Source organism: Leucopleurus acutus (assembly GCF_964270905.1).
Source record: "Leucopleurus acutus genome assembly, chromosome: 1".
Lineage (NCBI taxonomy): Eukaryota > Metazoa > Chordata > Mammalia > Artiodactyla > Delphinidae > Leucopleurus > Leucopleurus acutus.
Genome location: NC_139142.1, coordinates 186,882,871 through 187,126,663, shown reverse-complemented (window position 1 = coordinate 187,126,663; position 243,793 = coordinate 186,882,871). Strand labels below are relative to the sequence as shown.

The 243,793-nt window shown below is 42.4% G+C and overlaps 1 protein-coding gene across 4 annotated transcripts; it reads right to left on the bottom strand.

The window, feature by feature from the left end:
* Positions 1 to 218: 218 nt before the first annotated feature.
* On the bottom strand, positions 219 to 138,266 carry NRP1 (neuropilin 1). 4 transcript variants are annotated; one of them, XM_082847578.1, is made up of 17 exons: positions 137,676 to 138,266; positions 134,133 to 134,307; positions 83,437 to 83,618; positions 77,105 to 77,332; positions 71,039 to 71,194; positions 68,854 to 69,020; positions 43,539 to 43,694; positions 40,308 to 40,452; positions 31,242 to 31,573; positions 26,586 to 26,730; positions 22,316 to 22,420; positions 18,197 to 18,256; positions 11,923 to 12,060; positions 7,878 to 8,152; positions 7,290 to 7,386; positions 5,121 to 5,171; positions 219 to 3,007 (listed from the first exon to the last, which is right to left on the bottom strand). In XM_082847578.1, exons 1-17 carry the CDS (start codon positions 137,746 to 137,748, stop codon positions 2,718 to 2,720), a joined length of 2,775 nt encoding a protein of 924 aa, XP_082703704.1. In that variant the 5' UTR covers positions 137,749 to 138,266; the 3' UTR covers positions 219 to 2,717. The 4 variants fall into 4 exon arrangements, with proteins under 4 accessions (XP_082703704.1, XP_082703706.1, XP_082703707.1 ...); XM_082847580.1 differs by having other exon boundaries at positions 22,337 to 22,420; XM_082847581.1 differs by having other exon boundaries at positions 7,878 to 8,149; positions 22,337 to 22,420.
* Positions 138,267 to 243,793: the final 105,527 nt, after the last annotated feature.

The following is a 243,793-nucleotide window of genomic DNA, read 5'->3' as shown; positions in this document are numbered from 1 at the left end:
TCCAGTTTGGGTTGATATTCTTTCAGGAAATGTCTTCTTAATCTTCTCTCCTTATTAGGATATTATTTTTAAAAGAGAACTTTAAAAAATCTTGAAAGTTATTTGATGCTGGAATAATACCAATTTCTTTAACAATAACAAAGCTAATATAATAAAAGCCATCAGGTTTGGGATATTTTAGGAAAATGTTTAATTCAACTGTTTCTTTGGAATGTAGTAGTCATAGTTTGGAATTTAAGTTACAGTTCAGTTCTGTGTGGTTTTTTATGCAACTCAGTGTCTGAGAATACAAATGTCATTTAAAGTTAAGGCTTCGCTGTTCATTTTGAATCAACAATTCACAAGTGTCATATTGTCATAGAAAATAAAAATTTCTGTAAAAAAAATTTGCACAAAATTTTATGATGGTACAAAACATGAAGCAATAATATACCAGTAAAATGAAAACATTTTACGACAGAAAGTTTTATAGATCTCAATAAAGAAAAAAATACGTTATTTTACACCTTTTAAAATTACGAAACAATCTAAAACAATATAAACTGAACATTTTGTAACACTGCCTTTACAAATTAATAACTTTATAAACATATAATTTTTAAATATATTTATCAGTGCAAGATACTTTCAAATTTAAAGTTGCAGTATCATTTTTCCTTGGCTGAAGGCAACTGTAAGTCTGTTGCCTTAAAGGTAAATCAAGTCTTAATGCTTTCATCCTGGTACGATTATAACGGCTGAATGGATGCCTCTGGGGATAAGAATCTATTCTTCTTTCATAGTGATCAATACTTTCCTGGAAACAAAAGGCATTCTCAATTCAGTTAGACCAGGATGAATGGACTTTCCCCTCCATGATGCCATGTGACTCCCACAAATGTATTCGAGTGAGACCTACAGCAGTGCCGGAAGGGAGGAAGTTCTTACCTACAACACGGCATGGCACAAATACACGGAAAACAACCAAAGCTTCTTTGGGTTAATTCAGTGCTGCCGGATAAGATATTTACTTCTCTGTGCCGTTGGAGGCTTAGGTCTTAACAGCCCCAAGGCAGGCTTTTTGTTTGTGAGGCCCTGGAAGTTTCTAGAAGCATTCATTCAAGTCTCTGTTATTTCAGGGTTGCTGCAGACTGAATTTTTAAAAACATTTGTTTTGACTTTACTCATTTTCTTCCCCTCTGTCATCTTAAAATACTTCATCCCCAGGCACCATGATTTATTGTCGCTTTCTTAAATTAACTGTTCTTTCTTCCACTTCCCTTATCTGACTCAATACCAAAACAAGAAGGCTCTCACGGGCCATTTTTGTGTATTTGGATGTAAAAATCTCCTGTTTTTGGATACGGGGAGAACTCTATTCCTTTGGGTCTCACTTGAAAGCCAATTAGTGTTATTTCTTCTCTCAACTTATCACTATTTTTATTAAATGCAAACATTTCCATTGAAGATCATTTCGATTGGAATAGACAGACAAATGGCTTAGGAAAAGAGATACTGTCACTTTAACCAGTTAACAAGGAAACCAAAGTTAGACTTTGGAGGGCAAAGTTAGGAATTTCCCTTATTTATTTATTTTCCAACATAAAGTCTAGTAAAAGTGTTCGCCATCACCAGCAGGTTAAAGCTGCAAGTTTCTTTTCTGGATAATGGCAAATGCTTAAATCCTAAGAGAGGAAAAAGACAGAGAGATAGGAGAGAAAGAGTTTACATTTGAAAATACATTCCATATGAAAGAACAGTAAGAGAGAATATTGCAGCTTTATACAAAAGGGTCAAGAGACATGAAACTGAACTACGGAAAAAGCAGAACAATTAAGCCACGTTGCCAAATCTTCGGAGCCCTTGCCTACCCGGAGGCTGACATCTCACACTAAAATATACTTTCTTCTTAGTCAGTGGGCCACCAGGGTTTGATTCAAGAGGAGGGCTTTCACCAGCGAGAAACAGGGCGGGTTAATGTAACACGATGAGAACCAGTACAAACAAAAAGGCACTTGAGAGGACGTAGACCAGCCAGTGCCAAGGATTCTTCGTTGTGGTTGTCGGCATCACACCCAGTTGCCAGCAGTGTCTGGTGATCGCACAGTTTTCTGTATGGAGTTCACAGCACAAGGCTGAGTACAACAGTGGAAAACATCGAGGAAATACGACGGTATTGCTTCGTAAACAGAGCTGACACGCTAGACTGGTACTGAGGCTACGGGACTTGAACAGAAAGCATCCTACTCCTTCTTTGCCTATGCACAACGCGGGCGATGATACCCAAGGCCAGCTTCAGGAGTCCACTGAAATGTGGTTACGCGAATATATTCTGGGCACTGGGCTGCAGGTAGCATGTCCGTCGAAAGGGCCCCACTGAATACACTTGGTACCAGCATCTTGGATTTTGCAGTTTCCGAAGAGGATCCAGAAGAGGGAGAGAGAGAAGGGAAAGGGGAGTCCAAATGAATTATTAAGTCAATCATACTTGGTCTCAACACCAGCATTTGATTATTCAAAAGAAACCAACAGAAGGAAGCTGACTGTACAGCATTTCGATTGTTAACACAGCTAAGTCGTTCATGTCTGTCGGCCGAACTCATCGAAGCTCCTGAGAAAACCTGGCTTGGCATCATTAACGCACTTCCCAGCCTGAACAGTGAAAGATCGGCCGGTCCCCAGCTCAAGCTCTGTCCTCCGCTCCACTCTCCTGCTCACCTGGTCACCTCTGTCTGCCTTCATGCCTCCGAGTAAGTACTCTGTGGATTCAGTTTGTCTTTTTTCAACTTCACGCCATCCACAAGTTCGAAGTTATAGTTCTCCAGGGCAGATAAGTTTCTTTCCGACATCCCGTTGTGCCAGCAGGCACAGTACAGCACGACCCCGCAGACGGCGCCCAGGAGGACGCCCAGGGCGCTCATGGCGATGATGGTGATGAGGATAGGGTCCAGGGTCTTCAACACGTTGCCCGGCTTCCTGGAGATGTTCTCATCACCGTCTCCCGTGCCTTGGTATCCTGGGGTGCTCCCTGGGGAGAAAAACGAAATTGGCTCCATGAGCCGCCAACGTACCAGATGACAGCAGACAGAGAAATGGAGAAGAAGGAAAGAGAAAGGAGTGAAGCACACATCCGGACTGGGCTGTCCTCCCCAGGAGCCTGCGGGGGATTTCTGCAGCGGGGGTTTGGCTCCCCCATCGCCAAGAAACACCAACGTTTAGGTTTGACTCATGGCTGGGAATTGAAGGTGGGAGGGAAGGGTATTGGGTGTTGGTGCTGTGATTCTGACAGGAAGCTTAGCGCATGGAAACCACTGACTCTGGGTAAACAATGAGGGTTCGGTTCTAATCTAATTCCGATTTCGTGCAGCCATCTGTGAGATTGTAATCTGTATTTATCGTCCTTGGCCAGATAAGAGGTCTGTAAACTTTGCAAAATGCTTCCTCACACATTTGTCTAGAGGGGGATTTAACCATTCCTGGCACCTCTGCCTGATCCCAAAACCCAGCACGAGGAACCCGCCCAAGCTGTCCTTCTGTGTGGTAGTGCTACCACATATCAAATCTTCAAGTTTCCTCCTTGAGTCAATGGTGGTTTCACTCAGGAAGGAGAGGGCTTTCAGAAAGAAGGAGGGCATGCCTGCTGCTGACATTTAAAGTGGCTTATGGCTCCAGTCTAGAAGCTGGGTCAGTGCTGTGCTGAACAGAACACATTTAATAATCAGCGTCTTTGCTGCCCTGGTGGTTTCGCTGCAGATGGTCACACAGCTCTGCACTCAGGCACTGGGGAAATGTTTTCTTTAGAGTGGAACATGAGAAATTACTAACATGGGAGCTTTGAGTCTCATTACCTGGGACTAGAAATGAGACTAAAATGTCAACTAAAATGTGCAACAGGCCTGGTGTTTACTTAATGGTGTTCTGATCAACAAGGATTCCAATCAAAGAAAACTAAAAATATGAGACGCAAGTCCCTAAATAGGGGGAAACAAGCCATGGGGACATATTCCCTCCCTTGATGCAACATTGTTTCGAAACAACCTCTAATAAAGTTTACAACCCAGCGTGGACTACATAACTAAGCTAAACGAGTCACGTGTTAATATGACCAACGGCAGACATGGGGCCATCTTTATTTGTCTCCATCAAGTCCAAGTCTGGCTATAGTAGGTCCACATTTCTAATGGCAACAGGTGCTGCTGTTGATGGGTAGGGCACAGAACTGCCGGCAGCGCTGTGAGTGACGCTGGGGCAAGTGTCCAACACCACCACTGCTGGCAGGAGGCGCAGAGACTTCTGGGAATAAAATAATATCAGGCAAGGCCTAACTCCGACCACATGTCTTGCGTTGGATCACAAAGCAGTGTGCAACGAAAACACGCATTTTCGAGTTAATCAGTCTGAAGTCCGAGGCTACCATGTAATTTGCTGTGTTACTTAAGGCCAAGCCACTGCTCTGAGCTTCAATCTCCTCATCTGTAAAATGGGGATAAATACACTCAGAGAGCGGCTGTGAGGATTAAATAACTTATGTAAAGCGATTGGAACATACTAGCTACTCAATAAACCCCCATCAGCATCGTCAGCATCATTGTCATCAATACTATGATCATTATCGCAAAACGAGGGTTTCAGTAGAGGAGGCTGGGAACAGACGGCCCAAACAAAACAGATTATCACAGAAATTGGGCTCCCGGTCTCTAAAGATTATAGCTGGATATAAACCAGGAACAAGAATTTGGGCTGGTTTCAAGTTATTATATGAAAATTATTGCAGGTCTTTGGGTAAGAAACAATCTTCACTAGTTTCCTGTGCCCATAGTTACAAAATGAGAGTGTTTCACATCATTGCCCTCTGGGTCCCCTCTTGCAGCTCAGGCAGGGAATGGCCAGGGTAGCACACGTCCCCAGGGCTCACCCCCTACACAGGCTGCGCCTCTTACGGCGTGAGGCTCCCAAGTCTGCAGAGCAGGTAGGAGAGGGCACTCTGACGACAGCCCAGGCACAGTACCACGGATGCGGGTGTTCATTTCATGTGAGCTGCTTTGATACACCAGTGCACCAAAGTTCCAGAAAGCTTCTTCATAAATATACTGAAAGCCACAGTAAAATATTTTAAAAATCGGTCAGCAAGACAAATTTACCTGTTTCGTCGACTTTACTTTCTGGGTTCTTTTTATCCAGGTCTGCTGGTTCTGACAAGTCAAACAAAATTGAAAGAGATATTTGAACTGCCAACCAAATACAGTACACATAAACCTTTACACACACACACACGCACGCGCACACACACACACACACGCACACACACACACACACCCCACTAATGGCTCTGCTGGGTTTCCTTTGGAGTTTTTAGTACAATCTGACCCCACCAAGTAACTGGAGAGCTATAGAGAGGCAGTGTTAAATGACTAGGGAATTGGTGTCAGATCTAAATCCGGGAAGCACTGCTGGAGCAGAGTGTGTTGTCTTAGGAGAAGAGCAGGGAGGAGGGAAATGGTTTTGGCATTTGGAGTGTGGGGAAATCTGGTGAAAATAGAAAACAGAAGTGGAGTTGCACATATGGCCACCATCCTGTGCTTTTGTAGATACCTGCTTCGTAAGTGTTAGTCAGTTTCTCATATGGTATGTCAGCTCATTAAGGCCAGAGATTGTGTCCTGTGTCTTACCAAAAAAAAGAAAGCATCTGGAGGGAGTGGAGTTCTGGTACCCCTTATGGTTCTGAGTAGAACACAGGGACCTGGTTCACTTCTACGTCCCCAGCATTTAGAACAGTGTTCGGAACATACGCGGTGCCTCAATAAATATTTATTAATGCATGAATAATTAACAAAGAGCTGATAATCTCCCAGCATCCATGGCTAAATATTCAAGGAAATATATTTGTCGAATAACTGTAGAATTATCTTAGACGCCTTTTCATTGTGACAGCAACACAAAGTTTTAATGGTGCTTTAGCTGTGACTTTAGCTGTGAGTATAATGCCCAGCAGTAAGCACAGCTACGTAGATGAGTCACATGAAAACAGAAAGGCTCACGGACTTGTCTTAGCTTCTATACATTCACTGTAGCACCGGGACGCTGCTTTGCACATAGAAGGTGGTCAGTGAAAACCTGTTGAACCAGATTGAATGTATTTCTTGGTTTCAGCTGGTAGAGCTTACTCTCCCATTCCAAAAACATCACCATCAACCTTCTCATCTTGGAACAGGAAAGCAAGCAGTACGTGCCCTGCGTAACTGCATGAAACATACATTTTAACAACTGTGTAGATCTGGATGTGGGGAATTTGTAAAGTAGCTGCAACTTAAATATTAAGCCTTATTTTCTGTGAAGATCTGCAAAGTACTGTGGCAGGAAGCAGTCTTTGGGTGAGACTGTCCTCTTTTTCCCCCAATTTCTTCAATCAACCCTATCAAATTATTGCCACTTTAGGGATTACGTATATCCAATACATTGTATAATAAAAGCTTTGTAAATTGCCGAAATGACCAAAAACCCATTATAGCCAACAGGCCTCCTTTGTCTTAAATTTGCCCAATAGGATTATTCCATTTTGTTATAATTAACATCCTATTATATAATGATATATAACAAAAGTTTAAGTGTAGCAAATGGAGCTTAAGACTAATTACTGTGCTATTACATTGCCATTAGTGGTGCTATTTATAATTATATATCAAGAACTGGGAGAATGAATTGGTTTCCTACGTCAGACTCTTACCCATATACACCAGACCGATGAAATCCATAAACTCTGAAATACTAGGCAAAGTCTCTAAATTTCCTTTATTCTTTTGAGTCAACTCAACTGTTTTTAGAGTCAGAAACATCTACTTATTTGTAATAAAGCGAAGAATGATGGTGTCTATGATTCATTCACATTGTAATCTTCATTAAATCCACTGTGCTAAAAAATTTCAAAGGCCTGCTGCTTGTGGACACACTCAGATATTTGGAATTATCCAGCTGTCTGAGTTTTCCGCTTCTCATCACAATGTTTAGGCATGGCGTACACAGCCTGGAAACCGTGAGTTTCTTCTTTGCTATGATCTTTGGACTGCATATTATTTGTGTAGTTTTGTGGGTACCAACCAGACATTCTAAGGGAACCAGGTTAGATAATGGGGCAGCTAAAGGTAGACTGACCTGGCCTTATGCCCTGTTGCACCAGACCATGCGTTCTATAGGATGTGCTTATAGCCCACATTAAAATTCGAGGTCCAAATGAACACGACAAAGACCATTCAGTGGAAAGACACGTGCCCTGAGCAAGCAATGCTTTGGTTTCTACAGCAACCCATACTTACTAGTGCAGTCCTCTTGAGGGATGTGGTTATTGATACTGATGTCATCCACTGCAATCCCGCCAAGGTTGCCTTTTCCGATTTCACCCTCGAAAATCACCTAAGAAAATGAGATCGTTTTCACAGTAGTTAAATGTTGGGTCCCAGATAACAGTGCTTACAAACGCTTGTTCAGCTCAAGTCACAGAACGTAAATGAAATTCATGAGGTTTCGAATGATCACACGATTTGCTCTTCAATCCATATTAACTGCTTGGGGATGGCATAAAACTTCTCACTGTATCTTTGTATGATACAGAATTTAAAACTGGAAAAAAGCAGCAAATTAAAGGAATGTTCATTGTGATAGCCCCAAATAATTATTGAGTAGCATTTTCCCTTCTTTCTCAGCAGTCGGTCCTACGTCTGTAATCTAGGAGACTGTGAAATATGCTACTGAGATTATCATCATTGCATTGCAGCAGTATCTCAGGTTCACGAAACACCTGAAATAAAATTTGGAATTTTTTCTGCATCTCATTTGCATAACTTTCAAATACTACCCCAGAGACCCCAAAACAGCTATCCGCCCCATCCTAGAGAAGGGCCCACCTGGTAAAGTTTCAGAGATTTGTGCAGCAGGACACGCCCCTCTTTCCAGTGGTCCCCTTGGTGTCCGATGGCCATCCAGACCAACTGGTCATATTCCTCTGGCTTCTGGTAGTGCAGTTTGACCCTCAGCGTGCCCACGTGTGAACCAGACATGTGATACCAGAAGGTCATGCAGTGGGCAGAGTTCTGGGAATAAACCACAGGGCTCACCAGGCGAGCCACTTTGCCTTTCTGGTTTTCATCAGCTTGGGAGTAGATGAAGTTGCCATCTCCTGCTGTGACAAAAAGCTGTGTTAAAGAGAGTGGCCAATGGATGAACCTTTGTCTCTTTTCTGTCAAGTTCTGCTACTCAAACCTTCTCTCCTGGGCTGAGCACCAGAACCCAATTGTGCAGGAGAAGGGAAAGTGGGCAATAGATGGAAACCTCATTGACACTGGAGGCTCTGCTCTCAGCTTCTGTGAAAGCACGTTTGTGACAGAGGCTGTAAACAGCGCTCGTCTGATACCACGTATCTGGAACGCACTGTCACACGGACACGGGCTATGACTTGTGTTGGTCTCTGCACCATTGCAAGCAGATCGGATGTACAGGAAGACCTATTTTCATGCAACTTTAAGATTGCTTCAGCAGCACACACGTGAACACAGACACTAAATGGAAACATTTAGATGTGTTCTTATCTATTTACCATTGGAACAGGTAGACTTCTGGTTGATGATGCTTTGGTCACTGTAACTGTTTGATAATAGAGCTGCAGTTTGTCCAAATAATCTGGCAATCTTTTTTTTTTCCGCCAAACTTCGATGCTTTTCCCCTAGTTCGTTTTAATGGCTTATAAATTCCTTAAATACACCTGAGAGCCTGAAACTCAGCTGTGAGCCCTGCTTCTGTTTGATGTGGGCTTCTGGTTCCAGGAGAGGTGAGGCTGCATTTCTGAGGCTTATTAGAACCTGCCATTTTGGCAACCGAGATGCTTGCCGAGCTTGGAGGACTAACTCCTGGCTCTACTGTTAATGACCCCCTGTGGGAGCACTGCCTTCTGCCACCACCTGGTCTGAACACACAACTCGCGTTTCACTGTTTGCTCTGCAAATAGCAATGCTACTATAACGCCGCACCTGCTGAAAATATGCATCTGATGCTGAGCCTCAGCGGGCAGCGGGATGTTCGGTGTGCTGCCCCAGAGGCTGGCGTGCTTGGGAGATACTCTTTCCCTGCGTGTACGTGGGCGCATCCTGAGTCAGCAGCGTCCAGGTGAAGTGGATGTGTCCTCAGGCGCTTTCCTTCCTCACCTGGCTGCTTGTCTGAGATGGCTCTCAAGCACGCTTAATACAACCGGTGGGCGGGGAAAATGAAAGGAGGGTGGAAATAAAAACCATGGCCCCGGGCTTCCCTGGTGGCGCAGTGGTTGAGAGTCCGCCTGCCGATGCAGGGGACACGGGTTCGTGCCCCGGTCCGGGAAGATCCCACATGCCGCGGAGCGGCTGGGCCCGTGAGCCATGGCCGCTGAGCCTGCGCGTCCGGAGCCTGTGCTCCGCAACGGGAGAGGCCACAACAGTGAGAGGCCCGCGTACCGCAAAAAAAAAAAAAAAAAAAAAACCACGGCCCCGGCAGTCACGTGTGATGCTCTGGACCACGCAGACTCAAGTCACCCCTGGGGTCTGTTTCCTCCCGCTGATTTACCAAATGATGCTCGCCTGTCTGTGAGCTCACCTGTCTATGGTGCCCCTTCACTCAGCCCACCAAGACGGGCTGGCAAGACACGCCCCCATCTTGCTGCTGCCCACCCCCCACCCCCCGCCCCCGTCCCCGATCTTATGGAGAAGAATGACGTTGAGGAAGCTTAGCTTAGATGGTCCCCGAGTCAGGCCGCTTCTCTGCCCCCTCCTGTGCTGTCTCCTGCCACTGTTGCTCCCCCGGCCATTGGACACCCTCATCCCACTGCGCTGGAGCCGTTTCCCACCCAGAACCAGACTGTGAGCACCTCCAGGGTTGGGTTCCCTCCCTTACACCTGAATCTCCAGCGCCCCTCACTGCATCTGCCATGTATGTGGGCGGCTCGATAGCATATGTGCAATGAAGCAGAGGAAGATGCGGGTTTCGGAAATCCTCTGAAAGGAGGAACGTAGCTTCATTGTTAGAGGTCAAATGCAGAAAAGCATGTGGGATTCCTTTGGTAAATCCAAAATTGGGCCGCAGGCTATTGTACCTAGATAGTGTTCATTTTCCGAAATCTCCACGTTAGATTTGCAAAGTGCCGCACGTGATCTGTGGCAGGCTGTGTGCGTGTGTCCTGTGGGGGGGGGGGCTCTTTTCATTCAGACTTTTTCATGTTAACAAGTTCCTGCCTTTCAGATGTCAGGCTCACCCATCTCTCTTGCCAAATGATTGTGTGTCTAGGGCTGCGGGGGTTCCTCCTGGTTTGGGCAGACGTGGCACCACTGCCAAGTAAATTGGGGCGTCTGGGAGGATAAAAGAGACCAATCCTTCTGAAGGAATCGCACTTCTCAGCCGCTAATCTAAGACAAGCCCGCCTTTTCTGACACTCCAACACATAAAGTGCTGATGTTTCTCCTTTCAGGGATTTTATCACAGCTCTGGGTCGGGAACTCTCTCTCCGTTTTCTCAATTAGCACTGTACTTCTGCAAGCCTTTTAGCTTTTCTCTCTGGCTAACATAGCTTTTAACCTCCTTTGAATGTCAGATCCTACTGAGCCATTTTGCTTCACTTTGCATCAATTTTTCCACCATTACTGCCTTCATTTCAGCTAATTGCATTTGGTTAATTTGATGCCATTTCTATGTACAGTGCCATTTACAGTCAAAGTATTTTAAGTTTTCTAAAACTGCTTGTCTTAAGATTCAATTGAAAGTGTCTCAGAATTGAAGGAGTCCAATTTTATCCAATTTCCTTGTCATTCTTATTAGGAAAGGAAGTAGCTGTGATGGAAGGAGGCCTATTCAACCTACTTAATGGTTGTATTCACAGGGGAAAAAGTGAACAACAAAGTGGGAAAGGCATGAAGTACCCTGTGCCTGTCCATCGGCCCACTGGCCCACTCACCCCAAGCACAGGCATGGGGAGACTCGGCTTAATGAGATTTCTCAGCATCAGCAAATGCCCCTCTGGGGTCTCTTTTGGGAAACATGACTTGAGGAAGCAGTCCTGTCGGTATCACTGATTAGGGCAGAAGTTCGTGGGTTGGGTGTTTGTGTGTGTGTGTGTGTGTGTGTGTGTGTGTGTGCGTGCGTGTGCGTGTGTGCATGTGCATTTTTCTGCAGGACACGGATGGTTCTTTATTCCATATTTCAAGTTGGGTGATAAAATGACTAGGAGGAAAGTGGCTGACGGCTCCCTATGTACCCCAACCCTAATTAATCTTAGAAGGAAAGTAAGACAGGAGGTGAGGTGGGTTGAGGTGTGGCGAGGTTTCTATCTGCTCGGAGGGAATGGGCTACATTTACAATCTTCCTCAAAAGAACAAGATTTCTACCCTTACCCCAATCCATTTCCACTTCATGGGTCAAGAGAGTAAGCGTTAAGCTCACTTATGGTTTCTGCAGCTGCGAAATAACTGAGATGACACCATCTATGGTGGTGTTTGGACTTGCTTCCAGCCAATCCAGAGTCAGGATGCTAGAGATAAAATAAGACTCGTAGGATCTGACGGTGGTTGAAGTTGGGTTATGTACAGAGAGGGTTCATTTTGCTATTTCTTTTCTACTTTTGAATACATTTGAAATTTCCCATGAAAAATGTTCAGAAAAAGTAGAAAACAGGTATTAATTCACACACACTGGTTTGCCAAGTTTGCTATTTTTTCAGAGGGGTCAATGAGTTGCCACATTTAATCAGTATTCTCTACAAAGTGGCCTAAGGGACTCTCTACTAGGGAAGGACATGATGTTAATTCCAGAAAAGAAAAGCAAAAGTGAATGCTCTGTAGTATTTTCTAAACTCCCTAAACTCAGAGACCCATCAACCCTCCGCAGTAACACTTTCTCTAATTCAAAGAAATGAGGCCACAGTGAACCCTCCGTTACCTGTGTGATCCTGAATCGGTCCCGTCTTGCTGGTCAGCACACTCCATCTGAGCTGCACGTGATTGTCATGCTCCCAGTGACAGAACGTCTTATGAGAACCCCAGCCAAACTCACAGTTAAAACCATATGTTGGAAACTCTTCAGTGGGTGGAAAGGAAAAAAACAGAGACAAGCAGAGAAAGACACATTTAATCATTTAGGTCAGAGAGGTCCTTAATTCGTTCATGGAAAGCATGATTTGCATAACTTCATGTCTGTTTGAAAATTCCAGGAAAGCCACAAAATCCAGGATTACCACGAAACTCAAAAGATGCATGGAGAAGTCCAAATGTTTACAACATCATATTTAGTAACATTTAAAAATAACTTTTTTTTTAAATCCAGCTCAAAAAGATTATGGACTGCCTGTCAAATTGCTACATAAAATTTCCAGGAAGGTTACTTTCCAAAGCATGTATATTACATGTATATTATGTTAGCGTTCTCCCTATTTCCGCAACACTTAATATGAAAGATACTCTGCTCTTGAGGATGAGTCATATAAATTGATATCCACCAATGAAAAGAATCTTAATTAGAGATTGACCCATGAACCTCAAAAGTCTAGCAACGTGACTTGGCTGAATATCTCACCCTGGAGGTTATTTGTATTCTCACCACACCAGCTTATGCTTCAGGTTTTTACCGGCAGATCTCTGAAGCATTGCATAAGATTATTTTTTACTTCTGTGCTTTATATCAGGTCAGGTATTTTAACTGGAAGCCTCTGCTGTTTTAGTGAATTTTCAGATTTGCCTATAAATTGTTTGCCCCACTTAAAACCTCAATGTAAAGTCAAGTAAAGACAAAGCATGCTGGAATAGGTACCCACTTGTATATTTTGTAACGTTCAAAATGCTTCCTTTGGAATCTAAAAGGAAAGTATGAAGGGAGTCTCAGGAATGATGTGTGTGTTCTCCAAGGTGCTCTTTGGCTATGGGGTTTTTTAAACCTCCATAGCTTTATTTTTTTACTCAATCCTTTTTTTTGGGAAATTGGTTAACTTTTTAAGAATGGGGAAAATGAAGTCTTTGATGCTTGGAATTTTGGGGGGGTAAACTTGAGCTAACAATAAAAAATAATCCTAAAGATAAAATTCTCTTGGCTTCTGCCAGTCCACTCATCCCCCGAATATACAATAAAATTAAGCACACAATAGGGGCTGGTTTCTCTAATGAGGGTTATTGCTTCTCACTGAGTTCAGGTGTCCACAAGATGGCAGTATTGAGACGAGGAGGAAGGTGCCTAGGGCAGCTAGCCAACTGATCTAAAAAATAAAGCCTCAAAACAACTTCTCTGTACAATAAGGGAAGTATGGTATTATATGCTGTGTTAGGGTCAGGCTGAGAGCCTATCTCATTTGGATCTTTTCTTTAACTTGGTCTAAGCATTTAACACAAATATCTTGCTTTCTTCTCCGAGTCTGGGCTCCCTTGCCCCTCCCCCACTTCAACAATGGCAGGAGGGACTGTAATGGAAAGGTTTATTGAACAGATAAGAATGAGTTACTTTGCATTTTCAGTTTCCAAGGAACTCTTTTCAAATGCTAATGTGAAATTTGGAAGGAAGGCACCACACGCATTGTCAAAACTGAGCAGGATGGATTCTCCCATCCGATGACAGTGTGACCTGCCAAAGGATTCACAGGGAGAGCTGGGAAAGTAAACCTAGTAAGTCACGTGATGTGTATAACGTGAGCGCTTTCAGTTCGGGCAAAGGGCTGTATTTCACAGCGGTAGTGTCATTGGAGAGAGAGATTTCATGCCTAGTCCATCATAACCATGAAATAGGGCTTCTTAAAGCATGAGAGCCCCTCTCCAAAATCTGCCCCGCTTCTGTACAGCAAGATTGAATTTTGCAGAAGTAGTGGTCAGCTGAACAGTGACAGAATGGTTGAACAACCTTGGATGTCAACGCCCACAGCCCCGAAAGGTACTGTTGTGTAATCTCGTGTTAGAAAATGTTAATATGGGAAAATGTTAATATGTGTGTGGTTCTGGGGGTCTCTACTTAAATGTTATTTATAAGACACGCACAAAGAGAAGGGCAGTAAGCCATTACAGCATACACATTTCTGGTTATATTTGCCTTGTAAATACATTAAATTTATTGTATAATTTACAGAAAACCATACTATCCGTAATTTGGCTATTACTATTCTGGTGATGTCATAAAATATAAGAAAAACTCGGGTATTTTTGTCATGGCCAGGACAGAGGATGGCTTTGCCTGAAGGAGTAATTCAGGCACTTCTGCTCCAGTGAATGGAAGTCAGCCTTTATCTTCCACTGTTCTTCCCAATCTACGAATTTAACATGGCGATCTGCTCTAACTACTCTTTTATCTGCTTGTCCCGATCATATAATTTATGGCAATCTTATTAAATTAAAATAAATGTTTTTTTTTTTAATCAGTACCTTTTGTGGGGGATGGGTATGGAGTCAGAACAGTTCGATGTTGAAGATTCAAGCCTGGCTAGAAAGGCTATTAAACACACGCAACACACAAAAACATTTCCAGAAAGGAAAAAAAAAAAAAAAGAGAGAGAAAGAAAGAGGAAGAGAGAAGGACAGGAGCAGAGGAGAAAAGGGCAGAGAAAGAAAGAGGAAAAAAAGCAAATGGACGAATGAAATGTGTATATAGGACTAAGTACGTGTGACCTTTCAATCTTCAAAATATTACCCAGGCCCTGTGGCTGCACAATTCTCATTAAATTCATTGGGAATAATCTGGCTAAATCCCTCCTTGACTCTTCAAAATAGCAGGAAACAATATTCTGCACTTAAATTTATAGCCCCTGTGAGCCAGCACCAGCTGCGCCTGGTGAACCCAGTTTGCCCAGAGTTAGATTGTCGTTAGCACCATATACGTACAAGGATTTAATTTTTAAATCTGGTCTTCAAAACTTCTATTGGGTATGCAAGCTCGCTTACTCATAGGCTGGTCTTGCAGTGGAAATAAGTGGAGGTGCCTGGGTCAACGCAACCAGGGGTCATGAACATACTCTGAACTGCTCTAGTAGATGTTTGGGGATCCCTGGAGGGTAAGAGGCTTCACCAGGGGGAGCTGGATTTAAAATGCAGGGTTTCTCATCAGTTCCTGGCAGAGCATTTAAACAGGCTTTTATGCATCCGATTACAACCCAGACAGTATATGAATATTATATGCCCAATGAATGTATTTTATTGAGAAGAATCCTCAACATGAAGACTTCAGACTCTGCTTGAATCTCTAGTGGCTTCAGCAAAATCAGATGATGATGCAAGTTTAGGGTCTGACTTGCTGCTGCTTGTCAAGGTGCCTGCAGGACAGTGGGGATCCAGGTATCAGTGGGTTCATCTGACCATGGGGTGAACACCACAGTTAGACCTGATCTCTGAGCATTGGCTTAGCCAGGAGGTGACAATGAACGGAACTCCTCAAAGAAGCTCAGACAGTTCACTATCCATAAACGAAGATCTAGAGAGCCAGATTCATGACTCAGACAATGGAAAAACAGGAAACCAAGGCAAGTTGTAAAGGACTCTGCGCTGACTGTAGAACAGACAACCCCATCAATAAGCCCTGTGGTCCTGTAACAGAAAAGAACAAACCTTGGGGACTTCCCTGGTGGCGCAGTGGTTAAGGATCCGCCTGCCAATGCAGGGGACATGGGTTCGAGCCCTGGTCTGGGAAGATCCCACATGCCGTGGAGCAACTAAGCCTGTGCGCCACAACTACTGGGCCTGCGAGCCACAACTACTGAGCCCACGTGGCAAAACTACTGAAGCCCGAGTGCCTAGATCCTGTGCTCTGCAACAGAAGCCACCGCAATGAGAAGCCTGCACACTGCAATGAAGTGAAGCCCCCGCTCACCGCAACTAGAGAAAGCCTGTGCGCAACAACGAAGACCCAACACAGCCAAAAATAAAGAAACAAACAAACAAATAAATACATTAAAAAAAAAAGAACACAACCATACTATAAAAAAAAAAAAGAAGAACAAACCTGACTGCATATTGGATCTATTCCTTTAGCTCTAACCCTGTGCTCTCTTGCAGGTGCTTAGTCTTGTTGGCTCTGCACTTTTGTAAAAGAATGTTGCCTATAGCCTGAAATATACAGGAAAGCCCATTCTCAAGGCTGACCTTTAAAGGTATTACACTTTTCCATTCATATAGAAATAAAAAGTTGCAGAATATAAAATAACAATTGTCTTGTTGGAGGTTTATAGGAACATTGTGACCACACGTCCACGAACAGCTGCAAGAACAAAGGATTCCAGCACTAAGAAGTTTACAACAACTAGCCACATCCCCTCCCCTTTTAGTCTAAAAGAAGCTTGAATCCTAACTCGGGTAAGATGGTTCTTTGGGACACTAGTCCACCATCTTCTCGGCCTGCTGGCTTTCTGAATCAAGTTGCTATTCCTTGTCCCAATACTTCGTCTCTCGATTTATTGACCTGCCGTGGGGTGAGCAGTATGAGCTTGAACTCGGTAACAGTTTGACGTGAACTTGTTCAGGTGGTGGTAGCAAGGGGTCTTACTGGTTCACGATTTGTACCTCTGCCCTCTGACCACAGGAGACCCTATGAGATGACTGTCTGCTCTGGATCTCCTCTGTGAAGCTATCAAGACAAAGGCCTTGAGTTCATGCACAAATCAAAAGTTCACAGAGCCATCCCTGGTCTGATAACAAAGACTTCCAGCACTGAGGGAGAGTCAGCCCATTTTGGGATCTGATGTACCTTTCCCTTTTCTCCAAGGCTGCTGTTCATGTTTGGTTTTTTGATGACCCCTAGTTCTTTGGACAGGCAGGAAAAGAGATGAGATCTAACAAGCTAGCTGGCAACTTCCTAGTGATTGTAATTAACTCTCTGGCAAGAGGAAAAACTAGAGAGACAGTTAAAATGTTTGTTACATTATTAGAACGTCACTTGTTCACCTCACCCCTCTTCCCTGTGACAGAGGGTCATAAAGAACCTGCAAGGAAGTTACCCCATAAAAACCGCCCTGATGGGGCTGAGTGGGAAACCAGGAATTTCCTATCAGGGAAGATGGGAGGAGAGCAAGAGCCCCATCCAGGAGGCAGGGGCAGCCAGCCAATCCCCCAAGGCTACGTTTTATAACCTGAAAAGGTGTGGATGGGACTCCCAGCTGGCTGTTGGAATTTAGCTGAACACTATTCTTCAGTTTCATCTTCGGTATTTGGGGGTGTCTGAGCTGAGTGGTAGCAGGGAGTCTGTCACCCTGAGCCCACCATGGGGAAACCTGGGGTTAAGATCAGCTAAAGGGAAGTTTGTTTTGCTGGTTAATTGGGTCAAGAGTGACAGCACCCTTTAAGGAAGCATGCTAATCAGAGCAGTCCTTTCTGTTTTCTGCTGGCTGCGGAGGGTCTGCTGTTGAGGAAACAGTGATGCACACCACATGCCCCATTAAGAAGTGACCGTGGAGGCCAAGGCTGCGGGCTTCAGTAGAGGAAATGGGAGAAGCTGGTGAGCTGACCTGTTCACCTCACTCTAATGATTAACTTTAAAGTATGTAAAACTTCTGATTGCTTAGACGGACAGTTTCCCCTGGTGTGTGTCTGTGGGGAAGATTTTCAAAAAATACTAACAGAATACAAAAGAGAGTGAGGGGGAGACCACCTTATCCCTGTGGCTGGGCCCTGATCAACAGCAAACCAGAGACTCTAAAAGTCATCACAGGGCCTCTATTAATAAAAGGATGCAGAGGTGCCCTTCCCGAGGGCGCTCCTCTCCGGGCGCACTGCTAGCCCTGGTTTCCTGCACCCCATCTCGCGGCGCACCCACTGGAAATGCGGCTGTAAACCTGCCAACTCTGTGGCAGACAAAACTGACAAACTTCGCCTGTCTCCGATTTGCTGAGTGGCGATGAAAATAAATAGTCAGGCTGCTGCCTGGGAGACTTCCTTCTCCTGAGTTTGCAAACACAGTCCGTGTCCTAGATGTGCTGCGTTTAAACAAAGTATGTTCCTCGGTTCCTTCCGCTGAGAGCGGGGATTGTCACCATTTGGCAATGACTGATGGGGAAGGAAATGTTGCTCCCTGCTGCATATACATGTGGATGAAAGGAAAGCAGTGTTTATGGCTCATGCTTGGGGACCAGATGCTGGTGGCATCTCTGCTAGGACTTTGAGGGAAACGGAAACTGAGAACCGTAGCGATGTGCTATTTTGTGGGAAAGAACAGGCATATGTGAAATCTACCACATTTTCTCTTTGGTATTTGATACCTGATTGTATAGTGCTGTCTATCACGGTTGGCTTTTCTGTGGTCAGCACAGTGGTACCACCTGAAACACAGAAACAGTAACATATGAGATGAGAAAAAGGCAGCATTGTAGGTAATATTTAGTAGAGAATGCTGTATGCTTACATACATCTGTTAGAGGCTAGCAGTTCCCTCAGATAATTCTTCCTTTAATTCCAGCTATAGCAAATGTCTTAAATTTTGTTCACCACAATACATTTATTCATACAGCATCTAGGCAGTATGGAGAGTTCCAGACTTCCTTCCAAGGGCATTCCCTGACTCCCAGACTAATCGACGACGCTCACAATTGCAAGAGTGAAAAGCAAAGGCCGCCCAAGGTCCTTAGTGACTTAAGTATTAAACTTGACCTAGACCTCTAAGCTTCAAATAGTTTCCCAAGGTTTCAGATGTGTGTCTTGGGGGGAGTTGCAAGGCTGGTCCCCACAATCTATTTTAAAAACTGAAGTTTTAAAGCAGATGGCAGTAATTCCTCCTTTCTTTTGCGGCTGCGGTTGTTTGTTTTTCCCAAGGACAAATAATTCCGCCCAGTATGCAGTTCGGAGAAGCTGCAGGAAAAGGGGAAGGGGCGGAGGGACACATTTCTTCACAGTCCCGAGGAGCTGGAAGGCTGCACAAACAACACCCTGAATGCCATCAACTTCAGTCAGCCCGGGTCGACTTGGAATTCGTGGTCTGGGGACCAGTGGAAACTTAGATTTACCCTCTTAGCTTGGGTATCTTAGCTCAGCCATTTTCCGCCCTTCGTCATGAGACTTCTGTTTTAAAGTCCCGTTCTTCAAGTTGCCCAACCACAAGCATCACCTGAACGCTTCTTGAAAAACTGGTTTGCTGTTTATTACTTTGGTGCTTTCGAAAGCCATTTCTCCATATGTGTGCCTGCCTTGCAGATCATGGTCGAGAGCATCTATTTGCTTTCCCGAGAGATAAAGTCCTGGGTAGACTCAGGGTAAGGGCATGGGGGGCTCATGCCCATCGTGGAAAGTTTGGAGGTGGCTCTGAGGTGCCATTGTACACCTCCCAGTAGTGTCATTCAATAGAGACTGTAGTCATCTCTATTCTGGCCGAGGCCTAGTCCTATCCTGCAGCTCCCATGGGTGAGAAATCACCCGGATCATGAATCAGAGAGCCGTAAAACTGAGCTCTTGAAATGGCCTGAAGATTTCTGAGCTAGTCCACTGTAGCACCAAGTCGTGGTACCCCTGCTGGCCCAGTAAATATGCTGGATAAGTGGTCTCACGTGTGCACGGCCTCAATGAGGCAGGCGCTAGGAGAAGCCATTACATATATTATGGGTTAAGAAGGTGAATCTATAATGGCAGAATTGGAGGGAGGCCAGACGCATTAGCATTCCGTTCCCAGTGGTCTTAAAGGAGAAAGACTCAAGGTGAAACTTCACTTTTAAAAACAGATATGCACTGTCAGTTGTGTTAGAGGTTGGGAGCCAAATTCCGCTGTTGGGGACACACAGATCCAATGTGAAATTTGGCCTCCTGGTGCCTTTGAAGCCAACTGTATTATCTAATGACATCAAAGGCATTTGCAAATGTGTAACTTCAAGGGTAAATTTTCACCCTGACAAGGAAGCAAGGGAGAGCAAAACCTCTCCTCATTTCCATGCATTTGGTACAGTTCACCTGGAATTCAGTGTTCTTTATAGGTAATGAGCATTTTGCTAAATACTTATTTCCCCCTATATTCAAATAGGCCCCCCCCCCCCCAGGAGAAGACATTAAAGTGACATCATCTCTGTTAAGGAACCGAACCTTAAGAGAGCATTGATCCCAATTTCCATGCTGCCAACCATCAGGGTGAAAGGGAGAATACTTTTCATTTGGTTTTGGACACTGAACGTTCAAAGTTTGCAGCTGTGACAGAAAGAGCAAGGAGGGTACAGACTTGTGTGTGAGCCCAGGAGGTGAGATGCTCACCTGTGAAAAGATAGTGGGTTAGGTAGGGGCAGGCTGGGCTGCTTGCAAACGCCGGCAAATGTCAGCCCGCCCTTCTTCAGAAAAGACTAACACAGAGCTTCATAGAGCAAAATAAGCTTTTAAAAAAGGACAAATGGGCCGTCATGCAGTAAATGAATACAAAGCATGAGGATGTCTTCTTAGATCACCTCTTCTTGTTGGGGCAACAGAGTGAGCCTTCGCAGCACCCCCGCAAGTTCTTAATATATGCACGTATAGATCAAATTATTGAAACAAACGTGCTGGCCTGAGAAAACGACTTTTTTCGCCAGGGTAATATGTAAAAAAAAAAAAAACCAAAAAACTAGAATGGATTTTTTTCTATCTACCCAATAAATGATTTTAAATGCTGTAGATAAACTATCGCCTTGTACTTATAAAGGACTGTCAGTGTTTCCAGTCAAAATGACCCATTTTCTGTGGTTTGCAACTCGGGGCCATACACAATTTGCTCCAGGCTAACAGACTCACCCTATTTCATTCAAAGGCTTAGGTTTCAATTGATTCAGTCATGAGCCGATGCACAAATGAGAAGGTTGGTTGTTCTGACACAAGGAATAAATCTGAGGCTTTGTCTCTAATCAATATTAACTGACCACTTTAGGGTTTATAAAGGAAAGAACCTCTCCTCAAGAGGGTAATTGAACAGGGGAGTCTCTGATGACGGCAGACGTTCCTTTATATGAGGATTTTCACTACGGATGGGACGTGTGACCGGGTTTGCAAAAAGCCTGAGGTTTGCAGAGTGTTCACAGGCGACCTTGGGAAGGTTCTGCAGGACCTGTTTCACCAGACTGGTACTCTGTTTTAACATCAGCCGTATAAGCTTTTTAGCTGGAGCTTGACATCTTACAAAGAAAAGCCCTCTGCATTAATTAGAGTAATTTTTGTGGCTTGCAACTACTTATATACAAGATTTGTTTTCAAAAGCCCATAGCCACGTGACATTTATTGGCCATTCGACTGTAAGCAATTATCCTGGAAATTTGGAGGCAGAGAACCTTAGGAGGTAGGATTTAAATGTAAACTCAGTTCATGGTACTAAACTTCTGAGCTAGATTTTACCCCTTATTCCATCTCAGGGTGCAGAGCAGTCTTCCTCCTTCAGAAGAGAGCTTTTGAAGTAATTGGAAATCTGGGACATTTCCTTCCACATTTTACATTAATGCGTTAGCTAATAACGTGGCACTATTGTGAAGTTACATGGTAACGCCTTCAGTTTCGCCCATGAAAATGAATTACGTGGGCTCTCCTGAATCCCTTTTGGGTAAAAATACAGACCTGCATCCACGGGCTCGTGTTTAATGTAAAATGAGAGTCAGATGCTGTAAGAAACTGTGTTTTGATCTGGGTAGCAGTAAAGGCCCCATGGTACCTTTGGCAGCAATAGGGTGATAATTCTAGTGCTTTGGCCAGTTTCCAAATGGTGGCCTCCCATTTCCCCACTTGCTTAATGTTTCCTCTGCCAGTCCAAGTAGAAGAGAAGGTCACTTTCTAGCTTTTAGAGTTTTAGAATATCATGGAGTAATCCTCTAAATAAGTTGGTGAGGCACGTGGCACACACCATCCCTGATCTATCTGCTAGTGGTGATGTCAAATAACAACAAATTCTGCCCTTGTAAATTCTAATGTAACATGATTCGCAAAATCCTAGCTTCAAAGCTGCCTTTCAAATATAAGCTTGATTTCATTAATTAGTTGGTTAAAGGATCCACTCAAAAAATTTGATCCCGGTTAGAAACTGAAAAGAAACGTTCTCCAGCGTGTGGTTATGTACGGGTGGTGCACATGTCATCTCGGAAGGGGGTGGAGGTCAAAGATGAGAATCAGTTTATGTTCCATTTAGCCATGGAGGAATTCTTATCCAATGAAGACAATCCTAGCCTTTGGCTCTGAAAATGGCTAACATTATCGCTCGAATGGCTGTGGCTGTGAAGGACAATTTGTTTACACGACAACATGAGGAAATGAAGATGCACGTGTTTTGGCAAGGCTCCCTCCCGCCTGCCGCCGTGAGGATTTCCGCAAACACAAACAGACGTTAATTAGCGGGTCTCGACTACAACATGAACTGAGATGGTACAGCAATGGGATGAAGATGGTTTCTGCACCTGTGAGCTGGAAGTCATCACCTGTTCCGCTGTGGCAGTTGGCCTGGTCGTCATCACATTCATCCACCAGGTTCCCATTGGGAGTGGTCGGTCCAGCTGTAGGTGCTGAAACAAGATCCAAAGATTATTTTCTCACACCTCTGAAATGTATTCTCCAGCCCCCGGCTGTTGATCCTGCTAATGCTTTTGCAGAAAACTCTAATCTGTGGTTAGAAGACTGGGAGCGTGGTTTGCCTCTCTTTCAGGAGCGAAACATACTCAGAGTTTGCAGAATGCATTGGGGACTGCTTTGTTTTGGTATTTGATCCATATCTCCTTCGTAGAATTGGCTGCCTTAGCATTTTATACATTGTTATCTACATACACATCCTTTTTCTGAAAAGTTCTTGTATTCTCACTGGTTATTTATTCATGACCCTGAAGTTGGGAACTTTGATGATAGAGATTTGGCTTGAACTGTTTTTCCTTTCATTTTCAAGGTGCTAGAGGACTCACTTGTCAAGAATTCTTTTATATTCTTGGTATTTACTAAGTTTATCTTGTAAAATTTTCCCCAAAAGGGAGTCTCAGCATTCATTTTTAGTACAATATTGTTCTTTACTTCTTTATTTTTTTAAAGAGCAACTCCATTTCCCTCTAAGTAAGCTTCTCAGATTGTGAGCCCAGGCAGGTGTCTGGGAGTTCCCTGGGGTCATTTTACCTTAACTCCCAGAGGACTACATTCCACTGCTGGCAGGTATTCCCATAGCTTTGAGTTTGTAGTTGAAAAGTAGCCAACATTAATCAAAGACTGCTTTTGAAGTTCTTTAAATTTAGTTCCATCTATTTTTCTTTTCCAGCCTGTTACTCATTTTTGCAATCTGTTTAATATCTTACAGTTTTCGGCATTACATTTCACTTTACATGACTTGAGATAATGGACAGTTCTCTTGATGTCTGAAAACCAGACAAGATGCTGGGAGTGGGGGCCTGTTCTCTAACAGCTTCTGGCCAATTGGAATGTGCTGGTAACTGCTGCTTTCTCAATAAAAATTTGACCCTGTTATTGTGCTAAAGGCCTGAGCAGAGTTATAATAAATGTAGAAACATAGCTAGTTTCAACTTCCTTAACTGCCCCAAACACACACCAATAATAATTAGGAAATCGCCACGTACAGGTAATGTTCACACCGTTTAGGGGTACAAACTAGACTCTGTAAAATGCATACACACGTATTCTGGGTTCTGCTTATTGCTAACACTGAATCAATAGAATCCTCTTTGGCAATCCAGATGCTTGCCTTTGCTAAGCTGCCTTTGCTCTTGGTAACGTGCCACTTTCAAACTCTCTATTCATCTTGCTGGTTTTTCCACATTCCTTATGGTATTTAAAAAGGAGGAGTTTTGCACTGGAAGTGGACCAGGGTAGTACGGGGATTAAATTGAAAAAAGTAAAAAGTGATGTCCCAATTTTACTACTTGAAAATCTTTTATCTTCTGTGGTTCTCTAACTGTTTCTTAAACATAAGTGCTAGCCCCAAATAAGATGGAGACTCCGAGGTGGCTGGGCTGCACATCACCCTCTTTCTCTATCTTTGGGTATCTCCTGTAGCACAAGGTACAAAGTCAGTATTTAATAAGGGCCTGTTAATCGTTTTAAGGGAGAAGAAAAACACTCCCTTTCACCAACTGTGTTAAACAGCTTTGACAACACTTTCCCTGGGTGCTGGCTCCTCGTGTGGCTCAGGGCAACTTCCCCACCTCGGTGAGTGCCTGCAAACATCTGCAGCAACCCCCTTCACCACCATTGCTACCTCACCACAGCGTTGACACTGGCAAACTGCCACCAGGCTCAGTCTTTTCAACCATCCATTCATTCCACCTTCTAAATCAATGTTGCTTCCCAGAATCGGGGCTAAAGTCCTGCATCGGAGCAGCAGACGCCCTTTTCCAGGCAACCACATTGCTCAGCACACTGAACGAATGTGTCTGCAGGTGGTTCAGTCTGCCCATCCCTTCTTTTTCTTGGCATCTTTGCCAAAGTCCTGGCACGTGGTCATTCTTGGTCTGTGTTGACAGTGACTAGATGATTCAGAGGTCCTGGGACATAACTACAGATATGGAAACAACTACCTAATAAAGAATCAGAGATAATGGCCTGCTTTTCAATAAACACATAGGAAAGCAGCTATGAATTATTCACTAGGATGATGATTTACAGCTTAAGATTCTTTAGTGTGTAAGAAATGTTTTATGATATTTAATGTGCTCAGGAATGTAATTATATTTGGGTAGCTCAAAACACAAATAATTATGAAATCCCAAGAAGGTGATATTTAAGAGGCATCCTTCCAAACAACTCTGAGCATATGCTCAACGGATTAACATCTGGGTACCAACAATAGCCATTCTTTGCACTAACCTAGAGAAAGACCTTTATGGGGATGAAAAAGTTGGTATAAGGTTACTCGTTTATGCCCAAATTGAAGGCAGATGGGAATTCCAACGCACAAAAGCATTAAATAGTACACTACACAACCATCATATTTTTTCAAACATTCATCTCATTCATTATGTGAAAAAATGCAGAGGAGAGTGCAGTTCTGAAGTCAGTGTGAGAAGTGAATTTGTCCTTGATATGACCTTCCTATGATAACCTAAGTCTATCTTTAAACAGACCTCGCTGTACATTATATATATTATCTCATGTAAAGTTTTGTTTCTCTGCAGCAGCCTAAGAAATTCATGCAGGGGACTTCCCTGGTGGTTTAATGGTTAGGGCTCTGTGCTTCCACTGCAGGGGGTGCGGCAGATTCAATCCCTGGTTGGGGAACTAAGATCCCTAAAGCCTCGCAGCGTGGCCAAAAAAACCCCAAAACCAAGCCAAAACAAAACAAAACAAAACAAAAAAACCAACAAAAATTCATCCAAGATAATGTCTTGATGTTTCAGCCTGTCAAATGCTGCTTCCTGCTAGTATGTACTTCCTGTAGTATGATGGTAGTCAACACTGCAGATGCCAACTTGGACCAGACACGGACCTCTGAACAACACTAAGAAGGTCATGGAATCTGTGGGCGCCGGGGTTGAGGGAGGGAGAGGGAGGGGGACTGCTTAATGGGTAGGGGGTTTCACTTCGGAGCGATGGAAACGTTTTGGAACTAGATAGAGGTGTTGGTTGCATAAATAATTGTCAACGTACTAAATGCCACTGAATTGTTTACTTTAAAGTGGTGGATTTTAGGGAATTCCCTGGTGGCCTAGTGGTTAGGATTCGGAGCTTTCACTGCGGGGGCCTGGGTTTGATCCCTGGTCAGGGACCATCCTACATGCCACGAGGTGCGGCCAAAATACAACAACGACAACAAAATAAAATAAAATAATTAAGGGCTTCCCTGGTGGCGCAGTGGTTGAGAGTCTGCCTGCCGATGCAGGGGATGTGGGTTCGTGCCCCGTTCCAGGAGGATCCCACATGCCGCGGAGCGGCTGGGCCTGTGAGCCATGGCTGCTGAGCCTGCGCGTCCGGAGCCTGTGCTCCACAGTGGGAGAGGCCACAACAGTGAGAGGCCCTTGTACCGCAAAAAAATAAATAAATAAATAAAATAAAAATAAAATAATTTTAAAAAAATGGAGGATTTTATGTTATGTGAATTTCACAATACATCATTTAAAAAAAAAAGTCAAAGAAGACAACCCCACAGAATCTGAGGAGCGTTATGGAAACAACCTACAAAAAATTAGGATGTGAAGGCACTGTTATGGAAGACAGGGCACGGGGCCAAGTCCTGAAGGATGGGCACGGTTTCTAGGGGCAAAGCCCAGGGGCAGCAAGTGCTGGTGTGTTGGTCTACCACCTCCATCCATGCTGAACTACTTGAGTGTAAGGTCCACGTCCTATAGACCTTTGTATTCCCGGTGCCTCCTTTGTGTCTGGGGAAGAACTTGTACTCAGTAAACATTGTCAAATGAGAAGATAAACTAATCCCAAGGGGGTAGACAAAGGACTAGGGGAAGATCTGGGAATGATGCAGTGTGCACTTAGGGACAGGAGAAGGCTGCTTGTCTACAAGTCTTCCTGTTGAAACAGGGAGAAATGAGGGTCAGTAGCGTATTTGCTGAATAAGTCGTGCAGGGCGTCAGGTGATGAGCCTTACGGACCAGCAGGCACAAGAGACACAGGATTGCCCAGGAGAAATGGGGCAATTTGCAGCAGCACCGTCAGGGGCATAAGTGCATGATGAAGGAAATAAAACATCTGGGGAACCAGGGGGGCTCAGGAAATCGTGCTTACCTTCCACCTCACAGCCCAGCAGCTCCATCCGTAGCCCTAGTCCACCGTGAGTGGCTCTCTCGGGGTAGATCCTGATGAATCGCGTGGAAAGGGGTGGAAATGTCCGTAGCTCAGGTGTGTCATAGTTGTTGTTGCCTTCAAAAGACTGTGAAGTATGAAGAACACCAGGTATTAACAAAACCTCCCTTTCAGCAGAAAAGTCCTTCCTTTAGGACTCTTAGCAGGGCAGAGAAATGGGCCTCATTCTACTACTTCGTAAACGGCTGACATTCCTTTCCTAAATGAGAAGGGAAAAAACAATCAAACCTTCTCTAAGAAGTGACAGATGTCGTTTCTTAGAAACTCTGGAGGATACACTGAGGCTAGACCAGAAGCTGAGGATTTAATGAGACGCATTTTGAAATGACTGATGTGCCTGGGAGAAGTGACACTTCTACCACTGCCTTGAAACAGTGGAGGAAGAAAACTCAGGAAGGGAGCCTGCCATTTTTCAGAGCTTGTAACAGACACCCCATTTCCAATAACGACTCCTGTCACATTCTCTTAAATGAATGGGTCCTGGTTTTGCTAAAACCCCGTCCTCTAGAAGAGCGAGGAATTCCATTCCTGGAGGAGGAGATAGTAAATTTCACGTACTTCAAGCTCTCTGTAACCAAGAACTTGGGTTATTCCAATCCATTGGAACTGCTGTTGGCCTAAGCAGTACCACCAGCTGGAGGCATTTGTAGATAAAAGACTTTCTCATCTCAGGAAAGTGACAGGGTCCTGACCGCTAAGCGATGTTCTGATGCCTGGTTGCACTGCAGTGAGTTGGCACCTCTTGGTGAAGAGCATTCCTAACTCGACATCACTGTGACACGTTCAGGAGCCCGGCCGTTATTGCCCTGCTGCCACTGGATTATTCTGTTTTCCTTTTTACGGTGACAGGAAGGTCAAAATCCTTGAGTGGAATCATAAGAAAATAGAGCAATGGCTAGGTTTGTTTTCTTTTTTAAGAAATGGATAAGCTTCTCTGTATCCTCTTCTCCCAACATCATTCCTAACTCTGTCCAGAATGGGAAGAGGGGAGGGGATTAGAAAAATCAAACTGCCTTACCACTGGGAGTACCCTTTCATATATCAAGCACCATGTGATGTTTACTCGTGCAAGGCATTGTTCCATGTGCTTAAAATGTATTCACTCAGTTAATCCTCAAGACAACTCTAAGAGGTAGGTTCTATTATTGACCTTCTTTTACAGGCAAGGCACAGAGAGGTCAAGTAATTTGCCCATGACCTTGGGATTCAGACCTACCAGTCTTATCTAGCGCCCTTCACCACACTGCCCTTAGAAACAATCTAGTCTGATTTCCGCATTTTAATAGATGACAACACTGAAGTCTAGGACACTGAGGTCTATTCCCATGGCCACACATTCAGTTTCATTGCTTTTTCTTTAAACGGATTGTGATTTGGGCTTCCAAATCTGGTAGATCATATTGAGTGGGTGGCCATATCCAACAGGAGTGGGAACCCTGCCCAATACCTGGGTCAAAACATCACAAACCAGCCAAAGATGCCATCATTCGGTGGTGGAAATATCTAGGCCAAATGGGTGACACAAGTAAGAGAAGCTAGATTGGGAAGGTTGTGACATAACTAGAGGTTTTTTCTGAGTTCTAGAAGTAAATTAATTGACCTTTTCCAACTCAGAAAATCTTCCAGGAATCTAGAAGTACAGGGCTAATACAGACCCACCTCTCTCAATTAAAGTCTCCTTTTATCATTTCCAAGAGTAAATTCACTACCGGGGGCCTCTGCATTCTTGATAGAACTGCAGTTGCTGCCATTAATGGAGAATCTGACGTATAACGTCAGGCCCAATGAAGTGTTCTCAGTAAGATACTAATTATAGTAAAAATAGTATTACTACACATGCAAGTTCTGTGTACCTTAACATAGCTCCAACATTCTCAGGAGAAAAGCACTTATATCTACGGGGTCCCAGGCTTTTCTCCTACTTTTACCTTGAGCAAAGAATTAGCACAATGTAAATACATTATAAACGTTGTCAGTGATGAACTGGGCAGAATATTAGCAAGGAAGGGCCGTATGGAATTGGGCTAAGTTTGCTAACATAGGATTGTTTACAAAATGTCTTTGTGTCCTTTCACTAATCATGCTTTAGAAGAAGAGGGCTTGGAGTATTTAGATCTATTTGCCCCTGAAAAGTCTAGTTGATTCAAAGACTCTGGGGTCCCTTGTCCATCATGCACTATTTAAGGGTAGGAAGTAAGGTGAGGGCGTAGAGGATTTTAAATCCATCAAAGTGCTGTTTTAGAACACAAAACAGTGTGCTCCCTTTACCGTATGTAAAAGGTACTTGGCATCCTAAGCAGGTAATCTTCATTTGCAAGTTAAAATATAGTATGTTTTAACTATCTTTGTGCAATTTAGAAATAAATACTGCTCCTAAATGGAAGGTTTAACCAGTTTCCTTTTTCATCTTGAAGATTTTATTCCAGGGGAAGGACATGTTAGGAATCAGAGACCAGATGCCATGTAAACAATTTAGAAACTTTTATGGTTTAAATACATAAGAACATGATAATGATGGATGAAATGTTTTAGGAAAAAGTCTAACACATTCAACCAATCTTGAATGGAGTTTTTTGTTAAAATTGAAAGCTGTGTGCCGGCTTCTTGTGAATGCTATATGCGATGTCCTACAAAGGGAGTGATAGCTTTAGACTTGATCGCAGACGAGTGGATTGGATACTAAAGGCCAGGAAGCATAAGACGCATCCCATCCAGAGCCTATGGCAATTTGTCTCCTTTCCCTCTTAGAAACCGAATGTTGAAGAAAGTGTCACAACAGCTCACACTGCCGTGCGACAGTGGCTCCGGGAAGTTGTTGATCTGCAGCATATTCACACTTGGTGCTAAAGCCACAGGGCTCACAACTCCTCAGAAAAGATCGCCTCTTAGGGGAACTCCAGTTTCTGATGTTTATTTTACTTTTTCTTCTACCAAAACAAGAGGGGTAGACATAAAAGGGGAAAATGAAATGGACACAAGCAAGAGAGTAGCTGCACATAGATTAAAAAAAAACCACGACACTGGAAATGTTTTAGAAACCACACGTTAACTGGGGATGAGATGGGAGAGGAATTCTTACATTTCCGACAGCATCATCCCTCTTGGTGGCCCGCCCACTGGTGCGGAGTGCAGCCGTAGGGACAGTCTCTGCAGAGCCTCCACATCTGGGCCGAGTGGGAGCTGGCTGCGTGGCCCGGCTTTGTTTATTGTCTGCAAAGCCTTTGGCCCCAGTGACTGTATGAAGCCATATTCCCACACTCCCATTCCCTCTAATGAGCTAAAATCTTTTCATAAAAGGAGTAGGTCCTTGGCAAAGCAGGGACGGAAAGACTGGGACCGAAAGGCCAATTGTGCTAGGCGTGAGAAGTATCATCAGTTGAATACAGAACCCACATATAGTTCTGCATGCAGAACTGAACTTCTGGGGGCTCTTCCTTATTTGAACCTGAAATCAGTTTCTAGGCCATGCAGCATACTCAGGGTGTCCTTTCCTAGTTGGTGTTCTGTGCTCAGGAAATGCACATATATTTAACCAAGAGCCTCAGAAAAACATAATCACTAAAGAATACCTGTTGCGTTAAAAAAAAAAAAATCATGCCACGTGTTCTGGTGAAGGTTGGAATATTTCTTTTTCACTAGATCCTCAAGGGCCAACTGCTTTTTGAAAGTTTCCAATGTATAAGAAATAGACATAAGCATTATTCATGATGGCCAAGAGTTAGAAGCAATGAAAGTGTCCGTCAGTGGATGGATAGATACCCAACATGTGGTCTGTACATACGATAGAATATTATTCAGCTTTAAAAAGGAATGAAATTCGGACCCAGGTTACGACATGGATGACCCTTGAGGACATCATCCCAGGTAAAATAAGGCTAAATATTGTCTGATTCCACTTACATGAGGCTCCCGGAGTAGTCAAATGCATAGAAACAGAGAGTGGAATGGTGGTTGTCAGGGGCTGGGGGAGAGGGGGTGAAAATATTGTTTAATGGGGGCGGAGTTTGTTTTGCAAGATGAGGAAGTTCTGGAGGTGGGCTTGCACACCAGCGTGAATGTACTTAACCCTACTGAACTGTACACTTAAAAAGGTTAAGACGGCAAATTTTCTGTTATGTGTATTTCAGCACAATTATGAAACTTTTGAAAATTGTAAAGCACTACAGAATTTAAAGACTCTTTCATTCAATAAAAAATTTTTTTTTTAATTTAAAAATACACTTAAGGGATGCGTGACAGAAGGGGCCTGGGGGCGGGTGCTCACGGAAAGATTAGAGTCTGCAGAGAGATTCTGAATTCCTACCGCAGTGGCACCCTGGACCCACCTTCACGACCTCCCGGTCCCCTGAGCCACCTGCTGTTCCTTACGGGAGAGAAAGGTGACCGGCGACGCGATTCTCAGCCGTGGAATTCCTGTCTCCCCTAGAATCTTACTGTCTCCATCACTCGCCCCCGCAGATCCCACGGCTTTCAGGAAATGAGAAGCAGCGCTCCCACAGGAAGAAGCCGGGGTCCTTGATTCAAGTCAAGGCCGTGAGGCAGGGCCCCCTCCCGGCGCCGCCCCCGCCCGGGCCTCACCTTGGCCTTGCGCTTGCTGTCGTCCATGACCATCTTCCAGTCCGAGCCGTTGTTGCTGTACCCGATCTTGAATTTCCTCATGAACACCTTGTTCTCCCGGTGTTTGCCCCCCTGAATGATGACGCCCCGCACGATCTTCTCCTCCGCCAGGTCCACCTGAAGCCACTCGTTCACGTACGGGTGCGGGGCGGGCGGCAGTGCCCAGCCCGAGCGGCTGGTCACCAGGCGGATATTTTCAGGCATCCAGTTCCTGTCCCCTTGGTTGGATGCTGTGATCTGGGAGTCGGAAATAAGTCCGGACACCATACCCAACATTCCAGAGCAAGGATAATCTAGAAAGGGGAACGGAATAGGCGATGTAAAATGATTTTCTAGAAGTCTCCATGCTTAGAAAGAGAATCCAACATATTGAATAAAAACATGGTCTGTACGCATTCATGTAGATCTGCAAATGTCTGGATCATCTGACATTAAACCAGAGCTTCCCCGTTCCTCTTTCTACACTCCCTGCCCTACACTCACAGTCCGGTAAAGAAAATCTTTGATAAGAACATTCATTTCCTCCCTTTTTTTTTTTTTTTCCTTGGGATTTTTTTTTTTTTCATTTCTTCCCTTTTTGAGTTCTTCTAAGTTTAAGGTCAAAGTATTGACGTTCGGTCCCTTTGGTATCCGGAAGTTATCTCTAGATCAAGTACAGGCCCTGCCCAATGGAGGTTCAGTTTATGCGGGGCTGGAGATGTGTAAACCAGTAATTCCAACAGCAGGAAAGTTGCCAAGACAAAAGCAAAAAGAAGATGATGAGGTGGTGAAGAGAAAGAAAGTGCTCGGCTCAGCCTGAAGAGGTAGGAGGGCCCCCTCCCGGGGGTGGGGGAAACCTTTGGATTGAGCGTTGAAGAAGGGGCCCATCCTCCCCCCAGGTGTCCTCCCCACCCCCGTTTCTAAACTGCACGAGAACTTTGCACGATCCCACTGTCAACTCAGATGTCCCAAGTCCAAACAGAAACAGTCCTTTCCCCTCGACACCAAATCCCTTTATCCAACTCCGCACTTTAATGGGTGGAATCACCACCAATCAGCTAGCTCCTGCCTAGTCATCTTGTCTTTCTGTTTTCCGTTTTCCATTCCTGTTCTGCTACCAAATCCTGTCATATTTTTGTTAAAAAAAAAAAGTCTTGTGATCTTCATTTCTTTTGGCATCGTCTTGATGCCATGGCTACATGCCAAATGGTCTCCTGACTACCCTCTCAAACCCCAGTTTTGAATCAGCAACACCCACGTCGCTTTTCATAATTTTTTTTTTGTGATGTCACTCTTATGTTCAAAAATCTTCCATTGCTAAGGAAAATAAGCCAGACACAAAAGGACAAATACTGCATGATTCCACTGATATGAGGTACCTAGAAGAGTCAAATTCAAAAGGACATAAAGTAGAATGGTGGGTTCCAGAAGCTGGGGGGAGGGGAGTGGAGCGTTAGTGTTTCATGGGTGTAGAGTTTCAGTTTGGGATAATGAAAAGTTCTGAAGATGGATTGTGGTGATGGTTACACAATAATGTGATTACTGAAGCAACTAAGTTGTATCCTTAAAAATGGTTAGAATGGTAAACTATGTTATGTACATTTGACCACAATAAAAAAAAGAGAGATCTTTGAAAAATTTCCATGGCTCTCCATTATTTATGAGACACTATAAAAAGTCTCGATCTGGTTTTTCAACACCCTCATTTTGGCTTCCTCCTAGGTATCTAATTTTATTTCCTATTACTGACAGTAATCCATTTTCTTCCCACATACCATAGAGAGAATTCTCATCATTGCCTTTGTTCACAATGTTCCTGCTGCCCCCTCATCCTCCTGTTGACAGAGGTGAGTTCTGCCCAGACTTTCAAACCCAGCTTAAGGCTCTTCCTGAAAACTTCTCAAATGACTCTATCCTTTATCCTGAACCCTCCCTTCTCAGAAATATGACTACCATACAGGAAGCAGCACAGAGTTTAGCATTAAGCCGTTCTCTCCATGTTTTAAGATTGGGAGTCCTGTGTTCAGAACCAGATTAGAAATTCCTCAAAGGCAATGAATGGCATCATAGATCTTTCTATATCTTCTATAGCAGCCCAAGGAGCTTCTGAGCAGGAGAGTACCCATCACTGATTAATTGATTGGTGGGTTAATAACAAAATGTTCAACACTTCAGTTATTCTCTTTTCAAAATTGTACATCTCTGTTGAGGACATGCCAGGAAGGAGAATCTGTTTTTCTTCGAAACAACTCCATTCTGCATAAATCAAAATTCAGCCTAAAATGTAACCATCGTGAGAGGCATGTTTCTCATACTATTAGGCTGTGTCCGTGTTACCAGCTGACCCTTAAGAATGAATTACTCAGATACTTTCCACCTGAGTTGTGCAGTTCAGATCATGCCATTTCTTTACTCAAAAATTCGGTGCAGGGTTTCCCTGGTGGCACAGTGGTTGAGAGTCCGCCTGCCGATGCAGGGGACACGGGTTTGTGCCCCGGTCCGGGAAGATCCGACATGCCGCGGAGCGGCTGGGCCCGTGAGCCATGGCCGCTGAGCCTGCGCGTCCGGAGCCTGTGCTCCGCGACGGGAGAGGCCACGACAGTGAGAGGCCCGCGTACCGCAAAAAAAAAAAAAAAAAAAAAAAAAAAAATTCGGTGCCTGCTCACCTACAAATTATGCACGTACTTTCAGCCCAGTGTGCCAGGTCTTCCATACCATGGCCTTGCAAGGCCCCTCCTCCATGAAGGCTCCCTCACCTCGGTGGTGGTAGTAGTTGGGGGCTTTCTCTCATTCTGTTCCCTCCACTAAAGAATTTCCCATCATTTTGTCCTTCCTACTACCTTAAAATCTTGACCTGTTTTCAAATTTTACCTTATATATTCAATTTTTCTGATCTCTCCAACTAGACATGGTTTTCCTTTTCTGGGACTCCTCCTAGCTCTCCACCTGCATGTCTCATATATACTGGCCATATTCAGTTCTTTGGGTTGCTACTTGCCTCCCCAGGTTTTAAGTTCTCTGAGGGAGTGAACCAAGTCATATTAAAAACTTTTCTATGACTCCTTGTGCCCTTTATTCTTGGTATTTACTCTGCAAATATTTGTTGAATGAATCAGCTTATTAACACAATAAAAGGCAGTTGTCATTTTCCCCAAGCACCCTTTCCTGTAATTCAGCCGCAGTGTTTGCTCCAGGCTGGGATCTGGAAACCAAGAATAAATTCAATGGGGATTATAAAAAGATTGACAAAAAAGATTTTACTGAGGGTCTCTGGAAGTTATAGTGTTAAAAATAGAAGTCACATTTTCGGTCACTGTGGTCACACCTGTCCGGTTCAAAACCAGCTTTAGCAAAGAAAATGTTTAGCTGGTAATATATACCAGATGTTACCACCTGGAGAAAAACACAATTAACTTGAATATTGTAAGGAGGGCAGAACCTTTACCGGAAGAATGTCCCTTCTCTAGTGCAGAGCTGGCTGGGGCACAGTCCTCGCATCCACAAGCCTTGTGATACCAGCCCACATCCTGCCAACATGGCCCTCGTGCAGTCAGAAGGGCATTCCTTCTGCAAGTCGGCCTCATCCAAGATCAAGGAAGAGGCACCTTGATTTGCCTTTGACTGAAAACCAGTGACTCACTTTTAGCCACGATTAGGAGAAAGGTTCCACTAACAATTCAAGGTTTGCATAAGCTGCCAGGATCTAGCTCTGTTCGTCCACGGTAGGCTAGCTCAGATGTGCCCTGATTAGCCTGGCTCCATCTCAGATCCTCTGGAAATAGTGTTGCTAGATTTAACGAACAAATAATCTAACTAAAACAACAACACAAGAAACAGGCTGCCAAACTAAATCAGAATTTCAAATAAACAGCAAATAATTTTTTAGTATAAGTTTGTCCCCAATATTGCATGGGACCTAACTTATACTAAAAAGTTATGCATTTATCTGCATCAAATTGAACTAGACATTCTGTATTTCACTTGGCAACCCTGTTTAGAAACCTTAAAACCAATCCTAGATGGGAGGGAGAAATGAGTTCTGTGATGGGGAATTAGGTGGTTCTTTTCTTTTTTTATTGAAATATAGCTGATGTACAACATTACATTAATTTCAGGTAGACTACATAGTGATCTGACATCTGCATATATTATGAAACGATCACCATAAGTCCAGTAACCATCTGTCCCCGTACAAAGTTTTTACCATATTATTAGCCATATTCCTTACACTGTACATTACATCGCTGTGGCTTATTCATTTTACACCTGGAGGTTTGTACCTCTTAATTTCCTTCACCCTTTTCAACCACCCACCCCCGCAACTCCTTTCCCCTCTGGCAGTGGTTATTTTCATTGATGTTATTTTCCAGTAGAATCTCTGAACTGAGCTTTAATGTGAAAACAGATATACCGGTAAACCAAATAGTTAACCAGTTTTCAAGGAATGAAGAGGTAATAACTGCATTTGATGGGTGAAGCTGAATGAGCATAATTTAATCTTCCCTCGATGACTCAGAAGGTACCTCTGGATGTTGTAGGGCCTGAGATCATCCCTGCAAACTCTGATCAACACAGGAACACGCTGACCTGTGCAGAAGCCGCAGTTAATTAACTTCTGGTTAACGAAAAAGTCAACAGCGTTTGTGGTGTGTTCTCAGACAGCAAGGGCATTTTCACCAGTTTCCAGCTTTGCCAAAATGATGAAGCCTACCTTGTCAAAATAATGAAAATGCTCCTTTGTCAATTACCTACAAAGTAGAACGGTTTGCTCCAATTTTGTTTTCCTTATCTCTCTATATGGTGACCCACCATTGTATCCTCTGGTTATTCCAGGATTGCTGTATTTCTAAAAAATAATTTCTGAATGGAAAAATTGGTTTAAAACTTGTGGGCTCTGGAGACTTTGGATTCAAGTGATGTGTTCTCATGGTAACTTTTAATTCAACAGTTTCTTTTAAAAAAATCCAGATTGAGTTGGGGCTTGCCCACTCAAGCGGAAAGGGTAAAATTTTGCAATCCAGTCACTCGTTTATCGTAAGAAATGGATAAAACTGCAGTTCATTCATTCATTAAAAAAATAAGTGTATTGGGCACGTATTTTGTTCCAGGCACACAGGACGCAAGGAAAAGAAGATAAACATGGCTCCTGCTTTCATGCATCTTCCAGACCCCCAGTGAACCTGCAGTCTTGTATTTCTTTCACTGGTCTCCACGGAGGGGACCATGGCCTCTAAAAGATGAAAATTATCTACTCTGGTAATTAAGAAGAAAACACGGAGGGCTTCCCTGGTGGCGCAGTGGTTGAGAGTCCGCCTGCCGATGCAGGGGACACGGGTTCATGTCCCAGTCCGGGAAGATCCCACATGCCGCGGAGCGGCTAGGTCCGTGAGCCATGGCCGCTGAGCCTGCGTGTCCGGAGCCTGTGCTCCACAACGTGAGAGGCCACAACAGTGAGAGGCCCGCGTACCGCAAACAAACAAACAAACAAACAAAAGCCCCAAAAAACAAAAAAAAAAAAGAAGAAAACACTGATACCATTGTCTCATTAGGGGCTCTGTTCGCTGGGGCCTATTCTAGGTTCAATTTATTGAGTACCATGTACTGTTTAATTTACTGGGTACCATTTAGTGAGCATTTACTCTAAGCCAAGCGTTATAAAATCCTTTCACTTAAATCTTCATTACAGCTGAATCAAGGAGATGGAGATCTACTAACTGACAAGGAGATGGAGATAAGAGGGACTGAGGGTCTTGTCCATGGTCACTCATTCACAAAATGGACAGCCCAGAGCAAAGCCTGGATATGTCTGCACACCTTCTTTCTGTGTGACCATCGTTATGACACACTGGCCTCTCCCAAAACCTGCTTTGATCAGTTATTTGGCAGTTGTAGCGATCTTACTAGAAAGATCTTACTAGGAAGTGTCTAAAATATATTAGGGGTCGTGATTAAGACAGCAGCAGTATGCAATTTGAAAAAAATTAGCTACTTAAAGTAACTGTAAAATAGAATATGTGTGAAAATATCAAAACATGGTATTTTAGACCTCTGTTTAGATAACTAGGTCATTTAACTATTTTTAAAAATCCAGTAAATTATTTGCCTTGTTTACCTGTAAAGACTCATACGCCTAGAATTACCTTTCAGGAAAATCCTTGTGAAAATGAGAAATGGCAGTTCAGGCTTAAACAAGGATTTTGTTTAATTAAAAGGAGAGCCAGAAATTCAGAATTCACACTAACGCATTTGGAGTCTTTATGAAGTTTACTTCTTTTTTTCTGGTACAGTGACGTGAAATTAGGTGGGAGGAATGGACCAGAAATTTCCACCCTGCCCTCAGATGGCCTTGTCTCTATGAATTTATGGGTAGTCTCTCACATTTGTAATGCTCTGAAAATGACCTAGAACTTTCATGCAACTGCTGATCAAGAATAAAGCCAAGGTGGGACTCCCCTGGTGGCGCAGTGGTTAAGAATCTGCCTGCCAACGCAGGGGACACCTGGTCCAGGAAGATCCCACATGCCACGGAGCAGCTAAGCCCGTGTGCTACAACTACTGAGACTGCGCTCTAGAGCCTGCGAGCCACAACTACTGAGCCTGCGTGCCGCAACTACTGAAGCCCGTGTGCCTAGAGCCTGTGCTCCGTAACAAGAGAAGCCACTGCAATGAGAATTCTGTGCACCACAATGAAGAGCAGCCCCCGCTCGCCACAGCTAGAGAAAGCCAGCGCACAGCAACGAACACCCAACGCAGCCAAAAATAAATAAATAAAAAATACATTAAAAAAAAAAGGAATAAAGCCCTTTTGTCCCTCCAAGCCCTTCTCCACCCAATTCCTGCCTCTAAGGACTTGAACTTTCTAAATGCTTAGATCCTAAAACAATAAACAAGTCTGTCTCTAGGATGGAAATAAATAAAATTTGGGGAAGAAATCAAAAGTCAGTTTTCACTTTCCAAAACGAACTGTACTGTAAACAAATGTTTTTTTTTTTCCTCCTTCATTAGCTCTTTTTCAAATTGCTTGTAATTTCATGGAAAACTGCCCAGGTGATCTTTTTTTTTCCTTCAAAAGTCAATAGTTTCCTTCTCTAAAAATAATTATACTTAAGAGGATAAAAATAAAAACAATAGTGTTGGCATTCATGCAATGAGAAGTTAAACGCCCTTAATATGTATACTAACGTTATATGAAAGATAGTTCGCAGATTTTTTAAAAAATAAATTTATTTATTTATTTTTGGCTGCGTTGGGTCTTCGTTGCTGTGCTCGGGCTTTCTCTAGCTGCTAGATATGGGATCTTCCCAGACCAGGGCTCGAACCCCTGTCCCCTGCATTGGCAGGCGGATTCTTAACCACTGCACCACCAGGGAAGTCCCAGTTCTCAGATCTTTAAACATTGTTCACTTTTAATTACTTTTTGGTGAATCAGTTACCGATTCTGTCTTTGAAGTTTTAGGCTTACTATGGAGGTTACACTGTACTTTTTTTTTTTAATGAAAAATTTGCAGTGTATTTACTTAAATGGAAAGGAATTCTAATGTGACTGCTACTTACTTCAGAATACAGAGTGGTTGTACAAGAAGATCAATGGACAAGTAAGAGCAGTACTGGTCGCCACAGAAACACAGTGAGAATAACAGGACCTTCTTTTACTCCCTGCTCGGTACCTGCCTATCTTTTTCGCCACTTAATCGCCCAGTACCTCATCTTCGCCTCTCAAGTGGATATAATCCACCTACTTGTTCCAAATTTAACAGAGACTTTTAAAGTTCTTTTAATGTCAGAAGAAACAAACTCAAAAACGAGAAATACTGACAAATTGATTTCTAATGTTAGCATATTCATTCAACAAAAGATAGACATATGTTGAGCCAAAACCTAGGAGAAAGTTGTCAGGGCAGTTAAGTGAGCAAAAGGAGAAATTCTGGTAAATTAAACTCCTCCTGAACAGCTACAGCTGAGGAGGCCGCCTCTAGACCTCAAAATTACGAAGACAGGTAAGCCAGACAGAGAAAGGGAAATATTGTATGATATTGCTTATAGGTAGGATCTAAAAAGAAATGATACAAATGAACGTATTTACAAAACAGAAACGGACTCACAGACTTAGAGAATGAACTTATGGTTACCGGCGGGGAAGGGTGGAGGGAAGAGAAAGTTAGGGAGTTTGGGATTGACACGTACACGCTGCTATATTTAAAAAGGATAAGCAACAAGGACCTACTGTATAGCACAGGGAACTCGCCTCACTGTTAAGTGGCAGGCTGGATGGGAGGGGAGTCTGGGGGAGAATGGATGCATGTATATGTATGGTTGAGTTGCTCTGGCTGAAACTATCACAACATTGTTAACTGGATATACTCCAGTGTAAAATAAAAACTTAAAAAACAAAACAAAAACAAGTAAGATGCAGGGATATAATATATAGCACAGGAATATAACCAATCTTTTGTAATAACTTTAAATGGAGTATAATCTACAAAAATATCAAATCACTATGATGTACACCTCAAACTAATATAACATTGTAAATCAACTATGTTTCAATTAAAAAATATACATGTAAATTAGAAGAAAAAGTAAAAAGACAAAGCAGGTGAAGAACATTTCACGCAACAGTTATTTATTGTAAATCTACTAAGTAGCAGTCAGTGTGCCGAGTACCGAGGAGACAGAGGATGACGGGGAAGGTACCTGCCTTCTTGGAGCTTTACCTGCCTTCCTGGAGCTTGCCGTCTAGCGGAAAAGCACCACTTAGTAAATACCCACCACACGTCAGGCTGTGTAAATGCTTCGTATCCACTAGCTGATCCGTTATCACAACAACCCTGTTTTCCAGGTGAGATAACTAAGGCTTTGAAAGGTCATAAACTGCCCAAAGAAATAAGCCAGCGCGTAGTACAAGGAGGCTTTGAACTCACTTTTGTCTAAATCCAAAGCGTATGCTCTTAACTATCAAATGAAAATGACCAACCCCATTTACACCAAATGACTCTCCCAATATTTAAAAGCTTACATAAATCAAACCCAGGTGATCTTCAATCTTACCTGTTATCTTGCAGCCATAGACTTCAAATCTCATAGATATACCAGTTTCCCAAGTCATAGGTTTCATTCGGACAAATCGAGTTATCAGGGGTTTGGGGAAAACTCCAATCACAACATCTGTGGGGTTGGTGTTTCCCTGAAAGATCTAGATGGAAAAAGGAAGGGCCCTTTAATAGCAGACATTTTGGATTGTCTGAAAACAAATCCAGAAATATGTTTTCACCAGTGCTTGTCAAATTATTTACAATTTCCTCACTGTTTACCGTGGTTGAGGTAGTGTTAATAATTTGTCATGTTATTTTTCCAAATAATGGCAATCAGAAAGAATTGTGTCTAATATAGAATGTTGTCCTAATCATCTATTCAATTTTCTGAAAGGACAGAGCCTCCAAAGGTACTATTATAAGGATAGCATTTGTTATAGAATACTATGCTATTATCTAAAAAAGGGGGAAAATTATTAACATTATCAGAAGGACTTACAGAATACTGTAGACAATTCTTGGGAACTCTCACTATTGTACTTTCCCAGGAACCCCTCAAAGGAGTGCTTTTTGAGTTCAATGTAGGGTCTGACTTTTTGAAAATTCTAGGTTATGTCCAGCAGGAGGTCAGGGAGCTTCCTCCCTTTTAACTTCATTTCTTGATGGAAGATCTTATCCCTGACGTTTATGAAAGACTTTAATCTTTTTCAGTTATTGGTAAAATTACGTGTTAGTGGTCAAAATCAAAACTGAGTTATAAATGATATGTAATGGAGAATCCGTTTTCCCAGGGCTTCTGTTTCTAGTTTCAAAAATGAGTCATTTTATTCTAAGAAAGATGAGGCATGTAACTGCAGATGTAATGACTGCTAGTCACGAAACGGTTTCCCACAAGTGTCTGTCGGAGGCACTCAGCCTGGGCACGGCGCCACGGCAGTGTCCTCCAGTGAGATCTCTGAGGAACGGGGACTGTCTGCCACGTGGAACCCTCTGGCACTCGACCAGTCTCAGATGGGACTGAAAGCCTCCACTCCCCTGGATTTTACTCCAGCTCTGGGTGGGGACAGCTGTGTGAAAGCACCATGTCTCAGTCACAGGCCTTGTGTAGCTAGAGCATCCCTGGGCCATCAGAGGTGCAGAGACTCCCACTCACCTTCCCAGATGAGTCCTAGGAGGAGGAGGAGGAGGAGGAGGAGGACCACCGTTCCCCTGGGAGAAGGGGCTTAGGAGAGTCAGCCTGGAGTTCTTACTCCATTTAGCCCATGAGGCCTGCTCCATGGGAGGTGGTCAAATGCTTTACTACGTCGGCTGTTAGCCGGATCCCTCTCCTGAGATGATTTAATATCGAATTTATCCCAGCCTGTGGCAGCCTTTAGATTTCTGTCTTACTTCAGCAAATCTCTCTCGGAAACAATCTGTGTGGAAGCATTTTTGTGTGACGATGAATAATGGGGACATGCCTGAAGGAGCAGAACTTCCCAAACCAGTGTTTCAAGGGCCAGTGGATCCACCTCAGGGAGGGACCACAGTCTGGTTCACCCTGAAGGCATTTTATATTTGCTGAAAACCAGGTAAGGACACACATGCCACCAACAGAAAGAGGGCTGCTGGAATGCTGGTGGTCGAAGGCCACTGTTGCTGAGGTACATAAGCCAACTCTCTCTGAGGAAAGCAGGGCAGGGGGTGTGCCTGAAAGGCCCCAAAGTAGTGAAAGGCAGGTGGGCAACGAGAGCTGGACTCCGGGTGGATGTGGGGATTTCATTCGGGTTCAGTGAAAGGGTGCAGACACGTGCCAGGTCTTTGCTGACCCTTTATTCTTTCTGCCTCCTACTCTGGAAGGCCCTCTGTGTGCCAAGGTGACCCAGATCATGGACCAGGAGTGAGCTGTGTGCATGTTGGATGCCCCTATGGCCCTTGTGTGCTCCCCACACCCATATCCGGGCCACATGGACAACTGCGGACCATGGCTGAGAAGCCGTGTCTTGGAGAGACAGTGCTCATTGATTAAAGAGATGGCCTGAAAGCTGGGGTCAGCCCTCCCTACTCTCTCCGGGTTCTTCTGTATGTTGGTGTGTCCTTGGCATTAGTGTTTTTTCGTTTGTTTGAAACTAAAGCATGCCTTCAAAAAACGACTCCAAAACAAGAATAAGTCATTACACTCAGGGTCAAAATTTACTCACTAGATCTCCACCAATGATGACTATGAGGGTTTTTCTATTCCACATCCGCTAGGGCTAGACAGCGGCCTTGCGCTGGTCTGTTCACAGAGCAGCTGCATCCCTCTGTCTTCGGCCTTCCCGCCTGCCCTAAGGGACAGCGAGGGCTTTGCAGCTAATCAAAGCGTATGTATAGGCCTCTCACTTCACACCCAGGAGGCTTTTCTCAGTTTCAGACCCAGAAGGAGAAAATCAAGGCCAGGGATGCCCCAGATGGAGACAAGGACATGGTAATTGGTCTCTTCCCAAACCCAGGATTCCAGGTTACCTGGATCTCTGCTACTATCCTCACCAATTCTGTGCATTTCACTCGGCCTCCAGGGCAAGCTTTTAATTTTGGGGAGACAGCAAGCATGAGTTCTCCAAAATCTTTTGATTAGTAAATCAGAGCAAGCACAACTTCAAATAAACAGCAGGCTGAGAAAAACATCTCAGTTCCAAATAATTCAGAGCAGAGTGCCCGGGGCGCAGGGCATGGTGCGGCCTCCTCGACAGCAAAGTAGTGAGGAGGTGGCGTGTGGCTCGTGGGATCTGAGGGAACACCTGTAGTTCTGCTCATGCGCACAGAAGCAGCCAAACACACTTGTAAATTAGTTTGTGAGCCACAGAGGGTAGATAAAAAGGAGTCTTCCAAAACCAGCCCATTACAGAGAGGAAGAAAGGATCAATCTATGAAAGAAAATGAGGAAACGCAGGCAGAAAGACAAAACAAAACAACTCCAGAGGTTCTAAGACGACGGTGTTTATCCTGTGCATATCTGTGTCCCCGAGGGAGGTTTAAAGTGATTCTTGAGTTTGACTTAATTTGGCCGGTATTGACTTTTCTTGGAAACATCCATATAATTTCCTTTTGGCTTCTAGATCTGGGAACATGAGACCCCTTGGTCAGATTTAAACCTCTAATTGCACTTTTCATTTTAAATCAATTCGAAAATAAACCAGGCAAGACAGCAAGCTCCCAAACAAACAAGCGAAAATTGATCATCCACTTCAAAGACCCGATTGCTGGGGGAGGTGGAAGGGAAACTTACAACAGGTTTATTTCCTTCTTTTATGGTGATCCAGTCTTCCCCGTTGGAGCTAATGTCTATTCTGTATGTCTTGACGTAGTATTTCTTCTTGGTTTCCTTTGAAATAGCTCCCTGTGTCCCGACAGCAGTGACAAAGCGCAGAAGGCCCAGGTCTACCTACAAGACAATACCAGCCTTGTCAGTTGCCCATCCTTGTACGTCCGGAATGTGGAGCATCTTTTCCTGTGGGTACCATGGTGTAGTTTTCATCCACCTGGGATCAACAAACCCTAATTCCATCGGCATCAACAACCCCAAGAAAGCCTCCAATATGATAAGACGGCAGCTGCCCTAGGTTTGCAATGGCCAAAAAAGAGACCTTTCTCATCGTTGCCACCAAGATTGCTTGATCCTTGGTACAAAAGAGAAAACTGGGTTCAATATCGTGTTACTGTATTTTCTAAGAGAGTCACAATACTTTCTAAACAGCACGTTAATAGATGTCATTTTACAAACAGAAAATCAAGACAAACAAGATAAGCTCACATGCTGGATACGGAGAGGCCTGGACTAGAACTTGAGTCTAACATGATCCCACTTCCCATCCCTCTGCAGCATCCTACCTCTTTCCAAACAGAATGTGGATCAGAACGATCCTGACTCTGAAAGCACTTGTGTGTACTGCGGGTTGAGAAATGGGCCATAGATTTATAATCTGGAATGGAGTCGAGGGAAGGAGGGCAAAGTTAGGATTTTTGATCCATCTAAATTTCTTCCTTTTCCGTATCTCTCCCTGTAGTTCAGCTTGAGAGGCAGAAGGATTCCCAGGCATCAATCTGGGAAGGAACGATGCCTCTGTGGGACAACAGCTAGGACTTGACAAGCTTCCACTGGTGAGTTTCCAGGGGAGATGTTCCTCAGCGCAATGGCCTTACCTTCATCCCTCACTAGACTTTCTCACACCCCTGACGGCTGGGCCACCTGGAGGGCACCACAGTAGTGATGACCAGAGGGTGACCAAAGCCCGAGGTCCCTGATTGCATCCCAGAGGTCTGCAGTGGCTTGAGTTGTTCCCATGGCCCTGTGATGTGAATGGGAAGGACAGAGATCAGGCCCTCAAGGTTCCAGTACCGGCTCTGCCTTGAGTTTGCTCTATAGGGCCTCTGACAAGTCACTTCATCTTTAGGCTTCTAGTTCTTCATTTGTAAAATGAACGAGTTGGACCAGATAACCCGGAAGACCCCTTCCCTCTCCGACTTCCTAGGACTCCATGCTCTCAGAAAAGTGAAATAGGTATTTTTTCTTTAACTTTCCTTATTCCCATTGTTAATAACCAAGATCATCTTAAAACAAAAATCATTACCAGTTTCTCTATATTAGAAATATTTTCCTTTTATGAATACATTTGATTATTCCTATAAAATTGTTTTTCTCTGCTATGTCCTCTATTTATTGGATTTCTGTATAATACAGAGATTTTCAAGAAATGAAGCACAAATATTTGGCAAATTTTGTAAAGGACACAAAAAGTAATTGCACGTTACAACTGATTAAGAGTAACAAGGTATTTCAACCGTATATTATATTCACTAGTAAGAGGCTGTTTTCCCTGAAAACGGTGACAAAAGCCAAAAAACAAAACCCCCCAAAAGCCCTAAGCACACCACCACCACCCCCAACCACAACTTCTGAATCCTGCTTTCCAGTTGCTAGATGACAACCCAATTTTCTGAAAACAATATTTCAATTAACCCTCTAGTGCCCATGGGTCATGAACAGCTAAAGAATTTCCATTTTATGTACAGCCTGCCTTGTGAAGAACGGCTATTGTCTTCCACGAATTGCTTTTTCCTGAAGGCCCTTGGAGTAGTTAAATCAACAGGTTGCCAATTCCTTCAAAACTGAACCAAGACTTACATCCAGGAAAAACAGCAATGTCCCTGCCACAGAGAAGCCAACTTGAACTTAACACAATTCAACAATAGGAGATTTCATCTAGAAAGGAAGGGGATACCATTCAATGTAAAACAATCTTTATTTCATTTTCCTGAATTTTAAGATGTAAAGTCTAGGCTATAAACGCTTTCACCAGATTTAAAAGAAAAAAGAGCAAGCCTTTAATAGCAATACATATTTTAAGATAATAATGGTGGATGTTCTAAATCTTAATTTAACAAGTAAGTATTTGTCCAACGTATTTTATCAAGTGCCTATACTTGTTAACTGGAATTTGCATTTATTCCAAAAGTGAATACTAGTACTTTGTATGAATTTGTGTACAAATTTCAAAAAACGGAGGCAGTCCACATTTCCCAGATTTCGCCAACAAAAATGCAAGCTATTCAGTTAAATTTGAATTTCAGATAAACAACAAATGTTTTTAGTATAAGTATGTCCCATGCAATATTTGGGACATACTAACAACAGGTTCATTGCTTACTTGAAATTCAAATTTAACTGGGTGTTCTTTTCTCGATGTTATCTGGCAAGCCCAAACCTAACTCTATTCTGGACAAATAACCAGATGATTTCAGGTTGCTGCAAAAATTCTGATTTCCTAATGCTACAACTTGAAAGTTAATGGGTACTCTAGACATGGCTGCACGGAACTTTTTCAACTGTTTTCAGATGCTCTCAGACACTTAGTGCTTTGCTGACTGTCCACTGAGTCATGCCCTCATGCCTAATACCGAATCCACTTTCAACCTGAAGGGTCCTTAAAACCTTGACATCCAAGGGGGCATGAAGTAGAGCTGTGCAAATAAACTCTTGCTGTCAAACCTACAAATGGCTCTTCAGTTTGGAAATGCTTAAATTCCCATGAGTGTGTATGCAGCTTAGGCTGACTGGAAATAACTCTAGAACTTCATTCCCTGGCTGTACTTCTCCTATTTTTAAAATTTTGTTCTCAGGGTAAGATTTAGTTACTAGGTAAGAAAGAAGTTAACTGGTGGTCAACTAGAAGAATCCTAGGCACTAGAAACAACTGACTTGAAAGGAAGGAGCCATTGACTGAAATTAACCGGGTGCCAACACATGAAACGACATGAAAACACATGAAAGTCCCAGACTGAAAGGCCCCAAAGCATACGTATGAATCACTCGTAAAGAAGAAAAGGTATTTTCCTTTCTCAACAGCAATGAAATGCATTCACAACCTCCCCTTGTAATTGCATAAGGTTTCCTGTTGTGCTTTTAAAACTCTGCAGACTCTCTTGCTCACTGTGCTGGGATACCTGAAATTTCATTTCATTTTTCTTCCTAACATTACTACCACTGGGTTTAGAAAGGATGAATGACAACCTCACCAAATGATTAGGACTGGGACTTGAACGACTGCAATTAAAAGTGAATGGCGGGCTTCCCTGGTGGCACAGTGGTTGAGAGTCCGCCTGCTGATGCAGGGGACGAGGGTTCGTATCCCGGTCCGGGAAGATCCCACATGCCGCGGAGCGGCTGGGCCCATGAGCCATGGCCGCTGAGCCTGCGCGTCTGGAGCCTGTGCTCCGCAACAGGAGAGGCCACAACAGTGAGAGGCCCATGTACCGCAAAGAAAAACAATACAGAAAACTGAATGGTACCCAGAACTCTACCAAGACACAGACCAGCACCGTGGAGACGCTCACTGGCAACACCGCAGAGGTTCTTTTAAGTCCTTCCTCCCTGGGGACATTTGTGGAATGCCCTAACAGAGACCCTCAGCGCCTGAGAGAGTTTGGGAGGAGATAGATAACTCTCAGCCTCAGAAGCACAACTGCTCACACCACAGGTATCTGTCAGGAGACCCAGAGGGACTTGACACCTGGGTGTTTATACCTTTCCCAGGGCTGAAGCCATCTCTGCTAATCATGACATTGGCCTCGATCTACCTGCTGTTTTAGTCTCACCTGCTGCATCTACCTCCCTCCAACTGTATCTTCCAGCCGCATAAAGTATTTATTCTTCCTAACACAAGATATGCCTTTTCTGTCTTTGTGCCTTCACATGTAAAGTTTTGTCAACTTAAAAGAACATTTTCCTCTTTGTTTTGACTGCAAATGACTATTTCCTCTTTTTGGTCTGATGGGCAGAATAAGGCACTTCTGACTCCAAGATGTTTAGTGCAAAGCTCAGGTCTCCATCTGTCAATTCATCATATTGTGTTTTTCCTCTACTTCCATCCAGACTTTTACGATTTCTTTTAAGGAATATCTGCTTTTCTATATAGAAAAGTGATAGATGTCTATTGAAAATTCGTAAGATGCAGAAAAGATTAAAGGAGAAATTAAAATCTTCATAAGACCACCAATAGGAAATAAAGGCTGATAATAGCCTTCCAGAGTTCTATTTCCTTATGCAAAATATATGTAACCATCATGTGTATGTTTTGTTATTGTAAAAATGAGGTCGTATTACCTCTATGTTCGATATCCTGCTTTTCGTTTAGTTTTATGGATATATTTCCATGCCAAAAGTATTTTTCTACATCATCAATTTCAATGGCTGCATGGTATTCTATGGCCTGACCGTAGCGTCATCTATTTAATCAGTCGGCCGCCTGTGAACACTTCTACTCACCTTGACTGACATTCATCCAGTGGACACTTAGTACTGCCTTTCCACTAAGTTCTGTATTAAGTGGTGAGGATACAAAGAGCAGCAAGAATGGGAGACACAAACACAAGATTACAGGATGGGGCAATGCACGGGGGAAGGAGAGGTAGGGGGATTGGACACATCTCACAGCTGACTTTGATGTCTAAGACACCCACTGAAAGATGCACAGAAGGAGCTCACAAGTGGATAAAAAGGGAAAGGCTGTTCTAGGGAGAAGGGGGAACAGGAAGGGCAGAGGCAATGGGGAGGAAATGAATGAATGAAATAACATCACTAGACAACCTACCATGTTTCCCTCACCGCTAGAGACACTATTTGTCAAGAAATGGATTGATCTCTAAAGACTACTGTGCTCTGCTCATTCGGAGGCCAAAAGAATCAGTTGTCACGACCACCATTCAAAATCCGGCCATCCTCTCAGTGGGTTAGCTTTCTGAATCTGATGAGCTCTCACCAACCTCACATCCAGTAGACAAGATTGGCGACCCAAGACAGGCAGCTGGAGAGACAAAGACACAACCCCGAGCAGTTCTACATAATGGCAGCCCTCTGTGTTTTGGAGGGTTCATCATCCTAAACAATATTTCCCTTCTTCTCCTAAAAACTCAGACACACATGGGGCTTCGCTGGTGGTGCAGTGGTTGAGAGTCTGCCTGCCGATGCAGGGGACGCGGGTTCGTGCCCCGGTTCGGGAAGATCCCACATGCCGCGGAGCGGCTGGGCCCGTGAGCCATGGCCGCTGAGCCTGCGCGTCCGGAGCCTGTGCTCTGCAGCGGTAGAGGCCACATGCTTTCCCTAAATCCAATCAGCTCTGCTCCCATCACTATTTTCTTATTTTGAAAGAATGTCATTCGTTATTTCACAGCTGCTTTATTTTTAATTGGAAGATGGGTGTGATTTCACATCTGAGTTTGATGTACTTTCTGTTTAACATTAAGGGTGATGGCGATGGGGTGGGAGGATGCGGTGGGGGGTGGGGGTGGGCGGGTAGCACAGAGCTGAACGTCAACTGCATTCACTGAAACTGTGGAACGTTTCACTCCGTGTGTGTGACAAACATAAACATCTGGTACTTATCTGATGGTCTGTAGGCAATTTGACGGAAGTTTACCAAACTCCTTTTGAGTTCAAGTGGCCACTCTGAGTTAGCTTATCACTGTTAGCAGAAGTGACCCCATACGACATCCTGTTTCCAATATAAATATAAAAGCCTAACACTGCTGGTAGAACGTCTACCTACATCTTTTCTTCACTGTGCTCCCCACACAAAGAGAAGACATAGCTGGACATCAGGCACAGAGGAGGAAAGCGCAACTTTCATCCCGGGTGGGGAGAGGCACACCAGTAGAAGAAAACAGCTGTCTTCATCCCCTTCTGGGGGGCAGGGGATGGTGTCCTACAGCTCCTGTGGGGTGAACTGTCCACCTCCAACTCCCTCTTCGTTGTAAGATGTCTACAGGTATTAACCTACATGCACTTTATGGCCATGGCATTGTCTTAGTAATGACAGGAAACACAATCCCCAGATAAACAGAAGCCAGGAGAGATACACATTTTACTGGGAATCACTTGAGGACAAAGGGCACGTTTTAGCATCGTGCAGTACATCATGAAGCAAACCTCTGCAAACTGCTGGTTAAACACCAGCATGCAGCCTCCCAGCCATGAAACAGACATCATCGCTTCCTATAATAATACACAACTAGCTATTGGTAACCTCGTAATGTGCAAAGTCTCCTTTCTAAAATGAAAAATCTGTCTTGCTCAATAAAACACTGCCCATGGAGCGAGCATTGACAAGGGAGTGTTTCCAGGCTTTTAACATTCCCAAGACAGGTCAGTACAAGAGCCTGAAAAAATAAAGGACAAAGAACTGGAGTCTGATTAAAAACAGGAAAAATACTTTCTTGGTGGGGGGAGGTGGAGTGTGTCCGATTCTTTTTAGAGCATCTCTGATGACTCAAAGAGCTGTTTAATTCATCACTAGACACTACAAGCTAAAGAAAATATTTTTAAGCAATTGTCTCATTTCCTTAGATAACACACGTGCTTTCTGATAACGCCTAAGCATCTGAACATCGGTGCTGTTCCAGGATCTGGGGGCTTAATTCACAGCACCTGATCATCATGTTCCTTGACTTAGGATCTTGGACTTTTTATAGTTGCCAGTAGGAATACCACCATTTTATAGTTGGTGACATAATTCTCTCTTTATGTATTTTTCATGATTACTGTATTACATAGAAAAAAACACGGATGGCTAAAATTACTGTTATATATAGAAAATTCATAAGGCAACCCCTATGTGTCAGACATTTTATTAAGGGCTAAATTTATATACATTATCTTTTCAACTCTTAACAATCATACAAGGAACTGAGGAACAAAGTGATGTGTGAACCTTGCTCAGAGTCACGTAACTTGTCAGTGATTAAGCCAGGACTTACCCCAGATCAGACTGGTGGCCCATGTATATGCCACTACACCCATGCTCTTCCTCAATTCCTATCTTAAAAAGCACAATTATCAAAAGGTAATTTAGAATTTCTTAGTGAACAAAAAATTAAATCTTAGAGTTATTCTTTCTGGAAATTACATATTTGTATAATTATCAAGAATATGAAACCATTTATGATTACTTTGACTCCGTTTAACGTTTACATTGACTACTGGAAAGCCAAATTTTGCAAATGAGTCACTCATGCTGTTGAAAAACAAGACAATGGTGACAGATCATTTTTAGCAAAAGATAATGAGACAAGATTTAAAAATTCTGGTAAATACAAATATCCAAGAGCAAGAAAAGTGCAGTGCAGGGAGAACCTCACCAATTTTCTCTTCTCGTCTTAATTGCTTGAATTAATTTTTTTTTTTCCATAAAGGAAAGCATTTTCCTGGGTGGAAGCAAACTACTGGTTGCAACAAAGCCTGTGCTGATAGTAAAACAATCCCAAGTGAATGAACTGATGAATTTTCCTTTCCGAAGACTTGAGTCAACCAGCTAGAATAACACTAGATAAGGCTGTGCAGCCCAGATGCAGCGCAAAGCCTGGCTTCCCTGATGCCACTGTACTTCGCGCAAAAGAACAACAAGGAAAGCACAAGACAAATGAAGTCCTCAAACAAGGGCTGACCTCTGTCTCCTTTGGCTGATAAAGGAGATTATGCTGTGGGGCTCCGCTGCCTTTGGATGTTGGCATATACTTTCATTCTCACATTAATATTTTTTGGCATAAACCAGGAGCAACAAATTAAAGAAGAAATATTTAATTCTGATATGTTCTTGGAACTGGAGTGCCATGTGGTTCTTTCTGAAGAGTAAGATCTCTTGAAGTTGTTAGAACGGGCAAGTGGCATCGGCAGGAGGAAAGGAAAGGGACTCCGTACTGCAGGTTAATACCAGCATCTCAACTAGAGACATTTCCAGAACCCAGCTACCCAAATCACTCCCACGTGGAAACCACGAAGATGCAACTTGAAGAGGAGGACACTGTTCTGGGAGGAGAGCACGGCGGGTCCACATCTCCTCAGGGTGTCTGATGCAGCATTTCAAAGACCTTTGAGGGCAGGGCAACAGGACTGTGACACCCACCGGAAAACGCTCAGCTTCACTGATGACATCAATTTAAGAGAAATATGGGAGGGGTCTTCACACATTCCATGCAAAATCTGAGGGCCTCTTTTTCCCTTCTATATTTTCTAGAACAGATATAATTGTGTTCAGAGAAAACAAATATTCCATTTGAGTTCCTCTCTTACTCAATAAACCTGTAAAATCTGGACACCAGGACACAATGTATTCTGATAACAAAGGAGGAGAAAATGAGATCGTATGAGGGGGGTTCCTATAGACTCTGCGATACAAGTAATCAGCATCAAAGACAATTGGAAAGTTCTATGTAGAGTTAAAGAGAAAGGCTGACCGAATGCCTAGGCTTTGGCAAAGATTGTTGTACATTTTTAAGACATACGCCAACCTGAAAACTCTGTTTTTCTTTAAAATGAAGAAGTTTCATTACTTCAACACCATGTTCACTTGCAGATGGGGACCTCAGAAACTTTAACAGCTCAGTCAGGAGGATGACACTTAGATGGTCCCCTCTTCCAACTTAGATACTTAGGAGTTCTTACTGGGCGGTAGAAGATTCAGGGACTTAATATTTTTATTAACATTTTTTGAATACTTATTTGTAAGTTACACTAAATTGAAAACCTGAGCCTAATACTTTGATCTGGAAAGAGGATAAGTACTCAGAACAGAACAAAGGTAATCCCTAGAAACCTGGTTAAGAATTTAACCTACAAACTCTGTAGTAAAAATCGCATAGTGGAAATGTCTTAAGAAAGAAAAATAAATATGCTACAGTTTTAAAAAAAATTGTAACCAGCCTCAGATATGCATAAACATGATGTAGAGCTAGTCAAATGCCTATAGGACCCTTGTACCATGGGCTCTTGCTAGAAGATTCAGTCAGCAAAGATTTAGCAAGCATCTCCTGCATGGAGGACACAGGCTGGCTTAGGCTCTTCTGCTGTAACTCTTGGTTCCATCCATTAACTGTTTATTGTAATACTCATGATTCTCCTAGTTAGAAGGCTTAATGGGTAGGAATTGCTCCGCATTGATCAACATCCTGTGAGATCAAGCAGACTGTGTGAACGGATCTCTGCTTCTGATGTCTGTCTCTGCTAAAACAAAGGGGGCGCAGTAATGGAAGAATGACTAAAGGGTGGTCTGGATGACAACCATTTTAAAACGTAACAGAAGAATTTATGACCCCCACACATAATTTCAGTAGGACTGTATCATGCAGATAAAGCATTTATTATTCTTGCTTTTATGGTTACAAACATTTCGGGCAAACTATAAGCTGATACACGGAGCCGGGGTGCATGCCCACACGGATGTGTCTTAAAGCCCAATAATGGTGCTTCACGCATTGTAGACGCTTAAACAAAGTGTGAAATTAAAGTAAACCGAAGGATGCCAAGGGTTCAGATAAAACCATTTAATCCATTAAATTCAATAGATATATATGGTATGCCAGGCTCGGGAAGGAAGCAGGCCTATGCAGAGAAAAATGATAATACCAGACTGAAAAGAAGAAGGGCCACCGTGCCCACAGATGAGGCGCTGTGAGGTCCAGAAGACGATTACATGCACAAGGGGAAAGTTCAGGCTTTATGGAAAAGAGGTCATTTGAATCATTCAAACTGGACCTCATAGGATAGGATAAGATTTTGGCTGTGGAAGGGGTCAGGGTTGATGAGTTAAAGGCAGAAGGAACAGGAAAAAAAATCCCAGCCAATTTCCTGCATTTCAAAATATCTGATACGATGAACATTCTCCTTCTGTCTAGTATCTCTTGGCAAAAGTCCTTTAGAGAGCAGGGAAAAGTGTCCTCCCCACCCCTAGCCCCCAACACACATCCTCCTTTGCAGAGGCCTTCGTGGGATCCATGGGTCCAGGCCAGGAAGTGCTGGGCTGGTGACAGAGAGACCATGCAATCTTATTTGTAATTAAACTTTCAGCTCATGACCATGCACTGCACTGCTGAGCTAATTCTGCTAAAATGTGTGCTTTCACTGCCTCTGGGAATCCAAGCATTCCTGGGAATAAGACCTAACCCTCAGTCTGCATGAGCCAGATATCTCTCTCCTGAGTCTCAGGGCACACTGTCCAGCCCTACCCTCCATTTACATCTACGTTTGAAAGAAAACATCTCAATGAAATGGCATCAAAACTGTGTGTTTTCTTGAGGAGTACACACTGCTGTCGAAATCACACTGTTTGCTCCTCAAACAATTAAAGAGAGGGCCATGAGTTGAGATCATGAGCTTCCGGTGGTGGGTATTTCCGTGTCTAATATCCCTTGCACTGTGGAGGGAAGCTGGTGGCTGGAGAGTCTTCTTTTATCACACAAATAAGTGCTAGATACTTGGGTGCAAGAGAGGGAAGGTTACCAGATTCCTGCCCTCTCGTCAGTGAGGGAAAAAGTCGAGTAAACGATAAATCTCAATATAGAGGGAACTGGCTGCATTAAATATCCTCAATGAACTCTAGGGCTACAGGGAAAAATACTTGGGTGATGCAGGCAGCACACGGTGGCAGAAAAGCACAGGCCCCAGGAGCACCTCTGTGGCTTTGATATTAAAGAACGACCTGGAGTATGTTTAGCAAACTAATTAGCCATTCCAAGCCGTGGTCTCCTCTTCTCTCCAACAAAAATACCAATGCATAGCCCATTTAGTTATTTTTCCTGGTTTTATGAGAGTCATAATGATGCATTGGTACACACATTAAACATAAGAATGTGATCCTAATATTTTTTCCCTTAGTCATTTGGGTAATTGGAGTGTGTGTGTGTGTGTGTGTGTGTGTGTGTGTGTGTGTGGTTTTGCCTGTAGTAGCTAGATTGTTGTAACTTGTTTGAAAGAGGGACAGAGGCCTCTTTAACTTTGAATTCACCTAGCCCGACCTGCAGCATCTCATCCTTAGCAAACGCTCAATACACATTTGCCGAGTTTAAATTCAACACTCTGTCAGTTCAGCGTTGCTGGCAAGACCTGAAACTCCTTTTTTCCAGATAGAGCCAGCTACCCATTGTTAAGCCAATGTTAGCATTTGAGCAACAAACTTGTACCCTTTTTTTTATTTTTATTTTTTTGCGGTACGCGGGCCTCTCACTGCTGTGGCCTCTCCCGTTGCGGAGCACAGGCTCCGGACGTGCAAGCTCGGCGGCCATGGCTCACGGCCCAGCCGCTCCGCGGCATGTGGGATCCTCCCGGACCGGGGCACGAACCCGTGTCCCCTGCATCGGCAGGCGGACTCTCAACCACTGCGCCACCAGGGAAGCCCCAAACTTGTACTCTTAATTGAGGAAGATGACTATTCTTATCTTGGTGTTTAAACTGCAAATATTAAAACTACTCAAAATTTCCAGTCCTTCGAAAAGTTCCCCACTTACAGGGAAGGTCTGCTGGATGATGAGTTTTGTTGGCCAGGTCCACGCCACGTGAAGGATTCTTTTTTATTTATTTCTCAAAAGACCTCTCACTAACTTACGAAGCGTCCCTCCTCCCAGAAGTTACCTCAAAGGGCAGCAAGTCTTAAATCACTTTTTCGCCGTATCTATCATGCTCTCCAACCTCTTCTCAATCTTTTTGTTTTAGCGTCAACTTATTTGGGATCCTGACGTCCACAGGATATTTATGGACTGGCTGTATCTGGTATCTTAGACTTTTCTCAGACCACTTCTGTATTTTTGAAAAATTAGCAACATCAATATTTCACCGTCTGACTATAGGTCTCCAAGTTTTCACCTAATTAACATATGATCCTCATACGATGTTGGAATTGTAGCTTTGTGTGGCTGGGAATTGAGTGCAGTTTCAGGCCTTTTGTGATCTTTGTGTTTGTCTCGTGGTCTCTGAGAAGCAGCCCAGTAGGAGAAGCAGTAATACTAATTCTGCATTGAGGCCAGGCAACATAACACCTTTCCAAGGTGCAAGAACCTCAGTTATGGACACATACATCTTTCCATCTATCAGCAGTTTAAAGAGATTTTTAAACCTGAAAGACCAAGAAAATATTAAACAGGTACAGGTGAGGTCTATTTCTGTTTCAAAAGCTGTTGTTCTATGCTCCCCATAAAGTTTTATTATCTGCAGTACTGGGGAGATTTCTAAATGACTCAAGATCAACACACATCTGTACTCAGACAGCATCTGTCTATTTCAGCACCAACAAAATGGCTTGTTTATTATTAGTTTTGCAGTAAGTCACGCCTTTAATTTTTCTCCCTCCTTCTAAAAGCTTGGTTTCAAAAACAAACAGAAGGATGAGTTTCTAGAAACTAAAGACTTGCAGATGGGGGCAATGGTCTAAATCAGGCTCTTGGCCTATAAACTTTGACAGCATCCTTTTACACTGACTTTCCATGTATTTCTCAGGGATCTACACGGGCCTCTCAGGTTAATGAGAGTTTCATGTGTTGATGGGGAATCTGGACGTGCAGGTGTCCAAGAAAACCCCTCTACTTGGCGTTAAAAATCCTGCAAGGAGCTGACGGGATTACTGAGATTAAAGTCGGTCACCCACCAGAAATTATAACAAACACTGCCCCGGAGACAAGGGAGAAGACAAAGAACAGGCTGCCTAGGTACAGTTGGTTGTCAGAAATTGTGTGTAAACAGTGGGTCTCTGAAGGGATGCCAATCATTCCTGAGAACAGATGAGATGAACTTCATGATTTAATATATTTGGTCAAGTACATTTTCCCTGTTTGGAAGCTTACCATTCAGTCAGGAAGTGTATACTGATTTTTTTGTTTTTTGAAGATGACTTATAAAGGAGGTGGAAAAGCGCTTGAAATAATGCATTTTCAAAGAATTACTCTCTAAAAGAATCATCTGTAATTACCATTCACAATGGATGTTCTATAGTTTCGGACTGAGCAGAGGCCAGCCCGTGGCAGGAAAAGGGCTGGAAACTTGGAAACTGCATGGATGGAGGTGGGTAACCAAGGTGAGGAAGGGGGAAATGTTTTGTGCTCTGAAGACACACTGTTTTGCCATCCAAATGTTGTCAGGGAACAGAACTGCAAATTCTTTTAATGCTCTGAAAGAAAAAATCTGTCTATAGTAATTTCATGCATTTCAGTCCCGGTCACACAATGGGAAAAATGCATCTGCACGTCTACTTTCAAAGCACAGGAGAACAAGCACAGATGTTCCACGAAACATATCATGCTCTTCCTCCCCTATCCCTGCCCGGAGTCCTTAACATAATGGAAGAAGCTGTGATTCGCATTTATCCACTGGAACCATTCTTAACACATGGACAGACACGTCTATTTCACCACATCCTTGGAGGTAACACAAGGTGAAATGTTTTCTTGGTGAACATGGCCATACTGTGGTGTGTGTGGTGTTGGGGGTAGCGGGGTGGGCTTCTTGGCAGAAAAAATAGAGCTAAGGCCCGTATTTGGAAATGTGGAAAAAAGCATTTCTTTATGCTACCTTGCAGGTTTCCAGGACAGTAAGAATCCTATCATTTTGTCACTACACTTTAAGATGCAAAGTCAGGCCTGAGAACACATTACTCTGCGTGGTTTTAATAAAGCTGCTGGTATATAAGAAGAAATGGAATAAATAAATTTTACATGGAATTAAAATCTTTTGATAAAAAGATTTTAATTGAGATGAATTTTATATGAGACACATGAATATTCTAAATCTAGACACTTTAAAAAAAGATAGGTAGGGCTTCCCTGGTGGCGCAGTGGTTGAGAGTCCGCCTGCCGATGCAGGGGACACGGGTTCGTGCCCCGGTCCGGGAGGATCCCACATGCCGCGGAGCGGCTGGACCTGTGAGCCATGGCCGCTGAGCCTGCGCGTCCGGAGCCTGTGCTCCGCAATGGGAGAGGCCACAACAGTGAGAGGCCCGCGTACCGCAAAAAAAAAAAAAAAAAAAAAAAAAAAAAGATAGGTAGATAAACAGATGTTCCCATAAACTCTTCTGGAAAACAGCAAAGTTCTTAGACTAATGGAACTAAATTATTATATTACAGAAGTTGATAAGAGTTCAGTTTCAGCATATTACAGATTGAACCCCAAATTACCTATTCCTGTCTGCTTTTACTTTTTGTCCTACTCTCCAGAAGAGACAGGAATGCCCAGATGTAGATCATGTAAGATGCCTTCTACATTTGTCTTAGTAAATGAGATTCTTTTATTTACGAGTGGTTGATTGAGAGGAAATATGTTAAATGAACAAATGTATTGACTGATTTTTCTTCACGTGGTACATGATTGTTAAATAAATGAATTCTTACCATCTTGGTATTAGAGCTTTGTAAATAAAGGTATCCTTATAAACGAATGCAGTATTTGGAAACATAAGTTAAAACTACAGAAATAGGATAAGTGTGTGCTACAAAATATTGCTGGTTGACAAGAGCAGTGACTAGTCTGGATTTTCAGAATAATGTTTAAAAAACTAGGCCAGGAAAACTCTGCATACTCTGTCTTCATTTTTTAAGACTGGGAACTTAAAAAAAAAAAAAGTTCTTTTCTCTTTTCCCCATGAACTCTGTGTGCCTCCTGAAATATCAAAAACAATTTGTTCAGTGTTTCATATTTCATTTAATTTGCTAACTTCGTTTATTATCATGAGTATTTCCCACTGGAAATTTTATCTTTAATTTCCGGATCTTCAAACTTAAGGCTCTGTCAAAGTTCTTGCACCTGTAGCCATCAGCCTGTGCATCTACCTGGGTCTCGGTCTTTCTCTTTGGAGATGGGGTCTGTCTTTGTCAGCTTTAGCCCTAGGTAAACACAGCGAGTCATACACACATGAAGATCACCGTGATGACTTTCTTCTTAAGCTGTATCCCTGGTGCTGCTTTTTTCCCCTCCGCTTTTCTGCATTAGTATGATGGCCTATAACATGCTCCGAATTGCATGTGGTATTTGTCTTCTTAAGGAAAGAAAAAAGACGGAGTATTGGCCAGACTTTAAGGTGTGAACAGCCTGGAATGGTGGGTAAGTCTTTGCCTTTCAGATACTTCCGTCAAAGATTAGAGAGACATGAAAGATGAACTGCCCAGACTTCATCTTATCTCCCCTAGTGAGCTGCACTTCCCCCTGAACTAGCACAAAAGAATCAAGCAAAACAGCCCCACTAGTGAGGTTTCTATGTGAAATCCTCAGATAAGCTTCAGGGTGAAGCCGACCTAAACAATTACTTGATCTAAGGAAAGAAAATCTTTTTAATTAAAAAAAATTTTTTTTTTTTGCTATGTGTTGCCTGATATGATTATCAGTACTATTTAAAACGAATTCGAGCTATGCTTCGCATATTTATATTTTCTTTTAAGCAAGCCCATGGTACCAGCTGATAGAGTAAATTTATTTTTAATAGAATCACAGAATCTTAAATGCTTGAAAGGATTTCAGAAGCTGTCAGGTCCAATCACCCATCCCCTGAAGAATTCTATCTATTGCCGTCTCAGGCTTGCTAGAAGAATAAAGAAGCTTATTTATTTTTCTGCTAAATCCAGAAAATGTAGTTAGAAGTTTAAAGCACTGGGATTGTAAGAAAAATAAAACCTTGGTAAAATTAAGACTTCATTCTTCTGAAGGAAGGCAATTAAAGGAAGGCCATGAATGTGTTTTTAACCCGTGGAGGCAAAAAGAGCTGGAAAAAAAAATGTACAAGTCACTTGTACAAGTTCATATGTGATTATTCTAATTGCACATTAGTCATAACATGTGCAATTAGTCTCAACTGCTTACTCTGTTCGATAGTTGGAAATATAAAAGCGTAATGCAGTTTATTACTATTGGGATTTATAGAGCATTTTTAATTTAATCTACTTTCCTCTCGTTATTTGAACGTAGAATTGAATGAAATGTGAAGGCTGGGGGCTTGCAGTGGAGAAAGGAAATACGTATGCGTGTTTGTGCGTGTCTCTGTTTCAGGTCAGCATCCAAAACTGCGATTTTGATGTGGATCAAAATTGCCATTTGGATGTGGACCTTTCAAATGGTGCATTAAATGAGAAATATATGAGGGCACAGAATATCCATTTGCATCCCGGCTTTGGAATTTCCAGGGTGGGCCTTTCTTTTGGAGAAGTTTGCTGTGGAGGTGCTTGAAAAGTTTCCAACTGTGGGTTCTGCCACTTCTGAAGAACACACATTGTTTCGCTCTGGGCCTTTCAAATTCTGATATGAAAGTTATTTAGAGCTTAGGAGTTTGTGTGCTACATTACATGCTGCATAAACGTAGCCATCGCTCCTAGACGTGAACATTAACGCACTCTGTAAAACATAGTTATTACCGCCAGGGCAGAAATCAACAAACCCCACCAAAGGAATTTCTTAAAACTGCTATCATAAAGTCTGTGCCCGTTATGGATTTCATTAACATTTTACTCCCCAAGGATTCCCAATTGTATAATAACAGAAGTTCTTTAAATTTTAAATACCACAGACAGGAACAGCCTTTCACCTAAAACAGATGTGAAACCATCAACCTTGCCTTCCTATTGGTCCACAGATATGAAACTGGATGGTAATTGATGGCTTCTAATGTGTTGTTGTTTAGGTTACAGAATTGGAAACTTAATAGTATGTTTCCCATGAAAAGATAAGTTAATAAAGCAATAGACAGGTTTTCAAACACAGTTCCTTACTCTTGATTACATCTGAAGTTAAAAAAAAAAAAGAACTGTTTATTTACATACTGCAGAAAAACTAAAACAGGTAAGTCAAGGTCAGGGACACACAACATACAGTTGTGGAAGAGCTCATTTCAGTCTTATTTTTCCTAAATCTTGTCAGTGATGACTGGTGATTTTATCCTTGTGTTTCCTTTTCTTAATCCCATTCTTATCAGTGCATTTTGAGACCCAATCCTGCAGTACTCTAAAATAACATCTGTATTTATTTAGCTAAAAACAGTCCACTTTTTTTTGTGTGTGTGGCCTCTCCCGTTGCGGAGCACAGGCTCCGGACGCGCAGGCTCAGCGGCCATGGCTCACGGGCCCAGCCGCTCCGCGGCATGTGGGACCTTCCAGGACCGGGGCACGAACCCGCATCCCCTGCATCGGCAGGCGGACTCTCAACCACTGCGCCACCAGGGAAGCCCCCGTCCACTTTTAACAGCTAAAAGTAGTGAAGCTTAAGATAAATAAGCAGGCAGGTTTATGATGCTGTTTTCCTGCATCAGGTAAACAGATGCATCTGTATTTTTGGAAAACAAAAGAACGACGACTCTGTTCAAATATCTACAGTAAACGGTGGAAAAGTGACAGAAACCAGCCAAGCAACCAGCTACTTTTTCTTTCAAAATTCTGATCAGTCTGATTATTTTGAAAATGACTTGATTAGGATTTTGCGCATCTTCTATACCAGTGGTTTACAACTGGGGATGATTTTGCCCCCAAACAGGACATTTGGCAACTCCTGGGGACGTCGTTTTTGGTTGTCGTTTTGATTGAGGGTGCATGCGTGTGTGTGTGTGTGTGTGTGTGTGTGTGTGTGTGTGTGTGTATGTTACTGGCTTCTAGTAGCTGGAGGTCAAGAATGCTGCTAAACATCCTACAACACACAAGACAGCCCCACAACAAAGAATTATCCAATCTAAAATGTCAGGAGTGTCCAGACGCAGAGCCCCTGCTCCAGACAAAGTCCAATCATTTGTTTAAATTAAAGCTTCTGCAGCGACTGTTCAATTTACTAGACATCATTTACCAATCAGCAGCTAAGCAGGATATACTGGGATTTAAACGTGCCTGCTTGGTCTTCAGACACAATCTTCTGAGAGGATCCAAATTCACGTCCTCATACGGTTACAACTGAGTGGGAGCAAAGACGTGGTGGCCCGGACACTGAGATTCCAGCCCGGGTCTGTCAGTAACTGGCCCTGTGGTCTTGCAAATAACTTAATCCCTCTGAACACATGAACAATAAGGAATTTAGACAAAAGGATGTTTGTACCTATGTTTAATCTTACTCTTAAAGTCAAGATATTCTGGAAAGAAATATAAAAACCTCTCCTCTAGAATTTAACTATGAATGTTGGTTCCAAATAGACACTGCCATAAAACAATAAGAAACCACAACAGCAAAAGCAAAAAGAAATGTTTACGCTCTGGGGCTTCCCTGGTGGCGCAGTGGTTGAGAGTCTGCCTGCCGATGCAGGGGACGCGGGTTCGTGCCCCAGTCCGGGAAGATCCCACATGCCGCGGAGCGGCTGGGCCCATGAGCCATGGCCGCCGAGCCTGTGTGTCTGGAGCCTGTGCTCCGCAACGGAAGAGGCCACAGCAGGGAGAGGCCCGCGTACCACAAAAAAAAAAAAAAGGAAATGTTCATGCTCTACAAACTAACTTATTTTAAGTGTAATTCTACCCAAACACCTGTCGTTCTTTCAACACTCTCTTCCCAGTGACGCTTCATCATAAAAATCAGAGGCTTCTTTAAATGTCATACATTTTCTTTAAAGTGTGTTGACATGAAATACTAACTAGTAAAATCCTTTGACTGATTTTTAAAATTGAATTAAGTGTTCAACTTGACCAAAATGGTTAAAATTATCTTGCTATGTTCTAGATTCCCACATGCCACGGAGCAACTAAGCCCGTGTGCCACGACTACTGAGCCCGTGTGCCACAACTACTGAAGCCTGCGCGTCTAGAGCCCGTGCTCCGCAACAAGAGAAGCCACCTCAATGAGAAGCCTGCGCACCACAACCAAGAGTAGCCCCTGCTCGCAGCAACTAGAGAAAGCCCGCGTGCAGCAACGAAGACCCAACACAGCCAAAAATAAATAAATAATAGAATTTTTAAAAAGGAAAAAAAAAGCAAATTATCTCCCTTCCAGATCAATGTTTCAGCTAAAGTAGCAAGTTAATGTTAATTGCAAAACACACACAGAGCACACCTGGGGAATAAACATTCATTTGAACAGCTACATTTTCCCTAAATTTGCCAACATTATATTTTACATGCATCATTCCACATTTGGGTAACCCAGTGAGCTATTTTCGTCCGTTCTCTAGTCACACATTTATAAAGCATTTTATTGCAATTTCAGCAATCTGCTAATGATCTGAATGAGAAAATGCCCCCCGATCCTCGAAGTGTCTGGTCTGTAAGCACAGAGTGTTTACAGTCAGGACAACTTGCCTCCATACATGTTCTGGATTACTTCAATTCAGCAGATAGAACCGATTTTGAACACAGATTATAAACCTACTAGAAACTAGAAACTGTATGAAAAATCACAAACTATTTCATAGGAGATCCCTGTTCCACACTCAACACATTCATATAAGAGAATGAAAGATCTGTCCAAGAGAGTTGAGAAGGAAAGAAAATGAGATACGAAATTTGTGAAAATAAATGACATTTAAAAGTTTTAAGGTAAATTACATCAGCTTCTACTTTCAATTTGGGGAAACCCTCACTTTGAAGAAAAAAAGAAGGGTTTCAGATAACAAATTCTTCTAATCGAGTAAGAAACACTCACTTCTCCCACCTAAAATGCGATAAAAATGTGTAACAATACTGTGTGTCAGAGGGAACATTCCCAAGAATTCATGAGTTATTTCATCCCATTTGGCACGTAAAGGATGTCCAGCTAGCCCCTTCTTAGCTCTTTTTTTTTTCGGTACGTGGGACTCTCACTGTCGTGGTCCCTCCCATTGCGGAGCACAGGCTCCGGACGCGCAGGCTCAGCGGCCATAGCTCACGGGCCCAGCTGCTCCGCGGCATGTGGGATCTTCCTGGACCGGGGCACGAACCCGTATCCCCTGCATCGGCAGGCGGACTCTCAACAACTGCGCCACCAGGGAAGCCCCCTTCTTAGCTCTTGAAATCAGGTCCATGCCTTTAAATGATCTTTTGTCTCCATTCTCCGCAAGCTGCAAGTGAGATTCGGAGGTTGCTGGTAGCAACAGCTCACACCCCTGGGTGGATGTGCAGGCACCTGTGGGTAGTAAACCTTGAAGGACTCCCTGGACTACAGGGCAGACCTTGGGGCTTGGGGGCTGGGAACCTGGCGAGAGGAAGGACCGTTTCCTCTGTGACTCATGAGGTCTTAAGACCTCGCCAGGATTTTCGCTTTGCCCAGTTTAGCTGGCGTGAGAGTATCTGCCCGGCTTACTGCATTTGACAGAGCGGGAGGTGAAAAACTCACAATTCCAATGGCCAAAGAGCTCTGCAAAGGCCAGCTGCTCGGGCCTGGTTCAGATCTGACCCCGAGCTGTGACTCGCCTCCCGCCCTCCGGTTCTCCCAGTGCCCAGTGACTCAGGTCCCAAGTCTGAGGAAAGAAGTCCCCTTTGGCCCTGTGAGGCTGACTTTCCCCACAAGTTGCAGCTTTTCCCCAAATCAGGACTTGCTGAACTATTTAACCTCTCTTGGCTTTAGCCTTCTCATAGGAAGATGCAGATAAAGAACCTCTGGTCCACTTAACCTACACTCTAAGACTAAAATGGGATGTGTATGAAAAGGGGCTTTTATAAAGGGAAAATGCTATAGAAACATAAGGTTTTGTTGTTAGAACATGTCTTACAATGAATTTTAAAATCCTCAAATCAACCCAGGGCCACTTGGATTTGAGCAGTTTGAATGAGGGCACCTACTTTCTTCAACCCTGCAGCTGTGGCTATGAGTAAGTGAACCCTGAGAGAGAGAGAGAGAGAGAGAGAGAGAGAGTGGGGGGGGGGGCTGTGTTTTGACTCAGTTCAGCCCAACTCCTTACACCAAGGCCTTTGGTTACTGGTGTCTGCTTTCAAAGTTCCTTCAGTTAGGAAATGTGCAATATTATCAAAGGGAAGTGCATGTAAAGCAAAAGGAAAACACTGAAACAAGCCTCCGCAGAAGGTTAGCGTGAGCTCCTCTCTTCTGGAACTTTCCTTCTCCTCATCCCTCAGAATGAATATTTCTACCAGAAAATGTAGTGAACAGAGAAGGGGCTTGCTGATGTATTCTTACAGCTACAGAGGGTCTTCTTGGAGATTACTCTCTTCTGTGGGATTAATCCATCATAGGGCTGATGGACCGGACCAAACAGGATGTGGTTTAGAAGCCAACTGCTTTCTGCTCCTCTGGAATAAGAGAAGGCATGAATAATCTAGCACCAATTTTTAATTTTTCCCACAAAAGACAATATTACCAAATTTGCAGATGAGCAGAGTTTCAACCTGAGTTGGTTTGTCAAGTAATTCTATTTCTAAAGTCACTGGAGGGTGTAGTAATCGATTAGTCCCTAGTGCCATTTTTATTTCTTTGGATCAACAAAGTTCATATCCCATCCAGGCATTATGTCTCTTGACTTTTTTTTTTTTTTCTCTTGTCTCCTGGCATTCTAATCAGGGCAAAGTCACAGTTGTTTTGAGGAAAGCACTCCCAAGAGCTTTAATTAAAGCTAGAAGGATAAATCTGTTTACAGTGCAGTGAACACTATCATTAATAAAACATTGAAATAATTAACGAATTAAATTCTGCTTTGTGTGTGAATGGCTACACCAGGATTTAGGAGAACACGTTTTCTGATCAGACACATTCTACACACTTAGTTTGCAGATCTGAAAAGAAAAATCCGAGCCTGCTTTTTTCTGAGATCCACAGTCTCGTAGACTGCCAGAGCTTGAATGGAGAAGGCTACGTCACCTTTATTTTATAGGAAAAGAAATTCAGTGTCAATGAGGTTAATGGCTTGGGATCTAATAATGTGCTTGAAAATTAAGAATTTTTATAGCGCCACTGAGTCTTTCCTTAGAATCCTTGATTATTTAACCAGAAACAAAAAGAAGATAAAGATGAAATGAGTAATAAGATCAGCAGTTCTAGGACACGGAACAGAATGGAATACTCTGAAGAATGTGGGCAAATCTCACAGGGTGACTAACTCTGCAATTGACAAGTAGGAGGTTTTCGCTTGTCAGGATATGAAGTGGCCTTTAGAACAGGATGTGACCACGTGGAAATGTCCAAGCCGGGACTTCCCTTCATGCTTCTCCTCACTAAAGGGCTTCTTGCCCTGGTTCTTAAGCTTTTTGCCAGACAACAGATCCCACAGGAAGCACCATGGAGGACATCCACACCGGCGGTTAACGATGCATTGTTTTTTTATGTCACTGGGTAATTTCCTAGAGAAAACAATTGAACCAAAGACTGTTCCTGTCTTGAGGGAGAGTCAGTTTCCAGGGCTGCCTTATTAATTTAACACATGCAAGTGTTTGTCCTTGTTGCTACAGCACCATGTTTGGTGGGGTATATTTCATGCAAAATGTGACAAAGCCGAAAAAGAAAACAAATGCCATCCTCATTCTGATGTGCATACAAATAGGACTGTCAAGTACAAATAAATGGTCCTGTCATGGGAGGTATGTACCTCCCGCCCTCAGCCTCCCTTATGCTGTGCTTATGGGTTAACTTATAAAACATCTATCCAATGAAAACAAGCCCACCACTTCCAAGGAGTTTCAGAAAAGCTGGAAGCACATGAAATTATTCATAATTAGGTGATGGGTGGATGTTAAGACCTCCCACCAAGTACACAGACGCAACTAGCGTGGAAATGAGCCCGCTGAGATCCCACAGAAGAAAAAGATCATTTTCCCTCAAGGTGAACTGACGCTGAGCTCCTCTGACATCCACCTCCCGGAGGGGCCGAGGAGTAAGGGCTCCCCATTCTTGGTTTAGAAGCAGGAAGCCCCCGCTCATCCTGGTGTGAGGCTTCTCAGCACGAGGAAAAGCATAAAGGGTTGCGGACGGATGCTTCACAAGATACACCTGACTATATAGGAATTAGTGATAAAGATAAAGCACATCGAAGAGTAAAGAAGCAGGTGTTGGAGTCCAACAGACCTTGCTTCCAAGCCTGTGACCTTGGGCATTTACTCACATCTCCAAACCTCAGGGTCCTCATTTTAAAAATAAGGATAGGGCTTCCCTGGTGGTGCAGTGGTTGAGAGTCCGCCTGGCGATGCAGGGGACACGGGTTCGTGCCCCGGTCCGGGAAGATCCCATATGCCGCGGAGCGGCTGGGCCCGTGAGCCATGGCTGCTGAGTCTGCGCGTCCGGAGCCTGTGCTCCGCAACGGGAGAGGCCGCAACAGTGAGAGGCCCGCATACCGCAAAAAAAACAAAACAAAAAAGGACAACTGAACCTCTGTCACAGGACTGCTCTGAGGATTGAATAAACATGAGTCAAGTACTCAGCAGAGTTGGGACACACAGGAAATACTCGATACATGGCGACTATCCCATGAATGGCACAAGTGTCATTTGTGCTGTCCTCCCTCCAGCACGTGTGGAATTGCTGCCCCTTGGAAGTTAAGCGTGGACAGCCGTGGGATGTGCTTTGGCAATGAACTTGGTGTCATGCTCCTCAACGGAGCCTCATGGGTCAGCATGCTTGGCCACACTCCCTTCCTCCCTCTGCCTTGGTGACAGGTTTCGGATGACGGCCGCTCCCTCCAACTAGGTCCTGGTGTGAGAAAATGTGGGGCAGACCCCCTGCCGGCCAGAGATAGGGGGTGGCATGAGCAAAAAGGAAACCTTCTTGTCTGGGGGGTTTGGGTTACTTAGCTTATTCCGACCATACTTTGATAGAAAGAGTTGGACTATTTGAGATTTTTCTTCTGGGGCCATCTCAAATGGTGCCCAACTCCTGAGAGTGATGTAAACCCTGTCCCGCTGACAAATGCTTTGTGAGAGCCTGTTGTCTCCACGCATCTACTGACACAGAATTCCTTGCCCAGAAGAATTGCTACCGTTGCATTTTCTGAACTCTTGCAAGACTAACATCCCTAAATTATTGAGTGTTCTCCACCCTGCCGAGAATACAACTACATTACCATGCAAACATGCTTAGCACTGCAAAACGTAAGCTTCTCTCTAGAGGCACGTCTGTCAATCACATGGAACTGCTGGTTGGTGTGGGGATGTGGAAACACAAGTCTCCAAGAGCTATTTTGACGCAGACAAGTTCATTTCATTTCTGACTTAATCTAGAGCTGGATTCAGCAATCCCACCCAAGGTAAAAGCCTCTTCTTTTCTCACCCTCTGCACATTTCTCAGTGTTATCATTTCGAGGTTAGTGTGAGTTCAGCCTTCTGAAATAGGCCATTTCACTTTAAGTGTATGTTAAACTAATATTGACCTTTCCAAAGTAAAACAAAATCTGGTATTTGTGCTCAACAGACTGAAACAGGCATAGATGTAGAAAGTAGGGGATTAATCATCCTGGTATATTTTCTTGCTTAGAAACTCTCCCTGGGAATTAGTCATTTTTATATATCTCGCAATTAGTGCAGGACAGGCTCTGCCTACTCTCCTGAAGAGGAAATCTGGATCCTTCAGCAAATAACATTGGATAATTTGCCCACAGTTTAACCCACACAGCCAGATATGATGTTTCATTTGACAGTGGGTGAAAAAGTCAAGAACATGAACATCAGGCCTTGGGTGGGAGTATCCAGACATCAAGGCTGGGCAAGTTTAGGCTTTGGGAGTGGTGCCAGGGATGAGCTGGAGATGAGTCCGGGTGGAGGTGCAGAGGAGGGGAGCCTGCGGGGAGCGGAAGGGTGAAGGCAGGGAGGGGAATATTAGAGCAAAGTGGGGAGAGCAGAACCGACATCACTATTAAGGACAGAGACGTGTACATTTCATACGTCTGTGCCTGTACGTAATCCACAGAGACCAATACCTTCAACTAAACCACTTCTTGGGCACGTGCTACTTGGACCAGCGTGGGAAAGGAAACCTCAACCCCGTTCTGCTCTTCTCCTACCCTGAGCAAACAAACCAACAAAACACCTTACAAACACCTTACAAAACAATGACTTCAGGCACACCTCGAAGTACAGGTAATATATTTCATTAAGGAAATTAAAATCTGTTAAAGTAGGACGCACATCCATGGAAAATGTATGGCTGCTGTGGAAAAAAAACCCTCAGATCTTTTAGTTGTTACCCAAGTGAGACATCTGTGCTCAGATTCTGTAAGAGTCATATGTAAGTATCTGAGAAGATAAGGGGTTTTCAGGGATGTCATCTAGGCCTGCTTTTCTCTGATCCTGTGAATTCTGCAAAGTGATTACACTCGGTGGTGGTCCCTGTCCTTCTCGTTGGAACGCATTAGTCACGGCATTGCTTTTTTTCAACAACCGTTTTAGATGACCCAAATCTTCCACCCTGAGTGTGCCAAGTATAAGCCACATACCTGGATCCACTCTTTGTAGGAATCCTCTCCAGGGGTCCACCCATTCTCAGGATAGTGGAGGCGGGAACGTTCGGCAGACCAGTTGGTGCTGTACTGGGAAGAAGCTGTGATCTGGTCAGAGTGAATCTCTCCGGATTCCATGCCCAGAGCTTCCATACACTTGAAGTCTGAAGGGGAAAAAAAAAAAAAAAAATGACCCTAAGTCATCAAAACAAAGGGGACCTAGGATGCATATTTCCTTTTTTGATCTGGAAAACTAAAACGGTCTTTTCGATGTTCACACAGTCTTACAAAAGATGACAACGAGGGACTTATTGGATTGTAGCACCGATACGTGCATTTTCATGGCAAGAATTCTGAAAAGCAAGGCTATGAAGATCTCACAGTTGATTATTTTTCCAACAGGGCTTAGGTTGATATAAATACTATAAATACTATTAGAAAGTTTTTAGGAAATGATGGAAATTCGGATTTATTTTCAAAGTTGAATGTATGCAGACATGTCATATGCATACACATCAAGAGTTACATTTAAATAAAATTGTATTATTTCCTCTAAGATCTAATAAAAGTGAAAAAGACTCTTTGTCCATTTATAGCCCATATTTGGTGGGCTAAGTAGACCTTAACTCTCCATCTTTCAGAGTCCTTGCAATTGGCACCCAGGCCTCCACCTTTGTTATGCCCCTGCCCTGGACTGGCCATAGTTGTTAACACCGTTGGTTTATTTTATTAAAACACAACAGTATCCATCAGGGTAAAGTGCAGTATCATAGGGTCCCAAAGAGCACCACAGTTTTACAGCATAAATAGTAATATTCACAACGATGACCATGAATCGTGAAAACATATATTCCATTGGGCCTCATATATTCAGCAAACAATGAAATATGAACTATGATACTGGGAAGTGAATAATCCATTTTAGGAAAATGTAAAGTACCAAAGTGCAAAAAAAACTTTAGAGATTAAAAAGAAGATTCTCAACCATCCAGAAAAACTTCAACTAACCCAATTTCCACATTTTCTGAATTTTCTATCATAATTAATAAGGTTTTGTGGCATAAAAGGTTTTCTTTCACTGGTTTTCTACTTTTAAGCTTAGGTTTGTTATTTGGAATATAAAATGGCACAAAAATACATGAATGGATTAACCAAATAAATTAAGTAAAGATAAGATTTTGAAGTTTAATTGGCCTTTTTGTTTTCCAGTAAGATCTGGTAGAAAAGATACAAGCATATCTGTAGAACAGGTCTCCTAACCCCCCTGCCTTTTCCCTGTGCTATGTTACAACCTGGCAGCTAAAACTGATGAAACACAAATTATTCACTGTTTTTTCAGGTTTTTTTCCCTCGGGCTCTTAAAAGAGCTGGAGACCACATCAACTTAGTCGTGTATTTTTTTTCTTTTTTTGCGGTACGCGGGCCTCTCACTGTTGGGGCCTCTCCCGTTGCAAAGCCCAGGCTCCGGACGCGCAGGCTCAGTGGCCATGGCTCACGGGCCCAGCCGCTCCGCGGCATGTGGGATCTTCCCGGACCGGGGCACAAACCCGCGTCCCCTGCATCGGCAGGCGGACTCTCAACCACTGCGCCACCAGGGAAGCCCTAGTAGTGTATTTTAAGAAGATACAAAAAACATATTACTTTTTTTTCTTTTATGGAAAGTTATAGCAGAAGTTAAAACGTGCTTCTTTTACGTGAATATACGCTTTCATTCACATAAGAAAAACAAAAGCAGCTTCCACCAGGGTCTCCCCAAATCAAACCACCACGCACCATCCATTCCACCTGCCTGCCTGTCGATGAACTCCACTGATGCTGACTGGTTCTTCTCATCCAGGATCGATGCCTGTCCTTCCCTGGCTCTCAGCCCAATACACACTGGAGGGTACCAGGTAGGCGGTCTGGCCATATTTCATTGTTTCAAGGCACAGTTTTGCCGTTTCCCACTTTTTCTCCCATAATTTCAGAGGCTTACATGCAGCCTTCTCGCACATAGTTTTAAGAAAGCACCCCAAAGAGTTCTTCCCATTGATATTCATATAAACCATTTAAAAGAGAAAAAGAAACCCTGGGCACTCCAACTCACGAAACACATCTGTAGTGTTCACAGGGCCACAGGTGTGTGAGGAGGAATAATAGCGACTATTTACCGCAGGGCTTTGCAAGAGGCGTAAATACTGACCTTCTGAAACACTGCTTTGCGAGACGGTGTAGTTTGCCGAGAAGCCTTCTTTGGCTATGGCGCTGTCTGTGTAGAAAACCATGGACAGGATGCCGGATGAGGAGTGGATTCGACCTGGTGTTTTCTGCCCACAGTAACGCCCAATGTGGGGACCAACTGCAGAGGAAGAAACGCAGAGACCGTGAAAATGCCTTTTCTTCTGCAGCAGATGCCAGCAGAACCATTTGTGAACATGGGTCCCAGTGGAACCCGGAAGTGTTTTCTTACCCCAAGCAAGTCTTCACTAGCTAATTGTTTTGCAGTGAACATATTGGATCGGGTTTGCGGAGAGGGTTTTCAAGTGTGCTCTGAAGGGCAATTACAGGCATAACCACGTTCCCCAGTGAGCAGGACTGTTTTCAGGAACAAAATCGAAAATCTTGCTTTGATTGCAAAGGAGATTTGGGCTGTCAAGTGCACCCTGGCATTCATCTCCAGGACTGCACGGTGCACACGGTCCGGCGCCTAGGAACTCTAGCCAGCTTGTGATCACCCACAGGGGGCTCTTGGAGTCATCTGTCCTCAATAACCCCGCCCTAGGAGGGGATCCTGGGGAATGTTCTGGAAACCAGGCCTGGCACCAGAGCAGTACCAAGGTCCGACCCAGCCCTGGGTGACCCCCACCCCCTTCCTCTTTCCATCTTTCAGTCCTGGAGCCTCGTTATGACGAACACCACAGAATTAGACAAAGGACAGTAGATTATGTCCTAATCAGGGCTGTATCTGAAGACTAATTCATAATTGTAACAATTAAAAAATTTAGAAAGTATAGATACCAATAACTTACACATAATAGCAAATTGTAATCAAAACAAAAGAAAATGAGTCTTTCTGACTTCTCAGTTTTTTATCTCCCAAAACCTTAGAGAGGTGACTGCATTGCACTTGTGTCCAGGGACGAAGAGATGACGCAAAGCAGCCACTGGACTGCACACCAGGAAACAGGTAGTAACTGAGGCAGAAAAAGGTTGGGAACACTGACTGATTGGCGATCAAGTCAAGTCGTTATTTGGCTTATACTGGCCGTCCCTTTGTTGAAGTGCTTTTAGACCAACCGTGGCAATTAGCAACTGTAAGTTGCCTTAGAGACAGTGTGGAAGCCCCCTGGGCTTGGAAAATCTTTCCATTTCCCTGTCCAGATCAGCAGCAAGACAAAAAAAAAAAAAAAAATCCCCTTTTCTCTAGATTTTTTTTTATTGCACATATGGTAAAAACATACCAGATGGTTTGGGCTTTGAAGGACAATCTGGTGTGGACCATTTTCCCCTCCAAGAAATCCGTGGTTCTGTGACTTTCAACTAAGAGTTATTGCTGTGTTCAAGGAGGCACAGTAGGTGGACCTTTCTCTGGAGGGATGGGCCTTCGGCAGGGAGGTGGGGTTCCCAGGCCGGTGTGTGCTGCTTGGATGCAGAAGGCGAAGGCAGCTGGTGAGAGCTGGGTGAAGCTTCAGGTGTGATCGAGAAAGTGAACCCCACGCGAACTGGCCTCCCTGGAGCCCCACATGCTAGCTGAGTTCCTGGCAGGTGGCTATCTGAGCGCCCTGCTTTTTAGAGTGCTTGGATCCTGGGCTAACAGGTTTTCAGTTCTTGGCCAACCCTCTTTAAAAAATAAAAGGAAAGAAAAGAAAGAAACTAAGCTAAAGTGGTTTACTATTTGAGTTAGCGTAAAATGATGAGTTTGAATAGCTGATAACTTCTCCACGTGCTCAAAGTAATGGATGTGACCGATTTCTCTCTCTACTGTCACCCCTCACTCTCTAGCACCCAAATGTTTGTGTGTGTCAACTGCTTTATTACAAAGAGGACAAGGTGTCTGCCCATTTAGAGGACGGATACATAGGTACCACGTGGTCGTGGACAGTGGCTCTGCAGAATGAGGGGAAAGGTCATGATATCAGGCTTCCCAGTTGGCAGAAGACAGCATCTCAGATGAAACTCTCACTGCTTTTTGTTTCTCTCTGGCTTTAATCCTGGCCACAGATTCTCCCACAACAAGTACTAGCTCTTCGCCAAGTTTTCTTCATTCTGAATGTGGCCCTATCACCAATTCAACACTTTCCCCTTCCCCGAAGAGCGCAAAGTTGCCAGCAACATATGCATGAAAATATCTTGCTGGAGTCATAAACTCAGGTCTTTCCTTTCCTCAAAAAGAACCCCATTTCTGGTCTGTAATCTTAATGGGAGGCTTAGAGTCTATTCATCCTCCCTCAGTCTTTTCCCTCATTTAAATTCCATTATTGTGGTTTCATAACTTTCTTTTTCTTGAGTTTGTGGGCAAACTTTTACAGCCTTACTCCTGGAGGTCTTTCTCAGATCGCCACAGCCACTGACCTTACCAAGAATACAAGCACACAAGGAAAGCTGCAGTCACCCCCTCACCACCCCGCGCTCCTCCGGCTGCCTTCCCTCCCCTTCCCTCTGCTGTCACCAGTTCCTCTGGGGAGGGCGGGAGGTGGAGTCTCTTTGAAAGAGCAAACAGAAGAGAACTTGTCTAGTGCAGACTCAGAATTTAGAGAGTCTCCATGACTCACTGGTTTATAATGTTGAAGACATGCCGGGTAAATCTGCCTTCTGTCCTTTTGAATATTGCCCCGGGACAGCAAGCAGCATGCAACTCTCTTTAGGAGCCCTCAAGATAGGAGAGTGAAAGGCTTTTTCGACTATAATACAAAGAAGTATTGAATTTTCCTGAACAACAGCGAGACCTTAGCCTAGCAAGCTAATGCAATATTGATCTGAGCCAGAGCGGCTGCAAGACCCTCATCTGTCTTGTGTATGCGCTCATTTGTGGATTTACATGACCACAGCTCTTGGGTTCCCTACTTCTGGTTATTGTGGAGCCAAAGGCCTAGGAGATGAATTCAAACTGTCACAAAAACAGAAGTATGATTCAAAAAAAGAACGACTGGAGAATTTAAGCAACAGGTACTAAGCTCTCTCTTGGGGGAGAGCAGGCCTGCGATGATCATAGCTTCTCAGGTGTGAAGGCAACACAGGATTTGTGCTGTTTGAAAGATACACCTGCAACAGGAAATGGCAAAAGCCCATTCTTTGTATTTTCCCACTAATCCCTCCATTAATTATAACCCTACCTCAGAATCAGACAATTTGGCTTTCTGCCACTTTTTTATGAGAAAAAAAGGCAACAGTCTACTATAAGGAGGTACTCTTAAAACGAGGTATTTTGAATAAATAAACAAGAAAGGGGATCATTTTGAGAAGGTACGAGATAGGCTACATCTACTTTTCTTAGCATAAACCTTCTGGCGGAGAATATCTGGATTTTGCAACTTTTCCCCAGAGAAAAGAATTTGCAACATTTATGTCATTTATATTTTGGAAGGTTGATATCATTGATATTTTATATTTATATCATTGATATTTTATATTTTAGAAGGTTAATTTTAATATGAAAGTAAATAAAAACCAAACAGAACTCAATACAGCTTTCATGATGCTTATTCCTAAAATCATTGATAATTTGGGGAGCGTAGGTCACAGCCTCAGTTCCAACTCTTTGCCCAGCCTGGATGGACAGCTGGCTTCATCTGCGCCCAGGTTTTGTGAGCTAGGCGTTCATGGTTGGTTCCATGATTCAGCACAAGCATTTGCAGGCATGCTTAGCTCATGGCTCTCAAACCATACGTAAACTTCCACCAATGACTCCAGAGCCGCTACTTGGGAATCTATGTTGCTTCAAAGAGAGTGCTAGCTGGAGGAGTGGGGTTTGCCACGTGCATGCCTGGGATCTCAAGTTTTGGAGTAAACTGCTTCTCTTCAAAGTCAATCTGAATCAATGGGTCACTTTCAATTACTCAGTCGTCTAATTCACTGCTTATGATAAAATGCAACATAAAATCACTTGATGGTTACAAGCCTTCAGCACCTTCTGGTTGTTGTTTTTGGAAAGGCTATCAAAGACTAAAAGCGATTTTGCTGGCAAGGAACTCTATGTGTTGAACTACATGACAAAAATGTTCCTAGTGCCACTGATAAAAAACCCAAGAGGACACAGTCTTTCATTCTGCCTAAAAAAGAGTGAGCTGTGATGCTGTTGTACACTGGACGAGACCAGATAGATACTAACAAATACACGATCACATTTTTCATATTCCAAAGCCAGTTTTCTCTGGGAATAAGTCAAACACAGCATAGTTTAAAACATGGGTGAACTGCAAGGCTGACAACCTGTATTGTTAATTGTTCTTCGCTTCAACTCCGTGATTTTCTAGAGCCAGAAAATTACTACTTTGGAAAACCCTTGACACTAATAACAATGTGCTTCTTTCTACATAAGTTGGTTGATTGGACCTTCTTTTCAGATGTCAATTTAAATATAAGTTCTAGAAAAGAAGGCTGCAAATTTGGATTGTGAACAAATAAACCCATTATTAAATGTTCCAACTATTATTACAATACTATTATAATACTGTTTTCCTAATTATCTGATTGAATACTTGGAAATCAATCAGTGCTCTGTTTGGGCAAATCTCACTACTTAATGAAGGAGTTCCGATAAGATCATCATAACCCTATTTATATGGTAAAAAAGCAAAGAAGAGGCTAAAGTAATGATAACTCAGCCATGTGCTCCAATGACAACATAAGCTTTCTCTAAACCCAGATTTTCTCCAGTGTTTTTTACTATTGAGGAACATACCTAAACTGAATTACACTGATCATTTTCATCTCATTTCAAAGACAAAGGCAATTTCTTTCACATTATACTAGCTCTTCATTTACAGTTTACTTAAATATTCTTTCCTCCATCTTGATAATAATATCTGACTATCTCATAGATGGCTCCAAAGTTCTCATTGCATGATTTGTAAGAACTTCCAAGCCACCCTTTCTGATCTGTGCAGAGTGTGTTCTCCAGAGAAATCTTACTATTAAACCAGACTAAACACAAGACAAGCAATGCAGCTGCAACAAATTATTTGATATTATCTCCCTCTGTTCAGAACTTGGGTGTGTATTTTTGCCATTCACCTTCTAGTTCACAGGGGTTGAAATGGAGAACTTTCATTTAGCTGGCCACATGGCTACCTCCCCCGCCTGCTTCAAATCTCTCCCACTTTCTTAATAAGGTCTGACCTGACTGCCCTATTTAAAAATTCCCCCCATCCCTCTCCCCTAACCTTAGTTCTTCTCATGCCTTTACTCTACTTTTTCTTCTTTTTTTTTTCCTTTGTTTATAGCACTTCTCATCTTCTAACATTCCATACACATACTTCATTTGTCTGTAATGTGCCCTGTTTATTACCTCATTCCCCCTGGTAGAATCTAAACAGGGCAGCCATCTTTGCTTTGTTTGCCAAGAGGCTAGAACAGTGCCTGGTCCATGGCAGGTGCTCAATAAATATATTTTTTGAATGGATGATGAATTCAGATGATAGGAACAAGGTGTACCAAGGATGTACTGAGGCAATTTGAATCCCCAAAGATAAAAATTCCCTAGAGAACAGACAAGGAATCCATCTAAATGAAGAATGTCCAAATGTTCTCCTCCTTCCTTTCCTAAATTTCTAAATGTTTTGGTAGCATAATAGACACATATTTCACTGTTAAAATTTTAGCAGGTACTTAACCTCTCTGGCCCTTAGTCTCTGCATTTACAAAATGAATGGTTTGATTTAACTGATGTCTTAAGAGCTCACCCTCTGATGAGTTTATGAATTAATGACCTACAGGCAAGTCATTGAAATGAGCAAAATACTTAAGTCAGGAAAACCATGGATTGGTCCCAATTTTGTCAGCAAAATAGTTATGAGACCTTGCATAGACTTTTATGGCTCCGTTTCCTCATCTATAAAATGAAGGCATTAGATTAGAAAGTTACCAAGTCTTTTTGGGCTCAAATATTTCGTCATGGCTCTGCATAAAGAAAGTTACTGTTTTGCTTTGCTTTGCCTCCTCCTTTTGAGCTACTTTTTAAAGCGACGCATGTGTCATGATGCTTGTAAAAGGATCCCAGGACCCTTCCCCCAGATCCTTCCCTTTTGGGGGTGCTTCCTGCCATTCTTACCGTCAGGGAATCCATCCCAGATTTCTAGCCGGTCATAGCGGCAAAACATCCCCCCCGGAGGATTTGAGTCAGCCTCCAGGTCAAAGCTTTCAAATTCCAGGATAATCTCCGACATCTTTGGTGCAAAGATAATATAGGTGCATTCTAGGCTGTTGGGATATTTTTCAGGGAATCCTGGGGATTTTATCACCCCACTAGGTGTAGTGTAGTTCTGGGAACATTCAGGACCTATAAGTAAAAGAAAAAAGGAGCAAAGTGAAAATTCCACTTAAACGACCTTCCCAAGAAATAACCTGGGCAAAGACGGTTAATCTTTCTAATAAAAGCCCACCATTATAATCACGGCCCTAATCACCCCTTACTCAGCCTTTTCGCAGTGGTGATAGGTATGGAAAGTCAAGTTCAGATTTATTGTGTTCACCTTAGTTTTCCATTTGTGTGGAGCAATTTTAAAACTTCTGCTCTTGCAGAGAAAAAAAAATGACAAATACAAAATCATGTGGGAACATTGAATGAGTAAGCTACAGAAATCTCGACAGAGCCCTAGAGAAATAATTACAGCCCCTTCAAGCTTAAATCTTTAAATCTTGAGGCTGACAGCCCTTTACTGGTGAAATAGAACATTTACAAAGGCGAGGGAGAGAATTCAGTGGAGGGAGTTTGGGTTTCAGATTCCTACACCAGTGACTCAGTAACTCTACCAGATGTGACCTCTGCCTCTTTGACAAACCAAATGTGAAAGGTAATTCGTACATGTACGCAGGGTGAGTGACTCATTTGGAACGGTGTTGACACAGGTGTGCCAGTAAACTGTGGGTGTTGGTGGGGGCATGGTAAACTGGGATGCAGGTCCTGTGGCTACAAGTCACCTGATACCAATGTTGACATCCTAACCTTCTCCAAAGTATCAGATACAGTACAGGAGGTCATTCTAAAATGTTAATGTATATGTTTATAACGTGTAATTTAAATGACGGTTCAGTGTTATCACGACAACAAATTACAGTGATCTGTAATTTAAATTACATATATTGCAAGTCATCCTTATGACTACATGAATTACCACAATTTCAGTTCATGGAATCAGCACTGAACAGGGTGCTATTCACCACACAATTGAAAACCGCCCATCTACATGGACAGGGACATCAGCCTGTCAGCTTCTGCCCCTTATCACCACCACTGCTGCCCTGATTGTCAAAGAGCTCTTAGGGCTCCCTGGGAAACAGAGATGACCCGACCCTTTTGAATCTCAGGATCCAATGCAGGGATGTTCAGTTCAACAATTCTTTTCCCGGACTGTTGCCTCACTGATGGGGACCCTGCGAGGAAGTGTAAGGATTCAACTCTAAATAAGGAGGCTTGTTGGGCTTGTTCTTAACTAAATATTCTTCCAAAGTGCCAAGTACTAAAGGCAACATATTAGGCATTAATACACATTAAATTTAACTAGCAGATCTCTATTTTTAGTGGCGAGGGCTAGTAAGCTGAATCTCCTCCTCAGCGCATCTGGCAGCCTGTTGAAAAAACAAACCAATCGCTTTCTCCCCACGCACGTATTAGACAGCCATGGCCCTGGAGACGAAGACTACTTAGTAGACGGCACAATAAACCTGGTCGGTAGAGTTCTGACTTGAATACCTTCCCAAGCCTTCTACGATGGGGCTCACCCTTTAGCATGATGGCCTCCAATGCTTATCTATTTGATTCTGGTTAAAAAGTTATTATCATGTGGCATTTTGCCGTGTCAGTTTCAGGTAAGGAGATTGTGAAATGTGCGTCTAATTTATAATATGCTTCTAAGCTGTTTGGTGGCTTCTGAGATGACTAGGCCAATTTGTCATTAATTGACAAAGTCATTTATATGTAGGTAATTGGGAACCCTTTAGAATTTGATTTCCAAGATGTAGGAACAGTGACTCTGGAGACCTCCAACCTCCTCCCTGGGGATTTGGCTGGCAAAGCAAACAGGAGAGTTTAATGCAGGTTCCAATATTTTCTCCTTCTTAAAAAAAATAAAATTACCCAGGTTAGGTTAAGATTTAATGAGAGGAAAAAAAATGACAGGAATTAAGGGCACAATTTCAAAATCAAATAAATTCCCATGCTTTCACTGTATATCCTTGTCATGTCAGATCCCTTTATTTTATTTTATTTTATTTATTTATCTTTTTTTGGTACGCGGGCCTCTCACTGTTGCGGCCTTTCCCGTTGCGGACCACAGGCTCCGGACGCGCAGGCTCAGCAGCCACGGCTCACGGGCCCAGCCGCTCCGTGGCATGTGGGATCTTCCTGGACCGGGGCACGAACCCATGTCCCCTGCATCGGCAGGTGGACTCTCAACCACTGCGCCACCAGGGAAGCCCCAGATCCCTTTAGAAGCTAGCCCAGGTTTTCTAACGTATTCTGACAAAGGCTGGGGACATTCCATGGGGAAGCGGAAGACGGCTGGATGGATCACCAGGAACTCTGAGCTCTAGTCCTGCCTTTATCACTGACCTGCTGTGTAGCCTCCGTGGCCTCTTAACCTTCCTGGTCCTCAGATTCTGTGCATCACAAATGGGAGGTGGGCTTCAGGATTTGAAAAAAATTCCTTTCAAACTCAAAGCTTCTGTGATTTCCTACTTCCTCCATTATACATCAAAATTTGTCTTACTCAGTTCCTTAATCCCTGTTGTGTAAGTTTGCCACAGTTGAGTGAGCACTTCCCCAAAAACGATGATGGCGGGAGCGGGTTGAGGTATCCCATGGTGAATACACAAGCCGTAAACAAGACTAAGGGCGAGCAGCTGGTGTGCCCAGGAGTGAGTGAGCTACTGGGGTGAGGGGGGCACACACAGCATTGGCAGCCAGTGACACCATGCTTTCCCCGCTACTTGTAAGACTGAGAGCATCCTGTGTAGCCATAGGCACCCCACGTTTCGTTGTTAAGGACCATAAGGATGGATAATGATAAGAGCTAAAATATTCTCTTTGGAATTATTATTAAATGTACAGACTTTTAGTCAAATAATGTATGAAGTGACCAATCCCGCTCTCAATAAATGCTGCCCCCGCCCCCACCACTGAGACCCACAGGAAATGGATATGGCTTCTTCCAGCATCTGGGCCTGGATGACCCAGACCCAGGGAAGGACAGGGGCAGAGTGGGAGGTGTGCAGGCTGGGGTTTCCTAGAGAAATTTCTTCCAGTGAATGGAAATCATCTTAGGGCTGGTAGCCCAAGGTTTTAGCATCTGGGAAGAGACCTGCAGAAGGGGAATGTGGTACCTGAGGAGAGGACTAGGGTGTCCAGGGGGCTCCAGGAGGCATGGGGAAGAGGTAAGGACTGGCCACCACTGTCAGGCAAAGGTGGTCCTCTAGAAATGCAGTCCCGGGAATGCAGAAATGGCCCTGTGATCTACTGTCAGAAAACCTCAAGGTCAACAAGTGAAAATTTAATGTATTGGTTCAACTATGATTAGTCTAATTTATGTGTTTTGAGGAAACCTGAAATTGCTGCAGCCTGGAAGAAGTGCTATGTTTTCAAAAGAATGGAGATTCTGTAACATCATTAAATGGCTTTAGAGGAAAGAACGCCCGTGAACCTGTCTATGTGTTCGTGAATGTATTCTCCTAGTTCATGATTTTATGGAGTATCTATAAGGACTACAATATGTGCAATGAGTGAGAGAGAAAGATGTTTTCTTTGCATTTTTTAGGTGGTACCAATTTAGTTGGGAAATGATACATACACACATGAAGAAATTTGGGATTACTTAGGAAAAACATTTAGTTAGTGAAACACAGTTGTGTGTGTGTGTGTGTGTGTGTGTGTGTGTGTATATATATATATATGTACAGTTTGTATAGGTGTATATTTATGTGTGTGTCTATAAGGGACAAGCTGGGTACAAGTGTAGGAAAATAAAAAGTACATTAATGAAGAGGAATAAGCTTAAAGCCTGGTTTCCATGGAGGTTAAAAGGCTTAAACCAGAAGAGAGGGAGGGCTGTGAAATCTGGATAAAGCACCCCCTTTATCTATAATCACTGTAACAGCTAGTGTGCATGGGATGCATCTTCTGGGACAGGCACTGGCTACATGTTTTCATTTCATCTGATCTTCACAAAGAGCCTGTGCTAGATACTGGTATCCATTTTTCAGATGAGGAATCCAAAGCTCTGAACCTCCACACAGACGGTCAGTAGCCAAATCAAAATTCACATGCAGGTCTGCTGCACCTCACTCAGCACACCAACCTGGGGCACGAAGCCAGGTTGTGGGTTTGTAAGAGTGAAGCTGGGAAGGTTGGGAGCATCTGATGTCAAGGCTTGAGCTTGACCTTGGAGGACTTGACCCGACAGGTGACAGACACCCGCCATAGGTGTCTTGGGGACAGTAGTTTGATGACTATTTGAGAAGCTGTGCTAGGATATGATAACGTGGGGATTAACCACAAGGCAGGCTTGTCTGGCCAATGGCAGTGGACGTGGAAAGGAAGCTGTGACTCTCTCTCTTTTTAATTGAGGTATAGTTGATTTACAAGATTATAACAGGTTCAGGTGTACAGCAAGGTGATTCAAGATTTCTGAAGCCATGACTCTTTGAGACTTTGGGACGAAAATCCAAAAGAACTGGCAGCCATATTGGATGTAGGGAGGCAAGAAGAGAAAGAAGAAAATAAGGCTTCGAGTCTCAAGGACGGCATTGAGGGGAAAAAAGGGCGGAAATCACGGTGCATCTGAGACTAACAGAAGTGTGGGGATGAGTTCATCTGGAAGGAAGCTGAAGAACTATTAATGACTTAGGAAGGATCTCGCTCTTTCTCCATCCACCGTCTTCAGATCTTTGAGAAACACTGACAATGAAAAGTTATTCTTGCCTCCTTTTCTGACACTTTCTTTGATGCTGTCACATGCGGGTCAGCAAGCAAATGCATGTGTTTGTGCATGTGTGTACATACACATACATGGATTTAGATAGGTCAAACAGCTCTCAACACAAGGAAATATGTCCATATGTAATCACGTGAACACACTGAGGTCCTACGTCTGCTGTTATTTCTACTAAAGGTTTTCTGAGCACGTGCCCAGATGAATTTCTGAAGAAAGTTCTCTCCATCTATCCATATTTATATGGGACAGTACCAGATTTCTTTGACATTTAAAGAAGTTGTGCCAATGCTCCCAGAAACACTTAAAACTTTCTTTTTGGTTATTCTCGGTGGCCACCGACCCAGAGAATCTTAGGCTTTTGTATCTGGTGTGGCTGGATTTCTTTTCTATTAAATAAAGCCCTTTCTCCTATATTCCAGGACAATACATTTAAATCTTGAGCCTCTGTCCCTGGAAGGTCTCCCGCACATTAATGTCCACTTAAAAGGGGAGGCTGGATTGAGCACACAGCAGGAACCTACAGGCTGTTGTGAAAAACAGTGACATCCAGGTAAAGCTACAATTCGTATCAATTGATATGTGTGTTGAATTCCTCAAAGCTGGGAGACCGTGCATTCTCAGATTCTATCCCATCCCAATATATACCATTGTGACTGAAGATCAGTAAGTGATTATTCTGCAGAGGGCAAGTGATAATTAATTTGGAAGAGGAATGCCATTTAAATGCATGACGGTTTTGCTTCCTCCAGGAAGTTCTTTCCCCAACCATGCCTCCCATCAATAGAAAGCCTCTTCTTCTTCCAATAGCTTTAGAAACTCTAAGGCTAGTGGACTAGCGCTTTGCTTTTCCTAGGAAATACCTGTTTTGAATTTTGCAATAAAATAAAGCGAAGAGGCAAGAGGGAGGGGATATGGGGATATATGTATACGTATAACTGATTCACTTTGGTATACAGCAGAAACTAACACACCATTGTAAAGCAATTATACCCCAATAAAGATGTTTAAAAAAAGAATAAACTTAAATGAGGTGTTAAAAAAAAAAAGGGAAGAAGATGTATATGACTTTAAGGTAAGAGGGACTCATGCATTTTTAACTAAAGAAATGAAACTTCAAGAGTAGATCAAACTTATTTTTGAATAGGAAAGATAGGAATAAATGTTCTTCAAGGAGTTTTACAGAGTATATACCTTATAAACACCGGTCAGCATATTAGAATGATGAAATTGTGATGCTTAAAATACATTTTAAAAGTTTTTTTAAACATGCTTCCTCCATACACTGGGTAATTTTCCTTTGTTTAAAGTATTTTCCAATTTTTGTAATGGGAATATATGACTTTTTACCAAAAGTTTAAAAACGTTACTCCTTGTCTCTCTTTTCACTTTGTCTCTCGCGAGCTCAAGCAATGTTAATGACCACTTAGTCACGCTTGTTCTCCTGTAAGTTACTCACCTCTCTTGAAAATTTCATAACGTATGGAAAATCCTGCCCCGTGTGTCTCATAATCAGAGACAAACTTGATAAACAGAAATGGCCCTGAAGACACGACAGGAGAAGGGGCAATCTTTCCACAGAACTTTCCCCATAAACGCCCATTTTCATTCTCTCCATCGATGACTTCCACGTAGTCATACCTAAGACACAAAGATGGAAGAAAACATCAGGTTAACGAGAAAAGTCCTTTTGATTTCAGTAATTTAGAAACCAGCATTCTCCACCACCATCTGTCAGGAGCAAAACTGCTATCTGCATTCACTGCTGGATTTCATGGAGAGGGAAAGAAGTCTAGCAAAATGAAATAATTAAAATGGACTACATCGTGTCCATATACATCATCTGGCAACACAGAACTATTAAGAATAATGGTGTCCATTATACTTGCAGACAATGTCAGTTAAAGTAACCAATTAACAAGAAAAAGGAAAATCTCATGAGCACAATTCTCTTTTATTAAATTGTGTTCCTTTGTCTGGGGTTGGGGGGTTGTCAATACATAATGCTATGCATTCTTTTCAAACTGTGAAGTTCTTTTAGGAATTCAAAATGTCTCCTTGGCTGGAGCTCTCCATAAATAATACTTTGATTTCTGTGAGTGACCCTCTAAACATATGGCCACAGAATAATAAACAGATTCTTTACCATTTAACTCAATTCCACTAAGCTCCAGGCTTCTTAGAAGAAAAAAAAAACTCTCTCAGTATCCACTGTGGTCAAAACACAGATCATCTTTTCCCCAAACTACAACTTGAATTGCAGAACATAATCTCTTCAAAGAAAAAAGTTTATTTAAAAATGGAAAGTAACTTTATTTACTACCAGCCTTATTACCTTTAAAGGAATATTGTCATTTGAAATGGAAATATGACACACTTGAAATCATCAAAGTGATATGATTTTTAAAAATTCAGGCTTAATGATACACTAAGCAGACAAATGATGAAGGAAGTAGCAATAAAATATTACCCTAAAGATTGCACTGAGATAATGCATGTGTCTGGACCATTTTTTTCACTAAAAGGTGGAAATCCATCTCCAATAAACTAGCATTCCCCCAGGAAAACAGGAAGACTTTTTTTGTTCGGCATTATCTATTTCTTAGCGTCTTGCTCTTTCTTTTCGTTTTATTTGCCAAGTCACCTAGGAGCCAGATAATCTGATTTGTCTTCCATACTTCTTCTAGAACTGACGTGAAGACATTACAATCCATTCATTGCAAAACATTATTTCTGTGTTTAACTTGGTTCAAAAGTCCTGGGATATATTAATTTCAGGAACGGCTAAAATATGGCAGTAACGTAAACTGTATCTGGCGATTTAAAAGAGATCAAAGTGTGGGAAATCTTCATGATGACCAATGTCATCCTTAGCAATCCTTTGCAAACTGTCCAGGACACATGACTTATGTTTATGTAAAGTCTCACGAGACAACTGCAAAGATGCTATCAAGAGTTAAAGTGGATAGCTTAAGGCTCTCTAAATTAAAAATGACATTACCTCATCAGTCAAAATTGTGCCGGCTTTGTGTATATCAAGAAGAAAATAAAGCTGACACTGAATGAATGAAGCACTAGTGTATGTGAATTATTGTAGTAACTGAATTTCCTCTGCTGCATCTGCTGATTCCAGGAGTAAAATCACTGGCCGGCTAGCATCGCTGTCCCTTTGCAAAACTAGGGAGCTACACAGAGGCATTGTTTGTTTCTCTAGACACTGGGAGATGCTTTGCATGTTAAGACAAGACAAAGGAGGAGGATGAAGACAGCGGTACCTTCAAAATCCTCAGGGACTTTTTATAGTCAACTGAGGGCAGCTGGAAAGAACCCCATCTCTGTACTCATGAAAGCCTCACAAGTTGGCATTTATGCAGTAATTCCTTTTATCTCTGCTGCTTCATTGACCAGACAGGTCTGCATGGTTTGCCCCACGCTTGCTTATAATTTAACTGTGATTTGAGCCGTTGACTGCGTTTGGCCTGGTGACTGTGCGTCCGGCTCTGCTCTATAGGCTTTTTACTTGCATCTCGACATGGTCTGAATACTAAGTGGCCGCATCCTAGTGCATTTTGCCTTCCAGACACAAATAAGAGAGGTGGGTCAGGCATTCTGAAGAAGTAAGGGCATTTCTGTGAGGAGACCTTTCTCCCAGGTATGACAGAACTCAGCTATTACACTGCTGGGGAATTACAACAGTGGATGAAGCCAGTCTTTTAATTCACATTATCTTCTAGTAGTAAATACTAGACTCTCCCCTTGGCAACAGTAAAAGCTATTTTGAAAAGGGGCAGAGGGACTGGATGCTCTACCCAGCAAGAGATAAATCGTCGCATCTTAAGTGCCAATTTTAGGCAATGGGATTATTCGGGGATACAATAGTTACATTTATAAACTGGGATGCTGCTATCATTTTAGCACTTTCTACCATCCACCAGGGCCCCCAAATGTATCACAGATAGCAGTTCATGTAAATATTCAAGAGGGTGTATGCGTAAAAATTGCAAAGGGTGATACTGCCAAGGAAGTTAAGAAAGCAGCTTGCTTCTCCCTCTGGAGTTGAGACCAGTTCCACCCCATAAGTTTCTCGCTGGCAAACATGGTGCCAGGAATGCAGCTGGTGTGCCAGCATCCCTCCCCGGAGACTAAATGTGTCGCCACAGCGACGCACCCCGCCCGCACTGGCCTGAGGCCCAGGATCCTGAGTTTGCAAATTTCGATCCCCCAGACGGCTGCACTGCTCTGTTACTGCTGCCGGCGCGGCAAGCACCACGTTCCTTGGGATGTTAAGATCCTCAGTCCTGGAACCAAAGACCTGAGCAGGTGAGCCTGGAGGTACCTATCCGACTCGCATCCCGAACCGACAAGCACAGGCTGCGGGAGGAGATCTGGGGAATCTTGGGAATCTAATTCATAAAAGCCAGAGGAGGGATCACGAAGTTAACCCGTCTGTCCCTTTGGAGCCCGGCTCTGGAAAAAGAATGTTTCCAGGTGACCAAGAGGCTGCGTCTGGGTCCAAAGTGCACCACCCACCTGTGCAGGAAAGCCTTCCTCAGACCTCACCTCCCCACGTTTCATCACAGGAACACCAACATCAAGTGGATTTAGCCATCTTCTCATCCCTCTCTTTTTTATCATTAAAAAAAATTTTTATTTTTGGCCGTGCCGCGCAGCCTGTGAGATCTTAGTTCCCGAGATCAAACCCGGGCCCACTGCATTGGAAGCATGGAGTCCTACCCACTGGACCGCCAGGGAATTCCCCCTCACTCCCCATCTCTCTTTATCAATCTTCTACCTTAAACCTTTCCCTTTCTGCACCAATAATGGGAAAGCAGCCCACCTTTACTGGGAATAAGGCATAGATCTCTCTACCTAAGCTTCTTACATTTAAAGACACTTTCTCAAGGTTGCAGTTTTCAGGTGTGCGGCCCTGGGTGGCTCTTCCATGAGTATCCCTGGCTTTAAGCTCATGCTTCTCAGGCCCCACGCCTTCCTGCTTCCATAACCCCCGCTCTCACACTACCCAGGTATATGTGGGTGGTGAAAACATTTTGAATCCTAATACTAATCACGAGTTTAGTTTCCCATAAGAGTGATAAAAGAATAAAGATTTCCTTCTAAGAATTCTTGAAAGGATTACTCAGAGATTTTTTTTCTTCTTCTTCTGGAAAGTTTGAATTATGGTTTTAGGAAAATGGCCAAGGAAAGGGAAAAGTGATGGGAAAATGAGAAATGTCTTCAGTCACTAAAGAGTGCTTTGGGAGGCTTTCTAGGTATGCGGTGCTGAATAGACGAATAGCACACTTATACTTAAGTCGGGTTTTCTCCTGTGAGTACAAATGACCCCCGACTCTATGGTGGGGTCTGTTAATGGCAAAAAAACCCCGAATCCTCTACAGGGTGTTGTCTGTACGGGGAGCTACCGTACCAACCCCCTCACAGCTTCTGGACATTCTCGAGTTGTTAGGAAGGGGGATTTTAGGTAATGGTGTCTTTCTAATCTCCTTCCAAGAGGCTCTCCCCTCACATGCATACGTACGTTAATAATGGAGAAATTCGATACCTGACATCATAAACCAGAGTGAGAAATGATGTTGGCTAACATAATTTGCACCTACAAAAATGTGTTTCTTTGGACCTTTGGTTTATTTTACACAAGGCATTAATAGCTATCCCAACTGAACAAGCTGTAAACGATTACTGTACTGTTGTTCAAGAATTACCTTCCTTCTTCCCCAGAAGAAAACAGATTTTTTTTTTCCTCAGAGTATTAGAAAGAGGAGTTGGATATAAAAATATACGATGATGGAGTATGGAGGGGCCAATTAGCTCGCATCGGTGTTTCTGAGCAGTTTGATATGACCCACCCCCTAACCATTCTGGCTTCCTTGCAAGGTTCTAATCAAGATAAATATATGAAAAGCCTTTTATAAGGTTCATAGACTCATGTAGTAAAAGCATTTTTAGAAATCTATTCAAAAGAAATAATCTGGAATAATGTCAAATATGTATGCAAAGAGTATTGCCTGAAGCTTTATAATAATGGGGAAAAATGGAAATAAGGCCTACAGGAAGAAGAAGGAATTTACGTACATTCATATTGAGGAATATTATTCAGCCATTAAAAAGCATGTTCAACAAAAGATTTTTTATAACAAAGGAAAAATGCTTATGATAAGTGAAAAAAACTTTACACAGTATATCCTCAATTTTCATTCATATGAAGTAAAAGAACAGGAGGGAAATATGCAAGCTATTAACAAGTGTTTATCTCTGGGTAGGGAGATTATTTCTGTATTATTATTTCTGTATTTTTCAAAATTTTTACAATGGACAAGTACTCTTTCTTAATCAAATTTATTTTGAAAGCATTAACTACTTATATATGAAGTAGCAAATCAATACCTTATTGCCCAGCTAACAATTTTATATTTCTTGCTCAGAAAACACTATCTTTTTTGATGTTTTATTTGGAAATAAATCAAAGGCTTTGCCTTTTGTTTTTAAAACAATGGGATCAATGAGGCTCCTTGTGTGATACATTTTTGGGGAGTACTAGAAAGTTAAAGTGAATCTGATTTGATCTCATACTTTCTGAAATGCTGGCAGTAATACCTGCCATTTGTACAGTAACTTCCCTGTTACAATATACTCTCAGATCATTGTCTAACACGGTCTTTACAGTAATCCCAGGAGGGAGATTATTAGGTGGTACCATCTCAGAAGGAGCCCAGAGCAGTGGAAGCACCGGGTAAGAGACACATGAATGAAATAATTAGTATCTTTTCCACATTGCCCAGTCTGGGACAAGTTTGATTCTAGTATCTGCTCTTGTTACTCCCTTTCATACGTATTTTTTGAGGGTGGGAGATGGGTATGGCTTATTATTTTAGAATTAGTCATGAACAACTGGTCAACTGGTCAATGTTGCTAGAAAATGCCACATCGATGAACATTTCATTGGTGGTCTTCTTAACAGTGTGCTTAGAGCTGTACAAACAAGAATCCTGGTGTTTGCAAAGGTATATGTGCAGGTGTGCATGTGAGAGATAGAGACAGAGACAGCGGGAGCCCTGGCCTTTCAGGAGTCACATGAGTTGAAAGTTTCAGTGGAATTGATGGTGGCCACTGCGTGGGACTCCTCCTGGAGCTGTCCTGGCCCTCCAGCTCAGGCTAATGTTCAGGGACCACGTGGCTAGAACCCAAACCCAGTCTGGACAACAGAAATGGGAGTGGGGCTGAAAGGTAGCTGTGATTTCGTTCTCTCCCTGGTGCCAGCACCTGGGCCTGGACACAGATGGCTCCACTAAAGACGGGGCGGAGGTAGAGCCTGCATCCCCAGGGTGGGTAGGTGGGAAGGGCAGGACCTTCTGACGACCCCCAAGTCTGGAGCCAGCCTGGTGCAGCACCCCCAGGATGGAGCTGGCAAAGCCGAGATTCAGAGCTGGGGAGAGGGCCTGAGTTGGCGGAACGGCGGAGAATCCTGCAGCACTTTCAGAGGAACAGAGAGGCTGGGCTGTGACCTGGCTGCTGTCCCTCCAGCCCCCGGGCCTAGGGTCAAATACCAATTTCTATGAAAGTCATTCTAAATCCCTACAAAATTTTAAAATTTGTACCGTGAACTGATATTTCTTTGTTTATTACATTGCTATGGTCCCCTTTCAAGTTTGCTTCTAGGTTTATAAAGTAATTGTTGCTTCATTAAAATAATGGCATATATTTTTCCTAGATATATATTTGTTCATATATATATTATCTTTTTCTTCCTATATGCACACTCTGAGGATTATGAGCAGGGCTGTAGGACATTAGCCTCGACCTGGGGCTCATCTGCATTTGTTAGAACACTTTCTAAAATTCAGTTTTTCTTACTTCTATTCTAGTAGTACTTTCCATACACCCCGTGAGTCTAACTTCTAATCCACAGCATTATCACTTCTCTACCTGTCGTGTGTTTATGCGTATTTGCACGAAGTAAAACGCTCTTGACACTGTCTGCACTTTTTTCCAGTTGAGGGTGGCTGCCCGTGAGACATTGGGGTAGTAGGTTAGCATCTGAGTGGCATTTCCACTGCCCCACCATCCAGTTCCTTCACTGATCTTATCACCCAAACTCAGGCTCCAGCTATGAGGAGACCGAGGAGGGTCTAGCGTCTATTGAACTTCAAGATGAGCACAAGTGCCAGGGTGCAGGTACAACCGCTGGCTGGCCTGGGCCACGCCACAGAGCCCAGGGGAGCCTGGTGCTAGACGACCAGGCAGCTTTGCTCAGTGGCTGCTGGATGTACTTCAGCCAAACCATCTCTCCAGCAACCTACTCCACTGATGGGAAATGGGATGTCAAACATCTCACCTTTCTTGGAACAAAAAGTTGCTGCAAACACTGTCTTTCGTTTAATGCCACTGGCCTCCTCAGAGGCCCACATGGTGTTACTCTTGTTACTCGTGCACAGGCTTCCAGATCGTTCTCCTCCAGGAAGTTCCAATGCCATAGAGTCCACCTGACACCTCTGCTGTGTGGCTCCTCTGATTAAAGCTCAAGAAAGATTTCTATATGTATGATGGTCAGATAACCCCTTCTCAAATAATCAGAGTACAGTAAAACTCATAAAGCTGATCTCACACATTAAAATTTTCATTTTTAAGCTTGTGTAATGCCTCAGGGCCATAATAATGTATATCAATAATTTTACTGCAGCCATAGAAAAATGGATCATGAATAGGTTAGATAATAACATAATATGTACAAGAGCAAACAGTCCCAGGAAATGAGGTATTACAAAAGTAAAGAAAGAAATATTTAAGGAAAAACTTTTACTGGAGTAAAAAGAAATATTAAATGGTTTTCACTGTAGTAATACAAAGGGATAATCAAAGGCAGTGGGTCACAGCTGGTCAAGACCAACTGGAAAGAAAGAAACTGAGATAATAAACATTCAGCAGGTAGTGGACAGCTTCCAGCTGCTGCATAACAAGTCACCCCAAACGTAGGGGCTTAAAACAGCACACACTTATTAGCTCATAGTCTGTAGGTCAGAAGTCTGGTCTGGCCTGGCTGGGGTCCCTGCTCAACGTATCACAAGATGGAAATCGAGTGTCTGCAGGGCCGTGTTCTCATCTGAGTTCTGTGTCTTTGTCACAGCTCACACTGCTGTGCCGGAATGCAGTTTCCTGCAGCTGTGGGACTGCAGTCCTCATTTCCTTGCTGGCTACCAACTGGGGGCTGCTCTCAGATCCCCGGGGCCACCCACCTTCCTTGCCACAAAAGGGAGCTGGCCCTCTCCAGCTTCAAAGCCAGCAACAGAGACTTTCCCTCCCATTGGATTCTTCCTCTGCTTCAAAACTCCTCAGGAAAAGCTGAGTCCCTAGTGAGGGTTCACCTGATTAGGCCAGGCTCACCCAGGATAACCTCCCTTTCTCGAGGCCAACTGATTTGGCAACTTAATTAAATCTGCAAAATCCCTGTACAGCAGCACCTAGATTAATAATAGGTGATTGAGTAACTGGGAGAAGATGTGTGTAACCAGGGGCCGAGGATCTTGGGATTCTGCCTATCGCTCAGACCCAGCTCTGGATGGACGCATGGAGCTTGGAAGCTGCAGTACAGACCCAAGCAGCAGGGATTGTCCACTTACATCCCCTGGCAGGGCAAAGCCTAGAAGGATCCAGGGTAAGATGAAGGGCAGGGGTGGGAAACTGCACAAGGCTGGAAGCTATTTCAATGTTCTCAGCTCCCATCATCAGCTGTTGGTTTGAAAGCCCTCAGCCAACCATGGTCCTCGCCTGCAGAAAGGAAAGCAGGGTTCTGGAGAGAGTCACGCTCTCCTGATTGAAGCAAAACAGACACTCCGAGATTGTCCAACACATATGTCTAGAGACAGAAGAGTGATAATAGCTTAATTCAAAAATAAATATATAAAAGAACTCAAGACATGTGGTGTAAAATAATGGTCAAAATATATATAATTTTCACGGAAAGTGCTTCGAGTTTGAATTTCTCATTTCTGAGGAATCTCACTTTATAATTAAGATTTACTGGCATGGAAGATTAAAAATCCTTCACATGGGGAAATATCTTTAGGGTTTAACTCCGATTATGAAATCCAAAGATGCATTTCAAACGGAAGACCAGGGACGCCTCCTTTAAAACAACTACACTCCGAGGTAATGGAGTCTTCCAGTGTCAAACTTGCAAAGTTCAGTATTTATAGAAAAATTCACATGCCTTTAATTACCATAAATTTGGTTCCCAAGTAAAATGGTGCCGTCTGGAAGATATTAACATCATTTACAACTTGTTCGCCTCCCTATTTCATAGAAAAGTTTTACTTCTTGCCAACTTTCCACTGTTCTCAGGGAAAAAAAAAAGAATTACTTTCATGGATTGTCTCAAGATGAGTTTATATAGCTAGTCAAACCATCAAAAAGTGACAGAGGGGAAGTCTTGGACACGTTTACTTCCTTCTTATTTACTTTAAATACTTATATCTTTTTTTTTTTTTTTTTTTTTTTGCGGTACACGGGCCTCTCACCGTTGTGGCCTCTCCCGTTGCGGAGCACAGGCTCCGGACGCGCAGGCTCAGCGGCCATGGCTCACGGGCCCAGCCGCTCCGTGGCATGTGGGATCCTCCCGGACCGGGGCACGAACCCGCGTCCCCTGCATCGGCAGGCGGACTCTCAACCACTGCACCACCAGGGAAGCCCTAAATACTTATATCTTTAAGTTTTTGGTTTTTGTTTTAAATAAAGGCTGTTCTCTCCTCTCTGTTCCTCTTCTCTCAGGCTTCTCAGGGGGATAAAGTGGAGAGAGAGCTCAGGTGTTAAAAACTGGGTTCTGATGTGGGCTCTGAGCTTCAGGACTCACTCCTGCACCTTTTATCTATCAAGAAGCCCCACCATTTTTGACCTCCCACAAAGTCTCAAAGGGAACAGTGGGGCAGGAGGTGCCACCTGCCTGGCCAACCATCAAATTAGCCAAACTGGGACACAGCTGCGGTTAAGTCCTCACACTCAGTCACTGACTAGCTGAGTGTCACTAACGAACGTCTGTGGGCCTCAGTTGCTCACCTGCAAAATGGACAAAATGATAATTAAACTTACAAGATAACAGGGAGGACTCAGTGAAATACTACACGGTGATGTCCCCTTCCAAGTGAGGCTGGAATGCAGGAGAAGCAAAGAGACAAATGCACAGAGAACCCAATGGAGCACAGCTTTACTTTCCCAAAGGTATATGTTACACAGTTCAAGACAGACTGTAGTTTAGGTAGTACAGGAAGTTTGGCTATTGTTATCTCCCTGGGGGATCTATCAGTCAGAAGATGACTAACTCTCAGAAGATGACATAACCTGATACTCTGAAAAATACTACTTGGAATGACAGTACGTCTTGTCCTAGTACTACCACTAAAAACCAGTCAATTAAAGCCATAGTCAGAAATGGAGTTAAAGAAAATATATATACTACGAGACTTTTTTTTTTTTTTTTAAAGAAATCACTAAATCCGTTAAGTGTTTCCACTGATGTACCCAACTGATTTAATGATCTGCGACTGGATTAGTGCTATCAGCATGCAGTGCTGAATTTGCTCAGAAAGCCCCCTCAGTTGGTATGGTGGACGCACCAGGGGACAACTTCCAGTTCTGGAAAAGCAGTGACTCTGCCTTAAGGCATAGCAGGATCATAATCTGCAAGTTTCCTTTTCAATTATTTGGAAAAAGAAATAAAGGCATAATTCCATTTTAGACTATAGGACCTAATGTGCTAATTTTAAGAGTTAAAAAAAAATCCTCCTGATTAATTAGTGATTATTCAGTGGGGATCTAGGTAGTTTGCTAATCAGAGCTGCAGGAACTAACGTTGGCAAATACTCATTTTTTAAAAGGCTGTTTTTTGCTTTCTTTGCAGTAATTACAGTAGAGCCTTTTCAGCATCAGGTAGGTGAGATTATTCATCCTAGAGTGGGGAAGTTCCTTAGTCTGTAATGACAACCCATTTTTTTTCTGAAAAAGTGGTAAGCAAAAAATGCTGAAGAAAAATGGGTCTAGTGACAGACAGATGTCTCTTCCTTTTAGTGACACCGATGGTGAGAGAAAGGTTGAGCTGACTTTTATGATGGCCAGTTGGCACCAATCCAAGTCAAAATGGTGCTATTCTGTTCAGTAGACCCTTAAGGTTTACTTAAGAGTACAAACCCCTGAGCTAACCACAGCCAAGAAATATGAAGCTTTTAGATACGGGCCTGATTCATGTATGGTGCTAGAAAGAAATGCACAAGACAAAAATAGATCATGGCGTAGAGAGAGTTTCTTAATCCCTCGTGTTTATTGAAAGCAGCGTTCTGTTTGCCGTAAGTCATGTTTAGAGTCCGAAGCATTCATGCTTAGGGTATTTGTTCTTTTTTGAATTTTTCACTATTTAAAATTCTATTAAGTCATAAAGCAGGTGTTTCAACTGCAGATGACTGGGTTACTAGTAGTCTTACTAACTAACCTAGGATATATTCTGTAACCCCAAGTCAACTTGTGATACAGGGAATAATTTAAATAATGAGAAATATATCATGGACATAAAATACTTCAAGTGTCAACCAGGGCTTTTTTTTATGTTACAACATGGAAATTAGTTAAAAAACAAAATATGCAGAGAATCATTGGTTATTGGCCTAAACATTAGTTTGCATGATTTTTTTCTTATTGCTGACTTGCTTTACAGACTAATTAATTGGTATAAAGCAAGCCTTTAATTATCTCTGTTAGGAACAAGCTCATGGAGACAAGAAAGGATTTTAATGACCTAGGTGGCCTCATGATTTATATGGGTCTTGAGGAGTAATTGTGTGTTTAGAAGAAAGGAAAGCAGTGGCCATAAACTTTACCGGTAGCCTAAGACCAGAAGTACCCTCTTGCCACATAAAGGGTCAGCTTGCAGAGATGGCTCTGTGCTTGGAGCATGGATTTAACCCAACCAGGAGATCATATAGCCCTCATCCTACCATCTAAAGCACTCCCCAGCCCCAAAACATCTTTATGGTAAGCTTAACAGAAAGGAAAAGGGAATAGGGTCAAGTTAGCTAAAATAAAACATTGCATAAAGGGAGCATTTTCAAACACATGCTTCTCCTAAGCACAGCACAAGCTAGAGAAAGGTATAAAAAGTTCCCCTTGATAATACTAAAGACTCAGCTGTAAAAACAAGACAGGTAGGCATAGGAGAGAGAAAGCTGTACTCCACCTTCCTACTTTGACTAATTATTTCATAAGGAAAGGAGATGGTTTTTTTCACCGAAAACCAGAATACATAAAACAATTTAACATTTCACAGCCTAAGTTCTTTGAACGGTCTTAACGTAGAGGGCTAAAGTTCACTGCGCTTTATATCTATAAAGTTTATTAAGAGAACTGACAGTGTACAGTCACAGGGAGAGATAGGAATAAGGCAGTTTTCCGCATTTTGGTTCTTGATTTGAGGGCAAATAAGTGCTCATTTACAAATACGTGATAAAACAGATCCTTTGAGAATCTTTTTAGGGGAAACATTTAAAACATTGCAGCTCTTGAAGTTGTATTACTTTAAAAATAACCCATATTTCAGATATTTCATTAATTCTGATTGCATTTCCCTCTTATAATGGCAAATTACCTAGATCACATTATTATTGTTTTCATCACTTTCCGATCTCTTGTTTGCTGTTTTGTTTTGTTTTTTTTAAAGTAGGAAGCAGAAATCGTAGGAAACTGGCCCTAAAATGTGTCCCTCAGAATACCAGTCTTATGAAATGCTTCTGAAAAGAATGTTTTTTTCCCAAAATCATTTGGGAACGCTGCACATCATAATGTTCCTTCTGTGAATATCCATAATTTGTGTCAGTATAAGGCTCTGAGAAGTCCCATGGGTATGAAACCTTGATTTAACTTGGTTTAACCCAACATATACCAATTCCATTGATCATAAGATCCTTTTATTACACAATAGAGGTGGAACTCATGTTGGCCAGAAAGTATTTTCTACGTGCTATTTTGAAAAGTCACTTACTTTGCACTAGCCACAGGTCAGAAATAATAAAAAATCCAGGGAGGAAGGGAATCAACTTCGTAAATGATGACATAAATTTTGGAAGATGGAGATAAATTTGGCAACCTAATTCCTTCTCCTATTCTGCCTTACATGTTAGAAATTTAATTTGAATCAGTGCTTTGAAAAACTGTTTTAGCGACTGTTTCTGACAGTCGGTGTCGATACGTAAGATACGTAAATACGGTGCCGATATGTAAGACTGTGCCTATACTCAGTAAAAGGGACTCAACTGACGCTGACAAATGCACTGGGCATGGCTGAATCCGGAGTCTCTCTGAGCACAGGAATCAGGAACACACTGGATTTACTACCTAGTTAATGTTAAGGTGAACATGATGAATAGAACTAGCAAAAGTTTACCGTGGGAAGAGATCTAAGGGATACATTTTATAGATGAGAAAACTGAAGCCCAGAACACTGAAGGAACTGCATATTTCAAATCCAGTTAACACAAGAATCAGAACTTTCTACAGTATTATGATGAAAGATGAACCATTGCATCTCATTTTTAGGAGATGATGAAAAGGGTCTCTATGATCATCAGGGTCTACTTCTAATTTGAGATTTCCACCAAGGGATTTCTCAGCCTTCTTCAAAAACCTCCAGGAAGAGGAAACACACTGAGTCCAGGCAGGGAGTTTGGCCCATCTTCATTGCCTGGCAATGATCCCAAGCCTTCCTGACTTTGCCTCAGATCTGTTCCCTCCATAAATGTTTCTTCATTATTTAATGCAGTTTCCACCCATTGATCCTAAGACCACATTTAGTTCCTCTTGCACACGAGAGCCTTGCAGCTCTTTAAGCATAGCCATCACGCCCCTCATCCCTCACTTTGTTAGTACTGTAAGAAGAGAAAAATTCCAAGAATTCATTTATTAGATCGACACACAAAAAAACCAGGCAAAACACAGATAAGTATAGAAACTTCTCTAATTTTGAAGGCTGATGTGACATCATTATTTTAGCAACCCAGGGATGCTGAGAACTTTGAAAGCATGTATCCATTTCAAAGGCTCTATAACTGAGTTTTGGGGACTTGGGGTGGTATCTGTGCCACCAAGGGCAGGGTGGAGGGCCAGACTTCTATTCTCCTCTCTTTCCAGAACCTTCTCTGCCTTCCTTCTCCTCCATTCCACATGCTCCAGACTCTGCCCTTCTTACTGATTTGGGACTAGGTGATCTAGAGTTAGGGTCTTGTCCTGGGAACGAAAAACCAGCTCTGGGGAGCAAGGATCCAGGAAGGTGTGGAGCAGAAGGAAGGGCTGATCCAGGACCCCCCGTGGATGGAGCCAGAGGTCAGAAGATGCCTGGGTGACAATTTAACACAATTTCCACATCGACTTTGAGTGTTGGCTTTCTGATACTGAAGAAAAAATTTAATTTATCCTGATGACTTTTCTTTTACAAACTAAGTATGCCAGCCCAAATCTCCAAATTCTGGACAGAGAACATTCCTCTTTTTGTAACTGTTAACTTTTGATGTTGAATTTTCTCTTACTGCTTTCCTCTTCACACTACTATGTAATTCCATACCAACCGATAGTCCCTTTAACACCTTTCTGTGTGTGTAATATAGTAAGATTACTGCTGCACTGCAAAAATGTCACTGATCTAGGACACTTCCCTGAATGACTCAGATTGTAATTATTCTCTTTCCCAGACAGAGACAAAATACCCATTTTCACTAGTTAAACACACACACAGCCTCCATAATCTTTTAAACCTTAAAATAGGCTTTTGTAAATTTGGAAGTCAAATGGGCTTTCTATCAATGACTTACTACTGAATTCCTCCCTAATTATTCACTGATGAATGTACACTCAGAAACACAGGTTAACAACAGTTCAAATACTACCGAAGCAGAAGTAATGCTGGGTTTGGCAGTCTTTACATATAATAACTTCAACTGGAGGTTTCTCTAATTTTTCTTCGTTAAAATCCAATGTCTTCAAACATACTTTCCCCTTAATGTGTGTCAGACATGTCAAACACTGGCTGGGTAAATGTTTGAACAGTAATAATATTGATCTCTTCAATGGAAATCTTCCATACAAATGGTAGAAGACCATTAGCAAAAGCTTTTATTTTTTACTCCCATTATGCTTTGCAATTAACGAAGAAAGTATTCTTAGCATGTGTGAAATACATACACACACACATATGTATATAATTTGTGGTAAAAAAGTAGTAATAGCTTATATTTATATACAAGCTTATAATTGCTTATAATTATATATACAGAATTTTTGGTGAAAAATAGCAATAGCTTATAATTATATATATAAAATTTTCGGTGAAAATAGTAATAGCTTATATATATGTAGCACTCTTTTCTGAATAGCTGAGAAGGCTTTTATGCTTGTCCTTGGGGTACAGGCTTGAAAAGAGAGAGTGAACCGGTAGCATCCTATGACATGTGAGGATGTCTTTTCTGCAGTTGTGGCCACATCATTCCTACACCAGCCGGTCAATTTTGTCAAACCACTGGCTTCACAGGCAACTCATTACTGAATTCACTAGTGAATCAACTGAATTAACTCCTGAATGGTTTGCCCAGAGTCACCCAGAGTACCTGGAATGGAGTCCAGGGTCTAAGTGGTGGTCCAGACAGAGAGCTGACTCCTCGCCCCTGGGTCTGGACCTCGCTGTCAGGGACTAGAGGTAGCACTGGTGCTGGGGGCTGGGGGGAGGTAAAAGAAACGGAAGCTGTGCCAGGGGAAGGTAATCCGAGGACACTTCTATAGCAGCGCATCTTCCACGGCCTCCAGACCGTGCTCTCCTATTTCACAGCTGCAGGGCTGTCTCAGGAAGGCTGTAAGCCCAGGCTTTGCTAGGGCCGCAAACAAAACGCAGCATTTCCTTCTTGCTCTAAACTGAACTTTTAAAAACAGTGTTTAAACCTGGTTAATAGGACTTTTGATAATGGCCCTAAAAAAAAGTCAAAAGATAAAACATGAATCCTAGAAGATAAATGGCAGAGTCAAAAGGAAATTAGAAAGGGTGATTTGGAGGTCAAATGCCATGTCCAGGTACTAGTTGCAGGGTTTTCATTTTAAAGCACAAACTGAAGGAGCCATGCCCTGGCTAGTCCTGGGGACTCCGTGACGTCTCTGACCGGTTACCACCCTGGGATAGTGTTAACTCTTCTGAAGGTCAGGGACAACTGCCCTGATGTCCCCCATCTAAGGATAACTGCACAGAATTATTCTGGCATCTCTTCCCTAGGAGTTTCTCTTTCCCTTTTTCTGCCGATCCAAATTCCATACTTTCAAAGCCCAACCCAAGGTTCACTTGTTCTGTGAAGATTTTCTTAGACTCAATCGCCTGTAAATGTTTCCTCCACTTGAATTTATGGAGCCCTGAGCCAGTATGGACTGAGTAATCATACATTTGCCCAATGCCGACCTGGAATTATTTTCTTAGGTGTTACCATGACTTATTTATTTCCCTGATAAGATTGTACTTCTTGTGGATAGAAAATATGCCTCTCTATTTATCTTGGATTTTTCTGAGAGTCAGAAACAAAAACAGTTTCCTGGGAAACGAGTTCATGCTTGTTGAGAAAATAAATAAACAAGAAAAATGAGAACAAACATGGCGTAACTATGTATTCATATGTTAACATCATTTAATCGGGCTCTTGGAAACTGTTTAGTAAATAGTTCTGAAAGAAAACATCTTACACTTTCAAAATTTTTTTCTACAAATCACGTAAATTGCTTTTGGGAAAACTCAAGGAACTGTGTTCTGCTTTTGTTCCAATTACATTAAACCCTATGAAAACAGCCATCATGACAACAACGTCTCTTTGGAAGAGAACACCAAATACTTAGGGGCATAGCCTCATCTAGATGTTCTTGGATTCAAGAGCCCAATTCCTATTAGTGATAATAAGCTCTATGTCTATAAATCCCTAGACACTTATGTCAAGCCTACCTGTTTCAGTTTCCACAGGTGGAATGATGGTTCTAATGAGGTCCATGTCCTCAAGATTTCTATTTAGAAAAATACCATGTTTAGACTTCAACTTTTCAGCCATCCCTGGTCGTGTTACGGATAAGGGTGGCATTTATGCATTTTGAATCGTATGTTAAGAAGCTGTAATTCATGACCTTTTAAAGTAATTTGCTCCACATAAAGTCTCAATCCAATGGACATTAGTATGTGTTCGAAACACATATAAACGGTGAGTTTTGCCTAATGAAGCTGTTCATTATTTTCTCCCTGTTAGGTTCCTGCCTCTGCATTATCACTGTCCGCTGCTTCCTTCAGTCAGCGGACAAGCATCATAAGGTTTCACAGGCTTTATTTTTATACTGATCTTCTGAGTGCACTACACACAATTCATTCTCCTTTTTATTTATTTATTTATTTTTTGCGGTACGCGGGCCTCTCACTGTTGTGGCCCCTCCCGTTGCGGAGCACAGGCTCCGGACGCGCAGGCTCAGCGGCCATGGCTCACGGGCCCAGCCGCTCCGCGGCACGAACCCACGTCCCCTGCATCGGCAGGCGGACTCTCAGCCACTGCGCCACCAGGGAAGCCCCCATTCTCCTTTCTTTAGTGCCTGAACGCATAAATGCACCACCGTTTGTATTCAAGGTCAGTATCTGTAGAAGCCAACATTTTCGACTATTTTTTTTCATCATCTGGATTTCAAATTCTTATCCTCAAATGCTTTTCACCCCTCTTGAAATCCAGAGTCTAAGGAGAATTGCGCGCCCTGCTCTAATAATCTGTCTGTTGTGTGGCTTTTAGAGATGTGAATTACAGGTTTTGTTCTTTCATTTCTCCTTTTTAGTACTGAACTTACATTAAAATGAATATAAGTCCAGCAGGCGCTTCGTAAGTGAGGATATAGGTGATGCCTACATGGGATATGCCTGTATGCACATATATTGGTGTATGCGTGAGCATAAATACAGAAGATTACAATCTTATCTAAGGAAGATGAATCTATAAATAAAAAGATTCCAAATCTATGCTAGTCTACACAAAACACTGCCATTTGGAGTTAATTTTGTGGGCTTCCCTTACCAAGAGATTTTCTTAGCCATGGGAGCCACTGAGGCAGGTGGAGATGACAGATGACGGACAGGTTAACCCAAAGCCCAGGACTGAGAAACGATGAACTCTAGTCGTCAGGTGATTAGCCCAAGTCCTAGGGTCACAACCTTGCCTGTCAGTACGTTGCAGCACCCAAACTCCTTCAGGAAAGGTAAGGAAATCGGAACATGCCATTTTTAAAGCCAAACTTGGTGCATTTGCAACGGACTCTGTATTCTGTGCACACCTTCTCGGTGGAGTCTGATTTCCAGTTTTTGTTAAATTAGTTTCATATCAGTCAATACTTGTTTAAAAACATGTCATAAGTCTGTGGCTTGTGCATGCTTCAATTACCTCTGATTATTACATCAAGATTCACAAACGAGATACCACAGGCACTCCTATTTACTGCAAAATGCTATCGAAACAAACTGAAATTCAATTTCGGAGCAGATTGCAATAACCCATCAAAACAGAGCCAGTGGGGAGGTCAGGCCCCGAGGTGTTCCTGGCCATCGTTAAACCAAGACGGTGTCTCACCTAATCATTTAAACATGGTCTTGTGGCCTGACATTTTTAATGCTTTCTTGATCTCTTTCTTCTGGCTCTGTGTGTGCTTTGCCACTGTGGGGTGCAGTGCATAGCAGGTTATGGATTAAACACCAAGTCTTTTTCTGCCAATAGCACTTTGAGGAGGCGACAAATGACTGGGTACTTTTTACAGATAGTCACACCATAGGTGTCCGCAGAAAGCAACCTTTATTCAGGGTTCTTAAAAGCTGCCTGCTTTTTAGATACAAACCAATTCATAAAAGTGCCAAGTTCAAATTTTCAGCTACTATCTGGGCAGTAAGTCTCGGGTACCTTGGTAGGCTGATGGGACATTGTTGTTAGCACACATTAAGATCCCAGGCTTAACTGATGCAATCTGGTTTTAAAAATTAATTTCACTTACATAATCCCTCTGGGATATGCAGGCCTTGGTTTGCATTTACTTTGTGATTCATTGCATTTGGATTAAACTGGAGGGTTAAGAATTTTACGTGCCAGCCAGCTCTGACCCTGAAGAACAGAAACATACACATATCTCTCCCATCATCTGTTGCTTCAGGGCAAGAGAAAAGAAAGCCACTGTAATTTGGAGACAAGACTTTTCCAGACAGCTGCGAACGACAGCAACCATAGCGAGTCACTGAACAGAAGTGTGTTGTGGAGACCTGGGGCGCGGTGAGAAATTAATGGGAGCACAGAAAGGGGACCAAATATGCAGTTTTCCAAAGAGAAAGTGTTGGCAAGAATTCTAGAAAAAAACTCAAAGAGGCTGCAGATTTGTTGACCATAACCATTCAAAACATGGGTTACAAAGTTTTTCCTGGAAGCAGAGAATTAATGAAATGGGGATACAATTTAGAAGAGGTAAATATTATAATTATATACACCGTACAGAGAGGGTTATCTACATCAATCCTCAAGCTGAAATGAAATGAACTGGTTCCATCTCTTTATGTTAAATACGGAAACGGAGACGCAGGGAGGCTGAATCGCCCAAGATCACAGAGTTAGTTTTAGTGTCAAAAGACTCAGGACTTCTGACTGCCTAGCTAGTACTTTTCCACAGACGTTTCAAACATGTTTTCCCACTTCTGCTGGTTAAGAATGCAAATCTTCTCTACGGATTTACTTCTTTCCTAATTTTTCACGAAGAACAGAATTCTACCAACGCTTGTTTATGGACTCTTTTGTCTCTCTAGCATATTTTTGAACAATAAGCAAAGTGATTTTAAATATCTTCACTCAAAAAATATACATTTTCGAGGGTTCTGATGGACTTAGTTAATGCTTAACTGTAATAAGGTCAAGAGGAAAGTAAGTTTTTATGTCTGTGCCACTATGCTGACATTCACACTGAACCTCCAGAGGCCAAGTGTCTGAACATTTTGGTGGGAATCATAACATCAAAGGGCTTGAAAAGGCTCTGGGTTCATTTGGATAACCTAATCCCACTCAGGCAAGTGAGCAGATTTGTGCCTGTCCAAAGGAAGAAAGTCCACAGCTTCCCTGCTAACTTTTTCCTATATTCCATGACCCTGACTTTAAAACAAATTTTACCAGACTGTTCCAATCTGTCTTATTTTATTTTCATACCATTTTTTCTTTTTCCGAATTTATTTAAATGTACATATGCACATGTACTTAAATAACAAGCTATTTTTATCCCACTATACTCAAATTCTCTATTTCTTTTCAGACGAGATAAGAAATGTTTATAAAATATTAACTTCAACACACTAATCCGGACAGGGACTTTTTCCAGACTTTTCCTTCCCTGGAATGTTTTTGGCCCAGTAAACTTTAATTGTAACATCTTTAGTAGATATCTTGGCATCCAGTGCAGAGGAAAACAGAAACAAAGTGCTTCCTTAGAATTTTATAACCTGTTTGCACTATTATGTCTTTACAATGGTGATGGTGTATTTAACCAAATACAATTCATTTCATTGTGCTAGAAACAAAGAAAACTATCAGGAACCAGAATTACAGAAGGGAATTTGGAGGGCATCTTCTCTGACCCCTAAATGTAACAAATAAGGAAGCAGAGACCCTAGTAAGTGATGTGGACCACAGGTCATACGACCAACAGTCTGCAGCAGAGTTGGTGTTGAATTCTGGATTCTCTCTTGCAAATCCAGTACTTCTCCTATTAAAACACACTCAGTCAGCATTCAGCAAAGGGAAGAAAACAGAAAACATATTCATTATCTTTGAAAGAATGCTTGATATCTACTAATAGCGGGCGCGCACACAAACACACACACACACTCAAAATCCACAAAAATCCCTTAAAACACAGCTGATTTGCATAATAGGGAGATGGCACTATTGCTATACTGTGGACTTAGCAATTTTTGCATGCCCATGTGAATGAATGAATTTCACTCATCCACATCCAATGTGTATTCTTTCATCCATCACAGGTGTAACGTGGATAATGTTCTTTAATCAGGCAACCTGAAGAAATCCCTAATACCAATTAAATATATTCTTTATTTCATGTTACCATTGAACAATGCCAGGTAGGTGTGAGCAAATTCAACTAAGCAGGACTTGTTTATATAAAATCAGAGGAGGGGTTACAGCCTCAAGTTAAAATCAGTGCATTTCTATCAACATAAGGCATTGATCACATACTGATTTTTATGTATACGTGACGTTTTATGTAGTGGCAAGATTCCTGCATCTCTCAGATGCAGGATTTGAATTTGGGAGTAAGCTCTCAGAATGTGACAATGTAGCAGAAGGCTAATTCCACATCTAACTTCTTCCTCATGGCATCACTCCTCTTTGGGGGCTTAGTCTCTTTGCAGAATAATGCTTCAGCAAAACCCATTTCTAGTAACTATGCTGAGAGATACAACAGGCCAGAAGAGTAAGTGTCTGAAAGTTAATGAGGAAGAAAAGAATATGCCCTTCTTGTAAAATCCTGAAGGGTTCACCCTATATACGGGAACCTGGGAGAGAACCAACATCTGTATTACACCTGCGCAATAATAATAACATTAAACAAGGACTATTTCCTCAGCGTCATAGCTACCCATCCACTAAGCTGCCCGAGTTGCAGCAGGCAGCTGTGATGGGGATGGCCTTGGCCAAGAAACCAGGAGGGCAGAATTGGAAGTCAAACTCTGCTGCTGAACAGCTGGGTGATGCTGGGTGACTCACCTTACCTCTCTGGGCCTTTGTTTCCTCATCTACACCCTAAGGGGTTTGCTCTAGAAGATCTCCAAGGCCCTTTGCATAAAAACACACTGGGATTCAAAATAGTCACGTTGTGCTCTGGTTCCATCATAGCCTCTGGTCACAGCCCAGAGCCTCTGACTTGCTCTGATACCATCTCTAATATGTCAGATGTGGGCGGTGGATCTCAGCTGGTCATTCTTCAAGTGTCAGACAGTTATAAAAGAATTTAGAAACTGTAGGTTTTCATTTTGATGATTATCTTTTAAAAAGCTCAACCCAAACAAAACCTCGGTCACCACCATATAAGGAACACTGCCGTGTGTTTTTGCAGGCACATGAGTATTTGTGTTTATGATTAAATGCACGTCACGTGCAGGCCACAAGAAAGCTCCCCGTGTGGACAAAGACCCAGTGGAGGGAGAATGACTCATCTCTTGGGAACCAGAAGTAACAGAGAACTGAACTCTTAAGAAAACCAGCATCCTGGCTGCTGGCACCATGGTCTACTCACCGGGAAACCAATAAGCCGTAGCTCACCCATAGCAACTCTAGGCATAAGTGGGCAGTGTAGAACTTCTCATTAAAAGGGTTTTATCCAACATGATATTTTGGGGTACACCATTAAATTAATCCACCATTAACAGACTATGAATTTAAGCCATCAGTGGCTAAAACAAATTAAACAAAACAAAAATTGAAAACAAGACCATGAAAATGGCTAAAAGGGTTGTCCATCATGCTGAAACTCAAGGAAAATAAGTTAATAACAAGTAAAGCATAAAATTGCAAACACATCCTACCATTATTACGTTACCCAATAGGAAGGATTTTGTTTCTACCAAATGCCATCATTCATTACATCAAATCGAGGTTGTTATCTGAGTGTCTGGGTTTTGCAGTTTGGTTGGGATGAGTGTGTAAACTTGCATTGCTTTATTTATTCTAGGGGGAATTTAAGCATAAATAAAAGATGAATAAATTTTGGGGATATGTATAATAAGTAAGATTATAATAAAAAATAGTTTTCAATGTGAAAGGTCTATGGACATCTTTTCTATCAAAGGGGGTCAGTATATTCGAAAGTTTGAGAAACACTTTTCTTTCAGTCATATCCTCAGGCAGGAGCCCGCAGCCAGACAGGAAGGTCTGTTTGAAGCCAGGCTGCCTCTTGGTCCACTGACCTAAGTTCGATTGTTCTGGAACTCTCAGTCTCCTTTTCCTTTTAGTGACTCTAAGTAGACTCATGAAAAAAGGTTCTTTTCATTTTAATACTACTTATACCCAAGCCAGCCGGAAATCTCCAAACCGGCTTGAAGGAGGAGGACAAGATGTCTCTGGACCCTCAGGGAGGGCCTGGATGTAGACAGGAGAGCTGGGGAGGGTTGATCTCGGGCAGTAACTGCCCCCTGACCCAGGGGAGGCACAAGGGGCCATCCTTACTCTAGAGCTTGTGGGGGGGGATGGGAGCAGGCCCGAGGCTGTACACCAAGGCTGGTTCAGGCCAGGCAGTGGGTTCCCTGGAAGGGACAGGGTCACCAGAGCCCAGATGGGATTAGCATCTCAGTTCTAATAATCCAATTTAAACAAAGAAAAGTCATTCAGCACAACTTCAAATACTCTACATATTGATTACAAATCACAAACTGGAGGTCAACACAAACGAATACAAAACAAACACCAAACACTGTTGTCTACAGTGATGCCATATAATTTACGGCAAATTTAGTTAAGGCCACGGGCTGTGTCTTATTATAAGCAGCAGCGCACTTTTAAGGGGAGACTAGTTCATCCGTAATCTGAGTTAACAGTTTTTTCCAAGGATGTTTTTAGAAGCTGTTTGTTATGAATTTCTGTTTCTTTAGATTTAGATTGAATATAAGTAAGGATTCTGGAATACTGCTGGGGCCTCTGCATATTTTATTTCCTACCTTACATCTCATGTAGTCAAAGTACATCTTGTTCTAAGGAAACTACTTTTCCTTCAAACGCTTTGGGGCTTAAAAGCAGGATTAACTGTCCTAAATTGGACAGTCCCCAAGGGTACAGGGAGGGGAGGGGAAAACAGAGATTGACCCTCTTGGTGACTGACTGGAATCCTAGGGCCTCATGGCCCTAGAAAATAAGACTCTGGGAGAAAATCAGCTGCGCTAAGAAAAAATTCCTAAGCGTTACATTATCCTTGAAAACAAGTACCATATTCTCCTGTTAATAATATACTTATCAACTTCAGTTCACAGTTGAAATTCATTTTCCTGTTAATCTCACTCATTTTGGCAGGCATAAAATATACATATTTTTATGGAGACCAGCGAGGTTTTCAAGATATTGGGATCTCCGGAAACATTTTTTCATTTGGTGAAAGGGATCTTGCCAGAGAGCCTGTTTTCAGCACAGGTGCCAGGAGTAGCGTGTAAAAGTCACGGTCAGTTTATGTCTACCCTGGGTGACCAGGACTCACCTGCTGGGCACTTAGAGATGCAGGTGTGCCCTGACTGCCCAGGCTGAGAGTCTCACGGATCTGAAAGCGCTGTTTCTGTGTGTACAAAGCCATTCTTAACCCCAAGAAATGTCTTGTGAATTTTCAACCTTGAAGTAGAAGGGCCCCCTTCATGTTCTAATCCGAGTTCCCAAGATCCCAAGTGCTTTTCACCTACTGCTCAGGAAATAACCACACTTGTAACTAGTCAGGCTGACGGGGACTCCATAATCTCTGTTTCCCTGGTTGGGGAACACAAGGTCCCCTAGCCAAGCATCTGGCTGGGCAACATACAGGCCGTGGTTTTGGCATCAGAAGGATCTGGCTTCAAACCCTCATTTGCCACCTCAAGTTCTGTACTCTTCGGCAGATTTTTCTTTTTTTTCAGCTACTTATTTATTTATTTAAAATTTTTTATTTTATTTTTTATACAGCAGGTTCTTATTAGTTATCTATTTTATACATATTAGTGTATATATGTCAATCCCAATCTCCCCCCCTGCTTTCCCCCTTTGGTGTCCATACGTTTGTTCCCTACATCTGTGACTCTATTTCTACCTTACAAACCGGTTCATCTGGACCATTTTTCTAGATTCCACATATATGTGCTAATATACGATATTTGTTTTTCTCTTTCTGACTTACTTCACTCTGTATGACAGTCTCTAGGTCCACCCACGTCTCAACAAATGACCCAGTTTCGTTCCTTTTTATAGCTGAGTAATATTCCATTGTATATATGTACCACATATTCTTTATCCATTCGTCTGTCAATGGGCATTTAGGTTGCTTCCATGACCTAGCTATTGTAAAGAGTGCTGCAATGAACGTTGGGGTGCATGTGTCTTTTTGAATTACGGTTTTCTCTGGGTATATGCCCAGTAGTGGGATGGCTGGATCATATGGTAATTCTATTCTTAGTTTTTTAAGGAACCTCCATACTGTTCTCCATAGTGGCTGTATCAGTTTACATTCCCACCAACAGTGCAAGAGGGTTCCCTTTTCTCCACACCCTCTCCAGCATTTGTTGTTTGTAGATTTTCTGATGATGCCCATTCTAACTGGTGTGAGGTGATACCTCATTGTAGTTTTGATTTGCATTTCTCTAATAATTAGTGATGTTGAGCAGCTTTTCATGTGCTTCTTGGCCATCTGTATGTCTTCTTTGGAGAAATGTCTATTTAGGTCTTCTTCTTAGGCTGATCTTATAACCTTTTTATACTTGGCTTCCTCTTTAGTAAAATGAGAATGCGAATGTCTTGCAGCGTGCTTGTGGGGATTAAACGTCATCCCCACCCACCACCAGGCACACAGAGACGCGATATGAGTTGCAGCTGTTACCATGATAGGTCTAGGCTGGCACATTGCTAGAAAGTAAACTCCATATTCTTCCCACTAATCAAAATATTCCTCCACCACCACCACTACTATACCTTCTACTACCTACTCTTCATGAACACTGACTTGTGACAGGACCTTAACTAGGTATTTTCCCTGCATAATCTCATTTTATACCCAATAACCCCACAAGGTACTGATTTTAGGTCCACTTTGTAGTTGAGAGCAAGGAGGTTTAATAAGGTTCCATTGAGTAAGCCCAAGGTCACAGAGTAAGTGGCTGACCCTGGGTTAGGGCTGAGGAAGCCATGCCTTATTCCTTCTACAGGATAAGCCAACTCTGCCCCCCTCACCACCACGGAAACCCCCCTTTCCCCCCTCGGACTGCTCTTCCTTCTGTCCACTAGCTCTCCAAGCAGGGGTCCACCAGGCCCACAGGCTTGCCCAGAACAGCAGCCTTTGGGTCAGAGGCCTGAGTGCTGAGATGGGGCCTCATTCTGTTCTTTTATTTATTTATTTTAAAATAAATTTATTTATTTTATTTACTTATTTTTGGCTGCGTTGGGTCTTCGTTGCTGCGCGTGGGCTTTCTCTAGTTGCGGTGAGCGGGGGCTACTCTTCCTTGTGGTGCATGGGCTTCTCATTGCGGTGGCTTCTCTTGTTGCGGAGCAGGGGCTCTAGGCACATGGGCTTCAGTAGTTGTGGCTCACGGGCTCAGTAGTTGTGGCGCGTGGGCTCTAGAGTGCAGGCTCAGTAGATGTGGCACACGGGCTTAGTTGCTCCACGGCATGTGGGATCTTCCCGGACCAGGGCTCAAGCCCGTGTCCCTGCATTGGCAGGTGGATTCTTAACTACTGTGCCACCGGGGAATCCCCCTCATTCGGTCCTGCTCACAGAACTGTCTCTGGTCCTTCATGAGCGCCATCCCTAGAACTGTAGTTCCAGACGGCTGAGGCAGGAACCAGTTCCGAGTATTTTTTTTAAATTGCTGAAGGCGGTTGATTCTGAGGGATGTGCTTGGTTGAGAATCACGAATAGGTCCTGGTGGCCTTGAGAGCAGATGTTGCACTTTGGGGGGATCCCTGGGCCTCCTCCCGGTTTCTCCACCTGAACTCCGGGTTGCTAAATGCTCTCTACGTACATAAAGAGCATCCGTGAAAAGGGAAAAGATGACCTTTGTGATCTGGAAAAGTCACTTGAGAAAGTTCATGCTCTGAGCTTGCTGCTCTCTCCTACTTCCTACCAAATCAGGATGAACAACGTTGTTGACCTTCCAGACACTTGCCTTTTCACAGTCCTCAGGTGCCTGCCCACCTGTGTCCTCTTCACGGCCATGGGAATCCGCCTGGACTTCTCTTCAAACCAGTGCTAGTGAAATGTTTCCAATGACCCATTTAGCTTAGCTTTCAAAAGGACAAGAAGACACCTTCCTCCTGTTTCATTGGCAGTGATAAAAATCTCTACACATTTTGCGTGTCCACCTGGCAGGAGGATTGTAAAGTCTGGACTGTTCTCGGGGACAGCTCTGTCACTGCCTCTGCTGTGCCGGAGGCCTGAAGCCCCACTCTGGCCGGTAGCGGGGAGAGGATTTCGGAAGCGCTGCTACCTGCTGTCCTGGACCCACAGAAGCAGGAGCAGGAATGCTGCGGGCAGCTTCTGGGAGGTGCGCTGGCTTGACCGCTCGTGCTGACCGCACTCCTTCCCACAGGGCTGTTGCCCTGTCTCTCCTCCATGTGAGCTGAGCCAAGTCCAAAGCAGGCAGACGTTTCCACGCAAAGGAACACAACTGTAGCATCACCGGCATCAAAAGAGCCGCTACCGGGTTCCCGCTTGGGTTCCCTCTGGAGCGTCAAGTTAGAGACGCATGCGCGGGAGCCTTACATGGGGAGAGCAGGAAAGCCTATTTAACTCTTCTGCCTTGAGATACATTCAGGATCTTTCCTTCAGCCTGAAGTTAGGGAGGTAGGCAAAGAGGGCTGACCTTTGGAGGGAGGTTTTCATAAAATAAATAAACTGGACGACAGCATATGAAAGTTACTAACCTCCTTAGAATGCGAGCAACTTGTAAACAGCCCATAAATATCACCTGTTGGGTGCGAAGCAAGGAGGCTGATACTGAATTCTGCACGAGCACATTTTCTGCAACACAGAGCGTCTGGTAAGGACAATTTATTCTCTGGCTGTCACAGGACGACAATGATAAAACCTGTTACTACTGACTTACGTCTGGAACCGTGGACCGTGGGCGGCTCAACCTGGGTGTGGAGATAGACCCGGTGGGTGGGGCTCAGGGGTCTCTTGGGGGCCGGGTGGTGCTAGGAGCCGGATTGGAAAATGAGCGGGACGTTTGGTGGGGATCTTGATTCCACAAGCGGGATTTCACCAGTCACCACCACACACACAGTTTTCGAAGCAATGCATAGTAATGCCCGACTTTTGAGCCATTTTCTTAAAGGTTCACAAACATCTGTCACTCTTAGAGAACGGCGTGTGGAAAAAGCATTGTGAATAGTATCTTTAACCTTTACACACAATTTTCAATTTCCTTATAATTAGTTCTAGAATAATTAATTCTACGAAGGATAATAAGGTCTTTCCCAGGTTCTATTTCACATATAAAATAATATTAAAAAGAATGAAGTTTGTCTTTTCTCCCAAACGCACTTAGCACAGCGTTTTGAGGTAGAAAAACTATTTCAGATTTCTCTGGAGAAAAACATGCGTGACAAGGGAAACAGAACCGAAGAAAAGGTGGGCTAATGGCTTTCTTAACTATAAACATGTACACAATCCAGACATATTTTAATACCATTATCTCCTACCCTCCCAGCACAAACCTTTCCAATTATACTTTTAATCAAGAATTCCCTCTTATGTTGTTACTTCCTGCCCTTCTGAGTTCCTATGATATTCAGTTTCCATCCTGGTCTCATCCTGTTTGGCCCCTTTGCGTAGAAGCTAAGGAGCCTGGCCCACAGCCTGCCGGGGCTTTCAAAGCCCCAGCAGTCTGTAAACAGGAAAGATTTCCTTTGAGGCGGAGGGCCCCTCTTGATCAAAAGATGGCCCTTGGATAAGGACTTCCCCCCAATTTTCAGCCATTAGCACTTTGAGATCAGATGTTCTCTTGGAGGGCACATTACTAGCCATCCGTGGCAGAGGCGCTGGGCATCCTGCCAGGGGTCCAAGGGCCACACAGAAATTGCAGGAGGAATCAGTTGCAGCTGCTCTGTCTGTTAATGAGGAGGTAGGGGCTGGAGAGACATAAAGATTTCCTCTGAGCAACAGTCCCGGCTGGTGAACAGCCGTGGAGGGAGGGCAAGCTAATCAGACTTCAGTTCAGAGCACGAAAGCGGGACGGGGAAGCTGCATGAGGCGCTCTGGCAACCCTAGGGACCCCAGAGTTTGGAAGTAATGACTCTACACAGAAAGGCTGCTTTTATCCCCATGGTTAACCAGAGGCCACTTCAAAACTGTTTTTGAGCAATGGAAGCATAGCTGATGGCATTAGTTGGAGATATCCTTCCATGAAAAAGCTCCGGTTATGTTTGTTTTAGGGTCGACTTTATTACTTTATAGCCACAGTTCCTGTTTTCAAAGTTGAAGACATCTCTATCCAAGGCATCTCATCTTCCCCCCCACCCCCATCACCTCATCAGAATCTATCAAATTCAGGCAAAATCTGTCCCTCACCAGTCACCATATTTTGCATTCTTTTCTAGTTAATCACACCCGGCTGTGAACCTAAGAGTAAGAGTAAAGTGAGAGGGGGAGCGATCACGCCATCCGTTATCTTCCTTCTAAGTTGGGCAAACAGATCGAAGTCTGTACCAAAACAAACAAACATTTTTAAAAGACCTGCTTTCCTGTATCGGTCTTATCTACAGAACCCGTTCTTCTTTTTAATTACCTGACAAGGAAAAGGGGTGCTTTGAATTCTTATCACATACTTCTCTGTGACTCTCAGCTGGCCCTTACAGACTGCCTGGTTTCATTTGCTATCTCCTTATTCAGATAATCTCCACCTTCTGAAATAGATTACACGCTTTTAAATCCCAGGGGGGTGGGTAGTAAAATTGTTCGTCTCTCCCTTCCATATTCCATAGGTACTAACAGATCAGTAACAACTTCACGTTTAAACTCTACCTAGTTCCTTTCCAACTGACATGATCAGGAACTTATTTCATTATCATATGGGAACAGTGATGGGGACAAACTTTGTCAGTGTGACAGGGTTTCACAATCTCTAAGTCAGATTTTAGTTTTAATCTCTAGATCAGAGGTTGATGGTTAATAAGAAGAAAGTAAATGTTAAATGTGATGCAGGTGACGAGAGGAAAGTGAAACTGCCCACAAAACCACACTGGACGGCGACTTAGAAAACATCTTACTTACCCTGCAGCCATAGGATTTACCATCCTAAACTGTAAAATATCTATTTACAGGTCCTGCTTTCCCCATTCACTGTAACCCCTTCAAGAACAACAAACAAAGCGTTACTGATCTTTCTGTATCCGGTACCCACTAGTGATACTGGCATATGATATACACACAAACAATTTTTTTTTTTTTACTGAATAAGATCAAATAATATTGGCATGGGATTGAGAAAGAAGAAATGAAGATTCTGATTTTTTCAAACTTTGAGAATCTGTTTTCCGGTCAAGACATAAATGGGGGATTTAACCAAATCACATGAGGAAACAAGCATTTCCTGTGTAATACTTAGCTGTTCTTGGGAAATAACTAGATGAAATTTGGTTAACACATAAACAGAGGTCAAACAGTTGAAAAGAACTGAAACACATTATAATAATTAGTTTAGGAGGTGACCCAAGACATTTTCAGTAAAATACTTTCCATTTTTGGCCTCCATTCTCTCTTCTTTCACTGATTTGCTTTTCCTTATTTGAATGGAATCCCTACCCCCAGAAGAACTGTATCATCACTGAAAAAAGTTGAGAAAGCTAGGAGAATGGGGAAGAAAACAAACACCGCATAAGAGACCTTGGCAACAATCTTTTCCTTCTCTGAGGTTCCCCGTCAGCCATCTCTGTCCTAATCCACAAGCCCCCAATTATTTTTATTTTATTTTTTACTGAAATATAATTAATTTACAATGTTGTGTTAGTTTCAAGTGTACAGCAAGATGATTCATTTATACATATATACATGTATTCTTTTTCAGATTCTTTTCCATTATAGGTTATTACAAGATATTGAGTATAGTTCCCTGTGCTATACCATAGGTCTGTTTCCCTATTTTATATAAAGTAGTGTGTATATGTTAATCCCACACTCCTAATTTATCTCCCCCCACCCCCAAAGGCCCCAAATTATTGCCTCACTGGTCCCTTTGCTCTTTAGCACCCAGGGCACCAGAAGGCTGGTACACAATGACTGTCCCTTAGCGGCCATCCCAGTGCCATTATCCAATTGAAACTTAGCTTCGAGATAAGCTGTGTCTTTCATTATGTGCTCTGGGGAACGAAATGAAACGACTCCATAAACCAATGGCCATGTGATTGGCATTCAGTCTGCTCATCTCCTTTTATTTGTGGACCCATTCAGTCGAGGTCCGAATTTTTACAAAAATGCACGGCACCCCTCAAAGATGGCATCAGGCCACGGCTTGAAAGCTTCTGCGGGGAGAGAAGCTCACCACGTTATGACATGGTCCCTCATCAGGGCACAGAGAGAGTAGAAAAGCATGTCTTGAGTCTAAGCAATGAAACCCCAAAAAGCAAAAGCATCCATACCACCCGACGACTTAAGGCAACGTAAACAATTGAATCAGTTCCTTGTAACTGAAGAGTGATCTGCTATAGAACCATGCACACCATGATGGTGTGTCCTGCCAGGTCACAGATGAGCGCCTGTGACATTACAAAGGCCCAATCCACAGCACACAGGGACAGCAGCGGGAATCAATGGTTTGGGTGACCTCGCTGGTAATTCCCTTCTAAGATGTGCTGTCACATATTGAGGTGGATAACAACTCTTCTAATGTGCTGAATTGCGTTTGTATAAACATATGTAATGTACTAAGACCACTTAAAAAATATGTGAAACTCTTAAGTTAAAATAACTCAAGATTAAACCTGGACATCCCTGAGAAATCATATTTTATGAGTTAGGAGGTTTGTTATAGTGTATTAGGATGATAATTTCTACCTATTGGTCCCTGTTCTACCCTTCGAGATGACACAGAATAAGTTCTAAACCCCCTGGAGGACTCACTGCAGAAGGGGGTGCAAGCATCCCAAAGCACCACATCACGAATGGGCACAACCTGCAACAAACCACAAAGAGGAGACACACCAGAGCTGAAAAGGAAGGGTGGACAGGTAAGGGAACCACTGTTCTGGGGACCAGGGGAACCAGGTTTGCACCAGGGACCCACTCACTGGGCAAGTCTCTCACTGTTGAAACGCCTGTTTCTTCATCCATCCAACAGAAGGGTCAGAATGTAAATCTGGGGTCATCTTCCTGCCTAGCTGCCGAGCAGTAGATGTGTGTTTATCACTTTCTACACATTTTTAAAAATGTGTATTACGACGGGAACACAATTTGGGGTCTTTTAATAAAAAAGAGTTATTTCTAAACAAAATTTTAACTTACAGCTGTTATACATATATGGGGTTTGTGTGTGTGTGTGTGTGTGTGTGTGTGCAGGAAAGTTATTGTTTACACTAATCTGCTCGGGTCAAATCCATTTTTTCCCCAGCTCTTGGTTACTTGCTTGGGCTGACTGGGCACACACTTCTATTATTGGCAGAGGGCTGTCTACATCAAGCTCACAGTGTTTCTCTAGCATAAATAAGAGAGACAGAAGCAATGAGCTTATAACCACCGCTGGACTCAGATGTGGTGTTTACGAAGGCAGCTGCTTTTGCATCCTTGGGGTCAGAAGGATGTGTGCGTGAGTGCGTGCATCTACGTAAGAGCCAACAGCCCTTGAAAGCAACATCCCTTCATCCTCACTGTGCCAGAAGGATTCTTCATTCAAAGCACCTTCACAAGAGAGGTAGACAGCCAGGGAAATAACATGATAAAACATATTTTATCCCCCTGGTCAATTTACAAGTTTCTTTGACAGATAATTGCTAATGATCTCTGTCATAGTAGCATTACTTAGGCAGTTACACTTGGTGTATTTCCTTAGTGTTTTACACCTTTTTAAAGGTAGTCAATGATGTCTTTTAGCTGCTCTACAAAGGGTCACCTAAGGAAAAGCAATTGTATGCTTAACATCTGGGAAAAATACTGCCTGTTGGGTAGGTTCCATGAGAACAAAGTTATTTCTCAGATTTTTCCCTTCCGGCTTCAGCTTTGTTTTCCTAGGAATAGTGCAGTAACGCTGGAATTAATGAGTGACGGAGCCCTTGATTGAATCAATATTGAGTGAAAGTCATTTGTATACATAGATGTGACTCTTTCCGTGGGAGTCAGAGTGAATTTCTCAAAAAAGTACCAAGAGAAGATGCAGGGCAGACACAGCTGCCTGACAGAGGCAGACAGAAGCCTAACTTTATAGACCTTTCCATACTCCACATATGTTGAAACAACAGGCTGATTCATAGTTTCCTTGCTTAGTTTCCAAGTTGCCTTGCAACAGAAGCAGATTGACTCCCTTCCCTGGTCTGTAACTGGGATTCACAATCCTACAAGCTCCAATCTTCAGAAAGGAAACACTGCAAAGCATGGCTCCCAATTTTTGATAGCCACAAATTCAGATGTTTTCACAGAAGAGCCAAATTTTCAATTAAGACAGGGGTTGGCAAACTACGGCCTGCAGACCCAATCTGACCAACCCCTGTTGGTCTGTCTTTATAAATAAAGTTTTACTGGAACACGGCCATGCCCATTCCTTTACCTATTGTCTACGGCTGCTTTCTCATTATAATGGAGGAGTTAAGTCATTGAAATTGAGATTGTTTTGCCAGAGAAGCCTAAAATATTTACTCCCTGGTCCTTTGCAGAAAGTGTGCCAATTCCTAATTTAAAATATCAATTTAAGTCGTAAAGATATCAATTTCTTTAAAAATGTAGATGTAATTTTAAAGTAAACATCACCAATCTCCTTCATCCCTGAGAATAACCCTCTCAAGCAAGTTGGTAATTTGTATCAGGAGTCTTATTACTATCATTGTTCAGTTCAGGAACCACACATCTAGGAATCTCTTCTAAAGAAATTCTCAAAGATACATAAAGACGTGAATACAGATGTACAACTGAGCGTCGTTCACATCTCTGTAATTCTGAGTAACTGAAAACAATCTAAATATCCTAAGCAGTTTGGGTTAAAATTATTATTTTGCAAAGTCATGTGACATAAAAGATATGTTTTAAAAACTATTTAAGGACCTAACATAAAATGCTTAAAATGTAATTTTTAGAGAAAATGGTAGGGTAAAAGGTGTCTGTAAAGAACCGTCTCAATCTTTTAAACATATGTATATTTCTAAATGCAAAGAAAAAAGGCTGAAAAAAGGCATATGAAAAATACAGACAGTGTTGTCTTTGAGTGCCAGGATTATGGGTGACTTATTTTCTTGTGTTTTTCAAATATTTATTTAAGGGAAAAATATGCAGCATGGCTCCCTCATACATATGCAAACTCAGTGTGTGTACATGTCTCCATAAAAGGCCTATTGTGCAAAACAGAAGACGAGGTTTGCCAAGCCACACAGAACATTTTTATTTAGAACTATAAAAATTGTATTTTTTTTAGAAAAGAGAATCTGCAAACCTTGAGTTTTAAAAAGTGATTCTATGGAACACATACATTATACTTCATTTAAAACAGAGAAATTAATCCAAATATTGTCAATGGACTTACGTAACAATTAGCTTTTGAAATTTATTTCTGATAACTCTGTGCTCAAGAAAAATAAATATGCATGACTTTTTATTTAATTAACAAAAACGTTTGTCCCAAATAAAACTCTTCTCTGCCATTCTGTGGTTGGCCCATTTCCCAAAGAGGCCATTTCTTCGTATGGATTAAAGATGGCAGATTGGTAAGCCTTGTGATACCACTTTTTCCTCAAGTCCATGGCAGGCACTGCAGTCCATTCTGCTACTTTTTTCTCGAATGCACTCCAAGTGGCAACTACTAATCAATCAGTGGTATCGTGATAGCAAACATATCTGCCACCCTCCACATGTCAACATAACAGGTTTGGCAAGTTAATTCTTATCGCCCTCCTTCTTTTAAGACTAAATGGGGGACTTCCCTGGTGGCGCAGTGGTTAAGAATCCACCTGCCAATCAATGCAGGGGACACGGGTTCAATCCCTGGTCTGGGAAGATCCCACATGCCACAGTGCAACAAAGCCTATGCACCACAACTACTAAGCCTGCGCTCTAGAGCCTGTGAGGCACAACTACTGAGCCCGTGTGCCTCAACTACTGAAGCCACACGCCTAGAGCCCGTGCTCCACAACAAGAGAAGCCACCGCAATGAGAAGCCCACGCACCGCAAAGAAGAGTAGCCCCCACTCGCAGCAGCTAAAGAAAGCCTGCGTGCAGCAACAAAGACCCAACACAGCCAAAAATAAATAAATTAATTAATTTAAAAAAAAGACTAAATGGTCAAACCCTTTTTGATCAGCATTGAACTTGATCATCTTACTTTGAAAGCAATAGAATTTTGTGTGTATATTTCAACAGCATCTCAAAATGTCTGAAATGGGACCCACTGCCTCTTTTCTTTGACTATTGACATTACCGGTACTACTGTTTTTTCAGACCCGAGGATGGAGACATTTAATCATTGAAGTCCCAGTCTTCAACTCCACTCAAATCCTATCACTGGTCAAGTTCTGACCACGTCTCCTTGAGGATACCTCTTTCTTTCTATTTCCATTGCCATTACTTAATGTTCAGGGAGTGATGGGGACATTTTGGGGGAAGAGATGAAGATGCAATGGTAAGATGAAACATCAACCCATTTACTTAGTCACTATTTTTTTTTTTAATTAATTTATTTTTTTTGCAGCACGCGGGCCTCTCACCGCTGTGGCCTCTCCCACCGTGGAGCACAGGCTCCGGACGCACAGGCTCAGCGGCCACAGCTTACGGGCCCAGCCGCTCCGCGGCATGTGGGATCCTCCCAGACTGGGGCACGAACCCGCGTCCCCTGCATCGGCAGGCGGGCTCCCAACCACTGTGCCACCAGGGAAGCCCAGTCACTAATATTTTTATCAAAGAATTATTACTTTTATGCCCTGGCTAGGGATATGAGGTAGAAAAGATCTCATAAAGCTTCTTTCTTCCCTTTCTGTTGAATGTGTTCCACTTGAAGAGCCAGTAAAATGGCTGGTGGGGCTATAAACCAACTCCAAAAAGTCATAGCTGACTGTGTTCAGTCCCCACTGAGATTCCTGTATGTGAATCACCCAGAGGCCGTATCCCCAGCAGCCCTGCTGAGCTGGCTTTTGGCAACGTATACTTTGCAGCAACCCCAAACCATCCTGGGAAGCTTTGGAAGCCACATGCTTGCTCTGCCACGTCTGGTGCTTCCTGAGGCCCGTCACTCAGGGCCTGCTGGAGGGTGAAACGGGGATGGACCGGGACCAATAATTTCAGGCAAAGAAGACATGACCTGAAGTTAGAAGAGCCAGTCAGTGCCAGGCATGGAGAGTAGGCATCACCGGTCAAGTATTCGGGGCTGGAGATGAAGCGAATCTGGGGAACAAGAGCAGCCCAGCTGAGGGCTGAATCAAAGCAGGTCTGGAGCCCCAGCAGAGGGTTCCAAGTCGAGAGCATCACAGCCAGGAACACACTCGATGCTCAACCAACCGTTGCCTCGGCCAGACATCTTCTATATGCATCTTGTTTGGTACAAGAGCCAGGTCCCCAGGGGGCCTGCCTTGGAACTGCAGGGGAAGCTAATGAGGATCCACCAGCTGGAAGGGCACAGAGGGCACAAAGGACACTCCTGCTGCAGCAGCTCTCCTTTGTCTTCCTGGAATGTAAGCACCACGAGGGCAGGGCATGATGCCCTAAACCCAAACAGTAATCGGCACATACTAGGTAGTCAGTAAATGCGTAGTGAATGAGTGAATGAATGAGGTAGCAGGCAACAGTTGAGCTATTAGAGGAGGAATTCTGGTGTCCAAATAAACAATGCTTTACAAAGTGCCTGCATGTATCCCAACTTTCAAGTTTGTGAGTTCTGAATTTATTACCATGTGTATTTTTTTTCTAAGTCCATGTCACGATGAATGTTTAACAGTGAGCTCGTGTTCATCATCCATCTCAGGGCCTGTGCAATCAATACATAAACCAAACCCTCAGACAACACTGATAAGAAACATGAATAGTTTAAAATCTCAAGGTCAGGCCCAGGAAAACTGTAATGACAAAAATAATGGGGGTTGACAGTTCGAGTTCTTTTTTTAGGACGGTGTTTAGAAATACTAGACATTTTTCAATTAATGCTGGGAATTAGCTAAATAACTTTAGACGTTAGTCCACGATTGATCATTCGCTTTAACAAAAATATGGCTCAGGAGGACCAAACAGAGGAGAAAAGTACAATTAGTATGTTCATTCATTTCAGGTCCTGTTTACATTTGCATCTTGAACGACTTGGGCTTATTTTTTTAAACTAAGTTTCCTGCCTGTAATAGAATCATTAACATTCATCTTTATTGGTAACGCATCTGTGTTTAAATTCTTCAGAAGCACCTGGTCAGATGTGCTCAGGAAAGGACAAACATAGAAGGACAGCAGATTTTATCCACATCTCTGCCCCTGTTCAGCCTTTGGCAAGCTGCTTAGTCTCTGAACATTCGGGTGATTTCATTCTAAAATGGGTCTGGTACAAATAAAGGATGTCCCAAGGATGGGTGAATTAACCTGTGGTTATAAAGAGTTTTGAAATGATGATGTGCTATCAATGCCAAGTCAAATTATGAAATCACACCTTTGCAAAAAATGCTACTGCGGGAATAAATGAATCTGAACATTGTATTTACAGTGTGATTTGCTTCTGAAATAGAATATTCATAATGGGCCTCAGCAGGGGACAGCGAAGTGCTGTCTTCTCTCCTGTTGATAGACCGCAATTTCAGAAAATGATTTTTTACAACGGCGTCTGAGTAAGCGCCTTAACTCAAGGCTGTTTTACAAACAGATATGTAGCTTACACTGCCACGGAGACATAAAGAGTGAGGTGGGATTCATGAACAAAATCGCTGTTGTCGTTCCTTTGTACTTTTGCCAATGTCATCTCTGTTCTTTACCATCTAATTTTAACAAGCTATGTTCAACAAAAAGATAAGGTAAAAGCTACTTCTGTGTTAGTGATCAAACCCGAGTTTAGGTTAACAGTCAGGTTACCAACTGCAGTTAAATTACCCTTCGAACTTGGCCTGTGGCTCATCTAGTTTCAAGAACAAACAACTCATTCCTACAGAGAATTTCCGTAGCCTGCAAATGTTATATTCGGCAACAGCAGAACAATAAATGAGTATTTCTGAGGCCACATGCCTAGTTCTTTTAAATAAATGATTCGCTAAAACAGGCCTGTTCGTGGGTAAGATTAAGGTCTAGGTGAAAAAGTGAATGATTCCTTGGAATAAATGCGGCCAAAATAGAGTTTAAAATGCCTGACACAATTGGGGGGTAGAAAACGGACATGAAATCGGTGTCTTGGAGAAAAAAAAGCAGCAGGCAGAGGCTGTGTTGCAAAAGGCAGGGAGGGTCTGGGCTGAGCTGGGGTAGCTTGGAGAGAGAAGTGGGAGGGATGAGGGGTCTTGTTAAAAACCAAAGAAAGGAACGGGAATCAGGGCCAGGCTGAATGGGCAGAAAAGGCATGTTTGGAATTTGCTCTTGTGGCACCAGGGTTCCCCTGCATAAGCTGAGTCCTGCTGTGTTAGAGGCAAAAGGGGCTCATCGCGCAGGACCCATCCCTCCCACCTTACAGACGAGGAAATGCAGGCGCAGAAAGATGAAACACGCGAGCCCACAGCTATTTGGAGGCTGTCACTTCTAGAACTCAGGACCACGCTGGGCTCCTAGAGGCATCACACTGACCACTAAGCCAGTCTCCGGAGGGAACCGTGAATGTGAAAACACAGGACGGACCCAAAGGAGAACAAGTTGAGGGCATGATCAGCTGGCCCTCTGCCTCGGCCCCAGCTCACCTTTCCCCCGCAGGGAAATGGAAGAGCTTATCATACGAGTCGTTCTGTTCTCTGGATGCAGACAAACCTGAGATGGGAGAGTGAAGGGCTATGGGTTTCCCGACCAGAGATATCACACAAACATCCAGAAATACCCCAGAGAACTCGTGTAAGGTCATGGCGTCGGGGAGGCAGCAGGAATGTGGAAACTAGCCATGGTCGCTGAGGTGCTTGCTGTTGTGGACATGGCCATGCACCTGCTACTTCTTTGTCCCTCCCTCTTGGGTTGACACTTGCCTATTGTGACACACAGCTTTAAGAAATGCTTAGCAAATACTGTTATGGTGAGAAAGGTGAGAGCTGGGGGAGCAACTGAAACCCCTCACTATCCACTTCAGCAAACGCCTTGGGCGGACTCGGTCTGTCTGCTCTCCAAAACAGCATCTTGACATGGCTGCTCTAGGACACAGGGCTTGGTTTTTACCTGGTGACGTGGACAAACATATTTACAACACTCAGCACAGGATGCATCCCGCGTTGCTCTTTCTAAGGGAGAGGTTCACGTTCTACATCTTCCCCAGCAAGCCTGCTGTGAAGTTAACATGTGCATTTATTGGGGTTGCCAGCTGGAATGGAAGAAGGCTCTAAATTATTTGTGTGAAATTTAGGTAAAGGTGGTTTGGATGTGAGCCCAGATAGTAATATACAATAGACAAAGTTTACAGAGTTGTGATACAAAGTCCCAAGAGTTTGGGGATGTCAGAACATGCTCAGCAACCTGGACTGTTGCTACAAGGTTAATACATTTGATGCCTCTAACCCCAAAACAGATTGTGGAGATGACTGTGAAACGGAAAGAAGAGATTTCTGTCAAGCAGTATCTCTGCATCTTTTTTGAGATTTAGCTAAAGCTACTCACATGTAGAAATTCTAGGCTTTTCAAAGTAGAGGTTTTTAGAGGAAACATGTAAGTTTGACTCCACTACCCAGGAAAATGAAGGGTTTACCTTATAAATGAGAAGTGTAAGTGTGCATGTTCGTAGTCTAATTAAGTTAGAGCTTTTCCCGGGCAGCTGACTCGGTTCTTTGGCGCTAGATGAACACGCTGAGAAGGATGTCAGTCAGCCAATTCAATTCGGCAAATATTAATTGAGCAGCTGCTACAGGCAAAGCACTGTGGGAGGCTCTGCCAGGGCTGGGAAACACTCTCAGCCCCTGCTCTGGAGTATCTTCCAAACTAGCTGGGTGAACAGTAGTAGAGTATTAATGATTATGACCAGACACAGAAGACTACAAGGAACATGAGTGATGCATAAACATAGTTCTTGGGGGTGTGTCCGAGGACAGAGAAAGAGACCACGTTTAATCAGAAATGGCTTTCAGAAGGAAGCATCGCTGCGGGTAGGGCCGGATGATGGGCCACACGTTGACAGGGAGACGCAGGTCTGTGTAAGGCACTGACCCCTCGTCCGTCTGGGAAGGAAACAGCCCGTGAAGAGACATGGGATAGGAAAGCAGGAGTGACGATGAAGAACTCCAAGGCGGCCACTTTGGCTGAATATAAAAGAGAACCACAGGAGAAAGGCCAGAGAGGCAGGTGGGAGCGACATGGTTTCATTTCTAGTTGAATTGAACTCGTAATTCAAGGCTGAGAAACACAGATAAAGCAAGGGGGGAACGGGGAACTCTCCATGTTTCTAAGTGGCGGTGGCGGCGGGGGGAGAAGGAGGAAAGCCCCATTCCTGAGGCTAACGTGTCAGCACCAGGGATTGGTTAACAAGTGTTGGAATTTGAGTGCTAACAGGAGAAACATAACAGAAAAGATAGATGCGATGGATATTGTAGTTTCATGATTTAGAGGCTTTAAACTGATGTGCGGGACAAATAGGAATCAAGAGATGCCCCAGAGTCTCAAGGGTTCTGGACCGCGTTGTGCAAGATTAAAGAAATTCAGGCCGAGAAAAGGCCAGTGGTTTGGGGCATGAGAATAGTCACTGGAATCTAACATAACATCTGCGCAAACAATTCAGTCAACTGGAGGGGAGAGGACTTAGGCTGAGAAGGGTTAAGGGAGAAAGTGGAGTTCTGGGGTGTAGACACCACGTTCAAAGCCCTTGGCAGTCATAGGAAAGGGAGAGAGAGGTGAGAGATTAGTCTGAAGAGTAACAGGTCCAAGGAGGGTTTCTTTTACTCACGAGTGGAAAGTCCTACAGAATCTGTTGGACTGGGGAGGACCATGAGGTCCCACAAGAAAGAAAGAAAAGCCCTTCTGATGGACCCCCAGCCATACACAGCTGTGGTCATTTCAAAGGAAAACAGTGCTGGGGGAACTCTGAGAGGCTGCAGACATCATTTTTATCACATACGACCATTCCTGAGGGTGAGGTGACGAGAAGAGTCTAAAATAGTAATCTCTTCTCAGCCACTATCCTAAGAGCCTTCCTGCGGACGTGCTTTTCTTCGAGGCCACCGAGAATCACCCCGTCCGCCCGGCCCCACTATTGGGAAATCTGTCCTAACCAGAAATGGGGTGAAGGAGATGGCAAGGTGAAAGGGGCTGAGGCTGCTAGGAACTGAGGGAAAGCGGGGAGGATGGAAGGGACCATCAGTTTTAAAACATTGATTTTCCCAGCTGCTTTTCACTATGAATTTATAATACAAAATCCATGTAGTTTCCTCTCTCTTGGACACAACTATAATGGCACTATTTGGTTTCACTGATTGGGAAGAATGGACATCCCTGTTGTAATAACCACCATGACACTGGCTCCTGCCTTAAAGGATGGGTTGGTTTCCCATTGGATTGTACTGAATATATTTATAAGTCCGAAGGCACACCTTGGCAAATAATGGCTCTTTAAAGGCCATTAATGCTATTATCAAGTTTGTGACACTGAGATAGCATCTTCCTTGAATTTTCCAGAAACTCCACCCATCCAGATTTTTATTTTTTATTTAAAAAACTTTTTTTTGGAGTATAGTTGATTTTAAATGTTGTGTCAGTTTCTGCTGTACAGCAACGTGAATCAGTTATACATGTACACATACCTACTCTTTTAAAAATTCTTTTCCAATATAGGTCATTACAGAGTATTGAGAAGAGTTCCCTGTGCTATACATTAGGTCCTTACTAGTTATCTATTTTATATACAGTAGTGTAGATTTTTAGAAGACTGCAATTATGACACACTTAACCGGCCAATTTATTATAAGAACATTCAGAAATTCTTGCTGGCTGAATACACGCTGAGCATGAGATACCATCTCTATTGTGGTGTGTGCCGTGCTCTTGAAATATTTATGTGTCTCCTCCCAAGGATGCAGACTTCACTGTTTACAGTCTGAACTTATTTTAAGGAAGAAAACCTGCGGATGCAGTTCCTGTTAGAGTAATACCTAGGCTTTATTTAACATATTTATCTTGTATTCCTAAGATATTTCCACCTACATTATCTCATCCACGTTGTGTTATTAAGATTGGGAGAGAAAGGAAAGCATTTTGTTTTCTTCAGAAAGAGAAGGAAAAAGATTAACTGAAGCTGTGTCTAGGTAGACACAGACCTTGATGTCGTTCAGTCTTCCTCAGCCATGCTGTTAACACTGTCAAACCACAGTATCAATGGTGGCATAACCAAGCCATTCATAGATTGCAACCCTGCCCATATGACCTGTGTCCTGTCTCATAGATGGGAATGCACGGCAGAGGGGCAATTATAACCCACGTCCCTAATTCTCACCAGAACACTTTTTCACAGGGAGCTGCTAACATGATCCCCTGACAATCAGAAATCCCCAGTTCGTGTTAATGAGCTAACACACACATCAGGCACGATGCTAGCACAGCTACAGAGGGAAATGAGGATGTGCCTTGAAGGACTGAACCAGTGTAGCCTAACGGTTACTCAGTAGGGGACTCAGCCAGGGACAAAGAAATTGGCACTGGAATAAAAGGTAAGGAAAATGCAAATTTTTTTCCTTGGGAAAAAAAAAAAGGAAGCTTCCAATCAGTGCTAACTCCCCCCACCCCCCTGCCCCTTCCCTCAGCTTAATGTCAACAACCTTCGATGAAAAATCAAGTTATGGGCTACCCCTTGTAGGTGCTACTACACCTTAAAAACAACATTATCCTGAATCAGACCAAGTCAACCCAGTGCCACCAACTTTGTGGGGATCCGTGTCCTTCATTGCCTTTGAGTCAAGAGTGTGTTCTTTCTTCTTTAAATTTGGAAATTTAGTGCTTTCTAATTTTGTAAAGCTATCTAGCCAGGAGTAAGATTTTGACCACATCTTAACTTTTTCCGTGCCATTTCAGTGACCAAGGGTATCTTACACAGTAGCAGGCCTGCTCACAGCATCTGGTGGTTACAGAGTCAGATGAGGACTTGAAATCGTGACTACACTGACTGGCCTTTGCCTCCTCTGGCTGTTCTAAAGAAATGTAAGAACTCGAATGGGGAGACATTCAGCATCCTCTTTCAGACGGGACTTGGCTGTGCTCTCCGTGACATGCCAATCTATCACAGAAGCAACAAGCCATCACCTCCAACCTGTCCGGCTGCTTGTACAAGTGTCTGAACAGATAGAAACAAAATACTCTGGAGCATTGGTTTCTTCTCAAAAAACACTCTTCTGTTTCTCATAGGGACCCAGTGCCTTGAGCAAACATTCTCTCTTTAACCCTTACAGAGTCACTGTGGCCAACACAAGTATCGAAATCTTACAAATAGGGGAGCTGTGGGAAAGCAAAACTTTCCTGCTATTTGCCTGAAATTAAGTGAAGGAGGGGTGGTTGGAAGAGAACCCAGTCTTCTTACTCCTGGGCTTGTGAGGATCTGGTATACAGCTGGTACAGCTGGTATCTCATATGTCCCTTGAACTAACTGTATAAATGGAAACTTTGTGCTGCCTGGTTACCAGGCCTTCAAATAAATATTGTATTTATGTGTGTTTTGTGTTTTCAAACTCCATCAACCGAAGGAACCAGAATTCAGATACACCCCCTGCCGCATCCACCGCAAATTTCTTTGCTAAGACAAGTCTTGACTCAGTGGAAAATCATCAATTTGTTGGAAGTTTCTGTGCACAAGGCTTCACTTAATCCAAACTAAGAGTTTAAAATTTAAGTCCTTCCTCAGAATCAGCTGGTTTGTATTTAAATTTTTGTGTGTTTCATAGAAGAAAATGGTTGCTGAATAAAAAGTAGTCTAGTAATATTTCATTCGAATTTTCGCATTCAAAAAGTACATCCCAAGCCCCTTCAATCACAAAGATGGAAAGATATTTGGTGCAGCAGCTGAGCATTTGGGGTCAGTTAATTTCACTTTTCTAAGCCTCAGTGCTATCATCTGCAAAATAGGATGATAAAAAGATTAAGTGAAATGAAGTCCGATGAAGCACAGACTGTTTAGTGAGCACATGGCAGCCACAGAGGACTAAGCAGCAAGAACCAGCCACGACGACTCCTTTCTATCAATGTTATGTGGCAGCCTGGATGGGAGGGGAGTTTGGGGGAGAATGGATACATGTATATGTATGGCTGAGTCGCTCTGCTGTGCACCTGAAACTATCACAACATTGTTAATCGGCTCTACTCCAGTATAAAATAAAAAGTTTAAAAAATTAAAATAAAAAAAGTTTAAAAATTAATAAATAAATAAATATTCTACTGATGATTTAAATTAAAGGAGAAAAAACACGCTGACCATAAATAAGATATAAGATATGTACAATACAGACCTGGGCTTGATGAGGAGAAAAACTACGTTACAAGCAATTGAATGGACAGAAGCCAAAAGATTTTTTTTTTCCCTCTCCGTGCTTCTGCAGCATTTAGTAGAATTCTGAATGCAAGCAGTTCACCTTCTGTGCTATCTGTGAAGACTAAATGACTTCAGCCATAAGCCATCATAATGTGTTTGGTGTGCTTCACAGCCAATCTGAGGGTTGTCCCGACCTTGTGTCATCCTAACTGACCTGGATACTGGACACAGTTCAATCAACCAGAGAAGAGCAGGAAATATCTTCTTCGGAGGTGCTATGTTCTGCCAGGTCACTGACTCCTACAGTCAGGATTGATTACAAACACCCAATTAAGAGGCATTTGGAACCTGATCTGAACACTAATCTTGTCTCTTGTTTTTCTTCAGGCTTAACGATCAGCCTTGATGAATACTACAACGACCATTAGTTAAGTCTATTTTATAGTCTCCCTCACAAGCACACACACGCACATGTGTGTTTGTGTATGTGCTTCTCCAAAGGATGTCAGCACGCATACAAGTATCACGTTTTACGCTGGAAGGAAAGGAGCTGATAATACGCATGCCGGCTGCAGGCATATGTCTCCCTTGGATCAATTTTGAAGGGCCGCCTCCCCAGAATGAAATCTGGTTGGAAATGCCATGCACATGTTGATTCAATTGGATAAGATTTCAACTAATCTTCTCATAAAGGGTGCTTCTTTCAAATTACGGAAATGCCCAACACACAACAACCTTGTAATACTCAAAATTCATTATGATCCAATGTGATTGCTTATAGGAAGAAATAATAAAGGAAATTAATTTTATTAAACACATGGAGTTCTTTTCAAATTAAATCAGTGCTAATGCAGAAAGAAATCAAAAGGAAGAAAGTAGATGATTATCTGCTTGAGCAGCAACAAAGGATGCTGCAGGTGGTAGCAACCACACTGACATCCGCTGTTCTGAGAAGAGTTCATTTTTACCCATTCAATAGCTTTTTAATTGAATTTAGCTTGGTGGTGGTGCCTCTCACGTTGCCCATGTTGGGAAGTTACTTGAGATCAAAATCAGCAATGAAAAGATGAGGAAAAATAAAGCAAAGGAAGATCGTTCTGAATTTACCTGGCATAAAAAGCAGGCTCTTGGACCAAAAACTTTGTGTTTATTTTAACGTAACTGTAGTATAAGCAAGAAATATATTTCTATAGGAGTCAACGAAAAACAATTAGAAAAAATGCTTCAGTAAGACTGTTTTTGGATTAGAACATTTTTTTCTATCCCCATTCCAAAGAGTTTGGTGATCTTCAAAGGATAGTACATCCAGACTTCAAGACTATAGATGAGTTTTGTCTGCTTTTGAAATTTATAAAAATGGAATCACAGAAGTCAGGATGGCAGCTGCCCTTGAGGCCAAAGGTCAGAGACTTAAAGTGGACACGAGGTGGCCTCTTCCTAGGAAGCTGGAAACGTTTGCTCTGGTTCGGTTATATGGGTGTGCTCACTTTGTAAAATTGTATCAAATGTTACACTTACTTTGTATATTTTTCTAGATATAGATTATAATTTAATATACTTTTAGATTTAGTATAGAAAAAAGAGAATTACTTTGGCAAAAAACACCCACTGTTTTCCATAAAACAAAGTCCTTGTTTGCTTTGGTCTAAGTGATGCTCTAAAACCCAAGTCTAGGACTAGGGGTACGCCCATGCCTCAGATACAAAAAAACTCACTAATTAGGATAGATAATACTTTAATGCAATTTTAAAAAAATAAAATTAATGCAAAAATCCATGCTGAACAAAGATCAAAACAAAAAATATAACTTAGGGAAACCAGAAATGGAACTTTTAGTCCCCAAATTCCCTATAACAACAAAGTTACCATCGTATAATTACATTTTCAGGAAAAATCAGATTTGAGGAGCTAAGGGAAGATTAATTTTCATTCAGTGAGTTTATATTCTATGAAAATAAATGGTGTTTCAAAGTTTATAACAGCTTAGGAAATTTTAAAAGTAGCATTAAAGACAATGTGTGATTTATTCCAACAAAATCCCTAGACTTGAGTATCGTCTCTACTTAATTACAGTTTTATGTGTTTAAACTTCATATGAAGTTACAAGAGTGAAATCTTCCTTTGATTGCACTGAATTAAGAAAAAGACACCAATTTGTTGGTTACAGAAAGAAAAGGCTACCAATCGTAATGACAGAAAAGCATTTATGGGATGTTAGCCTTGCGTCTTGGTGAAATCCTACGAAACAGCCCTGACAAATCAGGCAGTGAAGTCAGGAAGTTGTCACTCAGAAGACCTCCCTTCTCCCCCATCACCACCATGTTTTTAGACTCTCTTTCTGGAGCTTCACATTCATTTTCCTAATGTTTTTAACCCAATGTCTGTGAAATTTTTATTGCTCCCCAGATGACATCTGATCTGAATGTAACCACACACCTCTTTGCTCAGCAGTATTTGTCACAAACCATTATAAATTATCATGCTGATAGTTTGCATTGCTGGGAAACCGGAAAAGCTCCATAAATTCTAACTACTGTATCAATGACATTCTTGTTTATTATGCAGATATAAAGTTTTATGAGAGTCAAGATGGCCGCTTTACCACCGAAGGAAACTCCAGTGGAATTAAACCCAACCAGCTCAGTGTAAGTTCTGAAAACCATTTTCAACGCACCATGAACACTGCCTTCTGACCAACACTCTGCAGGTGGGTTTTTCTTTCTTTCCTGCTTTTAACTCTGCTTTGACACTTCACAAGCATGGAGGAGTTTGCTGGTGCAAAAGACAGAAATCAGATTCCTCCTTTTCTTCTCCATTCAGAACATTCTGTAGCCACCTCTGGTATCAACATCACAATAAAACCAGGCACAGACTAGCTAGCTAGAAATCCCAGCCCAAGATTAGCCTGCAGACAGATGCTCTATGGCTCCATGGATTGACTGATTGATACCACACCTTGTTCAATGAAAGAATTCAGGGAGTTCTCATATTATGTCTTTGATGCTTATTTGTAATGAAACCTGATTCAGGGGTGGCATACACATAGATGGTTGAGTTTCTAAAGCTACCAGGCACAACTTGGACATTCATTTTCCTTAAGGAAATATCCTCCCCCCCGTCCTCCCCCACCCCCGACATCCACTGTAAAAACCTTTCTGTAAGGTTAGCACAGGTTAACTATGTACTGGGCCAGTCCTGGTACTCTTCACATGAAAATATGTGATTGTGTGCATTTCACTGTATGGTTAAAATTATGAGAGCATATTTTAATTTCATGATAAAGAAAACAATAAAATAGAAATAAAGGTATTTTTCCTACCAGAGCTTGGCTATTTAATTACTTATTTATTCCTACACTCTAAGAAACAATTGTTTACTTGGGTCTCCAGGATGTTTTACAATAAGCAAATTGTGAAGGAATCAATTTCTTGAGCGTTCCCATTATGAAAGCTGACTATTCGAATACCGACAGTTTCAAGAGAAATGCAGGATGTATTGTATGCGGATCATCCCCATTATTGGATTAACACATTTAGTTTGCTTAGTTTCCTACGTCCAAATGTTCTAACAATCACCAAGTTGTTAAAGATATCCTAAGAATGATAATAACGGCTTCTGAGGGGAGCTTCTAGCTTTTCAAAGGGCTTTCATATCCACTACCCTATTTTATCTTACTATAAAACGGGAACAGCAAGTACTTTTTACTGCTATTAGACATATAATATAGCTGAGACAAGGAAAGACATTAAATATCTCAAATAAGACAAACGGCTTGTTCTTAACAGAAATGATAAGTAAAAGCTTCCCAGTTCTCTGAACGTGATGTATCATCTCGAATACATTTTTGGAAGTAGCTTAATATAAACGAAAAAACCCCACAATCCACCAAACCCCCAAAATCTATACTTTTGTACATCCAACATAAACTCTGTAAGTCTATGAATTTATTCCTACAGGAGTTTCTGGTGCTTTCCATTTTGCTAGGGAATTCTAACCCCCTGTAGATTTTAAAGCTGTGGATTCTTCTCACAACCAAAAGGAGATAATTGTGCCACATGTGTAGAATTTTCAGCTGCAACCTTCAACAATAACCAGGAGTCATGTGGGCCAGTCAGGAAAGATAGTGATGGCAAATGTCTTAAGCTGGTCTTCCTATATCATTTTTGGAATTTTCATTGATAAAACAATCAGGGAGCACCACTTGGAAACATGGCACAAAGGTATTTTCCAGGGCCATAATCTCCATTGACCATATCAAGCTAAAGGTATCAGCCTTCAAGACTGGGCAGGAGATGGCTCCTTCACAGAAAACAAATACTCACTTGCTACAATTAAAAAACCACCTTATTCTGTAGCATTAAAAAACAAAAACAAAACTCACCATCATAATTACAGAAACAATCTTCTTGGCCTTGTCAGTTTCTTGCTGATATCACTTAAATGGTCCCTTACTCTGAGTTATAATTATCCCTTTTCTTATCATGTTTAAATAACAAAACTAACAAAAAAGTTTGCTCCCCCCATCCTACCATACTCTACCTCACATCATGATATGGCAGAGAATTATTTAAGGCTTGCTGCGTGCCAGACACTTGTAAACACTTTACACACATTATCTCATTCAACTGGCTTCCCCTTCTTACACTCCTATGCAGTTGGGTGCTGGAGCTGACTCACGCCAGCTCACGAGAACCAGATGTATACAGTTCTTTGCAAGTCTGTGCACAGTGACATCACTGTAGTTTGAAAGTGGCCGTGGTAGGAATATTTACACTACAGAAATCGGCAAATATCACAGATCACGACTTGACCTATCCCCTCCCTAGATCCAGTTGTTAGCATTGACCAGCACACCACTGCTAATAACTATTCTGAATTCCTTAACTATTATATTACATATATACATGGTCAAAACTCTCAGATCAGGAATTAGTAAGCATGAGTTTACTGAAATCTAACAGCACCTTATTTTGAGGAATAATGTTATTACTTGAGTACGTTTTACCAGAGTTTCTTAAAAATATCTCCTATAGCAGTTTAAGTATTGGTAAAATGCAAAACATAAAACAAAACAAAATAAAATGAAATGGAAAACAAGCCTCCAATTTGTCTAGGTGACTGACATTGTAAAAACCACCATACAGAATACTGGCCAAAAAAAAAAAAAAGAATTCCCTGTTTCCAAGAAGTTACTGGAACACTCTATTAATGTCAACTTTCACACAAGATTAAAAAGTCAATATAATGCCCTGAAGCACTTCTGAATCACAGAACAAAGATTCAATTGAAACTGGCATAATTTTACCTGCTGTAGTGTTCCACTGATTATTTGGAAATTGACCAACAGGACATGAATGTATGCTAATTCTCCAGGCACCAGATGTTGAATTAACCAGATGACCTCATCTCCCTGACCATGAAAAACTAGTTTACCCCACCAAACCAACAGGTTCTTGAGGACTTCTTGCAGGTGGGAATATTTTCATACTATTCTTTTCTTCTCTAAAAGGGTTATGTGTTGGCAAAGAAAATATTTTAAATAATGAAACTCATTTTAAAACTTGGGAAAACATATCAATCTTTGAGAAACACTTTAGAAGTGAGATTTAAATAGATTACTTTCCTTTGCTAAAACTATATATCTAAACATCACTGAAGGTTGTTATTCAGGTTCAAGTCTCTGGAGAATACACCATGTGCAGTGTGCCAGAACAGGATGACACAGATAAGACAGAGACAGGTGGTCTGCTGCATGGATGTCCAGTGAGAAAAGCAAATCTGGATCTGAGTGGACTGCCGCTTGCAATGTTCAAACATACTTTCCAACTGTGGAAAGCAAAACCTACACACAGTTCTTTCATACGAAGTGAGGAAATATAATTTAGACTGTCCCTCTAGTGAGAATGTTTTCATAATAATGAAACCTGGTATAAATTGATGCTTAGTAACTTAACCATAGCAGGAGATAGGAATGCTAAAGAACATGAACAAACATTATATTCATCGTGAATTAACAGTTCTTTTAGCATGTTCCATAAGAGATTTGCAGTTATTAACCTACTATAAAAATCCCTCATTAGACTTACCCTATAGTCCTCATTTTTTTTTTCAATGACAATTTGCTTTGGTCATGTCAAACTCAGTAAGATAAACACAGTTCTTAGATCACAAAACATGCCCCAGATTTGTTTAAAAAAAATACCCGACCTCACCGTCTGCCAATGCACTATATGAGAGTGACCTACGATATTTAGTAAGAACTCAAGTGAGAGTTTGGGTTTCTAATTCTTCACCTTTCCAGGAAAGAAAGACACATATATACACATTTCTTAACAAAAGAGTTCCAAAACCAAAAGTGTTAACAGGAAAAAAGAGTATGAGAAATTACACATTTAAATATAATCTCCCTGGTTTCGGGAACTCAGAAATCACTTAACATAATTTAATTTCCATACCATTGACACATGATCTGGCCTAGATCAGAATCCCTCCTGGATCCATTTACATTCTAGGTGGTTCACAGACTTCCCCCCCATAGACACCTGCGCCCACTAGATGGTGCTGTGGCGCCCTGTTCAAACATTCTCACTTACTTGCAGTCTCTGTCTTCCAAATCGAAGTGAGGGTTGAAGTTAATCATAATTCTCTGATATGGGTCAGGAGCCTGAATCAGCCATTCACATTTTTCACTTGGGTGGTAAGAATGAGGATAACCAGGAGATGTAAGGTACCCGGGGCTTTCAATTTTTATAGTATCTCCACATTTATCTGCAATAAAAATAATATTTTAGTAGACCTTTTCCTGACAACCAGTTAGGTATTCTAAATTTACATATAAATGACCGGTTATTAAACATTCCGTAACTTTTTAAGGGGAGCTCCAAGAGGCGCTTGCAGGTCCTTCAGGTGGCGCCAATACCAACACGCCACCAAAGGACACTCTTTGATCTCAGGAAGTCGGTTCAGGAGGAGAGCGGACTGAGATCTGATAGGACTCCACCCCCACCCCACACAAAGTTCCCTCCCAAGAAAAAGGTCTTCTAGCATTAAAAACATTAAGTCCCCTCAATGGATGTTAACATGGTCCCCAGGGAGCCTCTGCTAGACTTAATTATCCCGCCAGAAGTGTAATTGCATTAAGGAGCAAGTTCTAAGTGAAGGCGACTATAAGATGCCATTTGACCCTTTGTGTTGCTTTTTGATGATAAGCCTGGTCTGTGTCATTGATCAGTGGGGACTGTCATCCAGGATTTCAATTGGCTTAAAGCCAGACCTTTTGTTGTTGTTGTTTTATCTGCCTGTAAACCTAAGTGATTTTGAGTTATCTCTGCTTTTGAGATCCAGATCATCAGAGAACAAAGTGTATGTGGTGAAGCAGAAATAATTCTGCTCTACTGCTCCAAGTTGCTCAGTCTTGGAGACCAGATCAAAGTAACTGGGCAGAAAGAAAAATAAATAGCTACACAGCATTAATTCTAATTACCTACAAGTTGGAAAAAAGCTCCACCACAGGGAGGTCTGGGTATCACATATGATGAGCTACACTGTCACAGTTTAGGAAAGGTGAGCTAACAAGTTTTGAGCCCTCCTTTCAAAAAACCCAAAAGCCAAAGTGATTCACTGAGAGCCAAAGAAACCAGTCTCTGGGCTGCTTTATTGTTCAGTGTGGACCCTCATTGTCACTTTTAATGATGGATTTCATATTGGAGAGCCTCAGCCTGCAATGCTGCCACATTTACTGATGCTTAATTTCGAGCAATAAAAATTTGGTGCATAAACTATGTGAGAGGAACAGGTATGAAAGCAGTGAAATATATAAGCCTATCAATCACAAATTTTCAGTAATGGTATATATAGATTTTAATATTGCATCTAATAGATTCCCTGTGGAAAGCGAATGGCATTCTTTGCTCTCAGCATGAATTTATAAATCTACAGAATTTTATTACAGGAAAACCAGGTCAAATGGAAATGAAAGATGAAGTGCACATCAAAAATACATAAAGCTACATGCATTACAGAAATCATTTCCCATAAATTAAAAAGAAGACAATATAAATTACATTGTTTTTCTCGATTGCTAGATGTTTTTGACTTTGTTTCTTAGACTGGGGGTAGCCTTATATGGGTTTCCTTTGCCTTGGCTTTTAGAAGCTTAAGGTTTGCCAAGAAGAAATGATGTTGTAACCGGAGTTCAGAATCTCAGCTAATGATCATATTGGACTCTGTTATGTGATTCTGCCGAGGCTCTTGCATTATTTTAAATGTGCAGAAAACTTGGAAAGCGACCCCATCTCATTAAGTCTCCTCCAGCTCTGTACAAACATCATGGCAGTGTCTGGCATCTGTTAGACGAGTGAAATAAAACAGCACTGCTTGTAGCCACTCGACAGAGTCACTTCAGAAGACATTTAGGTGGATTCAGTACCACACCAGAGCTCTTTAATCTGTGACTTCTGAGAAAGTGACAGTGTAATAAGATAATGCGGACTCCTAGACTCCCTGGCTCTGTTAAATCTCTCTAACAGTTGATTAAGAAAGAGCAGTTTCTAACGATTCTGGACCATTAGTCCTAAATAAGGTTAATGAATTAATTTAGCAGACCCTGGTACTTGGAGGAGGTGGACATGGCTGGAAGAGGTCTGTTGAGCTACAGAGGCATTAACTGGCTCTGGTCCCTGCAAGCACAGCAACATGGGTTTAACTAGTCAAGTCACCGATTGAAGCTCAGGGTCTCAGCCTTCCCCAGATTTCTGTGAAGAAAATTAAGAAGTATATATATTTCTCATGTATGTACACACACATACACCCCCACACACAGACATATGGAGCTCACAACCTAAAGTCTGAAAGCTATTTGCATTGGATTTCAAATCCATCCTATGAACACCACCACCGATTTAATCTCCAGAGTTGTGGAGGCAGAGGTTGGGTTACTGTAATTTCTAAAGTCTAACCACTTGAGCTCTTTCAATTGGAGTGAATGTTATTTCGTTCCCTGCCGGACTATAGAAAGATGCCATCATCCGAGGTTCATTAATAAATTGAACTCCACATTCACAATTGTGTGTGTGGGTGTTTTGCTTCCAAGTGTATCTTTTAGAACACTGCTTGGTAGCTGTTGGGGAAATCGATTGCTTCAATCACGAAACCTCCAGAAAGCATATTAGAAAGATTAACTTCCATCGTAAAGATGTGATTTACATTCCTCTCGGTATGAACTCCTCCACTTGTGGTCTCTTATTAAAACAATATACCACCCTAAGTAGCGGATGGTCTTTCCTTCTAATTACTCTGATTGAAATCTAAGCCAGACAAAAGTAAATATTTGATAATTAGTTAATAATAATTGCTGAAGACTTACTGTAAAGATAATGCCATCCCCTTGCTCCCACCTACTTTACAGTGTAAGTCAAACGTGCCTACAACCAGATCCCATTTTAAAACACATTATTTAGGTTACAGGATACTGTTTATAACCCAGCACGGTCTTCCATTTACTTAACAGTGAGTGGTTTTAAAAGCTAAGTGGAAGCTGCAACTAGGTTGGGGATTTTCAGATAACCTGGTGCCTTACACTGTATATATCAGATTCCTTTATTGACACGATGTAACTTTCATTCATACTCCAGACAGATCAGGGCCATTTACAAAAGCGGAGGAGGGAGTTACATCCACCAGCAAACCGCTATCTCCTGCAGGCACCCACCAGAGGAAACAGTTTGGGGGAGCTGCTCGAGAACCAGGAAGTTCTCCTGGTAAAGTGTTCATTAACTTTCAACAGCCATCAGATTTTTGAAAGGGAGTCTCATCTAATTTGCCTTTGGGAGGAAACATTATTAAGATAATTGGTGTGCTGCTCCGGGAAGGTAAGCAGTTCTGCCTTGTAGCAGAGGTAGGAGAACCTCCACGGCCAAACAACCAACTTCAGGAGGGAGTCAGAGCACTTGAAATCTCCCTGCCCTACACCGACTGATCTTATTGCTTGATTTCTCCGCCTGGATAAAAGTTTCCTTCGCCCAGGAGGCGGCTCTCCGCGGTGGATCCCGGCAGCTGGGCGCAGGTCCGGGGTCCGGACGCGGGCAGCCTGGAGCCGGGTTCACCCCCGTGGCCGCGCGTCTCCGCCTGTCACTTACCGTTGCGAAAAGCGCCGGCCGCCGAGAGGACCAGGGCGAGCGCGGCGCACAGGAGCGGTAGCCCCCTCTCCATCCTCCCTTCGCTGGGTTCCCGGGCAGACGCGGGAGAACCGAACGTGCAGGGAAAACAGAGCACCGGGGCGATCTCAACAATCCGGAGCGCTTCCACTCCTCCCAGAGCTGTAAAATCCTCAGTCCGTCTTGGAGAAAGGAAAGCGGCGAGGCAATGCCGTGATCCGAGAGAAACCCTCCTCTTTTTGTGTCTCAAGTCGCCTGCATCCTGTCATTTAGCTCCGGTTTCCTCTCTCTTTTCCCACACTTGTTCCTCTTCCAGGAGCCACTGCCCGGGCCATGTCTCAGAAAAAAAAAAGGGGGGAGGGTGGTGGTGGGAGGAGGAGAGACGTAGAGAAACGCACACCAACGCCAATTTCCAGAAAGAAAGAAAAAAAAAATCCGGCTTGTTTCGGGACGCGTTGGAGCCGAGGAGCTGGCGCCCAGGGGAGGTCCGAGGTGTCTGCGCGAAGGAGAGGAGCAAGCAATGAAAAGATGAGCGGGAGACGGAGTTGTTTCACCAACTGCACCCCTGCTTCCCCCACCTCCCCCTCCCCTCCCCTTCTGGAGCCCTTCCCTCGCTTCCTCCCGCCCCTCTCCCCGCACGGGCTCGCCAGCAATTGCCTGACAGGAGACGGGGAGGAACAAGTTTCCCTCCGTGTGCGTTCCCCGTGCGTCTGTCCGTCTCTCCCGCAGGCCCTGTTGGGACCTTCCCGGGAAGGGAGGCGCCGGGGGTCCGCGCCCAGGGCGGGCTGGCGGGTGTATCTGGGGGACTGGGCGTCGAGGTCGGTGGCAGCGCCAGGGTCGAGTTGGCCCACCTCGGCGTGCTCGCTCGGTACCCCGGGGGGGTCCCAGCCCAGGATCTTGGGGATCCGCCGCCTAGGCGTGCGGGGCGCTCGGGAGGTAGCGGCTGCTGCTCCCAACTCCGGACGCCCGGGAGGCGCCCGGGGCGGCCGGGTAGTGACCTAGGGCAGGAGCAGCAGGGTGCCCCTGGACGCTGCGGGACAGGCCCGGAGGGGCTGAGGAAAGCGCGGCAGGGGTGGGGGACGCACCCCGGAGCCGGGCGAGGGCCGATAGTGTCGCTGCCACGTAGAGCCGAGTCAGTAGATTGGCGCGGGCGAGACTGTGCTGCGGCCCCACCCGGCCTCCCTGCCCGGTAAAGGGGCGCGCTGCTGGGCGCCTGGCGTGCTCGGGTGCCCGCCGCGCGCCGCGGGCTCCATTGTTACCCGAGATCTGGTGTCCTCTCCTCTGGGTCAGAGGGGACCCTGGAGGGTGGGAGCTGGTGTGCCTTCCAGCTAGGGGGCAGTCGTCGCCCGACCCCGCCCAGCATCCTGACTCGGAGCCCAGGTGCTCGGGGTTTGGAAATTAGGGGTCCAGTGCCCCGGGTTCCTGTGCAGTCCGGGGGAGGGGAACAGTGGCGGGGGCGGGGTTTGCTCCTGGCAGGGCTCTCACGGTACCAGTTCAGACCACAGGCCAAGGTCACGCCGGCCCTCCAGCTCCTCCCCCCTCCCCCTCCGCCTCCCACAGCGGCGCGTCCTCACTGTGGGCTGGATGCCCCCCAGTTCCATCCCCGAGGGCTTTCCGGGAACTGCTGCAGAAAGCCTCTGCGGATAGGAACAGCAAGGACATTTCAGGGAACAGACAGGTTTTGGCAGCGGATCAGGCCCTTGAGAGGGGTAAATGCCCGCGGACCCCCTCCGAAGGAGTTCGTGGGGAAGGTGAAAAGGTCAGACGCCTCCTGGGAACGGCGTTTCTGCACACACCCGAAAGCAGAGCCTTATTCCTACCTGGCGCAAAGAGCTGGCAAAAGAGATTTAGGAATGTTGGCAGGAAGACTCTGGTCAAAGGTTTTGGCGGAAGAACTAGGGGCGGGACGGGAGAGAGGAGGCCCAGGGCGCGCGGGCCCCGGGCGACGGCTCAGCGCTCGCGGGTGGCGGCTGGGCGCGGTGGCGCGCGCCGGTTGGGGTGTAGGCGAGCCCCGCGCGGTGCAAAGCTGCACCCCGGGCTCGCCCGCCCGCGCCCGGGAAGTCCCAGCCTCCAAGCTGGAGACCAGCACCCAGGGCGCCGCGAGTCGCCCTGCCCGAGAGCGCCTGTTCGCCCTCACTGGTTTCCTGCTTCTCCGTTCGCGGGGTTGGAAGGGGGCACTACGAGGCCGGGAGTCAAACGCCTGGGTGGAGCGGAAGGGGCAGTGGCGGGGCGAGACAGGGCGCCAGCCGCGCCCTGCGCAGACCCCGGGGAGTCAGCGCCGCGGAGGGAAGCCCGGGCGCTTGGCTACCGCGAGCGTGCGACGCCTCCTCCCCGCCTTCCTCTCGGTCCCCGGCGCACCCCCGCCAGTCCCAGTCCCCGGCTGCGCGGGGCGAGCGGCATCGTCAGATTTGGGGTGACCCCGGGCAACCTTAGCCCGAGGCTCGGAGGGAGAGGCGCCTCTCTGAACCTGGCCGGTTGACAGAGAAGGCGAACCGGGCGGCGCAGCGCCCGGGCGTCCTGGAGTCCTGGAATCAAGGCTGCCCTCCTCCTTCCTAGTGGGAACTGCGCGGCCGCGCTCGGTCCGGGAAGCGGTTTTGACCTGTCTCTGTGCCTCCGCGGGGTGAGCGAAGGGGCACAAGCGGAGACTTGATCTGTGTTGTTTTTAGAAAACTGCCGCCAATCTCTCTTCCCTTTCCCTGCTGAGTGTGCATTTCCCAGGTTGGAGCCACCAGCTAACAAATAAAGCCACCAGATCCTACACTCAGAGAGGCACTGCCCTCACTCCGCAGCCTCGCCCCCGGGCTCCCTCCCGCCTTTCCCGGGGAAGGGCACCTCCCGCGGGTCGAGGCGCAGAAAACGTCTGTCTCTTTCTTGCTCCCCAGCTGAGCATTTTGCCAGTCTCTCTCCAACCAACTAATAAGACACGCAGAAGGTACTCTGGGGGAAATATCATATTTAAGTTCTGCCTCTGATTTTTCTGGTCTCAGCTGATCTGAGGCTTTTCTGGACTCCGGAGTTTCCACACGCAGTACTGGGTAATGGGAGCCCTACCGCACTGATTGATAATTGCCCGCTAGTGGGTTGGTGCAGAGCAAATTGTCCTCGCTAACAACCTCTTTCCTCTGCTGTTGGATTCTACTAAGCGCAGAAAAGGGTCAGTTTTAGACTTCTGCAATTCCCCTGCAAAGGGAGACAGACCGACCTTTACTTGACGTAAGTGACAGACACAGGAAGAGTTTGGCAGTATTCCTAGGTTGATTTTATTTTGGTCTTGTGAACACATCACTCTTCCGGACACCACAAATCCCCAGACTAGGTAGGACCCAATTCCACTGAAGGGAAGATTCATCACACCCGAGAGCCAGTCAGAGGCCCTGGATGGGCAGTGCCCAGCGCAATGGACTCCCATGGAGGGGTTGCTGCGGGAAGAAGGCCCTTCGCTTCTGCCTCCTGAGCAGGGCTGGAACCGAGGCCCATCATTAAGAACAGACTGGGTGCATACAGAGTGAAGTGAGTCAGAAAGAGAAACACAAATACCTTATGCTAACACGTATATATGGAATTTTAAAAAAATGGTTCTGATGAACCTAGGGGCAGGACAGGAATAAAGACAAAGACACATAGAGAATGGACTTGATGACACGGGGAGGGGAAAGGGGAAGGGTAAGCTGGGACAAAATGAGAGTAGCATCGACATATACACTACCAAATGTAAAATAGATAGCTAGTGGGAAGCAGCTGCACAGCACAAGGAGATCAGCTCAGTGCCTTGTGACCACCTAGAGGGGTGGGATAGGGAGGGTGGGAGGGAGATGTGAGAGGGAGGGGATATGGGGATGTATGTATATGTATAGCTGATTCACTTTGTTATACAGCAGAAACTAACACACCATTGTAAAGCAATTATACTCCAATAAGATGTTAAAAAAATAGACTGGGTGGTAAATGTATGGTTTCTTTCATCAAGCGCTCATCAATTTGTCAAAAATAAGGTGAGAGCCATTGCTCCCATAAGGCCATTTGAGCCGCTAACGTCCTCAAAGTATTTCAGGTTGGTGCATATGGAGACTGGTATTTCAGATCTGTATCAAGTCTAGTCAAGTTTTTTAAAGCATCAAGTCCACATATTTCAGAAAAGCAAGGACACAACATATTTTTAGTAGGAGCTAACCTACATTTGAAATGTAAGAATGGAAGAAGTGAAACAGAAAAGATTAAAAATTGGAATTTAATTTCCTATTATTTAAAATAATTCTATTAAAAATAGCACTGCTGTTAAATGACTATCATTCAAGGGGTGTCTTTTGGACCTCATGTAGAGCTGTCTCCTTCATTTGGATTGGCAGAGGAAGGACGAAAATAAACAAATTAGCTTTTACTTTCTGATCCTTCACTTTGGGCCTTTTAAAAGTTACACTGAAAATTCTTTAAATATTGGAGAAAAGCCTGCCATCAAAGTTTTAAAACAAAGTTACACTGTAAAGTTTCTATAATACAAGTACATGCAGATGCAGGAAGACAATGTTAAATTTTGAATCATGTGAGTAGATTCACAGTATTTGTTGGTGTTAGACATTAGGGCTAGAATTTGAAAACTATTATTTGTCTGAAAGAATAATCTTAGATTATTCTGCCTTCATTGAATTACTTTTTAATTATAAAAATTAAAATAATAATAACCAATAGAAACACTCATAAAACCAATAAAAACATTATTAGAGAGAACCTATTCAACATCTCAGAAGGACTATTTTTAAGTAGGACAATCTATAAAATATAATTTGAGCAATCAAATAAGGAAAGGTTATCTCAAAATTTAATCATAGAAAACTAAAATTCTAAAGAATTTTAAAAATCGGTAAAAACTAAATTAAAACCATCAACAACCAATGGCCAAAAAAAATTCTAAAGAATTTTAAAAATCAGTAAAAAAAAAATTAAAAAACTATCAACCAAAGGCGGAAAAAAAAAAAGAAACCACAAAACCCACAGTTAAGATGAGCTGAATTTATCCTAACAGAACTTTATTTTGTATTCTTAGTAGATGGCTCTAGCTATTTACATGAGAATGGGGTATGAGTGGAGCAAGGGAAGAAGTGAAAAGACTAGTTAGGAAGGAAGTAAGAGAAGACCATGAACAAGGATCATGCGGTGGAGATTGGAAAAGGTTGTATTCCTGACATATTTAGAAGGTGTAATCAACAAGACAGATGATGAGATGGATAGTCCAGCAAAGGAGAGGGTGTTCTCAAGGATGACTGTTAAGATTCCAGCTTCCATAACTGGATGGGTGGTAGTGATAGCCTTCACTTAGGCATGGAACACTAGACTAGTGTGGAAGGAAGATCATGAGTTTGATTTGGTCCAGGTTCAGTTTTTAGTCTCTTTGAGATAATCAGATGAGTCAGGAATATGGAGGAATGGTTTGGATTGGAGATATGTATTTGTGGGTCGCTGATGTACATTGAGAATGAGCATCTGGAGAGGTAGAGGAAAACCAGTAGAACATAGTGTCATAAAAGTCAGGTAGAAGAGGGATTTCTAAAAGGAAGTGCTAAGCAAAGGAGTTGGATAACGTTGACAGTTCTAGTTGGATGAGGACTGAAATACACTTGAATGTAGTGGCTTGATGGTTATTGAGGATTAACTTGAACAAGAGTCATTTCAGAGGAGTAAGGGAGAGACAGGAATAGAGGCCAGGTTGGAGTGGACTAGTGGAAGTGGAAGTGAAGTGAATGGAGGTAAGGAGATAGGGACAAGGAGTAAAGGTCACTCTCTCTGAAGGTTCCTACTGAAGGGAAGGAGACAGACAGTAGTTCTGGAAGGAAACGGTGTGGAAGGAGGTTGATTTTTTTTTTTTTTCTTTTTTGTTTGCTGGGGTACTCTCTTGAACATGTTTTTTTCCTCAATTTTTTTAAACTACAAAAACAAAACAAAACCAAAAAAAACCAGTTCGCCTATTTCTCCCACCCCCACTTCCTCTGGCAACCACCAGTCTGTTCTCTGTATCTATGAGCTTGGTTTAGCTATTAGGTTATTTTCAGATTTCACATATAAGAGAGATCAGACACTTATCTGTATTTCTCTGTCCGACTTATTTCGCTTCACATAATACCCTCCTTCCTTGTTGTCACACACGGCAAGATTTCATTCTTTTTTAATGGCTATTATTCCATCTTATATACATATATGCATATACCACAATTTATCCATTCAACCATCATTGGACACTTAGGTTGTTTCCATACCTTGGATATTGCAATTAATGTTACAATTAGCATGCGGATGCATATATCTTTTCAAGCTAATGTTTTTGTTCTCTTCAGATAAATACCTTGAGGTGGAACTGCTGGATCATATGGTAGTTCTATTTTTAATTTTTTGTGGAATCTCCATACTGTTTTTCATAGTGACTACACAAGTTTACATTCCCACCAACAGTGTGCAAGGGCTCCCTTTTCTCTACATCCTCACCAACACTTATTTCTAGTCTTTTCAATAATAAGCATTCTAACAGATATGGGCTGATATCTCATTGTGGTTCTGACTTGCATTTTCCTGAAGATTAATTATATAGAGCATCTTTTCATGTACCAGTTGGTTTTATGGTTTCAGGTCTTACATTCATGTCTTTAATCCATTTTGAGTTAATTTTCATGTATTGTGCAAGATAGTGGTCTAGTTTCATTCTTTTGCATGTACTGTCCAATTTTCCCAACATCATTTATTGAAGAAATTATCCTTTCCTCATTGTATTTTCTTGGTTCCTTTATCATAGATTAACTGGCCATATAAGTGTGGGTTTATTTCTGGGCTCTCTATTCTATTCCATTAATATATATGTCAGCTTTTATGCCAATACCATACTGTTTGGGTTATTGTAGCTTTGTATTATAGTATGAAATTAAGGAATGTGATGCCTCCAGGTTCGTTCTTCTTTCTCAAGATTGTGTTGGCTATTTGGGGTCTTTTGTGGTTCTTTACAAATTTTAAGATTGTTTTATTTCTGTGACAAATGCCATTGGAATCTTGATAGGGACTGCATTGAATCTGTATATTGCTTTGAGTAGTGTGGACATTTTAACAATATGAATTCTTCCATTCCATGAAAACAGAATATCTTTCCACTTATTTGTGTATTTTTCATTTTTTAAATTAATGTCGTATAGTTTCCAATATACAGGTCTTTCATCTCCTTGGTTAAATTTATTCCTAGATGTTCTATTTATTTATTTTTTGATGCAATTGTAAATGGAATTTTTTTCTTTCTTTTTTAAATGTCTATTTATTTATTTGGCTGTGTTGGGTCTTCGTTGTGTCATGTGGGATCTAGATCCCTGACCGGGGATCAAACCCAGGTCCCTTGCATTGGGAGCGCAGAGTCTTAGCCACTGGACCACCAGGGGAGTCTGGACTTGTTTTCTTAATTTCTCTGTCTGATAGTTCATTATTAGCATACAGAAACACAACAGATTTTTGTGTATTGATTTTGTAGTTTGAACTTAACTGAATTCTTTTATTAGTTCTAAGTTTTTTGATGGAGTCTTTAGGATTTTCTATCATGTCACCTGCAAATACTGACAGTTTTACTTCTTCTTTTCTATTTGGATGTCTTCTATTTATTTATTTATTTTTCCGTGCCTAATTGTTCAGTCTAGGCCTTCCAATACAATGTTGAATAAAAATGGAAAGGGTGGGCATCCTTGTCTTGTTCCTGATCCTAGAGGAAAACCTTTCAGCCTGTCACTGTTAGGTATGATGTTAGCTCTGGACTTGTCATATATGGTCTTTATCATGTTGAGGTACATTCCCGCTATACCCAATTTGTTGAGAGTTTTTACTGTAAATCGATATTGAATTTTGTTAAATGCTTTTTCTGCATCTATTGAGATGATCATGTGATTTTTATCCTTCATTTTGTCAATGTGGTGTATCACACTGTGTAGCCTGCAGATGTTGAACCATACTTGCATCCCTAGAATAAATCCCATTTGATCATGGTGTATGATTCTTTTAATGTATTGTTGAATTCAGTTTTAGTAATATTGTGTTGAGAATTTTTGTATCTCTGTTCATCAAGGATATTGGCCTGTAATTTTCTTTTCCTGTGGCATCCTTGTCTTGTTTTGGTCTTGATCATTCTTAAATGCTATTGGGTAGAATCTAGTATTGGGGGAGATGTTGAAAATAAGCCACAGAAAAGATAATCAGAGTGTAAATTGCCTGAGAAGGCAGGAGGGGATATAATCTGGATTACGGAAGGACAGATTTACCCTAGATTGAAAGAGGGACAGGTCCTCCGTTATAACTGTAGGGAAAGAGGAGCTGATCAGTATAATTGCAAGTAGGTTTGTTATTCTGTCGAATGAGTGGACAGCAGTTTCTCTCTTTCATATCTCCTTTCTCCTATAACAAGAGATGGAGAGGTACTGAAAGTCAACAGAAATCAGTGAAATTGGTGTGAAGACCTGACTCACCAGAGGAGCTATTATTGCTGTTGCTGTGGTTTTGATAATTTTTTAGGTTGGGAATTTGACTGAAAAACACATTTTCCTAGAAAAACTGGCTAGTCTTTCCTGAAACTCACAAAAATCTGCTTAACTCCTACTGAACTAGTAATAGCATACGAATGGTATTGTTTCAGCTTTAGTGATTTAAAGTAGGTGCTCAATAAATGCTTTTTGAAGGCATTCAAAAAGGGGAATCCCCATAGAAGAGGGGATTTTTCTAACCATTATTTACAACAAATCAGTGACTGTATCTATTGATGTTCAGGGAAGTACCCCAAATATCTCTTTGCAACAACGTCTGCCCCTACCCATTCTCTTCTTTGTCCTTTAATCTCCTAGAGATGGCCAAAGGAGAATTTAGAATTCATATTTACACCCTATACCAGACATCCACAGACTGGCATATTTGTATAATTCATGTGAAATACCACCAAAATATTTCTTTAGTTTTATAAGTTCCAGAATCAACATCGATGTTGCACAAGTTTTCCACAGATATTTATGTGAATTTTTTGCTTGCTTTGAATTGTATAATTTCCTGCCTTGATAGTTTGGACAAATGTATTGGGTAGACTCTTTGTCAGTGGGCATCTTTCTTCAATGTATTATGTTAAACCATCAGATTGTTAAAGTGCTTTGTCTCCTATGTAAGAGGTGATACATTAATACTTGTTGATTTTCAGCTACAAAATTCACTGCCTGGATGGACTTGCCCTAATGCCATACAAAAGCTTGCATGAGGTGAGAAAGTCATGCAGAACAAGGCAGATTTTCTTGGAAGTTTTATATTTTAAAAAGTTTTCAGCTTATTAGTACAGCTGGTTACCTTTTGCAGGCACATTTTCCTTCTGCTCAAAAGCTGTAAACACCCCAGCAGGGACAATAAATAGCAGTGTAGACAGGAAGGAAAAATATTTGTCAAGAGTCACTCCTGCACTTTCTCTCCTTCATTTTTCAGTGTAAGTTTTAGTTGCAGAAGCTGGAAATAATAGAACCATAAAAGTTTAGACAGCAAAACTGTAAAGTGACAGGGAATAAGAAAATATATGTATAGGTTTGCCTTTTGAAATGTAAGGCCAAAAAGCAAGTGCACATCAGGCCTTTCTAATTATAATTTGCATTCACAGAGTTCAGAGTAGACCTGGGTCTTACCAGCCTCTAGAGGCACTGCTTGTCTCTCTCATGCCACAGATGGGAGAACCAGGGTACATGGTGAGTTCGAATTTAGCAAGGTTATGCAGCAATTCTGTGATGGAATAAAATATAGGAAATTGATGTTTTGAATTTAGGTTTGTATCTTATAAAAGCTGGAAGTAAGGCCTTCTAATAAAATTAACTAACACAGTGGGTTTATTCTTTTGAAAATTCATAGTAATATTCAATAGCTTGTGTTTTATGACATCCAACGGCTTCTTAAATTCATACTATGCTCTTGTCTCTAGTCTGGTATGCCAAGGCACATCTCTCCACTATAGTTTTTTCTTTTTTAAAACCCCTTTGTGATTTTACAGACTTTGGGATTATATTGAGGCACAGACTGGATGCTGTCAAACATACTCAAATTTAACTCAGACTCAAATTGACTCAAAAATACTCAGATCTAATGCTGTCTGCCAAAGCAGACTCCCATCTCTTTGATTTTTAGGGTTCTTTGGGCCTTGATTTGAAAATGTCTGCCTTGGGCTTTTAAACAGCCCAAGTCTTATCTTTTAAACAGTCTGTCTTATCTCTCCTAGACAGACCAACTCTGCCATCTATGAAGTTGATGTTACCCTTGATCATATCAAACAAACATCTTTTATTATGTAGATATAAGATCGCAACTTTCCTGTAACATATAAGAGGAAGCACCTCGTCAATTCCAGGATACATGAGTGTGTGGTAATCAGGGTTGTCCGGTTGCATAGCAAGAAACAAATCTGGATTAATTAAACAAAAAAGTAATTTAATGGTCATATCTGAGGGAAGTGAAGGAGTGGACTTGGCTTCCCGCAGAAGTGTAGCCAAAGGTTCAGTTTGTGCCAATCAGCAGGACGTCTTCTGTGTTTCATCTGAGCTGGCTTCCTACTCAAGCAAGAGCTCTCCAGGTAGAGTTACCAGGTGGTCATGGCTGTTCCGGGCTAAGTGAGCCTTCCTTCCAGGTTGTGATCACAGAGGAAGGATTCAAAATTCTGATTGGCTCCACTTGGATGATGTGCACAAGGGAGATGGGTTACTCTTTTTAGCCAACCTGGGTCACTTGCCCACCCTACCTGTGGCCATGAGGACAAAATGCAGAGAGGAATTCTCCCAGAGAAAAAGAGGGTCTCTGGACTCTGAAGAAAGGGGAAGGAATGCCAGACCACCGAAGCCACAGTTGTCTGCTCTTCAGAAGAACCCTTTGTTACTTAGCTGTTTTCAAGTGAGAGTGTTTGAAACTTTTAGTTCTTCATTTTGATTAGGGTTGATGTTATTGTGTTCTTTGTTTTTAGTTTTTCACCTGAATATCCATTCATAGCAGACAGCATGAATCCATAGCTTTTATTTCATGATCTGAGGGTAGTAGTTCATTCAGGGTTGACTATCAGTCAAAATTATAAAGCAGGTGAAGGAGTTCAGTTTTAACTTCATCTTCTTTTTGGTGAATGTCCTGTATTTTATTCTCGCTTCCCGGTTCCCTCACAAAGACCTTGAAATAAATAGATCACTTTAAGAGCACAATACTTAACCCACAGAATGGTGAGATTCAGGGAAGGTGAGGTGAGGAATCTTCCAGGATACCCTCATAAGGATACTGAATAAGGCACCTGTGTGCACTGGTGTCAGGGTATATCACTGGGGGTTCATAAATTCTAAGCTGCCTTTGAGGGGAAAATGAAGACATATTTACTCTGGAGAGATTGCCATGAAGACATGGCCTAAGACTTCCCAATAAAATAATACGTTTTCTTTAACAAACGAAAAGTTTTTAGGTTAACATGATTGGTGGACTCTAGGAATGAAGTTTGTAATAAACAGCAATCACATCATAAAAGGAAAGGCTTGGAACACTATGTTCTTCTTCAAATCTTGTGTAGTATGTTTTCTTGAGGTATGTTAAGCTCCACAGAACATGAAGAAATAGAGAATATGAACAGACCAATTACCAGTAATGAAATTGAATCAGTAATTAAAAAAAAACTCCCAGCAAACAAAAGTCCAGGACCAGATGCCTTCCCAGGTGAATTCTACCAAGCATTTAGAGAAGAGTTAACAGCTGTCCTTCTCAAACTATTACAAAAAATTGCATTCATTCTACGAGGCCAGCGTCACCCTGTTACGGAAACCAGACAATGATACCACAAAATAAGAAAATGACAGACCAATATGACTGATGACCATAGATGCAAAAATCCTCAACAAAATATCAGCACACTGAATCCAACAATACATCGAAAGAATCATACATCATGATCAAGTGGGATTTATCCCAGGGATGCAAGGATTTTTCAATATCTGCAAATTAATCACTGTGATACACCACATTAACAAAATGAAGAATCAAAACCCGGTGATTATATTGAGATATATTGGAAACAAGCCTCTGCAGTGCCAGTTTATTTTCTTTTACAAAATGTTACCCATTAAAACTTTTTAAAAGATACATGCTTAAACTCAACCACGGAGCTTCCAGGAAGATGGCGGAAGAGTAAGACGCGGAGATCACCTTCCTCCCCACAGATACACCAGAAATACATCTACACGTAGAACAACTCCTACAGAACACCTACTGAACGCTGGCAGAAGACCTCAGACCTCCCAAAAGGCAAGAAACTCCCCACGTACCTGGGTAGGGCAAAAGAAAATAGAATAAACAGAGACAAAAGGACAGGGACGGTACCTGCACCAGCGGGAGGGAGCTGTGAAGGAGGAAAAGTGTCCACACACCAGGAGCCCCTTCGCGGGCGGAGACTGCGGGTGGCGGAGGGGGGAAGCTTCGGAGCCGCGGAGGAGAGCGCAGCAACAGGGGTGCAGAGGGCAAAGCGGAGAGATTCCCGCACAGAGGATCAGGGCCGACCGGCACTCACCAGCCCGAGAGGCTTGTCTGCTCACCCGCCGGGGCGGGCGGGGCTGCGAGCTGAGGCTCGGGCTTCGGTCGGAGCGCAGGGAGAGGACTGGCGTTGGCGGCGTGAACACAGCCTGCAGGGGCTAGTGCGCCACAGCTAGCCGGGAGGGATTGCGGGAAAAAGTCTGGAGCTGCCGAGGAGGCAAGAGACTTTTTCTTCCCTCTTTGTTTCCTGGTGCGCGAGGAGAGGGGATTAAGAGCGCTGCTTGAAGGAGCTCCAGAGACGGGTGCGAGCCGTGGCTAACAGCGCGGACCCCAGAGACGGGCATGAGACGCTAAGGCTGCTGCTGCCGCCACCAAGAAGCCTGTGTGCGAGCACAGGTCACTGTCCACAACCCCCTTCCGCCACTGCCAGGGTCCCGGGTTCCAAGGACAACTCACCCGGGAGAACGCCCGGCGCGCCTCAGGCTGCTGCAACGTCACGCCGGCCGCTGCCGCCGCAGGCCCGCCCCGCCTCCGTGCCCCTCCCTCCCCCCCGGCCTGAGTGAGCCAGAGCCCCCGAATCAGCGGCTCCTTTAACCCCGTCCTGTCTGAGCGAAGAACACACGCCCTCCGGCGACCTACACGCAGAGGCGGGGCCAAATCCAAAGCTGAGCCCCTGGGAGCTGTGCGAACAAATAAGAGAAAGGGAAATCCCTCCCAGCAGCCTCGGAAGCAGCGGATTAAAGCTCCACAATCAACTTGATGTACCTGCATCTGTGGAATACATGATAGACAACGAATCATCCCAAATCGAGGAGGGGGACTTTCAGAGCAAGATTTATGACTTTTTCCCCTCTTCCTCTTTTTGTGAGTGTGTATGTGTATGCTTCTGTGTGATTTTGTCTGTATAGCTTTGCTTCCAGCATTTGTCCTAGGGTTCTATCCGTCCGTTATTTTTTGTTTGTTTGTTTTGTTTTTTTCTTAATAATTATTTTTTTATTTTAATAACTTTATTATATTTTATCTTACTTTATTTTATTTTATCTTCTTTCTTTCTTTCTTTTTTCCTTCCTTCCTCCCTCCCTCCCTTCTTTCTTTCTACTTCTACTAATTCTTTCTTTCTACTTTTTCTGCCTTTTATTCTGAGCCGTGTGGATGAAAGGCTCTTGGTGCTGCAGCCAGGAGTCAGTGCTGTGACTCTGAGGTGGGAGAGCCAACTTCACAACACTGGTCCACAAGAGACCTCCCAGCTCCACATAATATCAAATGGCAAAAATCTCCCAGAGATCTCCATCTCAACACCAGCACCCAGCTTCACTCAACGACCAGCAAGCTACAGTGCTGGACATCCTATGCCAAACAACTAGAAAGACAGGAACACAACCCCATCCATTAGCAGAGAGGCTGCCTAAAATCATAGTAAGTCCACAGACACCCCAAAACACACCACCAGACGTGGACCTGCCCACCAGAAAGACAAGATCCAGGCTTACCCACCAGGACACAGGCACTAGTCCCCTCCACCAGGAAGTCTACACAACCCACTGAACCAACCTTAGTCACTGGGGACAGACACCAAAAACAACGGGAACTACGAACCTGCAGCCTGCGAAAAGGAGACCCCAAACACAGTAAGATAAGCAAAATGAGAAGACAGAAAAACACACAGCAGATGAAGGAGCAAGATAAAAATCCACCAGACCTAACGAATGAAGAGGAAATAGGCAGTTTACCTGAGAAAGAATTCAGAATAATGATAGTAAAGATGATCCAAAATCTTGGAAATACAATGGACAAAATGCAAGAAACATTTAACAAGGACCTAGAAGAACTAAAGGTGAAACAAACAACGATGAACAACACAATAAATGAAATTAAAAATACTCTAGATGGGATCAATAGCAGAATAACTGAGGCAGAAGAACGGATAAGTGACCTGGAACATAAAATAGTGGAAATAACTACTGCAGAGCAGAATAAAGAAAAAAGAATGAAAAGAATTGAGGACAGTCTCAGAGACCTCTGGGACAACATTAAATGCACCAACATTCGAATTATAGGGGTTCCAGAAGAAGAAGAGGAAAAGAAAGGAACTGAGAAAGTATTTGAAGAGATTATAGTTGAAAACGTCCCTAATATGGGAAAGGAAATAGTTAACCAAGTCCAGGAAGCACAGAGAGTCCCATACAGGATAAATCCAAGGAGAAACACGCCAAGACACATATTAATCAAACTGTCAAAAATTAAATACAAAGAAAGCATATTAAAAGCAGCAAGGGAAAAACAACAAATAACACACAAGGGAATCCCCATAAGGTTAACAGCTGATCCTTCAGCAGAAACTCTGCAAGCCAGAAGGGAGAGGCAGGACATATTTAAAGTGATGAAGGAGAAAAACCTGCAACCAAGATTACTCTGTCCAGCAACGATTTCATTCAGATTTGATGGAGAAATTAAAACCTTTACAGACAAGCAAAAGCTGAGAGAGTTCAGCACCACAAACCCAGCTTTACAACAACTGCTAAAGGAACTTCTCTAGGCAAGAAACACAAGAGAAGGAAAACACCTACAACAACAAACCCAAAACAATTAAGAAAATGGGAATAGGAACATACATATCGATAATTACCTTAAATGTAAATGGACTAAATGCTCCCACCAAAAGACACAGATTGGCTGAATGGATACAAAAACAAGACCCATATATTTGCTGTCTACAAGAGACCCATTTCAGACCTAGAGACACATACAGACTGAAAGTAAGGGGATGGAAAAAGATATTTCATGCAAATGGAAACCGAAAGAAAGCTGGAGTAGCAATTCTCATATCAGACAAAATAGACTTTAAAATAAAGACTATTAGAAGAGACAAAGAAGGACACTACATAATGATCAAGGGATCAATTCAAGAAGAAGATATAACAATTGTAAATATTTATACACCCAACATCGGAGCACCTCAATACATAAGGCAAATACTAACAGCCATAAAAGGGGAAATCAACAGTAACACATTCATAGTGGGGGACCTTAACACCCCACTTTCACCAATGGACAGATCATCCAAAATGAAAATAAATAAGGAAACACAAGCTTTAAATGATACATTAAGCAAAATGGACTTAATTGATATTTATAGGACATTCCATCCAAAAACAACAGAATACACATTTTTCTCAAGTGCTCATGGAACATTCTCCAGGATAGATCATATCTTGGGTCACAAATCAAGCCTTGGTAAATTTAAGAAAATTGAAATCGTATCAAGTATCTTTTCCGACCACAACGCTATGAGACTAGATATCAATTACAGGAAAAGATCTGTAAAAAATAAAAAACACATGGAGGCTAAACAATACACTACTTAATAACGAAGTGATCACTGAAGAAATCAAAGAGGAAATAAAATACCTAGAAACAAATGACAATGGAGACACGACGACCCAAAATCTGTGGGATGCAGCAAAAGCAGTTCTAAGAGGGAAGTTTATAGCAATACAATCCTACCTTAAGAAACAGGAAACATCTCGAATAAACAACCTAACCTTGCACCTAAAGCAATTAGAGAAAGAAGAACAAAAGAAACCCCTAAAGTTAGCAGAAGGAAAGAAATCATAAAAGTCAGATCAGAAATAAATGAAAAAGAAATGAAGGAAACGATAGCAAAGATCAATAAAACTAAAAGCTGGTTCTTTGAGAAGATAAACAAAATTCATAAACCATTAGCCAGACTCATCAAGAAAAAAGGGAGAAGACTCAAATCAATAGAATTAGAAATGAAAAAGGAGAAGTAACAACTGACACTGCAGAAATACAAAAGATCATGAGAGATTACTACAAGCAACTCTATGCCAATAAAATGGACAACCTGGAAGAAATGGACAAATTCTTAGAAATGCACAACCTGCCAAGACTGAATCAGGAAGAAATAGAAAATATGAACACACCAATCACAAGCACTGAATTTGAAACTGTGATTAAAAATCTTCCAACAAACAAAAGGCCAGGACCAGATGGCTTTACAAGCAAATTCTATCAAACATTTAGAGAAGAGCTAACACCTATCCTTCTCAAACTCTTCCAAAATATAGCAGAGGGAGGAACACTCCCAAACTCATTCTACGAGGCCACCATCACCTTGATATGAAAACCAGACAAGGATGTCACAAAGAAAGAAAACTACAGGCCAATATCACTGATGAACATAGATGCAAAAATCTTCAACAAAATACTAGCAAACAGAATCCAACAGCACATTAAAAGGATCATACACTATGATCAAGTGGGGTATATTCCAGGAATGCAAGGATTCTTCAATATATGCAAAACAATCAATGTGATAAACCATATTAACAAATTGAAGGAGAAAAACCATATGATCATCTCAATAGATGCAGAGAAAGCTTTTGACAAAATTCAACACCCATTTATGATAAAAAACCCTGCAGAAAGTAGGCATAGAGGGAACTTTCCTCAATGTAATAAAGGCCATATATGACAAACTCACAGCCAACAACATCCTCACTGGTAAAAAACTGAAAGCATTTCCACTAAGATCAGGAACAGGACAAGGTTGCCCACTCTCACCACTCTTATTCAACATAGTTTTGGAAGTTTTAGCCACAGCAATCAGAGAAGAAAAGGAAATTAAAGGAATCCAAATCGGAAAAGAAGAAGTAAAGCTGTCACCGTTTGGAGATGACATGATACTATACATAGAGAATCGTAAAGATGCTACCAGAAAACTACTAGAGCTAATCAATGAATTTGGTAAAGTAGCAGGATACAAAATTAATGCACAGAAATCTCTTGCATTCCCATACACTAATGATGAAAAATCTGAAAGTGAAATCAAGAAAACACTCCCATTTACTGCTGCAACAAAAAGAATAAAATATCTAGGAATAAACTTACCTAAGGAGACAAAAGACCTGTATGCAGAAAATTATAAGACCCTGATGAAAGAAATTAAAGATGATACAAATAGGTGGAGAGATATACCATGTTCTTGGATTGGAAGAATCAACATTGTAAAAATGACTCTACTACCCAAAGCAATCTACAGATTCAATGCAATACCTATCAAACTACCACTGGTATTTTTCACAGAACTAGAACAAAAAATTTCGCAATTTGTATGGAAACACAAAAGACCCCGAATAACCAAAGCAATCTTGGGAACGAAAAACGGAGCTGGAGAAATCAGGCTCCCTGATTTCAGACTATACTACAAAGCTACAGTAATCAAGACAGTATGGTACTGGCACAAAAATAGAAAGATAGATCAATGGAACAGGATGGAAAGCCCAGAGATAAACCCATGCACATATGGTCACCTTATCTTTGATAAAGGAGGCAGGAATGTACAGTGGAGAAAGGACAGCCTCTTCAATAAGTGGTGCTGGGATAACTGGACAGGTGCATGTAAAAGTATGAGATTAGATCACTCCCTAACACCATATACAAAAATAAGCTCAAAATGGATTAAAGACCTAAATGTAAGGCCAGAAACTATCAAACTCTTAGAGGAAATCATAGGCAGAACACTCTATGACATAAATCACAGCAAGATCCTTTCTGACCCATCTCCTAGAGAAAAGGAAATAAAAACAAAAATAAACAAATGGGACCTAATGAAACTTAAAAGCTTTTGCACAGCAAAGGAAACCATAAACAAGACCAAAAGACAACCCTCAGAATGGGAGAAAATATTTGCAAGTGAAGCAGCTGACAAAGGATTAATCTCCAAAATTTATAAGCAGCTCATGCAGCTCAATAACAAAAAAAACAAACAACCCAATACAAAAATGGGCAGAAGACCTAAATAGACATTTCTCCAAAGAAGATATACAGATTGCCAATAAACACATGAAAGATGCTCAACATCATTAATCATTAGAGAAATGCAAATCAAAACTACAATGAAATATCATCTCACACCGGTCAGAATGGCCGTCATCAAAAACTCTAGAAACAATAAATGCTGGAGAGGGTGTAGAGAAAAGGGAACCCTCTTGCACTGTTGGTGGGAATGTAAATTGATACAGCCACTGTGGAGAACAGTATGGAGGTTCCTTCAAAAACTAAAAATAGAACTACCATACGACCCAGCAATCCCACTACTGGGCATATACCCTGAGAAAACCATAATTCAAAAAGAGTCATGTACCAAAATGTTCATTGCAGCTCTATTTACAATAGCCCGGAGATGGAAACAACCTAAGTGTCCATCATCGGATGAATGGATAAAGAAGATGTGGCACATATATACAATGGAATATTACTCAGCCATAAAAAGAAACAAAATTGAGCTATTTGTAATGAGGTGGATAGACCTAGAGTCTGTCATACAGAGTGAAGTAAGTCAGAAAGAGACAAATACCGTATGCTAACACATATGTATGGAATTTAAGAAAAAAAAATGTCATGAAGAACCTAGGGGTAAGACAGGAATAAAGACACAGACCTACTAGAGAATGGACTTGAGGATATGCGGAGGGGGAAGGGTAAGCTGTGACAAAGTGAGAGAGAGGCATGGACATATAGACACTACCAAACGTAAGGTAGATATCTAGTGGGAAGCAGCCTCATAGCACAGGGAGATCAGCTCGGTGCTTTGTGACCACCTAGAGGGGTGGGATAGGGAGGGTTGGAGGGAGGGATATGCAAGAGGGAGGAGATATGGGAACATATGTATATGTATAACTGATTCACTTTGTTATAAAGCAGAAACTAACACACCATTGTAAAGCAATTATACTCCAATAAAGATGTTAAAAAAAAACCCAAAAAACATTCAACTACAACATAGAAAAAAAAAAAGAAGATACATACCTAAAAGGGGATGGGACCAATGGCGGGGGAAAGCCTCACCCATGCAAGCACATGACAGAAAGCACAACTTAGTTTCAGAGGCTGGGAGTCCAGACCCAGCTCCACCGTGATTGTATGCAATTCTGAACACATTGTTTAATCCTGCTGGACTGCCAAGGTTTACATCTGTAAAAGACAGATATTGAATTAAGTCATCCTTTAATACCTTATCAGTTGCAAAACTGAGTGATTCTACAATCTTGTGAGCAGTTTTTTAAAAGTTGTTGAGAGTGGGTGGATTATCACTCAAGGTCACGTGAAACCTGGAATGGGGGTATGGCTGTACCAGGACGTCACATGGAGTAACTCATACCAACAGGGCTCCTTTGTGCTTCTGATATTTGAAACCTTCTCAGTATATTTTCTTTCTGAATTGTTTGTGTTCCTAACATGGACGGTGACATGGAGCGCGTGTCCTATGTCTATCTGTATATACTGTGAGCTCGCATGAGAAATCTGATAATAAAATAACGTACTATCAGAGGAATGGCAGGGGATGATCAAAATCATGAGAAAGTCAAACAAAGAAACCACAAAACACACAGACACAGACACCCCTCATCAAAACTCTTCTCTGCCTGATGTCTCTTAAGTATAGGGCAAATCAATATTCCCATCCAGCGGGATCAGGAGTGTGCTTGTTTCATGAAGGATATTTGGGAGTGAACTAAATTTAAAAATTCAGGAAATGATTTTTTGAGAAAATACGGTTTAAAGTATGGCTGTTCTTTAATTTCTCTGATCACGTGCGGTTGTGCTACTGGAAAATGTCTGCCCTTCTAGACACCCTTGTCAATGGAAACAGATCAACACCAAACTGGGTTTCAGCTCTCCATTTCCAGTTCCAATCAGGAGCAGTAATGGAGCATCCCTAGTGGCAGGTCAAGTTGAAGACAAATGATAACACATTTTGCTTGTAGGTCTCCTTTTACATTGCATCTAGCTTCTTCTATACCAGCAGCATTATTTTTAGAGTATTTTTCAGACCAGTCTTGAGCTTAATTGCAGATTTGCATATAAGGTTGCAAGCTCTACCTACCACATACTGTGCTTTTGACCGAGAAGTTTTCTGGCCAATGTGGGGGTCTTCACGGAGACCTTAGGTGGGCTCATACTGCTGAAGCTGTGGCTAGCTGCAGCGAATATTCTCAGTATTGTGAAATCCAGGATGTAGGGTCTGTTGCTAACATAAAAATGTTCCTCAGTGATGTGCTGGCCCAAAGCTTGAGGGGGTCAGAGAGAAACTTCTCCATCCGCCTAACAAAGCCTACATTGGCTGTGGTTTTAACAACCACGTCCCTTAATAAAAGCTGTCCTTGGAAAACAATATAAATAAAATAAAGTTTTATAAAGGCCCCCGAAGATTCCGCCTGTTCCCCTGAGGCTGTAATGGCGGTCCTGACTTTAAAATCCCCTGTCTTGTTCCTTCTGAGTTTTTCCATTTCGTGCCCCCTGGGAGTTTCTCTATAAGATTAACCTGTGGGTAATGAGGAAATCAATGCCTTAACTGAAGGTCAGGTCTACAAAGATCTAGGTAGGCGTGCTCTGCATGATGGAAAAATCCCCCAGGGTGGTATCCTGCCTCCCTGAAAGAGAAGCCGGGTTGCAATTTGTCTGAACTGTGGTGGCCCTTGATTGGACTCCAACACCTTGTCTTCTTAATCTCACAATCGGGTAGTTTCCATTCCTGATGACTCCCCTCATTTGAAGGGGAAAAGGAAGAGCCCCCAAGGGCTCCATAATTAAACACAAACACTCTCACAGTCCTATGTCAAAGCTGAATGACTCCGTATCCTGTTGGTGTTGTGTTCGTGCCTTCTACACAACTGTGACCTTTCCCTTCTGCCTAGGTCGGTGCCATGGCCTTGTTATTTTTCTGTTTCTTCTAGCGTCTTTCTTTTAAAAGAAGAACCAAGCGAGTGGTATTTTTGCTTTCTTTTATCTTTGGTTATTGTTAGCATCTAGGGTTGACACACTTAGCCTAAAGCAGGGAGTCCATTCTAAACACAAAAGCTACTGTACTTTCAACAACTCCATTTCCTAAACCATTGGAGGATTCTGGGATCTGTGAGACTGCAGTGTGAGCATTTTATAGGGGTTCCCATGACAGCATTATTAGCTAGCAGTTTTACCTAAATAGTCCTTCTTCTTCTTCTCTCTCTCTCTCTTTTTTTTTTTGGCCAATTTACTTTCCCTTTCTATAGCTACAACTATTAAATATACATTCCCAATATCTTAGTTCCTCTTCTTTCCCTGGTGGAATATTTTCAATTCTGTAATTTCAGCTCCTGCTGCTTATTTTGGGTCATTATTATCGTGTGTGGTCCCTAGCTTAGGTATGGGTTATGCTCTAGGTATCTGTTTCAAAATTAGTTTGCTAGAGGGACTTCCCTGGTGGCGCAGTGGTTAAGAATCCGCCCGCCAACGCAGGGGACATGGGTTAGAGCCCTGGTCCCGGAAGATGCCACATGCCGCAGAGCGACCAAGCCCGTGCGCCACAACTACTAAAGCCCACGCGCCTAGAGCCCACAAACCACAACTACTGAAGCCTGTGAGCCTAAAGCCCGTGCGCCACAACGAGAGAAGCCACCGCAACGAGGAGCCCGCACACCGCAACGAAAAGTAGCCCCTGCTAGTTGCAACTAGAGAAAAGCCCGCATGCAGCAACGAAGACCCAACGCAGCCATAAATAAATATATACATATAAAAGAAACTCAGAAGATATTTCAAGTATGTTTTTTTAATTTATTTATTTTATTAATTTATTTTTTATTTTTGGCTGTGTTGGGTCTTCGTTGCTGCACGCGGGCTTTCTTTAGTTGCAGTGAGTGGGGGCTACTCTTCATTGTGGTGCACGGGCTTCTTATTGCGGTGGCTTCTCTTGTTGCGGAGCACGAGCTCTAGGCATGTGGGCTTCAGTAGTTGTGGCGTGTGGGCTTCAGTAGTTTTGGCGCATGGGCTTCAGCAGTTGTGGCGTGCAGGCTCTAGAGTGCAGGCTCAGTAGTTGTGGCTCACGGGCTTAGTTGCTCTGCGGCATGTGGGATCTTCCCAGACCAGGGCTTGAACCATGTCCCCTGCATTGACAGGCGGATTCTTAACCACTGCACCACCAGGGAAGCCCTCAAGTATGTTTTTTTAAAAAAAATTAGTTTGTTAAAGTTCTACATGGTTCCCCACAGAAACAATGTCATAAAAGATAAACCACAGGGCAGTCCACCAAGACATTCTAGACTCACACATGGCTGGACTTCTATTCTTGGTAGCTCCGAGCTGTGGGACCCTTGATGACCTGAGCTCTGGTTATTTTTAAGAGGGGTCAGGGCACTAAGTCAATAGGGTACTAATAAGGACAGGCTAGCAAGAGCTAGCAGGGCTCCTCTCTTGGGATGGCGAGGGGAATTTCTTGGTAGTAGGCCCCTAACGCTGTGGTAGCTTGGGGTCCTAACAGGATTCACAGCTCCAGGAAGGAGGGCCCTCACAACCGAGGACATCAATTTGAAGAAGACGGTCAGAGGGAACGGGTGTTATCAGTGAGGCCAGGGATGGCTTTGTCACCTAGGGTGGAGCAGCAGGTAAGCAGGTTGCTCCTATTGGTAAATGGCTTATTTGGAAGTTAGGGGCTGTCTTAGTCAATGTCGTTACAACTTTAAAAGTCAGCCATATTTCTCTATTATAGGATCACTTGATGTTTTCAAAGATTTGAGGAACACTCATCATTTTTCTCTTAAAGCAAGGCCATCTAGTTCTCTTTCCTTGAGTCATGCCTTTATGTTTTTGCTATTGGATGAAAATGGTTATATACAATGCACTATTTTTCAATTTTCCAGAGTAGATTTGAAGGATTATTATCATTATCCTTTACTCTTCCTTTCATGACTCAACAATAATTTTTGCACTTCATTTAGCCTTTAAAAAACTAGATTAATGGATCCAAGGATGAAGTCAATTGCAGAGTGACCCCAGGAGCTTTTGCTTCAAAACTGCTATTTTTAATATCAAATTGCCATTGTTTGGAGGCAAAAAATCATTTCAAAATGATTTCAACAATCTAGAGCGGCATTTAAGAAATATTATCCCCAATCCTGCTATACGTTTTCAGATGTACTCTTTGTAGCTGAAGATTGTTTTGTAAAATCGTTTGACTGCTCTTCTTCTGTTTAATGTTGTAGTCTAGAAATATTTAGATGGCTTGCTGTTATGTCAGACGTATCCTTGAGGCCATCAGAAAGGTTAGCTCATTTTCCCAACACCAATTTGGTATTTTTTATATATCCAGGGTGGAGTTTAGAAAACCTGGGTGACATGATCAATAAGCCATTTTGAGAATTGCTCAGAACTCCATTTTATCTTTTTTTTTTTTTAAACAACTTTTAAAAATCAGAGCCCCGACATAGCACTCTCCAACTGTGCCACAGAAGGCCACAAGGACGCCGGTGCTTTTTCCTGTCTATTTTTGTCCCCTACCATAGCATAGCCCTGGAAGGGAGCTTTAGAAGTCATTGGTCTGTGCCGTTGCCTTCGTGCTAAACATCACAGAGATAACCTAGCCTGTTCTAAAAGGCTAGGCAGTGGAAAGTATTTCAAAATTAACTGACAAATATCTGTGCTTAATATGTAGCTAGAACAATATGGAGCAAGGAATATGGTGTTATCCTTACCCCCAAGACGTTATATTTCACTGGGAGAGGGTAGATACATTTATGTTCATAGAACTACCATCAGAGACTCCTGAATTTGGTGTAGATCTTGAAGATCTAACTTATTGATTGCTGCAAATGTCTCCTCTTGACTTCCCTGCTTTTGGTCCTATCAGTTCATCACTGGGAAATTCCAATTGCTAATAAACTTTACCCACTTCTCGATTCTAAAGGCTTTAATGTATGATAATTAGGTTTATAGAGGTTAAATGACTATTTTAGGAATCGTCAGCTGGGGGACAAATTTTGGCTTTATCAATTATTAACCTTGTGGCCTTGGCAATACTACTTAATGTTTTTGCCTTTCGATTTCACATATGTAAAACGGGGGAAAATATACCTACTCATAGGCTTGGGAGAGTTCCATGTTTGATTTTCAGAATAGTGTCTGATATGGGGTCAGTGACCATCATATCAAATGGTATTTGTTCAACAGTCATTCAAATATTTCATTGTACCTTTAATGTCTCATTTCCTCTTCCTCCTTCTGCCTGCTCTTTTCCAGGTGAAACCCCTCCGTTTGTGTGATTAATGGTATAAGGATTCAACTGTTGATCACAGAATAGGCTGTAATCATAACTGACTCAGTCTTCCTTGTTGATTATTAATGCCACCCTTACTCCAAATAACTATGAATAGAAAAGAGAGGGTCAATTACTATGTTCCAAATACTATCCTTGTAATATTGCATCCCAAGTTTGCAAAGGTACTGTAGCAAAAAAGGTGAACAAAATATAAGGCTTTCCCTCAAAGATTTTACTGTCCAGTAAGAAAGGCAGACACATAAATAACTTTCTTATTCTCTCATTCTTAAGTCTGAAGGGCCAACCATGGGTCACCAAGCATTTGAGAAAAGCCTGCAGCACAATAGTAAAACACCAGAAAAGAAAACCGACCCCAAAGGAAAGAGAAATAATTCAGGGAGGAAAAAAGAACTTAAAAAATACTCAGAAACTATGACTAGGATACTCAGAGGAACTTGAAAAGATGGGGCGACATTCGTGAGAGGGGAACATGAGGTGAGTCATCCAAGCCAGGTAACAGGGGCCTTAACTCCACTTTGTTGATAGTGTTTTTCAGCAACATGGATGGACCTAGAGATTGTCATACTGAGTGAAGTAAGTCAGACAGAGAAAGAGAAATATCGTGTGATATTGCTTATATGCAGAATCTTAAAAAAATGATACAAATGAACTTATTTACAAAACAGAAACAGACTCACAGACACGGAGAAGGAACTAATGGTTACCAGGGGGGAAGGGTGTGGGGCGGGAGGGATAGTTAGAGAGTGTGGGATTGGCATGTACACGCTGCTATATTTAAGATGGATAACCAACAAGGACCAACTCTATAGCACAGGGAACTCTGCTCAATATTCCGTAACAACCTAATTGGGAAAAGAATTTGAAAAAGAATACATACATGTATAGGTACAACTGAATCACTTTGTTGTATACCTGAAACTAACACATTGTTAATCAACTATACTCCAATATAAAATAAAAAGTTTAAAAAAGATCAAAAGCTAAAGTTTGTTCTGGACTTAGCTTCCAATTTTGTGAGGTCCTTAATAAAGTCCATGACTGTGTCACCGTCATTCCATTGGTGAAGTCCTAGTGTTAGCACATTCATTTCTTGGAAAATATTCATTCCCTGCTGGAATAGTGTGTGTGTGTGTGTGTGTGTGTGGTATGTGCATGCACATGCCCAGTATCATGGTTTGGTTTTGTTCTGCTTTGCTTTAGAGACTCCTGTCTTTTCAGCTGCATACACACCGTAGCACATAGGATCAAATGACTTTGGATCTTTGGAGCTTGGAGCTTAAGAAGCTTAAAAATGATCTCATTTTACAGGTGAGAAAACCAAGACCCAGAGATGTTTCCAAAGGTCACACAGTCATTTAGGGGCCTGGCTCAGGTCTACTGGTCTCTGGCCTGATAAATACCAAGTAAAAACCATGGAAGGTTAGAAAGGCAGAGTGGACTTCAGTAGGAAAGGAACTTGAGCTGAGCCTTCAAGGACGTGTAAGGATGACATGGCGTCTCTGTTCCCATCTAAGTGGAGGGTAGAGGGAATTATGTCAAATATTTAAACACTGTTAGAGGCATAAGTGAACAAGATTTGTCTGAGGACAGTAAGTAGACAAGAGGGAGAAGATAGACGTAGTACGGCAACAGAACACGAGGTTGTTGCTTGCATGTGAAGGGTCGCTAATGCCAAAGAGAAGGATTTCGTACTTGATTCTGTAAGCAGTTAGAAGCAACTAAAGCTGTTTGGATAGGAAAGTAGCATGTTTGGTAGAGTCTCAGGAAAATGTGTCTTGTGTCATTAAATGGGATTGATCGTATTGTAAAGAGAGTGGACACAGGAAGACCAAACTGCCATCTAAGAAGGAAAATCATCTGACAGAGATCATCAGAGAATGAAGAGAACTAATAATCTCTTCCTAGAGCCATTCTGTAATAAGATACGGAGAAGGAAAAATTCAGACGAACATTTCACCTGGTGTTTGAATGGCTAGTCCATATACATATATATATATATATCCCTAAATATGTTTTGACTTCTTTCTGCTTTAAGCACAATTAGCCTTTTCTGGCTTTTCTCCATTGACTTCCTAGATGTCCTTTTCCCTGGTTCTTTATCCATCTGTATAATTGATATTGCTCCTTTCTTTTTTCCATACTGTGTCCCACACCATGATTCCTATCATTCCACCTTTAGCCCTCTTTCCCTCACACTCCAAATTTTCCTGGTTGAACCCGGTCCCATCCTTGGCTTCAGCTCTCACCTATAATCTGTGATTCCTCGAATCCGCTGTGATCTCTCTACTGCACTTCAAACCCAGATTTCCATGTGGATGAGCCACAGTCAATGCAAATCCACAGGGTCCCAAATAATTTCATGTCTCTCCTCGATCCATTCCCCCAACTTTTCTTCTTGGACTCTTCATCTTGGTTACATCATCCATCAAGATACCAAGGCTCAGAGCTTGGAGGTTTCTGTGGCTCTTGTGGGTCTCCCAGCTCTGCTGTTCCAATCCACCCTATTATACCACTCTCAAAAATATCAAGTCTGCTTGAACACCTTTTACGGTTTCTCGTGTGTATAGGATAAAATTCACACTCATGGTAGGATAAATATATTCCTTAATAAGCTGGTCTCATATTCCTTCTGGAATCATGTTCTGCTGGTCTGCCCTGTTCACCCTCTTGGTTTAGGAACTCCCAGTCTGATATCTCTGATTTGCTCATCTATCTGTCTCCTCATTCTTCAAAGCTGACCTAAGGTATCAGCTCTCTTGTGATGTCTTCCCAGAACCACCCGCTACAAGACTCCCTACCCTCTATGCTCCGTGGTATTTTGTTAATTCTCCTGCTTACATGGTGTGTTCTGGTTACTAATGTGGTCTTCGCTTCCTTTACTGGACTACAGAATCCTTGATAAGAGAGATTCTATTTGATTCATCTTTTTCCCAGGGCCTCGCAGTGTGTCATATAAAAGTCTGTTAAATTGAATAGAGAAATAATAAAAAGGTTGACACAGGGGATATTTTCTTTCTGATGTTAGCATCCTAATTATTAGAAGACATGGGAGGCCTGGGAGGAGAACTAACTTGTAATGAGCATCTACTTTGTGCCGTGCGCTACACAATGTGGTTTCCATCTTCGCTCATTTGATCCTCTTAGGGATGTGATAAAATTAGTATTATTATCCCCACTTACATTTAAGTAAAATGAAGTTCAGAGAGTTTGAGTCACTGGCAGACTCTAATTTATAGATTCCAGGTCTTGGAAGTTAGTAAAAACTACGACAAGGACTCAAATTAACTTGAGTTCCCCTAAAGCCATAGACACATTAAATGACTCAGAAGAAACAAGAAGTGGTCTGAGTTCTAGGGAAAAAAGCTATATAAATATGATAATGACATTTTCTTATTCCAAACCCTTTCAATTGCATTGTTTTTGCAGACAAACTAACTAATTCCAATTCTTCAGCCTAGCATTTAGGAGCAAAAAGCTGGATGACGACATTCATTTCCACTCCTCACGGCCATGAATTCTACCTACACGCTCTGTCCTGGTGGAATGAACTCAGAGGACTTATGCATCCTTCTACCTTCCGACTTTTGCTCACTCTTCCTCCCCCCTGGAATGCACTTTGTCAGAAAGATACTTGCAGTGCTAATTAGCTTACTTAGCCTTATCATAATTAAATATATGGTTTTTGTAAGCTTTTGGAAAAATGAAATTCTTAATGGGCCACCATTGCAAACTCTATGGCAGTTCAGGAATGTCCCGCTGCAAAAATACCCTAAAGAAAAACCGATTCCCTTTGGTACATTACAAAAGAAGAAAAGAAATTGGTACTTCCATCAACATGATGAAACATTGCCAGAAACACTGCTTGAAACATGGAAAGATGATTGAAACTGAAGGATATAGAACGTTGTTGTTGTTGTTGTTTTAACAACCATTCTGAACGAACTTACCACATCTGTTAACCTCCTAATCTAAACTTTCCCTCAACCAGTTCTTTCACCTACCCCATGCCCAGTTCCCTTACGTATAGCTCCAGCCTTGGTGAAAGATCCGATGGCCCCATTCATCTGCCTGTTGGATTTGGTTCAGGAGTAGCCAAACTTTGTTCAGTTCTCCAGTTTTCAGTCAATCTGTGGTCCGGCATGTATAGTACAGTAATTACACAGTTACACAATGGAGCATAATGTATATTTTCCGGCACATTCAATGCTGTGTTTCCTAATTACAATTCACTAACTTAGGGTAGGGGGTGGGAGACAGTGTCTCTAAAGATGATCGAAGCACAGCTGTTGGGCGGATCCTCCCCACAAATGTAAACCAGAGGAGGGGGCTGACCTCAGAGCTGGCTCACTCCAGGATAATTTCCTTCCACCCCTCTCTGACCCTACAGAAGTGAGCCTACTTTTGTTCCTATAGTTTTATAGGAGGTTAAGTTTTTCATGGGTCGTGTGTAAAACTTTATTCCTCTAGATGAGCAGTGGTAGACGTATGTGATATTCAGAGAAACAGCACATCAATTATTACCCTATTGTTTGAGCATTATGGCCCTCTTCCTCAAGGAGTGTGTAAAGTCTCTTGGAGAAAAAGAGAAAATAAAAAGTCAAACGACTTGGGGCACGGAGGATTGTTATATTTACAATCTCTTATCTGAAATCCCAATCCAAACCAAATAGCTCTGATACCTTTGTTTGTTTACTTGTTTATTTATTTGTTGACTATTCATCTGGAGGCCAAAACTGACCAGATTGGACAACTCACTTGGCAGGATGACCTGATCTGCCTTGTTGCTAGGCTCTTAATGGTCTTTATTTGTCCCACTTAGTGTGACAATTCATGGTTTTGCTACAGAAATATTAATGTGATTGATTCGAGGGTACCACCTGTATGGATCCCGTTAGGATATGACATTTGGACCAGATCTGCTTTGTGAAATTTGAAAAACTCTGAACTCTAGCTAAAGGGGCTTTGAATTACTGATTAAGACCTGAAATGCAGGAGGAACTATCTTGATTTTAAGCACCTCTCTCCTGAGACACCATAACCTATCCCTCTAACTCACACCAGCGATTCTTCGGTGTTATCTGCATCTGAAATCCACTGACCTCCCTTCCTTGTGTGGCTCATCTCCATCCCTTTTTTTTGCGGTACGCGGGCCTCTCGCTGTTGTGGCCTCTCCCGTTGCGGAGCACAGGCTCCGGACGCGCAGGCCCAGCGGCCACGGCTCACGGGCCCAGCCGCTCCGTGGCATGTGGGATCTTCCCGGACCGGGGCACGAACCCGTGTCCCCTGCATCGGCAGGCGGACTCCCAACCACTGCGCCACCAGGGAAACCCTCTGTATATATTTTGATGATTGAAACACCTGAGTACCACTAGTCAGTGCACAGCAAGGAAATGTTACTAAATTGTACTCTGGAAAGGAACATGTTTCAGGGCTTTCAAAGATTTCCCGTAAGGGAGACTTTAAATGAAAATGCTATACTTCGTTGCAGATTAAGATGTGCGCAGGAGAGACATACATATATTCTTATTATATTTATATATTACATATTATATTTTATATGTTAATATTCTATAATATATATTTAAATCTTTTCATGTTATTTTTCATATTAAATGCTCAGTATGCTATTTTAAAATATTGTTTTTGTTTTTCTAAACTAGCCTGATGGAATTAAAGTGGAACTTTCCTTTTTAACTTCATAGGTTTCTACCTTACTTGAATTATTTTAATAATACGATGCATGACTTTCATAAAGAAAGGAAGAGACAGAGAGAAGAAAAGAAAGCTAGTAGTGTCAATGTATCTGAATATTCCCTATCTTGGCTTGATTATAGAACTTCTTAAAAGGTCATTTGGTAAAGTAAAAGAAATGACTTGGAAAAAAAAAATACTCCCAAAGGAAAATTGTTTTGAACAATTAAATCATAATAATAAGAATTTAAACCACTTAGCAATTAGTCTTTTCATGAACGCCTACAACTCCAAAATGATTTTTACAAAAATGAATCTTGGCAACCAGTTAATGGTTGGTCTAGTCTAATTTATTTGATTTTCTTGAGGACAGAGAAAGCCGAAGAAGATTCCTAGAAATGATAGCCATTTAAGGTATTCAAACATGATAATATTTTTGAAAAGCCTATTACATGGATTACAAATTAAAATATTGTACCTTCTTTCTTCTTATCAAATACACTGCAATAACTTTGAAGCAGTTTGCATTCCTATGCTTTAAGTAAGCCTGCATGATGCAGACACATCCTACACACACTGAGCCTTATTACATTCTTATTATATTCTTCTGTTAAATAAAGAACCTAATAAACCATTTTCAGTAATTATCACTAACTTTATTTAGAAACAAAGTGTCACCATCTGCATGCTAATGATTATAACAAACTCATTGTTACATTAAATGCAAAACAGCATCCTCTTACTTACTTAAATATATATTTAAATTTATTTTTACAAGTAAAGCAACAGGGACGAAGTTGCAACATTACTGGTTATTTGCTAAGCCATCTCTCTCTCTCTCTCTCTCTCTCTCTCTCTCTCTGTAGTGACTATAGATCTAAGAAACAGCTTTCAGGTGTAGCTCATGGAATGTCAGAATAACAGGCTTCTGTGAGCTTATACAAATATATGTGATATTTTATGTTTTAGTTTCACTCTGTATGAAATATCTTAACACATAAAATATATTTTATATTCTTTAATATGAATCCCTTTATGATTCATCAAAAACAAGACCAAAAATTTACAACACAACACACACCCTTGTAATTTATTTCACTCAACACATTTGAAAAAGGTTATTGGATTGATAAGAAAGGAGAGAAAAACATAAATTAATTGGTAGCACTGATATGTAATTAAAAAACTCAGCAATTGCATTTATTTCTCCAATGGTCTCTGTGATCAAGAGCTTAATAATACAGTTTTATGGGCATGACTGTGTCCCGATGGGAAGCAGGGTACCAAATACTCAAAACTGCATTGCCCATGTCTCTCAAGGGCTTGTGATTAGAAACAAAAAACAAAACCAAACCAAGTCAAACCAAACCAAAAAAATCCCATGGCAACATTTGAAAATTATAGAAAATGACAGAAGGGCTTGATTTTTACATCTCTTTGTCATCTGATGCCTACTCTTATTTCTTTTGTTGGGAAGCAGAGGAAGAAAAAAAAGTGGGAGAATCAAAAAGAGAAGGAAAGGGCTTCCCTGGTGGCGCAGTGGTTGAGAGTCCGCCTGCCGATGCAGGGGACACGGGTTCGTGCCCCGGTCCGGGAGGATCCCACGTGCCGCGGAGCGGCTGGGCCCGTGAGCCGTGGCCGCTGAGCCTGCGCGTCCGGAGCCTGTGCTCCACAACGAGAGAGACCACAGCGGTGAGAGGCCCGCGTACCGCAAAAAAAAAGAAGAGAAGGAAGGAGCAAAAAGACTTGAAGGGGCAGTAAGAGGAACTGGGCAAAGTGAAAACAGACAAAGGGGTTGTTTTAGCTGCCACTACACATGCTCTTTGGAAAAGACGGGGCCCTCCTTATTCTGCTCACGGCCTTTCTTGCCCTGCCCACTCTGCCCCGTCCTGGCCCACCATGACCCCAGCATCTGCCTGTGGGTACCTGGGCCCAGAGGAAGGGTGGCAGGGGGCCTCCCCACGGTTTCCATGACACCCAAGTAAAGATCCTTCAGATGTTTGTGATCTTGGGGAAGCACATTAGCTTCTCTGAGCCTGTTTTCTTGTTTCTAAAATGGGAAAACTGCTGATGTTAGAAACCGTTTCGGAGGAACAACAAAAATAACACACATGTCCACACATGCACACACTCACATCCTGCCCTTCCCCTAAAACTAAACAGGCGTGGCCTTATAGAGTCTAAAAAATAAACACATAAATAAATAATAAACCTCCCCGAATCATATATTTTTTGATTACCCAAGTGAAGACAAGACACTCTGTAGAGAGAAATTTAAATAATATATAACTCTCAAAATAGTCACTTACTGCCTTATTCTGGTATATTCTTTTGGAGTTTTTCTTCAATGAATATGCATACATGTATTTTTATTCCCAAACACAGATGTATATATCATTCTGCAACTTGCTTCTTGAAGGTGACAGTACAATTCAGACTCCTTTTCATGTCAATACATATACTAGATCAATCTTGCAAATTTTAACAGTTGTCACTTACATGGCTACGTTATAATTTATTACAGTGAATTTTCTTGATGTTTTCGCATATATATATAGATAGATATAGATATAAAATATCAATTTTTCTGTAGGATAGGTCCTAGAGTAGAATGTTTGTGTGACAGGTATGGTGCATTTGAGATTTTGATAACACCAGCTTCCCTCTAAAAAGACTACAGATTTTTTCCCTTTATACTTAGCCTTATCAAGGTATAATTGATATACAAAAGATGCACACGTCTGGTGTATGTATCTCGGTGGGTTTGGACATAGGCATACACCCATGATACAATCACTAACAAGGTACTAAACATACCCATCACCTTCAAGTTTCCCTTGTGTTCTTTTTTGTATATGTGTGTGTGTATTTGGTAAGAACACTTAACATGAGATCTATCCTCTTACCATTTTAAAATATGCAATTCCAGGGGGTTCCCTGGTGGTCTAGTGGTTAGGAGTCCTTGCTTTCACTGCAGTGGCCCAGGTTCAATCCCTGGTCAGGGAACTGAGATCCCACAAGCCATGTGGTACAACCAAAATAAAAATATTTTTAAAAACGCAATTCCACATCACTAACTACAGGTACTGTGTTACCTCTACAGATGGTACAGCAGATCTCTAGAACTTCATCTGGCATAACAGAAACCTTATACTCATTGAAGAATAATAACTTCCCCCTCCACCCAGACCCTGGCAACTACCATTCTATTCTCCAAGATTGCCAACTTTTAAAATTGCCAATATTTTTATTGCCAGTAATTTAAATTTCAGTTTTCCAAGATAGAACATCAGGGTCATCATCCAACTTCTTCCCTTCATTTTTTAGCCTCTTTCCAAACTGACACCACATTCTGTGATGATTCTTCTGAAATGTCCTAATTCTATGCCCCCATTTTTATCATCATTGTTACTTTCAGAGCTCTCTTAGCAGAAACTTCCAACTGTTCTCCAAAATACTTTCTTTTTTCTCCTTGGGCACATTAGGAGCACACAGTTTTCCCACGTTCCAGGCGTGGCCACGACAATTGACAGAGAACAGAAATGGCACATGTCCCTTCCAGCCTTGGTCACCAAGAACCTCTGTGCTCTTCGTCATCTGCTGGCTGAGTCCTGCTGACAGCGAGGCCCAGGGGGGTGGAGGGGCCACAGATGCCGAGCCTGGGTCTCCGAATGACTGTGTGGAACTGACCCACTGCCCAGAGCAATGCTTCTCGTGTTGGGCTGTGGTCCGTGTGGTCGCTTTGTTACAGCCGTCAGCCTGCAACACAGGATGCTCACACTATTGTAGCCGCCCCCTTGCTGGCCTCCTGCCACCTGCTTCTTCCCCTTCCCACAGCCCTGACCCCAGAAGAGTCCTCTGCACCACCCTGATGGTAACTCCCTACTTTGAAGCCGTCAGGAACTCAACATCCTTTACTACAGGGCCACTCCTTCCATGAGGCTGGTCTTCATCCCTCCCCCACCCCCAACCCCGGCTCTGGTGCACAGACTGACATGCATGGTGTTCAGTGCATACGTGTGGGGTGAACCAATGCATGATGTTACCTTAGAAGCAACGTAACACAAACTCTAGGAAGCAGTTTCATAAAAATGATTTTGCTACACAGGACTATTAATCTGTGCTTAACAATTGGTGAGAATAGAGATTTCATGGTTCACCTCTTCAGCTGGGGTAAAACAGCGTGCTTCTGGCGTTACTGATTTATGCTCACAACGGTCTAAGCTTAAAAAGGCCTGCGAGCTCATCTGGAGCAATGTCCTCATCTTGCAGGTAAGAAAACTGCCACCCAGACGGCTGGATGAACTTGCTCCAGACCATGCAGCCTGTGTGACAGACTCAGAGGAGCTCCCAAGCAGGCCCAGTCCCAGTGCCCAGATCTGGCTTCCCTGACACCTGTCCCCACCGAGAGCAGCTGCAGAAAGCAAGGGACATCCGCCTTCTCCTGTCTGCTCCGATTCAGCTCACTTGCAGGCTCAATTTAACGCTCTATTTAAAGCTTCTGTGCCTGTTGGTTCCCCGAGTCTCGGTCCCCCAGCCCACTCTGCAGGGGACAGGGTATTAGGTCTGGCTTCTTAATCTGTATGCACATCCTCAGTAGGTAGACTGAGCTCTTCTGTGGACATGGCCTTTTCACTCCTCGGGGGCCCGAGGCTACGAGGGGGGAGGGAAGCCGTCTTTCGAAGGGGGAGGGAAGTCGTCTTTCGAATGCATTGGGAGGAATGGCGGGTTTGTAACTGTAATTATACCCCACAGATGATAACTGTTACTTAAAAGGTGTATTGTTCCTTGTACTTGGGATTAGAAGCTCAGCGATGGCCCTGTTTAGAAATCAGTAATGCAGTGAGCCAAGCATTTGGCTCAAAGAAATTCTGATCTAGTGGGAAGACAGGATGGGAAGACACTGGTGCTTTTGGTCACGGTCGCAGACTATAAATGAACTGAAACATTGTATGGCGTTTCTGACTTTCCTGAGCTCCTTCTGGCTGGGTCCCCTTCTCAGATGCTCTTCCTGTCCTTACTGGTACTTCTGCATCATGGCTTGCTCTGTCTCCAAGCCCCTCCCTGTACACGGAATGTACATCCCAATGGGAAGTTCACAGTGGGAGAAATAATATGCCACCTGAGCTGTACTGGTTATATTTTGGTGTATAAAAAATGGAATCTAAAAAGAAAATGATACAAATGTACTTATTTACAAAACAGACTCACAGACTTAGAGAACGAACTTATGGTTACCGGGGGAACAGTGCGGGGGAGGGACAGATGGGGAGTTTGGGATTGACATGTACACGCTGCTATATTTCAAATAGATAACCAACAAGGACCTACTGTATAGCACAGGGAACTCTGCCCAATATTCTGTAATAACCTAAATGGGAAAAGAATTTGAAAAAGAATAGATACATGTATATGTATAACTGAATCACTTTGCTGTACACCTGAAACTAACACAACATTGTTAATCAACTATGCTCCAATATAAAAAAACCCGCAAAAAACCACCCCAAACTGAATGGCTTAAAAGCACAATGGTTTATTATCCCCACGATTCTGTGGAGGAGCTGCGGGTTCTCCTGCTGGCCTCCCCGGGGCTCACTTGTGGGGCTGCCTTGAACTGGAGGGTCCGCTGAGGCTGGGCTCAGCTGGCAGAGCTGGGCTGGCCAGGCCCCTCTGTCCATGTGGACTTAGGGTTCCATGGGAACAAGCACCAAAGAGAAAGCATTTACCCTGTGCATCATATATGCTCATGTCTTATGGGCTCAGAGCCAAGGTCAGAGGGACAGATACATATGAGATGGCTGCCAGGAGCCATGATGCGTTGTGGACCATTATGGATACAATCTAACACGTTGGTGTTAAGAGGTACTAAGAAAAATAAGGCAGGTGGTAGGGAATCCATAGAGAGTGATAGCGTGGTTATTTCAGGTGTGAAGGTCAGCATGATTCTCTGCGAAGGGCAGACAGTAGATCCTGTGCAGGAGGGTAGAGGCCAGGTGGATGGGAGGGGAGAGGGTTCCAGCCACATGGGCAGCATGTGCAAAGGCCCTGAGTGGGAGCCACGAGGGGGTCAGTATGGCTGGAGGGATTGAGCAAAGGGAGAGTATGGGCAGAGTCGGTGAGACAGCCAGGACCAAACCATGGAGGCCTTTGTAGACTGTGGTAAGGAAAACATTTACTCTGCGATTTTAAAAAGGAAATTAAGGTTTTTTTAAGATGGTAGATGCCCATGAAATATTTTAGTTTTATCCTACAGGTGAATTAGTTTAACAGATGTCAAATGTAGAAATCCTCAGTACGTTATCTGAATACCCTGCCTGTAATTCCCTTTTCTTATTAGTGTTTGGAGAATCACATTTGATGGACACTCAAGAGAATACGAATAGGCCAATGCTTACTAGTTTTGTGTAAAGTGTAAAGCTTGAACACATTCTTTTTTACATTTGACAAAAAGTCAAGCTAATTCCTATGCAGTCTGCTGAAGAAACTTTTCGTATCCATGGCATTTATGTCCCCCTTTACTGAGTGCAAAGCTGCTATTTTTTTTTTTTTGCGGTACGCGGGCCTCTAACTGTTGTAGCCTGTCCCGTTGCGGAGCACAGGCTCTGGACGCGCAGGCTCAGCGGCCATGGCTCACGGGCCCAGCCACTCCGCGGCATGTGGGATCTTCCCGGACCGGGGCACGAACCCGTGTCCCCTGCATCGGCAGGCGGACTCTCAACCACTGCACCACCAGGGAAGCCCACAAAGCTGCTATTTTTGATGTTGATGGGAGTTCAAAGTTTACTGATCAGAGAAGTAGAGGAAACCAAAGATATAAGGCCACAGACTGTCTTAAAGCAAAGAGCCAGGACTCTCCCGGTGGTCCAGTGGTTAAGACTCTGTGCTTCCACTGCAGGGGGCATGGGTTCGATCCCTAGTTGGGGAACTAAGATCCCACACACCACGTGACTAGGCAAAATTAAAAAAAAAAAAAAAAAAAGAAAGCGAAGAGCCAGGATGAAAAAGAGGCTGTGTTAAGGGGCAGGAGGCAGGCATACTGTGAATTGATCAAGACCCCCCCCTCTATGAAATGAGCAGCCCTCCTTGACTCAGCACTTTCCTCATCCATCTTATTTTATTTTCTCCGTAGCACTTATCACCCTGAGATCTTTGAGGATGGAAATGTGATGATGATTTTTATTAGTTATTTACTATATAAGAATTATCTCATTATTATTCTGCCCCCAGAGTCAAGGTCTATCTGACCATAATCTTCCTAGAAGTTGGGTCCCTGTTTTTTTTGATTTGTTGGCTGTATGGCTTCAAGCAAGTCCTAAATTTCTTATGCCTCAGATGTATAATTTATAATATGTAGGGTTTTTTGCATACCCTGCATATTTTATTTCTCTTTAAAAAACATGACTTTTGGGGTAATTCCACATTTGGCTTTAAATGAGGAGACTAGGACATTAAGGAAAAATGTAGAAGCTGGGAACAGAGAACGTGGGGTTTGAGAATTGAAAGAATGAACAAGATATGCCAGGAATTCAAGTTTTTGAGAAAAGTGAGGGAGAAGAGAAGCTTCCTTTTCCATCATTCCTTTTTCTGCTTTGAATGCCTAGACTCCTTCATGGGTTTCCTTGTTGAAGTTCAATTTTTTTTTTCTTGGTTAATATTACCTTATCCTGTCTCTTGGAGGCAAGCATAGAATCCCGTTTGCAAATTAGTTTAAGCCTCTCACACAGGGAAATATTGTCAAGTGTGATGTTGGGGGGAATATTGAAGCACAGGTAACCCTTAGCCCCAGGGCAGAATCACCAATACTGTGGGTATTCCCAAATAGAGAATTCCCAGGAGAATCCATAGTTAATTATGGCTATTACATCCTCAGGTACTATCCATACCTTGAGTTTCTATGGTTCTATGAGATTCTTGTCTACGTGATTCATGGGTTTTCAGGAGAGCTATTTGTCATAGATTCTATTTCAAATCTGCTAATTCATGAAAAAGTTTCTGATCCACATTTTTAAAAGGTTTACCGGTGTCCTATTCTTTACACTATGAATAGACACACAATCTCTAATACTAAAGCTTAAATGTTATACAACGTACAGTCTTTTTTTTGCGGTATGGGGGCCTCTCACCGCTTTGGCCTCTCCCGCCGCGGAGCACAGGCTCTGGACGCGCAGGCTCTGGGCGCGCAGGCTCCGGACGCGGAGGCTCAGCGGCCATGGCTCACGGGCCCAGCCGCTCTGCGGCACACGGGATGCCCCCGGACTGGGGCACAAACCCGCGCCCCCTGCATCGGCAGGCGGACCCCCAACCACTGAGTCACCAGGGAGGCCCACAAGGTACAGTCTTAAAGTCCAAGTTACGACTTCAATTTCTCACTTGCCTCATCTCTGATGTGCTTGTTATTTCGTCTCTATTCTTCAGAGGGAGAAAGTGCAGGAGGACAGTCATTAAGGGTCTAAATTGATTGTTGCAGTTACTGCCAATGATGACACAGTCCTTTCAGTGACCTCGCTTTGCCTCTCGATGATGAGAGGGGGGACTAGGCCTGCTGGGCTCTGCTCGAGGTGGGGGGCGGGCAGCAGGGGTGCAGAGGCAGCATGCATGTGTATACTCCAGCTTCTGAGATTCAGTCTTCCATCTCTGAACCACTTTTGCAGGAGTCACTGCTTCTTCTAGCCAGATAGGAGTACCAGTTTCTTACTGATAAGAACACGGTAGGCACAGAGTATATGTAAGTATCTAGCTTTGTCCAGATAAGGAGACCATTCTTACAGTTTTCCCTGGGCTTGGATAATCTGTCCAAGGCACAGTCAATTCTTGACCCAGCTGGCTCCCTAAAGTCTATTTTTCTTCTATGTTGAGCTTGTCTCTCGGAAGTCAATGGTCAATTTTTGTTTTTTAACATTATCCTCTTTCTGCAAAATCCAACCCAGAAGTTGCCTGGTTCTTTTTTCTGCTAATTCCTCTATTCAGAGCTATCTATTCCTGCTTTGGGAGGACAGAGAGATCTCCCTCTCTTCCTTAAAACCACCTAGTTATCAAAATGACTACAAGACTGTCAACTCCTTGAGGGCAGGGATTACAGATTATTCATCACTGTATCTTCATTAGTGCTTAAATACTAGATAAATATATGTTTTGTAAATAAGGTATATGAAACCAAAGTGGAGCAGAGGAAATTCAACACATATCGTGTTTATAACAACTGGATTTCCAGACATTTCCAGTATAATAGATGTATTTTCTGTCCTTCTCCTCTTTTTCAAATAACTCCAACCAAACTTCTAGATTGTGTACCAATTAATGTTCGAGATTATTTTATACACACACACACTGTATACATATATATGTATTTCTGTGTCTCCTATGGTGCTAAGCAAAATGTTTGGCAAATCCTAGGCACCCGGTATAAATCCCTTAAGGGACTGAATGTGATTTTTTAAGCCAAGTTAGTTTATTTTTCAGAAGAATTGAGTTTTAGTGAATTAAACTTTTATGATCTTAGCAAATCCTTCATACAAACCAGTTGGGAAAACACCTATAATTTATGCTTCACAGACCTTCTGTCTACATTCTAAAATTTTATTTGCAGTGCCTACACTAATTTGAATGAGATGAAAACCAAGTAAAAAAACTCCCAAACTAGTGTTGAATGTTTTTAGAAATTTAGGACTGTAATAATCTTATTTCTTCATTCCCGGTTTCTCTTACCTCATTGAAGTATGAGATTTAAGGTTTGGTGAATTGTAAGTATATTTTGTATGAATTTTAGACTAAATCAGAGCATGTAATAGAAATTCTAAATGGAAATTGCCTCAGTGATATTAGTTTCAAATTTTGTTGAACTATTTTGGTTTAGCTATTTGGTTTTACTATTAATGTACCAAATGTAACTGGCTTTTGTGAATTATATCAAAAACACATCTATTTTTGAAGTATTGAGGCCAACAATGAACCCTTGGGTGGAAGACTCAGACACTGACAATAGTAGAGCAGAGGTTGAAAGCAGAGGCTTTGGATTCTCTGTCCTGGGTTTGAATTCTTGTGTCAGTGCTTCCTGGAAGGAAAGCTACTGAGCTATGTGGAACCCTAAGAGGTGGCCTGTATTGAGGGCCTTCTCCAAAGCATGGCCCCCTCCGAGGTTCTCTTCTCTGAATAGAAGTCTTTGGGATCTAGAGGGGGTTATGGAAGGAGAAGAGATTAGGAAAGAGAAAAGAAAGCCTCATTCATTGGGGCTGATTAATTATTTAAACAAGAACTTGCAAAAGAAAAGAAACTGAAAGGTCAAAGAAATGAGTAAACGCCAATACTTGTTCCCTTTCACCCTTGAGTAGAGATTTCTTAGAATGAAACAGGTTGACATGCTGCATTCCTATCACCATCCATAGAGATCGTGAAACACAACATTTGCAGTGTCTGATTATACAAGAATCAACTGGCTTCCTGAGGAGGAAAACAGTATTTCACACAGTCTGTATGTCACTAATGGGATCAGGAGCCAATAGAGTAATAGGCAGGCCAATTTTTAATGTTTTGTCCAAAAGCTATGCCATGGAGGGACAGCCAGATTTAGGGTTTGGAAACTGAATTTGTTACTGTCTGCATGATCTTGGTCAAGTCGCTTCATCTCGTAATCTAGGCAACATCAATGTCCTTCCTGTCGTGACTGATGGGCCCTGAGCGGACAGAAGCATAAACAAGAACACAAGTCTGACACCAGAAAGCAAAGAGTAAGCGTGAGAATGTGTGCAGGTCTTATCCGGGCTATGAGAGGTATTAGACTGAGGTCTTTGGGAAGCAAAGATTGAATTAACTAGCATGTGCTTGGCGCCTAGAAACTAAACGTAGAAATGGGTCAACCCATTACCAAGAGTGGGAGCTAACAAAGAGGAACCAGAGAAATAGCCCAGAAATCCAGTCTACTCATGTTAGAAGCTGTAGTCCTTGGCTCCGTGTAAATTCCACCTGTCGGTCTTTGCTCCCTCTGACATCTTTTATTGCAGCCCAAGCTTAGGCAAGGCTCTTATCCCATCACCCCCAGCACTGCCCATGTTCCAGGGCATATCAAGGATCCAACGAGATGGACCCCAAGCTCTTCTGAGGTGTTAGTCAGGGTTGTCATTAGGATGGACACTATAAGTTGTGTTATTTTTAAACACTTTCTTCTAAAGTCATCTTTCCTTTAAGGAAGCCTTTCTTAATTCAGCTTGAGGCAGCATGGCATTGTGAAAATATCATGGATTTTGGTGTAAGAAAAACCTGCAATTGGAATCACTGTTCTGTTAATTACGATTAGCCTGATCTGAGATACTTATTTACCTTCTTTAAGCTCCCATTTCCTCTTCTTTAAGTAAAACTAATATATGTCTAAGTAGCGTTGCAAAGTAGTAATAAAAACAGTAAAAATAATTGCTGCCTAAACATAAATAATGTCACTATACCTTTATGCTAAGGCTTAGTACTGGCAAACACTTTGACCTGTGCTATTCCACCCAATCTTCCTAGGACCTTGGGAAGGCAGTGAGGGTCCTACCAGTTAGAACAGTTTGCTGAGTGATTTGTATCACCTGAAAGCCAGCTTGATGGTAAATGGCGGGAAAGAAGCAAGAGACTGTTTGGTTTCTACATTCACAGAGTCAGCAACTGGTAGGTGTCTGAGAGCCTTTGGGATGGTTTCATCCTGGGCTTTTCAAGCTCATCTTCAAAGAGACTGGGAAGTGGAACAAGGACAAGAAGATGGGCGTCCAAGCCCCTGCCCAACTTCAGTCTCGGCAGTTATGTATTTTCAATGTATTATTGATTGTGTTTCCATGTAAGATTTCAACTGAAGAAAGTTCGAATCAAACGCTTTCATTTTACGAGTGGCCAAACTAAGGCCCACTGTAGTTGTGACTTTTATCCCAAGATCATCATAAACCTCTGTGGATTAGAAAAAAGAGAGGGAAACTCAAAATTTAAATGGACAGATTTGCCCATTGACTCACAGATTGGATAGTTATTTTCTCTGCCAACCCTCTCCTGAGGGATTGAATAAGTTGCGATTTTAATCCTTAATTAACTCACCTGAACATGACATCAATTTAAACTATTGAAGCGGCTTCTTCATTAAACAGTATTCTTTGATGGTTTACTATATACAAGGCACAATCAAAGATACCATAAAAAGAAATGTCTATACACTCAACACAGCTATAATTCAGATTGAGTAGATGACTTAAACTTCTGAGAAAGCAGGAGATAGTGCCAAATAAGTGTGAACATCTCGAGAGAAGAAATGACTCAAACGTTGAGATGATATAGGGAAGTATCTTTTTTATAGAAGTTGGGGCTTTTTGCTTGTCCCTAAAGAATGGATAATATTGAAATAAGGGACAGAAGACAAGACAGTCCAAGTGTGGAATATCTTCAGTAAAGTCATAGATCTAGGAAATCTCATGGCTCCTGCATTGAAGATGGTAACAAAATCAGTTTACCAAGAGATGAAGGTTTATGAAAGGAAGTTGATAGAACAGCCTTGAGTGGCCAAGCATTGAGTTGTGGGTCAGTGGGTGGCAGCTGAGGCCACTCCTTATCTTACAGAAGAGGGATGGGTGTCCAGGGGCAACTCCATGGATATGGGGCAGTTCTTCTCTGTCCTCTCATGCCATCTCTGCCAGTCACCTCAATCCCCCACTGTATCAGACTCACGGATAACAAGGTCTAAGTCATTTCTAATACCTTGACTTTACCACCGCTGTTCAATCAAACTGGTGGCTGATCCCGTTTGTTATTCTTTATTTTGAAGTGGAAGTGGGTGGTTGAGTTAACCCTTCTCCTCGGTTCAAGGCACATCATCCTCTTCCATCTGAGCAAGGCCTCATTCTTATGTTATTTTTCTCCCTTTTAAAATCCCTATACCCTGTTTCCATTACTCTATTTCCATAATCAAAAATTGCAGTGTGTTTGATAAGTATTTTTTTATGTGTTCTTGAAAAATGAGCAGTATTATTTTGCGCGCATATATTTTTAATTTATAGAAATGATATTAATTATATAGCTTCCCTTTGCTTTTTCCACTAAGGACTATATATATATTTTTAAAGATTCATCCATATTTCTATGGATGCTTCTAATTCATTGCTTCTAACTGCAACTTCTGCCCTTTCAATTACATACAATTAATTCCCTAAAGCAAGGGGCAGACTTGGGAGACAACATTCATAAATATTAATTAACATATTAAAAGCAATTCAGTTGAGAAAACATTTGTTGAGCACTTACTACCAGACACTGTGCTGGTAGTACATTGGGAATACTGAGACAAATAAAATTCTAAAGCTATCCTTGAGAGATGCCTGGTCCAGTAGGGGACCCAATCATGCAAATAGATAATTACAGTTTAGTGAATTATGTGCAGAAATAGATATGAGCTCAAGAAAGAGCAGGGTGTGATTGTTTCTGCTCAGAGCTTGGCACAAAATGAGTGAAATGTGGAACAAAACAGTGACCCTTCCTAGGTTTCAAAGAATGAGGAAGAGGAGTGTTCTGAGTGGATGGGTGGGGAAAGCGTATTCTACGAAACAGCACTTTTGAAAAGAGTTGTTTCATTGCCTGCCCTCCCCCATGGCCCCTTCCAAAGACCATCCTCCACCCACAGGCTCTCCGAACAGCAGTGGTGTTTACCTCTCCCACTTTCTGAGCCAGGACTGCTTGTCTAAGGGGTGGGTACCTGGTACTGGACACACAGGAAACCTACCCATGGTCCAGCAACCAGCCATGTGTGGTCTTGGTTAAATGGCTAATTTGGTCCAGTCTATTCTTTCCCTTGACATTTGACCTAAGAAAGCCAGGCATGTCACCAGGTGGTGATAGAAAAGGGAGCTGGTAGGTCTTGTTGCCTGGTTGTCACTTGCATGTTGATGAATAAACGAAGAGAGTGGGCTTCAGCAAATGAGGGAATGGTGCCCCTCTTGGGTGGACAGAAATGCCACCTTGCTTCCCAGCAGTTTTCCATCCTCAGCTCCAGGTCTCCAAGTTTGACTTTGCTTCCTACCTCGAGTGGTGTGAGGTCTCTTCAGAATCTTCACAGCCAAGATTCCCTTATGATGAACAACTTTGAGTTTCTAAGTGATGTTTGCTTAAAGCATGCGCTCCAAGGCATGCAGACCTAAGAGACCATAATCTGTTTACAAAGCTTTAACTCGCTTGCTATTCTGAGTGTAAAATATGTGGGTTGAAGGAAAATCCAAAGGAAGCACCTGCAGGACTTTGTGTCTGAGTACACATGGGACACACAGATCACCAATTCTGAAGTTCCAGAAGAATGATGGCAACATTGATATAAAGCAAGGGAAATAAAGGAAAAAGGGAGAAGAATTCAACTTTAGGTATGTGAGGAGACTTGGGGAAACTAGATATAAATATCAAATGGTAAATTTGAGAAAGGAGAGATCAGGTCCTTCATTAACATGAGAGAGGCTCCGGGTGAGACCAAGAGTGGCCAAAGATGGGGGTCATGGAAACCAAAGGAGAAAGTTTTAAAAAGCGAATATAATAGTAATAGTAATTGCTACCAAAAGTAGTAACCGTAATTAATAGTTTAATGGTAGTAGTCTATGAAACACAGCCAAGACAGCAAGGAAATGAGGATTATAGAAAGGCAAAACAGTCCTATAAATCGTTCCATTTTAGAAAAGTTTTCAGTGCCCTTTAATGTCCCTCCACAGATCTCTCTATGATAACACAGATGTAATTTTGTGTAGTAAAATCCGAGTTCTGCTCTGTTGAAAGTCGCTTTATCTAATGCTCAATACAATGCCATATGTACTTACCAAATATATTTTGATTAATAAGATGAAGAAGGTTCCTGTGCTAAAGTTATCTTTATGGACTTAAAATTAGAAAGTGGTAATCTTGGCAACTGTGACCACGGGAAGGGGCCGTTGAGGACTCCATGTTTAGAAATGACATATAGTGAAGCCTGTTCTCTGAGCCTCCTTCAAGCAGTCACAGCTAATTTGGATTTGGAGGTTTGAGGGAATTTAAATGTGGGGATTTCCCATGTGAAGCCTCGTTCTGCCATCACGTGCTTAGCTAAAACTGCTCCTTTGCCAGGAACGTACATACTCGCGATGCATTGTTAGTTTGGAAAGAAAATAAAGGACAAATGTTACCATTCTTTCTGTGCTGCAGATTTAACCAACTAATTAAATCCATTTTGCTTTCTGGGCTTATGGTGACTTTGTGTAATTCAGACTGGAATCTTGTCACATCCAGAAGATCTGTCGTTGTCCAGGTTACCATGGCAGCTAAATTTTTTCCTTTTTGTAAAATTATCCCCAGCCCTTGGCTTCAGTTAACCACATAAGCTGGTGTATTATTAGCTTAATGAAGGGACCCTTTCTGCAGACTCCTTCCAGTGCTGTCAGGTAGCTGTCCAACTAGCATGGTGTTGCTGTGTTTGGTATCTTACACTCAGCATCCATCTGGAGCTCTTTTACAAAGCTGGTAGGTTGCGTGCCAGAGGACATCCTGCTGCATCCGAAGAAAATGCATCTCCTTCGTCCTTAAGGGTGACCCAGTGACATCATGCAGTCTCCCCCACCCCATCCTGAGCTCCACACTCTGAGGAGTGGCTTGGTTGCCATCTAAGCCTTCATGGCCATTGTCTGTGCAGAGATTCATTTTTTTCATGCCTGTACCTATAATGCAACATACTCTGGGATCAGTTTCAAACTCTAATGATTAACACGTGTTTATTCATTCCAAATGGAGCTATGGCTACAGTCCCTGCTGCACACATGTTATTAGGTTTGTTTTGTTGTTGTTATTATTTTTCCTCCCTAGGTTGATTCCGCCCAAGGATTAGAAGAAGCAACCAGCAATTAACTCCAGAAATCTTTGTCCTTTGTCTCTGAGGCACCTTTCTGCACTTGCCACTTACCTGTAAGGTGCATCCCCAGATCACCTTCCGGATGCCATGCAATAGTCACTGAAGTTCAACCTCATGCATTAAGCTTCACTCTGGACATGTGCTCCCACAACGTAATGACAGCCAACTAGTGGCAAATTTACCCTCACAGTCTCTAGGCAATGACGCACAGCAGAGAAGTAGAGATGGGAAAAAAAGCAGACTTTGATAGAGTCTAAAATATGGTAGGTGAACATTTAATGACACAAAGGCAGCCATTCTCAAAGAGGTTAGGAAAATTAGGGACATTGTTTATGTCAGCTAAAACAGGTCAAACACAGGATTGCATCATCAGTTTCTCCTGCTGGTACTCACCTACGCAGGAGACATCCCAGAGTCCCACGGTCAGGTTTGAGGGTAGAGGTGGGAATCTCCTTACCCAACACCCTCAGAATGGCCTCACTGTCAGCTCTACTCAGAGCCCCAGGGAGAGAGCTGCATTACCCAATATGCCAAAACACAGATAATTTGGAGCAAATTGTGATTTACTGAGGGATTACTTTTGGTTAAGTGGTTTTCCCTCCTCTCTAAACCCTATCCCAAGCCGAATCTCTGAGCTAAATGGCAGTTTCTGTAAATGCATCCGAGCAGTGGAGGTTAAAGAGCCACTGCGAAATTTATTTCATCCCTGAATTTACAGCTTTGTTAAGCAAAACTATATAAAAACCATGAAACGAAAGAGACTAAAAATAAAAAGGGAAAGACCAATAACAAACAAGCAAATCCAGCCAGCTCTTTTCCCTCGCCCAAGCTGAAATGAAGAAAGTAAGCGTGGCACAAATAACTATTTGTAATTTTTTCCAACTTTGATAGTCTATAAATGGGCATACATAAAGGACATGTGGATATCCTGGGGTTTTTGTTGTTGTTGTTGTTTGTTTGTTTGCGTTGATCTCTTGTCATTTACCTCTTCTGAACCTGAGGTCTGTCTGATAGAGCAATCAGTTTTAAGTCTTGAAAGAGAGTTAAGCAGTGATTGTAATTTGAAAAATAGTACCTAAGGCACTAGGAATGCAGAGTAAGTGCCAAGCTATACTCATTTAAAATCCTCTTTTATTTATCCCATTTCTCATGGTCTGCGTTGGAATAGAACCTCTTGTTTTCACAGGACACCTCGAGTCACCTGGTTCCAGGTAGTCGCAGCCTGAGACTCAAGCACAGCCATTACCAGCTCTCCTACCAGGATGGATTCATCCTGTATAAACTCTTCTGATTGTCTATAAATAGCATCACTTGTGAGGATTGTTGAAATAATTTGTTACTATAATTATAGTGACATTTCTAGCATGCTATGATCATATAAAACTGCAGATATAGAAGGATGCTATTTTGGAGTTATTTTTTTCCAACTCAGTTTGTGTTTTATGGAATGGAAGAAAAGATTAGGAATGTCACTTTTTCAGAGAATGGGATCAGCTGCATTATAATAGGACAGAACAATGATACACGAAAATCAAGGGTACTTCCTTAAGAAGAAAGGCAGCTAGCTACTTTAAAATGGACTTGGTTTTAGTTACAAAGAAAAAGAAAGAAAAGAAAAGAAAAGAAAAAATCCCCCCAAGTACAATTTCATAAATACGAGTGAAGTGAAGACATGTGATTGTATTATCCTAGCTGAGGGCCTTAGCCAAGACAAAGTCATTTTAATTTTTCATAGGCCTTTACATTTTTGATGACAACGTCTAAGTGGAGGAGTCACAAATGTCTGAAAAGGAAATATTTAGGATGGTTGTACTGTAAGAATCTTTGAAAAAGACAGTATGTTTTGAATTGACAAAATAGCTCCATTAGTTCCAAATGTTCAGCCAGTACCAATTAAACAAAATAAAGATTTTTTGAGAAAATGCTGTTTGCTGGTGAACAATCACACAGTGTGAGGACTGGGCCACAGTTACAGGTGCTTTTAAACTGCTTCTCAAGATTCTAAAACAGCATATGGTCTCTATATAAGTGATATTGATTGACAAAAGTATAAAGTGTCAACGTTTATTATATTTATTTCTTTAGCTTTATTGGGGTATGACTGACAAGTAAAATGGTAAGATATTTAGTGCATAAAATGTGATGATTTGGTATATGTATACATTGTAAAAGAATTCCAAAAATTGAGTTAATTAACCCACCCATCACCTCACATATTTACCTTTCAATTTTTATTTTTTGGTGAGAACCCTTAAGTTCTACTCTCTTAGCAAATTTCAGTTATACAATACCATGCTATCAACCATGGTCACCATGTTCTACATTAGATCCTCAAATCTCATCTACCTTATAACCAAAGATTTGTACAATTTAACCAACCTCTCCTCATTTCCCTACCCCCAGACCCCGGCAACCACTATTCTATTCTCTGTTTATATAAGTGATAACATGCAGTATTTGTCTCCAAATACTGAATGTTCTCCAGGTTCATCTATATTCTCAGGATTTCCTTCTTAAGGCTGAATAATATTCCATTGTATACATATATATGTACCACATTTTCTTTACCTATTCATCCACTGACAGACACTTTGGTTGTCTCTATACATTGGGTACTGTGAATAATGCTACAATGTGCAGATAATCGTCTTGAGATAATGGTTTTGTTTCCTTTGGGTATACACCCAGAAGTGGGATTGCTAGATCACATAGGAGTTCTATTTTTAACTTCTTGAGGAACCGCCATACTGTTTTGCACAGTGGCTGCACCATTTGACATTCCCACCAACAATGCACGAAGATTCCTTTTCTCTGTGTCCTCACCAGCATTTGATAGCTCCTATCTTTTTGATGACAGACATCCTAACAGGAGTGAGGTGATATCTCATTGTGGCTTTGATTTGTATTTTCATGTGCTTGTTGGCCACTTGTATGCTTCTTTGGAAAAATGCCCTTTCTATTTCTTTGCCCATTTCTGAATTGTTGTTGTTTAATTGTTGTTTGTTTTTTGCTATTGAGTTGTATGAGTTTGTTATATATTTTGGATATTACCCCTTATTGGATATGTAGTTTGCAAATATTTTCTCCCATTCAGTAGCTTGCCTTTTCATTTTGTCAATGATTTCCTTTTCTGTGTAGAAGTTTTCTAGTCCCATTTGATTTGGTCCCATTTAAAATTTTTGCTTTTGCTGCCTTTGCTTTTGGTGTCAATTCCAAAAAATCATTGCCAAGACAAAGTCAAGGAACTTATCACCTATGTTTTCTTCTAAGAGTTTTACATTTTCAGGTCTTATGTTCAAGTGTTTAATCCATTTTGAGCTGATTTTTTGTGTATGATGTGAAAGAGGGGTTCAAGTTCATATTTTTGCATGTGGATATCCAATTTTCCCAACACCATTTGTTGAAGAGACTATCTTTTCTGTACAGTATATTCTTGGCACCCTTATGAAAATTAAGTGACCATATATGTATGGGTTTATTTCTGAGCTCTTTATTCTTTTCCATCCATTCTGTGACTGTTTTTATGTCAGTATCATACTGTTTTGATTACTATGGCTTTGTAATATAGTTTGAAATCAGGAAGCATGATGCCTTCAACTTTGTTCTTTTTTCTCAAGATTTCTTTGACTATTCAGGGTCTATTGTGATTTCATACAAATTGTAAGGTTATTTTTTTCTATTTCTATGAAAAATGCCACTGGAATTTTGGTAGCGATTGCATTGAATCTGTAGATCATTTGGGTAGTATGGGCATTTTAAAAACATGAATTCTTCTGATCCATGAATGTGGAATATCTTTCTGTTTATGTCCTCTTCAGTTTCTTTCAAAAACGTTTTGGAGTTTTTGATGTACAGATCTTTCATCTCCTTGGTTAAATTTATTCTTAATTTTTATTCTTTTGATGCTATTGTAAATGAGATTGTTTTCTTTATTTCTGTTTGGGATTTGCACTGAGCCCAGGGGGCATAGCTGTGGGAAGTGTTTGCATACTCCTTTGAAAACTGCTTCTTTGTTTGTTTGTTTTGTTTAGTATGGTTCTGTAAATGCCAACCTGGATTGGCTATCATCCTAAGTGATTTGAGGGCCCATTCCTTGGGTGCAGGCCACAAAAGATGGAGTGCTAGATGTGAGGGCAAGTTCCTTCCAGGGAGAAGCTGAAGTCTTGCTTTTTCTTATGGAGTGAGCTGCAGGGAGGAGGTAGGGCAGGTCTTTTGGGATGCTGGGAGGACCGCACTCAGCACCTCAATGCAGGCTGATTAGAAGCTGGACCCTCAGGCAACAGCTAGAAAAGTATGCAGTCAATCCTCTTCCAGAGAGAAACTGGGAGATGGGCATTTTGCTTTCTCCCTCTGCGCTGTGAATAGTTCTGTGGGGCTTATGAATGCAAGCCCTGTAGGCTCTCGGAGTAGGTGATTTGGGGGTCTGCCCCTTGGTTGGATGCTTTAAAGTTGGAGTACTGTACGTGTGGTCCTAGCCCTTTGCTCATCAGGGAGAAGCTGGGATTTGGGGGTTTCTTCGGATTGTATGTCACTGAGACTAGGGAGTGGTTTGTGGCAAGGGCATGTCTCAGCGTTTCCTCCTCAGTTTGATGTGGATAATTTCTCTGTCATCCAATGTGTAGGAGTCACTCAACTACTTCTGGATCTCTTCCAGAAGGAATGGTCCATGTGCAGCTGTATATTCAGTGTATCTGTGGCAGGAGGAAAAGTCAGGAGCCTCCTATGTCACCATCTTGGTGATGTCACTCATGTCAAAGTTTATTTTAGTTGTAACTCCTCTTCTGAGTTCCCATGCTGAGACCTACTCTTTTGACCTGGCTGATGACCCCGCACAGCAAAATGGGAGTTGGCACTGTCTAGCTTTTTTTAGCACTGATCAGGGTTATAATTTTATTTATCTGTATGATCTTTTCTCCATATGTCTGTACTCTCCAGGAAGCTGGACATCCTGTTTGGTTTGTACCCAGTCTTATTAGCAGTCCCAGGTCAAGAAGAGCCGGACATATAGTAAGTTGACAAGAGTTGATGAATGAATGAATGATGGAATCAGATTAATGCTGGCTCTGAAATGTATAAGTTGTAAATTTGGGCAAGCATTTCAATTCTAAGAGCCTCAGATTCTTTATTTATAAAGTGGCTCGTTCGGCCAGGAAGTTCTCCAAGGTCCCCAGCCTTAAATTCCTTAAATGAATCCGTGGTGGGTGCCTCAGGGCCCTGCCATCACCTCTCTCTCTGGGAACCATCGGCTCAGCCCCCAGCTACCTCTCACCTGCTGCACCACCTTCCCCGGATGTAGCCATCTGTCCAGGGGTGGATCTGGAACCTAGCTGGGACGATCCCATTCTCTTCTCTAGGTATGTGGCTTTAGGCCTGGACACCTGCCAACCAGAGTCTGCTTTTGGCTGTGCTGTGACCTGTGGATTTGGGGACTTTGGGGTGGCCACCTCCTGCCCAGCGTGGACAGACAGGCAGAGTCAGAAGGTAGCGAGAAGAAAAAGAAGTCTACAGAGCAGAGCAGGCTTGCCAAGCGGAGAGTTCCGGCAATTCCCAGTTTCTCCCTGAAGCCTACAGCCTTCTAACCGCGGGTGCCTTAGGTTGGCTTGGGTACTGATAGTCAATTTCCCCTTTCCCCCTTTTTAGGATGAAAAGTAGCTCTAATTAGTTTGTTACTTGTATTCAGAGGCCCAGCTAAATATACACATACATTCTTCTCAATAATGAAAGTTCGTTTAATTGGACGTTGACTAGATTCATTGAATCCTCATTCAGAGAAACTCGTGCCCATTGTCTGCTGTGAGCAACATTTATCTGCACCTTGACTCACCGACTGTCTCTGGGACAATCTTTTGTGTTCTACACAGCAGGGACCCCATAAACTGGGAGATGAAGAGCCTTTGACCTGGGATGAGTAAATAATCCATTCTCAGCCCCACCTCTGAACAGGTTGGTCTTGCCGGCTGCTGTTGACCTTTGTGGTCATCCCCGCACACCTGCCTGTAATTTTCAGCCCTTCCTGCCCACCACTGCGGACGTCCCAGACCCTGGACAAGAGTCACCTCCCTGATAACATCAGCGCAAGCCCGTGTCTGCCCGTGGTCTCCTCTGAGCTGCCCTATCTTGTTGTCACACACATCCTGACTTTGTATTTCCCTTCCTGATCTCACTGAGAAATGAGTAATTGGGTTATGAGTTATCTAATTGCATTAGCCTCGTTATTCCTCAGAAATCTGAGTCCTGGATAGGCAGTGCTACAAAATGGATGAAGCCAGAAGACTCGGGTCCTACTGGTGACCATGATCTTGAGCAAATCTCAATCCTTCCTTATTCATAAGATTAGAGCCAATTGTGTGATTTCTGGGATGCTCCCACCTCTCCGCCTATACTAGTGTCTCTTTCCACGTTCCTCTCACTCCCTCCCCAGGCATCCTCCAGGACCTGAAGGTGTGGGGTCTTGTTTGTAGGCGGCTTTTCTCGCTATGGGTCTGTCAGTTCTTTGTAGATGTTTTAACATTTCAACTAAATGAGCTTTTTAAAGAAAAGAGGCTCCCAACAGACAGAGGGAAGACGGGGTGTGGGGAGCACAGCTCTTTGACCTGGAAGGTCTCAAGCACTCAGCTCCCCCTCTGTGTGCTGTTAGTGTTTGCCCACATTTTTTTCCCCTGTGTCCTTGACTGCCACCATCACTGGCCCTGGTTGTTTTTGCCTTACCAGATGTTAAGCGTTCCATGTTTCTTCTAGACCAGGATGCCTTCGTTTGACACACATGAAGCTTTCTCCTTCTGCTTGCTTCACATTCCAATGTTGAAATGTTTTTAATAATCATTTTTTTCTTTTAGTTGCCATCACAATCCCCACCTTGTTCTGTGAATGACATCCCTGAGCAGTAAATTAAGACTCTGGAGGGGCCGGCCCTGGGACTCCAAGGTAAAAATTTGGACACTGGAGGGTTTGTCTCATAATCTATGCTTCTGTTACCGGGCTGGCATGCATTCTGGTTGGAGAGTTTCAACCGAGGAGGTCAACGGACGAATCCGGACCAGCAGTCTCGGTCCTTGTGATAGTAAGGGAAGAACAGCAGACTAACACTTCAGGTATAAGCTCAAAGCAAAGTTTATTTAAAGCATAGGTACACTCTCGGAGGGAGAGCGGAGTGGCTTCTGTGAAGTGAAAGCAGCCCTGCCGCACAGGTTGTGCGAAGTTTATAAGGAGCGGAGGGGTTGGGTTGAGGTCTCGTGGTCAGGCTTCGTCATTTGAGTGACGGGTGACATTGCATGTGCCCCAGTTGTAACTTCCTTCTTATCACCCCTAATCCATTCGAAAAGCCCACTGGGTGGGGGTGGGACGGCTAAGCCGCAATGTAAATTTATTACAATGATGACATAATGAGGGTCAGGTTATTTCAAGTTATTGCCAGGTGTCTGCTGCGCCTGCACACCTCGGGGAGTTCCTCTTTGGTTGGGTTCTTCCTGTCTTCTCAGGATGTGCTGACCACAGCCTGTACCTCAGCCCCTCCTTGTCAAGACTGGCTGAGGCAGGCCCCTGGCCTTGAGTTTTTCACCCTTCCGTTCCCAAGCTGCTCATTTCTAGCTAACTACCTAACCTTTCCATCTTAATGAGGACGAAGTTAACCACTTGACCATACCTTTCTCTCCAGACGACAGACCTGCCCTTCACACATCAGTCAGATACAATAGCTCAGCTTCCAAAGCATGGCTGCCCTGCAGCGCTGGGTGACCAGAGAAAGGAGAATATCCACTAAAGTGTCTCACAGATACAATAGCTCAGCTTCCAAAGCATGGCTGTCCTGCAGCGCTGGGTGACCAGAGAAAGGAGAATATCCACTAAAGTGTCTCACAGTTTGGAATCATTTCCTTACTAGCATTATATTGGGGCCAATTTGGCATGACAGTGGTGCTTAAGATACTGAACCAAAAATGTTTATCGATTCTCCAGGGCTCTATCACAGCTCTATCTGCCGACTGAGATCTTCTATGAATTTCTCCACTTCTTTTCCCTCTGAGTTGAGATCATACCAAAGGAGAGACTGAAAATAAAGTAATTTAACCAAGTGGGAAAGAGGGTATTTTTCTTGTGACTGTTAGCTTGCAAAAACAAAATTGAAGATAACATAGGTTCATGCTATGTCCTGGGTAATGACAACAATCTAGTAACAGCCAAGAGAAGGCAACTTTATTGCTTTCTTGCAAACGAGCCAAAAACAATAGTTCATCAAGTTTCCGCTACACTCATAATGGAGCATTTTATGATCTTCTAAGGAGAAGTTTGAAGAAATACAAGACGTGTGCTTTGGATAAAAATGCCAATTTCTCTTAAAATCCTTAAATTTATTAGTCACACTTTCTTTCGCAATTCCAGACTAATTTCTTTGAGGCTAAGATCTTGACTAATTTGTTTGTTTCTTCTGTAACATAAAGGCCATGAAATTTACACTCAAAATGACCATTGTTTTGCACTGGGTGTTCTTGGCCTGTTATTTCCTACATAATCTTCACTATGGCTTTTGGGGACTGATTCATTTAGTCTTGGCACTTACTGAAGTTTTCTTGTCCTTTGCAGCTATAGAGATGCCTCAAGTTGGCAGGAAGGGAAGGGAAGTCTTTGTGCTGTTGAATACCAAAGTTGGCCTCTATTACAGAGCTGGAGGAATGCTTTTTGGAATGACATTGGAGACAGCCAAAAGAACATCGTGAAGACATTCTGATGTTGACGGAGAGAACTTCCCACGGTGTCATTGGTGGTTAGGCAGGCAGGCAGGGCAGCTATTGTCGTGCTTGGCTTAGACAGTATGTTTTGGAAGACAACCTAAGTGAAAAGGAAAGCCTCGATGTGATCAAGGCCTGAATGTTTGCCTATTACTCAGGCAGCCTTTGATGGAAGAATCGGTATTAAGAAGATTACCTTTTTGAATTACTTCCAATGTTGGGCTAGAGTCAGACAGCAGGGGACATCCACGAGGCCAGATAGGTGGGGTATAAAGCATCACAGCTAGATGAACCCCACAAAAGCCCATCCATAGACTAACTTCACTGCTATTGTCTCCACCTGAGGGTTGATGAGCCACTTGACAAGGAGATTCTTTCCAGAGTCATAGGTATAGTTACCGCCCTGCAGACCAACAATTCAGGACAGAGTACTGAACTAGGGTGAATCTGCAGGGTAGACTTCAATAGCATATTCCGGGCTTTCTTCTGGGAAGGAAGTGAGAGATTCTTAGAGCAGTAGGTGGGGAGAGATGTCAGGTCGAGGAAGGCTTGAGTAAGAGAGGTTAAAGAAAATCAGAAGTTTGGCCCTAGAAGGCTGAATGTGGCTGGAAACAGGAGAGAAAAGGGGAGAGCAGTGTCAAGGCATGGAGTCCTTCTGGAATCGAGACTTGGGTTCTTTACACCTGCCGCTTCCCCACTGGTCTAAGCCTGTCCCCCGGTGTCTGTGGTCCTACTCCATCCCCATGGCTTGGTTTGGCAGTGACCTGGATGAGGCAGGGAAAGTGGGAGAGAATAGTGGGGACGGTACAGAGCCTGGTGACAGCGCTGGCATTTGCCTCCTTTTGTGGAGGAGCTCAAAGCCAAACACGAAGCTCTAGCTTCTAGGCTCTCGTTGTCTGAACGAGCTGACTTGCTGCAGAGTAAACCCACAGATATGCCGAGTTTCCCAGCACAAACAGCTGGAGCAGTTTCCCAAGGGCTTGAGATCAGGGAGCAGTAAGAGTGCCTCTCTGTGTGTGTGTGTGTGCGCACGTGCGTGTGTGTGTGTGAAGGGGGCATGGAGGGAACCCATGGTGTCACAAACTCTCCGGTCAGAAAACCACCATTGTGTTTATTATCTTGCCAATTAGACCTGTGTAAGTGTGTGGTCAAGATATGGAAACACAGAAAAGATACAGTTCATTTGATCCCCTGTTGCTGTTCACTCTCTACCTGTAGAAGGAGAAAGTGTTATGGAGAACAAACCTGACTCCATATTGGATCTATTCCTTTAGCTCTAACCCTGTGCTTTGTTGCCTGAGCTTAGTCATGCTGGCTCTGCACCTTTTGTAAAAGAATGTTGTCTATAGCCTGAAATATACAGCGGGGGTCCCCAATCCCCGGGCCGTAGACCAGTAGTGGTCCATGGCCTGTTAGGAACCAGGCCGGACAGCATGAGGAGAGTGGTGGGCGAGCGAGCGAAGCTTCATCTGCTGCCCCCGCATCGCTCACGTTACTGCCTGAACCATCCCGACCCCGACCCCGACCCCGTCCATGGATATATTGTCTTCTACAAAACCTGTCCCTGGTGCCAGAAAGGTTGGGGACCGCTGGTACACAGGATAGCCCATTCTCAAGGCTCTGATCTTTAAAGGTATAACACTTTTCCATTCATAGAGAGATAAAAAGTTGCAGAATAGAGAATACCCTTTGTCTTGCTGGAGGTTTACAGAAACATTGTGACCAGACCTGTGTGAACAGCTGCAAGAACAAAGGGTTTCAAAACCAGGAAGTTGGCAACAACCAGCCACAGCCCCTCCCCTTTCAGTCTAAAAGAAGGCTGAATCCTAACTGGGTAAGATGGTTCTTTAGGACACTAGTCCACCATCTTCTCGGTCTGCTGGGTTTCTGAATAAAGTCACTCTTCCTTGTCCCAATACCTCATCTCTCGATTTATCAGCCTGTCGTGCGGCTAGCAGTATGAGCTTGGACTCAGTAACAAAAGGAGGTAAAAAGGCATGGAAAAGGATGACAGCTGCCCTGTGATACCCACAACCAAAGGGGTTTGGCCTTATTTTAATCCCAGAGATTTTTGAAACTTATCAAGGGAAAGAAACACTAAACTCCTTTTCTGGCATGTTAATGATAATATATGCTTGAAAAACTCATTATAACCATTAACATGAATAACTAGTGATTTAGAATTTGACTTAAAGAGTTAGGTTGCTACACTTGTGCTCTCTGGGTGTTTGAATACAATTATTTGAGGATTAAACTGAAAGACATCGATCAGTTCCAGAAATAAATAGCAGGCTTGCTTGCAAAGCTAAAATTGGAATGGAGAAATGAGAATTCTTGGGGAAAATGTCTGTTGTATGAATGAATCAATCAAAAGTGAGATATTCCACACCTAATTACAGGAAGATTTTAGCAAAGAAATTGAGGTTTTTAAGAAGATGAGAGAGCAATTTATGACTTTAAGAAACAGTTTTGCTTTTGTTTTGGTCTATAGGATTGAAGATGGGATTAAAGAGGTAAAAACTGTGTTTTTATTATTTAGTAACCTTCTTCATTTAGACAAAAACTGATGCTAGGCTACCTTTCTTGGTATAAAAGGAGTATCTAGGACCTATTTAAACATTATCTCAAATAGCAATTACATATTAAATTGAGACAAACCCACTGCATCATCCTTAGTTCCTAAAAAACAAATCCTTGGTAGTTTATATTGTACCTAGAAAAAAATGGAATTTATCATCAAAGCTAAACAAATCAGTAGCTATTTGCTACATTATAAAGATAACCTTGGATTTGATGGTGTTGCATATACTCTGGATCAGATGACTACACATATTTTTGGGAAAAAGAAAATCCTTTCAATTAAATCTTTTTCTACAGTGTAAATGCGTTTCTAGTGATTTAAGTCAGACCCTGAAGGCTGATTTTAATGTACTTTCATTAAGGATTTCATTGATGTATGAGCCTATGGTCCTTTGGGCTGAACTCCTGTCGGCTGAGATGTTAGTGAAACATCAAGCAAGGTGAACAAAACAGGCAGCTCACATGCAGTATTCTGCAGGTCTCACGAAAATAAAATCATCTCAGAGAAACTTAGAAATGTAACACCAAACAGAATGCGGGAGCCGTTTTCAAAAGCTTTTCTGCCTTTGGACTCACAGACCACCCAAAGGTCAGCAAGATTCTGATGTGCAGAGGAGAACATTAGGAAGTTCTGGGTCCGCTCATCCCTGGGAGACTAAAAACCTAACAAAAATTCAAACCGTTCAAACCATTTTCTAATATAAAAAAGAATCCAATCCATGCATGTTTGTAATTTCCATAAATTAGCCTTGCAGGCTAGCATGGTGTTTCATAACATTGTCGAGCTATGCATCATACAAATTAGACCAGAGCTCTGGCCAAGAACCGTTTTAAGGAAAATTACAGATCCTCTACCCTTTCTTGCACGCGGAGCTCATGGATCTTCTCTTTCTGCCTGGAATCACAAAGAGGAAACTGAACATTTTACCCAAAATATTATTGTAAAACAGTGGCACAAAGGCTCTTTCCAAGAGACAAGTCCTGCAGCAAACTTGGGCGAGGTCGGGGCAGAACGTCTGAATCGGGTGAAAGGCAGCGGCCAGGGCTTGGGCTCCGAAACAGTGGGCTGGATTTGCAAATCAGGTTTCAAACGAGCAGTGAGAAACAATTAGGGAGATCAGTGTATGAAAACAGCACCTGGGGCTACTGAGGTGGGAATGCAAAACTGTGCTGAGGATTCAACAACTCTTCTGACACAGTTGTTAGATACGGTGAAAGGTGACTCTTTTGTAATGCTGCCCACCTCCACCAGGAGCCCCAGCTGTTGTCAGGAAACCACCTCCTGAAGCTTCCACACCCTTCCCAGGTCCCTCCTGTCCCTTACTCCCCTTCCCACCTCCCTGCCTTTGCTCTACCCAGATTGCCTGCTCCACAGGCTTTTGTGTGTCTCCTAACAAGCAACCCGGATTCACTGCAGCCCGGCTGTGTGGGAGTCTTTGCTCTGCTTGAAGTGTATGGAATTCAGATTTTTAAGACCCAGGCACTTCCCTCAAGGGGTTTAAAATCTCCTCAGAATGAAAAGAAACAAATGTATAACAGATAACTAGAAACATAAGGCAATAAAATAGCCCAGTGCGTGGGAGTGATGTAGAAATGCAGAGAGCGCTCATCCCCTGGGAAGTCATGAGACATCCCGGAGGGCACTTAACCGTTTAACTGAGCCCTGGAGGACAAGCAATATTCAGATAGGTAGACTTCGATGGGCTGGGGCGTGGACTGGCAATTCCCACCGGGGCTCAGCAGCAGTAAAGGCCAGCAAGCAGGATGAAGGAGAGAGACGGGGAGGGGTGGAGATGGACGGGGTCAGGTGTCCAGAGCAGGGAGCCACTTAACGTGCGAGGCCAAAGCTTGTACAGGTTTGCATTTGGCTAGGTTACCCAGTAAGTGAGATGAAGATACTAGAGTGACGGGAAGTTTCAGGGATAATATGCAGGACCCAGTGCACAATGAAAATACGAGGTCCCTTGTTAAAAACGTGGGTGGGGGGGAGAGTTCCTTTGAATTCCTAAAATCGAAAGCTAATTTCTTCCCCCTGTGGTCTTTACCTTTTATGGGTGTTTGGTTTGCTGTTTCATATCATGCTTCCCTAGGCACAGGATACTCTCAGGGAAAGTGCAGTGCTCCCTGGGGGCCTGAGAAGCCCAGCCCACGACTCGGGGTGTGGTGAGGGGTGGTATTCTCTAGTGACCAAGTTTTCCCTCCTGCCAGCCGCTGGAACAGCGTGCCTTAGTGACGAAGTGGAACAAGGCATCGTCCCTTCCCGTGGTGCACGGCCCACGGCTCCAACCCAGGGCAGGTGGGTGACTGCACGCATCACCCCTGGATGTGCTGGGATCCTGGATGCAGCTGGGTGAGAGGCTCGCCTCTGCAGAGGTGCTGCCAGCCCGGGGCAGAGAGGGCCACGGCCATGGTACACTCTAGGATCCTGCCCTGAATCTAAGTCCCGGGTGGGCCCCAGGGAGCCAGCGTGCAGGGCTCTGGGAACCCATGAGGGAGACAGAAAGCTGCAGGGATATAGGCTCCAAGTCCCAGGGCACGCTGCTCGCACACGGTTAGGCCTGGAGAGGCCAGTGCCCTGATGGGGGAGGCTGGGGTCTGACACAGGGGTAACAATAGAGTGAGAAAGCGGGGAGGGGACTGCGGACCAAGGAGAATAAAAGTCAGGGCAGCTATCGGGTTTAGAGCTTGGGTAATACAGAAGATAGTGACACTCTGCTATAAAAAGGAAAATAAGCCAGAGTCAGTTTATTTAAGTTTTCTTTTTAGTTTTGGGTGAGGGGCGGCAAAGGTAAGAAGTATCATTTCGGACATCACAGCCTGAGGCTGAGAGCAGGTTCCTGGGACGAAGTGTCCACAGGCAGGTGGCCACCCACCAGGCGAGCTGGGGACAAGGTGGGGCTCAGGGGAAGGTTCAGGAGGAATTGCCCAGAGCGGGGCTTCCTGGAAGGCTCTCGGTGGAGTCTCGGTGGGGGGACGGTCCAGGAGGGGCCAGCACACGTCAGAGAGTGTGCTCGTGGGATGCCTGCCTTTAAAGGGGAGAGAGAGGGCGAGCAAAGAGGGGACTCCAACGTGATGCCGAGAGAGGAGGGAATTTTCAGAAGAAAGCCGCAGGAATCAACCCAGAAAATCTTGGAGAACAGGACAAAAAATAATTCTTCTTTGTAATTCCCAAAGATATAATTTCAGTGGCACAATTAACTGGTTTATGGAGTGAATAGGAATCACCCATGCAAATCAGGACATTCTGGGGCCGAGTCCAGTCTGGGACGGACAGTGTGAAAGAGGTTTTGGAGGCAGACAGTCGAGGTTCGGAGCTGCATTTGGACACTTCTAGTTGCCGACATAGGTGGCAGAGAAGATCATGCCAGGCAGGTGGAGGTGCGGGAGAGCACAAGGGACCCTCTGTCCAGCTGCTGGTAGATCGCTGCAGCGGGATGTGTGGAAGGGGACGGGGAGGGGCAGAGGTGGGCAAGGGCCAAGGAAAGACAGTTATTGAAGGGTCTATTGTAGGCCGATGACCCGAGGAGAACAGCAGAACTAGGGGGAAGTTTTGCCGCATGCCGAGAGCATCTGCCTGCTGCCCTGGTCCATGGATCCAAAGTGGATCCATGAAGTTCAAACCCGTGTTGTTCAAGGGTCTGTTTATATACATATACAGTGATAAACACATATCTATAAATACAGGTATCTATATGATAGAAAATAACTGTATTGATCAGTTGATCAATCGAGTATCTTTGATTTTGCTGCAGGTGACAGTTTTTTCAATAATAGCTTTATTAAGAAATTCACATACTCTAAACTTCACTCTTTTGAATGCTACAACTGTACAGTGTCTAATTTTAGAACGTTTTTGTCATTCCGAAAAGAAACCCTGTATCCATCAGGAGTCACCCCCCATTACTCTCCTACCTCAGCCCCAGAACATTATTCTCATTCTATTTCTAATATTTCCGTTTTCTAATTTCAAACATTAATCTAATTTCTACTTCTATTGATTAGTTTATTCAGGCCACTCCACACTAATGGAGTTATACAACAGGGGGCTTTCTGAGACCGGCTTCTTTCTCTGGGCATAATAATCATGGGCTCTACTTTTACAAGTAATAGTTTTGCCCCTTACTACCTAACACAGGTCACCACTTTTCCTAGCTTTGAAAACAATTTCCTCACCACTTCTCCAGCCTTTGCTAACAGTGTGCTTCCTGCTTTTCCATCTTCCACTCACCCATTGGTTCCAAAATCAATGCTGCACATGTTAGATTTTGGTTACATCAACATCCTACTTCTGGTACCAATTTCCACATCATTATTTATTACCAAAATAATGTTGTATCAAAGACATCAAACACCAGTGGCATGCGATAATAATCATTTAGTTGGTTTTTTTTTTCTGTACGCGGGCCTCTCACTGTTGTGGCCTCTCCCATTGCGGAGCACAGGCTCTGGACGCGCAGGCTCAGTGGCCATGGCTCACGGGCCCAGCCGCTCCGCGGCATGTGGGATCTTCCCGGACCGGGGCCCGAACCCGTGTCCCCTGCATTGGCAGGCGGACTCTCAACCACTGCGCCACCAGGGAAGCCCAAATCATTTAGTTTTGTTCATGAACCTGCAGGTCAGTTGGATGGTCCTTCTGGTCTCAGCTGGCTCACTTATGTACCTGCCGTCAGCTGTAGGTCAGAGAGCTCTGTTGGTCTCTCTTGGGGGCTGGCTCACTATAGGCTTGTCTGGCATGGCCTGGCTAGGGCCAGTGGGCTCTCTTTCATGTGGGCTCTTGTCCTCCAGCAGGCCGGCCTGGCTCCTTCACATAGTGACTGGGCAAGGTTCCAGGAAAGAGAGCAGAATCACATGAGGTCTCTGAAAGTCTGGGCTCAGAACTGGCACACAGACACTTCTGTTGTGTTCTATTTGAAAAAGCAAATCACAAGGCCAGCTCAGAATCAAGGGGTCGGGAAATAGACTCCCCCTCTTGATGGGAGGGGCTGAAAAGTTACATCATAAAGGGAGACCATTAATTGAGGCCATCATTGCCATCAATCCCAGCTGTTATTTCATCACGGACACCAAATAGCCAGAGCCAGTTCAGTCGGACAGCTGGAGTTCCATAGTTTTTCCCCAATTCAATTCAGCAAATATTTATCAAGTGCCTGTCGTTTGATAAACACTATGTGTGATCTTGAGGAGATAAAGGTGAAAGGACTTGGAATCTGTCCTCAAGGAGTTCATAGTCTAAAAAGGGAACTGGACATGTGAACCAGCATGTACAAGACAATGTTATAAATTCAGCAGTACGTTCAAGAAAGAAAATGAAGTGATACATTCCACTGGGGGATAAGGGAGTATCCTAGAGAAGATCGTAGGTAACTTGGGTCTTTGCAGGAGAACAGGAGGTTTCCTGGGAGACAAGGGGGTGACATGGATCAGTCAAAGGAGAGGGAAGAGTATGGACAAAGGTTAGAGGCATAAGTGCTTGTGGTGAGAATAGGGATTCCAAGTAGTTCAGAATCCTTGAAGTATCGGGTTGTGGGAAGGAGGAAGCAGGAGATAAGTGATGGAGGTAGATGATGAGGTAATGGTGTGAGCTGCTGGGGCTTCTCTCTAATGCTTAAGAATTATTTATTATCCTGGATGTAACTGGGAGCTGGTGAAGCAGATGAGTGGCAACATTTCTCTTAAGAAAGGCACCTAGCTTTTGGTACTTTTGATAACGAATGGACTGCAGAGAAGAGTAGAGGCTAGTCAAAAGGCTATTGGAATAGTCCGGTCCATTGAGGGAACAAAGATGTACCAAGACAATGGTGGTGGAAACAAAGGAGGAGATAAGATTTAAGGGAGGCGTAGGAAGCAGGACTTGATGATTTAGTGTGGAGGAGGATGAAGAAAAGGAAAAAGTGAGAATGATATCCAGGTCTATTATCCATTGCCTTGGTACCCGGAATTAAGGCTCCAACTTCTTACTCACCGGCCACGTGGCCCTAAGGTGATCTTTCGGAGGAGCAACTCATCAACCTAAAACCTCAATCCTATCAATCAATAGCCTACAGATATTCTTCAGACATTAACAATGTTAATGCTTTTTGTTTTGAGATAACTGTAGATTCACAGGCAGTTGTAAGAAATAACACAAGAGCTCCTGTGTACTTTTTATCCAGCGTCCCCCTCATGGTAACTAGACTGCACTGATGCTCTCTGCCAGCCGTATTCGGATTTCACCGGTTACATGCATTTATTTATCCGTGTATGTATTTAGTTTTATACAGTTTCATCCCGTGTGTAGATTTGTGACCACCACCACAGTCAAGATACAGAACAGTTCATCCCAGGTTTACCCCCGTTACCCTTTATAGCCCAGCTACTTCCCTCTCTTTCCTGCTCCTTGGTCTCTGGCAACTACTAATACGTTCCTCATTTCTGTAATTTTGTTATTTCAAGAATGTTATGTAAATGAATCATATAGTATCGAACCTTTCAATATTGACTTTAAAATTTGCATAATTTCCTTGAGATCTGTGTATCAATTGTTCCAAGTTCCTTTTTATTGCTGAGTGGTATTCCATGGCACAGATGGACCCCAGTTTATTAATTATTTCACCCACAGAAAGACCGCGGGTTGTTTTCAGGCTTTGGCTCTTAGGAATAAAGCTGCCACAGATATTTGTGTACAGATATTTATGTGAACATAAGTTTTGATTTCTCTGTAATGAACTTCTAGTAATACAATTTTTTGGTCTTATGGTAAAGCATGGGTTTAGTTTTATAAGAAACAGCCATATTCTTTTCCAGAGTGGCTATACGATTTTATCTTCCCATCAGTAATGCCTGAGGAATCCAGTTTCTCAGCGTCCTTGCAAGCATTTGGTATTTTTAATTTTAGTCATTTTAACAGTTGTGTGGTGATGTCTTGCTGTGGTTTTAATTTGCATTTCCCTAATGGCTACTGATGTGGAATATTCTTTCATGTGCTTATTTGCCATCTGTATATCCTCTTCAGTGAAGTGTCTGTTTATGTCTTTTTTTTTTTTTTTTTTTACTCTTAGCCTCTTGTGCATTTGTCTAACCAGAAAATAGTCTGAATTTTTTTTTTTTTTTTTTTTGCGATACGCGGGCCTCTCACTGTTGTGGTCTCTCCCGTTGCGGAGCACAGGTTCCGGACGCGCAGGCTCAGCGGCCATGGCTCACGGGCCCAGCCGCTCCGCGGCACGTGGGATCTTCCCGGACCGGGGCACGAACCCGTGTCCCCTGCATCGGCAGGCGGACTCTCAACCGCTGCGCCACCAGGGAAGCCCCAACAGTCTGAATTTTATCTTTATGTTTTCACTAAAGAGATTTTCCATGGGAAAGAATCAAAAGTCCCATTAAATCTCCAACCATTCTACTTAGATGGCTTACTTAGTATAAGTCATTTTATTGTTGAAACAAATGGGAACTGGTCCCGAAGACTAGTTTTCCCTCGAAGCCACTGGATGTTTCCCAGTATCCTGTGTTGCATACAGCTGCTGAAGGGTGACTCATTACTTAGACTGGTACTATGGGACTTGTGTTGAAGCAAAAAAGTCTGGCTTGAGGCCCAGCTAAAGCTTGTTATTTGTGCATCTCTAAAGGATACTGTTGGCCAGGCACTCAGGTGGTGCGCCAGGTAAGGAGCAGAAGATCATTGTACAGTGGTCTGTGTTTGATTGGAAACTGGAAAAATGTTCTCACTTATTGATAGAAAGGACCACCTTTCAGCACCTGATGCGCTTCCCCTCCTCTGGTGTATCCTGTGAAATGTGTCCTAGATTTACTATTTGTGTTTTTTACCCAATGAGTTCAAGAAGACGGACATACCTTTTATCTCTCTTAAATAAGTCATAACTGCTGGATCAGTATTTATAAAAATTTTCTAAACAAAATTAAGATCAAGCATATGTAAGTAGGTAATTTAGAGGAATAGGGAGAATTATCAAAGACCCTTGCTGGAAAGTGTAAGTGAAAATTTTCTCCACCTTCTCCCACAAACTTACAAGCATATCCATTTGTACAGATTTTCTCTCTAGCACAGAATATAACCAAAAGAATTCTGTAAGACCTTACAATTTAAGGAAACAAAAATAATTAAAAAAATACATGGAAGAATAATCATTTCCATTTTGGAAGTTCTGGGATTGCTGGCTCTATTAAGCATTTGTTCTTTGGAGAAGCCATCCTGGAACAGATCCAGGCATCTGCAGCAGGATGGTACTCTAACACGCCATCTCTCCACGTGGGTGGATGTGTGGCAGGCCCTACTGGTGGCATAATGACAATACCAGAGCGCGAGAGGTTGGGTAGAGGTGCGCACATAGGACCAGAGAACTCCGGAGCATTTATCTTCGCATCCAGCATGTATTCATCAAGCTCCTTCCATAGTCTAGCTCTGTGCTAAGTACCTGCAATCCACAAATTAAAAAATCCCAGCTCTCAAAAAGTTCAGAAACTCACATGGGAGAGGGGCAAATGATCATCTAATAGAAAGGGATATAATCAGTGTTAGGATGGCAGCAAGCACGTGGTATTAGTGACAGACAGAGGAGTTCTGATTCATCCCTATGGTGGTGATGGGGTAGGATGGACAAGGGACGACGTCCTGGAGGAGTTGAGCACTGAGATTGGTCTTGAGGGTGAAATAGGAATGTGCTCAGCAGACATAGTGGGGAGAGAAGATTGTGCCAGGCAGATGGAAGTGTGGGGGGAGAACAAGAGACTCTGCCCAACTGCTGGTAGTTTGCTATGGTGGGGTGTCTGGAAGGGGGAAGGGGTGAGGGCTGCCAAGGTGGGAAAGAGCCAAGGACAGACAGTTATTGAAGGGTTTGATGTAGGCCAATGACACGGAGAGAATGCATGACTAGGGGAAAGTTTTGCTGCATATGCTCAGAGCATTCGCTGGCTGCCCAGAGAAAGTGAAATCAGGAAGCCGATACATTGTGGTTCAGAGTGTTAATATATATATTTTACCATCAGATTGCTCCTCCGGAGCCCAGCCTATTCTCTGGACACTGGGCTACAAAGAGACTATGCTTTAAATGTCAGTGGACAGAGATTATCACCTGGCAGGGTCTGTACATAGGTCTGAACACTGAGTCATCACAACTGAGTGGGGAAGCTGATGGAGATGATGGGTGCTGATATCTTGTCCTCCCCATTCACAGGTGGTGGGAACCCCTCAGATGAATCCTGTCCTCGTCGATGTGTGTTATTTCTCCGCTAGGGGTGGGATAGAGTTTGAGATTGGAAAATTATGAAGGAGATTTAAATCATGACATAGGAGCCACAGCTGAAGTATACGGGAAGGTTTTATTGGGATAGATGAAGTCTCACAGGAGACATTGCTATTTTTAAGTACTAAAAGTGTTTTCCATGTAGGAGGAGGGATTTGACTTTTGCTGTACAGCTGTAGGTTGTACAATTGGATGAAGCTAAAGGAAAACGTGATTTAGTGCACAATAAAAATTATGATGCTTATCATTTGGTGAGTGACTCATACACACCAGATATTACGCTAGGATCTCCAATCCTTTCAACGACCTTGTAAGATAAATGTTTTCTTCCCCCTTGTGCAGCTGAGGGGCCTCAGGTGAATTCGAGACGCAAACCTATCTGTCTGACTCTTTTTCTGATACTTCAAGATTCTCTTGGGAAGAGCTAATCTGTAATGTTTTATTCCCCCCTGAGTGGAGCTATCTGAGGTGAAATGGACCACGTGCCAGGTAGATAGTTTCCAATCCACCCAGTGATCACTGCCATGGATATTGTAATGGGGATTCAAACATCCCTTGGGCTGTTGGACTATGTGGGCTTTAAAGCCCTGTTTAAATGAGAGCTTCTAGGATTCTGTGCCATTTTGTAAGCAAGTTGGATACTTACACTATATGACATGGGTGTTAGTTTCCTGTTGCTGCTGTAGCAAATTGCCATAGAATCAGTGGCTTAAAACAGCAAATGTTTTTCCTCTTACAGTTCTGGAACTCAGAGCCCACCTTCACTGGGCTAAAGTCAAGGTGTTGGTGGGGCTGGCTCCTTCTGGCAACTCTGAGCTCTGTCTCCTTGCCTTTATCCACTTCTAGTGGCCGCCAGTATTCCTTGGCTTGTGGTTTCTTCTTCCATCTGCAAAGGGTATCACTCTATTCTCTCCTTGCATCCTCACAACCCCTCTTCCTCTTCTGTAGTCACATTTCCCTCTGCTTTCCTCTTATAAGGACTCTTGTGATTTCATTGGGCCCACCCGATTAATTCAGAATAATCTTCCCATCTCAAGATCCTTCACTTGATCACATCTGCAAGTAAATGCCCCTTTGTCACATAAGGTAACTAACATTCACGGGTTGTGGGAATTAGGACATGAACATCTCTGGGAGGCTATTATCCAGCCTATTGCAGCCCGAACAGGCTAACACATGGACACAGTGAAGATGGTGAAATCTTCTCTGAAGGAATGAATTCCAATTCGTATACGTCCTACAGACACTCAGGACAGATCCCTTTAAAGTTGTTCTCTAGCACATGCATTGCCGATAAAACAAAGAACAGCTCCACAGGGGACCAAACGAAAAGCACTCTTACTTATCTTTTCTCACAAAGGATGACAGCATTTTAAAATTCAGATAAATAAAATATGTGCCCAGCATCAAAGTCTCTGGAGGCAGATGAAATACTAAAGTACAAAAATAACCAAGAAAAACTAATCACAAATCAGGCAAAAACCGAGTACTACCATTGTTTTGCATTAACCGAAACTGTCAAGCCCTCAGACCTAGGGGACCAGGGGAGGGAGGCACATACAGATAGAGAATTTAATATTAACACTGGAAAGGAGTTTGACACACAGCTGATCCAACTGGCAAAAGGAGCACATCTCAGAGTCCAACACCTGATAATAAATTATCACCTTACACAGATGCCAGACTTTCCCCAATCCCATTTTACACTGACTTCTCTGGGGAGCTATTTGAGCCCTCAAATACACCATATAGGAGTCTGGGAACGAGGCATTCATGCAACAAGAATCTGTTGACCTTCTAGGTAGGTAGGTGTTACCACATCAGACACTAAGGGAGATATAAAAATAAGTGGGACAGACTTCCCTGGTGGTGCAGTGGTTAAGAATCCGCCTGCCAATGCAGGGGACACGGGTTCGAGCCCTGGTCCGGGAAGATCCCACATGCCGCAGAGCTACTAAGCCCGTGAGCCACAACTACTGGAGGCTGCACGCCTAGAGCCTGTGCTCCCAACAAGAGAAGCCACCACAGTGAGAAAGCCAAGCTGGTTGTTCCTTTGCTGCCGTCGCCTCATGTCTGTAGGGTGTCCCCTGATGCTCTGGAGAGGCAGAAATTCTCATCCACCTTCACTTAAAGAATTAGTGCAGCAAAGATGGGTTAGGAAAAAAGTGGGGTTAGGACAGGAATTCCAACAGCCTGTGGCTTTTTACTGCAGAAATTCTAGCATCTGGGAGGGTGAAGGGAGGAAGCTGACCATAGCGCCTGTTGGTCCATTGACCTGAAGAAAGAGGGTTGCTCGCTTCAGTTCACTGCTACTCTACCTCTCATTGTCATTTAAAACATAGTTATAAGATTTGGGGGTTTTGTTCTGAATATTTTTGTTACCCAGGTTTACTATTTATTTAGTTTCTCTGTCCATTCTGGAAGTGATAGTTTTGGATGGATGAGAAACACTCCCCCCAAAGTACAGTCATGAAATTGAGGTTTTATACTTCTGTGCAAGTTCCTGAAAGTCTGAGAGATGCACGAGCTCAGCCTGGATGGGCACTTTAATGCAAAGTGGGGTGAGGGGAGGACTGCTTCCACAGCAACCACAGTGGGTGATGGTGTGGGGAGGGAGGAGACGATGTGAGAGTCTAGGAGAAGATCAGGGCTTGAACGGAATGTCCTGGAAGATGGCAGACGCCTACAGAATGGATGTCTAGTAAAAGCCGGGAAAGAGATGTACAGACGACCTCATGAGGGAAATTGCTGTTTGAAGGAAAAAGAAGGAAGGAGAAATAATAAGGATGGGAAAATGCTTGGTTTAAAAAGTTGATGTTTCTGGCGTGGGTAGAATTACTCAGTTAATTCCTCTAAAGTTTCAGAAGGCAACAACTGGCTGACAGTGAAGAGAGCAGATCTGTGAAGGGTCAACCAGGAGGAAGAGGGCAAATCACGAGACGGACAAAAGCTGATTCATCATCAGGACGAGGTTGGAAAGAGAAGTCAGTGACTGTCCACACTGGGGCATCCATCCTGGGAACTTTCATTATTCAAACACTGGCCTTGACTCACTCACATTTCAGTCATGATTCAGATTCCAGAGTTGAGAGAGTATAGAGTATAAAGTAACCTTTAACCATGGGGCAGTTTCTGACTTATTCTGGAGCTGAGATGGGCATTGACTTGGCAGCCATACTGATAAGTAGACCAAGGACAAGGCATGTTATTTGATCACGTTTACTAGAGGGGACATAGCTGGATGGACAGAAGCAAGGGTCTGTCGTAGACGCCTGACCTGACCTGGGGTGGAATCATGGGAGTGCACGCCAGAGTGAAGAGGGAGTTTTGCTTTGTTCTGAAACCTTTCTCTGGGAAGGAGTGAGAAATATCTATAGGTAGGCTGTGCAGCTGCACACCCACACTGCAGGTCTTCAGAGACCATTTTCTCATTAATAGTTTTCTCAGACTCACATATGAGCCCGGGCCCAGTGGAAGTGGTGCTTTGTGACCTCACGTGGCAGGGAAAGCTGCATTTGCTTCTGTGGCTCATAGTCAGTAAAGGATAGGCCTGTGAGGAAGGAACCAGAGACAGGAGAAACAATGAAAAGTATCTTTCTGAGATTTAGCCTTCCTTCCTCAGGATTGCCAAATTCTAAACAGTGCACATCATGGCAAAGATTATGAAAATGTATGACCATACACTAATTTGAAAAGATACATGCGCCCCAGTGTTCATAGCGCCACTATTTACAATAGCCAAGATATGGAAGCAACCTAGATGTCCATCAACAGATGAATGGATAAAGAAGATGTGGTGTATATATACAATGGAATATTACTCAGCCATAAAAAGAATGAAATTCTGCCCTTTGCAACAACATGGATAGACCTGGAGGGTATTATACTTAGTGAAATAGGACAGAGAAAGACAAATACTGTATGCTGTAACTTATATGTGGAATCTAAAAAATACAACAAATGAATGAATATAACAAAACAGAAACGAACAAGTGGTTACCACTGGGGAGAGGAAAGAAGGGAGAGGTAAGAGAGGAGTAAGGGATTAAGAGGTACAAACTACTGTGTATAAAGTAAATAAAGTACAAGGGTATATTTTTTTAAATCCTCTCTCTGTTGAATGTATGATTCAATATCATAAGAATGTAATGTTTTCCCAAGTCAATTTATGAATTCAGTTCAATCTCAAAAAAGGTATGACCAAGTATGCATAATTTCTAGATATCAAAACTATAACTGAAGATCAGTTATAGTTAAATCATGTCCTGATAGATCACAAAAATGCATTTTTAGTTACTCAGAAAATGAGAGTACACCAGCAGTCTTATTTCCCAGGAGATGAGACAATCCACCCCTGCTTTGACAACCCACCCCTGCTTTCAGAAAAACTGCAAATCCAAGAGCTATGTTTGTCTCAGGAGCTAACTCTGATTCCCATAGCAGAAGTGGCTTGGATCTGAGTGGCCCAAGAGGATGAGGGGGAGCTGCGTAACAAACCCAGGAATACGCTTCCCATAGCCCAGCAGAGAAAAGTGGGGACAGAACAGACATTACGCTTACGGATCCTTCCTGAAGCCTGAAGGAACGATGAGAGAGAAGCTGAGGATAGGGCTGGAGATATGTATAGAAAATGTAGCGTTGGCGAACTATACAGCAACAAGGAACTTGGGATAAAATCAAAAAGGATGAATAATACGTGATACAGAAGGATGATGTGAAATTTTTTGTACAGTTGGGGAACCTCCTTGTTGAGATTCCAATGAGTCTTTGAAGAGAGAAAGAATTACATTTCTAATTTGTGGCAAGTGAACCCAGATTCTATTGGAACCTTCTTCATATTAGAGAAGGTTTTGAAGATCAGGGAATGCTGGAGGCATCCCTGGGTCAGGAATGACTCAAAATCTAGTCCCAGCTTTTTTGTTCAAAAATCATTAATACACTTGTGCTCATTAATTGACACAAGGTGGGCACAAAACTTCGATTGTCTAAAACGAAGATATATGAGAGGGGATAAGAAAGCATATTATAATGCCCTGGAATGAAAAGAAAAGGTTGATTTTAGGAACAGATGAGGTTCTATATATTAGTTGGCACCTGATAGAAGAAGAAACATGTGACTGATTTCTACTCATAGCAAATTGATATGAGGGAGATGCCCATAAGAGGAAGCAAATCTCATGGAAAAACTAGAAGAAAATACCATTGTAAATGTCAGCCAAGCAGCCAGTGCCCTGAAAGCAATATTGGGGGCATAAGGAAGCGCCCTTTCTGTGGAAGCCTGTTTATTTTGTACTTTATGGGTAATGGGACTTCTTGAACATTTTTGTTTAGAATCACAAACCTTGAAAATCTGTCCCTACTACCACCACCGTCCCCCATCCCCCCAAATAAACATTGATATTACAGGAGGAAATAAGTAAATGTCTTTATTAGACCTTTCTGTGCTAAAGCTTTCATTTCATTTTGAATAACCATAAAGAGTGATCCATACAACCGGACCAATTTCTTCTAAGCTCAAAGGCAGGTGAAGGATGAGAATAATGTAAGATTCTAAAATAAGACAAAGGCAATAAAAATATGAGCAGTGGAAAGCAATTCAGGGAGCAGTAGCGGCAGCTTTCAGAACGACACACGGGAGGCCCCAAAGTGTACAAGAAAAGAAAGCAGGCGGGCAGATGGCTTAGTCAGCTCAGCGGTGACAGTGGGACAGAACTGAGGTCCTGAACAAGTACTTCTGAGAACTAGCAAATAGCTTTTTCTGCATGGAGGTTCCTGAGCTTATGACATCTATTTCTAAACGGACACAGTGTTGGCTAGTAAGAAAAATTTAGCCTAATGAGGGGACAGGTGACACCTAACCTAAATGCTGAGTGGAGGGCCAGAAATAGCTTACTTACTGAGTCTGAATCAAAAGAAGCATATGATAGGAAAAGTCATCCCCCTTCCAACCTCCCAAGCCATATAAGTATATAGGTTGCTATTAAAGTTTGTACATATGAGAAAAAGATAGATAGATAATAGGTAGGTAGCTAGATAGAGATATAGATGCATGAATGGAGAGATGGATGGATGGATGGATGGATGGATGGATATATACATACATACATATGATATACACGAATTTTATAGTTAATAAATAGTCATTAACATTCTAATATCAACTGAGTGAATGGGAAATTTGTGGAAGAATATGGCTCTGCATCCTTTGGATTCATCAGCTGGATAATTGGTGAAGATCCCATAGAGAAAAATCAGGAGCACACGTAGGTCAGCCCAGGATAGAGTGGTTAGAGGGAGCGGGGGAGACGCACCAACCTTGATTGTGCAGCTTTGGGTAACTGAATAAGAGCGTTGTCAGAGAGGAAGATGGAAGGTTCTCAAAAATAGATGACATATGTTTAACTGTCGGTGTCTAAAGTCAGTTAAACAAAATCCAGGATGTGCAAGATTGAGTGTGAGGAGAATGAGAATGAAAAGGAAATGCTATAGAAGAGGGGCCTGCTGCAATGCTAGGACGTTAGACCCAAACTGGGGAAGTATATTCATTACCCAAAGCATATGGATCCTAGTAGTAGACCCAGCATTTGCATAGCACTGGATCCACCCAGCATCTATGGGGTGAAAACCCCCCACTCTGTGTGCAGTGCTCTCCAGACCCTGCGTCTGCATCTCGGCATTAGTGCCGTAGAGGGTATCTTAGCCCACAATCCACCTTGGTATATTCCATTTACACCACATGGAGAAATAAAATGTATTTCTAATTGGCTTTCTAATAAGTACTAATTAGTTCAGGCCTTTGTGATCCATAAAGAGATAAAGAATGAGCTTGCATCCTTCCATCAAAGCCCTAAAGCTGCAGCTGGCACAGTGTCATGCTGCTTTCTCTGCTGATCTTTGGGAAGGAATTGAAATTACCTCCATGAAAAATCTCATTTAGTTTTTGCTAATATGTATTAAAATCGTAGAGGTGAAACAGTGCAAGCAACTGTGACAGAGTTCCCAGGAGTGGTCTGAGGGGACCAGTTTGGGGCAACATTAGGACAATAACTAACTCTTCCCGGAAGTAACATTTAAACTAGGTTTTAAGTTGCGACCATCGTGCAGCCTCAGCCATTTCAGTACATCTTTGTATTGAAGGACTCTGAAGGTGATACCTAAGAGTTCAAAGTCAAAGGAAGAAAGTGAGCGCATCATATTGGCTATTATGGATGAATGGGTTTAAGTTGGACTGGAGGAGATATGGGTCTTCATAGCTATAGGCTTCAAAAGGATCTTCTAGCTGAAGAGGTGGTGTGAACACCACAGAGAAGGAGTCCAGGACCAACGGAAAGACTTCAAAAAGCAGGCTGCTGGGGCCACTGTCCTTGTGCTTATATTAAGCACTGGTCCAACTCCACCAAAGTTAGGAAAATTGACCCCAAGTACCTTCTCCACTAAGTGAGTCATGGAGATACTCTCACAGTTTGCAGTGCATGAAAACTCCCTGGGAAGCAGCTGAGACAGTCTTTCTCTTGCTTCTGCTTTTACCTGGGTCTTAGGAAATGTCCCAAGTTATCCCCACAGCAGTTTCCATAACACAACATTTCCTCAAGGCTATTCTAGGGCTGTCCACTTCCCATTTCCTGTGTAAGGTCATGTTCTTAAAGAAACAGTAACAATGATGCCTTGTGCCACTGTTTGTTGTGATTCAAAAGAAGTATTTAGAAATCATTTGTGATGTAGTAACAAAATCTAATGCATTTTGTTTTTAATGCATTTTGTAGTAACAAAATCTAATGCATCCTGTAATCAGACCTTTCTGGAAGGGGACATAGTATATAGGCTATGTATAACATAGTGCTTAAGCTTTAAGTCCAATGTGTTAAAATAAAATAAATCTGTAAGTTAAAGGCTGCTGTGGTGAGGGGCAGAAGAAAAGATAAAAAGAAAGGTCATGCAAAGATTGTGGGACTTTTGTACTGAAAAATGAAAAGTCAATCTAAGAGAAAAATCTAAGAGAAAAATCTAAGAGAAAAAGAAACCCACATAAATGAAGGACATCTGAGGGAGGGGACTAAGAAAATAAAATATTTTCACAGTAAAATTTTAGATTCCTAGGAACGAGAAGAGATAAGCAGAGAAGGAGGGTAGGAATTCGGGGTTGTATACAGGTGGAGCAGGAAATTATTTCAGCCTAAACTAAAGTCAGAGTGGAAGTGAAAAAGAAAGCACTCAATTTGTAAGGTTTCTGTTCAGGAAGTGGAGCCAGGGTCCCATGGGAACGAGCGTGGCCGAGGAGGAAATGGAGAAATGATAGATGATTCCAGGCCCTAGAGTTGGGGAGGCGAGGAGGTGTTATTGACAGTCAAGAAGGAGACCAAGGCGTCTTAAAAAGGAAACAAACAGGGTTCATTTTTAGATTGGTTATTTGATGTATGAGGAGAAACATTTAAAAGTCAAGACCTGAGGGAGGATGTGTCTAGGAAATAGAGGGCAGAGGGAATCGAGACACCCAGGGGACGACTCCACTTACTCCACTCAAGGAGAAGAAACGTCTTAAGGGCCGAATTTAGCAGCAGGTGAAAACATGAAGAACGTGAGCACGATTGCCTGAGAGTTTATGAGATGGATTCATGGTCCTGACTTTACTGTTTCCTGTGCATCCACACCTGTATGTCTTTCCGTGCATTTGTCTGAATCACGAAGCATGTAGAATCTGCTTTTTATAGATTGAAAGAATGAACTTTTGGAGATTATGGTAAAGAGAGGATTTGGGAGGGGGGATGGGGAAAGCTCTTGAATAAAGCAAAGGATAAAAGTCAGAATTCTTATGTATCAAAGTGAATGAAACTTTATAAATAACTAGAAGGAAGGGAGAATAGAGGGCAGATAAGATTTTGACAAGATGAACACAAGACTGATTTTGAAAATACAGAGGAAGTAGCAAAAACACTGTGACGGGGCCAGGATGTGAGGCAATGGAAGGAGAGCGGGGGGATTGAGGGGTGGTAAGGGACAGAGGAAAAGACAAGTGTTCCGGAAGAAATTGGGAGAAATGTCTAGGGAATCAGAGGCAAATGCTTGGGATAAATGACACCCAGATGGCCGGGGCCACCTGTCCTTTTCCTAGAGAAACAAAGGCAGCCCCAACCCTATTCTTTTCAGCAGTTAAAGGCAATATCAGTGCGTGAAGATCCCACAAGAAGGGAAGTTTCTGATGCTAATTTGTGCACTAGGGTTAGAGGTTAAGATGGGCAGGGAACTGACAAATGAAGTAATCAATAACCTAGAAGTGAACACAATATACGGCTTGAAGAGCCAAAGATGCACCACGCTACTGCTGAAGCTGCATCCAAAGTTGTTAAGATTGAAGAAAAGAACCATATGGGACTCATGGTGTGGGCTTGGGAAACCTGGAATCCAAGTAGGTGCCATGGCTACTGATCCAGAGACAGAGAAGCAAGTTTTAAAGAACACCAGCGTGCACGTGCGTGCGCACACACACACACACACACACACGTGCGCGTGTGCACATGGAAATAATTAGCAGGTGGGTACCTGTAGGCAGTGATTTCTTGGATAGTATTCACTTTCTACTTTTGTGCTTTTGCATTATTTTAAATTTGAATTGCTTTGTAATCAGAAAAAATATGTATTTCTTTTTATCATTAAGAAAGCCAGCTAACTTTGAAAACCAAGCCAAATGAAGGATTAAGCCATCTTAATGCCCTAGTATGTAAGCAGTTAATCCTTGAAAAAATCTCTTTTAATGTCGTTCCATAAGCGGTAAGGGTGTTTTTGCCAGTAGGTGAGAACTTTAAGGCAAGGTGACTTCAAAATGCGAAGAACAATTGCCATTTCTTTCTTTCTTTCTTTCTTTTTTTTTGCGTTACGCGGGCCTCTCACTGTTGTGGCCTCTCCCGCTGTGGAACACAGGCTCCGGACGCGCAAGCTCAGCGGCCATGGCTCACAGGCCCAGCCGCTCCGCGGCATGTGGGATCTTCCCGGACCGGGGCACGAACCCGTGTCCCCTGCATCGGCAGGCGGACTCTCAACCACTGCGCCATCAGGGAAGCCCGCCATTTATTTTTTTAAGCACTCGATAGATACTTGTTGGATAGAGTGGAATTGTGAATAGAGTTGAATTTTGCAGGTACATATTCTACAGAGAGGTAAGATCTGATCTCTGCTGCTGGAAAATCTCACGGAAGCTCTTCTGTTTGGGGGAAGTTAATGGTTCTTTGAGGCAGGCCTCCATGACAAACTCCTCTTCCGGAAGCTCTCTTTGTGTGACCTCTAAGCAAACATACCTTCTGGTTTTCTAGGCCAGACTCAGTTTCATACCTATCATCAAATCATCCCCCAAACCATAGGAATGTCCCAGCAATTTCAGCGTTTCTGACTTCTGAACTGTATCTGACTCAGACATCTCTGAGAAATGGGAAGGAACACCAAGGCCTCTGTGGGGTCCCATGTTTGATGCTCTGGTTGGAGAGCACGGAGCCAGACATCGAATGTCAACCTGCCACCTTGGTCTCCCGGCTCCCTCACCTGCTTCCCGAGATTCCGAACAGGGTTAGACAGAGTCCTCACCATTAACACGTGTGCTTTATGCAGAGGTAATACAATTCCCTCTTTTGGCAGAGGGAGGAGGCCTGCTACAACCGGCTGACGACCTTTATGACTGAGCCAACGGCCTTTGAGTGGGTGAAGGACTCTGTGAAGTCGGATCAAAAAGGCAGAAATAAGGAGTCTCCTCTTTTTATTCATGTGAAGGGATTTCAAAAAGGACCCAGGTCCTCTTATTTGTGCCTCCCATTTCTTTGAGCCTATGTGGGACTGAATGGGGCTCCTTCCTGCTCCAGGTGGCAGGGGTGCTGCCATCACCAGGAAGATGCTTCTGCGGATGCTTGGTCTACACATTGCGAGTGGTCCATGTGAGCCAGACGGAGATAAGGCGGCTCTGGTCTCCCCACCATAGTGACTTCCCTACACCTGTATGTCTTCTTTCCCTTGTGCCTGTGTGTGTTTTCCTGCTCATCTCCATAAATAAAATGTGCTTTCTCAGCTGTATAGCTGCTTCCCCTGATTAACTCCTTCCCTGGTCTCTCTGTAATGGTGTTTCTTCTTTAACTTAAAACAGGCAGGCTTCTGCATTTTGAGTTGAGTTAATGGGGAATGGAAGGGAGTTCGCCCCGTGTCCATGGGCTCTCCGAGACCCCCCCAAGCCCCCTCACAAGCAGCTTCCATTTTCAGGTGATTTCTCTGGATTTTGTTTACGCCTCACCAAGGTGGAATCTTTCACATGCCAGTCAGAATTTCATGAACCAGCCCACACTGGGTTGGATTTTAAGTAACACCTTGCAAGGCATCCGGGAGCTTCTGGCTATCATTCCTGCCCTCAGAGCCGGGCTGGTCCTTTGCCACCCTCGGAAGAACAAAGCGTTACATCTGCTTTCCTTGCCTGGCAAGGCGGCTCTCCCCATCTCACCGCGAGCTTTATTATCCACTGGTCTTCCTCTAACCCTTACACACAATAGCTTGCATCTATTTAAGTATCCAGATCCCTTTGGAAACAAAGCCTTCTTCTGACACACACGAAAAGGATTTTCAGGCAGCAGATCTGCAGGTAGTAATTTTAATAGCCACTAATGTGAATGAATAATTCTAACAACCTCATTTCAGATGTGTCATCGGGACACTGCCGAGGGTTGCCATGGCGGCTCTATTTTATTGCTCACAGCTGTGCAAACTCATTTTGGCCAGCAGAATTCTCCTGTCTAACCTCTCCTCTCATTGGTTTTGGTTTGTACAGTCTCAGGCAGTGTGGATTGAAAAAAAAAAAAAAAAAGAAAACCCTTAAGGGAAAGTTGTATTGTGTTCTCAAGACTCCAAGTAAATAAGTACACGCTATTGATAGGTGACAGTAGGGATCCTGGTGCTTTTGATAAGAACTATGCACTTTATATTCATGAAATTAAATCATTGCTCTGGCACATTTATCAATATCAATGTTCAAATTATAATTTGTCGATAATTCCAAAGCACCTTCTTTAAGTGCTCTGGGGAATAAACAATATTCCTTAATGAACTGTCTTAAGTATCATTGCCTCCTACAAGATTCCCAAAAGTGCATTAATTAATTCATCATCTCAGGCCTGTAACCAAGAGCAGACCCATGAATGTTTAGCTAACTGTGCATAGAATGTTCCAGGGAGCTGCATGAGCACAGGGTAACTCCATGGAAATCCAACCTGTCTTGTCCTGAGGGAGCTCACAGCTGGGCAGGTAAGATTCGTACCTTAATAACCGTAATAGGATACTAAACAGAACTCCATTTATGAATCACCGGCTAATTTCCTGGCCTATGACAGCGTTTTAGATACACCTTCTTGCTGAATCCTCACAGCATTCCTATAAGGCTGTCATGCTGGTGGTTAAAACATGGCCACAATTTCTTTGACACTCCCTTTGAGAGGCAGGGTCTATATCCTCTCCCTTAGAGTCTGGGCATGCTTGTGACTGAATTGACGGGTAGAAAGAACACAGCATAAATGACACTAAGTGACTTCCGAGGTGTCTTAAAAGGCCATGCACCTTCTGCCTTGGTCTCTAGAACAATTGCCCTTCGAGCCTACAGCCATCATGTTAGAGGTTGGACACCCTGGGGCCGCTATGCTGTGAGGAAGCCCAAGGCATGTCTAGGTGCTCCTAGTGACAGCGCCAGCAAGTCGGGTGCCAGATACTTGAGACGTCAAGCTTCCAGGTGATTCCTGCAGTAGATTCCATCTTCCCAGCTGAGGTCCCAGACCCTGTGAAGCAGAGACCAGCCATCTTCTCCATGGCTTGACCGAATTCCTGATCTACAGACTCCATGGGCATAATAAAATTGTTGCTGTCTTATCCCTAACTTTTGGGGTGGTTTGTTTTGCTGTGATAGGTAACCAGAACACTAGGGACACTTAGAAGTTAAGCATCTTGGCTAATGTCACATAGTAAGTAAGCAGGCCAGGTCTGTTTGTTGCCACTGCTCAAGATCTTTTTACCATCAATTTATAAGTGCCACGGGAGACGTCTATAAATGGTGTTATGAAAACATGAGAAGCAACTATTTTTCTTTCTGTTCAGGGTCATTACTGTGGACTCGTGGGGGGCTTGAGAATCCTAAATTCAGAAAAGCTATATAGAATGTGTGATCTTTAATTAGAGTCTGTTTTTAAAATCCACCTCTAGGTTCTTACCAAATTTTCATGTATCTGATTTGAAAAGAAGCCAACTCATTGACTTTCACTTTCATGTGAACCGATATGGCCTGGAACTCATAGGAACCCCTCAAGTTCTGTTGTCCTGCCATTGCTCCGTTGGAAGCCAAGCACAGGAAAGCCTTAACAGCTTTCCTTCTTCCTTGCCATTTAAATGTTGTCTTCTCAGTTCATTAAAAAAAGCTCTAAGGCTTTACAAACCTTGTTTAGGTCTCAGGACTGCAGGAGAGATGAAAATCTGAAGAAGTTAGACACTCCGACCATTCTGCCAGGGATGCAAAGTCTGTCTCCACGGTGAGGCCCACTCAGAAGGCCCAGTAAACCCAGACTCACTCTGCTGCTCCACACAGGCCTGGACAAAAAGGTAAGGCCAACCTCATACCCACTTAGAGGTTTGCAGGACTGAGGGAAATGCTTGATGAAACTGGGATAATTTAATAAAAACCTCAAGCCTCCTTGGAGCTGAACTCTAGGCAATATATATATATATATATATATATATATATATATATATATATATATGCACTTTGAAAACTCTTACAGGAAGGATTGACATTTTACATCAACTCCATTTTCCTGGAACAAATGGACTAACTTTGTGGGGCATTCTTCATAATGAGAGGTCTTAATTCAAGGTCACAGGTAAGAGAATTGCTTATGCAATTAGTCACCAAATGCATCTAGAAGCCTTGGGGAATAAGGGACTTTCTTGCTGAGGAGACTTATTTTTTAACTGTATAATTATAATGTCTCTTATCAGCTTCTCTGTGGATTCGGTGTCCACAAAGACAGACTGTGGGGAAAAAATTATAAGGGAACAAATGTCCCACCAGATGACAGTGCCCTGTTGGTAGTAGCATTCGGGAGACTCAGGTGGAGAAACAGAGCAGGTGTGTTTTGTCCACCGTGTTTGCTCAGCACCTCCTGGGTGGGACCCCGTGGTGTATCACATGGGGCTTTGAAGCTGCCTCCCACACGTGGTGCTGTGGAGATGGTGAAGGAGGATTCTAGAATACCTGAATGCTTCTCTGGAGCCCCAGGGTCTGCATTCTGCCTCTCAGGCTATTACATTTCATCTGAAAGTCCTGTCTCTGTTTTCTGTCTTTTTTTTTCAATTGAAATATATCTGATGTACAATATTATATAACTTGCAGGTATACAATATTATATAACTTACAGGTTCACGATATAGTGATTCATATAATATACTCCATTTATAGTTAGTATAAAATATTGGTTATATTCCCTGTGTTGTACAATATATTCTATAGCTTATTTTATACCTAATAGTTTGTACTTCTTAATCCCCTACCCTTATCTTGCCCCTCCCTCCTCCCCACTGGTAACCACTAGTTTGTTTTCTGTATCTGTGAGCCTGCTTCTTTTGCGTTATATTCACTAGTTTGTTGTATTTTTTTAGATTCCACATATAAGTGATATCATACAGTATTTGTCTTTCTCTGTCTGACTTACTTCACTTAACATACTGTCCTCCAAGTCCATCCATGTTGCTGCAAATGGCAGAATTCCATTCTTTTTTATGGCTGACTAGTATATATACATATATATATATATATGTGTATATATACACACATATATATATATATATATATATGTGTGTGTATATATATACACATATATATACACCACATCTTCTTTATCCATTCGACTGGGAAAGTCCCATCTCTTGAACTGCCCTGGGCAGGCTGATGGATCCTGCTGGCCGCTTTCCAACATGGTAGGTTCTATGACACCAGCAAGTAACATGACATTGAAATGTAACCTGCTGGGAGGGACCCCGAGACCCTGCAATGTCATCCTTGTGAGTGTGGCAAGCTGGCAAGAGACTGGGCATAAACACTTCTTAACTGACCCTTGACTGTTGTTATGATGCAGGGTTTTCATATAGAAAGGAAAAAAATGCCACTGTACTTTAATAAAAATCGAGCGTGACATTAAATATTGCCAGTTAAATTGTTTTTCTATGGGGCTGTCTTCTGCATGGGGTTTGTGGTATAATTCTTCGCATGTTATAAAAGTACATAATCCCTTTTGACAAATATAGATACACGTATTTCCCCACTAGCAATAAGTGGATTAGATGATATTTCAGATCTAGACAACCCTAATTAAATTACTCCTAACTTTACTGGCCTCTGTGGATTGATCCCTCTTGACCTTCACAGCCCATCAGAATAAATGGAAAGAAAGCATTCTAATATTTTTTCACATTAAAACTTCTACGTGAGCCTTCAGATCTGTAGACTGCATATATATATCAAACTGCAACCAGCAAGTGTTTGCTTGTTCTTTATGTGTTTTTTCTTTTTAAACCTGTGGTAGTATATATTAGCATTATGTCAGGAAATAGGTTAGATTACTGCAAAGAAAGGTCATTTAAATTACATTTTTAATGTTTCCACGTTCATTTAAGAAAGAAAAAAATAATATTTTAAAAGCAAGTATCCTTTCTCAAGACAGGATTCTAAATGTATGTTTATGCCTTTATCTTTTTAACAGTACAGGATAAAAGTACCATGGGACATAACGAACAAAAGGCATTTTCTTTAAATGGGCAAAGTAGTGGACATTTTCGCTACGACACCATGCACTAGAAATGGTCCTTCATGTGAAAGGAACCTTTTTTGCTCCTTATGAGGCGTCTTTGTAGTAAATACTGTAAGAAAACACTTTTTGCCATTTGTGAAAAGGCAATGTTTATGTTACATTTTTTTGGAAAAAGGTTTGTATACTTCATTCTGTTTGTTTAGAAAACAGAATTTCATGGCAAGATAACTGATGTGCCCTTTGAAAAATAAGTATCAAATTAAAAAATTATGAGTAACATAGACAATTGGAACTAACAAGTTTTTCTTCTTTTTCCTTCTTTCTCTGCTTTTCCTTTTCTCTGCCTTATATAAGACAATTTATGATTTTCCAAAATTAGCCAACTTTCCTCGAGCATTTCAAATACAATCTTGTTTGTGAATATTTACATACAAAGTCTTCAGGGTTACCCCTATTATGTAATTCAAAGTGCTACGCCCACAGTGGGAATAATACTGTAAACTTCTCATCTGATAGGAATAGCCATGTATATTAAGCAACTAGAAGCAAGATTTAGTCTCACTCAGTTGTTTTCTTTTTGCATTCTCCACAGTGGTTAGTACAAAGCTTTACACATAGGAGGTACTCAACAAATATTTGAATTAACTTGGACTATGGCATTGACCGATATGATGGGTGATTGGTACTTCTTAATTATAGCAATATATAAACACAACGCAAAACAATTATCTGATGGCCTGGTGATTTTGTTGTTTTGCTGAGTAAATATTCGTCTATCTGATTAATCACATGGCCTTTTTGATGCAGATATATAATCATCTTCATCATCCGCCTGATGGTACCTGACATGCAGGGGCATTTTGATGGGGTTTTGGCGTCACCATTAGGTACTGGGTTTCTTTATCTCTAGTCTTCTAAGGGTACATTTCCTAATCCTGTTTTTTCTGTCAGCTAGAAAAGATATTTTGGCCACACACACACACACACACACACACACACACACACACACACACCACACAAAATTTCTCAAGCCTGCCCATTTTCAATTTTAACTCGTAATTCAAGGGACTCTACGCAGGATAAAGGTTGACGGTAGAAGGAGACATATTTTGCGCTCTGATCTTTTGCTGTGGCATTCTTACCTCATGCTAACCTTGAAGAACTACCAAATCCTCCAAAACAAACTGCAGTGAAGAAACATCTCCCCTCTCTTTGGCACCTTCCCAAGGCTCATAGCCTCAGAATGCCTGCTGTTCCTTACATTATCAGGGTGGTCTCTTGAAAAAGACTGTATATTTGACATTGAATCAAAGAAACTGACATCCAGAAAGGTTATATAACAATGGTCATAATGTGGGCAAAATCAGAGTCAACAGACTTACCATTGTTTTTTCGGTAGTTTCTGCTCATCCGTGAATAAAGGTCAGTATTGTAAAAGAACTAACCATTCTTTCTCATCCTAATGAAAATCTTGACATACTAGTAATTTCCCAACCCCTCCCTCCCTCCTTCCCAAAATGTTCTTTTCAGTTAGTCTGTACTTGTGACTAGAAGAACCAAAATCAAAATAAAACCTAAATTACTTAACTTTTGTATTTATATACACTTTCCCCCCAATGACTCCCACAGGTCATTTAAATACTCATAACATCACCTCTGAAAAAATTAAATTCCATAACTTCTTAACTTCCTTTTCCTATTCTTTCTGTCTTATTATACTCTTCATGGTTGATTCAATCTTCTTTTTTCCCCCTCCTTCTATCCAGGGAACCTGGGCTGCCCCTTATAGCTCCCGTTTTTCCCCTTCTGAAAAGCAATTTGAAAACATCTTTGCTTGCGACTCAGAGGGAATTCAGCCATTTAACATAAAATTACTCAGGAATTCCCCAGATGGAGAACATAAACATCTCCTATGGTGTCAAGGGAGTAGTTTCTACAGATGGCAAGTTCAAGAAATCGCAGCCAGTTGACCAGTGCCCGAACTCAGGTGGGCGGTCGCCGAGGGATCTGAATGCTGTGTAAGCCCTTCATCCAGTACCTGTTTTCTTGCTACGATATTCCCACTGTTGGCTCTTGTCTATCCCTTTATTCACTTGAATAATCACTAGCAGCAGCAGAAGCCTCATTATCTACATCATCCTCTCTGTGCTCACATCACGGGTAAGAGGGATGCTGTTCCTTCCTTATGAATTCATCGCCTTCTTGATAAACGATGCAAACAGCGTATCATGCATAGAATTTCTGAGCAAAGGCTGGGAGCTTTTCAGTGAGTCCTGGTCTCACCTTAGTGGCAAGCGTTACCTGCCTCACTTCCCTTCAAGCTGCCAACCAAGACAGGGCTGGCTTCCTTAAAATGGACCTCAGGGATGCTCATGCCATATGGCAGCACTGCGACTGTCACGCTATGCCCCAGGGTATTTCCCCCATGGCTTACGCAAATTGTAAATTATTATCCATAAAATAATGGGAAAGAGAGACAAGGGCAGGAAAAGGATCTGCTGTAAAGCCTCCATTAGCAAATGAGATTGGCTCTCCTATTCATGTGAGAAGTTCAAGGAGGCAATCTTGTTAAACAGCCATTTTGCATAAAGAAATAATATGCCATAATGGACCTTCTCAAATAACTTTGATGTTTTCCAGAACAGTTTATTAATACCATGCTTTGGAGGAATAAAGGGTGAAGTCTCACTAGAGGATAAAATCATCAGTGGTTGAGCAGTTGGTCATGGCTCAGCAGATTCCCCACTGTCTGGAACACCCTTCCATCCTCGGCTAGAAGTGCCTCTCGGCACAATTTCCGGCCACTGCACCCCCATTTTATCTGGGCATTGTTTACATCAGGGAAACACAGTCCTGGTTTTCAATTGTCTGTAAATGACAGCCCAAGCAGTAGCAATGAACTACCATGTGACCTCTCCCTCTTTTCCATCCCTTCACTCAATACCCCTGACCTTAAGACTGGAAACAAGGAGGAGTGTGGGTAGGAGGGACAGGAGGGGCAGGAGGGTGATGGGACCGTGCCCCAGGTTTGCAAGGGGCAAGTTAATAATTTACCTATTTGAAGTAGGTTTCACAAGCAAGACCCATCATTTGGCTTCTTGGCTGGATGTGTACCTGCCTGTACACACCTGTGTGCTAAACTCACCCAACCACTGCTTATCAGACTCCATGGAATTTGCCCAATACTGCCTGCTTCTAACTGTACCACTCAGCTTTCTGTTCCACTCTCCTGGGTAGGTTACATGAAATAAAATGTCCCTCAAGTGCTTTCAGTTTCTCCATGTTTTGGGTACATTCTCAAAAGTGATTTCTTTTCACTATATTAATTAATGATACCATATTTTTACAAGTGCATTCTGCTAGTTTTGTAGGTTGTTAAAGGAACAACAAATTTCCCAACAAATTTGGGAAACCCTGGAAAAATAAAGTTAAACAGTTTTCTTTGCGATGGAAATTTAACACACTATAGAGCTTTTAGTAGATTTATTTGTTTTGTGAAACTTCTGGAGAGTTATATTGTTTGTTGCATTTCTCAAACTTACTCAACTTTTGCCAGGGAAACCCTTTTGTCAGACATGCTTTGTGCACCGCGATGCACCAGTAGGAGTCGCAGAGGGAGAAGGACTGATTTTTTTTCAGCCTCGAATAGCTTGTGTGGTCTAAGGTGGCTTGAGAACCAATAAATACACAGCATGGGAGCGGGATGGCGAAAGCTCTACCTTCTAGAGATTCTCTCTCTTACTGGCTTTGATGATGCCAGCAGTTGTATTGGAGAGGCTGGTGTAGCAAGACACTGAGAGCAACTTCCCGCCAACAGCCAGCAAGGAACCTCAAGCTCACAGCCCTTTAGAGACTGAATCCTGCCAACAGCCACATGGGGGATCCTTCCCCAGTTGATGCTTCAGATGAAGCTGCAGACCCTGCACCCTCAAGTGCAACCTGGGAGAGATAGGAAGCAGAAGACCAGCTGGGTCATGCCTCCATTCCTGACCTACAGAAACTGTGAGATAATAAGAATTTTAAGCCACTAAAAGTTGGGGGTAATTTATTATGCAGCAATAGCTAACTAATACAGATTATGGTCTCGAGTCTAGACTAATATGAACCAATGTCTTAGGGGGATTAGTTTTAAAACTTATAATTGAGAATGTAAGTCCTAGGCAGAGTTTTGAAGGAGAAAACAAGATTACTTTTTTTAGGATAAGAAAGTATATCCCAGTCATGAAGAAAAGAATGTACAAGGACTCATAGGCCCATCATTGCAGAGAACACTTCCTGAGAAATATTATTGTTAATTCTATACATGGCACTATGGGGAGTAGAAGAATGAATAATTTCTCTTGTCCTCAAGATACTTTGTCTCTAGAAGAGAAATGAATAAATAATTGAGCATCTATTTTCAATAGCAGAAGTAAAATAAAGATACAAAATACTATAGAAGCTATACTTCCATACGTGCATATGGGAGAGATTAGTTCCAACAGAATGGAAGGAGAGAACTAAGGAAGTTTACTTGGAGGAAATACCAATTGAATTGGCCTTGAGGAATAGGAAATAAAATAGTAGTATTTTAACAGATGGAAGGGATGAACAAAAGCATTCCTGGAGGAAAGGAAAGTGTAAGAAAACATTCAGATATAAGGAAATATGGGATGAATTCAGGGTGTCTTCAGTAAGTATGTGTGGGACATTAAACAGGGTGCCTCTCAGAAAGAACTAAAACTGAAACTGAATATTCAAGTGATTTTGTATGAACTGGGTGGACTTTTGTTTCAACAAATTACATCAAGGGCATGACAATTTGGCTACCAGAATGAAAACACAGTCTCAGTTTCTATCCTTTTGATTTCATCTCTAAGTCTGACACAGGGAACAAACATCTCCCTTCAGATAAGCCTCACCACCCCTTTCTAAATGACCTCAGGAGGTCCACGAGTTGAAGCCTATGACTTGAGATAAGCGGAGATTGAAGCCATCCAAGCCAAAGACCATGAAACCCATAATCACCTCAAGACAAGATTCCACATTGTCTCTAGGAAACTTCTCCTAACGTTTGACAACTTTCACAGCCAGACTACTCTTCTTGATTTTGTATTCCCTGATGGTTAACTACCCACTTTCGAATTGTGAAGGTACTTAACTCCTCTCTGAAAAGTTCTGAGTTTCTTTGACCTTTCTTCATAGGTCCCTCTTCTAAGTCATTAATAATTGTCATGTTCTCCTCTGGACCTAGTCCAAATTCTCTATGTCTCTTTAGTAGTAAAGACCCCATCTTGGCAGAATCCATTAATAAAGGGCCTTACATATGACAGATGGGGTTAAAGAATGACTTGGCTTTCACATTTCATATTCCATGCACATGACATCACATGATGTTTACTTCCTAATGTCAGGACCATGTCACGGGCCCACATTTGTTCTGCCCATCATGACTTCCAGAGCTAAGAGAAGTTTTGGCTGTATGAACAGATCACTACACTTTTCTGCAGGGTCATAGGATTTAGGAGTTATTACCCTTCACGTGAGCTATATTGTAACGAATACCCAATGTGATTAGAATTTTAATATTAGAACACTGAAACTAAAGCGGCCTTCTATTGGTAAAGTAGCACAAGCTCACCTAAGAACCTTCACAGGCATCTTTGAGGGTCTCACAAACATCCTACTGTGGATGTTGAATGGTTCCTAATTCTATCATTGTTTTGCTATCGAGCAAACTAAGGTTTGGAATATGGTAATTTATTTATGTAAGTAGATCCTAAGTGATGAACTCCTAAAAATGGAATTGAAATCAAACAAACCCTCATGAGGCCTGCCTCTTCAAGCAAACACTCTGCCTCAAGTCTCCCCTAACTTGTCAAAGCATATACGCCCTAAATCACTGATAAGAACATGCAACTTCCTTAAGTTGTATTGTAGTAGCTAAAATTCAGATGTGATAATTGAATGATTAGGGAGTGGCTGGGAGGATTGGTGAGTTGTTTTGGGGCCCATGCAGCCCAGCTGGTGGGTCCCTGACCACTGTCAGTAAGACCACGATGCTGCTCAGCTAGGACCCTAAAAGAAGGTGCCGGGAAGAACCGCTATTTTTCCCCTGACAAGACAAAGCCACCACCTTCCTCTTAGGTGGTGGAATCCTGTCCTTTTAATACCTGATGATGCCCATCACACTTGGAATTGAGTGAACAGATCTATAAGCCGACTCTCTCTTGAAGTAGGGGACCTTCCTTTCTCCCCAGATGGGCAAGTGTCTGGCAATAAAAGGCAGTACATCTGTCTATCCATCTGTCTGCCTATCTACTCCTGGGTCTGTAGTCTTGGTTGAAAGGTCCTACTTCACCAGAAGAACCTGTTTTTATCTCCATTTTTAAAAATGAAAAATTGTTTTTAACCAAGCTAAAAAACCAAGATTGTACAACTGCTTAATAGCTGAGGAAGGCCTAGAGTATGTGGGTCTTAATGCCAGTGTTCTTTCTATTAAACCACACAGTTGATAGTGAAAATTAACTGGGAACTTTAGTGCTTAGGAATCCCATTCCTATATGATTATACTGTTTGTCATCATAAAGTTATGGATGTCATTGAGTGGTAGAAATCAGGAATTGCACAGAACCAGTCAGCAAATTATATTCTAAGTATTCCCCTTGGAATCAATTAAAGAACATCTTTAACAGATTAGTTCTTTTGTTTCATCATTAGAAAGCAATACATAAACAGAATATTTAGGCAAAGAAATATTTTTCATTCACATTAATTACAGCAAATTGGCTAGAGAATCTGTAATAAATTGCAAAGTTTGACACCTTATGAACTTATTAAAGTGAAAGCTTTCCTCATACCCTTTAAATTATTCATTTTCATGGCTTAAAATTACAATTTAATAGTTTTATTGGCATGCGATAATTTTTAAATTACAAGAATATTGTCATGTTACTAGTACTTCATATACAACTGAAAATTACCTTTGGCATTTTAGTAGCAATATAAAATAATGAACAAATGCGCAAATATGATTGGTTACATAGTTTTCCAGCTCTTTTGCAAAACAGATAAAAATTCTTCAATAAATCACTAATTTATACCTGAAAAGTTTAATCTAAGAAGACCAACTATTTTATTACTTCCATTTGATTTTGTGAAAATTTCACTTGGAACTGTTTTTTTTTTTTTCTTCTCCTCATTTTTTTTTTTTTTTCACTTGAGTCAAACTCTTGATTTCCTCTGTGACAAAAGGAGAAAACAAAGATGCATTCTGCTTTTCTGTCTAAATCCCCCGCTTACCTTCTCCCCTGGAGAGAATTTTCTGCAGTGGGTCTCTACTTCTTACCTCATTTCAGCACTCACCCCTCTCCAATCAGGTTTCTATTCCCATCTTCCTCTGAAATTGCTCTTTTAAAAGTCACCAGTGGTCATTTCCTTTTCCTTTTTTTAACTTGACTTCTTAGGACCTTTCAAAAACACTTGAACATTTCCTTCTTGGTAAAACACTGCTCTTGGTTTCCTTAACATCATGCCCTTCCCCTCCTTTGATATTTGCTAGTCTCCTCCACTAGCTCTTCTTCCTCTGTTCAACATCCAAGTTATAATCCCAGCCCCCTTCTCTTCTGTATCTTTGCTTCTTCCCCAGGTAATCTTATCAAGTCCCATTGCTATAGCTATCATCTATATGGTAATGAATCCCAAATCTATTACTTCCATCCTGACCTCCTCTGGTTATCTGACATCTACATTTAAATGATTCAGAGGCTCTCAACTTCCTGTTCAAAACAGAATTCTTGATTTCTTACCACAAACATATTCCCAGTCTGCCTCTTGCCAGCAAAATATTCCAGCATCTACCAGTCGCCCAAGCCAAGAACCTCGGTGTCATCCTTGACTTCTTTTATTCCCCTACTCCCTATTTTCAATCCATCACAAGATCTATTAACTCTGCTTCCAGAACATGTGCCAGACCCATCTATTTCTGTTTACCTCCCACTCCCACACTGCCTCTAAACTACTATCACCTCTTGCCTGAAACGCTGCTGACATCTCTTTAGTGGTGTTTCAGATTCTGGTCTTGTCCCCCTTCAATGTATTTCCTACACAACAGCCAGAGTAACCTGGTAAATCATACTGTCTCACCCCCTTTTGAAAATTCTTCACTGCGTTCCCTCACAGTAAAGATAAAACCCCAAATCCATACCTTGGCTCTAAAGGCCACCTGATTTGGCCCCTGTCTACCCTTCTGAACCCATCTTGACCCCCTTCCTTGGCTCTGTGCAACCACAATCCATCCCTCCATCAGCCTGAGTACATGAGGAAAAGTAGAGTGGAGGAAAGCCTTCAGGTATTTTAAGCTACTAAGATTTGAGATTGTTTATTTCTATAGCATAACCTAGCCTGTTTTAGCTAGTACAGGGAATCATTTATACATTTGTTTGTAAAATACATATATCTTGGGTGTGGTATATATCAGACATTATTAGTGGAACAATTAATGTAACTGGGATAGACAGTTATATTCATTGCTCTCAAGGGGTTCACATTCTAATGAGGAGGCATAAAATAACAGATAAATGTATAAAATAAACCCATGATACCCTGGGAAGATATCATAAACATAAACAGACACAGATGACAGCCCCAAGGTGAGGAAGATGGCCACAAAATGTATCCAAGACAACTATGAAGTTCAAGTTTTTTGAAATAAAGATGATAAATGGAATTAATGAACAAAGTTTAGCAATTAAAAAGACTGAGAACTCTCAGATTTAAAGGGATATATCAGAACTCATACTAAAAGGTATATAGAATGCAGTGTAGGGCAAATGATAGAAAAAGTATCACATACTTAAAACACAATGTAGAATATTTTAACAGTCAAATTAGAGAGAACATTTATGTTTTTTAGTGCCAAGAAATGATCAGACAACTAGAGCAATGAATCATAAACAGATACACTACACTATGTGTACATATACACAGATACATACACTATGGAAACCTAGTGTATGATAGTAGAGAAGTTACAAATCATTGGGAAATATCAATACTCACATATATTGTGCTGGGGAAATTAGTTTGCCATATGTACAGAAATCAGATTATATCCCTATCTCACACCATACACTGCAATAAATTTCAGATGGTCTCAAGTTTCAAGCCTGAAAGGCAAAACACACCTCTATTAGAAAACAATGTAAGGGGTATTTTGTGACATTGTTTTGAAGAATGATTTATTTAATAACATGCAAAGCTATAAATCATAAAGGGAAATTGATGGAATTTATTATATAAATATGAAAGATTTCTATTCAACAAAGGTGATAGATAAGGCATAGTCTGAGAGAAGGTGTTTCCATTTTACATTACTTCTAAAGGACTAGCATATACGTTGTACATGCAACTCTGCAAGTCTAAACAAAAAGAATTGAACCAAACAGAAGTGGAAAGTCAAATGGCTTATGAGATCGGCTCACACCAGCATGGTCAAGTTTTGGTGAGGGCCCTCTTTTTGGCCTGCACACGGCCGCCCTCTGTCCTCCTGCGCACATGTCTTTCATTGGTGTGGACAAGAAGCGGATGAGAGCTCTGGCTTCTCTTCCTCTTCCTAGAAGGACACTAATCTTATCAGATTGAGGTTCAACATTTATGTCCTCATTTAACCTTAATTAATTCTGGAAAGGCCCTCTACAATCATTTTAGGGATTAGGGTTTCAACACATGAATTTTGTGGGAACACAATTCAGTTTATATCAACTCTCAATTTTTTAAAAGTTTTGTTTGTTTTAGTTTTAAAGTAACATTCACAGATCATAGCTTAATACTTTATTTTATTTTATTTTATTTTAGGCTGTACCTTGGGGCTTGCGAGATGTTTGTTCCCTGTCCAGGGATTGAACCTGGGCCCCCGGCAGCGGAAGCATGGGGTCCTAACCACTGGACTGCCAGGGAATTCCTTAGCTTAATTTTTTAAATCCTCTATTTTCTGTTGAAAATAAGAGTTAGACTCTTGAATCTATACTATTGACAAAAACCCTAAAACATTTCTTATCCAGTTTCCTTCTCAATCGATACCATCCTATAGAGATGAAACTCTATGTTAAAGACAACTGGAGTGGTGATTCCAACCACATGCTTCCTGGGTGACCAATGTCAGCATTCAATCTACTAACATATCTAATCAAACTTGCCTGATTTGAATTATGGATATAAATAGTGAAATCATCAATCCATTCTTTTAGTATCTCACCATATTCCAAGCACTTGCATCATATGCATCTTTTGTTTGATCATTTCAACAATCTTGAGAAGCAGACAGAAAGATCTAGTTTTAATTTTATACAAGAGTAAGAGGTTAAGTGACTTGGCAACAAAAAGCAACAAGCAAAGGACAGATCCAACAATAAAACCCATTTTTTAAAACAATTGGTTAGTGGTTTCTCTTTTCTGTTTTTCCTGTGCAATGTTTCAACAGTTAAATAATTGTTTAAAGATCATTCATTCTATAAGAAGGTACTGAGGAGGGTACTATGACAGAATAAAAAGATGAATAAGACATGTTTTCTCTCCTCTAGGAACTCATGTTAGCTTGCACCGTATTTCCTGCAATCCAAACCAAAGCTTTGCTGCATGAAGGCAGCCATGTCTTTCCATTCCACTTTAAATCAACTTTCTCTGTGAGCATCCCATAAATTTGAATTATGGTTTAATGTTCATTTATTATTAGGATTATGATTACAGTGCAATTAATTTCTGATGTCTACACTGATTCACTAAATCAAAAATTTTGAGGGTATATTTTACTTTTATTACTTCTCTAATAACCAACTTCTGGTTAATCAAACAAATACTGCAATAAATCCATGTGAATCACTGTTGATAACACTGGATTGACTTTTTCTCTGCAATATTTTGAGTCAAGGCATGATTTTGATATTTATACCTTTACCAACATTTTAATGTTTATAATACCACCTTAATTAATAAAATATATTGAAAAATACTTAAGATAGAACTCATAACAAATCAGAAATCAACCTTTCTGTAGCTAAACAACGCTTTATCTTTCTGATTTCTAATGACTAGCATTTTCTTTTCTTTCTTTCTTTCTTTTTTTTTTGCAGTACGCGGGCCTCTCACTGTTGTGGCCTCTCTCGTTGCGGAGCACAGGATCCGGACGCGCAGGCTCAGCGGCCATGGCTCACGGGCCCAGCCGCTCTGCAGCATGTGGGATCTTCCCTGACTGGGATACAAACCCGTGTCCCCTGCATCGGCAGGCGGATTCTCAACCACTGTGCCACCAGGGAAGCCCTCTTTTCTCTTCTTTAAATTATTTTCAAAACATTTACTGAAACATGCCTTAAAGATTTTTTCTTTCAGGGAAACAGAAAAATCCATTTATGTCCACTAATACAAGCTTATTTTCAGTATAAGACTTTACCTTTTCGGGGGCAGACTGTTGAATCATTGGTACTTCTCTTCATGAAATCTCCTAAATTGCAGATGATTTAGCATCATTATATCTTTAATGATAGAAATCACATATAAATTGGGTTTAAAATTTCCAAGAATAGTTTTGAGGACTGCAGTACATTTGGTCTTTAGGGAGTCTGAAAATACCAAATTGACCAGGTCAGATTTGATGGTCTTGGATCACTGCGTTTCATTACAGCCTATACACAGAAACTTATACATCTTCAAACAGCCTTGCTCCAATGTGGGGAACTGCTTTAAGCCATTCATAATCAATAAGGCAGCTGGTTATGCTTGAATTAAGTAAAATAGTCAACAAGGATTGCAATAAACCCTGTTCAAGTAGAGTTTGGAAACCTTCAACATAGAGTTCTTAAAAGCAGACCATAGCTTCTAATGAATTACTTGCTCCATGACTGCTACTGCTTGAATCAATTCCATCATCAACCTCGCCAATATGTCTCTCCACTGCATTGATAAATAGGAAGTTCTGAATGGCTTCCATCATTTTCCCAACTTGGGCAAAACCCATCTGGTCATGCCCAGCCAGTCCTACTATCTACAAATGTTCTGACTTCCACATATGGACCACACAGCACAGTCAAGGCAATCAAAATCTGTTAGTCATGGAATGATCCGTCTGGTATTTTCAGCCATCTTAATAATTAATTGGGTAGCATCTGAATCAATGATTCCATGATCCAAGTTGGTCAGCAATGCGGCCAGGCTTTCCTGATAATTGGTCTAGTTGTTTTGATTTCCAGGACCTAGTCTCAGAAATTGTGAAGTCTTGACTAGGTTCTCAAAAACATTCATGCAATGCAGCTTTATGGAAATAATTCATATGACCATTACAGTGCCAGTGATAAGGGTGAGAAGCATTAACTCAACAATTAAGTGATTTGCTATTCATATGTACTACTAATGTATTAACTATGTCATTCCCATTATATAGTTGTTCTATCTATCTGTCTCTCTGGAGAAGTATATAAAGATCTTGAACACAAGGATAAACATTTTGATAGAGTTTGGGGAAATTTTTCTATATCCATGTTTTATAAATAAGAAAAAGTTTTCATGAGAAAGATGCTATATTTATTCAGATATAAGTATATATATATATATATATATATATACACACACATATAATATATTATGCAGATATAAATAAATATTCTCCAGTCCCACGCCTTCTCTCCATTGCCCTTTGCAGCTAAAAGACCAAGACCTAGGAGAATTAAATATTAAAATTTATATTAACATATATACATATAGATAACTAGATGTAATTATTTTGAAATTCCTCAACAATTAAGAGTTAAAAAGGAATTTAGGATGTAAAAACCTCTAAAATAGAAGGAGCAGCAAGAAAATAGATTGTAAAATTATTATTATTTAATTACAAAATACTTTGTTAATGCTCTTTTGCTCCATGAGAGTTTTTCATCTGACAAAAGGCTTAGCCACCTCTTCAAGCAGAAGATCACTTCAATACCTGAAGATAAATATCTACCAGTAACCTTTAAATAATGCTTGCCATGTTTGTCATATATGAAGCAGACTTATACATAAATTGTCTTCCTAAACTGTAGCTATGAATCAGAGTCCTATGAAATGTGCTATTGCTAACACACTCTGGTGGGATGATGCTATGTGTTCAATTGTTTTAATGATAAATTTCCATTAGAAAATGGAACGATCTGTTGACAGACAAAAACAGGAACTAACAATGGACTATTTAGACTTGCAAATGATGGAACATTTAATTATTCCAAAATAGCATTCCCCGGTTAGGGGATGGTCATTAAATCCATCATCCTTCAGTGTATGTGCATGAAACATCTATCATGTCTTCCTCAAACAGGAGTCAGTCATCTAAATATAGATTTTTGGACCATCTATTTCAGCATGACATTTCATCGAAAGCCTGGAATTCCATTTATTTTGTGTAACAGAGATAAAGTGTTTGTAAACGATGTGATAAGACCATAAAGAGAAAGTAAAGTGAAATCCAGCTTCATACAGAGATAAATACAAACTCCACTAAAGACACTACACTACAGAAAGTGAAAAATGAGAGACACTGTGTCAACCACACAATTCCAGGTAAGAGTCAGTGTTCTCCAGATATAGTTTTTTAAAATGTGCGGTCAGTTTTAGTACTGTAAATTGGTGTGCAAATTAATTTGCATTTTGACTCAAGACAGAGACAGCAAGATCAAGACGAAAAAAACGAAATATACTTGAATTCTTTATGTCAATGGTCAAATACTGAAAAAATATTTATCTACCATGTGAAAGATAAATGTCTTGCAAAACAAAATTTTAGGAAATTCAGAAATTAATTGTTTTTTCTGCAGGGTCTCATTGTTCAGCAGATATATATTGTAGGTAGATATGCGTTATTTTAAGTCTGATTGGAGACAAGTTATGTTTGGTACCTGGACAAACATTTCATGGGAAGATAAGTACAAATAAAATCAAATAATTCTCCTAGAGGTGGCCCCCTCCTCTCATGGAATGGTAGGGAGTGAGAGGAACTTGGAGGAATTTATAAGCAAGTTTTCCATAAGGGACCTTGAAGGGAAGGGTCTCATTTGGTCCAACATTACTAACTGCCCCTCCTGATCTGGGCTTCTCTCAACCAACATTGTACAGCCTAGGAGACCAAGGCCCAGAGAAATTCAGTGATGGCACAAGGCTACATGCTGATGTCAAAGTCAGGCCTTGTGTTCATGCTTCCCAACACTAAAATGTTATTTTAATTCACTATTCTGCCGAAGGAAAATGTGTATGTCTGTGCATGAGTGCATACATACCACCAAAAGTCTATCTATGAGGGCTTCCCTGGTGGCGCAGTGGTTGAGAGTCCGCCTGCCGATGCAGGGGACACGGGTTCGTACCCCAGTCAGGGAAGATCCCACATGCCGCGGAGCGGCTGGGCCCGTGAGCCATGGCCGCTGGGCCTGTGCATCCGGAGCCTGTGCTCCGCAACAGGAGAGGCCACAACAGTGAGAGGCCCGCGTAACGCAAAAAAAAAAAAAAGTCTATCTATGAAATTTTAATCACACTATGAAATTGGGAACTAAGGGTCTAATAACCTACGCTATTTAATTGGACCGACTTTAGAAAAACTTTCCACTAGTTTTCTTAAAGAGCTTTGGACATGCTATGAAAGGTACAGAAAGTCATCATCTCTGCTTTAAATACTTGTGAAAGGCATATGTACAGAGGAGAGAGTGTTTGAGAGACCCTTATTTAAAATATGCTCAAAAACTGTGATCACTTAGTACAGCTAACAGTGTGTACACTCCCTTGTCCTCAGACCTGGACTTTTAAAACCAGAAAGACTTAGCTGTTTTACCTGATTCCCCTCCCACCCAGCCCTCCTGTCTCCAAAACTTGTTGTCTCTTACACATTTGAGGTCAGCTGAATCAATGATGGTGGATGACAAGAAAAGAGGGAATTATCACTGACTGTATTTATCTTTTCCCCTATTGTATCTACAACACAGAAACAGGCAGTCCCAGGCCTATGAAACGTTCATTAGGATTTGACTACCTGACTTGTGACCTTGCTAATGGCCAGTAAACTCTCCCATTTCTCATTGACCCTCTTCCTCCCGGCAGAAGAGGCCTAGTTCATTGTTTCTAAGAAAGAAAAAAAAATTGGTAAGTGGCTCTATTACTGTCCTGGTAAAGATAGAGAAATAAAAAATGCATCTTTCCTTACAAAGGAACTGGAAATTAATATAGATAGATGGTATGAACTCTTAAAATCTTGGCAGTTCAGCTGACTGATTCCTAAATAAAGGCAGGGTTCTCTGAAGTGACATAAGCAGAGCTCACCCATTTTCTCATAAATGGGTTGGCAAAGTAGAGGAGACAGGAGAAGACTTAAACCTAGGAAGTCAGAGAGAACGTTGTAGGAAGCCACAACTGACTGTATAATGTGTCCTATTTATGAGGCAGCTACAGAGGTAAATAAACATCAATTGTGTGTGATATTGCCAAGTCTACACAAGCAAACGCCCATCATTTTGCTTAGTGTTTTGCATACATATGGACTGTAAGATCAAGCTTGATATGTGTGATTTCGTACGACCATCAGTATAAGAATCTGCCTTTTGCTGGCATGCGACACTGTGAAAGATGTTACTTTTAGACTCTGCCTGACATCAAATGTGGGCAACATCTACGCCTAGCTTCCGGCACCTGTCTCAGCTTCTTCTCTCTGCTCGGTTAAAATATCTTATAACAATGTCCTCATATGTACCATCTTCTCATACGTAGAGTTTTGAAATGTGGTACCTTGGAAAGTTTTATAGGAAAAATCCCTGGCATGGTGAAAGCAGTTTATAGCACACCTACACATCTACAGAAACATTTGTAAGAAAAAAGAAAAAGTACCTCCAGGCGTTTCACAGAACTAAGTGTGGAAATATCCCTAACATGGACAAAATCTTGTCCCAGCAAAACATGATTCTTTCTGTGAAAAAAATCCTGTCACATCCAGCTCCTTGTATGATGTTTCTTCTTTCCTTCCCCACCAATACCCCAAGCTCCTCCCCTTCAACTGACTCAACTTTCAATATTCTACCATTTCTCTGCTAAATGTTTAGAATCTACTTTTTCGCTGCTCCTAATTCCTACTCCAATCCAAATTCCACACCCACTTCCCTCTCCTCACAGCCCTCTCTCATCTCATTTAATGGCAGAAAGTCACAGTAGAGGCCAAACAGGTGAGAGAGCAGCTTCTACCTGGACGTGCTTCAGGTTTTCTCATCTCTAAGCCTCCCCACCACCTCGGCCATTTGCTTACGTTCACAGAGCAGTGTGTCTCCCAGGAGGGGTGGTGACGCGCAGAGGAAAAAAAGGCACACTTGGTGTGCCAGTGCCTCACAGTACCAACAGGAAATGGCAACTTGAAAATAAATTAGGCGAAGGAATTCAGGAAACTGAGGGACAAGTTGTCGTGACGGTGATTTGCCCCTCCCAGCAGCAACACACACAGGAAGGTCAGAGTAAAAACAAGTCCTCAGAAGCTGAAGTGGACAGATTGATCAGAGCCAGTCACGGGAGAGGGACATGAAGGATGCGAAGCGCTGTGGAAGCCAGTTGAGAGACTGGGGCGGCTAACCCTGAGAATGTTCCAGAATCAGAGAGGCATTGTAAGCGTCCTGAGGTCAGTTAGGGTTTTGTGAATTGAAACGTACAGGACTGAACTGGAGGACTATATGCTATTCAGGTTTGCAGAAAGAAGAGGCTGGAGCAGGTCAGCAGCTCAGGAAGGCTCTCACCTTCATTACCTGCTTCGGCCTCAAAGGGGTGGAAGGCAGAAAGAATTCCAGCTGACAAAGCTGTGTGTTTCCCTTCCTCCCAGGACAGTTCTTTGTTCCTCCAAACTTAAGGATATTACTGTTTTCCCTCTTCTTCAAATCAAGGAAATTAACTCTAGGTAAAAATGAAACTATATATGCAATACATACATATATATGTGAACATATACTCTTAAAATCGAATATATATGTGTGCAATATATAATATATAAATATACTATATCTACATAAATATAGATATATATATTAGACTTTAAGAATTTGGGGAATTCATAAAAGAAAATGAGATGATTCAAAAGTGAGGACTGTCCAGAAAAAAACAAGAGAGATGGTCAAGCAATCGGGTCCGGAGGAAGTTCAGGCATTGCCATTAACACAGAAATCTAGGGCACTGGCATTGCTCATACCAGGTGCCCTTGAAAACTGAAGGGTTTGGGAAAGAATAAGGGAAAATAGCTGATACATCATAAAGATATCATAGAATCAGAGAGAAATACAACGAAGAAAAAAAAGCTGCCCTTTAAAACAAATTGACATATGGAAAACGTACAAGTATTTACATGGTTTTATTCATTTTGTTAAGAACCATTTTCTTTTTCAGAGCCCTAAGGTAATATTTTTAGACTACACTACATGGAAGACATATATTTTTCAGATAATCACACATGGTGTTAAATTAGCTTTGTGTATGTATCTTCCAGGCACTGGGGTAAACATTTAGCCACCAATGTCAATAATAAGTTTGTTTCATTCAGCATAATAGTCTTCAAAATATAGGCCTGTGTTTATAGATTAAGATTAAATCTAGGAGGGAATTGGGTAATTGTTAAGCCATAATGACCTCTCTCTTTTCTGAAAATGAAACAAATCTAACAGGCATTCCTTTTAACTAAGCCCTTGAGAGAGCCGTTACATTAGTGTTTTCAGAGATTGTTACTCTGGAGCAAGAATTAGCTATTTGTTTCTGGGTCACTTTGCTATAATATTTTAATGACACTATAAATTTTGGAGCTAATTAACATAATAAAAAATTCCAACCAGTTTTCTTAAATATTCTAGGACATTCAATGAATAGTTTCAGAAAATCTTCAGACTCATGTTTCAAAACATGTCCAGTTTGCATCAGAATAACTCATGATTGTCAACAGTATCACCTTCCATCCAGAATCACTTCAGGCTAAGACAGAGTAAAAGGAACTGGATTTACCCTTTTGCCTGAAACAACCAAAAAAAACCAAAAACAAAACCCCAAAACAAAACATGTGAAGCAACAGTTTTCAAGACGTTGGACATTAGACAACAAAGGACCATGATCCCTGAGGGATGGTAGACTAATGAGGTAAGCTCTACAATTGCCCCAGCTATTGCCTCAGCTACTTACAAGCCACTGTGTAGGGAAGTGGAACCCAGGCAGAGTCTGGTGGTCTCATTCACTTGTGGAGAAGGAGCTGAGAGTTAAGGGAACCAATGCAGGTAGAATTCACAGGATACCATACTGTTAGGAGATATCTGCAGAGACAGAGACAGAGAGAGAGAGAGAGAGAGAGAGAGAGAGAGAGAGGAGAGCGAACTCTGCAGGTGTGCAGAGGGTCTCCTTTGATTTTTACCTGAATATGGACCAGATTGTGCATGTGAGGAGACTACCTGAAGCCAGGGAGAAAAAGTATTTGAAATGATTAGAAGATATGCAATGGAATTATAAAAAAAAATGCAGTTGATTAAAAACATAACCTAAAAAGAGGGAAAAAAGGAACAAAGAGTAGGTAGGACAAATAGAAAACAAATAGAAAGATAGTAGATTTATATTTATCCACATATATAACTATATTAAATAGAAATGGTTTAAGAGGCCCTTAAATTACAAAAGAGCAAGACCCAGCTAAATGCTATCTACAAGAAACACATTTTAAATATAAAGGCACAGATAGTTTAAAAGTAAAAGAATCGCAAAAATATACTATGCAAAAACTAATTTTTTAAAAGTTAGAGTGGCTACACTAATATTAGACAAAGTAGATCTCAAGGCAAAGAATATTAATAGGGATAGAAAAAGGTCATAATGATAAAGTGGTCAGTTAATCAAGAGGACATAATAATTTTAAACATTTATGCATGTAATGAAAGAGCTTTATAATTTATGAAGCAAAAACTGACAGAGATACAAGGAGAAATAGATAAATCTACATTTATAATCAGAGATTTTTATACTCTTCTGTTAATAATTGGTAGAACAAGCAGACAGGAAATCAGTTAGGATATAGAAGATCTGGACAACACGGCAACCAACTGATCTAACTGACATCTATAGGAAACTTCAGCCAAAGACTTAGAATAAACCATCTTTTCAAGTCCCCATGGTATTTTACCAAGATATACCATATTCTGTCATTAGAAAGTCTCAGTACGCAATTTAAAAGGATCCAAGTAATATAACGTATGCTCTCTGACCACCATTCAAAGAAATTAGAAAACAGTAACAGAAAGATGCTTGGAAAATAGATAATTGGAAACTAAATATAGCTATTAAATTGGATCTGTTGTTAAAAACCTTCCCATAAAGAAAACGCTAGGCTCAGATTGTTTCATTTGTGAATTCTACCAAATATTTAAGGAAGAAATAATACCAAGCCTACACAAAGTATTTCAGGAAGGGAGAGGATACTTCCTAACCTGTTGTATGAGGCCAGCATTACCCTAACATCAAAAGCAAACAAAGACATTACAAAAAAAAAGGTCAGTAGAGCACAATATCCTTAAAAACATACATGCAAAATTCTAAGTAGAATTTAACCAAATCATACTCCAAAATATATAAAAGTCATGATATATTATGACCAAATGGGGTTTATCTCAGGAATGCTGATTTAACATTTAAAAAAATCAATATGCTTCATCATATTAATCTAAGAAAGATAAAACAAATAATCATCTCAGTGGACACAGAAAAAGCACTTGACAAAAGTCCAGCATCCATCCTTGATTAGAAAATATAAAAAAAATAAAAAACTCTCAGCAAACTAGGAGCAAACTAAAAGGGGACTTCCTCAACCCAATTAAGGGCATTTTACCTGTAGTTAACATTTTCTTCCAAAAATGTTTTAAAAATTAATGAGAGATTCCCGTGAGCAATGGTGCCCAGGAAAGGGTCTTCAAGAAAGAAGGGCTAAGGATAGCTGCCTGATGTGGATTTGTCCCCACTAAATTTTTTAGTTTCTAGCATTGTGACTTAGGAAATACTTTGTCTGGTGCCTTCGGCAAGTTCTGCCTTCAGCCTGCGCCGCCCTTCACTTGGCTGGCTGATAGCTGTCTCTTCAGTCTAACTGTGCACAGATCTGGCCTTGGAGAGAACACAGACACAAAACTCCTTGGGATTCCTTCAATAACTTGTTTCCTAAATTATCAGTCGGAATGCAGTCTAATTTTTATTGTCATGCATGATTTGGGATACAGTCATGCTGAACCCCATAAATCCTTAGCATCTGAATCATTGCAGGAGTTGGTTTGACTATTTTCAGACATAGTCTCACTAGAATCTGGAATGTGGGTTCCTGAATCATCATTCCTAAATTTCTGAGCTAATCTGAGCTTTGTGATGATAATAGTTGTAATTCTGGATTTAATGTAGTCCCTTTCATCTTCAAAGTGCTTGGCAAACGTTAACTAACTAGCCCTCCAGTCCTCAAGAAAATACAACAGCACCATTTTTTTTTTTTTTTTTTTTTTTTTTTTGCGTTACGCAGGCCTCTCACTGTTGTGGCCTCTCCCGTTGCGGAGCACAGGCTCCGGACGTGCAGGCTCGGCGGCCATGGCTCACGGGCCTAGCCTCTCTGTGGCATGTGGGATCTTCCCAGACCGGGGCACGAACCCGTGTCCCCTGCGTCGGCAGACGGACTCTCAACCACTGCGCCACCAGGGAAGCCCAACAGCACCATTTTTTAAATGAGATGTAAAGAAGGAAAAATATTGAAGTTTATAGTTCATTAGCTTGAAGCAAAAATGTGGGAGTTAAACCTAGAACCTGCTCCAGTTATGTGGGTTTGGGGACATACCTCCACCAGAGGACTTCAGCAAAATCACTAATTCTTTTCTTTTGCAAGTATGTGTATTATACATGCTGTTACTTTAAATGCTAGGATTTCTTTTTATGCACTGGTATTCCCTCTTCCTAAAGAATTAACCTACAGATCTTGAGTCACACATAGGTAGTATTAACTTCGTATTTTAAAGAAGCTTCTCCTGGTGCTTATGCCAAAGCAAGAGTACAGACGCATAGCCATAATTATGTCAGTACAGGAAGCACATAAAAATAATGGTGTCTCAAAATGTCTAGCTGCAGGTACTTCTTGTCCCTTTGGACTCAGACCATTTTCACAGTAAGAAATGGAGGCTCTCTGGATGCCTGATCAAACTCTGCCAAAAGTCCCTTTATTTGTTAAGCCTAAATTTCATATCCCCCTGCCTTCAAATTAACTCACCCTAATAATATGGAATGTCTTTCACGTTTGCTGCTTCCTTCATGAAGTAACCTGGCAATCACAGGTGAAAAGCTAATATTGCCGCAGCCCCTGTGCAAAATTTCACAAATAATACTGCTTAATTATCAACCAAGTACATTTGCTACCTGGTTCAGTCATGACTGTAAGTTATAACTGGGAAGGAAATCAGACAACGTCTTTGCTTACTTTCCTAAATGCGGCAACGACTGTGCCCCACGTTACTGAGAATAAAGCATGTGGAACAAAGGCTTTCACCGACTGCCGCGAACGGCAGCAAGTGTTTGTCTGAATCTGGCTCTGGATGTGCTCGGTGGCTTCCTTCCCCACCAGCAGTAAATTTTGATGCTTGCAACAAATAACCTTGAATGACATCATTGCAGTAAAGGCAGCCCATCTGGTGCTGTGTAGTCAGACCCAGGTCTTACTTAAAATAGGCCACCTTCACTAGGAGCATTTATCTCACTATTTCAAAGTGCTTGGTAAATATTAGCGCACTTTCTCAATGGTTTTGGAAAGCGTTATAACAATGGTCAAGAACAAAGTTGTTAGACGGGAAATCTAACTCAGGAAGTCTCCTACTGAAGTCAGAACAATTCGCAGCCAATCAGATGTGTGCCTGGAGCTTGTCCATTTACATGTTTGACAAATACTTATCAAGGGTTTGTTATACTATTATATTAGACAGTATAGACATAAACCCTGGCCTCCCAGAGTTTGCAGTCTGGTGAGAATATGAGATAGCCAAGTAGCCAAGCAATTAGAAACAATGCAAAGCCCCATTAGAAAAAAGAATACTTTGGTGACACTTCAGAGAGTTATCGATTTCTTGTTCGGTGCATCCGGGAAGGCATACGGCAGTAACTGACTTCTACACTGAAATCTGAAAAGCAGGTAGGGGTCAGTTAGATGGGGGAACATAGGTAAGAGTGTTACCAGCCGTGGCGATGGTGTGCATGAGAGCCTGGAAGCAAGCAGGGATGTGGAGTGATTGGGGAGGACAAGATTTTCACTCTCACGGGATAGGGTAGGAAGAGGGGAAGCAGATGTGGCTGTGGACATATTGCAACCAGGTTTTGCTAGTTTTCTAAACTATGTTAAGGACTTTGGACTTTTTTCCTGAGAGTACTGGGGAAAATGTTGAAGGATTTAAGCCATGACATATCATAATTGGTTTCATATTTTTAAAAATATCACTTGTGGAGCAGAGTGGGAAAATGATTGATGGCAGAGGCTGCTGTAGTAATTCAGACACAGAATGATGGCGGCCTAGATTAGGAAAGCAGCATTGGGGATGGAGAAGAGCGGATGGATTTATAGAAGATACAAGAGTTAAGACTTTTAGGTCGTTGAATGTGGCAGGCAGGGGAGGCTGAGGAGTGAAAGCTGGCTCCCAGTTTCCGGCTACGTTTGATGTTGGTACCATTTGTTGATATGAGCATAAAGAAGAAGAGATAGGAGTGGGGCATGAGGGTGAGGAATAGAAATTTTGTTAGTACCATGGTCTAAACACTATTGGAGATGACCGGTAGACAGCTGGCTATCATATAGGTCTGAACTCTAGGAGAGAGAGATAGACTGGGGCTACAGGTTTAAGAATCATTGCCACATAGATGGTAGATGTATCAGGGGACTTGCCCAGGGAGAGTATGTAGAGGGAGAAGAGAGAAAGCCTTGAGTAAAATCCCCAAACACCGTCATCCAAGGGATAAAGAGGAATCTTGAAGGGAGATCAAGAAGCAGCCGGAGAAGTAAGGAGAATACCAAGAGAGAAAAATATCACAGAAGCCAAGGCAACTGTGTTTCAAGAAAAAGGAAGGTAAAGTGAGTAAATAAGGAACTGAAATCTATGAATTGGATTGAGGCACGAGATTGTTGGTGTCTTTGGTGAGGACATCCCATTTCGGTGGAATGCTTATGACAGAAAGAATATTTCTGTGAGCTAAAGAGTGAATATGAAGTGAGAAAATATAGACCATCTCTGTAGACCACATTTGAGAAACTGGGAAGAGGAACAGAGGAATAGGGCAGCTGCTGAAAGGTGAGGACGGTACATAGATGGTAATGTTACAATGTGAGAGCACATGTAACTGCTTAGAGAAAGGAGCTAGGACAAGGTGAGAAAAAAGGTACAGGATGACGAGCACATAGCTTATGGAGCAGCTGGGCTACCAGCCCCGGCACTCTCAATACTGAGGTCCTTCCTGACCTCAGATCCAACATATTAAAATACACCAATCACTCACGTTAAGTACATTTTTCACAAAGAAAAA

Coding starts and splice junctions, on each gene's coding strand:
- NRP1 (XM_082847578.1), bottom strand. CDS start 137,748: ATGGAGAGGGGGCTACCGCTCCTGTGCGCCGCGCTCGCCCTGGTCCTC. Junction 77,333..83,436: donor TTATGAAATTTTCAAGAGAG/GTGAGTAACTTA, acceptor TTTTACTTATAG/GTCCTGAATGTTCCCAGAAC. Junction 22,421..26,585: donor GCTGGGCTGTGAGGTGGAAG/GTAAGCACGATT, acceptor ATCTTGTTTCAG/CACCTACAGCTGGACCGACC.